This window comes from Chiloscyllium plagiosum, unplaced genomic scaffold (assembly GCF_037043375.1).
Source record: "Chiloscyllium plagiosum isolate Xiang-an unplaced genomic scaffold, Cpla_swu_hap1 HiC_scaffold_24, whole genome shotgun sequence".
Classification (NCBI taxonomy): Eukaryota; Metazoa; Chordata; class Chondrichthyes; order Orectolobiformes; family Hemiscylliidae; genus Chiloscyllium; species Chiloscyllium plagiosum.
The window spans coordinates 14,097,435-14,312,837 of record NW_028270162.1 but is presented as its reverse complement, the minus strand read 5'-3'; the positions used below and the strand labels follow the sequence as shown (position 1 = coordinate 14,312,837).

Genomic DNA, 215,403 nt, shown 5'->3' with positions numbered 1-215,403 from the left:
AATCAACACATCCCTAAACACTATGGGCAATTTAACTTGGCCAATTCACCTAACCTCCACATCTTTGGATTCTGGGAGGAAACCGGAGCACCCGGAGGAAATCCACACAGGCAGGGGGAGAATGTGCAAATGCCACACAGGCTGGAATCAAACCCGGGTCCCTGGCGCTGTGAGGCAGCAGTGCTAACCACTGAGCCACCGTGCTGCAGTTATTATTACCTTGGAGCTAGACAGTTGTGGGTTTAAGTCCCATAAGCTGGAACTTGAGCACCGAATCTTAGTTGATGCCCTGGATGGAGGGGGCATTGTCCTGTGGTTGAGATTTTAAACCAAGTCCAGCTTTCAGGTGAATGTAAAAGATATCGTTATGATTGCAGTTTGTACTACTACTGACCAAGTCAGACAGGAATCTGGCTTAATGGATCATATTTTGATTTGTTTTGGTTTTATCATAGCATCTCAACAACACAGAAAGTGGCCATTCAGCCTATCAAGTCTGCATTGACCCTCCAAAGACCATACCACCCAGACTCTGTATCCTCACATTTACCATGACTATCCATTCATATATAGTGTATTGTTCTCATCAATATTGAGACTATTAAACATTACCTTAATCACAGGCTCCACAAAGGATCAAGCTGGAGGTTGTGGTGAAGCTTTCATGACTTCCTTGACACACTGGGCCATTAGTCAATTGACACAAGGTAGAAATTCTTAAGGTGCAATGCTTTATGAGAACTCATACCATGTGTCAAAGCATCCTCAGGTCCACACTGATGACAAACCAATCATCGTATGCAGAATGAACTGCCAGAGGAATTAATAGATGCAGGTACAGACACAACATTTAAGACATTTGGACAGGTACATGAACAGGAAAGACTTAGAGGGAATAGGGCCAAAGGCATGTAAATGGGACTAGTTTAGTTTGGGAAACTTGGTTAGCATGGACGAGTTGTGCCAAAGGGTCTGCTTCCATGTTGTATGACTCTATAACCCACCTAACCTGCGAATCCCAGGATACCAGGGGGCAATTTAGCATGGCTATTCTACATAACCTGCACATCTTTGTGGGATGAAACTGTAGCATGTTGCAGAAACCCATACAGACATAGGGAAAACATGTAAACTCCACACAGACAATTACCCAAGGCTGGAATTCAACCCAGGTCCCTGGTGCTGTGAGGGAGCAGTGCTAACCACTGAGCCACCGTGCTACCCTGAATGGTGTCTCACTAAAACATAAGCATGCAATGCTGCAGGGTTTGCTTTAGCAATAAAACAGAAGTTTATCAACAAAAGAAATGAAGATGAAGTTGAATAAGCGTTACAATATAATGGCACTATTTCAAAGAAGAGATTGCCCCACACCCCATGTGCTGGACTTTGCTGGTGAGGTTAAAGTCTTGTGGTGTTGCTGTCCAAGTAATCCAGGCTGGATGGCTGCTTTATAATGCAGAATGGGTATAACAGCACTGGCCCAGATCCTGTACCAGCTGAGGTGACCACGAAGGCAATGCAGACTCAACCTCACTTTTGGTGACCATCAGGATAGACTGAGCTCTCTCTCCATCCTGCAGGCACTCTGCCTCTATTCCAGATGAAGGGCTTTTTCCAGAAATCTCGATTTTCCTGCTCCTCGGATGCTGCCTGAACTGCTGTGCTTTTTCAGCACCACTCTAATCTAGAATCTGATTTCCAGCATCTGCAGTCCTTGTTTTTACCTAGCAATTGCTGAATCCTGCTCACATCCAATAAATAAATAAGTAAATCTTTCCCTTCTTCCACACCTGCAATTCATCTCATTCAGCCTGATTCCTTCATGTCCGTTCTGCCAGCATGTGATTCTATGGATGGCTCACCTCTGCTCCCTCAGCCATTTAACGCTTTCCCATGAATGAGCATCAGTGCTGAGAAATTATCTAAGTGCCTCACACCAATTCAATTGTAAGCTGCATCATACTGGAATCTGGTCCTGTGGTGCCCCCGAAAATCCATACACATGCATTAGCAGGTAATTTTGTTTCAATTCATTCACGGGATGAGGGTGTCGCTGGATAAGCCAGCATTTATTGCCCATCCCTAATTACCTGGAGGGCAGTTAAGAATCAACCACATTGCTGTGGGTCTGGAGTCACATGTAGGCCAGACTAGATAAGGGTGGTAGTTTCCTTCCCGAATTGGCATTCGTGAACCAGATGGGTTTTCTTGACAATGGAGTCATGGTCATCATTAGATTCTTAATTCCAGATTTTAAAATTGAATTCAAATTCCATCAACTGCCGTGGCAGAAGTCGAGTCCACATCTGCAGAACAGTTCTGGGGGTGGGGTCTGTGGATTAATATCCAACGATAATACCATTAGGCCATCACCTCCCCACAGTGGTCAGCAATCGGGAGTGGCAATCTTTCCTTATCTTTTCCTTCAAGCACAGGATACTGAAGCCAAATGACAATTTGCTATCAGTAGCCTTGCTGACATCAAATCAAGAGGAGGCCTTTCAGCCCCTTGAACCTATCCCCACATTCTGTGGATGATGGCTGATCTGCATCTGAACTCTGCCTGCCCTTTGCTCCATCGTCTTTAATAGGCTAGTGAGCGAAATAATCAAGCAGTGATTTAGACTCCTTTGGTTCTCTACTTGTAGGGAAAGATAGTTCACTCACAGTTAGCTACAAGCGTTGGCAGGATTGGTTTTTTTCTGGTGCCAATGTACAATGTGACAGTGTGTGCTATATCACAAAGACATCACAGTTTCTCTTAAATGTGATACACTTAAAAAAAAAAACAGGAAATCAGACAGAAAAACAGAAATTGCTGGAAAAACTCAGCAGGTCCAGCATCTTCTGTGGACACGAAGTAGAGTTAACGTTTTGAGTCCCTTCTTCAGAATTTAAAGAAAACTTTACCAGAATAGGACAGCTTTTAAAATACTCTGTGCATTTGCAATTTGGAATGGAAAGAGTTAAAATTGCCGTTCTGTACATTTTGCTGCTGGGTGTGTTTGGAGATTATCAGATTAAATGGTCACTTATTAAAAAGATGAAAGTGTAGGGAGAGGATTTATAAACATGATGCAGTTCGGGGCCCAAAGACAATACACAGTCGAACTCTCCAATCTTAAAGCACATGATGCTGTAAGTATCTCTGAGATACCACATGACCTTAACAGATTGACTGAGCTGATCTTCATTCCTAACCTTTGCCCTTGTCTTGATCAGCAGCAGTCAGGCTGCGATTATTCAATTAGGGAAGGGCTTTGCTTGCAGCTTTCATCCAGTAAGGACCCAATTAATCTCTCGAACAGTGTGGGAGGAACCTACTCCAAATGCCTCAGTTGGTGTATGATGGGACAGATCACCATTTGATTTGGTGATCCTAAAAGATTGAACAGAATTTTGCCTTTTGATGTCAAAGTTGATTGGGTGTCACAGTCACCTATGTGACAACATTTTATTTCATTCATTTGTGGGGCATTTACTGCCCATCCCTAATCGCCCTGGAGAAAGTGGTGGTGAGCTGCCCTCTTGAGCTCATCTGCTGTGGATTGAACCACAATACCATTAGGGAGGGAATTCCAGGACTTTGACCCAGTGACAGTGAAGAAATAGTGCTATATTTCCAAGTCGGGATGGTGAGTGGCTTGATTGGGAACTTGCAGGTGATGGTATTCCCATGTATCTGCTGCCCTTGTTCTTCTAGATGGAAGTGGTCATGGATTTGGAAAGTGCTGTCTAAGGATCTTTGGCAAATTTCTTCAGTGCATCTCGTAGATGATACGGACTGCTGCCAGTGAGGAGGGAGTGGATGTTTATGGACTGGACAATCAATGGTAGGCCTGCAATCAAATTGAGGACTCTCAAAGGTGGAGGACCATTGATAGGCCTCCTGGGATTGAAAGAGCTGCAGATGGAGAGAGGGAGGCTACCTCAACTTTGAAGGACTATCTGGATTACCAGATATCCCAGTTTCCCAGGGAGAAGCTCATTCATGAAGAAGGACTTATGCCTGGAATGTCGATTCTCCTGCTGCTTGGATGCTGCTTACCTGTAGTGCTTTTCCAGCACCGCACTCCCGATCCCAGTTTTCCCAGACTGTCCAGTTTTTCACTAATCATTCCAGGGACCTGGTGGGCTTTCCTCAAATTGTTTGAATGTTGTGATTTTCAGTTTCCCTGAGAACTCCACGCTCATACTCAAATCACCGTCAGCAAACCCACAAAGGAACCTACTTTGCAGCCAGGAATTGGAAAGCCACCCACTCTAGACCTGGAGACAGTAATGCTCGGCACAGCTGACTCTAGTCATTGGCATTGGGAGCCAGGAGACAATCAACGTCTGGGTTTGAGGGACCAAATGGTCTATTTCTGCTTTTGTTTTGTATGTCCATCTGTTGAGATTCGATTGAAAATCCTGAGTTATTAAACTGCCCCTAACTGTGCCAGCTAGTCACTGTTTCACAGAGAAGCAATTGCATAAAAGGAAAGAGGAAAGTTGGCATGGGATCCAGATCTGATGACTAAAGCATGACCCTTGCTGGGAAGCACTCATACGGAAATATACAGTGAGGGCAGGATCAGGACAGGTAACAGACCGCTCAGCTCAGTAATGCACGGTGAAGCCAACATGAGTAACTGTCAATTATAACCGAACGAATGAATCCCTTTGGGGAGGCGTGGGGTAAAAAGGGAGATAACTTGGTGAAATATAGTATTACAAATCCTCCCTTTCTCATTTCCCTGTTTACTTCTGTCAGCTCCCCATCCCTTCCACGACTCTCCCAGCCTTACACAAAAGACACACTGGCCAGCTGTTCCTCCTCTCTCAATACTTCAGTATTAGTAATGCTGCTCATGAATTAAAAGCTTCAGATCTGCTAAAAAGAAAGCTCTTTCATTGCACTTTTGAAAAATTTAAAAAGGGTTGAATTCAAAACCACTTATTTTAATTTGTGTTTTATGTATAATTTATAATTCGCATTGCCTGTGAAATTAACCTCCCAGTCCTCTGTGGGTGCCATTTAGATGTTCAACACCTGAACTCAAAAACTGCCGGCGCACCGTGCACTGTGGTAGATGTGTTTAATCCCCTCTCTGAAATTTGGAGGAGCATATGAGGGGAGAGACACATAATCGAGGCTAACACTCCACTGATGGACTGCTGCACTGTTGGTGCAGTTATAGAGTCATAGAGATGTACAGCATGGAAACAGACCCTTCGGTCCAACCCGTCCATGCCGACCAGATATCCCAACCCAATCTAGTCCCACCTGCCAGCACCCGGCCCAAACCCTTCCTATTCATATACCCATCCAAATGCCTCTTAAATGTTGCAATTGTACCAGCCTCCACCACATCCTCTGACAGCTCATTCCATACCCGTACCACTTTCTGTGTGAAAAGGTTTCCCCTTAGGTCTCTTTTATATCTTTCCCCTCTCACCCTAAACCTATGCCCTCTAGTTCTGGACTCCCCGACCCCAGGGAAAAGACTTTGCCTATTTATCCTATCCATGCCCCTCATAATTTTGTAAACCTCTATAAGATCACCCCTCAGCCTCCGACGCTCCGGGGAAAACAGCCCCAGCCGGTTTTATTGGATGAAACAAACAAGTGAGGTCCCATTTGCCTTCTCAGGCAGAAGTAATACTTCCTTTGTTGCACAAACCAGAAAGAAAAAAGCAGGGTTGGGTGGGGTGAGAAATTTGTTCTCCTTCATGGTCCCTCCAATATTCAAGCCACATCAAACACCACTGAGAATAGACCATCCCACTGCAGTGTATGGGATCTTTAAGCCCTTTGGCTTTGAACCTTCCTCCATTACAACGTAGACCAATGCTTCAACATCTCTTTATTTGGTTGCAAAGCACTCTGCGACATCCTGACATTGTGAAAGGTGCTATGAAAATTTAAGCCTGTGTCCCCTGGATTCTTGTACCCCACAGCTACAAGCCCTCACTGTCAAGTATCAGACAAAGGGAATAACCACATCAGAAGGGGTATCAAAGATTGGTTAGTGGTTATGGAAATTAACTCTGCAGTCAGCAAGCACAGGAGATATAAACTCAAAGGGAGGGGTTAGTTTGGTGGGGGCATTTACCAAAAAAATGTCTTTCATGGGAATGTGGGCATTCTTAGCAGGGAGAGCATTTATTGTCCGTCCTTAATTGCCCTTGAACTGAGTGGCTTGCTAGGGCAGTAAAGGGTTATCTCGACGTGGGTCTGGAATCACATCTAGGTCACAGCAAGTAAGGATGACAGATTTTCTTACCAATAGGGCATTAAGCTGCTGAGTTTTTCCAGCAATTTCCATTTTTATATCAGGTTTCTTTCATCCACAGTCTTTGTTTTACTTTAATCAATCATATCAGGTTTTTACAATAATCATGATCGCCACTCCAAAGACTAGCTGTGAGTTTTATGAATTATGATTTAATTAATGGAATTTTAAATACCAGCAGATATTTGATGGCATTTAAACCTAGGCCCCAGACGTGAATCCTCTTGATTAGGATTTCTGCAACATGACTAGCACCCATTGATTTGATATAAGGAATGGCAGTTGGAAAGCAAAATTCAGGAGAAATGTAAACAAAGTCTGTGGTCAGAGGGTTAATTTGCACGCAGCAATGGAAAAGCTGGCACTAGGGTGCCAGTTGCTCATGTTAACACCAGGTACTGAGGCACTCTCTGCTCATTATTTGTTGAACATATGTTGCGTGACTTGTCACAATTGTTATAGTGCCTGAGCTGGACAGGCCAGTCATTAGTTTAACACTGAGAAGCTGTTTCATTGTGTTGGAATTGGTTGATGTTTGAAATGAAGTGAGTTGTTGCTATCTACTGATCCATTTCACCTTTACGATTATGAAATCATCGGAAGGGGGCAAGAGGGTTGTAATTGGGGGCGGCATGGTGGCTTAGTGGTTAGCACTGCTGCCTCAAAGGACCAGAGTCCCAGGTTTGATTCCAGCCTCGGGCAACTGACTGTGTGGAGTTTGCACGTTCTCCCCGTGTCTGCGTGGGTTTCCTCCAGCTGCTCCGGTTTCCTCCCACAGTCCAAAGATGTGCAGGCCAGGTGGATTGGCCATGCTAAATTGCCCCATAGTGTTAGGTGCAGTAGTCAGAGGGAAATGGGTCTGGATGGGTCACTCTTCGGAGGGTCGGTGTGGACTGGTTGGGCCGAAGGGCCTGTTTCCACATTGTAGGGGAATCTAATCTATAAGTTAATTGAGACCTTCTGCTGACATTACAAAACCTAGCGAAGCACATGTCATTTTTGACCTCCCAAGTTTAAACATGGTTTCGTTCATTCTGTCTGCTATTGATTCTGAAATGGAAGGGGAGATGATGGCCTAGTGGCATTATTGCTGGACTGGTAACCCAGAAATCCAGAAAGAACAAAGAACATTACAGCACAGGAACAGGCCCATTGGCCCTCCAAGCCTGCGCCAATCCAGATCCTCTATCTAAACCTGTTGCCTATTTTCTAAGGAACTGTATCCTTCTGCTCCCTGCCCATTCATGTACCTGTCTAGATACATCTTAGATGATGCTATCATGCCCACACCTATGACCTCCATTGGCAACCCGTTCCAGGCACCCACCACTCTCTGCGTAAAGAACTTTCCACATATATCTTCTTTAAACTTTTCCCCTCTCACCTTGAACTCGTGACCCTTAGTAATTGAGTCCTCCACTCTGGGAAAAAGCTTCTTGCTATCAATCTTGGCTATACCTCTCATGATTTTGTAGACCTCAATTAGGACCCCCGTCAACTCCATTTTTCTAATGAAAATAATCCTAATCGACTCAACCTCTCTTCATAGTTAGCACCCTCCATACTAGGCAACATCCTGGTGAACCTCCTCTGCACCCTCTCCAAAACATCCACATCCTTTTCATAATGTGGTGACCAGAACTGTATGCAGTGTTTCAAATGTGGCCAAACCAAAGTCTCATACAATGGGAACATGACCTCCCATTCCTGTACTCAATACCCTGTCCGATGAAGGAAAGCATGCTATATGCCTTCTTGACCACTCTATTGATCTGCGTTGCCATCTTCATGGTACAATAGACCTGAACACCCAGATCTCTCTGTACAGTAATTTTCCCCAGGGCTTTTTCACATATTGTATATCTTGAAATTGATCTTCCAAAATGTATCACCTTGCATTTGCCCGAATTGAACTCCATCTGCCATTTCTCCGCTAAACTCTCCAATCTATCTATATTCTGCTGTATTCGCTGACAGTCCCCTTCACTAGCTGCTACACCACCAAACTTAGTATCATCTGCAAACTTGCTAATCAGATCACCCATACTTTCCTTCAGATCATTTATATAAATCACAGACAACAGTGGTCCCAGCACGGATCTCCATTTCGAGAAACTCCCTTCTACTACTACTGTCTGTCTCCTGTTGGCCAACCAGTTCTCTATCCGTCTAGCTAGTACACCTGTACCCCACGCAACTTCACTTTCTCCATCAGCCTACCATGGGGGACCTTACCAAATGCTTTACTGTATATGACATCTGTAGCCCTTCCCTCATCAATCAATTCTCAAAGAATTCTATTAAGTTGGTTAGACATGACCTTCCCTGCACAAAACCATGTTGCCTCTCACAGATAAGCCCATTTCCTATTCCTTAGTATCTTCTCCAGCAGCTTCCCTACCACTGACGTCAGACTCACCAGTTTATAATTACCTGGATTATCCCTACTACCCTTCTTAAATAAGAGGACAATATGAGCATTTCTCCACTCCTCCAGAACCTCCCCATGTTCAAGGATGCTGCAAAGATATCTGTTAAGGCCGTAACTATTTCCTCTCTCACTTCCCTCAGTAACCTGAGATAGATCCCAACTGGATCTTGGGACTTGTCCACCTTAATGCCTTTTAGAATACCTAACACTTGCTCCCTCCTTATGCCGACTTGACCAAGAGTAATCAAACATTTATCCCTAGCTTCAACATCCATCATCTCCTTGGTGAATACCGATGCAAAGTACCCATTAAGAATCTCACCCATTTTCTCTGACTCCATGCATAACTTTCCTCCTTTGTCCTTGAGTGGGCCAACCCTTTCTCTAGTTACCCTCTTGCTCCTTATATACGAATAAAAGGCTTTTGGATTTTCCTTAACCCTGTTTGTTAAAAATATTTCATGACCCCTTTTAGCCCTCTTCATTCTTTGTTTCAGATGGTCCTACATTCCTGATATTATTCCAAAGCTTCATCTGTCTTCAGTTGCCCAGACCTTATGTATGCTTCCTTTTTTTCTTTTAGCTAGTCTCCCAATTTCACCTGTCATCCATGATTCCCTAATCTTGCCATTTCTATCCCTTATTTTCACAGGAACATGTCTCTCCTGAACTCTAATCAACCTCTCTATAAAAGCCTCCTGCATATCAAATGTGGATTTACCTTCAAACAGCTGCTTGCAATCTACATTCCCCAGTTCCAGCCAAATTTTGGTACACTTAGTCTTCCCCCAATTTAGCACTCTTCCTTTAGGACCACTCTCGTCTTTGCCCATGAGTATTCTAAAACTTACAGAATTGTGATCATTATTCCCAAAGTAATCCCCACTGAAACTTCAACCACCTGGCTGGGCTCATTCACCAACACCTGGTCTAGTATGGCCCCTTCCTGAGTTGGACTATTTACATACTGCTCTAGAAAATCCTCCTGGATGCTCCTTACAAATTCTGCTCCAGCTAGACCTTTAACACCAAGTGAATCCCAGTCAATGTTGAGAAAATTAAAATCTCCAATCTCCTATCAGCATCACCCTGTTGGTCCTACATCTTTCCAAAATCTGTTTACATATTTGTAACTTTATCTCACACTCGCTGTTGGGAGGTCTGTAGTACAGCCCCAACATTGTGACCACTCCCTTCCTGTTTCTGAGCTCTGCCCATATTGCCTCACAGCTTGAGCCCTCTGTAGTGCCCTCCTTCAGCACAGTTGTGATATCCTCTCTGACCAGTAATGCAACTCCTCCAACCCTTTTACCTCCCTCTCTGTCCCGCCTGATGCATCTATATCCTGGGACATTTAGTTGCCAATCAGGCGCTTCCCTCAACCAAGTCTCAATAATACAAAAACATCATACTCCCAGGTACTAATCCAAGCCCTAAATTAATCTGTTTTACCTACTACACTTCTCACATTAAAACAAATGCACCTCAGACCATCAATCCCTTTGCGTTCATCATCTGCTCCCTGCCTACTCTTCCCCTTAGTCAAGCTGACTTTATTATCTAGTTCCTTACAGGTTTTAGTTACCTCTTGACTGTCCAGTAACCTCCTCATTTGGTTCCCATTCCCCTGCCACATTAGTTTAAACTGTCCCAAGCAGCGTTAGCAAAAGCACCCTAAGTAGATTGGTTTCAGTCCGGCCCAGGTGTAGACCTTCCAATTTGTAAAAGTCTCACCTCCCCAGAATTGGTCCCAATATTTTAAAAATTTGAACCTCTCCCTCTTTCACCATGCATTCATCTGCTTATTATTTCATTTCTACTCTGACTAGCATGTGGCACTGGTAGCAATCCTGAGATTATCACCTTTTGAGGTGCTACTTTTTAACTTGGCTCCTAACTCCCTAAATTCTCCTTTTAGGACATCACCCCGTTATTACCTATATCATTGGTGCCTATATGCACCACGACAACTGGCTGTTCCCCCTCCCCCTTCAGAATGTTCTGCAGCTGATCTGAGACATCCCTGAACGTGCACCTGGGAGCCAACATGATTCGGGAGTCTTGCTTTCGATCACAGAACTGCCTATCCACACCCCTTACAACTGAAACCCCTATGACTACAGCCCTTCCACTCTTTTTCCCACCCTTCTGTACAGCAGAGCCAGTCACGGCGCCATGAAACTGGTTACTGCAGCATTCCCCTGGTGAGCCATCTCCCCAAACAATATCCAAATTGTATACCTGTTTTGGAGGGAGATGACCTCAGGGGACACCTGCATTGCCTTCCTGCTCTTTCTCTGCCTTTTGGTTACCCATTCCCTTTCTCTGCCTTTTGGTTACCCATTCCCTTTCTCCGCCTTTTGGTTACCCATTCCCTTTCTCCGCCTTTTGGTTACCCATTCCCTTTCTCCCTCAGCAATCCTAATCTGCTGTGTGACCAATTCACTAAATGTGCTGTCCACGACCTCCTCAGCATCACAGATGCTCCAAAGTGAGTCCATCCGCAGCTCCAGAGCCATCATGCGATTTAACAAGAGCTGCAGCCGGACACACTTTCTGCACGTGAAGGAGTCAGGGACATCAGCAGTGTCCCTGAGCTCCCACATTGAGCAAGAGGAACATAACACGGCTCTGAGATCGCCTGCCATTTTTAACCTTTAAGCTTCATAGAACAGTATAGCACAGAACAGGCCCTTCAGCTGACGATGTTGTGCCGACCACTGATCCTGATGTATGCACCCTCAAATTTCTGTGACCATATGCATGTCCAGTAGTCTCTTAAATGTCCCCAATGACCTTGCTTCCACAACTGCTGCTGGCAACGCAATCCATGCTCTCACAACTCTCTGTGTAAAGAACCCACCTCTGACATCCCCTCTCTACTTTCCTCCAAATAGCTTAAAACTATGACCCCTTGTGTTAGTCATTTCTGCCCTGGGAAAGTCTCTGGCTATCGACTCTATCTATGCCTCTCATTATCTTGTATACCTCAATTAGGTCCCCTCTTCTCCTCCTTTTCTCCAATGAAAAACGTCCGAGCTCAGTCAACCTCTCTTCATAAGATAAGCCCTCCAGTCCAGGCAGCATCCTGGTAAACTTCCTCTGAACCCTCTCCAAAGCATCCACATCTTTCCTATAATAGGGCGACCAGAACTGGATGCAGTATTCCAAGTGCGGTCTAACCAAAGTTTTATAGAGCTGCAACAAGATCTCACAACTCTTAAACTCAATCCCCCTGTTAATGAAAGCCAAAACACCATATGCTTTCTTAACAACCCTGTCCACTTGGGTGGCCATTTTAAGGGATCTATGTACCTGTACACCAAGATCCCTCTGTTCCTCCACACTGCCAAGAATCCGATTCTTAATCCTGTACTCAGCTTTCAAATTCAACTTTCCAAAATGCATCACCTCGCATTTATCCAGGTTGAACTCCATCTGCCACCTCTCAGCCCATCTCTGCATCCTGTCAATGTCCCGCTGCAGCCTACCACAACCCTCTATACTGTCAACGACACCTCCAACCTTTGTGTTGTCTGCAAACTTGCTGACCCATCCTTCAATCCCCTCATCCAAGTCATTAATAAAAGTTACAAACAGTAGAGGCCCAAGGACAGAGCCCTGTGGAACACCACTCACCACAGACTTCCAGGCAGAATATTTTCCTTCTACTACCACTCGCTGTCTTCTGTTGGCCAGCCAATTCTGTATCCAGACAGCTAGGTTCCCCTGTATCCCATTCCTCCTGACCTTCTGAATGAGCCTACCATGGGGAACCTTATCAAATGCTTTGCTGAAGTCCATATACACCACATTCACAGCTCGACACTCATCAACTTTTCTAGTCACATCCTCAAAGAACTCGATAAGGTTTGTGAGGCATGACCTGCCCCTCACAAAGCCGTGTTGACTGCATTTAATCAAGCCATGCTCTTCCAGATGGTCATAAATCCTATCCCTCAGAATCCTTTCTAACACCTTGCAGACGACAGACGTGAGACTTACTGGTCTGTAATTGCCTGGAGTTTCCCTATTTCCTTTCTTGAAGAGAGGAATTACATTTGCCTCCCTCCAGTCCTCAGGTACGACTCCAGTGGAGAGCGAGGATGCAAAGATCTTCGCAAGTGGTGAAGCAATTCCATTTCTCGTTTCCCAAAGCAGCCGAGGACAAATCTGGTCTGGGCCTGGCAACTTGTCAATCTTAATATTTGACAAAATTTTCAGCACATCAGCTTCCTCTATCTCTATCCATTCCAGCATGCACACCTGCTCTTCAAAGGTTTCATTCTCTACAAAAGTTTGTTTCTTTCGTAAAGACAGAAGCAAAAAACCCATTTAGGGATTCCCCTACCTCCTCAGACTCCACACACAAATTCCCTATGCTATCCCTGATCGGCCCTACTCTTTCTTTGACCATTCTCTTATTACTCACATAAGTGTAAAATGCCTTTGTGTTCTCCCTAATCCGTTCTGCCAAGCCTTTCTCGTGCCCCCTCCTGGCTCTCCTCAGACCATTTTTGAGCTCCTCCCTTGCCTGCCTGTAATCCTGTAGAGCTGAGCTTGACCCTAGCTTCCTCCACCTTATGTAAGCTACCTTTTTCCTTTTGATGAGAAGCTCCACCGCTCTCGTCATCCAAAGGTTCCTTTATCTTACCGCTTCTTGCCTGTCTCAGAGGGACATATTTATTCATCACTTGCAACAACTGTTCCTTAAACAGTCTCCACATTTCTATAGTGCCTTTACCATGGAACAATTGCTCCCAATCCATGCTTCCTAACTCATGTCTAATCGCATCATAGTTTCCTCTTCCCCAATTAAATATCCTCCCATTTTGCCTAATCCTCTCCTTCTCCATAGCTATGTAGAATGTGAGGCAGTTGTGGTCACTATCACCAAAATGATCTCCCACCACAAGATCTGATACCTGTCCCGGCTCGTTTCCGAGCACCAAGTCTAGAATGGCCTCTCCCCTCGTCAGCCTGTCAACATACTGAGTTAGGAAACCCTCCTGAACACACCTTATAAAAACAGCTCCATTCAAATCTTCTGCTCGAAGGAGGTTCCAATCAATATTGGGAAAGTTAAAGTCACCCATTACAACAACTCTACTACGTCCACACTTTTCCAAAATCTGCCCACCTATGCTTTCTTCCATCTCCCTGCTGCTATTGGGGGGGCCTGTAGTAAACCCCTAACGAGGTGACGGCTCCCTTGCTGTTCCTAATTTCCACCCATACTGACTCGGTAGGCAGATCTTCCTCGACAATGGATGCTTCTGTAGCTGTGATACCCTCTCTGATTAGTAGTGCTACACCCCCTCCTCTTTTTCCCCCGTCCCTATTCTTTTTAAATGCTCTAAACCCTGGAACATCCAGCAACCATTCCTGCCCCTGAGAAACCCATGTCTCTATTATGGCCACAACATCATAGCACCAGGTACTGATCCATGCTCTAAGTTCATCACTTTTATTCCTGATACTCCTTGCGTTAAAGCAAACACACTTTAACTGATCCCTTGGTTCTTTCCCAGGAAAATCCTTCCCACTAGCTGGTCTACCTCTTGCTATTGCCTCATCTGCATCAACTCTCACCTCCGGTATACAGCTCAGGTTCCCACCCCCCTGCCATACTAGTTTAAACCCTCTCGAACTACTCGAGCAAACCTTCCACCCAGGACATTATTTGGAGATGCTGGTGTTGGACTGGCCCAGGACATTGGTCCCCTTCCAGTTCAGATGCAACCCATCCTTCTTGTACAGGTCCCACCTTCCCCAGAAGGCATCCCAATTATCTACATATCTGAAGCCCTCCCTCCTACACCAGCTGCGCAGCCACGTGTTAAGCTGTGCCTGCTCCCTGTTCCTCGTCTCACTATCTCGTGGCACCGGTAGTAAACTAGAGAACATTACTCTGTTCGTCCTGCTTTGCAGCTTCCATCCTAACTCCCTGAAATCACTTTTTATATCCTCGATCCTTTTCCCGGCTATATCATTAGTGCCAATATGTAACACGATTTCTGGCTGTTCGCCCTCCCCTTTTAGAACCTTATACACCCGATCGGAGACGTCCCGGACCCTGGCACCAGGGAGGCAACGTTCCTTCCGGGAATTCTGATCCTGACCACAAATCTCCTGTCAATTCCCCTATTGAGTCCCCTACCACGAGTACTTTTCTATTCTGCCCCCTTCCCTTCTTTGCCACAGTGTCAGGCTCATTGCCAGAGAACTGACTGCTATGGCTTTCCTCTGGTAGGTCATCCCCCTCAGCAGTATCCAAAACGGAATACTTATTGCTGAGGGGAATGTCCACAGGGGATCTCTGCACTGTCTGTCTGTCCCCTTTCCTCCCCCAAATTGTAACCCATCTATCCTTGTCCTGAGCCTTAGGAGTGACCAACTCCCGGTAACTCCTCTCAATTACCCCCTCAGCCTCCCGAATGATCCGTAGTTCATCCAGCTCCAGCTCCAATTCCCTAACACGGTTTTCAAGGAGCTGGAGTTGGGTGCACTTCCCGCAGATGTAGCCAGCGGAGACGTGTGCCCTGTCTCCCACCTGCCACATTCTGCAGGAGGAGCAAGCAACTGCCCTAGCATCCATACCCGACTTATCTGAACACCCACTCAGTACTAAAGTAGAAAGCTTAGTTCAAGTTGCTATAAAATTAATAACAAACTTATATTCAGTAGAGGAACTTCAATTAGTTTTAACTTAGAAAAATGAAAAAGGAAAGACAAGAAAAGTTTTGCCAATCACACAATAAGTAAAAAAGAAATAGAAAACCCTTACCTTATCAACACTCGAAAGAATACTTTTTTTTGGTTAGAGGAGGAGGGTGGGTGGGAGACACTTAAATGTGTAGCGTCTCGGGTTCAGCTGCTGCCCAAATATATCGGTTCACTCACCTTCCCAGAGCGCAATTTGACTGCTCCTACTCAGCTCCTCACTCACCACTCTCACTGCTCCTGAAAATGAAGGCTGCTGACGCTCAAGGTAAGTCTTTTTAAGATGGAAATTTACTTTCCCAGCAGCCCTCTGGTCCTTGCTCTTGCTGCTCCCGAAAATTAAGATAATGTTCTGGGGACCCGGGTTTGAATCCTGCCACAGTACATTGTGGAATTTGAATTCAATTAAAAAACTAGAATTAAGAGTCTAATGCTGACCATGGATCAATTGTTAGGAAAAACCCACCAGGTTCAATAATGTCCTTTAGGGAAACTGCCATATTTACCTGGTCTGGCCTACATGTTGACCCCAGACCCACAGCAGTGTGGTTGACTGTTAATTGGGCAAAAGTGAGGGCTGCAGATGCTGGAGATCAGAGTCGAGAGTGTGCTGCTGGAAAAGCACAGCAGGTCAGGCAGCATCCGAGGAGCAGGAAAATCGATGTTTTGGGCAAGAAGGGCTTTTGCCCGAAATATCGATTTTCCTGCTCCTTGGGTAGTGCTTGACCTGCTGTGCTTTCCCAGTGCCACGCTCTTAACACTATTAATTGGGCAAGATGAGTAATAAATGCTGGCTTAGCCAGTAATGCCTTTATCCTTGAAATGAATAAAACAAGAATAACTTTTTTTTAAAATGTGTAAACAATTAGGGATTCTCATCTGGTATCCATCATTCAAATGTCATGTACTAGGCATCACAGCAGAGTAGTGTGGATGTGGCAAAGAGACTGTAACTCCCACTACATCAAACTGAGGTGAATAATACATGAACAGAAATTGTTGGAGATACTCAGCAGATCTGGCTGCATCTGTGGAGAAAAACCAGAGTTACTGTTTTGAGTCCAGTGATGCTTATCTTCAGAACTGAAACATTAGCTCTTTTTCTCTCTCCACTGATGCTGCCAGACCTGCTGAGTTTCTCCAGCAATTTCTGCTTTTGTTTCAGATTTCTGAAATTCTTTGCTTAATTTTAGTGAATAAAACATGTTTTCTTCACTTCTCACATCACCTCGATGTTGTGGGAGCAGGGAACGGTGTAATTTCAAACAAAAAGGCTTTCCTTCAGCAGCAGCTAATTGCTGGAGGTTTATTTCACAATTAACTTATTTTACCTTGCATTTGCAAAGTGGACAGTCAGTGTGAACAGATTATACTGTTCTGATTGGGAGACAGCCAATGTTGGGAGATTGCGTATTTAACTCTTCCCCTGCCCTATTTATCTCTGGGCCATGCCTCTATCATTCCTGAGGCAGTGGAAAATTGTTAATCTTAGACTTATTACAACTCCCCTTTTGCAGCTTGGCTGCCACTGTTTCCCTACAGAATGGGAATATACTGACCCTCTGCCTACTTGGCTTGTCTCAGAAAATGAACAGCAAAAAACACTCGACGACCCAGATTAGCGGAAAACCATCCAAATGCTACTTAGTGATCTCTGGAAGTGTGTGAAGTGTGGCGCTGGAAAAGGCACACCAGGTCAGGCAGCATCTGTGGAGCAAGAGAGTCGGTGTTTCGAGCATAATCCTTCACCAGTCCCGATCAAGGGTTATGCCCGAAACGACGACTCTCTTGCACCTCAGACGCTGCCTTACCTGGAGTGCCTTTTCCAGCACCACATTTTATTGACTCTGACTCTCCAGCATCTGCAGTCCTCACTCACTCCCTGTGAGTGAATATCAGGCAAGGCCAGGCACTTGTTTCACCACAGGGGAACAAGGATGAAAGGATGCCTCAGGTAGACTCAGGGGTTGTTGGATATCTCTAACACCAACATAGATAGGTTCTTGTTAGGTAGGGGTATCAAGGGCTATTGGGAGGTGGAAGGGAATGTCAAATTCAAAACGCAGACAGATCAGCCATGATCTCATTGAATGGTGGTGCTGGCTTGAGAGGCCAGATGCCAATTCTGTTCCTATTTTGAATTTTTTTATGATACCAAGCCTAAGTATCCCATCTAGTCAAATTAGACATCTTTCGCTATGTGATCTTAACCTGCCTTTTTAGCTGTTAATGTTATGCTTCTTAATTCCTTTTGGCATCAGCCTGGTCAAGTTGGAACCATTGCTGCCTCTGAGCTTGGACTTTGTGAATTCAAGTCTCACTGCAGAGACTTGAGCTGAATGTTCATACACCAATGTAGCACTGAGGGAGTGGTGCACTATCAAAGCTTTTGGATGAAAGGTTAAAGCAACGCCCAGTCTGTTCTCTCAGACAGATGGAAAAGACTAGTTCAAAGACGTGTAGGTGAGTGTCTTTGCCAGTATTTATCCCTCAGCCAATTATCGAGTTATAGAGTCATTCAGCACAAAAATAGATTCTTTAGTTCAGCTGGTCCATGCTGACCATAATCCCAGACTAAACTTAGTGCATATCCCTTCAAACATTTCTTACTCCTGTACTTATCCGAAAGATTTTTAAAACTTGTAACTGTACCTGCATCTACCACTTCCTCTGAAAGCTCATTCCACATACCAATCACTTCCTGTCTAAATAAAAAGTTGCTCCTCATGTCTTTTTAAAACCTTGCTCCTCTCATCTTAAAAATAACCCCCCCCCTCAATTCTTGAAATTCCCCACCCTAGGGAAAAGACATCTGCCATTCACCTTGTCTATACCCTTCATGATTTTACAACCCTCTATAAGGTCAACCCTCAACCTCCTTTGTCCCAGAGGAAAAGTCCCAGTCTATCCAGCCTCTCCTGATAACTCAAACCTCTATTCCCATCAACATCCCGATAAATCTTTTCTGAATCCTCTCTAGTTTAATAATATCCTTCGTATAACAGAGTGACCAGAACTGTCCAGTACTCCAGAAGAGGCCTCACCAACAGCCTCAACATGATGTCCCAGCTCAAAGGTCTGAACAACGAAGGCAAGCATGCCTAACACTTTCTTAACCACCCTGTCTACATGTGAGGAGAAAGTGCCTGATGAAGAGTTTATGCCCGAAATGTTGATTCTCCTGCTTCTCGGATACTGCCTTGCCTACTGTGCTTTTCTAGCACCACACTGTCTACATGTGATGAACTTGGACTTCACCAGTTTCTTCATCCCCCCTCCCCCCACCTTGTCTCAGCCGGATCCTTCCAGCCCGGCACCGCCTTCCTGACCCGCAGTCTTCTTCTTGACCTCTCCGCCTCCACCCTACTCCGACCTATCACCCTCACCTTGACCTCTTTCCACCTATCACATTTCCAACTCCCCTCCTCCAAGTCCCTCCTCCCTACCTTTTATCTTCTCCTGCTGAACACTCTCTGCTCATTCCTGAAGAAGGGCCTGTGCCCGAAACGTCGAATCTCCTGTTCCCTGGATGCTGCCTGACCTGCTGTGCTGTTCCAGCAATAAAGTTTCAACTTTGATCTCCAGCATCTGCAGACCTCACTTTCTCCTCCTACATGTGATGCAAACTACAAAGAATTATGTGCATGGACCCCTAGGTCTCTCTGTTCTACAACACAACCCAAGGCCCTGCTGTTAATTGTATAGGTCCTGCTCTTGTCCAAATTGCATTTATCTTGCATTTATCCAAATTAAACTCCATCAGCCATTCCTCAGCCAATTAACCCAATTGATCAAGATCTCTTTGCAATCTTAGATTTGATTTCAGTCCTGATCTTGCCTTTTACCAGTTCACCTGATGAGGGCTTTATAACTAAATAATCCAGTTGACCTGGTTATTATTGCACTGTTGTGTGTGGGAGCTTGCTGTGTCAAACTTCTTACATTGAAATGATGACGTGGCATAATGAGATTCATGTATAGCATGGTGATGAAATTGATCACATGACTCTGGCATCAGCAAAGAGTGAAGACATCAGCCTAGAACATACAGATGAAGGGGGAGGTCTTTGACACCACGCTAGGGAGCGGTACTTAAGAACATTTTATGTGCACATGTAAAGAAAGGGATCTTACCATACATAAGGAGATCATGAGCCTTATGTTAGGTCAGAGGAACAAACACCTCAGGGTCAATGTGTGTGCCATGTCCCACAGCCCGAGATACTCCAGACTAATATCTCAATGTATAGTATTGGCTGGAAGCACAAAATCTACGTTTCTCATTGACTATAAAGAATGTTGGAATGTCTGGTGGTTGTGAAAGGCATTGTAAGTAATGAAAACAGAAATTGCTGGAAAAACTCAGCAGGTCTGGCAGTATCTGTGGAGAGAAAACAAAGTTGATGTTTTAGGTCAGTTACCCTTCTTCAGATCTGATGGTTGCTAGGGAAATATTGGCATTTATGCAGAAGATTTGATGGAGGGAGGGGGGAGCAGTAAACGACAGATGGAGATAGAGCCCAACGAGAGTAAAGCAACTGGACAAAGGACTGGGTAAAGATCAGCCAGGGAGAATGAATAAGCTGCTAATTGCAACTATTAGTAGCTGACAATGTTAAAAATCACACAACACCAGGTTATAGTCCAACAGGTTTAATTGGAAGCACACTAGCTTTCGGAGCGACGCTCCTTCATCGGGTGATTGTGGAGGGCTCAATTGTAACACAGAAATTATAGCAAAAATTTGCAGTGTGATGTAACTGAAATTATACATTGAAACATTGATTGTCTGTTAAGCCTTTCATCTATTATAATACAGTGATAGTTTCACTTCTTTCATGTGTAAATCACAAAACCCTTTTTTTTAAAAGTTGCATTCTCGGGTTAGCTGTTAATAATAGTGATAGCTAGAGAGTGTGTGTATGTAGCTATTCCTACATACACACACTCTCACATACACACGGACACAGGTACACACAGACGCACACACAGACACCCACACACACCCTTCTAGACACACACAATCCCACACATGCACCCCCTCACAGACTTAAGACACTCTGCACTCACTATACACACACACACAACCCCCACCCCAGACAGACACACACACACAGACAGACAAAGACCCACATGCACACATATATTTTGTGTGGTGAATTTGTACTTGAAGAGTTACATTGCACTTTACTCAAAAACTGCATACATTCATGAAGAACTCTGAGCTCAAAAACTGCATGAATTTATGTAAAACTCTGTTATCTCACTTTTTAGATTAGAATCAATCTAAACATCAGGTCATAGACAGAGAACACGGGGGCTAACACCTTCGACATATGAGGTAAAAACAATAACTGCAGATGCTGGAAACCAGATTCTGGATCAGTAGTGCTGGAAGAGCACAGCAATTCAGGCAGCATCCAACGAGCAGCGAAATCGACGTTTCGGGCAAAAGCCCTTCATCAGGAATAAAGGCAGAGAGTCTGAAGCATGGAGAGATAAGATAGGGGAGGGTGGGGGTGGGGAGAGAGTAGCATAGAGTACAATGGGTGAGTGGGGGAGGAGATGAAGGTGATAAGTCAAGGGAGGAGAGGGTGGAGTGGATAGGTGGAAAAGGAGCTAGGCAGGTCGGACTAGTCCGGACAAGTCAAGGGGACAGTGCGGAGCTGCAAGTTTGAAACTAGGATGAGGTGGGGGAAGGGGAAATGAGGAAGCTGTTGAACTCCACATTAATGCCCTGGAGTTGAAGTGTTCCGAGGCGGAAGATGAGGTGTTCTTCCTCCAGGCGTCTGGTGGTGAGGGAGCGGCGGTGAAAGAGGTCCATGACCTCCATGTCCTCGGCAGAGTGGGAGGGGGAGTTGAAATGTTGGGCCATGGGGCAGTTTGATTGATTGGTGCGGGTGTCTCGGAGATGTTCCCTAAAGCGCTCTGCTAGGAGGCGCCCAGTCTCCCCAATGTCGAGGAGACCGCATCGGGAGCAACGGATACAATAAATGATATTAGTGGATGTGCAGGTAAAACTTTGATGGATGTGGAAGGCTCCTTTAGGGCCTTGGATAGAGGTGAGGGAGGAGGTGTGGGCACAGGTTTTACAGTTCCTGCGGTGGCAGGGGAAAGTCCTAGGATGGGTCGTAGGGGGGCATGGACCTGACCAGGTGGTCACGGAGGGAACTGTCTTTGCGGAAGGCGGAAAGGGGTGGGGAGGGAAATATATCCCTGGTGGTGGGGTCTTTTTGGAGGTGGCGGAAATGTCGGCAGATGATTTGGTTTATGCGGAGGTTTGTAGGGTGGAAGGTGAGCACCAGGGGTGTTCTGTCCTTGTTACGGTTGGAGGGGTGGGGTCTGAGGGCGGAGGTGCGGGATGTGGACGAGATGCATTGGAGGGCATCTTTAACCACGTGGGAAGGGAAATTGCGGTCTCTAAAGAAGGAGGCCATCTGGTGTGTTCTAAGGTGGAACTGGTCCTCCTGGGAGCAGATACGGCGGAGGCGGAGGAATTGGGAATACGGGATGGCATTTTTGCAAGAGATACGATGGGAAGAGGTGTGATCCAGGTAGCTGTGGGAGTTGGTGGGTTTGTAAAAAATGTCAGTGTCAAGTCGGTTGTCACTAATGGAGATGGAGAGGTCCAGGAAGGGGAGGGAGGTGTCAGAGATGGTCCAGGTAAATTTAAGGTCAGGGTGGAATGTGTTGGTGAAGTTGATGAATTGCTCAACCTCCTCGTGGGAGCACGAGGTGGCACCAATGCAGTCATCAATGTAGCGGAGGAAGAGGTGGGGAGTGGTGCCGGTGTAATTACGGAAGATCAACTGCTCTACGTAGCCAACAAAGAGACAGGCATAGCTGGGGCCCATACGTGTGCCTATGGCTACTAGCTATCACCATTGTTAACAGCTAACCTGAGAATGCAACTTTAAAAAAAGGGTTTTGTGATTTACACATGAAAGAAGTGAAACTATCACTGTATTCTAACAGATGAAAGGCTTACCAGACAATCAATTTTTCAATGTATAATTTCAGTTACATCACACTGTAAATTTTTGCTTTAAATTCTGTGTTATGATCGAGCCCGCCACAATCACCTGATGAAGGAGCGTCGCTCCGAAAGCTAGTGTGCTTCCAATTAAACCTGTTGGACTATAACCTGGTGTTGTGTGATTTTTAACTTTGTACACCCCAGTCCAGCATCTCCAAATCATAGCTGACAATGGGTTGTGAGTAGCCATCCGTGTGACGACAAGGCCTGGAGTTTGGGGATTGGGATAGGGACATGGGAGAAAGTGCTCAAGCCTAAACTTGTTGAACTCAATACTGAATCCAGAAGGCTTCAGGGTCCTCAAGTGGAAAATGAGTTGCTCTTCTTCCAGCTTGAGCTGAGCTTCACTGGAGCAATGCAGCAAGCCTGAGACAGAGATGTTCACCAGGGAAAAAGATGGTGTTGAAGTGGCATGCAATGGAAGTTCAGGGTCTTTTTTGCAGACAAAACATGGATGTTCTACAGTGACGCAGTCTGCGTTTTGTTACCCCAGTATCGAGGCGACCACATTGTGAGCAGCGAATGCAGTAGATTAGGTCGAATGAAGTGCAGGTAAAGTGCTGCTTCATCTGAAAGGTATGTTTGGGGCCATAGATAATGAGGAGGGGGGGAAGTAAAGGGCCAGATGTTACACTTTCTGTGATTGCGGGTGAAGGTACCTTGGAGCTTTGGGGGTTTGTTGGGAATGAAGGAAGAGTGGACCAGGAATCTCCCAGAGGGAACAAGGGAAGGGAGGGGAATATGAGTTTGGTGGTAGCATCCCACTGGAGGTGGCTGAAATGGGGGGAAATCAGCAGGGGAGGCAATGGTCTCATGGCAGATGGTGGAATTTGAATTTAATAAATGTCAGGAATTAAGAGTCTAATGCGACCATGAATCTAATGTCGGTTGTCAGGAAAAATCCACCTGGTTCACTAATGTCCTTGAGGGAAAGAAACAGCCATCCTTACCTGGTCTGACCTACATGTGACTCCAGACCCACAGCAATGTGATTAGATTAGATTCCCTACAGTATGGAAACAGGCCATTTAGCCCAACAATTCCACACCGACCGTCCGAAGAGTAACCCACCCAGACCCATTCTCCTACATTTGCCCCTGACTAATGCACCTAACACAATGGGTAATTTAGCATGGCCAATCCACCTGACTTGCATATCTTTGGATTATGGGAGGAAACCCACATAGCCATGGGGAGAACTTGCAAACTCCACACAGACAGTCACCTTAAGTGGGAATCGAATCCGAGTCCCTCACGCTGTGAGGCAGCAGTTGAGGGCCCTTGTCAACTACAGTGCAGGGGAATCCTCAGTTGAGGAAGAAGGTGGACATTTTGGAGGCTCCCTTGTTGAAGTTGGCATCATCAGGACAGAAAATGTAAATATAATCCTTTCTTTGATTTTTTTTGGAATATAGGTACACTCTTCAACGATGAAAATGCTTGCAATGTTAAAATGTGCCACGTATATGTGCACACTGTTGTTAGGGCTGTGTGTGTGCAGAATGACCCCAGGGATAAGTAATAGAGGGGTGAAACTCTCACTAAAGTAACACTTCAATTTAGTGACAGATGCCTCATTACGGTTGTGCTACATTCCAGATGAATTTAATCTGCTCTTGCTGGCGGTTGCTATGGATATGTGCCTCTCTGTTACAGCTCCAGATTGGTGAGTCACAAGCTGTGAAGTTGAAAATGAACTGTGTTTGTTTCCTGCAACTCAAGGTCATTTCACTTTGTGGCTTGCTTCAGGTTCGAAGAAATGAGGTGGAAAGATGTTCCTGGGTACACTGAGGGGAGGAGAATGGTGGGTAATGGACTGTAAGTAGTTCACTTGCAGACATCCGGAATCATTGTCATAGATTGGAATTTAAAAGCATGCCGTCAAAGAGAGGACTGAACTCCTACTGCTTCATGGTGATTAGTGCCTTGCGATAGCTTCAAATCTAGTCCAGTTGTGACTCACAGGAGCCAATTCCCTATGGTGACCGAGGATGGAATTATAGCCGATCAATAGAAAGATAAATCACCAAATCCTGTGATATTTTAATATTGAGTATTTAGTAGCATAGTGTTTATATTACTGGACTTGGAATTTCGAGACCTGCATTACTGCATTGGGCAGGACATTTGGGTGGCAGTGTTTTAGGTAGTGAAAGAGTTCGAGGAGAAAGTGAGGACTGCAGATGCTGGAGATCAGAGCTGAAAATGTGTTGCTGGAAAAGCGCAGCAGGTCAGGCAGCATCCAAGGAACAGGAGAATCGACGTTTCGGGCATAAGCCCTTCTTCAGGAATTCCTGAAGAAGGGCTTATGCCCGAAACGTTGATTCTCCTGGTCCTTGGATGCTGCCTGACCTGCTGCGCTTTTCCAGCAACACATTTTCAGTAGTGAAAGAGTTGCCAGATAACAGCTCCGTGCAGCCATTTTACGTTCAAAAGGGTGATAAGAGTGAGTCTGGGGTGAAATCTTGCCTTAGAGAGAGTTGGGGTAGGCGGTGTATGCCTCTGACGAACATAAAGGTAAAGACATCACATTCTTACCAGATCATAGGGTTGCTCTTTAATGAGAGAGGGAGAGGTGACTGGTGGTGATTTAGCCTGAGGGTCACCACACCTCAGGTGAGGGGGAAAGTTGAGAAGGAGAGTCCTTCATGGTAACCTCAGCTGGTGCAGGAATTGAATCCACGTGTTACTCTGCATCAAGAGGTAGCACTATGGCTCAGTGGTTAGCACTGCTGCCTCACAACGTTGGGGACTTGGGTTCAATTCCAGCCTCAGGTGACTGTCCATGTGGAGTTTACATATTCTCCCTGTGTCTGCGTGGGTTTCCTCCCACAATCCAAATCCAAAGATGTGCAGGTTAGGTGGATTGGCCATGCTAAATTTCCTGCAGTGTCCAGGGATGTGTAGGTTAGGTGGATTAGCCATGGGGAAATGCAGGGTTACAGGATAGGGTAGTCTGAGTGGGATGCTGTTCGGAGAGTCAGTGTGGACTTGTTGGGTCGAATGTCCTGTTTCCACAATGTAAGGATTCTATAAACAAATTTGCCTATCTGGAATGGGTCTCCCCCTGCCAGTGGGTAAAACAATAGAGGACGAAGCACTTTAATATTCATTGGCCTCTGAAGGTCATTAATAGGCCAAAGGGAGGGCAGGCTGCCTGACACCCCCACTTCCATTCCTGGGAGACAGGTCAGTCTGCATTTAATGAGCACCCCACCTTCAATTCCACCAGCAGGGCACTAGAACATTCTGTCCATAAAGTTCACATTTAACTGGGGAGTTCAAATTCAGTTACATAAGAAGATAGGAACCAAAAGCAGGAGTAGGCCTTTCTGTCCCTTGAGCCTGCTCCACCATTTGATACAATCATGGCTGATCATATATTGGCCTCAAATGCACTTTCCTGCTGGCTCTCCAGATCCCTTCAACCCATCACGAATTCAAAATTGTCTACCTGCTCCTTAACTTTATTCAAAGTCCTAGCATTGTTGGGCCAAATGGCTTGTTTCCACATTGTAGAGATTCTATGATTTCATTCATTGGCATGACAGCCCCTACATATTGCAAATTGAAAATAATTGGCGTGAAAAGCTAGGATCAGTGATGGTGACCATAATAAAAACTCATCTGGTTCACTAATGTCCGCAGCAGAATGGGTATCGTCCACCTTTACTCGATCCGGCCTTTGTGTGACTCCACACTCCAATGTGGTTGACTCAGAAGTGGTCTAACTAGGCATAGCCATGAAGGTAGCTCAACTTCTCAAGGGCAATTAGGGATGGGCAATAAATGATGACCTTGCCAGCAACATTGAAATCCTTTGAAGGGCAGGATACATAAAGAGAGTGTTATAGTTGAATTGACAGATCTCCCCATCTGTGGTGTCCAGTAAGCTTCAAAGAGCTTCAAACCTGCAGTTAATAGGCAAAAGAATCTGACCAGAGTCCCTGCTTTGAAACTTTCACTGTACCGAATTACTAAAACCCACTCTTAATTCTATTTTCTTTCAGCAACTAACACTTTAAACTACTGAAAGTGACATTACCTTGTTACTCTAGCACAATCTCTAGGCAATTATAGTCCTTTTAGCCATCAATCCACAGAAACTTCCAGCTTCCAAAGGCTTTCCATATGAATGTTTTGTTATGGAGTTATTTGGAGCAATTGTCTTTCCTTGGTTTCATTAATTGACAGTAAGTTCTTCTTCAATGACTCTTGGCCTCGCGAAGACAAAGCTCCTGAAATCCGTAGATGTATATGGATGTGTTTCGATGTGCTATCTGTTTAAGATATTTTACTGACTCGTAAGGAAGCCAGTAATCTGACCTAAAATAGTTTCCTCTGCCATCTTAACCAAGGTGAACTGAAACACATTAACCTTGGCTTTGCGTAGAACTGATAATTGGCTATCTTTGACCTCATTTTCTTTTAACTTAGAAACAAATACTTTAAAGCATGACTTTGTATGACTCGGTACCTTCAATTCCTTTCCGAGTCTTTGGCAGACTCTCAGTCTACTCATTGAAAACATAAAGTTTGCTACTATTGTCTCTAAGCATATTCTCAGTAAACCTTCATGTCTGATAACTAAACCAGCAAGGCTTATTGTCAGGTAGATGGATTTCCCCTCACTTACTCTTAAATTAAAGCTACAGTCCTCAATTTTAATGTTATAAACTTCATAATGGCAGCATGAATCATTTCTATGTATCCCCTCATTTTGATTTATCTTTTACAGTCTGGGTCTTTTCATATTTCTTGCTTAGGTGGGAACTTGCATGAATAACCACCAACATTGACACACACTCAGTGCAACTGCTCCAAGTGTCTCACGGTCCCAGCAAACACTACAAGTATTGACACAATGCTGGGGCCCTCTGCAAATACTGGTACATTCCCAACAATCATAACAAATTTGACATTGCTCCAGGCAACCTCTATGAATATTGCCGTGTAGAGTGTTTGGCAGTTGAGGAGGTGAGGCACAGGGTGTGAAGCAGCTGAAGCTGTAAGGCAGAAATGTGAGGCAGTTGGAGGTGTGAGACAATGGGGGGTGTGAGAAATTTGAGGAGAAGGGTAGTTGAGAGAGGAAGAAATATAAGGTTGTTGAGCATGTGAGACTTTTCGAAAACTTAAAATGATTGTAGATTTCCATGCGTCAGAAATGCATTAGTGAAAGCCTGGAGCAGGCTGTCTATTGATCCCTTGACCATGAAGACCCAGGGAGTGGAGAGAACATGTAAGCAGGAGGTTCTATTATCATAAATATTAGTCTGCAGAACATCTTCAAAATAAAACTTTAGTGATTAACAAATGCTAAATGCACTCCATTGAATATGTGCTGACCAGCTCTGGCTCTGATTAAGTCAGGTCACAATTTTAAAACTCTCATCCTTGATTTCAAAATCTTCATTGTCTTGCATTTCTCTAGGTCTGTAATCTGCTCTGCTGTCCCCATAAACCTTTGAGATACCTGCCTTCCTGTAATCTGGGCTCTTCAGGATCTTTGATTTTAATCACTTCAATTTTTGGCCATGCCATCAATTGCCCAAGGAACTTTGGAATTCCCTCCTCAAATTCAAGAATCGCATTTGTTTTCCTTCTTTGCACTTCTTAAAACTTGCTTTTTGGAATGAGCAAGTGCCTTACATTGCATTTTGTGCCTCATTGTCATATTTTGTTTCTTAATGTCACTGTGTGGTGCCTTGGGACATTTATTATTGATAAAGGTGCTACATAAATGCAAGCTGTGGAGACTTCACTACATTCAAACATTTTGAACACTTTATAAGACAGAAATTTTACAAACATTGTTCATCCAAATTCTTGCAGTTGAATTTTCTACCATTCTGTGCTTAAACGTTTTATGTTCTAATGCTAATTTTTTCTTTCAAAATCAAATTGACATTTTGGTGACTGGCCAAAAGTGGAAAAGTGTTATTTTGGGACGTGATTTGAATGGAGTCATCTCAGTTTTAGTCTCTCAGTATGTCCATCGTACAGCGAATTCCCTGTACACCACCAGTACTCAGATCACAGTGACTAGTGAACCTGTGTGCCTCAAAATACTTGGAAGTCTGGATTATTAGTCTTGTCACATTATTATTGCAGAATCAGATCCTGCTTTTCCTGTCACTGGCAAACCTCAATGCTCAAATATTTTTCTTTAATTGCACTGTTGTGCCTTGTTGGCCCCTCTCAGTGGCACTTCTGACACAAATGTGGAATATACTATAACACACTGAACCTATCTAAACTCTCCATGATACAAAGTATTTTAGATAGCGGTCCTCAAGCAAAGTATTGGCTGGGCCTTGATGCACTGTTAGTAACACATTGTGTATGTACAGGTAACCTGATGACATTAATAATTTATTTTGTTAGCAACAAAGAAATCTTGAAAGCAATCAAGACTGTTTAAGTTGGCTGATCTCCCAGCTTGTATTGATTCCCAGTTCTGCTTGTGCTAATACAGGAGCAATAAGACCCACTATGCGAGCTTTTCATTGAACCAGCAATTAACGGCTCCGAAACTTCAGCCCCATTACTCAGCCCTTTATTTCAAATAAACAATCGATTTTCTGAAAAAATACAGAACAAGCTTAAAAAAAAGGGATAAATCAGTCAATGTAATAAGAGGCCAGGTTGTAATTCAGGAGGGGAATTGCGAGGAGAACATAAGGAGGATTGCAAAGGGATACAGAGAGGTTAAGTGAAGAGGCACGAGTCTGGCGGATGGAAAGGTGGGCTTGTCCATTTTCCTAGGAAGAATAGAATATAGATAGAGTGGTTAAGAAGGCATTTAACATGCTTGCCTTCATTGCTCTGACCTCTGAGTATACAAGTTGGGACGTTATGTTGGGATTGTAAGGGACATTGGTGGGGCCTCTTCTGGAGTATTGTGTCGAGTTCTGGTCGTCCTGTTATCAGAAAGTGATTATTAAATTGGAGAGGCTTCAGTGGAGATTTGCCAGGATGTTGCCAGGAGTGGAGGGTGTGAGTTATGCAGGGAGGCTGGATAGGCTGGGACTTTTCTTGCTGGAGTGTATGAGGTTGAGGGGTGGCCTGGTGGAGGTTTACAAAATCATGAGGAGTGCAGATAAGGTGAATGGCAGGGTTTTTTTTCCCTACAGTGGGGGATTTCAAGATTGGAAGGTATATTTTAGGGTGAGAGCAGAAAGATATGGGGGGGGGGGGCAATTTTTTTGCAAGGAGATTGGTTTGTGCGTGCGGTGGGCTTCCAGAAGAGGTGATTGATAGGATGCAGTTACAACATTTGGGAGACATTTAGATAAGTAATGGATGGGTAATGTTTGGAGGGATGTAGACCAAGCAGAAGCAGGTGTGACTAGTGTAGTTTGGGATTATGGTTGGCATGGACTTGTAGCATGTTATTTAAATTGAGAAAGATTATAGAACACATTGGTACAGAGGGATTTGGGCGTCACATGAAGTTAGCATGCAGGTACAGCAATTGATTGGGAAAGCAACTGAAATGTTGGTGGCTTCTGCAAGAGGAATAGAATATAAAAGTAGCGAGGCTTTGCTGTAGTTATACATGGTGTTGGTAAGACAATTTTGTCTCATTTAATAAAGGATGTAAATACATTAAAAGCAGCTCAGAGAAGGTTCACTGAAATGATGGTGGGGAATTATCTAATGACGAAAGGTTGGGCAGCCTGGGATTGAATCCATTGGAGTCTAAAATTATAGAAGGCAATCTTACTGAGACTTATAACATCCTGAGAGGACTTCACAGGGTAGATGCTAAAATAGTTTTTCTCCTTGCGGAAAAGATTAGAATTAGGGGACACATTTCAAAATGGGGGGGGGGGGGGGGGGTCTCCTATTAAGACAGATGAGGAGAATTGTCTTCCCTCAGGGTCATGAACCTCGAACTCTCTTTCCTAGAGAGCAGTGGAGACAATCGCTGAGGGGCGAGGTCGATAGATTTTGACTAATTGGGAATAGAAATAGGTGGAGTTGATTAATTTTATTGAATGGCTTTGAGGTGGGGGGTTTGAACCACCTTCTCCTGCTCCTAATCGATACATTCATAACTGAACTTTCCCGATATTTCGCACAATTGCCTTCAAGCATGAAATATATAAGTGATATCGATGAAGACTCTGTCATGAACCATCTCAGGGTAAGCAGATTCTTGGAGGAAAAGAAAAATCATTTGTTAACACAACATCTAGTTTGAATTACGAAGATGGTCGACAGGTACGATGTCCCCTTTGGGTTAATAGGAACACAGTAGTTTGGGTATTAGTGGTTGACTTGAACAATGTTACTGTTTTGTCAAACCATACAGCAACATTTGAAATTCCAATTAAATTGTTTCAGTAGATCTACTTTTTGATCATTATTTTGGAGAATGTCAAGGCACATAGATGATTCAATATACTGAATTAAAGATTGATCGAGGAATTAAAGATTGATTGAGGATTGATTGTGCTTACCACTTACTCTCCTATGGTAACCGAAGTGCAAAATAGCACAAATCAACCCAAAATCTTCACTTAAGACTATCTAAGGTCTCATTACAAGCTATTATCTGCTTCCTTAACTGGGTAATGGCAGATTTCACAGATGAAGCTTCAAAGGGAAGAATGCCAAGAAATGATTGTGTGTCTTCAAAATCAAACGTTCACAAATTCCAGTTCCTGTCTGTCAGAACATGCAGTGAATTATCAATAGGAATTAGTATGTTAGGGGTAGTTTCCTAGAGCAATACATCATGCACCCAACAGGGAAGCAGGCTATATTGGGTAATGAGGCAGGTTAATAAATGACCTCTGAGTAAAAGATTCTCTAGGAAGTAGTGATCATAGCATTTAATATTATGTTTGAGAGTGAGGAACTTGGGTCAGAAACAACTGTGTTTAACTTGAATAAAGGAAATTATAATGAAATGGGGGTAGCTTTAGTTAAAGTGAACTGGGCAGATAGGTTTTCAGGAATGACAGTAAGCAAGCAGTAGCAGACACTTAGAATCATAGAATCCCACAGTGCAGAAAGATATTGTTTGACCCATCAGGTCTACAACGACCCTCTGAAGAGCATCCCACCCAGACCCAGTCCACCATTTATCCATGTATCCCCACTTTTACCATATTTAATCCACCTAAACTGCATATCCTTAGACACTACGGGGAAAGTTAGCATGGTCAATCTGCCCTAACCTGCACATCTTTAGACTATGGGAGGAAACTGAAGCATCCAGCGGAAATCCAGTCATACACGGGAGAACGTGTAAACTCCATACTGTCCCCAAGACTGGAATCGAGCCTGGCACTGTGAGGCAGCAGTGCTAACCACTGAGCCACTGTGTCACCCTTTTAAGGAGGTAATTCATGTCTCTCGGTAAAAATATATTCCGGTAAGGAGGAATGATTCTAAGAGAGGGAGAAACCAACATGACTAATCAAGGAAGTCAAGGAGAGTATAAAGTTGGAGGCCAAAGTCACTGATGACTCTGAAGACTGGGATCAATTCAGAATCCAACAATGGAAGACTAAAAAGATAATAAAGACAGAGAAAATAAACTAGGACAGCCAACTAGCGAGGAATCTAAAAACTAACAATAAGAGTTTCTTTAAATATATTAAAAGGAAGAGAGAGGTCAAAGTGAACATAGGCCATTTAGAAAATGAATATGGACAGTGTGGGGAGCAAGAAATTGGCAGTAGAATTAAAGTTAGTTTGCATCAGTGGAAGGTACTTTGAACATCCCATTAATACTAAAGAATACATTGAAGGAATTAAATATTGTCACCATAGGACAAACTAATAAGGCTAAAGGCAGATAAGTCCCATGGACTGATGGTTTCTAACCTCGGACACTAAAAATAGTAGCTACTGAGACAGTGGATGCATGGGTTGTAACTTTCCAAAAATTGTATACTGGAGAAGTACTAGAGGATTGGAAAGATGCTAATTTGACAGCTCTATTCAAAAAGGAAGGGAGGCAAGAGGTGGGTAACGATAGGCCAATTAGCCTAATGTTGGACAGGTATAGAAATCAATTATTAATAGCAACACATTTGGAAAATTATAATCTAATCAAATATGAAGGGAATTTGTGTTTAGAAGAATAAGTGGTGATTTCATTGAAACATATATGATTCTTGAGGGGCTTGACATGGTGAATTGCTGAGAGGATGTTTCCCCTCATAGGAGTCAAGGCTCAGAGGGCATAGGCTCAGAATAATGGGGCACCAATTTAAAACTAAAACGAGGAAGCATTTCTTTTCAAAGTGTTGTGAATCTTTGGAACTCATTGCCACAGAGAACTGTAGGAGCAGCATCTCTGCATATATTTAAGGATGAGATTCTTGATCAGTTGGAGAATCAAGGGTAATAGAGAAAGGGCAGGAAAGTAGATGTGAGGCATGTCAGATTAGCCATGATCCCATTGAATGGAGGAGGTCTGAGGGGCCAAATGGCCTACTCATGTTCCTACTTTTTATGGTCTTATGATTCACCAAGTACAATGGCCAGGGGGAGCAAAAAAGCAGGGAACCATTGCAAAATGCAATTTCAATTGACTACTTCAAATGATTCCAAACTGGGATCATTTTTGTGATGAAACATTCCCAAATAGAACCAAGCGACAGAAAAACCTGGAATGTCAGCTCCACTGTGATGAGTGGTAACATTGCAAATTGGATTTCTCCATATGGTTCAGAAGACAGGGCAAAAACATCTGCTTGGAAATAAACTACTGAAATGTGTTTGTGTATTCCTCTTGGAACTACAGCTAAGAAGCCCCATCCATAAATCTCCCTTTTGATGCTTTGATACCACAGGGGTCTCATAATGTAGGAAACATTCGACAGCAGAACATCAATCATACAGGATTCTGTGGCAGAGCTGCATTACAATTCATCAGGTTCAAGGAAGGGCTGTCTGAGTGTATGAAATTAGAAATTTAAATGGAATACCAAGGCAGAACAACTGTGTGCAAGCAAGCTTTTAGTTTAAACGAGCTTCAAGTTTATGTTGAAAACTATTAGGACTATCAGGCATGCACTGATTTTCTTGTACATCATGGAAACAAATACAGAGATGCACAATATACAACTCATGGCAAAATCCACATAGTTATACATTTTGTTCATTGAAATGCTTTTCAACCTCTGCCTATTTTATATGAAGATTTTTATAACCCGAGGGCACTTGAAATTGTTTTATGACCAGTTTTGTATCAGCAAATATACTTTATTTTGTGAAATATATTTATATTTGTGAAGGTATATTAAAATATCACAATGAATGGCTTACCTCTCCTACGTCGTGTCAACTCATTCTCTCCCAAAATTTGCTCTCAGCTTTTGTCTCCACCCAGTGACTGTGAAATTGAACAATTAATGTATACTCACCCTGTGTCTTTTCCAAAGAATTGAAATAACCTGGAAAGAAGATCGGCCAACGGAAGATGTTTGGAAGATAAAAACCTTTGCAACCTGTGGACTGTTGATATGAACTTTATTTCCCCAGTGTTTCCTCACGCCACCCATTATAACATTTTTTGTTTGTCTGCATGTGCAGTGGTTCTAAAAATGGGTTAAAGTTTCAATTAGTAGAGTGATTATTCATAATTTGGATATATGCAGCTGCAATTTATTTGTTTATAATAAATAGTAGATCCTTTCAAGTACAGGAACTTGTTCAGTAGTTTCTCACCATCAGATAGGGAAATTGGGGACTATAAGTATTTTGATTAAATCCTTATCTTTTGTGGTGTCACTGGAACTGCGCAGCTCCAGTATCAGTGCACTTTGCCATGTGAGTCGTGACAGGATCTGTGCTTTTTAGGCTGGGCAACCATTTACTATGCATCCTTGAAGCTCCTTGAGAAAGCAGTGATGACCTGCCTTCTTGAACTGTGGGAGTCCACTTGCTGTAGATACACCAACAAAAGGTGGGGATGGATTTCTAGGATTTTGTCCCAGAAATACCGAATGAATTGCTATATCGTTCCAAGTAGAATGGTGGGTAGATTATAGTTGAAGTAGTAGATGATAGTGTTTCAATATAATCTTCCCCCCTTACCTTTTAGATGGTTGTGGATTTGGAAGGTACTGTCAATGGAGTCTTTGTGAATTTTTATTGTGCATCTTGTTGATGGTACATCCAGCCACTATTGTGCATTGATAGTGGAGGGAATGAATGTTTAGTAGAAGTGGTGCCAATCAAGTGGGCTGCTTTGTCTTGGATGGTGTCAAGCTTCTTAAGCTTTATTAGCATTGCATGCATCTAAGCAACTGGGGAGTATTCCATTATACTCATAGAACATAGAACATAGAACAATACAGCACAGAACAGGCCCTTCGGCCCACGATGTTGTGCCGAACTTCTAACCTAGATTAAGTACCCATCCATGTACCTATCCAAATGCCGCTTAAAGGTTGCCAATGATTCCGACTCTACCACTCCCACGGGCAGCGCATTCCATGCCCCCACCACTCTCTGGGTACTCCTTGAATCTTGTTAGATAGTGGACAGCCTTTGGGGAGTTAGGAATTGAGTTATTTCAAGATTTCAAGCCTCTGACCTACTCTAATAGCCACTGTACTTATATGGCTAATTCAGTTCAGTTTCTGATCAATGGTAACTCTTAAGATCCTGATAATAGGGGATTGAGCATTGGCAATAACATTGAATGTCAAGGGGCAATGGTTAGATTCTCTTTTGTTGGAGATAGATCAATCCCTAACACTTCGGTAGTATGAATGTAACTTGCAACTTGTCAGCCTCAGAAATTATCCACGTTTTGTTGCATTTGGACATGGATTGGTCACACACAATCTGGAACCCCTTTTTTGATAAGCATGTTGAGAGGTTCACCAGTAAGGTTTCACAGTACTGCATAATGCCAACTATTGCAGCATGCACTTTGGGGAACCTAGCAATGTGAAGAAACATGATAGCTACATAATGTTTTTCTGCTGTGCAATAACTTTGCAGCTCTCTTGAAATAGGTTAGTTACTATTTTTATGCAGGCCCAGCTGGCTTCCTGGGAGATACTGCAAGAAACCATCGAGGTCTAATAGGCAATTGCATAAATGTTGAGTGCATTCATCAGCTTCACAGCATTATGCTGAGTTGTCCAGGTGTGTGTTCCTGGCTATGTACAAAGGAACCTCGATTATCCGAACGAGATGGGCGGGCACTATTTCATTCAGATAATTGATTATTCGCTTAATTGATTCAATGTCTTTCCTCTGGGGCTTGGAGTTTTCTGTAAAGTCTGCTCCCTGTTCAAGAGATAAGGCAGCATCACAGCGCATGTAAGCTTCGCCGCCCTCCTCCCCCAACCCCGTCCAACACCGCCCCCTTCCCCCCAGTTCTGTCACCCAACACCAACACCAACACCTCCCCCCCCCCCCGAACCCCGTGCAACACTGCCCCGTCCCCTCTCCGGGGCAACCGGACTGGACACCAACATTAAGACTGCTGCTACACTGCCTTTTCGAGAGTGAGTCTCCAAATACTGCGTGCGGGCGCGTGCACACACACATACATACACACACACTTTACTGCAACCTTTTGACAGGTTCGACCTTTGCCCTGTACAGGACAATGTTGGAGTGATCATCTGGGGCGGGGGCGGAGGGGTTTAGGATACACACCTGTGTAGAACTCCAGGGAAAGTGTGGGAGAGATAGAGAGAGAGAGAGAGATCTGTCATTTAGAGCCAGTGCCTGCGCTCCCAACAGTCCAGGACTGTTCTCGGCAGCACTTTTATTTACTGTAAAAAAAAGACGTGATCAGTGTTTCTGTTGGGACCTTGAGATCTCCTTCGGATAATCAGATTTTAGGATAATTGGTATTCAGACAATCGAGGTTCCTCTGTATTTTCACCATCTTCTTGCAAGCGGGCATCAGAGCCACCCGGCATTTGCCACGGGACTATGCCTACATCAGGAAACGATAAGAATTCATTTTTGTGTTTTAAACAGCAGTCGCAGCTTTAAACCCACAAAAACTCAGCAGCTGCCGGTCTGCCCACGTGACTGGGAGATAGGAGACAGAGGACAGATAGAATCCACACTAGACCAACATTACCCATGACTCATGGGCCAAAACTCCGGGATTAATTAAATATGGAAACCCATCTCCTAATCACATCAAGAGACTGACTGAAATACACACATACCCATCGATACGGAGCCATTCTGACACAAAGGACAGGCATCCACCAGACAGGTACGGACAGACCAATACACACCAACACCCCAAGGGAACAAAGGGGGGGTGCTAGCCCCTGCCCTCACAGAGAGAGACAAGCAGATAATACCCGGACCCGTTTTACATAAACCAATTAGCACCCTATTGTGCGTGCCCTACAACTCTCCTGGGACGGCAGGAAACAGCCTATTCGCACCTACTCCAGTGATGATGGGGAACTATCATCCCATTCATCCTCAAATCCCACACATCCTGACAACTAAAAGTATATAATATGAAGCTGCGCGCGGGAACAGCAGAGCAGCCGAGATTCGGACCTCGGCTGATCTCCGCCGGCGTTACTGCAGTAATAAATGTTACCGATTGTTGAACCGCACTCTGGGCTCGGACTGATATCATTTCATCCGCGCTAACATTCTGAAGGACAACTCGGAATGGTAAATAACCGGGGAGTTAGGAGGGCTAAAAGGGGCTATGAAATATCATTGCCCAGCAGGGTTAAGGAGAATTCAAAGGCATTTTATACATTTATTTAGGAGCAGGAGGGTAATTTGGGAAAGAATAGGCGTGCTCAAGAATAAAGGAGGGAGATTATGTGTGAAGCCAGAGGAAATGGGTGAAATCCTTAATGAGTATTTTACGTCAGTATTCACCAAAGAGAAGGATGTGAGGGATGTTTAGGTTACGGAAAGGTGTGTGAATACTCTTTGGCAGGGCAACATAACGAAAGAGGAAATATTGGGTGTCTTGAAATGCATTAAGGTAGACAAATCTCCAGGGGCAGATGGGATCTATGCAAGATACTGTGAGAGGCAAGGGAGTAAACAGCTGGGACCTTAACAGAATCTTTGCATCCTCTTTTACCTCACACAAGGTTCCAGACAACTGGAAAATGGCCAATGTTCTTTCCTTTTTTAAAAAGGGAAACAGAGATAATCCAGGTCATTACAGGTGAGTGAGCCTGCTGTCAACAGTGGCAAAGCAGTTGGAGAAGATATTGGCAACAGGATTATTCATATTTGGAAGTTATTGGACTTGTTAGAGATAGGCAGGATGGGTTTGTGCGTGAAAGGTCATGTCTCACCAACTTGATGTTGATGTTACCTACACGAACCTTAGTAAGGCATTTGATAAGGTATCTTGTGGCAGGCTGGTACAGAAGGTAAAGTCTCTCTGGGGTGAGCTGACTAAATGGATACAAAATGGGCTTTGTTATAGAAGACAAAGAGTAGAGATGGAAGGGTGCCTTCAGAATGAAGATCAGTGACTGGTGGTGTTTCACAGGGATCTGTGCTGGGACCTTTGTTGCTTGGAGGAAAGTATAGATGGTTTAATTAGCAAGTTTGTGGATGACACCAAAATTGATGGAGTTGCAGATCGTGAGGAAGATTGTCAAAGGATACAGTAGGATATAGATAGTTTGGAGACTTGGGCAGAGAAATGGCACTTAGAGTTTAATACAGACAAATGCAAGGTGATGCATTTTGGAATATCACATTCATGTGTAAATGATAAAATAAATGGTAGAGCCTTTAGGAGCTTTGACATAGAGGGATCTGGGCACACAGGTCCACAGATCCCTGAAAGTGGCAACACAGATGGATAAGTTGGTCAAGAAGGAATACAGCATGTTTGCCTTTATCAGCTGGGGCTTTGAATATAAAAGTTGGCAACTATAAAAAACTTTAGTTAGGCCACATTTGGAATATTGCCTGCAATTCTGGTCGCCTCACTACCAGAAGATGCGGATGCTTTGGAGAGGATGTAGAGAAGATTTACCAGGATGTTGCCTGATGTGGGTAGTTTTAATTACGAGGAGAGGTTGGAGAAACTCTGATTGTTTTCATTGGAAAGATAGAGGCTGAGGGTGGGACAACCTGGTAGAGATCTACAAAGTTACGAGAGGCATAGATAAGATGGATAGTCAGAGGCTTTTTCCCCAGGGTGGAAATGTCAACAACAAGGTGAGAGGGGGAAAGTTCAGGAGAGAAATGCTGGGAAAAGTTTTCACACAGAGTTGTGGGTGCATGGAATGCACTGCCAGCGGAGGTGGTAGCAGCAGACAGGTTAGCAACGTTTGAGGTGTCTCTTGACAGACACATTAACATGAGGCAAACAGAGGGATAGATACCGCAAATGGGCACTAAGTAGTGTGTCAAAATAAGGATTACAAATTGGTGCAGGCTTTGGGAGCCAAAGGACCTGTTTCTGTGCCCTATCCTATTGCATAAATACCAGCCCAGCCAGCAATACCCACATCTCAAAAGAAAAAATAATCTTTGGGTGTATTAGTTGGCGCATCTCCCTCATTTGGTGGAGACTTTTACCTTTTACCTTAGGCTGTTCACAGGATCTTCTGGGGAGTGTGCAGAGGAGTAATGTTGGAGGGAAATACAGTAGGACACCATCTACTTAAATACAACTCAATCTGCCTTCCTCTAATTTCACTGTCATATTGAAGGAAGCACTGCCAGTGATGCATGCACAACAAGATCCTACAAGCAGCGATGTGTATCTGTTTTATTGATTGTTGGATAATTGAATACTCCCAATTAACAATTTGAAATCCTGAAGCTGGATACTTAAAACACTTAGCACTGGTTGGAGCAGAAGATTTCCAATGGTTTCAGAGGCCATCAGGAAGGTTTTGAGACTAATTCTCAATTCCAGTGAATAGAAATCTGGCTTAAAACTATTCAGCCAGCTCTTTGGATTGTTTTATTCATTTGAACACTTCCACCATCTCAAAGCATACTAAACCTCTTCATATTTGTTTCCAAATTCTCCTTGATGTAATAGGATTACCATTGCTGTTTATGATTAATTACAAGTAAATACCACAATTATGGGCGACAGTCAAAATGATGGTCACAAACCCAAACAGACCAGTCTTATAATTAGAATCCACAAATGATATTGTGAGGAACATGATTTTTTTTTACTAATAATTCATCAAAGCATAAGAAGTAGGAGCAAAATGGACCATACAGCTGAATTTGATCTCCTTTCAACAGACAATGGTTGATCTTATATCATCTCCATTTTCCCTACCCCATCATCCATGTAGTCTTTGGTATCGAAAAGTCTACTACTCTCCATCTTGAATGTGCTCAATGACTGGGCATCCATAGTTCCAGTTAAAGAATTCCAAATATTTGTAACCCTTTGAGGAATTTTCCATATGGCTGACCTCTCATTCTGACATTGTGGGTGAGACTTTTGTCAGGGAGACTTGATAAAATTTCTAAAAACTATGTAGGTGAGGCTCTGACTTCCCCCACCAATGAAATATGTTAGCTCTCATTTCCAACATATTTCATTGGTGGAGGCAAGGGGTCGAGTGCGAATCATATGAGAGAAACCTAAACTCTACAGGGACATTTGAACTCTAAGTTCAAACTGACCTAGTTCTGGACAAAAAATCTGCAGATGCTGGAATTCAAGGTAGACAAGCAGGAGGCTGGAAGAACACAGCAAGCCAGGCAGCATCAGGAAGTGGAGAAGTTAACATTTTGGATGTAATCCCTCTTTAGAACCCTGAAGAAGGGTTACACCTGAAATGCTGACTTCTCCACCTCCTGATGTTCCCTGGCTTGCTGTGTTCTTCCAGGCTCCTGCTTGCCTACCCAGTTTTTGCTATTGCAAGGGTCCGAATCCATACTGTAGGAAAGTCACAATTTTTTAAAGAGATGGTGTAAATTCCTATGAAGAGAAGAATTGTGAAACTGTCCAGCTGTGAAATTATTCAATTCACCTTTCCTTTGAAAATTAAAAATATAAGGCTGGCAGTGTCTACGAGGATCGAAATGGTTGCTTTTCCAGCAGTTATTATAGGTGTTTGTTGACATTTCCCTAATGTTTTGAACCAGACCAAACCCCCTCAAAATATATTAAAATATAGTCTAGACACTTTCATATTTTTAATTTTAAAGGTAAGTGTAAGGTGCTGTGTTCCCGATGCAATTCAATTGGTCCAACTGCTCGACTTGAAACAAAACACACTTTAACTAAAATACAGACAAAATAAGAAGTGAATGAATAAAGAAAATAACTGGCTTAATTTTAACTCTATTCAAATATTTTAAACAAAATAACAGATATATTAACTACAACTAATTAACTGTTTCAATATAATAACATCCCATAAACGCCCTTAGCAAAGGCAAATTCAGTAAAATAGAATGTCTCACATGCAATTCTAGCAGCAGGATGCGAACCCCAGCTTTTAGCTGTAACAGAGAGAAGAATAACAGCTTCCATATTCAGATTCAAGATCCGAGCAACTACACTGAAGGCTAAAACTAAAAAAAAAATCCGGATTCTGTGGGAGCTTGACGCTACCCGTTCAGGCTGCTTAGACTATAAGACATAGGAGCTGAAATTAGGACATTCAAGTCTGCCCAGCCACTCAATCATGGCTGATAAGTTGGGGGTAGGGGAAGGTAGCTGCGAATGCAATTGGTAGATGAATATGGGGGGTGGGGGAGGTGATAAGTTGGAGATGAGGTGGAGCGGATGGATGGAAAAGTGATGGACAGTTCAAAGAGGGCGGTGCCAAGTTGGAGGCTATGTGGGGGGGGGGGGGGGGGGGGGAGGGGAAATGAGGAAGGATGAAATCCATGTTGATCCAGTGTGGTTGCAGGATCTCAAGTCAGAATATGAGGTGTTCTTTCTCCAGGTGTCAGGTGGTAAGGGTTTTGTGATGGAGGAGGCCCAGGACCTGCATGTCCTTGGCAGAGTGGGGGTGGGGGTGGGGAGTTGAAGTGTTCAGTTACAGGTTGGTGGGGTTGGTTGGTATGGGTATCCCAGTGTTATTCTCTGAAATGATCGTAAGTTGGCATCCTGTCACCCCAATGTACAGGAGACCACATCAGGTGCAACAGACGCAGTAGATGACATTGGTGGAGGTACAGATAAATTTCTATTGGATGTGGAAGGATCCTTTGGGGCCTTGGACGGAGGTGAGGGGGAAGGTATGGGAGCAGGTTTTGCACTTCCTGCGGTGGCAGAGGAAGGTGCCGGGAGTGGGGTGAGGGCGGGTGGGGAAGTGGATCTGATAAGGGAGTCACGGAGGAAATGCATTCTCCAGAATGCTGATGGGGTGGGGAACATATATCTCTCTGGTGATAGGGTCCAATGTAGGTGGCATTGGTGGGGTGGAAGGTGAAGACCTGTGGGTTCTGTCCTTGATGCATTGGGAGGGGTTGAGTTCAAGGGTGGAGGTGTGGGAAGTGGAGGAGATGCACTGGAGGGCATTGTCGACTACAATGGGAAGGGAAATTCCAATCTTGGAAGGAGGAGACCACCTGGGATTTCTAAGGTGGAATAATGGCTGGCGTTTTTACAGGAGGCAGGGTGGGAGGAGGTGTACATAAGGTAGCTGTGGGAGGCTTGTAGTAGATGTCTGTGGTTAGTCCGTCACCGGAGATGGAGATGCAGATCAGAGGAAGAAGGGGAGATTGGAAGGAGAAGTTGTTAATGGTGAGAACCAGTTCAGCCAGGCAGATGAGGGTGTCAATGGAAGGGTACTGGTTGGGAGGGGAAGAAACGGAGGGCTTGAGTATAAGTCATTTTTTATGAATAAAGTATTTGAAGGGATTTAAATGTTTTGAATGAACTTTTACGAATGTAATTACTGTAACAAAATTAAAATATAAATATCTATTACAGATTTTATGCCCTTCATCTCAGTATAGCTACTGAGCTTTGCTATTGGTGGATCATTATCAATGCTGATAGTGGTGAGGGGACGAGGGTTGACTTAATTTGGCATGTAAGCTAAAAGGGGGTGGCTGGAGAGCATCTTAACATGCACTATTCCTGGCATAAGTTGCCACTCAGAGGATATCTGCCAAAAAGACCACAATCTCTTGTGCCTCCACCATCTTTACAGGTGACCATATACCTGGACAAATGTTGGAAACTGGCTGTTGCACTTCACATTCTGGAATAGTGGTGCTGGAAGAGCACAGCAGTTCAGGCAGCATCCAATGAACTGCTGTGCTCTTCCAGCACCACTAATCCAGAATCTGGTTTCCAGCATCTGCAGTCATTGTTTTTACCTTGTTGCACTTCACTGTCAATGTAATGGTACAGCCTTCACAAATCCATGCTGCTCACGGCACATGGCTGATACTCCCTCATACTCTCAAACCCATTCTCTCAGCTGAATCCATGTAACAGCTCAGACTATACTTTACCTGTCCTTAGCTACATCCTATCTAAAAGCCCTCAGTAGGTCACTGTTATTCTGTCCCCAGTGCCCACTGGAGACCCATATCTTGTCATTGTCTAGTAAGGAAATATCACAGTCAGTAATTGGACAAATTCCAAACACAAGTTTTTACTTATATCCACTAAAAGGAACAGAAACAGAAGAGAGATATATTAATTTGCATTGTGGTTGCAAATTAAGTGCTGGCATTATGAACAATGACTATTTTCCATTGTATAATGGTCTACTCAATTCAGCTCCCATATACTGATGAGGGGGGTTGTCAATCAGGTCTTGACTGACTTGTAGCACTACACACAGCTGAGAATTTATGGTCAACGGGAACTTCTGCCCCAATATCTTCCTCAGAAGAAAACTTCTCCAGTTTTAAATATCCAGCACAACACTTCATTGCCTGCCTATACCAGGACGATATGACACATTTCAGTCTATACTGAAGAGTGACTCCTAACCTCCAAAGACCAGACCAGTCGAATAGCATATTCAGCAGCTACATACTCAGCTCCAGCACAGCCCTTGTCAAAGCATGGGTTGCATTCTACCTCAATTTGAGTTCTAAAGAGGAATCTTTGGACTTGAAACTTTAACTGTCCTATTTTCAAAGCTGCTACAATACATCCAGCATCTTCTGTTTTTATGTCAGATTTCCAGCATCTGCAGTATTTTGCTCTTATTTGACTCCTTATTTTAGATTTGTTCGACAGGAAAAACAACCTCAGTGTCTACCCTCTTCATTGTTCTAAAGTCATATAGGTTCATTCTAATCAATCATTTCACATAAAACTCTTCTACTCACTTTATGATTCTATCACAAAGGATTTCTCAAAATTAAGCCCCTCTCGTAGTTTTTCGCGAGAGCTCTTAAATCCTGGAATAGTTCCCCATCTTCAGACAAACTTGGGAATCTTCTTAAAAACTATTAATATAACTTATGGCAACATCACTTTGGACTGAATATTTGGAGAAGATGTTAAAATGTTATCATATGTTTGCTCTGCTTGACTGACTCCAGCATCTCTATATCAAGTGAGCATTAAAATACAAACAAACCGGTAGATCTTACTTTGCATTTTTCAGTGTTTGATTTTGATTGATGCTCAGGATGTTGACTCTAGCTCTGCTGATCAGCTGCTTGGTTACAGAAAGCAGGTGTGCAAGGACATGATATTTCCACTGACTTGTTTTTAAAAAAAGCATTGTAGTCAGGCCCAGACCATTTCCAACAAAACAGCATACACTACTTCTAAAAAGAGGCAAATGCTATGTTAAACGCACAAAGCACACTAACTGAATAAAACAATTGCAGCACTACAATTACTGAATAGTTTATACATTATCCTTCACAAATATTTGCATTATGTAAAAGCATCTGTAGTAGAACTGGTTTTATGGCATTGAACAATTTAAAATAATTCATTGCTCAGTTGATTCAATTTTGGTAATGAAATATGAATCTCAAAACAAGGAAAGTAATAATTTTAGAGTCAAACAATTAACATGGCTTCAGCATTGAATACTGTTTTTATCTGCTCATACAACTGTTACTAGGATGGTCTACCTTTGCAAGGCTACAATACCTTAATGACATTTTCATATTACTGAGAGGAAGATCTATACTTCAACTCCTGTGTTTATATTGTAAAATTTACAACTGCATCAAAGCAATAGGATCATGAATACATAAATATTTGAGTCAACAGGACAGGACAGGACAAGGGGGAAAAGATTTAGCAATGTTAACCAAGAAAGCCAATCCATCATTCACTCTGATGATAAAAACTGCACGATTAATCAAATATAAAAGCATGAAACCTAATTTCCTGTCTCAAAAGAATGTTAATCAAATTTCAATTTGGAATGGAAGCAGAAAGAAAAGCATGTGGCTAGAATGATGCAAAGTGACGAAGAATCTTTGAGCATCCCAATGTGGATCTGCTTCTGAACAATAGGTAAGTTGCTGGGCTCAGTGCAGCTTCACACGACCTTTTGAAGATCCACTAATTAAGTTTACGAACCAATAGTCAATAAATATTGCTTTATCCTAGAAAATATAAAGATAACTGGTGATTTTTAACACCAGATTGTTTGATTGTTAAGTTTGCCTCCAGATATATTGAGATGGTGGTGCTTTGCAAGGAGTAATTTTGGGGCAAAAATGTATGTAACGTGACATTTTTCTCCTTCGCATTCTTTATTCACAACAGTTTTCAGACAGACTTGTGAAGAATGATACTAAAGTAAATATACCAGTTTTAGGCTACAGAAAGCTAATCTACCAAGAGGTTCAGATTTGTACTCAGTACACAAAAGCAGTTTTTTTAAAAAAGAGAGGGCGATGTTACATGAGCATCATTAAAAGTACTAAAAATTAAAAAAAGAGAAAATAATAATGTAATAGAGACAAGTAGATAAGTAATTTGGTTTACATGAGACTTTATATTTGAGCCTCATATACAAAGGGATTGTTGTCTATTTTAGATGATCATTATGAATGCCTGAATAATAGATTGACCCAACATCAACTATCCTTAGGAAGCCACTTTGTGAACGAGACACAGATTCCTACCTCTGAATGCTCCTAAGGTTATGAAGTAATTCTTGTTTTACATCTAATTAAGAAAGACTTACATTCAATATTATTAGTTTTTTAGTAGCAACATGTTTAATTCACAGAAATAAGAAAGCAAAATTGGTTACATCATTGAAGATATTACACAAATTAGGCTCTTGGAGTGATATCATTGTGTGTCTGGCTCATATAATTGCATTTTTAAAACTGCACAGTACTGACTGTAATGAATCAGCTGAAACAGATATTTTACAGGCACAACCTAACAATGATAGAAAAAACATTTCCAGTCTCAATTAAATCAATTAGGGAATGGAAAATTTAACATTTGACTTTTTTTGAAATGAATGGGTGCTTGCAGGAGCCATCTGATACTTTCTCCAAGGCTTTATGGGCAAGGCTGGACAATGAGCGACATCAAGCTAGTCAACCATTGCCCGAAATGTTGATTTCGAAGCTCCTTGGATGCTGCCTGAACTGTTGTGCTCTTCCAGCACCACTAATCCAGAACATGGAGTACATCCGTCAAGTCCAATCTGGCTCATACCCCTCCGCAACTACCACACAAGCGCATTTTCAAGCAAAAGCCAATAGTTCAAGGTCTGGAATATGATCCTCAGCTCTGAGTAAGGTGATCTATAATGCCCTAAATGTGCACCTTCTAATCCACAAGTTTGTAGAATGATAAAATTGTTACCTTCAGGTAAGAGTTAGTACAAAGCTACAAAATGCAACATTTTATTTCGGAAGAAAAAAAAACTCAGTACATATTTCCAAAAATCTAATCATTGACACAATTTGAAATGCCCTTTTCTCCATTTTGACCAGAAAAGTAAAGGTTTGCTAAAAATACATTAAGTTCTCCTGTAGGACCGAAAGGTGACTAATGCATGGCTAGTGCTGTAATAAAACATGTATTTGCTTTCATGTCCTTACAAGCAAATTCTTAAGTATTCTCTTGTTATGAAGCCATTCGTTTGGGCATCTAGTTACGAAAGACTTTGCTTGCACCGAAATTAGTGCCTAGTAGCAAATCATTCAAATCACTGGAATAAAAAGAAATAAAATTGTAAGATCATAGAAGACACTTTTCAGATGATTCCACAAAACTGTTAACAATGCAGCTTGACTCCAATTCAATTATTTTATATCTAGCTCAAACAACTCTAACCTAAATCTGATTTTGATGAAAATGTTTCAACAGTTTGAGACAAAATAGAATATCCATGTTGCATTACAAATTTATTGATTTTACATTGTTGAGTTTTGTACACTATTCATGGGGTTAGGTGGAAAGAGAGAAATTAACATCTCTTTTTCTTCCATTCCTGTGAAATCTGTCTATTAAAATAACATTGCTAAAATCAATAAATTGTGCATGAAAGTGCTCATATTGGCTATACTAAGCAGTTCAATAAAACAGACGATAACATTGGGTAGAGCTGATAAGGTTTAGCTAACATCTTTCTCTGCTAGTTCATACTCTAAAATCTAGCCCATGAGGTCATTTTTCTTGCACTTGCCCAGGGAATAATAGTCAACAGGTTATTCAAACACTTGGATGCCACACAGTATGCTTCTGACCACACAGCTACCATAGGTTAATTGATAATCATTAAGAAAGCCTGGAGAATTTTCTAATCTGTTAAATACGGTGCAAAAAAGTCAATAACAATGCCCTTATTGCAATCCAATTCAAATTAGCTAACTCATCTGTGTTGGGATAAAGTTCGACACTTCCTTATTTGTGAAACCTATTTTTCTATTCAACCTATTCAGAAGGGACATCTTGTGGCACAGAGATAGAGTCCCTACCCTGAATAGGGAGGCCTGGGTTCAAGTCCCAACTGCTACAGAGGCACAGTCGAAAAGTGTGGTGCTAGAAAAGCACAGCAGGTCAGGCAGCATTCATGGAGCAGGAGAGTCGACTTTTCAGGCATACTGAAACGTTGACTCTCCTGCTCAGTGGATGCTGCCTGATCTGCTGTGCTTTTCCAGTGCCACACTTTCAATTATGCCTCTCCAGCTTCTGCAGTTCTCACTTTCTCCTGCTACAGAGGCATGTAATAACATCTCTGAACAGACTGATTAGAAAAATAAGTTAATTAAAAAAAAACTGGACAGCCTCTGCACCATAAGAAGGCCCCTCAATGAATACTGGCTAAACTCACTGACTGATCAGTAAATTCTTGCACCTCATTAAGAATGGGTCATTATCCTTTTCAAATATTTCATACCATAGGATTAACTTTATTGAAGTTTATTTAGCAGGTCTCTTGGTTTTCCAGAGTAGATGGCTGGACAATGGAAAATCTATTTCTGGGGGCAGGGAGTAGCATTGGCAGTGGTAATGTCACTGGCCTTGTAATCCAAAACATAGGCTAATATTCTGGTTACATGGGTGCAAATCCCTGTACCACAGAGTGCAATTTGAGCTTCTTATTTTATTTCTTATCGACCTAATCCTAATCCAGTCACCATCAGTTGTTTTAAAACACTTCGTTCATTAATGTCTTTTAGGGAAGTAAATACATCATCACCTCTTGGTCTGATCTACATGCAACTCCAGACTTACAGCAATGTGATTCTTAATCACAAGGAAGAGCAATGAATGCTGCCTAGCAAGTGATGCCCACATCCCAATAATGAATAAAGAAGAAACTATCATGGTGCTCTTTTTTGTCTTCATTGATAACGCAAGTTCCATTGTCCAGGCATTTACTGTCATGTTTATGTATTGCAAAAGTACAAAAGAAAGAAAACAGCTTTTCCTTGCACTGAGACTATATTGATTAATCACTAGAGAGATTATTGCAATGGTATTTGCTGAATAATACTGTCTAATCAGATAATAAAAGAAATTAATTTTCGTCCTGCAAGCAAAATTACTGTGGAATAGGCTATAATTATTATTATACCTCACTGTCAATCAGGTCTCTGTTTCTTATACAGCATTGAATGAACACAGAATTTTGTTCCATAAATATTTTGAGTCTTTTACCTGAAATCAATCTCCCCTTCCTTATCTTTGTCCAACAGAATCATTAGCTTATCCTGTTCAACATCATTCAAAGGGACTTTAGCATTCTGCAATAAACAGGAGTTGTCACTTTATAAACAAGCAAACATTATCTTTGTTTTGTGCAAAGAGTGATGTGAAAGAAATCAAAAAGCTATGTTTCAACTTTGCAGCAGATAAAGACAAAAGAACTGACTGGAGGCATGTAAGAGTATCTGGACTCTGGTTTCCAGCATCTGCAAACCTTGTTTTTACCTAGTTGATTTTAACCCTACTGCGAATCATCTTGCAAGGATGCCTGTCTTGTGATCTATATGGACTTCAGTAAAGCGTTCGACAAGGTTCCCCATGGGAGACTCATTAGCCAGGCTATATCTCATGGAATACAGGGAGAACTAGCCATTTGGATACAGAACTAGCTCAAAGGTAGAAGACAGAGGGTGGTGGTGGAGGGTTGTTTTACAGACTGGAGGCCTGTGACCAGTGGAGTGCCACAAGGATCGGTGCTGGGCCCTCTACTTTTTGTCATTTACATAAATGATTTGGATGCGAGCATAAGAGGTACAGTTAGTAAGTTTGCAGATGACACCAAAATTGGTGGTGTAGTGGACAGCGAAGAGGGTTACCTCAGATTACAACAGGATCTTGACCAGATGGGCCAATGGGCTGAGAAGTGGCAGATGGAGTTTAATTCAGATAAATGCGAGGTGCTGCATTTTGGGAAAGCAAATCTTAGCAGGACTTATACACTTAATAGTAAGGTCCTAGGGAGTGTTGCTGAACAAAGAGACCTTGGAGTGCAGGTTCATAGCTCCTTGAAAGTGAAGTCGCAGGTAGATAGGATAGTGAAGGCGGCATTTGGTATGCTTTCCTTTATTGATCAGAGTATTGAGTACAGGAGTTGGGAGGTCATGTTGCGGCTGTACAGGACATTAGTTAGGCCACTGTTGGAATATTGTGTGCAATTCTGGTCTCCTTCCTATTGGAAAGATGTTGTGAAACTTGAAAGGGTTCAGAAAAGATTTACAAGGATGTTGCCAGGGTTGGAGGATCTGAGCTACAGGGAGAGGCTGAACAGGCTGGGGCTGTTTTCCCTGGAGGTCGGAGGCTGAGGGGTGACCTTATAGAGGTTTACAAAATTATGAGGGGCATGGATAGGCAAAGTAGTCCCTGGGGTTGGGGAGTCCAGAACTAGAGGGCATAGGTTTAGGGTGAGAGGGGAAAGATACAAGAGACCTAAGGGGCAACCTTTTCACGCAGAGGGTGGCATGGGTATAGAATGAGCTGCCAGAGGATGTGGTGGAAGCTGATACAATTGCAACATTTAAGAGGCATTTGGATGGGTATATGAATAGGAAGGGTTTGGAGGGATATGGGCCGGGTGCTGGCAGGTGGGACTAGACTGGGCTGGGATATCTGGTCGGCATGGACGGGTTGGACCGAAGGGTCTGTTTCCATGCTGTACATCTCTATGCCTCTAAGTTTTCCTCCTCTCTCTACAAGAATTTCAGTGAGTCTCTCTCACTGCAACCCCGCAGGTCATCTCCTCTGCCCTGAAGCTCTTCAACCATGTCCTGAACCAGAGTCACCTCATTTCCCCTTTCCTCACCTCACCCCAGCTCCAACATTCCAGCTCAGCACCACCCTCATGACCTGTCCTACCTGCCTATCTTCCTTTCCACCTATCCACTCCACCCTCTTCTCTGACCTATCAGCTCCATCCCCACCCCCACTCAACATATTGTACTCTATGTTACTTTCTCCCCACCCCCACTCTGCAGGCACCCTGCCTCTTTTCCTGATGAAGGGCTTTTGCCCGAAACTTCGATTTTCCTGCTCCTCGGATGCTGCATGACCTGCTGTGCTTTTCCAGCACCACTATAATCTAGACTCTGGTTTCCAGCATCTGCAGCCCTTGTTTTTACCTAGAATGTAAGAGTATTACAGTCTGAATTTTCATATTGACTGGACAAGTCAGATGGGCTTGGGTAACATGAAATTAATTTATAGGGTGCACCAGGGATTGCTTCTTAGAGCAGATGGAGTTTAATGTAGGAAAGTGTTCAATCACGTACTTTGGTAGTAAGAATCAAAAGGCAGATTATTATTTAAACATCACACGATAACAAGTTATAGTCCAACAGATTTATTTGAAATCACATGCTTTTGAGTATTGCTCCTTTGTCACACTTCACCTGATGAAGGAGAAGTGCTCTGAAAGCTTGTGTGATTTAAAATAAACTTGTTGGACTATAGCCTGGTGTCATGAGACTTCTGATTTTGTCCATTCCAGCTCAACACCAGCACCTCCACATCATTATTTGAATGGTGAGAAAGAGAGACCAAAAAAATGCACAGCACAGAAGGATTTGGCTATTTTTGTGCAGAATACACAAAATGTTAGCATGCAGATGCAGCACATAATTAAGACAGGAAATGGAATTTTGGCGTTTATTGCTAAGAGGTTGAAATTTAAACATAGGGAAGCTTTTTTTATTGTATATGGTGTTGCGTGAGGCTGCACCTGGAATACTGTTGACAGGTTTGGTCCCTGTATTTAGGAAACAATGCACTGGCATTGGAGGCAGTTCAAAAGGGATTCATTGCGCTGATCGCTGGGATGAAAATGTTGAGTTATCAAGAGATTGCAGAGGGTATAGACTGGGAATCCTTTCTACTCTTTTTTGAAAGAAGGCAATGGAAATTTTATGGGCAGCACAATGGTTAGCACTGCTGCCTCACAGCCCCAGAGACCCAGGTTCAATTCCCACCTCAGGCAACTGTCTGTGTGGAGTGTGCACATTCTTCCTGTGTTTACGTGGGTTTCCTCCGGTTTCCTCCCACAGTCCAAAAATGGGCAGGTTACGTGAATTGGCCATGCTAAATTGCCCGTAGTGTTAGGTGAAGGGGTAAATGTAGGGGAATGGGTCTGGGTGGGTTGCTGTTCGGAGGGTCGGTGTGGTCTTGTTGGGCCAAAGGGCCTGTTTCCACACTGTAAGTAATCTAATCTAAGAATGACTAATCATGTTAGGCCTGTATTCATTAATTTAGAAAAATGAGGGTGATCTTACTGAAACATACAAGATTCTGAGGTGGCTTGACAGGATAGATGCTGAGATGTTTCCGGTAGTGGGAGATAGTTCTAGAATAAGGGTATACTCATTCAAAACAGATGCAAAGAAATTTCTTTTTTAAGAGAGCAGTGAATATCCAGAATTCTCTATAGCATAGAGTTATGGTGACTAGATTGCTGAAAGTATTTGAAGAGAAGAGAGACAGATCTTGAATTTTAAAGAGTTAGAGGCACAAAAGTTGAGACTTGGGGCAAATCAGCCCATGACCTTGTTGAATGTTAAATGATCTTCCCTTGCTCCTATTTATTGTGCTCTTATTAATTCCAGAGGGCCGCACAAGTGAATGCCCTTAATATCAACGAGAGTGTTTGACCAAGTGTACCACCAAATATTTCATGTTACTTTCAAAATTAGTTGAAACAGCTGCTTCATTATTTTTAAGCATGTCAAGACCATGGCAGATAAAATGAAACTGTAAGGTGCTCAGTATCATTAAAGGAAATGTTGAGCATATTAAAAAAAGGTTAGGCAAAAAGTTTCCTTCTACAAGTAATTTCATTTTGACAAATACTAAATTGGAAGAATTTCACAAGATAAAAACACTTCAAGATGAATCCAAGTTATTTGAGTATTTTTATATGTGTTTTTCGAGATGGTCTGCTTATGGAACTTTTGCTGCATTTCATTATGAAGAATGCAGTGTAATACTGACCTCCAGTGATGTCCGGAACTCCTTTAAATTAATAAATCGGTTCTCAGTTATATCGAAGTTGTCTAAGAAATGTTCCAACTGTAGATGGTGCACCTTCATGAATTCTTTCAGTTTAGTAAGGGGATCGGCCTGCGACAAATGTTAAAGAACTACAAGAGTCACTTGCAATGGAAAAGTGATATATGCTTAATAAAACTCCTCAGATTTCTTTTCTGCTACTTTTCTGGATTTTTTTTTTCTCCTGTCAGTGTTTACCTTTCCATTCTTCTCTGCAGTACAGCCCATTGGTCACTCACATATCAATGGTGGCAGGGTGTCTCAGTGGTTAGCACTGCTACCTCAGTGCCAGGGGCCCAGTTCGATTTCAGCCTTGGGCGACTGTGTGGAGTTTGCACATTCTCTCAGTGTTTGTGCGGGTTTCTTCCAGGTGCTCTGGTTTCCTCCCACAATCCAAAGATGTGCAGGTGAGGTGCAAATGTAGAGTAATAGTAGGGTCATGGGTCTGGGTGGGATACTCTTTGGAGGGTCGGTGTGCATTTGTTGGGTCAAATGGCCTGCTTCCACACTGTAGGGATTCTATGATGATCTCTGTGAACTCAGAGAAAATGTTTGAACAGAATAATTACAACCAAATCTGTCCTTGTCCTTACCTACTATTCACAATTTTCTACTTCCAGTGGGAGTGAGTGATAGTGGTGGAGGGGAAAGTAAAAAGTGTCACTGGAAGTCAACCAGGAGCAGGAGCCCTGAGTGATTATCTCCTCTGAAACCAAGGCTACATGCTCTATGACAATCTCTAACTCAGCAATGATTTGGAATATTGTGTATCCATAAATCTAAAGTTATGATCAGATAAAATGATACTTGTGGGAGTACTACAACAGATTTTCAAAGAGGTAGCTGCAGGCATTACTGCAATTTCATAAATATTTACATTAAACATCTACACAAAGCATTAATTTGAATTTTATGTAAAGTATCTTATGGTTACAACCATTTTGATCGTGAAAGATTTATGGGCTGTAAAAAACCTGAGAAGATATTTTATGTGACTGAATTTAACAAAATGAATTGAAAAGCAGCAAAATAGGGATAAAGATTACAAATCTGTCTAGGTCACACAGGAAGAAAAAATAGCAGTGCGATTACTTTTGGATTGTAGGAAGTGCTGGTATGGATAGGACATGATGAAATGCCTTCTTCAGTAACTGGAAGGAAGTCCAGCACACATTTGAGGCATAGAATATGCCCACCAATTATGTTGAGCTACCTCTCCATATAAATAGAGAATTACGCGGGCATGGGGGTGGTCCCGTCGGCCTACGCCGACGACGTGCTCCTCACTTTCACCAACCCAGCTGACCTGGGGAGTTTGCGCGAGTGCCAGGCCGTGTACTCGGCGGCGTCTTCCGCCAGGATCAACTGGGCCAAATGTTCCGGACTACTGGTCGGCCCGTGGCGGGTGGACTCTCTGCCGGAGGAGTTACGGGGGTTCAGCTGGAGTACCACCCATCTCCTCTACCTGGGGGTCTACCTCAGCCCGGCTGAGGAATCCTGGCCGGCCAACTGGCAGGAGCTGGAGGCCAAAGTCTCGGCTCGCCTAGGCCGCTGGACAGGACTGCTCCGAGTGCTATCTTACAGGAGTCGAGTGCTGGTCATAAACCAGCTGGTGGCCGCCATGCTGTGGTACCGGCTGGTCACTTTGGTCCCTCCTCTTGGCTTTGTCGCTGGCATCCAGAGAACGTTGGTCGATTTCTTCTGGGACAAAAAGATGCACTGGGTCGCCGCGCAGGCTCTGAGTCTCCCTATTGAGGAGGGCGGTCAGTCGCTGGTGTGCGCCCGCACCCAGGTCGCGACGTTCCGCCTTCAGACCTTGCGGCGATACCTTTACGTCGAGCCTCCTCCTAGATGGTGCGCCCTGGCGACGTATTTTTTCCGCCAGGTGCGTAACCTCAACTACGACACGCAGCTCCTGTTCGTCGACCGTGACGGTTTGCAGGTCGCCCTCAAGACGCTGCCTGTCTTTTACCAGGACCTGATCACTGTCTGGAACATGGTCGAATCGCGTCGCGCCTACCCTCCGGCTGGAGTAGCGGCTGTCGTCAGGGAGCCGTTGCTCAGGAATCCGCACCTCCGTACTCGCGGGTTCGAGTGGCTGTCGGAGGAGAGGGCCGCGGCGGCGAGGGTGACCAGGGTCGGGGACGTGCTGGGTGCCGGGGGCCTGGGCTGGACGCTGCCGCAGGACATAGCAGGCAGGGCGGCGGTAGACGTCCAGTACGTGGCCACCGCCATCCGACGCCTCAAAACGGCGGTGCTCGGACCCGACGTAGTACACCAGTTGGAGGACGCTCAGGTGTGCGGTGGGATCCCGTCCGAGCTCACCCCAGCCCGGACGGAATTTCACATTGGCCCCAAGGTCCCGTACTTCCCGCGGGAGCCTGTGCCCCACAACCTGAGCCGCCTCCGAAATTTTAACTTTGTTTTGTTTCGGGAGGTGAAAAGGAGAGCCCTGTACCGACTGCTGCTGCACACCATCCACCTCTTCTCCCTCATCCACCGTCCGGACACGCCTTGGCGTGCCCATTTGCCACCGGGCGGTGGGGATCCCCAGTGGAGGGCTCTCTACGCGGGAGTCCTCCCCCTTTCTCTCGGGGATCTGGGGTGGAGGGTGCTGCACGCAGCAGTCCCCTGCAACCGCAGATTGCGGTGGTTCACGGACTCCCAGCCCAACTGCTTGTTCTGTGGCGCTGTGGAGTCCGTGGACCATGTATATATTGGGTGTGGGCGTTTGCACTCCCTTTTTGATTTCCTTAAAAACCTTCTCCTCTGTTTTTGGCTGCACTTCAGTCCCACGCTCCTGATCTTTGGGCACCCGGTACGGAGGAAGGAGGGCAGGTCTGAAGACCTCCTCGTGGGTCTGCTCCTGGGCCTGGCCAAGCTGGCCATCAACAGGTCCAGGCAGCGGGCCGTGGAGGGGGTCGTTAGGGCCGACTGCCTGCCCCTCTTCCGCGGTTATGTTAGAGCCCGGGTGTCCTTGGAGAAGGAGCACGCGGTGTCCACCAACACCCTGGAGTTGTTCAGGGAGAGGTGGGCGCCGCAGGGAGTGGAGTGCATCATTTCTCCCTCCAACTCTATTTTGATTTAGTCCCTACCCTCCCCTTCACTGTTTTGATCACACAGCACTGCCCTTTGATGTGAAGGGCAGTGTTTGTCACTGGCCACCCGGGTGTTTTCCTATCTTCCTGGTGGTGGAAATTGAATAAAGATTGGTGCACTTTGTGTCTTTCACTGTGTCTCACACCTGCACACACACACCATGGGTGCTGGGGATAAAATAAGCAAAAAAAAAAAAAAAAAAAAAAATCCCCCCCGGTCTCTCTGGGGAAGAGGCACCAAAAAAAAAAGAAAAAAAAAAAAAAAAAAAAAAAGAAAAAAAAAAAAAAAAAAAAAAAAAAAATAAATAGAGAATTACGCGGGCATGGGGGTGGTCCCGTCGGCCTACGCCGACGACGTGCTCCTCACTTTCACCAACCCAGCTGACCTGGGGAGTTTGCGCGAGTGCCAGGCCGTGTACTCGGCGACATCTTCCGCCAGGATCAACTGGGCCAAATGTTCCGGACTACTGGTCGGCCCGTGGCGGGTGGACTCTCTGCCGGAGGAGTTACGGGGGTTCAGCTGGAGTACCACCCATCTCCTCTACCTGGGGGTCTACCTCGGCCCGGCCGAGGAATCCTGGCCGGCCAACTGGCAGGAGCTGGAGGCCAAAGTCTCGGCTCGCCTAGGCCGCTGGACAGGACTGCTCCGAGTGCTATCTTACAGGAGTCGAGTGCTGGTCATAAACCAGCTGGTGGCCGCCATGCTGTGGTACCGGCTGGTCACTTTGGTCCCTCCTCCTGGCTTTGTCGCTGACATCCAGAGAACGTTGGTCGATTTCTTCTGGGACAAAAAGATGCACTGGGTCGCCGCGCAGGTTCTGAGTCTCCCTATTGAGGAGGGCGGTCAGTCGCTGGTGTGCGTCCGCACCCAGGTCGCGACCTTCCGCCTTCAGACCTTGCGGCGATACCTTTACGTCGAGCCTCCTCCTAGGTGGTGCGCCCTGGCGACGTATTTTTTCCGCCAGGTGCGTAACCTCAACTACGACACGCAGCTCCTGTTCGTCGACCGTGACGGTTTGGAGGTCGCCCTCAAGACGCTGCCTGTCTTTTACCAGGACCTGATCACTGTCTGGAACATGGTCGAATCGCGTCGCGCCTACCCTCCGGCTGGAGTAGCGGCTGTCGTCAGGGAGCCGTTGCTCAGGAATCCGCACCTCCGTACTCGCGGTTTCGAGTGGCTGTCGGAGGGGAGGGCCGCGGCGGCGAGGGTGACCAGGGTCGGGGACGTGCTGGGTGCCGGGGGCCTGGGCTGGACGCTGCCGCAGGACATAGCAGGCAGGGCAGCGGTAGACGTCCAGTACGTGGCCACCGCCATCCGACGCCTCAAAACGGCGGTGCTCGGACCCGACGTAGTGCACCAGTTGGAGGACGCTCAGGTGTGCGGTGGGATCCCGTCCGCGCTCACCCCAGCCCGGACGGAATTTCACATTGGCCCCAAGGTCCCGTACTTCCCGCGGGAGCCTGTGCCCCACAACCTGAGCCGCCTCCGAAATTTTAATTTTGTTTTGTTTAAAGAAATAAAAAGAAGAGCCCTGTATCGACTGCTGCTGCACACCATCCACCTCTTCTCCCTCATCCACCGTCCGGACACGCCTTGGCGTGCCCATTTGCCACCGGGCGGTGGGGATCCCCAGTGGAGGGCTCTCTACGCGGGAGTCCTCCCCCTTTCTCTCGGGGATCTGGGGTGGAGGGTGTTGCACGCAGCAGTCCCCTGCAACCGCAGATTGCGGTGGTTCACGGACTCCCAGCCCAACTGCTTGTTCTGTGGCGCTGTGGAGTCCGTGGACCATGTATATATTGGGTGTGGGCGTTTGCACTCCCTTTTTGATTTCCTTAAAAACCTTCTCCTCTGTTTTTGGCTGCACTTCAGTCCCACGCTCCTGATCTTTGGGCACCCGGTACGGAGGAAGGAGGGCAGGTCTGAAGACCTCCTCGTGGGTCTGCTCCTGGGCCTGGCCAAGCTGGCCATCAACAGGTCCAGGCAGCGGGCCGTGGAGGGGGTCGTTAGGGCCGACTGCCTGCCCCTCTTCCGCGGTTATGTTAGAGCCCGGGTGTCCTTGGAGAAGGAGCACGCGGTGTCCACCAACACCCTGGAGTTGTTCAGGGAGAGGTGGGCGCCGCAGGGAGTGGAGTGCATCATTTCTCCCTCCAACTCTATTTTGATTTAGTCCCTACCCACCCCTTCACTGTTTTGATCACACAGCACTGCCCTTTGATGCGAAGGGCAGTGTTTGTCACTGGCCACCCGGGTGTTTTCCTATCTTCCTGGTGGTGGAAATTGAATAAAAGATTGGTGCACTTTGTGTCTTTCACTGTGTCTCACACCTGCACACACACACCATGGGTGCTGGGGATAAAATAAGCACTACCGCACTTAGGTGGTAGTGTGGGGGTTAAAAAAAAAAAAAAAAAAAAAAATTAAAAAAAAAAAAGGAAAAAAAAAAAAAAAGAAGAAAAAAAAAAAATAAATGGGGGAAAGGTGGGAGGGGCGGGGGCTTGCTGGGTCTGTATTGTCTGCACTTTTGTATGCAACGGTATTGTCTAATGTATAAATGTCATAAAAAAAAAAAGAAAAAAATAAATAGAGAATTACGCGGGCATGGGGGTGGTCCCGTCGGCCTACGCCGACGACGTGCTCCTCACTTTCACCAACCCAGCTGACCTGGGGAGTTTGCGCGAGTGCCAGGCCGTGTACTCGGCGACATCTTCCGCCAGGATCAACTGGGCCAAATGTTCCGGACTACTGGTCGGCCCGTGGCGGGTGGACTCTCTGCCGGAGGAGTTACGGGGGTTCAGCTGGAGTACCACCCATCTCCTCTACCTGGGGGTCTACCTCGGCCCGGCTGAGGAATCCTGGCCGGCCAACTGGCAGGAGCTGGAGGCCAAAGTCTCGGCTCGCCTAGGCCGCTGGACAGGACTGCTCCGAGTGCTATCTTACAGGAGTCGAGTGCTGGTCATAAACCAGCTGGTGGCCGCCATGCTGTGGTACCGGCTGGTCACTTTGGTCCCTCCTCCTGGCTTTGTCGCTGACATCCAGAGAACGTTGGTCGATTTCTTCTGGGACAAAAAGATGCACTGGGTCGCCGCGCAGGTTCTGAGTCTCCCTATTGAGGAGGGCGGTCAGTCGCTGGTGTGCGTCCGCACCCAGGTCGCGACCTTCCGCCTTCAGACCTTGCGGCGATACCTTTACGTCGAGCCTCCTCCTAGGTGGTGCGCCCTGGCGACGTATTTTTTCCGCCAGGTGCGTAACCTCAACTACGACACGCAGCTCCTGTTCGTCGACCGTGACGGTTTGGAGGTCGCCCTCAAGACGCTGCCTGTCTTTTACCAGGACCTGATCACTGTCTGGAACATGGTCGAATCGCGTCGCGCCTACCCTCCGGCTGGAGTAGCGGCTGTCGTCAGGGAGCCGTTGCTCAGGAATCCGCACCTCCGTACTCGCGGGTTCGAGTGGCTGTCGAAGGGGAGGGCCGCGGCGGCGAGGGTGACCAGGGTCGGGGACGTGCTGGGTGCCGGGGGCCTGGGCTGGACGCTGCCGCAGGACATAGCAGGCAGGGCAGCGGTAGACGTCCAGTACGTGGCCACCGCCTTAAAACGGCGGTGCTTGGACCCGACGTAGTACACCAGTTGGAGGACGCTCAGGTGTGCGGTGGGATCCCATCCGCGCTCACCCCAGCCCGGACGGAATTTCACATTGGCCCCAAGGTCCCGTACTTCCCGCGGGAGCCTGTGCCCCACAACCTGAGCCGCCTCCGAAATTTTAACTTTGTTTTGTTTAGGGAGGTGAAGAGAAAGGCCCTGTATCGACTGCTGCTGCACACCATCCACCTCTTCTCCCTCATCCACCGTCCGGACACGCCTTGGCGTGCCCATTTGCCACCGGGCGGTGGGGATCCCCAGTGGCGAGCTCTCTACGCGGGAGTCCTCCCCCTTTCTCTCGGGGACCTGCGGTGGAGGGTGCTGCACGCAGCAGTCCCCTGCAACCGCAGATTGGAGTGGTTCACGGACTCCCAGCCCAGCTGCTTGTTCTGTGGCGCTGTGGAGTCCGTGGACCATGTATATATTGGGTGTGGGCGTTTGCACTCCCTTTTTGATTTCCTTAAAAACCTTCTCCTCTGTTTTTGGCTGCACTTCAGTCCCACGCTCCTGATCTTTGGGCACCCGGTACGGAGGAAGGAGGGCAGGTCTGAAGACCTCCTCGTGGGTCTGCTCCTGGGCCTGGCCAAGCTGGCCATCAACAGGTCCAGGCAGCGGGCCGTGGAGGGGGTCGTTAGGGCCGACTGCCTGCCCCTCTTCCGCGGTTATGTTAGAGCCCGGGTGTCCTTGGAGAAGGAGCACGCGGTGTCCACCAACACCCTGGAGTTGTTCAGGGAGAGGTGGGCGCCGCAGGGAGTGGAGTGCATCATTTCTCCCTCCAACTCTATTTTGATTTAGTCCCTACCCTCCCCTTCACTGTTTTGATCACACAGCACTGCCCTTTGATGTGAAGGGCAGTGTTTGTCACTGGCCACCCGGGTGTTTTCCTATATTCCTGGTGGTGGAAATTGAATAAAGATTGGTGCACTTTGTGTCTTTCACTGTGTCTCACACCTGCACACACACACCATGGGTGCTGGGGAAAAAATAAGCACTACCGCACTTAGGTGGTAGTGTGGGGGTTAAAGGGGGAAAAAAAAAAAAAAAAAAAAAAAAAAAAAAAATATATTGGGTGTGGGCGTTTGCACTCCCTGTTTGATTTTCTGAAAAACCTCCTCCTCTGCTTTTGGTTGCACTTTAGTCCCACGCTCCTGATCTTCGGGCACCCAGTACGGAGGAGGGAGGGCGGGTCTGAAGACCTCCTCGCGGGTCTGCTCCTGGGCCTGGCCAAACTGGCCATCAATAGGTCGAGGCAGCGGGACGTGGAGGGGGTCGTTAGGGCCGACTGCCTGCCCCTCTTCCGCGGTTACATTAGAGCCCGGGTGTCCTTGGAGAAGAGGCACGCGGTGTCGACCAACACCCTGGAGTTGTTCAGGGAGAGGTGAGCGCCGCAGGGTGTGGAGTGCATTATTTCTCCCTTCAATTCTATTTTGATTTAGTCCCTACCCTCCCCTTCACTGTTTTGATCACACAGCACTGCCCTTTGATATGAAGGGCAGTGTTTGTCACTGGCCACTCGGGTATTTTCCATTGGTGGTGGAAATTGAATAAAGATTCGTGCACTGTGTGTCTTTCACTGTGTCTCACACCTGCACACACACACCATGGGTGCTAAAAAAAAAAAAAAATAAACAGGGACTTTTGCCACCGGGCGGTGGGGATCCCCAGTGGAGGGCTCTCTATGCGGGGGTCAGAAAAGGTAAATGGAGAATTACGCGGGCATGGGGGTGGTCCCGTCGGCCTACGCTGACGACGACGACGTGCTCCTCACTTTCACCAACCCAGTTGACCTGGGGAGGATGCGCGAGTGCCAGGCCGTGTACTCGGCAGCGTCTTCCGCCAGGATCAACTGGGCCAAATGTTCTGGACTACTGGTCGGTCCGTGGCGGGTTCAGCTGGAGTACCACCCATCTCCTCTATCTAGGGGTCTTCCTCAGCCCGGCTGAGGAATCCTTGCCGGCCAACAAGCAGGAGCTGGAGGCCAAAGTCTCGGCTCGCCAAGGCCGCTGGACAGGACTGCTCCGAGTGCTATCTTAAAGGAGTCGAGTGCTGCTCATAAACCAGCTGGTGGCCGCCATGCTGTGGTACCGGCTGGTCACTTTGGTCCCTCCTCCTGGCTTTGTCGCTGACATCCAGAGAACGTTGGTCGACTTCTTCTGGGACAAAAAGATGCACTAGGTCGCTGCGCAGGTTCGGAGTCTCCCTATTGAGGAGGGCGGTCAGTCGCTGGTGTGCGTCTGCACTCAGGTCGCGAGGTTCCGCCTTCAGACCTTGCGGCGATACCTTTACGTCGAGCCTCCTCCTAGGTGGTGCACCCTGGCGACGTAATTTTTCCGCCAGGTGTGTAACTTCAACTACGACACGCAGCTCCTGTTTGTCGACTGTGACTGTTTGGAGGTCGCCCTCAAGACGCTGCCTGTCTTTTACCAGGACCTGATCACTGTCTGGAACATGGTCGAATTGCGCGGCGCCTACCCTCCGGCAGGAGTAGCGGCTGTTGTCAGTGAGCCGTTGCTCAGGAATCCGCACCTCCGTACTAGCAGGTTCGAGTGGCTGTCGGAGGGGAGGGCCGTGACACCGAGGGTGACCAGGGTCAGAGATGTGCTGGATGCTGGGGGACTGGGCTGGACGCTGCCGCAGGACATAGCGAGCAGGGCAGCGGTAGACGTCCGGTACATGGCCACCGCCATCCGACGCCTTAAAACGGCGGTGCTCGGTCCCGATGTAGTTCACCAGTTGGAGGACGCTCAGGTGTGCGGTGGGATCCCGTCTGCGTTCACCCCAGCCCGGACGGAATTTCACATTGGCCCCAAGGTCCCGTACTTCCCGCGGGAGCCTGTGCCCCACAACCTGAGCCGCCTCCGGAATTTTAATTTTGTTCCCTTTCAGGGAGTAAAAAGTCGGGCCCTGTACAGACTGCTGCTGCACACCGTCCACCTCTTCTCCCTCATCCACTGTCCGGACACGCCTTGGCGTGCCCATTTGCCACGGGGCGGTGGGGATCCCCAGTGGCGAGCTCTCAACGCGGGAGTCCTCCCCCTTTCTCTCGGGGATCTGGGGCGGAAGGTGCTACACGCAGCATTCCCTGCAACCGCAGATTGCAGTGGTTCACGGACTTCCAGCCCAACTGCTTGTTCTGTGGCGCTGTGGAGTCTGTGGACCACGTGTCTATTGGGTGTGGGCATTTGCACTCCCTTTTTGACTTTCTTAAAAACCTCCTCCTCTGCTTTTGGTTGCATTTCAGTCCCACGCTCCTGATCTTCGGGCACCCGGTATGGAGGAGGGAGGGCAGGTCTGAAGACCACCACGTGGGTCAGGTCCTGAGCCTGGCCAAACTGGCCATTAACAGGTCCAGGCAGCGGGCCGTGGAGGGGGTCGTTTGGGCCGACTGCCTGCCCCTCTTCCGCGGTTACGTTAGAGCCCGGGTGTCCTTGGAGAAGGAGCACGCGGTGTCCACCAACACCCTGGAGTTGTTCAGGGAGAGGTGGGCCCCGCAGGGAGTGGAGTGCATTATTTCCCGCTCCAACTCGATTTTGATTTAATCCCTGTCCTCCCCTTCACTGTTTGATCACACAGCATTGCCTATTGCGAAGGGCGCTGCTTGTCACTGGCCACTCGGGTGTTTCCTTTCTTCCTGGTGGCGGAAATTGAATAAAGATTTGTACACCTTGCGTCTCTCGCTGTGTCTCACACCTGCACACCCACAACATGGCAGTTGGGGAAAAAAAAATAAGAGGGAGGTAAGGCAAGGCAAGGCAAGGCAGGAAGGCAGACAAGGAAGGAAGGCAAGGCAAGGCAAGGCAAGGCAAGGCAAGGCAAGGCAAGGCAAGGAAGGACGGCAAGGAAGGAAGGAAGGCGGGAAGGAAGGAAGGCAGGAAGGACTGCAGTAAGGAAGGCAGGAAGGAAGGCAGGCAGGAAGGCAGGCAGGAAGGCAGGCAGGAAGGAAGGCAGGAAGGAAGGCAGGAAGGAAGGCAGGAAGGAGGCAGGAAGAAAGGAAGGCCAGGAAGGCCAGGAAGAAAGGAAGGCCAGGAAGAAAGGAAGGCCAGGAAGAAAGGAAGGCCAGGAAGAAAGGAAGGCCAGGAAGAAAGGAAGGCCAGGAAGAAAGGAAGGCCAGGAAGGCAGGCAAGGCAGGCAGGCAAGGCAGGAACGCAAGGCAAGGAAGGAAGGCAAGGAAGGAAGGCAAGGAAGGCAAGGCAAGGCAAGGCAAGGAAGGCAAGGCAAGGCAAGGCAAGGCAGGAAGGCAAGGCAGGAAGGTGGGAAGGCCAGGAAGGGGGGCAAGGGAAGGGGGGCAAGGGAAGGGGGGCAAGGGAAGGGGGGCAAGGGAAGGGGGGCAAGGGAAGGGGGGCAAGGGAAGGGGGGCAAGGGAAGGGGGGCAAGGGAAGGCAAGGCAAGGCAAGGCAGGAAGGCAAGAAGGCACGGAAGGTGGGAAGGCCAGGAAGGAAGGCCAGGAAGGAAGGCCAGGAAGGAAGGCCAGGAAGGAAGGCCAGGAAGGAAGGCCAGGAAGGAAGGCCAGGAAGGAAGGCCAGGAAGGAAGGCAAGGAAGGAAGGCAAGGAAGGAAGGCCAGGAAGCAAGGCCAGGAAGCAAGGCCAGGAAGCAAGGCCAGGAAGCAAGGCCAGGAAGCAAGGCCAGGAAGGATGGCAAGGAAGGATGGCAAGGAAGGATGGCAAGGAAGGATGGCAAGGAAGGATGGCAAGGAAGGATGGCAAGGAAGGATGGCAAGGAAGGATGGCAAGGAAGGTCGGCAAGGAAGGTCAGGAAGGAAGGCAAGAAAGGCAAGCCATGCAAGGCAGGAAGTAAAGAAGGCAAGGAAGGAAGGCAGGCAGCAAGGAAGGCAGGCAGGAAGGAAGGCAGGCAGGAAGGAAGGCAGGCAGGAAGGAAGGCAGGCAGGAAGGAAGGCAGGCAGGAAGGAAGGAAGGAAGGAAGGAAGGAAGGAAGGAAGGAAGTAAAGAAGGCAAGGAAGGAAGGCAGGCAGGCAAGGCAGGCAGGCAAGGCAGGCAGGCAAGGCAGGCAGGCAGGCAAGGAAGGCAGGCAAGGAAGGCAGGCAAGGAAGGCAGGCAAGGAAGGAAGGAAGGCGGGAAGGAAGGCAGGCCAGGAAGGAAGGATGGCCAGGAAGGAATGCCAGGAAGGATGGCAAGGAAGGATGGCAAGGAAGGATGGCAAGGAAGGATGGCAAGGAAGGATGGCAAGGAAGGATGGCAAGGAAGGATGGCAAGGAAGGATGGCAAGGAAGGCAAGAAAGGCAAGCCATGCAAGGCAGGAAGTAAAGAAGGCAAGGAAGGAAGGCAGGCAGCAAGGAAGGCAGGCAGGAAGGAAGGCAGGCAGGAAGGAAGGCAGGCAGGAAGGAAGGCAGGCAGGCAGGAAGGAAGGCAGGCAGGAAGGAAGGCAGGCAGGAAGGAGGGAAGGCAGGAAGGAGGGAAGGCAGGAAGGAGGGAAGGCAGGAAGGAGGGAAGGCAGGAAGGAGGGAAGGCAGGCAGGCAAGGCAGGCAGGCAAGGCAGGCAGGCAAGGAAGGCAGGCAAGGAAGGCAGGCAAGGAAGGCAGGCAAGGAAGGCAGGCAAGGAAGGCAGGCAAGGAAGGCAGGCAAGGAAGGCAGGCAAGGAAGGAAGGAAGGCAAGGAAAGAAGGCAAGGTAGGAAGGAAGGCGGGAAGGAAGGCGGGAAGGAAGGAAGGCGGGAAGGAAGGAAGGCGGGAAGGAAGGAAGGCGGGAAGGAAGGAAGGCGGGAAGGAAGGAAGGCGGGAAGGAAGGAAGGCGGGAAGGAAGGAAGGCGGGAAGGAAGGAAGGAAGGGAGGCAGGCCAGGAAGGAAGGCCAGGAAGGCAGGCCAGGAAGGAAGGCAGGCCAGGAAGGAAGGCAGGCCAGGAAGGAAGGCAGGCCAGGAAGGAAGGCAGGCCAGGAAGGAAGGCAGGCCAGGAAGGAAGGAAGGCCAGGAAGGAAGGAAGGCCAGGAAGGAAGGAAGGCCAGGAAGGAAGGAAGGCCAGGAAGGATGGCAAGGAAGGATGGCAAGGAAGGATGGCAAGGAAGGATGGCAAGGAAGGATGGCAAGGAAGGATGGCAAGGCAAGGCAAGGAAGGAAAGGCAAGGCAGGCAAGGCAAAGCAGGCAAGGCAAGGCAGGAAGGCAAGGCAGGAAGGCAAGGCAAGGCAAGGCAAGGCAAGGCAGGAAGGCAAGAAGGCAAGGAAGGAGGGAAGGCGAGGAAGGAAGGCAAGGAAGGAAGGAAGGCAAGGGCCAGGAAGGAAGGCCAGGAAGGCAGGCCAGCAAGGCAGGCCAGCAAGGCAGGCCAGCAAGGCAGGCCAGCAAGGCAGGCCAGCAAGGCAGGCCAGCAAGGCAGGCCAGCAAGGCAGGCCAGCAAGGCAGGCCAGCAAGGAAGGCCAGCAAGGAAGGCCAGGAAGGAAGGCCAGGAAGGAAGGCCAGGAAGGAAGGCAAGCAAGGAAGGCCGGCCAGGAAGGAAGGCCGGCCAGGAAGGAAGGCCGGCCAGGAAGGAAGGCCGGCCAGGAAGGAAGGCCGGCCAGGAAGGAAGGCCGGCCAGGAAGGAAGGCCGGCCAGGAAGGAAGGCCGGCCAGGAAGGCAGGCCGGCCAGGAAGGCAAGCAAGGAAGGAAGGAAAGCAAGGAAGGAAGGCAAGCAAGGAAGGAAGGAAGGCAAGGAAGGAAGAAAGGCCAGGAAGAAAGGAAAGGCAAGGAAGGAAGGCAGGCAAGGAAGGCAGGCAAGGAAGGAAGGCAAGAAAGGAAGGCAAGAAAGGAAGGCAAGGAAGGAAGGCAAGGAAGGAAGGCGGGAAGGAAGGAAGGAAGGCGGGAAGGAAGGAAGGAAGGCGGGAAGGAAGGAAGGAAGGCGGGAAGGAAGGAAGGAAGGCGGGAAGGAAGGAAGGCGGGGAAGGAAGGCGGGGAAGGAAGGCGGGGAAGGAAGGCGGGGAAGGAAGGCGGGGAAGGAAGGCGGGGAAGGAAGGCGGGGAAGGCAAGGCAAGGCAAGGCAAGGCAAGGCAAGGCAAGGCAGGAAGGAAAGAAGGCCAGGAAGGAAGGAAGGCCAGGAAGGAAGGAAGGCCAGGAAGAAAGGAAGGCCAGGAAGGCAGGCAAGGAAGGAAGGCAAGGAAGGAAGGCAAGAAAGGAAGGCAAGGAAGGAAGGAAGGAAGGAAGGAAGGAAGGCGGGAAGGAAGGAAGGAAGGCGGGAAGGAAGGAAGGCGGGAAGGAAGGAAGGCGGGAAGGAAGGAAGGAAGGCGGGAAGGAAGGAAGGAAGGCGGGAAGGAAGGAAGGAAGGAAGGAAGGCGGGAAGGAAGGAAGGAAGGCGGGAAGGAAGGAAGGAAGGCGGGAAGGAAGGAAGGAAGGCGGGAAGGAAGGAAGGAAGGCGGGAAGGAAGGAAGGCGGGAAGGAAGGAAGGCGGGAAGGAAGGAAGGCGGGAAGGAAGGCGGGGAAGGAAGGCGGGGAAGGAAGGCGGGGAAGGAAGGCGGGGAAGGAAGGCGGGGAAGGAAGGCGGGGAAGGAAGGCGGGGAAGGCAAGGCAAGGCAAGGCAAGGCAAGGCAGGAAGGAAAGAAGGCCAGGAAGGAAGGAAGGCCAGGAAGGAAGGAAGGCCAGGAAGAAAGGAAGGCCAGGAAGAAAGGAAGGCCAGGAAGAAAGGAAGGCCAGGAAGAAAGGAAGGCCAGGAAGAAAGGAAGGCCAGGAAGAAAGGAAGGCCAGGAAGAAAGGAAGGCCAGGAAGGCAGGCAAGGCAACGCAAGGCAAGGAAGGAAGGCAAGGAAGGAAGGCCAGGAAGGAAGGAAGGCCAGGAAGGAAGGCCAGGAAGGAAGGCAAGGAAGGAAGGCAAGGAAGGAAGGCAAGGAAGGAAGGCAAGGAAGGAAGGCAAGGAAGGAAGGCAAGGAAGGAAGGAAGGCAAGGAAGGAAGGCAAGGAAGGAAGGCAAGGAAGGAAGGCAAGGAAGGAAGGCAAGGAAGGAAGGCAAGGAAGGAAGGCAAGGAAGGAAGGCAAGGAAGGAAGGCAAGGAAGGAAGGCAAGGAAGGAAGGCAGGCAAGGAAGGCAGGCAAGGAAGGCAGGCAAGGAAGGCAGGCAAGGAAGGCAGGCAAGGAAGGCAGGCAAGGAAGGCAGGCAAGGAAGGCAGGCAAGGAAGGCAGGCAAGGAAGGCAGGCAAGGAAGGCAGGCAAGGAAGGAAGGCAAGGCAGGCAAGGAAGGAAGGCAAGGAAGGAAGGCAAGGAAGGAAGGCAAGGAAGGAAGGCAAGGAAGGCAGGAAGGTAAGGCAAGGAAGGCAGGCAAGGAAGGCAGGCAAGGAAGGCAGGCAAGGAATGAAGGAAGGCGGGAAGGAAGGAAGGCCAGGAAGGAAGGAAGGCCAGGAAGGAAGGAAGGAAGGAAGGCCAGGAAGGAAGGCCAGGAAGGAAGGCCAGGAAGGAAGGCCAGGAAGGAAGGCCAGGAAGGAAGGCCAGGAAGGAAGGCCAGGAAGGAAGGCAAGGAAGGATGGCAAGGAAGGATGGCAAGGAAGGATGGCAAGGAAGGATGGCAAGGAAGGATGGCAAGGAAGGATGGCAAGGAAGGTCAGGAAGGAAGGCAAGAAAGGCAAGCCATGCAAGGCAGGAAGTAAAGAAGGCAAGGAAGGAAGGCAGGCAGCAAGGAAGGCAGGCAGCAAGGAAGGCAGGCAGCAAGGAAGGCAGGCAGGCAGGAAGGCAGGCAGGCAGGAAGGAAGGCAGGCAGGAAGGAAGGCAGGAAGGAAGGAAGGCAGGAAGGAAGGAAGGCAGGAAGGAAGGAAGGCAGGAAGGAAGGAAGGCAGGCAGGAAGGAAGGCAGGCAAGGAAGGAAGGCAGGCAAGGAAGGCAGGCAAGGAAGGCAGGCAAGGAAGGCAGGCAAGGAAGGCATGCAAGGAAGGCAGGCAAGGAAGGAAGGAAGGCAAGGAAAGAAGGAAGGCAAGGAAAGAAGGCAAGGAAAGAAGGCAAGGAAAGAAGGCAAGGCGGGAAGGAAGGCGGGAGGAAGGCGGGAAGGAAGGCGGGAGGAAGGCGGGAAGGAAGGAAGGCGGGAAGGAAGGAAGGAAGGCGGGAAGGAAGGAAGGAAGGGAGGCAGGAAGGAAGGCAGGCCAGGAAGGAAGCCCATGAAGGCAGGCCAGGAAGGAAGGCAGGCCAGGAAGGAAGGCAGGCCAGGAAGGAAGGCAGGCCAGGAAGGAAGGCAGGCCAGGAAGGATGGCAAGGAAGGAAGGCCAGGAAGGATGGCAAGGAAGGATGGCAAGGAAGTTCAGGAAGGAAGGCAAGAAAGGCAAGCCATGCAAGGCAGGAAGGAAAGAAGGCAAGGAAGGAAGGCAGGCAGCAAGGAAGGCAGGCAGGAAGGAAGGCAGGCAGGAAGGAAGGCAGGCAGGAAGGAAGGCAGGCAGGAAGGAAGGCAGGCAGGAAGGAAGGCAGGCAGGAAGGAAGGCAGGAAGGAAGGCAGGAAGGAAGGAAGGCAGGCAGGCAGGAAGGCAGGCAGGAAGGAAGGCAGGCAGGAAGGAAGGCAGGCAGGAAGGAAGGCAGGAAGGAAGGAAGGCAGGAAGGAAGGAAGGCAGGAAGGAAGGAAGGCAAGGAAGGAAGGCAAGGAAGGAAGGCAAGGCAAGGCAAGGAAGGCAAGGAAGGAAGGCAAGGCAGGAAGGCAAGGCAGGAAGGCAAGGCAGGCAAGGCAAGGCAGGCAAGGCAAAGCAGGCAAGGCAAAGCAGGCAAGGCAAGGCAAGGCAGGAAGGCAAGGCAAGGCAAGGCAAGGCAAGAAGGCAAGGCAAGGCAAGGCAAGGCAAGGCAAGGCAAGGCAAGGCAAGGCAGGAAGGCAGGAAGGCAAGGAAGGAGGGAAGGCGAGGAAGGAAGGCAAGGAAGGAAGGCAAGGAAAGGCAGGAAGGCCAGGCAAAGCAAGGCCAGGCAAAGCAAGGCAAGGGCCAGGAAGGAAGGCCAGGAAGGCAGGCCAGCAAGGCAGGCCAGCAAGGCAGGCCAGGAAGGCAGGCCAGGAAGGCAGGCCAGGAAGGCAGGCCAGGAAGGCCGGCCAGGAAGGCCGGCCAGGAAGGCCGGCCAGGAAGGCCGGCCAGGAAGGCCGGCCAGGAAGGAAGGCCGGCCAGGAAGGCAGGCCAGGAAGGCAGGCCGGCCAGGAAGGCAAGCAAAGAAGGAAGGCAAGCAAGGAAGGAAGGCAAGCAAGGAAGGAAGGCAAGGAAGGAAGGCCAGGAAGGAAGGCCAGGATGGAAGGCCAGGAAGGAAGGCCAGGAAGGAAGGCCAGGAAGGAAGGCAAGCAAGGAAGGAAGGCCAGGAAGGAAGGCCAGGATGGAAGGCCAGGAAGGAAGGCCAGGAAGGAAGGCCAGGAAGGAAGGCCAGGAAGGAAGGAAGGCCAGGAAGGAAGGCCAGGAAGGAAGGCCGGCCAGGAAGGAAGGCAAGCAAGGAAGGAAGGAAGGCAAGGAAGGAAGAAAGAAAGGCCAGGAAGAAAGGAAAGGCAAGGAAGGAAGGCAGGCAAGGAAGGCAGGCAAGGAAGGCAGGCAAGGAAGGCAGGCAAGGAAGGCAGGCAAGGAAGGCAGGCAAGGAAGGCAGGCAAGGAAGGCAGGCAAGGAAGGCAGGCAAGGCAGGCAGGCAAGGAAGGAAGGCAAGGAAGGAAGGCAAGGAAGGAAGGCAAGGAAGGAAGGCAAGGAAGGAAGGCAAGGAAGGAAGGCAAGGAAGGCGGGAAGGAAGGAAGGAAGGCGGGAAGGAAGTAAGGAAGGCGGGAAGGAAGTAAGGAAGGCGGGAAGGAAGTAAGGAAGGCGGGAAGGAAGGAAGGAAGGCGGGAAGGAAGGAAGGAAGGCGGGAAGGAAGGAAGGCGGGAAGGAAGGAAGGCGGGAAGGAAGGAAGGCGGGAAGGAAGGCGGGAAGGAAGGCGGGAAGGAAGGCGGGGAAGGAAGGCGGGGAAGGAAGGCGGGGAAGGAAGGCGGGGAAGGAAGGCGGGGAAGGAAGGCGGGGAAGGAAGGCAGGCAAGGCAAGGCAAGGCAAGGCAAGGCAGGAAGGAAAGAAGGCCAGGAAGGAAGGCAGGCCAGGAAGGAAGGCAGGCCAGGAAGGAAGGCCAGGAAGAAAGGAAAGCCAGGAAGAAAGGAAGGCCAGGAAGAAAGGAAGGCCAGGAAGAAAGGAAGGCCAGGAAGAAAGGAAGGCCAGGAAGAAAGGAAGGCCAGGAAGAAAGGAAGGCCAGGAAGGCAGGCAAGGCAGGCAGGCAAGGCAACGCAAGGCAAGGAAGGAAGGCAAGGAAGGAAGGCAAGGAAGGAAGGCAAGGAAGGAAGGCAAGGAAGGAAGGCAAGGAAGGAAGGCAAGGAAGGCGGGAAGGAAGGAAGGAAGGAAGGAAGGCGGGAAGGAAGTAAGGAAGGCGGGAAGGAAGTAAGGAAGGCGGGAAGGAAGGAAGGCGGGAAGGAAGGAAGGAAGGCGGGAAGGAAGGAAGGAAGGCGGGAAGGAAGGAAGGAAGGCGGGAAGGAAGGAAGGCGGGAAGGAAGGAAGGCGGGAAGGAAGGCGGGAAGGAAGGCGGGAAGGAAGGCGGGAAGGAAGGCGGGGAAGGAAGGCGGGGAAGGAAGGCGGGGAAGGAAGGCGGGGAAGGAAGGCAGGCAAGGCAAGGCAAGGCAAGGCAAGGCAGGAAGGAAAGAAGGCCAGGAAGGAAGGCAGGCCAGGAAGGAAGGCAGGCCAGGAAGGAAGGCAAGGAAGAAAGGAAGGCCAGGAAGAAAGGAAGGCCAGGAAGAAAGGAAGGCCAGGAAGAAAGGAAGGCCAGGAAGAAAGGAAGGCCAGGAAGAAAGGAAGGCCAGGAAGAAAGGAAGGCCAGGAAGGCAGGCAAGGCAGGCAGGCAAGGCAACGCAAGGCAAGGAAGGAAGGCAAGGAAGGAAGGCAGGCCAGGAAGGAAGGCAAGGAAGGAAGGCAAGGAAGGAAGGCAAGGAAGGAAGGCAAGGAAGGAAGGCAAGGAAGGAAGGCAAGGAAGGAAGGCAGGCCAGGAAGGAAGGCAAGGAAGGAAGGCAAGGAAGGAAGGCAAGGAAGGAAGGCAAGGCAGGAAGGCAAGGCAGGAAGGCAAGGCAGGAAGGCAAGGCAGGAAGGCAAGGAAGGAAGGCAAGGCAGGAAGGCAAGGCAGGAAGGCAAGGCAGGAAGGCAAGGCAGGAAGGCAAGGCAAGGCAAGGCAAGGCAAGGCAAGGCAAGGCAAGGCAAGGCAAGGCAAGGCAGGAAGGCAAGAAGGCACGGAAGGTGGGAAGGCCAGGAAGGAGGGCAAGGGAAGGGGGGCAAGGGAAGGGGGGCAAGGGAAGGGGGGCAAGGGAAGGGGGGCAAGGGAAGGGGTGCAAGGGAAGGGGGGCAAGGGAAGGGGGGCAAGGGAAGGGGGGCAAGGGAAGGCAAGGCAAGGCAGGAAGGCAAGAAGGCACGGAAGGTGGGAAGGCCAGGAAGGAAGGCCAGGAAGGAAGGCCAGGAAGGAAGGCCAGGAAGGAAGGCCAGGAAGGAAGGCAAGGAAGGAAGGCAAGGAAGGAAGGCAAGGAAGGAAGGCAAGCAAGGAAGGCAAGCAAGGAAGGCAAGCAAGGAAGGCAAGCAAGGAAGGCAGGCAAGGAAGGCAGGCAAGGAAGGCAGGCAAGGAAGGCAGGCAAGGAAGGCAGGCAAGGAAGGAAGGCAAGGAAGGAAGGCAAGGAAGGAAGGCAAGGAAGGAAGGCAAGGAAGGAAGGCAAGGAAGGAAGGCAAGGAAGGCAGGAAGGTAAGGCAAGGAAGGAAGGCAGGCAAGGAAGGCAGGCAAGGAAGGCAGGCAAGGAAGGCAGGCAAGGAAGGCAGGCAAGGAAGGCAGGCAAGGAAGGAAGGAAGGAAGGCCAGGAAGGAAGGACGGCCAGGAAGGAAGGCCAGGAAGGAAGGCCAGGAAGGAAGGCCAGGAAGGAAGGCCAGGAAGGAAGGCAAGGAAGGCAGGAAGGTAAGGCAAGCCATGCAAGGCAGGAAGTAAAGAAGGCAAGGAAGGAAGGCAGGCAGGAAGGAAGGCAGGCAGGAAGGAAGGCAGGCAGGAAGGAAGGCAGGCAGGAAGGAAGGCAGGCAGGAAGGAAGGCAGGCAGGAAGGAAGGCAGGAAGGAAGGAAGGCAGGAAGGAAGGAAGGCAGGAAGGAAGGAAGGCAGGCAAGGAAGGCAGGCAAGGAAGGCAGGCAAGGAAGGCAGGCAAGGAAGGCAGGCAAGGAAGGAAGGAAGGCGGGAAGGAAGGCAGGCCAGGAAGGATGGCAAGGAAGGATGGCAAGGAAGGATGGCAAGGAAGGATGGCAAGGAAGGATGGCAAGGAAGGTCAGGAAGGAAGGCAAGAAAGGCAAGCCATGCAAGGCAGGAAGTAAAGAAGGCAAGGAAGGAAGGCAGGCAGCAAGGAAGGCAGGCAGGAAGGAAGGCAGGCAGGAAGGAAGGCAGGCAGGAAGGAAGGCAGGCAGGAAGGCAGGCAGGCAGGAAGGAAGGCAGGCAGGAAGGAAGGCAGGCAGGAAGGAAGGCAGGAAGGAAGGAAGGAAGGAAGGAAGGAAGGAAGGAAGGAAGGAAGGAAGGAAGGAAGGAAGGAAGGAAGGAAGGCAGGAAGGAAGGCAGGAAGGAAGGAAGGAGGGAAGGCAGGAAGGAGGGAAGGCAGGAAGGAGGGAAGGCAGGAAGGAGGGAAGGCAGGCAAGGAAGGCAGGCAAGGAAGGCAGGCAAGGAAGGAAGGCAAGGAAGGAAGGCAAGGAAGGCAGGCAAGGAAGGCAGGCAAGGAAGGCAGGCAAGGAAGGCAGGCAAGGAAGGCAGGCAAGGAAGGAAGGCAAGGAAGGAAGGAAGGCAAGGAGGGAAGGAAGGCGGGAAGGAAGGCGGGAAGGAAGGCGGGAAGGAAGGCGGGAAGGAAGGCGGGAAGGAAGGCGGGAAGGAAGGCGGGAGGAAGGCGGGAAGGAAGGAAGGCGGGAAGGAAGGAAGGCGGGAAGGAAGGTGGGAAGGAAGGAAGGTGGGAAGGAAGGAAGGCGGGAAGGAAGGAAGGCGGGAAGGAAGGAAGGCGGGAAGGAAGGAAGGCGGGAAGGAAGGAAGGAAGGAAGGCGGGAAGGAAGGCAGGCCAGGAAGGAAGGCAGGCCAGGAAGGAAGGCAGGCCAGGAAGGAAGGCAGGCCAGGAAGGAAGGCAGGCAGGCCAGGAAGGAAGGCAGGCCAGGAAGGAAGGCCAGGAAGGATGGCAAGGAAGGATGGCAAGGAAGGATGGCAAGGAAGGATGGCAAGGAAGGATGGCAAGGAAGGTCAGGAAGGAAGGCAAGAAAGGCAAGCCATGCAAGGCAGGAAGGAAAGAAGGCAAGGAAGGAAGGCAGGCAGCAAGGAAGGCAGGCAGGATGGAAGGCAGGCAGGAAGGGAGGCAGGCAGGAAGGAAGGCAGGCAGGCAGGAAGGAAGGCAGGCAGGAAGGAAGGCAGGCAGGAAGGAAGGCAGGCAGGAAGGAAGGCAGGCAGGAAGGAAGGCAGGCAGGAAGGAAGGAAGGCAGGAAGGAAGGAAGGCAGGAAGGAAGGAAGGCAGGAAGGAAGGAAGGCAGGAAGGAAGGAAGGCAGGAAGGAAGGACGGCAGGAAGGAAGGCAAGGAAGGAAGGCAAGGCAAGGAAGGAAGGCAAGGCAAGGCAGGAAGGCAAGGCAGGCAAGGCAAGGCAAGGCAGGAAGGCAAGGCAAGGCAAGGCAAGGCAAGGCAAGGCAGGAAGGCAAGGCAAGGCAAGGCGAGGAAGGAAGACAAGGAAGGAAGGCAAGGAAAGGCAGGAAGGCCAGGCAAAGCAAGGCCAGGCAAAGCAAGGCAAGGGCCAGGAAGGCAGGCCAGGAAGGCAGGCCAGGAAGGCAGGCCAGGAAGGCAGGCCAGGAAGGAAGGCCAGGAAGGAAGGCCAGGAAGGAAGGCCAGGAAGGAAGGCCAGGAAGGAAGGCCAGGAAGGAAGGCCAGGAAGGAAGGCCAGGAAGGATGGCAAGGAAGGATGGCAAGGAAGGATGGCAAGGAAGGATGGCAAGGAAGGCAAGAAAGGCAAGCCATGCAAGGCAGGAAGTAAAGAAGGCAAGGAAGGAAGGCAGGCAGCAAGGAAGGCAGGCAGCAAGGAAGGCAGGCAGCAAGGAAGGCAGGCAGCAAGGAAGGCAGGCAGCAAGGAAGGCAGGCAGCAAGGAAGGCAGGCAGCAAGGAAGGCAGGCAGGAAGGAAGGCAGGCAGGAAGGAAGGCAGGCAGGAAGGAAGGCAGGCAGGAAGGAAGGCAGGAAGGAAGGAAGGCAGGCAAGGAAGGAAGGCAAGGAAGGAAGGCAAGGAAGGAAGGCAAGGAAGGCAGGCAAGGAAGGCAGGCAAGGAAGGCAAGGAAGGAAGGCAAGGAAGGAAGGCAAGGAAAGAAGGCAAGGAAAGAAGGCAAGGAAAGAAGGCAAGGCGGGAAGGAAGGCGGGAGGAAGGCGGGAAGGAAGGCGGGAGGAAGGTGGGAAGGAAGGCGGGAGGAAGGCGGGAAGGAAGGAAGGCGGGAAGGAAGGCGGGAAGGAAGGAAGGCGGGAAGGAAGGAAGGCGGGAAGGAAGGAAGGCGGGAAGGAAGGAAGGAAGGAAGGCAGGCCAGGAAGGAAGGCCAGGAAGGCAGGCCAGGAAGGCAGGCCAGGAAGGCAGGCCAGGAAGGCAGGCCAGGAAGGCAGGCAAGCAAGGAAGGAAGGCCAGGAAGGAAGGCCAGGAAGGAAGGCCAGGAAGGAAGGCCTGGAAGGAAGGCCAGGAAGGAAGGAAGGCCGGCCAGGAAGGCAAGCAAGCAAGGAAGGAAGGCAAGCAAGGAAGGAAGGAAGGCAAGGAAGGAAGGAAGGCAAGGAAGGAAGGAAGGCAAGGAAGGAAGGAAGGCAAGGAAGGAAGGAAGGCCAGGAAGAAAGGAAAGGCAAGGAAGGAAGGCAGGCAAGGAAGGCAGGCAAGGAAGGCAGGCAAGGAAGGAAGGCAAGGAAGGAAGGCAAGGAAGGAAGGCAAGGAAGGAAGGCAAGGAAGGAAGGCAAGGAAGGAAGGCGGGAAGGAAGGAAGGAAGGCGGGAAGGAAGGAAGGAAGGCGGGAAGGAAGGAAGGCGGGAAGGAAGGAAGGCGGGAAGGAAGGGAGGCAGGAAGGAAGGCAGGAAGGAAGGCAGGAAGGCAAGGCCAGGAAGGAAGGCAAGGCCAGGAAGGAAGGCAAGGAAGGAAGGCAAGGAAGGAAGGCAAGGAAGGAAGGCAAGGAAGGAAGGCAAGGAAGGAAGGCAAGGAAGGAAGGCAAGGAAGGAAGGCGGGAAGGAAGGAAGGAAGGCGGGAAGGAAGGAAGGCGGGAAGGAAGGCGGGAAGGAAGGGAGGCAGGAAGGAAGGCAGGAAGGCAAGGCCAGGAAGGAAGGCAAGGCCAGGAAGGAAGGCAAGGCCAGGAAGGAAGGCAAGGCCAGGAAGGAAGGAAGGCAGGCCAGGAAGGAAGGAAGGCAGGCCAGAAAGGAAGGCAGGCCAGGAAGGAAGGAAGGAAGGCAGGCCAGGAAGGCAAGCAAGCAAGGAAGGAAGGCAAGCAAGGAAGGAAGGAAGGCAAGGAAGGAAGGAAGGCAAGGAAGGAAGGAAGGCAAGGAAGGAAGGAAGGCAAGGAAGGAAGGAAGGCAAGGAAGGAAGGAAGGCAAGGAAGGAAGGAAGGCCAGGAAGAAAGGAAAGGCAAGGAAGGAAGGCAGGCAAGGAAGGCAGGCAAGGAAGGCAGGCAAGGAAGGAAGGCAAGGAAGGAAGGCAAGGAAGGAAGGCAAGGAAGGAAGGCAAGGAAGGAAGGCAAGGAAGGAAGGCAAGGAAGGAAGGAAGGAAGGCGGGAAGGAAGGAAGGAAGGCGGGAAGGAAGGAAGGCGGGAAGGAAGGGAGGCAGGAAGGAAGGCAGGAAGGAAGGCAGGAAGGCAAGGCCAGGAAGGAAGGCAAGGCCAGGAAGGAAGGCAAGGAAGGAAGGCAAGGAAGGAAGGCAAGGAAGGAAGGCAAGGAAGGAAGGCAAGGAAGGAAGGCAAGGAAGGAAGGCAAGGAAGGAAGGCGGGAAGGAAGGAAGGAAGGCGGGAAGGAAGGAAGGCGGGAAGGAAGGCGGGAAGGAAGGGAGGCAGGAAGGAAGGCAGGAAGGCAAGGCCAGGAAGGAAGGCAAGGCCAGGAAGGAAGGCAAGGCCAGGAAGGAAGGCAAGGCCAGGAAGGAAGGAAGGCAGGCCAGGAAGGAAGGAAGGCAGGCCAGAAAGGAAGGCAGGCCAGGAAGGAAGGAAGGAAGGCAGGCCAGGAAGGAAGGAAGGAAGGCAGGCCAGGAAGGAAGGAAGGAAGGCAGGCCAGGAAGGAAGGAAGGAAGGCAGGCCAGGAAGGAAGGAAGGAAGGCAGGCCAGGAAGGAAGGAAGGAAGGCAGGCCAGGAAGGAAGGAAGGCAGGCCAGGAAGGAAGGAAGGAAGGGTGGCAAGGAAGGGTGGCAAGGAAGGGTGGCAAGGAAGGGTGGCAAGGAAGGGTGGCAAGGAAGGGTGGCAAGGAAGGATGGCAAGGAAGGATGGCAAGGAAGGATGGCAAGGAAGGTCGGCAAGGAAGGAAGAAAGGCAAGCCATGCAAGGCAGGAAGGAAAGAAGGCAAGGAAGGAAGGAAGGCAGGCAAGGAAGGCAGGCAAGGAAGGCAGGCAAGGAAGGCAGGCAAGGAAGGCAGGCAAGGAAGGCAGGCAAGGAAGGAAGGCAAGGAAGGCAGGCAAGGAAGGAAGGCAAGGAAGGCAGGCAAGGAAGGCAGGCAAGGAAGGCAGGCAAGGAAGGCAGGCAAGGAAGGCAGGCAAGGAAGGCAGGCAAGGAAGGCAGGCAAGGAAGGAAGGCAAGGAAAGAAGGCAAGGAAAGAAGGCAAGGAAAGAAGGCAAGGAAAGAAGGCAAGGAAAGAAGGCAAGGAAAGAAGGCAAGGCGGGAAGGAAGGCGGGAGGAAGGCGGGAAGGAAGGAAGGCGGGAAGGAAGGAAGGCGGGAAGGAAGGAAGGAAGGCGGGAAGGAAGGCGGGAAGGAAGGAAGGAAGGGAGGCAGGAAGGAAGGCAGGCCAGGAAGGCAGGCCAGGAAGGCAGGCCAGGAAGGCAGGCAGGCCAGGAAGGCAGGCAGGCCAGGAAGGAAGGCAGGCCAGGAAGGAAGGCAGGCCAGGAAGGAAGGCAGGCCAGGAAGGAAGGAAGGAAGGAAGGGAGGCAGGAAGGAAGGCAGGCCAGGAAGGAAGGCAGGCCAGGAAGGAAGGCCAGGAAGGAAGGCCAGGAAGGAAGGCAGGCCAGGAAGGAAGGCAGGCCAGGAAGGAAGGCAGGCCAGGAAGGAAGGCAGGCCAGGAAGGAAGGAAGGAAGGAAGGAAGGCAGGCCAGGAAGGAAGGCAGGCCAGGAAGGAAGGAAGGAAGGAAGGAAGGCAGGCCAGGAAGGCAGGCCAGGAAGGCAGGCCAGGAAGGCAGGCAAGCAAGGCCGGCCAGGAAGGAAGGCCGGCCAGGAAGGAAGGCCGGCCAGGAAGGAAGGCCGGCCAGGAAGGAAGGCCGGCCAGGAAGGAAGGCAAGGAAGGAAGAAAGGCCAGGAAGAAAGGAAAGGCAAGGAAGGAAGGCAGGCAAGGAAAGCAAGGAAGGAAGGCAGGCAAGGAAGGCAAGGAAGGAAGGCGGGAAGGAAGGAAGGAAGGCGGGAAGGAAGGAAGGAAGGCGGGAAGGAAGGAAGGAAGGCGGGAAGGAAGGAAGGAAGGAAGGCGGGAAGGAAGGAAGGAAGGAAGGCGGGAAGGAAGGCGGGAAGGAAGGCGGGAAGGAAGGCGGGAAGGAAGGCGGGAAGGAAGGCGGGAAGGAAGGCGGGAAGGAAGGCGGGAAGGAAGGCGGGAAGGAAGGCGGGAAGGAAGGAAGGCAGGCCAGGAAGGAAGGAAGGCAGGCCAGGAAGGAAGGCAGGCCAGGAAGGAAGGAAGGCAGGCCAGGAAGGAAGGAAGGCAGGCCAGGAAGGAAGGAAGGCAAGGAAGGAAGGCAAGCAAGGAAGGCAGGCAAGGAAGGCAAGCAAGGAAGGCAGGCAAGGAAGGCAGGCAAGGAAGGCAGGCAAGGAAGGCAGGCAAGGAAGGCAGGCAAGGAAGGCAGGCAAGGAAGGAAGGCAAGGCAAGGCAAGGCAAGGCAAGGCAAGGCAAGGCAGGAAGGAAAGAAGGCCAGGAAGAAAGGAAGGCCAGGAAGAAAGGAAGGCCAGGAAGAAAGGAAGGCCAGGAAGAAAGGAAGGCCAGGAAGAAAGGAAGGCCAGGAAGAAAGGAAGGCCAGGAAGAAAGGAAGGCCAGGAAGGCCAGGAAGGCCAGGAAGGCAAGGAAGGAAGGCAAGGCAGGAAGGCAAGGCAAGGCAAGGCAGGAAGGCAAGAAGGCACGGAAGGTGGGAAGGCCAGGAAGGACGTCCAGGAAGGCAGGCAAGGAAGGCAGGCAAGGAAGGCAGGCAAGGAAGGCAGGCAAGGAAGGCAGGCAAGGAAGGCAGGCAAGGAAGGAAGGAAGGCAGGCAAGGAAGGCAGGCAAGGAAGGCAGGCAAGGAAGGAAGGAAGGCGGGAAGGAAGGAAGGCGGGAAGGAAGGAAGGCGGGCAGGAAGGAAGGAAGGCAGGCCAGGAAGGCAGGCCAGGAAGGAAGGCAGGCCAGGAAGGAAGGCAGGCCAGGAAGGAAGGCAGGCCAGGAAGGAAGGAAGGCCAGGAAGGAAGGAAGGAAGGAAGGCCAGGAAGGAAGGAAGGAAGGAAGGCCAGGAAGGAAGGAAGGAAGGAAGGCCAGGAAGGAAGGAAGGAAGGAAGGCCAGGAAGGAAGGAAGGAAGGAAGGCCAGGAAGGCCAGGAAGGAAGGAAGGCCAGGAAGGAAGGAAGGCCAGGAAGGAAGGAAGGCCAGGAAGGAAGGAAGGCCAGGAAGGAAGGGTGGCAAGGAAGGAAGGCCAGGAAGGGTGGCAAGGAAGGATGGCAAGGAAGGATGGCAAGGAAGGATGGCAAGGAAGGATGGCAAGGAAGGATGGCAAGGAAGGATGGCAAGGAATGTCAGGAAGGAAGGAAGAAAGGCAAGCCATGCAAGGCAGGAAGGAAGGAAGGCAAGGAAGGAAGGAAGGCAAGGAAGGAAGGAAGGCAAGGAAGGAGGGAAGGCAAGGAAGGAGGGAAGGCAAGGAAGGAGGGAAGGCAGGCAGGAAGGGAAGGAAGGCAGGAAGGGAAGGAAGGCAGGAAGGGAAGGAAGGCAGGAAGGGAAGGAAGGCAGGAAGGGAAGGAAGGGAAGCAAGGCAAGGAAGGCAGGCAAGGAAGGCAGGCAAGGAAGGCCAGGCAAGGAAGGCCAGGCAAGGAAGGCCAGGCAAGGAAGGCCAGGCAAGGAAGGCCAGGCAAGGAAGGAAGGCAAGGAAGGAAGGCAAGGGAGGCAAGGCAAGGAAGGCAGGCAAGGAAGGAAGGCAAGGAAGGCAAGGCAGGAAAGAAAGGAAGGCCAGGAAGAAAGGAAGGCCAGGAAGAAAGGAAGGCCAGGAAGAAAGGAAGGCCAGGAAGAAAGGAAGGCCAGGAAGAAAGGAAGGCCAGGAAGAAAGGAAGGTAAGGCAAGGCAAGGAAGGTAAGGCAAGGCAAGGAAGGTAAGGCAAGGCAAGGAAGGTAAGGCAAGGCAAGGAAGGTAAGGCAAGGCAAGGAAGGTAAGGCAAGGCAAGGCAAGGAAGGTAAGGCAAGGAAGGTAAGGCAAGGCAAGGAAGGTAAGGCAAGGCAAGGCAAGGAAGGCAAGGCAAGGCAAGGCAAGGAAGGTAAGGCAAGGCAAGGAAGGTAAGGCAAGGCAAGGAAGGTAAGGCAAGGCAAGGAAGGTAGGCAAGGCAAGGAAGGTAGGCAAGGCAAGGAAGGTAGGCAAGGCAAGGCAGGCAAGGCAAAGCAGGCAAGGCAAAGCAGGCAAGGCAAGGCAAGGCAAGGCAAGGCAAGGCAAGGCAAGGCAGGAAGGCAAGAAGGCAAGGAAGGAGGGAAGGCGAGGAAGGAAGGCAAGGAAGGAAGGCAAGGCAAGCAAGGAAAGGCAGGAAGGCCAGGCAAGGGCAAGGAAGGCAGGCCAGGAAGGAAGGCCAGGAAGGAAGGAAGGCCAGGAAGGAAGGAAGGCCAGGAAGAAAGGAAGGCCAGGAAGAAAGGAAGGCCAGGAAGAAAGGAAGGCCAGGAAGAAAGGAAGGCCAGGAAGAAAGGAAGGCCAGGAAGAAAGGAAGGCCAGGAAGAAAGGAAGGCCAGGAAGAAAGGAAGGCAAGGCAGGCAGGCAAGGCAGGCAGGCAAGGCAAGGAAGGAAGACAAGGAAGGCAAGGCAAGGAAGGCAAGGCAAGGAAGGCAAGGAAGGAAGGCAAGGAAGGAAGGCAAGGAAGGAAGGCAAGGCAAGGCAAGGCAGGAAGGCAAGGCAAGGCAAGGCAGGAAGGCAAGAAGGCACGGAAGGTGGGAAGGCCAGGAAGGAAGTCCAGGAAGGCAGTCAAGGAAGGCAGGCAAGGAAGGAAGGAAGGCGGGAAGGAAGGAAGGCGGGAAGGAAGGAAGGCGGGAAGAAAGGAAGGCGGGAAGAAAGGAAGGAAGGAAGGCAGGCCAGGAAGGCAGGCCAGGAAGGAAGGAAGGCCAGGAAGGAAGGAAGGCCAGGAAGGAAGGAAGGCCAGGAAGGCCAGGAAGGAAGGAAGGCCAGGAAGGAAGGAAGGCCAGGAAGGAAGGAAGGCCAGGAAGGAAGGGTGGCAAGGAAGGAAGGCCAGGAAGGGTGGCAAGGAAGGATGGCAAGGAAGGATGGCAAGGAAGGATGGCAAGGAAGGATGGCAAGGAAGGATGGCAAGGAAGGATGGCAAGGAAGGATGGCAAGGAAGGAAGGAAGAAAGGCAAGCCATGCAAGGCAGGAAGGAAAGAAGGCAAGGAAGGAAGGAAGGCAAGGAAGGAAGGAAGGCAGGCAGGAAGGGAAGGCAGGCAGGAAGGGAAGGAAGGCAGGAAGGGAAGGAAGGCAGGAAGGGAAGCAAGGCAAGGAAGGCAGGCAAGGAAGGCAGGCAAGGAAGGCAGGCAAGGAAGGAAGGCAAGGAAGGAAGGCAAGGAAGGAAGGCAAGGAAGGAAGGCAAGGAAGGAAGGAAGGCAAGGAAGGAAGGCAAGGAAGGAAGGCAAGGAAGGAAGGCAAGGCAAGGCAGGAAGGAAAGAAGGCAAGGAAGGAAGGCAAGGCAAGGCAGGAAGGAAAGAAGGCCAGGAAGGGAGGCCAGGAAGGGAGGCCAGGAAGGGAGGCCAGGAAGGGAGGCCAGGAAGGGAGGCCAGGAAGGGAGGCCAGGAAGGGAGGCCAGGAAGGGAGGCCAGGAAGGGAGGCCAGGAAGGCAGGCAAGGAAGGCAGGCAAGGAAGGCAAGGAAGGAAGGCAAGGAAGGAAGGCAAGGAAGGAAGGCAAGGCAAGGCAGGAAGGAAAGAAGGCAAGGAAGGAAGGCAAGGCAAGGCAGGAAGGAAAGAAGGCCAGGAAGGGAGGCCAGGAAGGGAGGCCAGGAAGGGAGGCCAGGAAGGGAGGCCAGGAAGGGAGGCCAGGAAGGGAGGCCAGGAAGGGAGGCCAGGAAGGGAGGCAAGGAAGGGAGGCAAGGAAGGGAGGCAAGGAAGGGAGGCAAGGAAGGCAGGCAAGGAAGGCAGGCAAGGAAGGCAGGCAAGGAAGGCAGGCAAGGAAGGCAGGCAAGGAAGGAAGGCCTGGAATGGAAGGCAGGCAAGGAAGGCAGGCAAGGAAGGCAGGCAAGGAAGGCAGGCAAGGAAGGCAGGCAAGGAGGGAAGGGAGGCCGGGAAGGGAGGCCGGGAAGGGAGGCCGGGAAGGGAGGCCGGGAAGGGAGGCCGGGAAGGGAGGCCGGGAAGGAAAGAAAAGGAGAATTACCCGCGCACGGGGGTGGTCCCGTCGGCCTACGCAGACGACGTGCTCCTCACTTTCACCAACCCGGCTGACCTGGGGAGGATGCGCGAGTGCCAGGCCGTGTACTCGGCAGCATCTTCTGCCAGGATCAACTGGGCCAAATGTTCTGGACTACTGGTCGGTCCGTGGCGGGTGGACTCTCTGCCGGAGGAGTTACGGGGGTTCAGCTAGAGTACCACCCAACTCCTCTACCTGGGGGTCTACCTCAGCCCGGCTGAGGAATCCTGGCCGGCGAACTAGCAGGAGCTGGAGGCCAAAGTCACAGCTCGCCTAGGCCGCTGGACAAGACTGCTCCGTGTGCTATCTTAAAGGAGTCGAGTGCTGCTCATAAACCAGCTGGTGGCTGCCATGTTGTGGCACCGGCTGGTCACTTTGGTCCCTCCTCCTGGTTTTGTCGCTGACATTCAGAGAACGTTGGTCGACTTCTTCTGGGACAAAAAGATGCACTAGGTCGCTGCGCAGGTTCTGAGTCTCCCTATTGAGGGCGGTCAGTCACTGGTGTGCGTCTGCACCCAGGTCGCGACGTTCCGCCTTCAGACCTTGCAGTGACACCTTTACATCGAGCCTCCTCCTAGGTGGTGTGCCCTGGCGACGTATTTTTTTCTGCCAGGTGCGTAACCTCAACTGCGACACGCAGCTCCTGTTCGTCGACTGTGACGGTTTGGAGGTTGCCCTCAAGACGCTGCCTGTCTTTTACCTGGACCTGATCACTGTCTGGAACATGGCCGAATTGCATCGCGCCTACCCTCCCGCAGGGGTATCAGCTGTCGTCAGGGAGCCATTGCTCAGGAATCTGCACCTCTGTACTCGTGGGTTCGAGTGGCTGTCGGAGGGGAGGGCCGTGGCGGCGAGGGTGACCAGTGTTGTGGATGTGCTGGCTGGCGGGGGTCTGGGCAGGACGCTGCCGCAGGACATAGCGAGCAGGGCAGTGGTAAACATCCGGTACGTGGCCACCGCCATCCGATGCCTTAAAACGGCGGTGCTCGGACCCAACGTAGTGCATCAGTTGGAGGGTGCTCAGGTGTGCAGTGGAATCCCGTCTGCGCTCACCCCTGCCCAGACGGAATTTCACATTGGCCCCAAGGTCCCGTACTTCCCGCGGGAGCCTGTGCCCCACAACCTGAGCCGCCTCCGGAATTTTAATTTTGTCTCGTTCAAGGATGTGAAAAGGAGGGCCCTGTATAGACTGCTGCTGCACACCGTCCACCTCTTCTCCCTCATCCACCGTCCGGACACACCTTGGCGTGCCCATTTGCCATCGGGCGGTGGAGATCCCCAGTGGAGGGCTCTCGATGTGGGAGTCCTCCCCTTTTCTCTCGGGGATCTGGGGTGGAGGGTCCTGCAAGTAGCGGATCCCTGCAACCGCAGATTGCGGTGGTTCACGGACTCCCAGCCCAACTGCTTGTTCTATGGCGCTGTGGAGTCCGTGGACCACGTGTATATTGGGTGTGGGCGTTTGCACTCCCTTTTTGATTTTCTTAAAAACCTGCTCCTCTACTTTTGGTTGCACTTTAGTCCCACGCTCCTGATCTTCGGGCACCCGGTACTGAGGAGGGAAGGCAGGGCTGAAGACCTCCTCGTGGGTCTGCTCCTAGGCCTGACTAAACGGGCCAAAAACAGGTCCAGGCAGCGGGCTGTGGAGGGGGTCGTTAGGACCGACTGCCTGCCCCTCTTCCGCGCTTACGTTAGAGCCCGGGTGTCCTTGGAGAAGGAGCACGCGGTGTCCACCAACACCCTGGAGTTGTTCAGGGAGAGGTGAGCGCCGCAGGGTGTGGAGTGCATCATTTCCCCCTCAAACTCTATTTTGATTTAATCCCTGCCCTCCCCTTTCACTGTTTGATCACACAGCACTGCCCTTTGATGTCAAGGGCACTGCTTGTCACAGGCCACTCGGGTGTTTCTTTTCTTCCTGGTGGTGGAAATTTGAATAAAGATTCATGCACCTTGTGTCTCACACCTGCAAACACTGCATGGGTGCTGGGGAAAAAAAAGGTTGTGAAAAAAAAAAGGAGAATTAATCCAGTAGGTCTGCTGCACCTCCTAGGGGTGAAATTACAGAATAGCGTTGTAGGGTACAAGAGTAGGTGACCTACTTGCCCTCAAGTAGTCATACCTGTTAAACTTTGTTTCATAATTAGATTGCTTCCATATGTTTGTCCTGGAACTTTGTGGATATATAGTTAAATCTCCAAAGTACACAATGTTTTTGGTGATTTTGCTAATTTTTGTGGTTAGAGAAGTTTTGAAAAACTACTCATGTAAAAATATATTAAGACTGTCCTTTGAGCAGAGGGACATTGACTTCCACTTCTGAGTGTTGTGAATTTTATTACCAACAGACAGGGAACTAAGGAAGTGATATAACAGAACTAATGATCCACTCTGAGAAATTGCTGTGCAATGGCAGGATGGGGAGAAACAGTCATTATGTTTTAAATGAAAGTACACATTGATAACACAGCACCGAGTTTACTGTTGCATTTGGTAGATCTTAAATTCATTATATTGCAAGGTAAAAGCCATGAGACTGACCATACTTAGGTAAATTGTTTCTTAGAGATAGCTGTAAAGCATTAGGTTGTGAAATAGATGACAATCAAGTAACATAAGCAGATGGACAAATATATTTCATTGTAATACAACCTGAAGAATTTATTTTACAGGTTGCTTTGCTTTAACGCGAGTTGTATCAGCATGAGATGGCTATAATATGATTGACGAATTGTGGACGTTGTTTGGATAATGCAAACTTTCTACTGAATGGCTATAGCGATTTTCGATTCGCAATCTTCTATAGCGTGATTTTCCATAGTACAATTTTCTACAGCGCAAAGTTGCAGAGGAACACAACTGTTGCATTATAACAACAACCTGTATATCATAAAACAGTAAGTATTGCGTGCTTGGTGAAGTGCATGAAACTACAGAAATTATTACTTTGACTGATATAAAACTAATGAGAACTTGTTTTACCTTAGATCTTGGTTTTTTGAACAGATCTGCATTTTTCTCATGTTTCACTACAAGCTTTGGTACATGTTGTTTTACATCATTGAATAAGTCCTCAAAATCCTTGTTAACTCTAATATCCTGTACAGAATTAAAAACATTCAAAAGTATAGTGATATGGAAGTATAGAAAGTACAAGGTAGAACACTGATTTAAGTTTCTAAGTGACTTAATAGCTCATGCCACTAAAGAATGTCAAACTCTCATAACTACTGTTGGAAGCTGGCTTTTAAAGTCTGAAATCTTTATGTATGGGACACCTCAAGATGCCATCATGGAGCAAAAGTTACTGACTAACCAACCTGATTCAATCCATTTGAACTCTAATCACTTATTAATAATTTGACTTCCATTTTGATGGTTTGGTCTGTAATACTTATAGACATAGAATTGGTAATTGAAAAAAAACGTTAAGCAGATTGATTGCTCAATATTCTAATCTTTCTTCATTTGTACCAACTACCAAATAAAAATAAATTTGATTAATTTGTATCTAATTAAATGAATATTTTGATTGTTTGAAAACATTCAGAATTTTCTTTGTCTTATGTGCATGTGACATAAAATGCCACACTGCTCTGATCATTATGAATAAAAGATGATGCAATAAATAAACTTTAACTGTATGTGCTAAAGTAAGTGCTCAAGTGGGGTTTGAATCTACAGTCTTCTGACCTAGAAGAGAGGATTTTATCAGAGAGTCAAGACCGATATTCTCCCTCTACCTTTTTAGTCAGATGATGCCATGTTCAAGTCCTACTCCAGACAGAAGCCTACATAACTTAGTCTGAAACCTTTATTGCTGTACAATAAGTGATACTACATTCCAACTAAGGTGTTAAAGCTAGTCCCTGTCTGTCCTCTCAGAAGGATGTAAAACACGTTCTTATTGAAGCTAGTTCTTCCTTATGTTCTGGCCAAGACCTCCCCCTCTACCAAAATCACTAAAATAGTTCTGAGTATTTATTTTGCTGCTGCTTTTGGGATCTTGTGTATATTGACTGTTATGTACTTTAGTTGAAGTACCAGATTTGGGATATCGTCAGGATATGAAAGGTGGAAAGAAGATGAATATAAAATAATCACAACATTTTTATAGTGTGGTTAGAAAAAAATCTCTTCACACATATAGCAATTACAATGTGGAATTGTCCATCACAAACTCTTAAAGCTGAGGCCATAAATTGTCTCAGGTGGGATTTAGTTAGTTGAATGGAAAGGAGGAATTAAAGTGATGAGTGGAACAGTCGGGTTGGATAGAAATAGTCTTCCCAACTCCACAGCAATTTTGATTGTTACTGTGATTTCCGATACTCCCTGTATCTATACCTCACTTATCACCAGCTGTTATTTCCTTTCCTCCCTATGACTTACCAGATGCTACTGCTTACAAGGCAAGCAGCCTAAAATTGAATCCTTCTGAAGGGCAAGCTACCTGGCAATGTACAGAAAATGCTGCAAGGTGGGCCAGAATAGTCATACGAAATCCAAATTCGACTTTCGGCAGACACTGGGCCTCTGCATTCTAGATTTTGTAATGTTTCCAAGTATTATTGAATTCTCTTTGCTACTGCTTGTTACACAAGAAATCCACAAAATACATGATTGATTATTATTCAAGGGTGACAATGTCAGCTAAAATTTCTTCCACCAGAGACTGCAAACTAGGACACAGTGTAGAACACTGCTGAACAGCAAGACTTTGCAGTCTTCACTATTGAGCTGGTGAATACTAACCTGATGACTCTTTCTCTTGTACACAGAATCTGAGACTTGCAGCCAGAAGTGTAGATTTAGTATAGATAAGGAATTGACACTGATGAAATAGGCAATCAGATGATATAGAGGTGGAATTGCTTCCTGGCATATTTGACTAAAGGAGACTTACAATACATTAACTGGCTGAAGAGTAAAATGATGATTATGTCAGAGGTTCTGTCATGAGACAAGTATGCTAACAAAACATCAGAAACAATTGGCAGGTTTGAATTTCCTTGCTTAAAATGTTGCCTCAGGTGATCATTTTTATTATGATCTTAGACATACTGTATGCTCCAATGAGTCTCCTCCCACTCTACTTCAATCAAACCTCCTTTCAACCCATTCTTCTACTTCATTATTGCTCACATATTTATTTAGCTTCATCATATTTTACTCTTTTGAATGGATCTCAGCAACCTCCATCTTTTTACCCTAGTGCAAATTATGAAGAGTTGTTAGGAATTCCTGGAATTCACATGGTGGAGACCATCCAATTCCTGCTCTATTCCTGATGAAGGGCTTTTGCCCGAAACGTCAATTTTCCTGCTCCTTGGATGCTACCTGAACTGCTGTGCTTTTCCAGCACCACACTAATCTAGAATCTGTTTCCCAGCATCTGCAGTCTTTGTTTTTAAACCTAGGAGACCACCCAATCCCAATTCTGTCATTTACATGAAGGTGCTATTATGAGAGAAGGCATTTCTTCTGAACTAAACTAAATTTTGCTTTAGTGAGATATACTTAAAGTGGATTGTGCTTAATACATGAGTGGGGCAAATTTGATAGGTCTTTCAAAGAGCCATCATAAGGATGAGGAAAACAGTGGTTCTTCATTTTATGACTGTACGTTACAGCTTCAAAATGTTTTCTGTAACTGTACCGCAGTAATGGTGAACCTCTATTAGCCTTAGGACAGGTGTGGCTCAACAGTACAAATCAAAAATGGAAATGCCTCTTCAGTTAGTAAAGTTTCATGGAAAAAAAAAGAGCATGTTATGGACAGAACTGAGGAAGTAGTACGGGAAATGAGTCAATTATATTTTTAGATGAGAGAGAGGGAAAGGAAAAAAAACCAAAGAAAACCTTACATTTATATAGTGACTATTGTGAAAATCAGGCGATTCAAAGCGCTTTATAACGTATGAAGTACTTTGAAATGTACTCATTGTTGAACTACAAAGTATAATTTATTAAAGGAGCAGAATATACTTACAGAGAAATCCAAAAATTCTATGGCACTTTTTGGATTTTCTTTTAAAGCTTTCAATATCCCGTAACAGCCAGCACTCTGCATTGGATTTCGGGCCATCTACGAACATAAATTACAAGAGTTTAATTACTCAAAAGTGACATTTAGAATGATTAAATCACCTTTTCAATGTACACTCCTATACTCCTCTTCTCTCCTCTGTTAACACCTGCAGCCCATTCCTATTTTGCTCCGTGGCAATTCTTCTTAACAAATGATGAATTAGTGTGTTATTTCACATCAAATACAAGATTCATCATGTTTTCATCCAACACTCATGTCTTCACTTTAAATATGCCAAGCAGATGATTTTACTCAGTCTTTGTCCAAGGTTCCCATCATGTCAGATGCCAACCTTCAACCAATTCAATTCACTCCATATGATAATCATGAAATGGCTGAGTGCACTGGACATGGGTAAATTATAGCTGCTGAAATGTACTAAATGCAGTTCTAAAGACTTGTGCACCAGATCTAGTTGTAGCGTGAGTCAATCTGTTCTAATGAAACTACAACTGACATTGATTTGATAGTAAAGAAAAAAATGCCCAGGTATATCCACCCACAAAAAGAAGGACAAATGCAATTGGACAAATTTCTATCAGTTCATTCTTGATCAAAGTAATGGAAAAGGTTACCAACTACATTGGCAAGCAGCAGTTGCAAATATGCTATTCACTAATACTCTGTTAGGATTTTGCCTGTACCATTCAGTTCTGAACCTCATAAAAGCCTATGTTCAAATATGGAAAAAAACCAATCAATTCTAGAGGTAAGGTGAGAGTGACTACCCTTGATGTCAAGGCAGTTTTCAATCAGGTGTGGTGCCAACAAGCCAGAGTAAAACTGAAATCAATGGGATCGGAGAGATTAACAACCTACTTACAATAATAAATGGTATTACTGTGTCAAATTTGTCTTGAATCAACTTCCTAGGATCACAACTGACTAGAATTTAACTGGATTAGCCACTTAATCACTGTAGCCATTGGAACAAATCAATTTCTGGTATTTAGTATGAATTACTGTTGTCATCACTATTCAAAACCTACCACTTAAGGCGCAAGTCAGGAGGGCCATGGGATTTTTTTTTAAACTAGCCCAGATAAGTCTAGCTGTGCCAATGTTCAGGTAGCTTCACACCACCGAGGACAAAACAGCTTGCTTGATTGATAGCCTGTCCAATACCTCAGACATTCACTTCCTCAACCACGGTATACTATGGTTACACTATAAACTTACCAACATGATGCATTTCACAGATATTTCTTCCAAACCCATAACATCCACTACTTAGAAGAGTAGAATGAGCAGATATTTGGAACACTATTATCTCCAAATCATACACTTTCTCTACTCGGACATAGTTGCTTCATTGTTGCTAGGTCCATATTCTGCAACTTCCTCCCTAAGAGCGCTGTGGAATGCTTCCACCACACAAGATGCAGGGCTTCTAAATAAATCACCCCACATTTTTGGGCAAAATAGGGATGGTCAATATATGCTAGTTTTACTAGACATTCTTGAGGATGAATTAAAAAAAAGGGATACTGGATAGGAATTGGGAATGGGAACCCCTGGCTACTTTTTAAAAAAATCTAAACTTAAGTGCTGTAGACGTGCGTGACTGCCGAGATCAACTAACTGAGCAGAGACTAGAGATTGCCAATATACTAGCCTTGTTCTTTGATACAGCACCCATCATTAGAAGGTTGTTCATAACTATTAAAGATAATATGTTTTAGATAAGCCAGGTAAACTGAATTCCATGGAGCATGCGGAAATGGATATAAATAAATTCCATGGCATTGCTTGAACAGGAGAAGGCTAAGTCTTCCAGTGCCTTGGCTAATATTTTCTTTCAACCAACACCACTGAAACATATTTGAGCAGAATTTACCATCACAATAACTGTAAATAAACCTCATTTTTATGGATATTACACACAGCATTCCAAGAGAGAACAGAGATGTGATCTGAAAATGATATCTTGCTGTTTGCCCCACTGTTCAAATGTCTTCAACGGTTTGGAGTTTATGTACTGGTGCAGTAGATATGAACTTAAAATTTGCCATAGAAAGCTCGTTTATATCTATCTCAAGCATCCTTTTTAATGACATGAAAAATAGCTATGACTGCTAAATGCACTGAAATTAATCATTGCAAGTGCACAATGTCATTTTTTCAGTTTAAACTGTTAAATTCAAATAAACTCACTTTCACAAAAAAATTACTTTGCTCTTTCTCACTTAATCCTACCTTTGTCTCCCTCTTTTTATTTTGAAAGAACCATGATGCCCATTCTCTCCCTTCTTTGTCATCACCTTCCAAACTGCAGCATACATTTTGTAAGCAGACTGTACCTCTCCTGTTAAGAGGCATTGGTTGCCTTTGAGTAGCATTTTGGCCTCTTGATATTAACCCTCTCAGCCCCATAGAAACACTTGCACGTGAATTATTGCAATGCAGAAGTAGCAGTGATTTTATGTAACATCTGAGCGAGTCCTAACTGAGCAAGAAGTCTGTGTACTCCACCTTTTTCACCTTATCCAATTTCTAGATAGAGATTTCTTGAAGTTATGGATTTAATAATTAAATGAATGGTTGGATCGATCTATTCCAATGAGCCATTTGAGTAGCATATACCAGTTTGGAAATATACTTACATTAAGTACAATTAGTGTGTTATTGTTTCTCAGTCCCATTGATAACCATACTGCTCCTTCTGGAGAAATACGATTGTTACTGTAAAATGAAACCAAAATATAAATCAGAAAGCTTTAAAATCTCAAATCCATAAAATTGATCTGGATTTGGTGATTTAAAACAATATGATATAATTACAAGACAAAAAATACAAGTTAAGTTTATCATGATTGTTGTTATACATGTTGATTACACTTCCAAGTTAAATCACAAAAATCCATTTTCTTTTACTTTAAACAAATTTAATACAGTTGGTTCCAATGTTGCTTTAGTCATGTAGTTGTGTATTTAAACTCCAGGGTTGGAGTATACATAACAAACGGTTAATAGTATAGAGCAGTATTAAAGGAATGCTGCATTATCGGAGGTGTGCTCCTTTGAAATATATGGTACATGCCTGTAGTGCATTAGAAATGCCATTGACGTTACTCAAGCAGGAGCTCACCAGCTGTGTGAAGGGCAATATTCTCCCTCAATCAACACAATCAAAAACAAATGAATTAGTTGTTCATCTCTTTTCCATCTGAGAGTTTATGCTATGGGCAAAATGTTTGCAGCATTTGTCCATATAATTTGCAAACACATCGAGAGATGTCATAAAATGTCAGCTAAATGTAAATAATTCACTTTTTCATACAAAAACACTGTTCACTGTCCAGTCAAGTTCACATATCCTCTAGATTACAAAAATATTTCATAGCATTCTGCAATAGCTAATTGCTCCTGAAACTGGTTATGGAATTCAGGGTTTTTTTTTCATTTTAATAATGACGAGTGAAAAGCTACTGTTACTTCTTTTTTGTTCTGTAAATTAAATCTTAAAATTCAGAATTTTAATATTTCACAGGACAGCCAAGAAAATCTACCACCTATTATCATACTGAGTCATACAGACCAAAGACGTCATAAGTTTGTACTTGAATATACGTGACAATAAGATCTGAAATCTAGAGTTCCACTTTGTACTGAATGGGATTAAGGAAGTGGGGAGTGGGAGACTGATTAGGGCTCCATTCTCAGTTGTGAACCAATCCCTTTGGCTGGTAGTGCTTGTATGCAGATTTTGAGTGAGATTAGTCTTGGCTATTGACATTAATTGTTAGGTCCTCACAAAAAGAATGACAAGAAGGATATAGTAGCAAAGGCTTAAGATGCCTAGCATGAATCAGTGTTTTTAGAACAGTGGATATGCAATTTAAAAAAAGAGATCATTCCAATTGAGTTCCCTTCAAAGTCATGCACATGGAAAAGCTCTCATTCACTGATACTATCATGCTGCAAGGCCATTCATTCTCTTTCCACCAGAGAACAGATTTCACAGGCCCAGAGTTAGCTGAGCAGCTTTTATTGTAGCATGTGTTATTAAACACAATCATATTAATAGACTGTGCCGTCCATGTCTGTGGCAGTATGTTACATCAGCTGATCACCATATCCACTCCCAGTTTGTGTCTTAAAATAAAGACTTGTAGGGAAAGAAAGTCAGTCTGTGCGAACTCCAAATGGTCATTTCAATAAATTGCAACCTATTTCATGATAGCCTACAAAGAAACTGCTTTATACAAACAGAAAAATGGTACCCAATCTGGATTAAAAGAAGGTAGGTGTTGACATACCTGATATTCAGTTGCTCAAGCACATTATTAACTTTAAGAGCGATGCCAAGGGCTTTTGCACCCTCATTCCCAAATCCATTATAGGACAAATTCAGTATTTTCAGATAAATATTATCCTGGGGGGGGGGGGTAGGGGAAGAAAATAGATTACACTCAACTGTTTTTCTAATTGCAGGAATTGTCAACCTTGGTCAATTCAGTTTCCTCGACTGGGCATCAGATTCAAGACATATTCACCACAGAGCCTCAAATCTGGCTATCTGAAAATTAGTGATGCACGAAAACCAAAGACCTTTATGAACTGCTATGTATTAATTTTAATTGTTAGTAGATGAATATTATTAACTTGCAGGCTTGTTGCAATAGATGCTACACTAGTTATTGCCTTCATGCACATCTTTTCACGTACTTTGGATGGTCTGATCAACCCTTTACTCAACTTGACATCAACCACTCAACCCAAACTGCTGGGCCCAAAAACCAGCAAGATCTGAAATGGACTTGGTTCCAAAGTTGCCAAATTTGAGACACTGAATCAAATCTTCTGATCTGGATTTGAATCCCTATTCCGAAAGAAAAAAGGGGTCTTCACAGCCTACAGTGAAGAAGATCAACATTGAATCATATTCTCTTTATTAGCATGCCAATTCTGTCGCTTAAATCTCACAAAAAGTCACCTTCTTTCAGAAGTTGTCAAAGTAAGTAAGTGTGTGAAGTAGGCGAGGGAAGGATGGCAGTGTGCCAATTGGAGAAGGAGGGGTAGATGAAGTGGAGTTGGATGGCAGATGGGTAATGCAGTGCTTAGGATAAGTCAAGTCGGGGTGGGGTGGGGTGGGGAATATGTTTAAGAGTTGGAGAGATGTAGAGTCTTTGGAAGGATTTGGAATGAGATGCCAGCAAGTCTGGTGTGACGTGGGGATGCAGGCGAGTGGGGGTGGGGCAGGACAATGGTGATGCTGCTGTTTGGTCCAGTAAGGTTATATCAGAGGTGGTGAAGAGGAATGGTGACAGGTCTGGGGTTGAGTCGGGGAGTTGAGGCAAGGATGGGGTGTTCAGTTATACAGCCATTGAGTTATAGAGATATACAGCATGGAAACCTACCCTTCGGTCCAACTCATCCATGCTGACCAGATATCCCAAGTAAATCTAGTCCTATTCAATAGTAGTTGGCCCATATCCCTCTAAACATTTCCTATTCATGTACCCATCAAGATGTCTTTTAAATGTTGTAATTGTACCTGTGTTACAACATGGGGTAAACCCCTCTGCTAATTTAAAACCCGTTACGCAGAAAAGATTTATCCTGTGAAAATTTTTGAAAATTCGAGCAGCCAAGCACTATTTAAAGTAAAACTTAACAACTTTATTTCTTGAAGTATGACAGAGAATAAATAACTAATAACTATTTACAAGTCCTTCCTCTAACCTATCTTTTACCTTCCTCTTCTACAAAAATAGTCCGATAAAACTCCCAACTAAGATTTAGAAGACAAAACTTCTTATCTCAAAACCAGGCAGCTTTCAGTTTTTTCTGTATTCCGGTCTTCTTTTTGGGGATTCTGCTTCACAGGTTACTGATTGATAAAGGTACTTTTAAGAGAGCTATTTTTCAGATAGTTTTTACATGCTGATAGCTTGGCAGTTCTCCTCCCAAGTGTTCAATTTTCCCCAGTATTATACACCCAACGCATCAGATTATGTCAGTGGCTTTTAAAATTGTCATTTTACTAAATTCAAACTGGATTAGAGTTTGGTATTTTTTGGGGTATAATTTAAACTGATTGGCCTAATTTGAATCAGTTTTGTCATTTCCAGGCAACCAGTCCAGTAGCTAGAGCACATTGTATCTTTTTTCAGAACACTTTGTGCTGTCAGGTATTTTTTTCTAGCTTTTAACTCTCTTAAAAAATGTACAGTACATCCACATCTTCATAAGACCAGCCTCCACCACTTCCTCTCAAAGCTTATTCCATAATGCACCACCCTCTGCATGAAAACATTGCCCCTTAGGTCCCTTTTAAATCTTTGCCCTCTCACCTTAAACATTTAAAAGACATCTTGATGGGTACATGAATAGGAAATGTTTAGAGGGATATGGGCCAACTACTGTTGAATAGGACTAGATTTGGACACCTCTACCCTGGGAAAAAGACCTTGGCTCTTCTCCCTATCCACACCACTCTTGATTTTATAAACCTCTGTACACCTCAGCCTCCTATATTCCAGGGGAAAAAAAAACAACACCCTGTTCAGCCTCTCTCTATAGCTCAAGCCCTTCAACCCTGGCAACATCTTTGTAAATCTTTTCGGAATCCTTTCAAGTTTCATAACACCCTTCCTATAGCAGGGAGACCAGAATTGCATGCAGTATTCCAATACTGGCCTAACCAATCTCCTGTACAGCCTCAACAGGACCTCCCAACCCCTATACTCAATGCACTGACCAATAAAGGAAAGCATACCGAACACCTTCTTCACTATCCTACCTATCTGGGACTCCACTTGCAAGGAATTATGAACCTGCATTCCAAGGTCACTTTGTTCAGCAACACCTCCTAAGACCTTGCCATTAAGTGTAGAAGTCCTGCCCTGATTTGCCTTTTCAAAATGCAGCATCTCACATTTATCTAAATTAAACTCCATTTGCCACTTCTCAACCCATTGGCCTACCTGATCAAGATTCCGTTGTACTCTGAGATAACCTTCTTCGCTGTCCATTACATCTCCCATTTTGGTGTCATCTGCAAACTAACTAACCATACCTCCTGTGTTCACATCCAAATCATGTATATAAATGATAAAAAGTAGAGGACCCAGCACTGATACTTGTGACATACCATTGGTCACAGGCCTCCAGTCTGAAAAGCAAACCTCCCTCACCACCCTCTGTCTTCTACCTTCGAGCCAATACTGTTTCCAAATAGCTAGTTCTCCAACTATTCAGCCAAGAGTTGGACCAGATTTTAATTACTTCAACATTTCCTAAAATTATTCCCCGGATAACTATTCAAGTCAGTCAGTCAGTCAAAATCATCTCAAGTCTCTGACACTAATTTAGAGTTGGGACTTTGTGGAGGGTTTTAGATGCCGGGTAACTGATTATTGGGCCTTTATATATCCTGGGTAATTCAGGTGAAATCAACTGCATTGAAACTTCAGCACTTGGTCCTGATGTACACCTCAAATCTATGCTGCTACAATGATTATCTGCCAAGTGGAAGATCTTGGCCATTGTACCTGTATTTGCAACTCAAATGCATGTTTTAACAAATCAGTTCAGTTTTTTTGCGTCTTAAAAGCTGATGAGTAAAAAGCTGTTTGTGAATAATAATGAGACCAACAGTGTGAAGCTGAAGTGCCCTGAAAGACTAATATTGTAAGGCCTGTTTTACATACTTCAAATTTTATTTGAATTTGAAGTCAACAGTAATATGAAATGTAAAGAAACCTATGCTTTTGGACTGTGTTTTAGGACAGGCTCTGCTTTGTGGCAGAGGCTGAGTCCTGGTTAGAGGATGCCAAGGGATAGATTGGTAGCACTCCTGTGTGTTGTGTGAGAATCCAATCATGTGACCTAGTTGCAGCATTAAGTCTAGCCTAGAACGAAATTAGTCCGCACAGAAGATTAGCAGCAGTTGTTGGCAGAAATTCAGCTGGAGAGCTAAAACAATGTCTGAGCTAGGCTCCGAAATGAAGTCTGGCTGCAGTATTAAACAAAATGATTGAGTAGCTGTATGGTGAGCAGTCACTGGAACTGGAATATTCTTGCATGATAACTTATTACCTCCAGGTTGAGTTAGAATTGCTGTTAAAAGAAAAATAAGAACCTAAATGCTCGAAGGAGTGGGGCTGAAATCCTTTGAGGAAGATAGAATTTGATGGACTTTATAACTCATGGCAATTGGTAAACTTTAGGTGGACTATTCAATCAATATGTAAGATCTGAATTAGTTGAGTCTGTCATTTATGGGGTGGGATATAGCTTATATTTGATCACAAATTGCCTGTTAGTTGATGCTAAACTCATTAATTCTAGATGTTAAACTATAGTATGGATAATATTTATTGAAATTTCAGCACCTGGTCTTGATGTACACCTCCAATCTATGTTGCTACAATGACTATCTGCCTCTATAATTATAACTCTATTAAAAATCTGTTTAACTAAAACTTTGAAACTTTTTTGGTTTTCATCAACTGCAACTTCTAATTTTCACTATAAACTACTGGACCCTAACTGGATTGTAACAAAATTAGACTGAGGTTAAAAACAAACTGCTGATTTTATAATATCCTACACCCATTGCCAACAATGATACTAAGAAATACTTATCGAATTGAATTTCCTCAAATATTCTGCTAGACAACACAATAACAACGGTGCTTGGTGAAACCTTATTTGGAATACACGAAATTGTTTTTGCCAATGCTGCAGATTTGGCTAGAGGCTGGTGTGCATTTGATTTTCCCTCTTTCACAGAACTGTTGCTCTGTTCTGTCTATTACGGCATGTTTACACAACAAAGACACAGTGCATTGAGGAAGGATTCCACAAAAGGGATGAGCCAACCATGGTTATTCAGAATAGTTAAAGAGGGCATCAAATTCAAAGAAAAACAGAAAATGTGGAAAAGATTTGTGCTAAGCCCAAGGATTGGGCAAGTTTTTAAAAGCCAACAAAAGACAACCAAAGAAAGATAAAAAGAGGAAGGAAATAAACTTTGAGGAGAAACTTGTATGTAGATTAGATTCCCTGCATTATGGAAACAGGCCCTTCAACCCAATAAGTCCACACCAACCCTCTGACGTGTAACCCACCTGAATCCGTTTCCCTCTGACTAATGCACCTAACACATGAGGAGAATGTGCACATAGACAGTCGCCCAAGGCTGGAATCGAACCTGGGTCCCTGGCACTATGAGGCAGTAGTGCTGACCACTGAGCCACTGTACCACTCTGTGATATCAAGTAGTATCAAGGCACACAGCAAGAGCTTCTTTAAATTTATATAAAGAGAGAAGCAAAGTTAACATAGGTCTCTTTAGAGATTGAAGCCAAAAAGAAAATGGAAAGAGCAGAGGAGTTGAAAAAATACTTGGTATCAATCTTCACAGCAGAAATCACCATTGACATTCAAAAATTATTAAATAATCATGGGGCAAAAAAGGCAAAGAAATAAATACAGCTGTTGAGAGGAAAAAGTGCTAGTGAAACTAACAGGGCAAAAAGACCAACAAGTATCCTGGCCTGATGGGATGTATCCTAGGATATTAAAAAGAAGTAACTAGTGACAGTGGGTGTACTAGGAATAAACTTCCAAGAATCCTTATATCCTGGAAAGGTGCCAGAGGATTAGAACACTCCCAATATAACACCTTCATTTAAAATAGTAAGGAGACAAAACAAAAAGCTATAGGCCAGTTAGCTTAATGTCATTTATTAGAAGAGTATTAGAATCTATTATAAAGGAAAAAACAGAGCATTTATGAATACAGATCAAGCAAAGTCAGCATGGCTTCATGAGGAAGGAATGATGCCTGACAAATTTACTAGAATTCTTTAAGTGGTAAGAAACAGGATGGATAAAAAGGGGAAGCAGGGGACATAGTATTACGCTACACATTAAGCTACTTAAAAGTACAATAGCCTATGTTGTTTGAGGTAGTAGCTTGGATAGAGGACTGGCTAACTAATAAAAGTCAGAGAGTTGGATTGATGGAGGGTGCATTTTCAGGATGGCAACCTGTGACTAGTGGAGTAATACAGGGATCAAGATTGTGGAATGTGAATGTACTATAAGGCAAGTTTGTGAACATCATAAAAAATGGTGGGAAGGCAAATAGTGAGGATGACACAAAGAATATGTAGACCATAGACAAGTTAAGCAAGTGGTTAAAAACTCAGTAGATTGAATATAAAGTCGAAATATGAGGTTTGGCAGGAAGAATAGAGGAAGTGAATATTATTTTAATAGACAATGACAACATAAAGCTACAGAACAGAGGGATTTGGAAGTTCCTGTCCAAGAACTTCAAATCTAGTATCTGAGTTCAACAGATAATAGGGAAGGTAAATAGAACGTGGGCCTTTATTTCAAAGGGAATTGACTTTAAAACTAAGGAGGTCTTGCTAAAACTGTACAAGTCACTGGTCAGACCATAACTAGAATTCTATGAACAGATTTAGGCCTCTTATGTAAGGAAAGATATATTGGAATTAGAGGGCAGTCCAGAGGAGGTTCACTAGGTTGATAGCAAGTATGAAAAGATTGTCTTATGTGGACAGGTTGAATAGACTGGGCCTGCACTCATTAGAATTTTGTAAGTGGAAGAGACAACCTTACTGAAGCAGACAAAATTCTTGGGAAACTTGACAGAGTAGCTGTGGAAAGGTTGTTTCCACTTGTGGAAAATGTAGGGCCAGAGAGCATAATCTCAGTTTAAGGAGTCGCACATTTAAAATAAGGATGATGAGGAATTTCTTTTTTCAGACAGTAGTAAATCTGTGGATTCTTTACTGTAGACGGCTGTTAAGGTTGGGTCATTAAGTATGTTCAAGGCTGATATAGACAGATTTTTAAATCAATAGAATAATTAAGGCTTATATGGAAAAGACAGGAAAGTAGAGTTGAAAATTATCAGCTCAGCTATGACCACCTTGAATGTCCTGCTTCAGCTCCTTTGTCTTATGCTTTAAGAACTAATGGGGAATTCCAAGTACCATTCACATACAACTACAGCATGACACAGCATTTTATAACAACACAATGCTGAAATGTAAAACCTTAAATATGCTAAATAAAGGACTCTTGATAGCAAATGCCTAATTCTTAACATCAAAGGTTATTGAAGAAATCTGGATATGCTTTAACTGCTGTAAGCAAAAACAGTGCCACATGATTGCTTATTGGAGTGCATTGCAATTGAGGGAATATCTTATTTAATCTAACATTTCATCAAATAAGAATGTGTAACTAGGTGGAAACACAGGAAAGATTTAGATCACAGTGTATCACTAAAATGAAGTTTGATTAGCTTGTTAATATCATCTGATATTATGATCTTGAAATATCCTCAAATCTTTTAATTCAAATTCAAAAATTTTTTATATATAGTAATCATGTTAAATCATAAAACAGAATTATGCATGAATATTTGTGGGTTAGAGTGAGACAATATAAATACATACAATTTAAACTTAAGTAATGTTGAAATAAATTTTCCTCTGCTCTGCCCTCAAATAGTGCTGGAATAATAATGCAGAAGAAAAAAACTCAGTGGATCATTGAATATATTCAAGGGGAGTCAACAGATTTTTGACCTACAAGAGAGTTGAGTGTTCTGGGGAACAGGCAAGAGACTGTTTTGAAGTTCTGATCAGATATGCCACAACCTTCTTGAACGGCACAGAAACCTTGATGGGCCAAACAAACTCTTACTGCTGCTACTTCTTGAGTTCCCTAGATAAATAGTAATCTGTTGCTGCCAAACATTTTCTGTAGATTTTCTTTTCTCTGGTGACTACAACTCTGTGCCTATACATGGCATAGAAAATACACATTACATGGGATGAAATGGTTTTACATATTGACTTCCATTCTGCATTTACAATGCAGAGGAAGATAAGACAGCCACCATAAAGAAACTGGTACTGATATTTCCTGAGTTGTCTGTCTTAAAAAGGTATGGTCTGGCTAATTTCTTTATTTTTGCCAGTTTTATATCTAGGGTGGTGCTGCATGCTTGAAACTTTTATTGAATGGTGTAGTTCATTTAAGTATACTTTGTTCAGTGGCATGTCTTTGGCTTGTCATCTTCTAAAGTTTTATGCTGAGCCAGTCACTTTGCAGTTTCTGGTCGTGATGGCTTGCCATTGCTTTCCACTCTCAAGCAAGGCGAGGAGGCAGATCCAAATGTCTAACCCAATTGAACAGGAATCTCAACCACATTAGTCATCTTGCTAACTAACTCCAAATGTTGCAATTTTTTTTAATTTGCTTTGAATTTACTAATGATTTACTATCCATATTGCTGCCCTGTACACCATGATGTGCATATATTTTGATAACGTATAACTATAATTATTCATCTGAATACAGACATTGGAATTCCCATTGCCTTGCAGTACTCACGCTGAGGCCTTCTGCTACTGCTGTACAAGCCTTCCCACGTAGATAATTCCAACTTAGGTCCAATTCTATTATCCCACTGTTATCTGCTAAAGCATTTCCAAGTTCTTCACCTTTACAAAGTAACAAATAAGTTATTGAAGCTTGTAAAAAAAAATTAATAAACTGTATAAAACTTGATAAATACTGGAGGTTAGTTAGAACTCCAGCTACTGAGAAATTGTAGAAGACGGGAAAATTGTGTGTCAGCAAGTCAGATATTTACCAGAGGGGTAGATGTATGGTTAGCTTTACAAACACATTAGATAACAGTGATGAACAGGGAAAGACCATTAATCCATCCAGAATCTTCCATGCAATTGTAAATCGTATTCTAGATCATGGAATCCCTAAAGTGTGGAAACAGGCCATTGGCCCAAGTCTACACCAACCCTCTGAAGACTAACCCATCCATCCCCACACCATATTACTCTACATTTACTCCTGAATAATGCACCTAACCTATACATCCCTGAACACAATGGGCAGTTTAGCATGGCCAATTGACCTAACCTGCACATCTTTGGACTGTGGGAGGAAACTGGAGCACCCAGAGGAAACCCACGCAGACATGGGGAGAACGTGCAAACTCCGCACAGACAGTTGCCCAAGGCAGGAATCAAACCTGGGTCCCTGGTGCTGTGAGACAGCAGTGATATCTACTAAGCCACCATGCCACGCTGTAGAATAGAATTATAAAGCACAGAAATACTTCATTCAGCTCACTGAATATGCAGCAGCACTGTTAGAGGGCAATCCAGTTAATTCCATTTCTTGCAAATAGTTCTCCTTCAGGTATTTATTGAATTCTCTTTTCAAAGCTGCTCTTGGAACTATTTGGACCATTTTATTAGTAGTACTTGGTAAATCCAGACATTAGTTATGGATCTGTGAATATGAACTCTTATCCATTCAAAACAGCTTCTCCTTTTCTCATTAATGGGATGGGTGGCCAGGTCAGCATTTACTGCCCTAGTTGCCCCCAAGAAGGTGGCAGTGAGCTGCTGCTTGAACCACTGCAGACCAGTTGGTGTAGGTAGATCCATAAAGTGGTCAGGGAGGAAGTTCCAAGGTTTTGACCCATCTAAACGAAAAGGAAAGCAATATGTCCAAACCAAGAGAGTGGATGGCTTGAAGGGGAATATGCAGGTGATGGCACTCCCATCTCTCTAGTTGTTGGGAGTTAAGTGCTTGGAAGTGCTGTCAAAGGAATCTTGGACAGTTGCTGTAATGAATTTGGATACAGATATGGTGTTACTGTTAGTGGATGGAATGCTGATCAAGCAGGCTGCTATCCTGGAGGTGTCAATTATCTTGAGTGATATTGGAGCTGTACTTATCCAAGGAAATGGAGGCTATTGCATCATACTTAAAATGGTGCCTTATAGATGGTGGTCAGAGTTTTGGGGAGTTAGGAAGTGTTATTCACTGCATAAGTCCTTGCCTCTGACCTCCTCTTGCAGTTATTTTATTTGTATGGTTGATTCAGTTCCTGTTCCTGACTAATGCGAACACTGAGGATTGTGGGGATTCCAAAATGATAATGCAATGGAATATCAAAGAAGATGGTGAGATTCTTAGAAGGTTTTTAGCACACAAAAAGGCCACTTGCACAGTGTGTTTGCAGTTGCTGAAACATGAGCCACACAACTTTTTGGGAGGTGGTCATTACCTGGCCTTTGCCTCGCATGAATATCACTTCCTACTTATTATATTATCTCTGAATATTATCAAGGTCTTGATGTTTATTGATACAATCCAATTTAGTAGCCGAGGAGATATGAATGCCATTGAACATTGTGTGATTAGCAGTATCTGACTTACAATGGAAGGAAGGTCTTTTAGAAGCAGTTGAAGATGGTTGTGCATTGAATACCATTCTTAGGAACTGCTGCAGTGATATACTGGCACTAGAATGATTAACCTCAAACAGCCACAACCATCTTCTTTTATGCTATGGTTCCAACAGTGGAAAGTTTTCCCCGATTCCCAATTAATTTAACTTTACTAGAGCTCCTTGATGCACTCAACCTTTCTATGTAATGACTTTACCAAATCTACAATAAACAAGCAGGTTGTCCAGATACTACATACAACAAAAATAGATAAAGCCCTTTGCCTTAGTAAAGACTGATGCAAAGTACTTTGGCAAAGCACTCTGTCTGTTTGCACTAACAGATTTCCATTACGGATCCTAATTCATTTCATTGCACCTATATAGTTTTAATGTTGGTATGCTTTTAGAGGACCTTATATTTTCATTTTTTTTGGTGTTCCTAATTTATTCTCATTGTTTCTTCTCTTTCTTGAGTGAGAAGAAAATTCAGAAAATCTCAGACCAAATGGGAGGAAAGAAAATCAAGATACTTCTCTCCTGATTCCCTTTCCTATTAAGAATAATCTAGATCACTTTTACCATGATAAATCAGTGCTGACTTTCAGAAGTATTCTTCATCATATCCAGAAACAGACCTTTTTGAGGGAATTCACTGCACAAGTGAGAAACCAGTTGAGAAGTTCATTATCTTTTGGAAAAGAACCAATAGATAATAAACTGGATTGACTCTTATACAAGTTGAAATTCTGCCTCCATTACTTCCTATAATCTACTTAAATGGAGAAAATTGTCAAAACTGAATACAATTTTTTCCTTTGATCAGAGCATCCCAATGCCTACATTTGTCCAAAGTAGAAGCCCTAGCTCTTTTCACTTACCTCGATAACGTCCATTACAATGTACAATAAAGGTACATTGGGTTTTCAGCACAGCATAATATTTATTGGTGTTCAAATAACTTATGAAACCTGAACATTAAATATTGGGAGGAGAGTTCAGTTGCATGGAAAATTATGGAAAAAGATTTAAGGATGGGGAGTTGGGGGAGGGTGAAGTGAGGTAAGGTGCTCAGAGATTATCAAGCCTTTTCAGAAGGAGTAATAGGACAAAAGAGTATAGAAAAGGGTCAGGAATCTAATCTCAGGGAAGGCAGATGACAGGATGTGGCTGCAAGGGTATCGGGGCTAAGAACTAAATATCCAAGGATATGCATCCTATTGAAAGAATAAGCAGATGAGCAGTTAAGGCACAGTGAAGGAAAAAGACCATGATGGGAATTATATAAGGCATCCGAGCAGGATTCCGGACGTGAGGAAGAAAATTAATCAGGAGATAGAAAAGGCCCGTCAGAAAGGCATTACCATAATAATTATGGGAGTCCTCAATGTGCAGGTGCACTGGGTAAATCAGATTGGTAGCAGATACAAAGAAAAGGATTTGGTGGATTGTCTACAAAATAGATTTTTGTTTTGGAGCAGCTTTTGGAGACCCTACTTGGGAACAGGAAATTCTGGAATTAGTGACATGTAATGAGGCAGACTTGATTAGGGAGCTTAAGGTGAAGGAATCCAGAGGGGACACTGACCATAATATGATAGAATTCACCCTGTAGTTTGAGAGGCAGAAACTGGAATCAGACGTAGCAGTATTACGACTGAGTAAAAGTAACTACGTAGAGATGAGGGAGGAGCTGGCCAGAGTTGATTAGCAGGGAAGGCAGTGGAGCAGAAATGTTAGACATTTCTAGAGAGAATTCTGGAGACACAGTAGAAATTAATCCCAAGAAGCACTAGAGGGGAGGATGAGACTGACAAGTGAGGTCAGGGACAGCTTAAAAGAGAAGAAAAAGCATACAATGTGATGAAGATGAGTGGGAAGCCAAAGGATTGGGAAGCCTTTAAAAACCAGAGGATAACTAAAAATGCAATAAGTGGTTTAAAAAAATGAAATAGGAGAGTAAGTTATCTAATAAACCAAAGAATTCAAAAATTTTTTAAAATATAACTAAGAGGCAAGTGTGGACACTGGATCGTTCATCAGACAAATCTGTTAGAATTATTTGAGGAATAATTAACAAATTAGACAAAGAAGAGCTAATGGAAATGATCAATTTAGATTTCCAGAAGAACTTTGACATGGTTCTCTATGGGAGGCTGCTAAATAAGAGCCCATGGTGTGAGCGGCAAGGTACTGGCATGGATAGAGGATTGGCTGACTGGCAGAAAGCAGAGCAAGGGTAAAGGTAGTGTTTTTAGAATGGCAGATGGTATCGACAAGGTAGACTAGTTAGACCTCATGGAATACAGGGAGAACTAGCCATTTGGATACAGAACTGGCTCAAAAGATAGAAGTCGCAGGTACATAGGATAGTGAAGAAGGGGTTTGGTATGCTTTCTTTTATTGGTCAGAGTACTGAGTACAGGAGTTGGGAGGTCATGTTGTGGCTGTACAGGACATTGGTTAGGCCATTGTTGGAATATTGCGTGCAATTCTGGTCTCCTTCCTATCGGAAAGATGTTGTGAAACTTGAAAGGGTTCGGAAAAGATTTACAAGGATGTTGCCAGGGTTGGAGGATTTGCGCTATAGGGAGAGGGTGAATAGGCTGGGGCTGTTTTCCCTGGAGCATCGGAGGCTGAGGGGTGACGTTATAGAGGTTTATAAAATCATGAGGGGCATGGATAGGTGTGTTGTCTTCCCGGTGCCAGGGTGCAGGACATCTCTGACCGGCTTGAAAGGATATTGGAGCGGGAGGGGGAGGATCCAGTTGTTGTGGTCCACGTTGGGACTAACAACATAGGCAAAGCTAGGGTGGAGGACCAGTTTGGGGATTATTGAGCACTAGGAAGGAAATTAAAGTACAGGTCCTCAAGGGTCATAATCTCTGGATTACTGCCCGAGCCACGTGCCAATTGGCATAGGGATAAGAAAATTAGGGAAGTAAACACGTGGCTAAGGGATTGGTGTGGGAAAGAGAGATTCCATTTCATGGGACATTGGCATCAGTTATCGAACCGGGGGGATCTGCACTGTTGGGACGGTCTCCACCTGAACCGATCAGGTACCAATGTTCTAGCGAAGAGGATAAATAGGGTGGTCAGTAGGACTTTAAACTTCTGAGTTGGGGGGAAGGGAAAGTGAAAGCGACAGAGAGTATGGAGTTAAATGGAAAAGATAAGCGGCAGGATAGCATATGTGCAGGCAGATTTAAACTTGAGACAGACTGGGAATGCAGCAAAAAGGAAGGATAACTTAGGACATCTTATGACTTCCAATATCTCTAATGATAAGAAAGTTAGCATGAAAGCACTTTACCTGAATGCTCGTAGCATTCGTAACAAAGCAGATGAACTAATGGCACAGATGATCGTGAATGATTATGATGTGGTAGGCATCACATAGACGTGGTTACAGGGGGGTCAGGACTGGTAGTTAAACATCCAAGGATTTTCAACTTATCGAAGAGACAGGGAGGTGGGCAGAGGGGGCGGGGTTGCCTTGTTAGTTAAGAACAAAATTAAATCTATGGCACTGAATGACATAGCATTGGATGATGTGGAGTCTGTGTGGGTGGAATTGAGGAACCACAAAGGCAAAAAAACCATAGTGGGAGTTATGTACAGACCTCCTAACAGTGGTCAGGACCAGAGGCGCAACATGTACCAGGAAATAGAGAAGGCATGTCAGAAAGGCAAGGTCACGGTGATCATGAGAGGCTTCAATATGCAGGTGGACTGGGTAAGTAATGTTGCCAGTGGATCCAAAGAAAGGGAATTCATGGAATGCTTACAGGATGGCTTTTTCGAACAGCTTGTCATGGAGCCCACAAGGGAGCAAGCTATTCTGGACCTAGTGCTATGTAATGAACCAGACTTTATAAAAAATCTTAAAATAAGGGAACACTTAGGAAGCAGTGATCATAATATGGTAGAGTTCAGTCTGCAGTTTGAAAGAGAGAAGGCAAAATCGGATGTAATGGTGTTACAGTTAAATAAAGGTAATTATGAGGGCATGAGAGAGGAACTGACGAAAATAGACTGGAAGCAGAGCTTGGCAGGGAAGACAGTAGAGCAAAAATGGCAGGAGTTTGTGGGTAAAATTGAGGACACTGTACAGAGGTTCACCCCCAAGAAGAGAAAGATTATCCGGGGAGGGATTAGACAGCCATGGCTGACAAAGGAAGTCAGGAAATCTATCAAAGAAAAAGAGTGATCCTATAAAGTGGCCACAAGCACTGGGAAATCAGAAGATTGGGAAGGCTACAAAAACAAACAGAGGATAACAAAGAGAGAAATAAGGAAGGAGAGGATCAAGTATGAAGGTAGGCTAGCCAGTAATATTAGAAATGATAGTAAAAGTTTCTTTCAATACATAAGAAACAAACTTCAGGCTAAAGTAGACATTGGGCCACTTCAAACTGTTGCTGGAAGCCTAGTGATGAGAGATAAGGAAATAGCAGGAGAACTTAATAAGTACTTTGCATCAGTCTTCACAGTGGAAGACATGAGTAATATCCCAACAATTAAAGGGAGTCAGGGGGCTGAGTTGAGTATGGTTGCCATTTCAAAAGAGAAAGTGCTAGAAAAGCTAAAAGGTCTTAAAATTGATAAATATCCTGGCCCCGATGGGCTACATCCTAGAGTTCTGAGGGAGGTGGCTGAGGAAATAGTGGAGACATTGGTTGAGATCTTTCAAAAGTCACTGGAGTCAGGCAAAGTCCCGGATGATTGGAAGATCGCTGTTGTAACCCTCTTGTTCAAGAAAGGATCAAGACAAAAGATGGAAAATTATAGGCCAATTAGCCTAACCTCAGTTGTTGGTAAAATTCTAGAATCCATCATTAAGGAGGAGGTTTCTAAATTCTTGGAAGAGCAGGGTCGGATTAGAACAAGTCAACATGGATTTATTAAGGGGAGGTCGTGCCTGACAAACCTGTTGGAGTTCTTTGAAGAGGTGACAAGTAGGTTAGACTGGGGAAACCCAGTGGATGTGGTCTACCTAGACTTCCAAAAGGCCTTTGATAAGGTGCCACATGGGAGGTTGCTGAGCAAGGTGAGGGCCCATGGTGTTCGAGGTGAGCTACTGGTATGGATTGAGGATTGGCTGTCTGACAGAAGGCAGAGAGTTGGGATAAAAGGTTCTTTATCGGAATGGCAGCCGGTGACAAGTGGTGTCCCGCAGGGTTCAGTGTTGGGGCCGCAGCTGTTCACATTATATATTAATGATCTGGATGAAGGGACTGGGGGCATTCTAGCAAAGTTTGCCGATGATACAAAGTTAGGTGGACAGGCAGGTAGTACTGAGGAAGTGGGGAGGCTGCAGAAGGATCTAGACATTTGGAAGAGTAGTCCAGGAAATGGCTGATGGAATTCAATGTGAGCAAATGCGAGGTCTTGCACTTTGGAAAAAAAGAATACAAGCATGGACTATTTTCTAAACGGTGAGAAAATTCGTAAAGCCAAAAGTACAGAGGGATCTGGGAGTGCTAGTTGAGGATTCTCTCAAGGTAAACATGCAGGTTGAGTCCGTGATTAAGAAAGCGAATGCAATGTTGTCAATTATCTCAAGAGGGTTGGAATATAAAAGCACCGTTGTGCTACTGAGACTTTAAAAAGCTCTGGTTAGGCCCCGTTTGGAGTACTGTGTCCCCACACCTCAGGAAGGACATACTGGTTTCTAGAGCGAGTCCAGCTGAGATTCACACGGATGATCCCTGCAATGGTAGGTCTAACATATGAGGAACGGCTGAGGATCCTGGGATTGTATTCATTGGAGTTTAGAAGATTAAGGGGAGATCTAATAGAAACTTACAAGATAATACATGGGCTTGGAGAGGGTGGACACTAGGAAATTGTTTCCGTTAGGCGAGGAGACTAGGACCCATGGACACAGCCTTAGAATTAGAGGGGGTAAATTCAGAACAAAAATGCGGAGACATTTCTTCAGCCAGAGAGTGGTGGGCCTGTGGAATTCATTGCCGCAGAGTGCAGTGGAGGCTGGGACACTAAATGTCTTCAAGGCAGAAATTGATAAATTCTTGATGTCACAAGGAATTAAGGGCTACGGAGAGAATGCAGGTAAGTGGAGTTGAAATGCCCATCAGCCATGATTGAATGGCGGAGTGGACCCGATGGGCCAAATGGCCTTACTTCCGCTCCTATGTCTTATGGTCTTAAATAGACGAGGTCTTTGGGTGGGGGAGTCCAGAACTAGAGGGCATAGGTTTAAGGTGAGAGGAGAAGAGACCTAAGTGGCAACTTTTTCACGCAGAGGGTGATGCATGTGTGGAATGAGCTGCCCGAGGAAGTGGTGGAAGCTGGTACAATTGCAACATTTAAAAGGCATCTGGATGGGTATATGAATGGGAAGGGTTTGGAGGGATATGGATCGGGTGCTGGCAGGTTCGACTAGATCGGGTTGGGATATCTGGTTGGCATGGACAAATTGGACCGAAGGGTCTGTTTCCGTGCTGTACATCTCTATGACTCTATGACTAGTGGAGTTCCTCAGGGGTCAGTGTTGGGACCACAACTATTCATGTTATACATTAACGATCTGGATGAAGAAACAGAGCTTTGATACTACATTTCCAGATGACACAAAGGTAAATGGAGGGGCAGGTACTGTTGAAGAAACAGGGAGACTGCAGAAAGACTTAGATAGGCTAGGAGAGTGAGTAAAGAAGTGGCAGCTGGAATATAATGTGGGCAAGAGTTACGTACTTTGATAGGAAGAATAGATTTTTTAAAAATGGTTAAAGGCTTCAGAAATCCAAGGGATTTGGGTGTTGTAATTTATGATTCTGTTAAGGTTAACCTGGAGGTATAGTTGGCAGTTAGGAAGGAAAATGCAATGTACAATTCATTTCAAGAGGCCTAGAATATAAGAACAGGGACACACTAAAGAGACTGTACAAGGCTATGGTCAGACTGCATTTGGAAATTATGAGCAGTTTTGGGCCCAGTATCCAAAGAAGGATGCGCTAGTCTTGGAGGTGATCCAGAGCAAGTTTACAAGAATGATCCTGGGGATGAAGGGCAGGTTGAGGACTCTGTACTCAATGGAGTTGAGAAGGATGAGGAAGGAGTGGACTCAAACTTCCACAATACTGAGAGGCCTGGATAGATTGAACGTGGAGAAAGTGTTTCCACTAGTAGGAGAAACTAGGACTCAAAGGCACAGCCTCAGAGTGAAGGGACAACTCTTTAAAATGGAGATGAGGAATTTCTTCAGAAAGAGGATAGTTAATCTGTGGAGTCATTGCTGCAGAGGGCTATGGAGGCCAAGTCACTGAGTGTATTTAAGACAGACATTAATGTGTTCTTGATTGGTAAGGATCAAGAGTTACAGGGAGAAGACAGGAGAATAGGGTTGAGAAACTTTTCAGCCATGATCCGATGGCAGAGCAGACCTGATGGACCAAATAACCCAATTCTGTTCCTATATCTTACTGTTTTTAACAAACATACCTAATGTATTGCCGATTTTGTTGTGACTTAGATCCAAATATTTCAATTTATGTGAAGTGCTTATGGCCTCAGCCAGGTGCTCAGCAGCCTGATCATCAAAATGGTTCCCAGAAAGGGTAGCTCGCAAGAGTGTTATATTTTCCATGAGCATGGAGGAAATTGCTTTCGCCCCATCAACTCCCAACTGGTTGTCTGATAAGTCAACATCTGTAAAAATTAGAAAAAGACACAGGAGTGGTTAATAATGATTGGCTTCCAATTTATGTTAAAATTAAAAACACCAAGGTTTCAGTATTTTAAATTAAGCTTTTGATTCCTAATGAGTAGTTCACGTCTGATCCTGGTTTTATTGCACATTTTTAGCAGATGTCTACTGAAGTGCATTTTTCAGCAAAAGTCACTGGATAGAAATCAGAATCCAAAATCCAGGCTAACATCCCCATTTCTTACATTAGGAGACCAAAGCCATCTGGGAACCCTTAATTAGCTAAATTGAAATCACAACTTGGGACTGTAGTGATTGGAACAGGGTCAGTCAGGCAGACCTCATAGAATACAAGTTCCCTGATTGAGGCTGTTAATCTGGTCCAATCAGGGAGCCCTGGCTGATTGACATTCCTATTTATATCTGAGGTTCTGTTGACTCAAAGTTGGCTCTGAGATAGCTAAATCAGTATCAAGGACACGACATGTGTAAATAAAGGGTGATGGAATACCAGCCTCGATGAAGTTATTTCAGTGACATGAAGTTATTTTAATGACAGAAAAGCATATTCCTGAAGAAATTCAATCACAATAGTCATCTTTAAGTTGGGGTAAGCAATTCTAGCAGAAGAAACAGTCCAAACTTTGAAGGCAGGCTTAAAGATATAGCCTACAGCTTTACTAGATACTAAACTGTTCAGGGTCCCATTTGATTATAGGACCACCCCTCATGCAACTATAGGGATATCTCCAGCAGAATTGCTTTTGAGTAGAACACTCCGCACCAGGTTAAACCTGATCTTTCCAGGCCAGGGGCTGGAGTAAAAAACACAATCAGGAATTCCAACATCAAAAGCAAAACTCCACTAAGTGAGACAGACAGTTTACGTCAAGGGTTGAAGCTTGGCGTAGGAATTACAGGAATGGCCATACCTGGGTAAGAGACATGGTCGACACGAGGTCAGATCCAGTGATATATAAACTTCAGGTCGGTGTGATGGTCCTGAACAAGCACATGGACCATATGAAAATTGCAAACTTGCAAACTGTGTAGAAGAAAAACATGCCTGCGTCCTCGTGTGCCTTTTTGTCAGTTCTTCCTCTCTATAAAGCATTGAAGATACCTCAGAATTGGAAATGGGCAGGATGGATGGCACCATCACCACATCTTTGCTGCCTGAAGGGATGAATTCCCCCCCCCCCATCCCCCGCCCGAGATGTTCTGGGTGCAAGAGGCAAGCTACTGTGTGTTACATGTCATCTGTATCAGAGGCAGAGGCAGAGTTGGAGGAACCTGACCCAGTGCTAAAATGCCCCAGGAGGATCTACATAAGGAAAGAACTGACTGATGTCATCAGACTCAGACAGGGAGGGATGTAATGATTATAATGGAGGTCAGGCAGATGGACATCATTGAATAAGAGTTCCCTGATTGGACCAGATTAACTGCCCGAATCAGACACCCCTATCTGACAGATCTAAACAGGAGTTTCAGAGTTTCCGTTCACTCAGAGCTGGCCCTGAGGAAGCTGGATCAATGCTGAAAATGTGTTGCTGGAAAAGCGCAGCAGGTCAGGCAGCATCCAGGGAACAGGAGAATCGACGTTTCGGGCATAAGCCCTTCTTCAGAAAAGGGCTTATGAAGCCTGAAGAAGGGCTTATGCCCGAAACGTCGATTCTCCTGTTCCCTGGATGCTGCCTGACCTGCTGCGCTTTTCCAGCAACACATTTTCAGCTCTGATCTCCAGCATCTGCAGACCTCACTTTCTCCTCAAAGCTGGATCAATGTCAAGGACACTCCATGTGCAAATAAAGATGGACTTGGTGACAGGGTACTGGCCTCGAGTTATTTCAAGGATTGCTGGTTTTTAAAGCTTAGTGTCAATAATATGGTGCATTCTGCACTATAAGCTAAGTGGGTGGGGAACTTGAAACTAATAATTAGAAGTCAAGGCAGAAATCAGGTGAATCAAAAACGCACCAACAAATATTTTATATTTACAAAGAACTTACCGGGGGTATTTGTACTCCAAAATTACAATGTCACATAGAAAAAACATCAATGATCAGAAATAAGATTTTAAACTAGCACACAGTAAAATTAATCCACTCTAACATTGCAAAACAATGGGCAATGGTTTCAGGTACTGATCAAGGTATATAGGTGTAGAATATTGCGCTGCTGGCTGGCATGCTGCTTAGCAATCCTCACAAGGTGGGTAACCTACTTCCTTAACAGGCCACTAATTAGGTCTATTGTCAGTTGACAACTGGATTTTCCAGGTGTGCAGAAGCAGAAAGGAACAGTGTAGCTGACTGAAGGTGGCCTTCTCACAGTCGACCAGGGCAGTCAGTGCACTAGGTAGGCTTTGTGAACCTCCTCAATAGGGGCCTAGTTGCCAAGTTGAAGAAATGGCACCTACACATTGCAATTACCATCTCCCTTAACTTGAAACACAAGTCTGCTTCCCTATTGGTTCTTCAGCTTTCACGATCAGTGGCTGATCACACCTCTGGCTACTAACTGGACTGGAAAATTCGCATCAGAGTGACTTCCTCAGAAGTGTGGGGTCAGCAGCCAATCCTCCCCCATCTCAACCATTTGAGATTGATGGTAGGATTCTAAAGCTCACAGCCAAAATTTAGTTCAAACACACAGCTAATCAGAAGCTGCTTTTTACCAAATATGACATTCTTGTCCAATGAGGTTGATGAACTGAATCCACCAATTGAGTTTTTAAACATTGTCCGATGTGTTCCTAGTTCTCTAGCTCCCTCCAGAAAAATGCATATCTTACAGGAGATAATGTCACAATGGAATTATGTGGCAAAACGTACAACACAGTGCTCTGCAGGATCAGGGTATTACATTAAAGATAGTACTGAGATATTTAAACCTGTAATGTAACAATTTTCCATCAGCATTTCTGTAATAGCTCTGGCACCCTCTGCCTCCAGCCAGTTATCCTTCAGATTTAACTTGGTGATTGAGGTGTTGGTTATCAGAGAAACAGAAATTGCCTTGGCACCCTGAAAGTAAAAAAAAAAGTGAAGTGAATTAGTGAAATTTCTCTATTCCAGAGGTGAAGAGAGTGTGTCAGCCCCTGACATCAAGGCTGCATTCAAGGAGCAAAACTGGAATCAATAGGTAGCAGGAGGCACATAGGAAGGTGGTTGTGGTTGTTGGATATCAATGACTTGAGCTCCACAACATCTTTACAGGAGTTCCTCAGAGTAGTGTCTTGGCACAACATCTTCAGCTGCTCCATCAATGACCTTCCTTCTGTAAGGTCATGAGTGGGAATGTTCACCAAAGATTTAACAATGCTTGTACCATTGACCATTCCCAAGGCATGTTCAAATGCAACCAGATCTGGACATTACCCAGACTTGGGATGACAAATAGCAAGTAACATATGGGCAGGCTATGACCTTTGCCAATAACAGACACCCACAGCCCCTTGATATTCAATAGTGTTACCATCACTGAATCCCCCACTATCAACATCCTGGGGGGGGGGGGGGGGGGGTCACCATTGACAAGAAACTCAATTGAATTTGCACATCCACAGTGGCTACAAGCGCAGGTCACAGGCCACAGGAATACGGTGGAGAGAAACTCACCTCCTGAATTCCCCAAAGCCTGTCCACTATCTACAAGACACAACTTGAGAGTGTGATGGAATAATCCCCACTTCCCTGGATGGGTGAAGCTCCAACACCATTCAAGACAAAGCAGCCTGTTTGATTGGCACTACATCCACAAACATCCAATCCCTCCACCAATAATGCTCAGTAGCAGTAGTGTGTACTATCTAAGAGATGCACTGCAGAAATTCTCCAAAGATCCTCAAATCCTTCTAAACCAATGACTATATAATTTATAAGGGCAAAGATACATGGGAACACAACCACATGTAAGTCCCATCATAGCGACTCACAAACATGACTTGACTTCACTGTCACTGGGTCAAATTCCTGGAATTCGCTCCTTAAGAGCATTGTGGGTCAACCCACAACAGGTGGATTGTAGAGGCTCAAGAAGGCTCATCACCGTATTCTTCTCAAGGGCAACTACGAACAGGCAATAAATGCTGGCCAGCCAGCAAGGCTCACATTGCCTTACTTGAGAGATTTTACAAAATACACAAAACAGTAATATAAAATTGACAGTGAGACTACCAAAATGTGAAACACTTGCTGCAATGAAGAAAGGTGATGTTAGTTTTGTCCAACAAATCACTGAAAAATGTGTTTTTTTGTCTTTTGAATGACATGACAAACTCTCTCAGATGGATGCGAAATATTCCATGGTGTTATTACAAGGAACAGAGAAGTTTTCCTCAGTGTCCTGGTCAATATTGATCTCTCAAACAACACCATCACAACAGAATATTTGGTCATTATCACAATGTTGTTTGCAGGAGATTGTTGTATGTTACAGTTAAAATACAGACAAAATAAAAAGAAAATAATTGGCTTTAACTGTAACTATAAAAATGCTTAAAATAGTTAATGAACTACTATGAATTAACTGTTCCAATATAATAACATTCCATAAACACAACCTTGGCAAAGGCAAATTCAATAAAACAGATTGTCTTACATGCAATTCCAGCAGTAGGAGAACCTCAGAATTTAGTTGTAACAAAGAGAGAGGAATATGAGCTTTCACGTCCAGCTGGATGTAAGTTTGCTCGCTGAGCTGGAAGGTTCATTTTCAGATGTTTTGCCACCATACTAGGTCACATCATCAGTGATCCTCCAGTAAAGTACTGGTGTTAGTGATCTGCTTTCTATTTATGTGTTTAGGTTTCCTTGGGTTTGTGGTATCATTTCCTGTGGTGATGTCAATTCCTGTTTTTTTTCCCCTCAGAGGGTGGTAAATAGGATCAAAGTTGGTGTGTTTGTTAATAGAGTTCCGGTTGGAATGCTATGCTTATTGGACTTCTTGTGTATGCCTCTGTTTAGCTTGTCCTAGGATGGATGTCTTGTCCCAGTTGAAGTGGTGTCCTTTCTCATCTGTATGTTAGGATACTAGTGAGAGTTGTCATGTCTTTTTGTGGTTAGTTGATGTTCATCTCACTAGTATCCTAACATACAGATGAGGAAGGACACCACTTTGACTGGGACAACACATCCATCCTAGGACAAACCAAACAGACACACACCAGAATTCCTAGAAGCATGGCATTCCAACCAGAACAAACACATCAACTTGGACCCCATTTACCATCCTCTGAGAAAAAGAACAGGAAATGACATCACCAACCGAAGGAAACCTAAACACATAAATAGAAAGCGGGTCACTAACACCAGTGCTTTACCAGAGGTTCACTGATGATGTTACCTAATGTGATGATGGAATGTCTGAAAATGATCTTTCCAGCTTAGTCAGCAAACTTACATCCAGAACCTCAACCTAAGCTGCAAATCTTCTCAAAACTCGCTTTCACATCCAGCTTCAAGACCTCAGCAACTGCAGCACGCTTAAACCAATAATCCTGGTTTTTAGAATTTGACCCTACCCCATTCATGCTGCTTCTATTGTCCCAACTTTAAAAGTCCCACGGTCTCATAAGCTGTTTATTGGCTTTGGAGCAGACTGGTCATCACCTCTACATCAACCTTCCTTCACAAAATATACCTCTTAAAACCTTTGTATCACCACAAAAATGCTTCAGAAATCTTGTGGCCACGAATGTACTATGTAAATTCAAGTCAGATTTTTTTAGACTGGTAATATGATATTGTCTCAGTTTGAGAAGCCAAAGAAGTCAAATGCAATTTTCATCATATTTCCTTTGTACGCAATAGCTCACCAGTAAATCAAATGAAGCGTCAGCAAATTAAAGAAAAATACAGGTTGCAAAACAATCAAGTGCAGTCAACCATAAACCTCCTCAATCTTACCCACAACTTTTATTATAGTACAATCTAAGCATAATGTTGTAAAATAAATGATAATCAGATAGGGCGGGCAGTGGAGGAGATGTTAACTTCAGTCCTGGGGGGTGGTAGTGACAATATTGCTGCTGGTGGAGGAGAAAGTGTGGTATCTCCACTGCCAAACACCATTTATCACAATTACTTCAAAAAGACAAATATTCAGCATTTTGATGAGAGAAATAATACAAAGTTTCATGGTAATGACTCTTTCTGACTGAAAATGCTGGAAACATTCAACTTAGCCATTTATCACAAAATAACATGCATCACCAAAAACAAAGCAAGGCTTCGCTACTACTAGTGCATCAAATGTAACTGATGCCAAGAAACCACAACATAAATCATAACAAATAAAATCATAATATCATAAAACATCAATGAAAATTTACTAAATGGTCCTAATGGTAGGATCTCAGCATAACTAACAATGCTGGAAAATATACCAAATAGTATCAAAAGTCAACATTTCCAAGATTGAGAAGGAAAAGCTCCAGACCTTCTGATTCTAACTTTTCTGAATAAATTTATCATTGGAAATTCTTCCCAGTTTTCAAAAGATTCTGCCACAGCAACAATTATGATTTTATATCTCTTAGATTTTTACAATTCTGATATTATACAATTTGTTGTAGCTGTAGCAATAGTTCACACTCCATGTACTCCCTTTGAAGATAAATATTTTCACCTGACATGTACAAGATTATGAAGGTTTGGTTTCCAAGGAAAAACAAGCTAAATTTGGACACAAAACCCTGATAAGAAATGATGAAATACAGTGCAATAAAAAGAATTTTCAAGATATTAAGTTATTTTAAAGTGATAGTCTTCTTTACAGACTGGACACACATCTCTTTTCCCATAGTATATATTTAGTTCTCAAATTTAGGGCTCAGCCAGCTATTTTTAAAAAGGTGGTCATCCATTTTTACATGTTTTGCAGAAATTGTATATTACGAATTTTGGGTGCAAACAAGATTGACTTGACTACTCTGCTTTCTTCCTGTAGTTGAATACCGAGCATATCATTGCAAGGAGTCCATGCTTTCAGGGAGGATGGCAGGTATGAAAAATCTCAGGATCAAAACAAGGCTTTATAAAATGAAGTATAAACAAAAGTACTTGAAATAAAAGTATAAGCTTAGGAGGTGGTTCTGTTTTGACAAATAAAAGAAATTGTTGACTGTTGAACTGACATCTTTATAATAAGTTTGTCTTTACGTGATTTTTTTGATCACTATCTCAATGTGTATTTGGATAAGATTGATAATATTAAGTAGGTGTTAATGATACTTTAAAAGGCCTGCTGATGGAACAAAAGTTTTATTTCCCCAAAGATTTTCAAGTGGATATGTTTTGATCAGGAGTTCCACACTTGTTCTGGTTATTATTTAGCTTATTGGATATATTTAAAATGGGTACGGAAGGGGCTTGAATAAAAATAAAATATTGCAGATGCTGGAAATTTGAAATAAACACAGAACATACTGAAGGAACTCAGTAGTCCTGGCAGCATCTGTAGAGAGAGAAACAGAGTTGACATTTTGAGTACAGTATGACTCTTCTTTAGAAGTAGTGCAGAGTGTTATCTGCACCCTTTTCTAGTACCCAATGAAAACTGCGAAATGCCAGGTGTCCGAGGATTCGAACCTGACCATATTTTAAGCAGCTCTGGATTTGTTTCAACTCTGAAAACATCTGGGATGAAGAGTCAGGACGAGATAAATGGGCAGCAGACTGTCAATAACAAGAGCGTATCAGTTCTTTTAAAAAAATAAATGTAAACAATTTTAAAATTTACCTGAGGGCCAAGCCCATAATGCATCATAACGAGTTCTGTTTGATTCATGTTCCGCAGGAAGGAAGAGATTGGTACCACACCATATGTTTCACATGCTTGTTTATACTTGGTTTTCCCTGTGTGATCATAGGCTTTCAAAACCCCTTCTGAAATAGAACATTGCAAATTTAATGAAGGTCTTCTGGTGTACTGTAGTGGTAGTTTCCCTACCTCTGGACCAGATGGCACCAGTTCAAGTTGTATCTGCTCCAGAAATGTGTCATAACATGTATGAAGAGATTTACACATAACACTTAGAAATTTAACAAGTTTTATATTACAATAATGAAATGCAATATGCTATACCCTTATTTAAATTAAAGCTGTAGTTTTAATACAACCTGTCACAACACAACTGTTCTGATATTTGTGTGAAAATTCTTCACGCTCATATATAGCAAAGTTGCCTTGTTGCTGCATGATTTTAGAACATGACTTCCTCTGTAGTATCACCCAAGTAATCATTCTTTATGAACCTAATTAGCTATTTGGTTGATGGGGTCACCAGATCTGAAGTGAAACAAACTGTCACTCAACACTGACAAATGCACATCTTCCTGCAATGGTTCTATAGGCCAGTAATGAAGAATTGAAACCCCGTTCCCCCTTTCTGGGGACTTGAAGGTACGCTTCTGTTAATTCAAACCAGGAATTGAACTGAAGCATTTTTAATGAGTTTGGCTCAATCACAACTGCTTTACTAATTGATGCATTGAAAACAGAGATTTTAAGATAGGTTTTCCTCTTTCCTTTGTTACTGTTGCTGCTGACACCAACTCGTTTATTTTTCTAGTTATGGGATTTGGAAACTGGACCATTATTTCTTGCCAGTTCCTAGTTTTTCTTGAGATGGTGGTGGTTAGCTGTTTTTTTGAACTATTGCAGTCCATGTGCTGTAGGTTGACCCACAACATTGTCAGAAAGAGAATTCCAAAGTTTGAGCAACAGTGAAGGCACAGTGATATAATTCCAAGTCAGGATGGTAATGATTCTCCAATAGTTGTGTACATGCAATTTCTGAATACAACATAGCAATAGCGAACAAAGAACATAATATCACAGTACAAGGCTCTTCAGCCTTTGATGTTGCGTCGCCCTGTGAAACCATTCTGAAACTCATCTAACCTACACAATTCCATTCATGGCCATATGCCTCACCAATGACAATTTAAATGCCTGTAAAGTTGGCAAGTCTGCAACTGTTGCAGGCAGTGCGTTCCATGCCTCTACTACCGAGTAAAGAAGGTACCTCTGACATCCCTCAATGTGAAGCTACGCCCCCTCATGCTATCCATCACCATCCTTGGAAAAAAGCTCTCACTGTCTACCTGATCTAACCCTGATTATCTTTGATGTCTCAATTAAGTCACCTCTCAACCTTCTTCTCTCTAGCGAAAACAGCCTCAAGTCCCTCAACTTTTCCTCATAAGGCTTTCCCTCCATAGCAGGCAATATCCTTGTAAATATCCTCTGAACCCTTTCCAAAGCTTCCACATCCTTCCTATAATGCGGTGACCAGAACTGCACGCAATACTCCAGTTTTGCACAGCTGCAGCATGACCACATGATTCCAAAACTAGATCCCTCTCCTAATAAAAGCTAACGTATGCCTTAACAGCCCTATCAACCTGGGTAGCAACTTTGAGGGATCTATGTACATGGACACACATCTCTCTGCTCATCTACACTACCAAGAACCTTACCATTTGCCCAGGTCTCCGCATTCCTGTTACTTCTTCCAAAGTGAATCACTTCACACTTTTCCACATTAAACTCCATTTGCCATCTCTTAGCCCAGCTCTGCAGCTTATCTATGTCCTTCTGTAACAACATCCTTCAGCACTACCCACAACTGTACCACAATTATGTCGTTCACAAATTTACTAACCTATCCCTTCTATGCCCTCATCCAGGTCATTTATAAAAATGACCAACAGCAATGGACCCAAAAGAGATCCTAGTGGTACACCACTAGTAACTGAACTCCAGGATGAACATTTCCCATCAACCACCACCCTCTGTCTTCTTTCAGCTAGCTGATATCTGATCCAAACCACTAAATTGCCCTCAATCTCATGCCTCTGTATTTTGTGCAGTAACCTACCATGGGGAACCTTTTCAAATGCCTTCCTGAAATTCATATACATCACATCAACTGCTTTACCCACATCCATCTGTTTGGTCACCTTCTTAAAAGAACTCAATAAGGTTTGTGAGGCATGACCTACCTTTCACAAAACCGTTTTGACTATCCCTGATCAACTTATTTCTATTGAGATGATTATAAATGTTCTCTCTCTCATAACCTTTTCCAACACTTTATCCACAACCGAAGTAAAGCTTGCTGGTCTATAATTACTAGGGTTGTCTCTACTCCCCTTCTGGAACAAGGCAACAACATTTGCTATGCTCCAGTCTTCTGGTACTATTCCTGTAGACAATGACAACATAAAGATCAAAGCCAAAAGCTTGGCAATCTCCTCCCTGGTTTCCCAGAGAATCCTAGGATAAATCCCATCTGGCTCAGGGGATTTATCTATTTTCACATTTTCCAGAATTTCTAACACCTCCTCCTCGTGAACCTCAATCCCATCTAGTCTAGTAGCCTGTTTCTCAGTATTCTCCTCGACAGCATTGTCTTTTTCCAATGTGAATACGGATGAAAAATATTTATTTAGCCCTTTCCCTAGCTCCTCTGACTCCACACACAACTTCCCATTACTGTCTTTGATTGGCCCTAATCTTCCTCTCCTCATTCTTTTATCTCTTATGTACCTTTAGAAAGCTTTAGGGTTTTCCCTGATCCTATTTGCCAACAACTTCTCATGTCCCCTCCTCGCTCGTCTTAGCTCTCTCTTTAGGTCTTTCCTGGCTACCTTGTAACTCTCAATCACCCTAACTGAGCCTTCATATCTCATCCTAACATAAGCCACCTTCTTCCTCTTGACAAGAGATTTAACTTCCTTAGTAAACCACAGCTCCAGCGCTCGACAACTTCCTCCCTGTCTGACAGGCACATACTTATCAAGGACACACAGTAGCTGTTCCTTGAATAAACTCCACACTTCTATTGTGTCCATGCCCTGCAGTTTCCTTCCCCATCCTAAATAGAAATCTTGTCTAATCACATCATAATTGCCTTTCCCCCTGCTGCGGCTCTTGCCCTCCAGTGTATACCTATCCCTTTCATCGCTAAAGTAAACCTAACTGAATTATGGTTATTATCACCAAAGTGCTCACCTACCTCCAAATATAACACCTGGCTGGGTTCATTATCCAATACCAAATCTAATGTGGCCTTGCCCCTTGTTGGCCTGTCTGCATACTGTGTCATCAAACCTTCCTGCACACAATGGACAAAAACTGACCCATCTAAATTATTTGAACTATAGTATTCTCAGTTAATATTTGGAAAGTTGAAGTCCCCCATAACAACTACCCTGTCATTCTCACTACTATTGAGAATCAGCTTTGCTATCCTTTCCTCCACATCTCTGGAACTAATTGAAAGCCTAGAGAAAACTCCCAATAAGGTGACCGCTCCTTTTCTATTACTAATCTCAACCCATACTATCTCAGTTGATGAGTCCTCAAATGTCCTTTTCGCAACCACAAAACGGTCCTTGATAACAACTCTTTTATCATCTTCTCTGTTTTTACTGAAACATCTAAATCCCGGAACTTGCAACAACCATTCCTGTCCCTGCTCTACACATGGGTCTGGACCTGGGGTTTTGATGTTGAGGCCATTTCAGAGACAAGCCGCAAGTTCACCCACTTTATTTCAGATGCTCCTAGCGTTAAAATAGACACACTTTAAACCAACATTTTGCTTGTCGGTGGCCTCTTGCAACCCTGAACCTTTATTTTGGATCTGCCTACGCTCAAGCTCCTCTATACTCGAATTACAATTTAGGTTCCCACTCCCCTGCTGAATTAGTTTAAACCCACTTGAAGAGCATTAGCAAATCCCCCCTCCAGGATATTGGTACCCCTCTGGTTCAGGTGAAGACCAAACATCCTGTTCGCAGAGGTCTCACCTACTCCAGGAAGAGCTCCAATTATCCAGGAATCCAAAACCGTAGCCATGTGTTCAACTCCTCTCTCTCCCTATACCTCACCACGCTAGCACGTAGCACAGGTAACAAACCAGAGAGAACTGTTTGTCCTAGCTCTTAGCTTCTACCCTAGCTCCCTGAATTTCTGCCTGAAATCCCTATCTCTCTTCCTACCTATGTTGTTGGTGCCTATGTGGACCACGACTTGGGGCTGCACCCCCTCTCCCGCAAGGATCCTGAAAACACGATCAGAGACATCACTAACCCTGGCATCTGGGAGCCAACACACCAACTGCAAGTTTCTCTTGTTCCCAAAAAACCTCCCATCTGTCCCCCTAACTATGAAATCCCCAATACTAATGGTCTGCTCCTCTTTCGCCTTCCTTTTGGAGGAACAGGGACAAACTCTGTGCCAGAGACCTGTGCCCCATTGCTTACACCTGGCAAGTTCCACTTCCTGAATGAGCTGAAGTGATTGACATAGTGAGATAGTATTCAAAGTTAAATAACCAGGCAACAACTGGAATAACTATTGCCCCAGTTGACTGCTCTATTTAGGCAGGAGTGAAAACTTGGATCAATTGCACTCCTTAATTCAAATATGGAGGCCAATTGTGCTCCTATTTGGAAAACAACGGTTTATTGAATTATTATGGCTTTGTGGGAGAATTACTAGACTCCAGAGACCCAAATATCATTCTAGAGACCCAGTTTTGTGTCCTATCATGGCAGATGTTATAATTTGAATTTAAAAGGGGCTCTTGTGATGCAGACGGAGGGTCCTACGTGTGGACCGACAGAACCTTGGCCTGCGTTCAAATTCCATCTGCCCCAGAGCTGTGTAATAACATCTCTGAACAGGTTGATTAGAAAAAAGTTTTTTTTTAAAAAAAAGACACTGAATCATTACAATCATTAACCTGGTATCTTATTCATGTTTATGGTGCACTGTCACATCAAACAGTGGAATTACCCACTAAAACATGGAGATTATTTCTTGGGTAGTTTTTTAAGCCTTCATGCTTTACTGAAGAAGTTTCATTATCTTTGATTGCACCTCCCATTGTTTGGGATGTATTTTGGGCTTCTCATTAATCCAGTGGCATTCTTAATTTTTCTTACCATCCAGATCTTCATCTAATCCTCCATTATCGAGCATTTCATCATCAGAAATATCCTCAAATAATTCAGATACTTTGTGGATAGGTGTCTCATGTGTGCAGATTTCTTCTGTGTGGTCCTTTGCCTGAAAGCTGCTTTGCACTCGAGTAACTGTCTGGAAAGTGTAAAATTGAAACGAAATCAGATTAACTAGTCTACATTAGCCTCATATTGGAAATTATACCAGCAAATCACAGACCTATTAAATGTTCCATCACAATTTTAAAAAAAAATCATTTGTGGGATGGGTGCTGCTGGCTGGACAGCATTGATAGCTCATCCCTATTTACCCTTGAGAAGATGGTGGTGAGCTGCTGTGTTCAATCGCTGCAGCCCATTTATTGTGCAGCCACGATGCTGGGAGGGAGAGAATTACAGAATTTTGACATAACGACCGTAAAGGAACAGCGGTATAGTTCCAAGTCAGGGTGGCGAGGGGCTTGGAGGGGGACTTGCAGGTGGTGGTGTTTCAAAGTACCTGCTGCCCTTCTCCTTCTGGATGGAAGTGGTCGTAGGTTTGGAAGGTTCTAAGAATCTTTGGTGAATTTCTGCAGTGCATCTTGGAAATAGTACATACTGCTGCTACTGAGCTTTGGAGGTGGAGAGATTGAATGTTTGTAGACATGATGCCAATCAGGCATGTTGTTTTGTTCTGGATGATGTCAAGCTTCTTGAATGTTGTTGGAGGTGCACCCATCCAGGTAAGTGGAGAGGATTCCATCACATTCCTGACTTGTGCCTTGGAGGTGGTAGATAGATTTTGGGAGACAACTTACTCGCCGCAGTATCCTTAGTCTCTGACCTGCTCTTGGACCAGTGTTTTTTTTTAAAATATATTTATTTATTAGCAAATTTTTTTAACTTCACAAACACATAAAATTATTGAAAAATACAAATCGGCATAATAAAAAGAAAAAACCCACAAATTACAATACAACGACTGTCTACTAACTACTAACCTACTCCTTGCAAGGCAACACCAATAAATAAGCAAATAACTAATAGATCAAAAAAAAAGAAAAGTAAAAAATAAGAACAATACAGAACAGCTATGCTCGGCGTAAAAACTCCCAAACAAAGGAATGGGAGCATTGTATATATATCCGTATTAACTCAGGAGACCCCCTTCAGGGCCCAGGGCTCGACAAACCTAACCGTGCTGTTTAAACAAATGCCTTAGTTAAGATAGTTGACAAATCTATACCCAAATAATTCAAGTAGGGCTGCCATGTCTTATAAAAATGGCCTGTTGTGTGGTAAACCATGTTTGTAAAAAGGTCCAAGGGAATGTGCTCCAGAATTAATTTCTACCATCCCAGCAAGCCCAGTGGGTTCTCAGACACCCAGCTCATCGGAATATTCTTCCATGCACAGTATGCAAGAACATTAAATAGTTTCTTCCCACGTCCGTCTAAAGATAGTAAATTCGGTAGACCTAAGAGGAGAGTTATCGGGTCTACTTTGACTTCAGTCCTCAATAGCCTCTCTCTCTCCTGCCACAGCTCTCCAATAAACACGGAGCTTGGGGCATGTCCAGAAGCAATGGATAAGAATGCCTACACTTATTTTACATTTGGGGCACACTGAAGATGCCCCTTTTTTTTTTTTTTAAAAACTTCACCAGATGGTCCACTGCCATATGAACCCGATGCAGAACTTTTAACCGCATAGCGCATGCCCTATTACAGATTGAGATCTTTCAAGTATTCTCCCATATGTTTTTCCATGTTTGAGAAGAGATCTCCACTCCTAGCTCTTGCTCCCAGACCTCACATAACCAGTTAATATCCTGCCAGGCCCTGCCACCCAGCAGGTGATAGAGGGCACTAACCAAAAGGGTGCTTGTGGAATGTAGCAACAACCTCTTTGTATGGGGCTTATAGAGCTTAGTGAGAAGCGTAGTCTTCTTCTGGGTGAAATCCCTAACCTGAAAAAAAAACGGAAAGGATCTCTGCTGGGCAACCCGTATTTGCGGCTAGGTTGCTCAAAAAACATCATAACCTCCCCTCAAACAAGTCTCCCAAACTAGAAACTCTTCTCGCTGCCCATAGTTTGAGCTTTGAGTCCATCATCCCTGGTCAGAACCCTGGCATGCCAACTATAGGCGTAAGTGGCAAAGTCTTGGATAAGCGACCTCACTCTGACACATTGCCCTCCACGCCTTGACTGTACTAATGACAATGGGGTTCCAGCAGTGGTCCATAACTGTCTTCATCTTATCCATAAACAACAGGTTAATAAGGGGGCACTTTGCCTAGGAGGCCTCGATATCCAGCCATATTGAGTTTGGATCGTTACCTACCCAGTCGCAGACAAAGGACAGCAGGGAACCCGATTGATACCTCCTGATGTCTGGGAAATCAACTCCTCCCCCTCCTTAAGGCAACTGCAATTTAGTAAGTTTGATGGGGGCCACCCATGATGCCAGACAAAAGAACCAAACCATCCCATAAGCTTCCGCAACGTTGACCTGGGAAAAATTATAGGGAGAAAGTGAGGTCTGCAGATGCTGGAGATCAGAGCTGAAAATGTGTTGCTGGAAAAGCGCAGCAGGTCAGGTAGCATCCAGAGAACAGGAGAATCGACGTTTCGGGCATAAGCCCTTTCCTGAAGAAGGGCTTATGCCCGAAACGTCGATTCTCCTGTTCCCTGGATGCTGCCTGACCTGCTGCGCTTTTCCAGCAAGACATTTTCAGCAAACATTATAGGGAGCATACGCATAGGATAAAGCAAACGAGGAAGAACATTCATCTTAATGAGAGATATTTGGCCCAGCCATGAAATTGAAAGAGCCTCCCATCTCTGGAGATCCCGCCTAATATTGTCAAGCAAGTGAGCAAAGTTAGTCCGAAATAACAGATCAAACTTGGAGGTAATTAAAATGCCTAGGTATCGGAACCCTGCCCGTGACCACTTAAAAGGGAACTTAGGGCCTTGAGGTTCCTCCGATTTTGCAAAGTTAATCTTATTTCCTGAAATAGCCCCAAATGAATTGATACATGGGATCAAATGGGGTACTGATGTCATCGGCTTGGATAAAAACAGAAGGACATCATCCGCATACAGTGTAATCTTGCATGCCGTCGATCCCACTTCCGAAGCGGTTATGTGGATGTTCTGACTATTGGACTCTGCCAGCGGTTCTATCACCAACGTAAACAATAGAGGTGTACTGCTGTGCTAGTTGTTCCTACAAAGATCCCCAGGGTAGTGGCTTTGAGTATTCTTTAGAGATTCCTCTTGCTGTGAACAGAGTTGATCATATTATGCCTGGGCATGTGAAAAATGAATTCTGATGTAAACCTGTAATCTTACCATAACAGGATGCATTGCATCTTTAGTAATCCAGCTGTGGTATCTGAGCATTCTTAGTTACAATGTTTGGGTCTCGGTGGGTTACTCTTCGGAGGGTCGGTGTGGACTGATTGGGCTGAAGGGCCTGTTTCCACACTGTAAGGAATCTAATAACGGTGAGAGGGGGCAGCCTTGCTGACTATCCTTACCAATCCTAAAATTCTCAGGCTTCACCCCATTGGTGATGACTGCAGACAGAGGGTGGCGATATAAAACCTCCACCCACCTAACAAAGACCCCACCCAACTCAAACTGTTCTAAGACATAAAAAAGATACGGCCATTCCACACAGTCAAATGCTTTCTCTGCATCGAAGGAAATCACCAACCCCTGAATCGATCGTTGCTGACAAACTTGGACCATATTCAGCAACCTTCTGATATTATTAGAGGACTCATGGCCCCTTATAAAGCCTCTCTGGTCCTCTTCAACAATATGGGGCAACACCTATTCCAATCTCAGCGCCAGGATCTTAGACAGAATCTTGAAATCTGAATTCAATAGAGATGGGACTGTATGAGGCACAATCCTCGGGAACCTTCTCCTTAAGAATTAAGGAAATATTAGCTTCTCTCAAAGATGGTGGTAGGCATTCATGGATATAGGAGTGATTATACATCTTCAACATCGGCCCCGACAGGATCCCTATAAACTCCTCATAAAACTCACCCGGGAGACCATCAGGGCCAGGCACTTTCCCACTCTGAATCTGCCTAGCTGCCTCCTGTATTTCCTGAACTGTCAAGGGGCATTAAGGAGAGAGGCCTGTGCCAAGGTTACCCTTGCGAGGTCTAGGTTCTTAAAAAAGGCCTCCATTTTAGCACTCCTGTCTCGCAACCTTCAGACTGATACAATTCAGAGTAAAGTCTCCAAAAAGCCTCATTCGTCATTTTAGCATTGTATGTAAGGACCCCGGCGCTGTCTCTGATTGCTATATTGGACTGGGGAGCACACTTTTTCCTAGTCAGGTATGCTAAATACTTCTCCGGCCTACCCCCATACTTGAACAGCCTTTGACTAGCAAAAGCAAGTTCTTTCTTCACGTTTTGTGTCAGTATTGAATTCAAGGCAGCCCAGAAGGGCCTTGATCCTGCTGTAGCTTAGTCACTGAAGGCCGCGCAAAATATGCCGCCTCGGCAGCTTTCAACTGTGTCTCAAGGAGATGCTGCTGTTCCTCCTTCAGTAGTTTCCAGCTAGCCGAATAGGAAATAGCTAATCCCCTAGCAAAGGCCTTAGTGGTCTCTCATAGCATAGACAGACTACTAGCCGTGCCTGAGTTGATAGTCAAGAATTCCTGAAATTCTTTCAAAAGGTATTCCACAAATTTGGAATCCTTAAGGAGAAAAGGGTCTGCAAACCTAGCCCCTCACTCTTGGCCTTAACTTCCAAATAGACCACTGAGTGATCAGAGGTAGCTATATTCCCAATTTTGCAACCCATAAATCGAATCCAGAAGGGCTGAGGGAGCCAGAAAGAGATCATTCCTAGTGTGACATTTATGTGGGTTTGAAAAAAAAAGTGAAATCCCTGCCGGTAGGGTGAAGACATCTCCAAATATCCACCAACCCCAACTCCTCGCATAAGTCAGCCACCTGCTTGGCCTGTGAAGCACTAGTTGGGGGCCCACTAGGCATCCTGTCCACTGTCGGATCCAAAAGACAATTAAGATCCCCCCCATAATAATGTGCTGTGTTCCAAAGACACTCAGCTTAGTGAAAGCAGTAATCAAAAATTTGAGGGGATGCACTGGAGAACAGTAGACATTTAAAATGCCATATTTCTCGACCCCCGCCTGCCCCCCGCCATGAATCAGGCTTTAATTATCACAAACCATCCCTGCTCATCTTTCACCTGCTCTAATAAAGTAAACAGAAGATTTTTCTGGATTAAGTACAGCCACTCCCCTACTTTTAGTAGTAAAGGATGAAAAGAATACTCGGTTATAACCCCCCCCCCGTTGTAACTTCAGGTGTTCGCCAACATCAAGATAGGTTTCCTGCAACAAAGCGATATCAACCCTTTCCCTCTTAAGGTTAGAAAGCATTTTTTTCCTTTTAACAGGCGAATGACTTCCCTTGATATTCCAGGTGGACTATTTAATAAGACACTTAGCCATATCCCCTTTCAGACACCCTTGAACCCCTGGGAGGGGGAACCCTGCTTACAAAGCGCCAAGCACAAGTAAATAAAGACTCAGAGTCAAAGAATTGCGTATACAAAACCTACTCTATCATAACTACAAACAACCATCACTACCAAAAAATTACAAAGAAAACCAACTATAAAACCCTGAATAGAAGACTCTTCCCCCTGCCCACCATACACACCTCTTCCTTCACAGCTCCTTCAAATCCAGACTGTGCCCTTGCCTTAGGCAAGAAGAAAAAAAAAAGATGATCCTAAAATCAAATGAAAAAAGACAAAGTCAGGATGAGCACTCCACCCATCCCTGGCTTCATGTCACCCCTACTTGTGACTAAAAGAGAAACAGCACAAACAAAATAAAAGGGGAGACAACAAAGAACATCCACAAGATTTCCCATATAAAATCCAATTTCATATATAAAAAAAAATGAACTTATTCAAAGTTTTTTTTCAAAAAAGAAATTAGGGAGAAAGAAAGGAATAAAAAAAAAATGGAAAACAAAGGAAAAAAAGAGAACAAACATTAACAGTATTCTTCAGGCTAGTTCATCTATTTTAAAGTGTCGACAAAGTTTTTAGCTTTATCCGCTGAGTCAAACGTATAAACTGCGTCCTCATGGCTGAAACGGAGACTGCAGGGTACCTCATGGAGTACTGGATGCCCAGATTGCTCAGCCTCTTTTGAATTAAAGCTGCAGAGAAATCCTGGAAAAACATGATTTTTGACTCCTTGTACAGCAGTGCCTGCGGATCATTTCCAAGTCATCAAGAGGCTTCTATTACTTTTTGCTTGTCATTATATGAGTGGAAGTGCACTAGGACCGGGCAGGGGAGCTGTACTGGCCCTGACCTATGCACTGTAACCTGATAAGCCCTTTCAATCTGCAGCCTGCTGGACTTGATGTGAAGGCTCAAAACCTTTGGCAGACAGCTTTCAAAGAAGCTGACTGGCTGCTCACCTTCCTTACCTTCAAGAAGCCCAACAATTTTGAGATTTATCTTCCGACCTCGATTTTCGAGGTTGTCGATATGGTCTTGCAAGGCCCGCACCTCTCGCTCCAGCACCTGGATGAGGACTCCATCACAGCTTCCGAAGCCTTAGTTCGACCAACCACCTCCTCGAGCCACTCCCAGAGGCCCTGGATCTCCTGCTCATGCTTCTGAAGCATGGATGCGATAGGTTGGACCTGGGCATGAATCTCCCCACGGAGCTCCTCAATTACAGCCCCAACTTTCAAGGCAAGTCTCACCATCGCCGCAGCCAATTCCTGTGAGTCTGTCAGGTCCCCAGGGGGTTCAGGAGAGGCTGCCATCTCAGGTATGCCTGGTGCTACAGGGGAGTGTCCTCCCTGCAGCTGTTTGCTAACTCCTTTTCCGTTTGGCATCCTTCCCACCCCAAATGGGTGTTCTGCAAGGTTTTAAACTAGTAATTCCATCAGATAAGTTGGCCAGGGATGGCAAAAAACACCAGTATGCCTTGGCTGTTCGACAGAACTGTCCACAGCAGTTTTACAGAATCGCCGCCATCTTGCTGAGTCCACTGTGTTTATGAGTTGAGTCCAATTGAGTTTCTGGTCAATGGTAAATAAAAGGGTGTTGAGAGTGGGGGAAAGTCAGTAATGGTAATACCGTTGAATGTCATGGGGCGGTGGTTGTAGTGTCTCTTATTAGTGATGAAAAGAATTTCAGCAATTTCACTTAGAAACCTGACCAAAATAAACTATATACCAAGATCCTCATCTACAGTTAATTTACAAGAGCAGATGATGGAAGGAAATGTGCCAGTTGCCCAGTAAAAGGAAGACTCATTAAGATATTGATTCTTTGCTAGCATGTAGGATGTTGATACAGATGTGGGCATTATTTATGTTCAAACCTTGATCTTTAGCATTGGCAAGTGGCTTTATGAATGAAAGCTACATAAGTTGAAATATAAATGGTGCAAGTTTTGTTACAGTTGTACAAAGCTCTGATTTGGTATTTGTTTGAACTGTGGACAATCCTGGCAGGACAATTGTACGTAAAGCCCTTCCAAAGATGGGTTGCAACTTCGAGCATTTGAGAGCTTTACAAAATGCAGGTAGTTACAGTTCTGCATTGACAATAACACTGAGTAAAGTAATTGTAAAACTCTGGTAGTGTACAGCTTAAAACATTGCTCAATGACAAGATGTTGAGGCTCTCAGAAGATTAGGTTGCACATTTCTTTCATGTCCTGATGAGTGCAAGACAAAGTGCTCTGACTGTGTCTTTTTGAAATGTGAAAGCAATTGTATGTGAAGAATTTCAAAGTGTCAAGCAACTATTCTGTTGAACAATGGAACACATAAGCAATAGTTTCAATAGATTGTTCATCCAACAATTCAAACCAGACCTGGTCATAATGGTGTACTTTAATAAATGGATAAACACTGTTGAACCCTCTCCTAGTACCATTTGGAGGAAAGGTTTCCTCAGTGTCCTGGCTAATTGTTATTTTTTTAACTAATTTAAAAATATATCCAGGATCAGGTATTCAATGTCATTTGATAGACTTTACTGTGCATATTCTCCACAATAAAATGTCATAAAGAAGTTCTGGCATTATCATGTTGCTGTTTGTGAGAGTTTCCTATGAGCAATTTGACTACCAAATTTCCTATAATACAACAGAGACTATACATCAAAAAGTACTCCATTGGCTGCTAATACTCCAGCAGTTGTGAAAACCTTGGAGTAAGCAATTGACATTATTGCCTTCTGAAAGTTACGCTTAGACTGGTTTCCTTGTGAGCAAGGGTATTCGACTCAACAATGTTAAAATATAAAATCCTAAATTATGGCATGCATTGCACCTATGAAAACAAAAGTGTTTTATGGGGACTGAGTAGCTTTAGGACATGGGAGGACCCCACCATACAAATTTAAGTATTTACTTCCTACTTGTGGCAGAGTGGTACTATCACTAGATTAGTAGAGCCATAGAGAGATATACAGTATGGAAACAGACCCATTGCTCCAACTCGTCCATACCAACCAGATATCTTAACATAATCTACTCCCATTTACCAGTACTTGACCCATCCTATTCAAACACCCATCCAGATGCCTTTTAAATGTTGTAATTGTACCAGCATCCATCACTTCTTTTGGCAGCTAATTCCATACATGCACTAGCAAAAGGTTGCCCCTTAGGTCCCTTTTAAATTTTTCCCCTAAACGCATGCCCTGTCGATCTGGACTCCCCCATCCCAGGGAAAAGACCTTGTCTATTTACCCTATCCATGCCCCTCATGATTTTATAAATCTTGTTATGACATGGGATTAACCCTCTGGCTTAATTTAAACCAGCAACACAGAACAGATTTATCCCGTGCAGTAATCTGTAAATTCGAGAGGGCAAAAAAAATTTAAAGTAAGAATTAACAACTTTAAGAAATAAAGTATAACAGAGAATAATTAACTAACAGCTACTTACAACTCCTTCCTCTAATCTAGTTTTTACCTTCACTTCTGTAATACTAGTCCGAGTAAGATTTACAAAACAAAACTTCTTATCTCAAAACCAGGCAGCTTTTGGTTCTTCTCTGTATTCCTGTCTTCCTGAAGAAGGGCTAATGCCCGAAACGTCGATTCTCCTGTTCCTTGGATGCTGCCTGACCTGCTGTGCTTTTCCAGCAACACATTTTCAGCTTCTTTTTGGGGATTCTGCTTCACAGGTTACTGATCGATAAAGGTAACTTTAAGAGAGCTATTTTTTGTGCAGTCTTTACAAGCTGGTATTTTGCAGTTCTCCTCTCAACTGTTCAATTTTCCCTGGTCATATATCCCCAAAGCATCAGATTGTGTCATTGGCTTTGAAGTTTGTCAACATACTAAATTCAAATGATTGGAATTTAGTATTTTTCATGGTATAATTTAAACTGATTGCCTGGAGACAAAAACAAATTCAAATTTGGCCAACCAGCTAATCGAGCTGTTCAACCAAATGTTACATTATATTTTTTTTCAGAACATTTGGTGCTGTCAGGTGATTCTACTAGCTTTTAACTTTCTTAAAAAGGTACAGTACACTCATCTTCATAACACCTGCCCCCTGAAGAATAAAGGGACCATCATAATGAAAAGATGAAAAGAAAGGGGTGGCACGGTGGCACAGTGGTTAGCACTGCTGCCTCACAGCACCAGAGACCTGGGTTCAATTCCTGCCTCAGGTGACTGACTGTGTGGAGTTTGCACATTCTCCCTGTGTCTCCGTGGGTTTCCTCTGGGTGCTCCGGTTTCCTCCCACAGTCCAAAAATGCGCAGGTTAGATGAATTGGCCATGCTAAATTGCCTGCAATGTTAGGGCTAGGGGTAAATGTAGGGGAATAGATCTGGGTGGGTTGCGTTTCGGCGTGTCGGTGTGGACTTGTTGGGCCGAAGGGCCTGTTTCAACACTAAGTAATCTAATCATATTTTTCTTTTTTTAAAAACACATTACCTTAATAACAGATTAATTTAAAGGTTCTGTTCGCCGAGCTGGAAGTTTTTGTTGCAAACGTTTTGTCCCCTGGCTAGGCGACATCATCAGTGCTTGGGAGCCTCCTGCGAAGCGCTTCTTTGATGTTTCCTCCGGTGTTTATAGTGGTCTGTCCCTGCCGCTCCCGGTTCTCAGTTTCAGCTGTCCGCTGTAGTGGTTGGTATATTGGGTCCAGGTCGATGTGTTTGTTGATGGAGTTTGTGGATGAATGCCATGCCTCTAGGAATTCCCTGGCTGTTCTCTGTCTGGCTTGCCCTATGATAGTAGTGTTGTCCCAGTCAAATTCATGTTGCTTGTTGTCTGCGTGTGTGGCTACTAAGGGTAGCTGGTCGTGTCATACCCAACATGAGCAAGACGAATGTAGTGTACAAAATACCATGCAAGGACTGCACTAAACACTATATAGGACAAACAGGAAGACAGCTAACAATCCGCATACATGAACATCAACTAGCCACGAAATGACACGACCAGCTACCCTTAGTAGCCACACACGCAGACAACAAGCAACATGAATTTGACTGGGACAACACTACTATCATAGGGCAAGCCAGACAGAGCCAGACTGAAGAAGGGCCTGTGCCCGAAACGTCGAATCTCCTGTTCCCTGGATGCTGCCTGACCTGCTGTGCTGTTCCAGCAATAAAGTTTCAACTTTGATCTCCAGCATCTGCAGACCTCACTTTCTCCCCAGAGAACAGCCAGGGAATTCCTAGAGGCATGGCATTCATCCACAAACTCCATCAACAAACACATCGACCTGGACCCAATATACCAACCACTACAGCGGACAGCTGAAACTGAGAACCGGAAGCGGCAGGGACAGACCACTATAAACACCGGAGGAAACATCAAAGAAGCGCTTCGCAGGAGGCTCCCAAGCACTGATGATGTCGCCTAGCCAGGGGACGAAACGTTTGCAACAAAAACTTCCAGCTCGGCGAACAGAACCACAACAACGACCACCCGAGCTACAAATCTTCGCACAAACTTTGAAGATTAATTTAAGTTCACCTTAAGTTGTTCACATATACATTAAATACATTTTAGATGAGATTTGTATTTATCAGTTAAATCTGCAACAATGTATCTGTGATTACATTCTTATGACCCACATGTATGATTTTTAAATTAAAAGTCTGGAACCTAAGACGCCAACGAAATAGTCTCATATTCTTGTCTTTAAAGCGTTCTAAGAATATAAGCGGATTGTGATCCGTGTACACAACCATTTAATATATAATACGAACAAATATTGTAAGGCCAGTCCCAAACTCAATAGTTCCTTCGATCACAGTATTTCCTTTGGTGGATGTTGATTTTCTTCAAAAAGTAACCAACTGGCAGTTTAATCCCATCCTCATCTTCCTGCAGGACTATAACTCCAACTCCAATGTCACTAGCATCGATGGCGACTTTAAAAGTTTTGAAAGGTTTGGTGCAGCTAAAACTGGTTTGGTGGTTACTATGGCTTTCAAATGATCAAATGCCTCCTGACATGGTTCTGTCCACCGAAACTTTGTTCTTCTTTAGCAAATCGGTTAACGGTGCTACTGCTGAAATTTGGAACAAATTTCCGATAGAATCTGCTGAGTCCTAAGAATTGAAGCACCTCTTTCTTAGAGTTTGGTCATGGAAATTCTTCAATGGCCTTCGTCTTTGGATTCTGTGGGGTCAACATTCCATGACTGATGTTATGTCCCAAGAACGTCACCTCTGCTTTCGCAATTTCAGTTTTGTTTAAGCTTATCACCAGTTTTGCTTCTCATAGTTGTTCAAAAGAGCTCTGCCAACTGTACCATGTGATCTTTCCAGGACATACTGAAGATCACTACATCATCCAAATAGACTGCACAGTCACAACTCTGTTCGTGAGTCTTTGGAATGTGGCAGGTGTGTTTTTCATTTCAAAGGGCATTACTTTAAACTGATATAACCCATTTGGGGTTACATAATGCATGGTTACTGGCAGGTATGTTTAAGTCCAACCTGGTGATGTAACTGGCTTGTCCGACTTTCTCTATATCGTCATTCAACCTAGGAACTGGATAGGAGTCAGATTTTGTAATAGTGTTGAACTTCCAAAAATCCACACAGAATCATTGAGTCCCATCAGGTTTGGGAACTAAGACGCTCGGCGAACTCCACTCGCTCTGGCTTGGTTCGATGATGTCCTTGTCGAGCATGGCCTCCACCTCCATCTGGACCTGTCTGGTTTTGAAAGGATTAAGCCGATAGGGGTGGTGTTTTATCAGAGCAATATTCCCTACGTCTGCATTAGTCCTCCCCATCTGATTCTTACACAGGTCCTTTTACTGCAGTAACAAATGTTTCAACTGCATTCTACGTTCCTGAGAAAGACAGCTTACTAATAACCTATCCCACTCCTCAAGGACTACTTTATTTTTTAACCTATTTTGAGGCACATCATCTGGATTGGATTCCTCACTCTGCGGGGCAGTAACTAACACCTGTTTCTCCAGTTCTTTCTCTCCAGTGTAATACGGTTTCAACATGTTCACATGACATATCCGATACCTTTTTTATCACCCCATCTGACATCTTTACTAGATAGTTCATCTGACTCAACTTTTTCTTAATTTGATTGGGACCACTAAATCCAGCTTTGAAGAGATCTCCAAGCACTGGTAACAGTACTAACATGTCATCCCCTTGGGAAAACATCCAAATCTCAGAACTTTTATCTGCCACCTATTCTATACCATGCCCTCTTTAGGTGCCGTTTAGCTAACTCACTTACTCAATTTAATCTCTCCCACACCTCCGATACATAATCTAAGTGCGAGATCTCAGACTTTGGTCCTGTCAATTTTTCTTTAATTAATTTCAAAGGACCTCTCACTTCATGCCCAAATGTTAACTCAAAGGGAGTGAACTGAGTAGATTCATTTAGGGCATCTCTGATGGCAAACAATACGAATGGGATACCTTTATCCCAATCGTTCAGGTAATCTTAACAGTATGCTCGAAACATGGTCTTCAAAGTCTGACGCCACCTTTCAAATGCTCCCTGGGATTCACAATAATACGCACTGGATTTAAAGTGCTGTATACCCAAGCTATCCATAACCTCCTTAAAACAGCCTAGCAGTAAAATTTGACCCTCAGTCTGACCGAATCTCTCTGGTATCCCATACCGTGTGAAGAAAGCTACTAACTCCTACTATCGCCCTTTTGCTTTGATACTTTGTTATGGTGTTGCCTCCAGAAATCTGGTAGACACAGCAATTATGGTTAACAAGAACTTGATCCCACTTTTTGTTTTAGGGAGGAGACCAACACAATCAATTATAACCCTTGTGAAAGGTTCTTTAAATGCGGGAATTAGCAACAAAGGTGCTGGTTTTATAACTGCCTGTGGCTTACCTACCATTTGACAAGTATGACATGTATGCCAAAAGTTAGCTACACCCTTGTGCATTTCAGGCCAGAAAAATGTTTTTGTACCTTACTCTGAGTCTTTCGTACCCAGAAGTGACTTCCTACAGCTAGTTCATGTGCTACCTGTATGCTACCAGCAACACAAGCTGGTGCACTTCGACCCCTTTCTCCTCTGCATGAACCAGTCGTGGTCTTCATTTTCATCTTAGGATTCTACCTTCCAGATAATAACCCTCCAGAATATTCTCTGCTTCCTTATTGGAGTACGCATCGACATACATATCTTACATCATCTTGTCTTGCTGTTGCAAGTCTCTTAGCCTTTCAGGACTAAACACATCTGTCTGACCCCCTGCCTGTTCAGGTCTTTCATGAGTATCTGCTTTTAGGGTATCTGCTAACTGAATCTCAACTCTTTGTTCATTCTCTTTACTTCTTGTTTTGCACAGTGACTTATGATAATGGGATCTGGTTACCACACAGAAATACCAGGATATTATCCCCTCAGTTCCTTGGTCTTCCTTGAGCTTCTCCACAACATGGGGAGTCCCTCCCATCTTGGACCCTGCCAAATAATTCACAAAACAAACTGAGTTCCTAGAACTAACACTCTGTCAATCATTCCCACTGTAACTCCCCAGCCTGGGGTTGGCACTCCAACCTGATCTTACATAGGGGAACGCGAAATTTCTATCCATCTATCCCACAAATTACCACTCTCTGATAACAGATCGGAAAGAGTGCATAGTCGCTCATCCCTTACTGTCAGCAACTGGTTAGATCCTGCATCTGTCAAAATTATAACTTCTTGCCCTTCTACCCCTGTTCTTTCTGAGTAAACTTTACCCACAGAGGCTAATCCTTTGTAGAGATCAGATACTAACTCCGTACCAAGACCCTGCCGAGGCTGTGCACTCTCCTGCAGTTCCTCAGCTCTTCGTGGGGTCTCCTTTATTACCTTCACTAATGCCACTTGCTTAGCTTCTTTTACCACATCTTTTCCCACAGAGCCTTTCTTTAACGACCTGCACTGTGACTTTGTCTCTCACCTTCTGGCAGTGAAATCACCGGCACTGGAATTTTCTGTGTCCCACTCCATTACAGTGAAAATACCTGAGGCTTTTCACCTCCTGTCCACCCTCTTGGGCTTCTTTATTATCCTGTGGTAAATTCTTACCAGTGTTCTCTACTCTTGGTTTAGTAGTTGCTATCTCCCTTTCTCCCAACTTAGAGTCATAGAAATGGACAGCATGGAAACAGACCCTTCAGTCCAACCTGTCCATGCCAACCAGATATCCCAACCTAATCTCGTCCCACCTGCCAGCACCCGGCCCATATCCCTCCAAACCCTTCCTATTCATCTAACAATCCAAATGCCTCTTAAATGTTGCAATTGTACCAGCCTCCACCACATCCTCTGGCAGCTCATTCCATACACATACCACCCTCTGCGTGAAAAAGTTGCCCGTTAGGTCTCTTTTACATCTATCCCCTCTCACCCTAAACCTATACCCTCTAGTTCTGGACTTTCCCACCCCAGGGAAAAGACTTTGCCTAGTTATCCTATCCATGCCCCTCAATTTTGTAAACCTCTATAAGGTCACCCCTCAGCCTCCGACACTCCAGGGAAAACAGCCCCAGCCTGTTCAGCTTCTCCCTGCAACTCAAATCCTTCAATCCTGGCAACATCCTTGTAAATCTTTTGTGAACCCTTTCAAGTTTCACAACATCTTTCCAATAGGAAGAACAGAAATGCACGCAATATTCCAACAGTGGCCTAACCAATGTCCTGTACAGCCGCAACATGACCTCCCAATTCCTGTACTCAATACTCTGACCAATAAAGGGAAGTATACCAAACGCCTTCTTCACTATCCTATCTACCTGTGACTCCACTTTCAAGGAGCTATGACCCTGCACTCCAAGGTCTCTTTGTTCAGCAACACTCCCTAGGACTTCACCATTAAGTGCATTAGTCCTGCTAAGATTTGCTTTCCCAAAATGCAGCACCTCGCACTTATCTGAATTAAATTCCATCTGCCACTTCTCAGCCCATTGGCCCATCTGGTCCAGATCCTGTTGTAATCTGAGGTAACCCTCTTCGCTCTCCACTACACCTCCAATTTTGGTGTCATCTGCAAGCTTACTAACTGTACCTCTTATGCTCGCATCAAAATCATTTATGTAAATGACAAAAAGTAGAGGACCCAGCACCGATCCTTGTGGCACTCTACTGGTCACAGGCCTCCAGTCTGAAAAACAACCCTCCACCACCACCCTCTGTCTTCTACCTTTGAGCCAGTTCTGTATCCAAATGGCTAGTTCTCTTTGTATTCCATGAGATCTAACCTTGCGAATCAATCAATCAGTCTCCCATGGGGAACTTTGTCAAACGCCTTACTGAAATCCATATAGATCACATTTACTGCTCTGCCCTCAATCTTCTTTGTTGCTTCTTGAAAAAACTGAATCAAATTTGAGAGACATGATTTCCCACGCACGAAGCCATGTTGACTATCCCAAATCAGTCCTTGCCTTTCCAAATACACGTACATTCTGTCCCTCAGGATTCCCTCCAACAACTTGCCCACCACTGAGGTCAGGCTCACCAGTCTATAGTTCCCTGGTTTGTCTTTACTGCCCTTCTTAAACAGTGGCACCACATTTGCCAACCTCCAGTCTTCTGGCACCTCACCCGAGACTATTGATGATACAAATATCTCAGCAAGAGACCCAGCAATCATTTCTCTAGCTTCCCACAGTGTTCTCGTGTACACCTGATCGGGTCCTGGGGATTTATCCACTTTTAACGTTTCAAGACCTCCAGCACTTCCTCCTCTGTTATCTGGACATTTTGCAAGATGTCACCATCTATTTCCCTACAGTCTATGTCTTCCATATCCTTTTCTACAGTAAATACTGATGCAAAACATTCATTTAGTATCTCCCCCATTTTCTGTGGGTCCACACAAAGGCCGCCTTGCTGATCTTTGAGGTGCCCTATTCTCTCCCTAGTTATCCATTTGTCCTTAATATATTTGTAAAAACCTTTTGGATTCTCCTTAATTCTATTTGCCAAAGCTATCTCATGTCCCCTTTTTGCCCTCCTGATTTCCCTCTTAAGTATACTCCTACTTCCTTTATACTCTAAGGATTCACTCGATCTATCTGGTTTATACCTGACATATGCTTCCTTCTTTTTCTTAACCAAACCCTCAATTTCTTTAGTCATCCAGCATTCCCTATACCCACCAGCCTTCCCTTTCACCCTAACAGGAATATACTTTCTCTGGATTCTTGTTATCTCATTTCTGAAGGCTTGCAATTTTGCAGCCGTCCCTTTACCTGTAAACATCTGCCTCCAATCAGCTTGCGAAAATTCTTGCCTAATACCGTCAAAAATGGGCCATTCTCCAATTTACAACTTCAACTTTTAGATCTGGTCTATTCTTTTCCATCACTATTTTAAAACGAATAGAATTATGGTCACTGGCCCCAAAGTGTTCCCCCACTGACACTTCAGTCACCTGCTCTACCTTATTTCCCAAGAGTAGGTCAAGTTTTGCACCTTCTCTCGTAGGTATATTCACATACTGAATCAGAAAATTGTCTTGTACACACTTAAGAAATTCCTCTCCATCTAAACATTTAACACTATTGGAAGTCCCAGTCGATGTTTGGAAAGTTAAAATCCCCAACCATAACTACCCTATTATTCTTACAGATAGCTGAGATCTCCTGACAAGTTTGTTTCTCAATTTCCCTCTGACTATTATTGGGGGTCTATAATACAATCCCAATAAGGTGATCATCCCTTTCTTATTTCTCAGTTCCACCCCAATAACTTCCCTGGATGTGTTTCCGGGAATATCCTTCCTCAGCACAGCTGTAATGCTATCCCTTATCAAAAATGCCACTCCCCCTCCTCTCTTGCCTTCCTTGCTATCCTTCCTGTAGCATTTGTATCCTGGAACATTAACCTGCCAGTCCTACCCATCCCTGAGCCATGTTTCTGTAATTGCTATGATATCCCAGCCCCTGTTCCTAACCATGCCCTGAGTTCATCTGCCTTCCCCTGGCATTGAAATAAATGCAATTTAATTTATTAGTCCTACCTTATCCCTGCCTGCCCTGACTGTTTGACTCACTTCTGTTCTCAGCTGTACCCGTCTCAGATCGATATCTTTCCTCACTACCTCCCTGGATCCCACCCCCCACTCACCTTACTAGTTTAAATCCTCCCAAGCAGTTCTAGCAAATTTCCCTGCCAGTATATATTAGTCCCCTTCCAATTTGGGTGCAATCCATCCTTCTTGTACAGGTCACTTCAACCCAAAAGAGATTCCAATGATCCAAAAAATGTGGATCCGTCTCCCATACACCAGCTCCTCAACCATGCATTCATCTGCTCTATCCTCCTATTCCTGCCCTCACTTGCTCGTAGCACTGGGAGTAATCCAGATATTACTACCCTTGAGGACCTCCTTTTTAAATTTCTGCCTAACTCTCTGTAAGCTCCCTTCAGAATCTCAACCTTTTCCCTTCCTATGTCGTTGGTTCCAATGTGGACAATGACCTCCTGCTGGCCCCTCTCTCCCATGAGAACATTCTGCACCCTCTCGGAGACATCCTTGATCCTGGCACCAGGGAAACAACACACCATTCTGCTTTTTCGCTGCTGGCCACAGAAACGTCTGTCTGTACCTCGGACTACAGAATTCCCTAACACAATTGATATCTTGGAAGCCGACGTACCCCCCGTTGCCAGTCTCAATACCAGAAACTTGGCTGTCTGTGCTACGTTCACCTGAGAATCCATCACCCCCTACATTTTCCAAAACAGCATACCTGTTTGAAATGGGTATAACCACAAACGACTCCTGCACTAGCTGCCTACCTCTCTTACCTTTCCTGGAGTTAACCCATCTATGTGACTGTATCTGAGACTTTCCCCCCTTCGTATAACTGCCATCCATCACATACTGTTGCTGTTGCAAATTCCTCATCGCTTCTGTCTGTCTCTCCAACCAATCTACTCGATCTGATAAGATTTATGGCATATATAATCCGCAGTAACCCTTAAACTCTCTTTAAACTCCCACATCTGACAAGAAGTACATATCACTGCAAAGGCCATTTTTGCTCCTTCACAATCTACAGACCCAGAAAATGACACTGTCTTATTCCTCTACAAACACTGCCCCAGGTTAAATTAATAGCTGTGGCTTATATTTTAAGCTTAATTAAGAGATTTCTCTCCAAAAACATATAATCAAGAAAGAACCCACTGTACTCACTAATATAGTCTTTCTCTTGGACAGACTTAAAACAACGATTAACTTACCTGATTCTGTGCTGTGAACTTTGCCCAACAGTTCCTCCAAGATTAGTTGTGAATTTCACCGTTTGTTAATTTTCCCAGATGCACTCCGATGTCCAGCGATACACAAATTCAAACAGCAAAGGCAGGTAACTATGCAGGTTCTCTCTCTCTCCCCTGCATTCTATTCTATCCCTCACAGGACAAACCTCTGACCAGAAGCTGGTCTTATGCACCAATGTGTACTCATCTGCTCATGCTGCTGCCCTTCTCACTTCCTGAACTTGTGTTCCTCCACGGGAATTCTTACCATCTCTGGAAGGAATTTTTAAACTCCTCCAGCATAATGATTTCTCTTAGAGCCTCAAAGGTCCTATCTATTTTGAAAGCATGCACCCATCGATCAAAATGACTATGCTTAATTCTTTCAAATACAATGAAAGTCTGACCTGGTTCCTTCTTTATGTTTCTGAACCACTGTGTATATGCTTCTGGTAGTATTCATAAGCAATTAAAATAGCCTGTTTAACCTCTTCATAATCTCTTGACATCTCATCCGAATATGCAGATAAGCTGCTGGTTTGCTGCGGGGGACTCGCCTCAGGCAGAGCCAGAGGTCAGAAGGAGTTGGGCACTTTCCACTGACCTTGCAGTTCGAGCACCTGGGCAAACTGCTGTGGAGCAGAAGAAGGCCTTGATTGCTTCATGCAGATACTGTGTATTAGAGAGATATAGAGAGTGATGCCATGACGGTGGGGGAATGCAGTTGGAGTGGGCACAGCTCAATACACAACATCTTCACCTCTTCCTAGCCTCCGAGAACAGCAAGAAGGATTCCCTGTCACACAGTGAGTACCAGGAAGAGGGAGGTAATCACTCCAGGAAGGGCTGGGCTGCTGAGCTGGAGGATTGCAAAGTTTGGATTTCTTGGGGTCTGTGTATTTGAGACAGAGAGAGGGACAGGGATGTGAAGGTACATGTTGTAGTGTTAGTGTCAGGCACTGCTCTGTCTTTTTCCAACACTCTGCTATCTGAGCCTCCCTCTTGGCCCAACTCCCTCTCTCTTGTCCCCAGGCATCTGAAACACACTTGAATGCATTTCCACAGAAACCGGCTGCACGCAGCTCTATGTGTATATGGCCCGGACTGGTTGATAGTGAGAGGAGCGCAGTGTTGGGGGAGGCAGTGTTCTTGTCAGAGAACAGTGGACAGAACGTGGCTTGCTTTGAGAGAAATATGCCTCTGAGGAGGGCAATGGGTGGCATAAAGCAGGATTTTCAAGTAAATAAACCTGCTACACTCACAGCCAATCCTCAGGGAAAGGCTGCTGCTGTTGCCATTCCAGAATATTCTCTAATTGTGGAATTCCCAACAAATTTCCTGAAGACCTTGATTGTTGTCTGTAGGCAGTTTGGATCAAACAGATCCAGAGAAGACATTTTGACTTGTGGAGAGAGCCCTTAATAACTCTCTCAACTGAGTCACAGTGGTAAACAATATATACCTGCATATACTTTAGAAAGATTAGGAATAGAAAAAGGGGGGAGAAAAAAAACCCAGCTGCACAGTGGCTCAGTGGTTAGCACTGCTGCCTCACAGTGCCAGGGACCCTTCTGGAGTTTGCACATTCTCCCAGTCTCTGTATAGGTTTCCTCTAGGTGCTCCAGTTTCCTCCCACAATCCAAAAATGTGCAGGTTAGGTGGATTAGCCATGCTAAATTGCCTGTAGTGTTCATGGAGGTGTTGGTTAAGTGTGTTCGTTAAGGGAAATCTAGAGTAATAGGGGTAGGGGAGTGGGTTTGGGTGGAATACTCTGAGGTGTGGACTGGTTGGGTCAAATGGCTGTTTCCACACTGTAGGGATTCTATGATTCTGACAATGCGGCAAATACCTTCACTAGCTCGGCCTACCAGTTTAGTCTGACCAAGCATTATCCATAAATCCTTGGACCACACCTAAGTGTTTGAGTAATTCCCTTAAAATTTCAGATTTACTTTTGTCCTTGGTTAAACCCTGGTTAAAACTTCTAAACTTTCTTGGCAAATTTGAAAAGCACCTTCAAATCCCAGAACCTCTTTAGCAATTTTAAGAGCCATTTCTCTCACTTTTACTTTAATCAACCACAAGCCACCAAAGGAAACAAATTGTTTCTCCTAACATTTACTTAAAGATCTAGGACACTAACCTGCAGGTGTTTAAATTTGCTGGGATTTTATGTACCCCCAAACCTATTCAAATCTGTCTAAATCAGTTCAAATCCCGATGATGAGCCCCCAACCTGTTACGACATGGGGTAAACCCTCCTGCTTAATTTAAACCAGCAAAACAGAACAGATTTATCCTATGCCGTAATCAGTAAACAACTACTTACAACTCCTTCCTCTAACCTAGCTTTTATCTTCCCTCTGTAATATTAGTCCGATAACACCCCCTGATTAAGATTTACAAAACAAAACTTCTTATCTCAAAACCAGGCAGCTTTCAGTTTTCTCTGTATTCCTGTCTTCTTCTTGGGGACTCTGCTTCACAGGTTACCGATCAATAAAGGTACCTTTAAGAGAGCTATTTTTGTGGCAGTCTTTACAAGTGGGTATTTGGCAGTTCTCCTCTCAACTGTTCAATTTTCCTTGGTCATATATCCCCAAAGCATCAGATTGTGTCATTGGCTTTTAAGATTGTCAACATACTAAATTCAAATGACTGGAATTTGGTATTTTTCATGGTATAATTTAAACTGATTGGCCGATTTTGTATCTGTTTTTGTCTCCAGGCAACCAGCTAATCCAGTTGTTCCACCAAATGTAACCTGTTTTTTCAGAACACTTGGTGCTGTCAGGCAGTTCTAGTGGCTTTTAACTTTCTTAAAAGTACAGTACACCCACATCTTCATAACAACCTCTATAAGGTCACCCCTCAGTCTCCAACGCTCCAGGGAAAAAAGCCCCAGCCTATTTGGCCTCTGCCGATATTTCAAATCTTCCAAACTTGGCAATCCTTGTAATCTTTTCTGAACCCTTCATGGATGAAAAACGTAGTCCAAATTTCTAAACAATATAGAAAAATTTGAACACTGACTGCCTCATAGTTGAGGATCCTAGCATAGCAAACTTTGTTTTAAGCAAACCTTATGAACTTGCACTCTCAATAAACCGGCAAAAAATAACCTCCTTGAAATACCCTAAGTTTACTGCATTATCGCAATCTCCGCAACGTTCAAGTAGCCAGTTGAGGCTGAGAGTGAGAAGGCTCGCTGCCATTAAGTTTTATTTAAGGCTAGGTTGCATCATTATTTAAGTGATTTATGCTGCAAGTAAAGTATAACAGTGATGTGTATACCTCCTGCATTATGTTTCTATTACTTAGTGTGTGTTTTTACACTGATCAAGAGATTCACATAATCAGTTGGAATATTTGAACAACCAGCACACTCCTATGCCCACAGATGCTAGTTATTGATAAGTTTTCTGTATCAGTACAGATATCGTGGCTGTTGAAGACACTCGTCCGAAGGCAGCACTTGTGGATCTCCGCATCAATGTCTGCCTTAGATGACAAGTGCCTCTCCAGGTTGGGGAATTGTTCCACATTTGGGAGGACTTCTCCTTTGATCTTAATGGAGGGACAGGCCAGATGCCCTGGGTCAGGTCAGGAAAGGACTTGAGTTGGTAATTTAGAACCCCAAGCTAATTTCTGGGGACAAAGGATCAATTCCCACCATGTCAGATGGTGAAATGTGAAATCATTGTAAAACATGTTGACCAGGTTAACTGCTGTTGATAGCCATTTAAAAAAAACAAACATTTTGTTAAATAATGTACTTTAGGGAAGGAAATCCATCATCCTTACCTGGTCTGGCTTACCTGCGACTGTATACCTACAGCAATGAGGGATGGGCACAGCCAGCCGACACCCACAAATAAAAATATAATTGTTGCACTTGTCAGTTGGCCTACTTGGGTCAGTTAGCTGGACAGTTTGTTTGCAACACACAGAGTGATATCAACACCATGGGCTCAATTTCCACACTGGCTGAGCTTACCATGAAGGGCTCTCCTTCTCAATCTCTCTCCTCACCTGAAAGATGGTGACCCTCCAATTATGCCACCACTCACCATTGTTAGAAATGGGGAAAAGTGTTGTTTTTGCAGATATAGAAAAAGCATACAGCAAAGGGGTACAGCAAGAGAACTATTAACTCTGCAGGTATTTAGGGAAGAGTATCTCTACTTTTCAGTGCATAATTATGGATAGTTAAGTACTAACTTCAATGTAGATTTATTAAAGAAAATAATTCCTTTTACCATAATGTTTAAAACAACAGTTTCAGCAAAAAGCTAAGATTACTGAAACATATAAGCGAAACATGAAAAAGATACATTGTTAAGATGTATGTACAAGAATGGAATGTACCTATGGATAATGAAAGAAGTTACAAAGGGGAACATTGAGATACGTGCAAGGGGGAAATTGCCAACTTGGAAAGAAAGGGGCAATGGGTGTGGAGCATAGATGAGAAGAGGCGAAATAGTAAGAGAGATTGGGTAATTAGGAGTCTGGAGAGATTACTTCACTCAGCTCAAAGGGTATAACTGTACATTAACCCAAGTTCTAATTTGCTTATGCAAGTGAAGCCCTTACTTGCAAGTTCGTAATAAATTGTCTTGTTTCCAGTTTTGGTGGTCTCCTCTAAATTTTATTGAATTTTGTTTCTAAGAGGAGAGCAGCACGATGCTCTGATAAGACATGGAGACCTTACCTGTGACTCTACTCCCGCGGTTGGCTCTTAAATACAAAAAAAAAAGGGACAGGCAACAAATGCTGGCCCAGGCTATGACATGCGGGAATATATGCACAGAATAACACATCGAACCTACTTTGAAGTCGACGCTGCCCCTGCTGTAAGAGTTGCGGGGTCTGCTGGGGGGCTTGCTGCTGACACCCCCGAGTTGATGTAGGTAAACACCTGCTGCACGAACCTTCTGAACTCCTTCTGTTTTATCCACCTTATCAGTCTCTCCCTCTCCCGCCTCTGCCCCAGCATCAGCATCTTCCTCGGAAGATTTCTCGGTGAGCACCATTGCCTTCAAACTGAGAGCAGAATTCAAACAAAAAAAAACTATCAATCTCCAATATCTGACAGCGTAAACTACTCTTCCTCCAAAAATTATAATAACAACATTATTATTATTGTTGTTGTTGTTGTTTACAATCCCGTTTCTCCCCCCCAGATAAGGGGGATACAGGTCATTGCCATACCTCCCAAACAACCCCTCAACCTGCCTTGATGATGAAGCGGTCCCCGCCCGTGTAATGACTGGCACCCGAGTTAACCAATAGAAGCTCCCATTATTGACATTCACGTGATCAATTGACCAATGGGAGTCTCTGAGGCGGGACTTGAGGCGAAGCAGCAAGTTCGATGGGCTCCCCGGTTGCCATGGCGACCGAAAACAATCCACTTTTCCCAAAGTTCCGCCTTTCCAAAAGTTATTCCCACCTCCTTTTAACAACCGCAGATGCGAAAGACGTCGAAAAAAAGTCGAATCCAAACCATCGCCCGTCCTCGTTTTTTAAAAAAATATAACGGTCAAAGCCCAACCGTCACCCCCTTCCCCAGAATTCCTTGCGTCAGCAGCCACGCTTTTTTGGGGGCGGGAGATAAATAAAACTTTTACGAATCCAAGGAGGGTTTAGAATCATAATGTCGGAGTGGTTTGTGTTTGCCCGCAAAGATATGATAGAATGATAAAAATATTTTGCTCGCGCCGTGGGTAGCAGTTGGGAGGGAGGTCAAAGGTGATAGTCAAAGGCGTGGTTGCAGCATGTCTGGGTTTCGGGCGGGAGAATGGGAGGGATGTAAACAGCTTTAAAGCGAAATCTCTTTCTATATCTGTAAAGGACATAAGATGTTTGTGTGTTAGATACTGCGGAAAGATAGGGTTAATTGTACACGTTGCCCTGAAGAGGTTGAGACTGAGTTGGTCTCTTGGAGAAAGACACTTTCTGGGGACCTTGTCAGCCTTCCCTTATATTATTTTCATCTATTGCCATTGATGTGGATTTACACTTTTTGTCCACACCTGGACCTTTTATATGTGCCTAATTGGCGTTTGATTCCATTCAGTTAGGTTTTTGTTTTGTTTTGCCGATGGGAAGCAAACTCAGTACCGAGTTGCGATGGGTTGAGATTTAGCACCAACTCTTTTTAATGCAGCAGAATAAACAATGACCATTTTCACCGAAAATCTCCCATAGTTTATGTCCACTGCTCTTTTTTTTTTAAAAAAAGTGGGGTTTAACATCTTTTGTTTTAATTCACCACGTCGCCGAGAATTGCGGAGAGTGGTTCATTCTCGCCTCCCCCACCTCCTCAAGCTCTTCTATTGTTATCATCATTTTTGTTTGGTCTCAAACCTACAATGTCGAAGGAGACCGTTACCAGCACATCCCAATCACAGTCCCAGAGTCAGTCCCAGTCCGCCTCGTCCACCAGCGGCACTGGATCGAGCAGCCTATCCTCAGCAGGCACTGTCATCCTGGATTCCAACCCTACCCAGGATCTTGCTACCATTCCAGAAGTGGAAGAATTGCCTAAACCTTGGGGACGCCTCTGGGCGCTAGAAAAAGGATTTTGGAACTTTGGTGAGTACCTTTAAAACAAAACCTTGTAGAACTTGTGCTTCAGGCAATTGATTCTGAAAGGTATCAACTGTTATGGATATGGCAAGAGCCAGCATCACTTCAGTTTTGATCTATCCTACGTGTTTTAGGTGCTTAAGAGTTGTGCTGACCTGAGCTTCTGAGTTTGGACTGGTAGTTAGGCATGTTCTGATCAACCCGTTCCCAGATGTTATTACACACTTCTGAAACAGGTAGAACTTGAACCTCGGCCTCTGCCCTTTTTTTTTCATTCGACCTTTTTGTATTGACACAAAGGGGAAAGTCAGCCAAACAATACTCCTGTAGGGAAGTCTGCTCTGAATTCTTGTAAAGTGGTGTAGATGTTTCTAAACTGGAAGCTTAAATTGAATTTTGCAGTAATTGCTCATAAACTGTAGCAAATCTGATTCTATTATTGGACTATTTTTCATTTATTTTCAATTTTCACTGTTTTTGATGTCAGCTAGATTATTTTTAAGAAACCTTCAAGTATAAAAGAAACACCTACAGAATGCAGTATTCCCTTTATGATGAAAATAAAAGCAACATTGCTATGTGCATTTACAATAAAAGGCGATAGTACTATCCGAAGGCTTTATAGTCGGATAAATAAATATTTAAAGCTCCCTTGTTAATTGAAGTCTAATATGTTGCCCATTCAAGTTTTGCCTGAGTGTAGTCTTTCTTGCAGGACTGGGAGGGTCAGTATTGTCAATAGGCCCTTGAATTTCAAATTCAAAATGCTTGTAACCTGTTCCATGTGTGGGCATTGTACACCAGGGTTTTAAAGCTTTTATCAATGTGATGGGTATTGTGTCCAGCTCACTAACCACCCTACATTTTCTTTGTGATTTAAGTTACCATTCAGTACCCCAAAACAGCTGTAATTTCTAGTCAGCTGTTTTAATTTGAGGTTTCTCCTTTTACTGAGTAGTTGGTGTAACTGAAGTTGGTCGAGGGGTAAATGCCATAAAGACATGAGAGGAGAAGGTTGTGGTGGTACAGAGAATTGATTATATAAAATGTATAAATTGTGTGGATTGAATTTTGTCATGGCTATAAATAACATCGAGATCTCGGTGGTGTTATGTTGGTACAATAGTAATGTTATTGAAGTGATAGCTTGAGACTTGTTCTGAGTTGAGAAAAATGAAATCAGATGTCTGAAATTATAAATATCACACTGTATTTGTTTACCTAAGGAGTCAGTACCTGAAAGGGCCATGTGCTTGTTTCTAAATTCTCATTTATGAAAAGGAAAGTAGTAAAGTATTGCAGGTCCCTAATCTCTGCAGTAATATAAATATTTTGGAACATTGTTCAGGTATTACAATACAAAGGTTGTACATTGAATCTTGTCTGATAAACCTCCCAAGTGCAAAATGAAGCTTAAAGTAACAATAATACTTTTTATAATTTAATTTTTGTTCATTTTTGAGTAGTGCTGTGGAAAGAAAGACACTATAAATCATATGTTGGAAGGAGGAATAGGCTGAAAAACAAAAGACAGTACCTGAAATATTGTGCACAATTTTGGTCCCCATGCTTGAGGAAGCAGACACTTCAGAGGACGTTCACTAGGTTGATTTCACAGATGAGGAGTTTGTCTTGTAAAAAGAGATTTAGCACTTCAGGCCTAAACTCTCTAGAGTTTAGAAAGAGCAGGTCATATTGAGATGTAAAGGATGCTTAAGGGGGTTGTAGATGTAGAAAGGATGTTTCCTTGTGTGGCCATCTAAAACAATGTCATAATTTTAAGATAAGGGGTAGTAATTAAAACAGATCAAGAGGAATTACTTCTCTCTCTGTTGTGACTTTCTGGAATTCACTACTTCAGCACAGGATGTATGCTGGGACATTGAATAATTTTGAGGAAATATACAGATATTTAATTAGTAATGGGTTGAAGGATTATGGGGAGTTAGCAGGAGAGTGGAGTTGAGGCTGTGATGATCATATCAAATGGTGGAGCAGGTGTGAGGTGGTGAATTAGGCATGAGTAGGCCTCTTCTTGCTCCTCGATATTATGTTCTAATGATCAACATTTTGATCCAGAAACATGGAGTAATAAACAGTTTTGGAATTGTCCTGAAAATGGTCTTGACATTGTGTAGAAGTTTTTGGTAATAAATTAACATATTTTAGATATAAACCGGTTTGAAGCACTGATACTAACCTTCAATGTTCATTTCATATTGTTGAGCTTCTGTTTTCAAAATTTTACAGGCTAATAATGTAGTGTCCGTTTTTGACCAAGTTTTAATTGGATGTTTCTGTTTGAGCCAGATTGAGGAAGCAAAGAGTGAGCAAATAAATGTGTCATCAAGCAAATGTCCTAATCTTGTGTGTTAGCAATTGACGAAGCAGCTGGCTTGCAACAGTGAGAGACACCTTAAATTAACCATCTTTTTAAACTTCTTTCCTTTTTGATTTATTTAAACATGAGGGTAGTTATTGAAATGATTTTGAAAAGCCTTGTGTACTTTGACAAGTATATAATACTTTGAAGTCAGATATTCAGATATGCTTTGTTTCCTGTTTTTATTTTTGTACACTTAATGATATTTGGTGGCTAGCTGCTGTTCATTGACAGCTTGAAACTTGTGGTGAGGTCAGATGAGGAGCACAAGCTATTTGGCTCAATGCCGAGTTAAGAATATTTGCAGAGAAATGTTGCTCATGGCCGATTAACTTAATTCAATTAGTGACAGTTTGTATGTAAGAATTTCTTCCAAACCTGGGTGATTTTTATTAGACAAAAATAACCAAAGAACCATGGATGTTGGAAGTCAGAAACCAGAACCGAAATTGTTGGAAAAGCTCAGCAGGTCTGGCAGTGTTTGTGCAGAGAAAGCACTGAAGGTTCTGAAGAACGATCACTGGACCAAAATGGAAATTCTGTATTGTCTCCACAGATGCTGCCAGACCCACTGAGGTTTTCCAGCGATTTCTGTTTTTGTTTCTGATTTTTTTCGTTGGGCTTGTCTTAATGTATGGTTCTGTGAGCACATTCACCCTCCAGCACCTCACTCAAAAATGTTTTTTATTTATCCGAGTTTTGATTTGCATTGATTATTCTAGGAGAGTATATCTTGTGGAAAGATATTTGAGAACTTTAGAGACATGGATTTGTCCATCCAATCACGTCTTTTTTTTTTGTCACAGATTGCTTAGATAACGAGTACTGGTTCGGAAGGGATAAATCATGTCACTATTGTTTTGATCATCCAGTGTTGAAGAGGAAGGAGCACTTCAAATCGTACAGCAAGAAACACTGCAGAATTATCAGAGTAAGCTATGACAACACTGTAGCTAGGACTATAAAATGACATTTGAAGGTTTCCTTTTGAGTCCGGTTGAATAGAATCTGAATGTCAGTTTATACGACCTATTGTTCTGAATCATATTCTGTATATGAAAACTAAGAAACGTAATATTGATTCATATTTGAACAAAATTGATTTGATTGCCTTTTTAAAATATGTCCTTGTTCGAGCATACGTGCAAGAAAAGTAACCTGATTGTGATTGCTGTGATGCCCCACACAGCTGCAGAATCTGTCAACCGTTGCTATTTGGAAAACTAATACTCAGGCTACTAGTGATGCAGAGACTGCCTCACCCAGGGCTAGTTTTCTGCCAGTTTTCTCCCCTAACTCCAAAGATGGTGGTTCCTTTCTTAAACAAAAATCACAAACTTGGAAATTCTGTATTGCGATCAGTATACGTTTATAAAGTTAATAATTGTAATTACTACTTTAATTTGCTTACCAATACTTCCTGAGGTTTGTGAAACATCGTGTCATACAGTGGAATTACAAACCAAGACCTGTTGAAATGCAGCTCATCTAATCTCAGTAGATATGGTTTATTTGGTACAGCCATATTAGTCCATTTTGAAATTATGCATCCTTTAAAGTGACTGGTGTCCTGGGGTGAATGCCTCTTTTATATCCTTCTGAAATGATGAACTTTTAACAGCTTCAGTTAAAATCATTGGGAATTCCAAACGAAATTTAAAAATCAATTAATGCAACATTTTTTGCCCATTTGGTTTGATTGTTGCTATTCTACCTGTATTCCTGTATAAGCTTAGAATAACCAATGCTAACATTGGCTGACTTTGTGGGTGGAAGCACACCGTTACACTTTAGCTCACATATACAAAATGGAATGTGTAGCATTGGTATAGATGTGCTACTTCCAGCAATTTTAGCAAACCAGTTCAATAATTGAAAGCGTACACCTCCGTTTCAGAATTTATTTCCTGGTCTTATTTAGGAAAAGGGCCCTGGAAGCACATTCGTAGTATTTATTGAAGATCACAGTTCGAATGGTACCTTCCTGAATGGCCAGATAATTGGAAAAGATCGAAGATTACCATTGTGCAACAATGCAGAAATTGCAATTAATCATGAATTACACAAAGGTAAAAACGTGTTTTTAATATATTGGTAGTTGGTCCAATTTGGTTGCATCTTTTCTGGACCTGCTTGCAAGTATACTTGGAAATTTGCTTCAAATATTTATCACTGACAAGGTTGTGCTTGGACTCGTGCCTTATGTTACTTTATGGCCGTTATCCATAAATACCTTTTATGGATTGGGAACACTTTCTCCATCCGTAGCTTGCGAGAACTCCAATTTTGGTTACTCCTTTGGACCAGGTTGATCAAGTGCAGGGATTGCTGATCTTTGTTATAATTCTTGTTGGATGCTAATTTAAGCAGTCTAGGTCTTACTAGTTTTAATTTTTGTTGGGGTTTGTCACATCAACAAACCGGTCATGTGCACCAGACGGGCTGAAATGATACTGAGAAACCATAATTAAGTGCCATAAATTTATTTGCAGGAAAGTGGGTCCAAAAGCTAAAAATTGAGAATTGGAAGTTGATGATCTGCTTTAAGTGAAACTACCAAAATTGAAAAGTGGACTAATTAAATTGCTCAAAATATTTCTTTTAGAAGTTAATCTGGAGGCTTCTGTTGATTTCTAAATTCACTTCTGTGACCTGGGGATTTAAATATTCCTGGGAGGCACTTAAAGAAGGAAGAGCATGGAAGCTTTCTGATTGTTATGCTTTACATTAGTCCCTAAACCAACATCATCAAAAGAGATCAATCATCTCATTGCTGTATGTGAATTAACTGGTGTGATTGTCTACTTTGTACAGTGACTATATCTCAAAAGTATTTTATTTGGATATCAAGCAGTTTGGAGCATGCTGAGTCATGATAGTGGATGCATGAATTCAAGTTAATACTTTTGAGATTGAAACCTTTTCAACATTTTCCTTAAGAGACATGCCTGTACTGGTGCTTGTGCTTCTTTTTAATGTAGGTGTTCAATGAATAGCAAAGTGGAACTTTCAGAATACATGCACTAGTACCTTACAATCTAGAGAAAACTCTCACAGTACAGATCAAAGCTTTGATCCTGCTATTCCGATGGCCAAATAGCTGTTGAAATTACACCACTCTTGCCTATGCTTTCGGACCATGCTGAATGCTTAAATGGCTGACTCCATAGGAACTGGTTAGGAAATTGAAACTTGTAATGACAACTCCTACGCTTCTGGAATCCTCTGTAAAAGGTTCTTTTAAATTGGAAACTTTTTGGAGTGTTTTGACTCAGTCAAACTTAATACAGGGGAACCTCGATTATCCGAATGAGATGGCCGGGCACTATTGCGTTCAGCTAATCAATTATCCGAGCCCCAACCCATTCCAACACTGCCCCTCCCACCCCCAACCCTGTCCAACACCGCGCCCCTGTCCACCCCCAACCTGGTCCAACACCGCACCCCCACCCCGCTCCCCCCATCTAGTACTGCCCCCCAGCCCTCCAACACCACCCCCACATCCAACATTGACTACCCCGCACCCCCGTCCCCGCAATCCTGTCCAATACCGCCCCCCCTCCCCACCCCCCCTCTGGGGGCCGGACTGGACATCAACAACAAGAGTGCTGCTGCTGCAGCTGCCGTTGTGGGGTAAGTCTCTAAATAGCGCGCACACACAACATTTTACTGCAACTTTTTGACACGTTCCACCTTTACCCTGTACAGGACAATGTTGGAGAGATTATCTGGGGAAGGGGGTAGTTGTTAGGGTACAACCCTCTGTAGAACTCCAGCGAAAATGTGGAGAGAGAGAGAGGGGGCGGGAGGTCATTCATTTGGAGATGGTCCCTATTTAATCACTGCAAACAAAAGACACGATCACTGTTGGAAACAAGTCTTTGACGTAATGTTTCTGTCGGCATAATCCGATTTTCACATAATTGGTATTCAGATAATCGAGGTTCGTCTGTAATTGCCCAAAGAAAGTGATAGGATGAAAAACTTCCTCTAACACCTGGGTGACTATTAATCTGGCCCCCTCAACCACATTTTGTTGTTTACTGTTGCCAGATCATTAGAAATCAATTCTTGCCTATCAGTGATTCAACATGGTATTTCTATGGCCAGTCTTTTGGATCCATGTTGAACTCCCTCCTTATTGCTCTACTCTAGACTGGGCAAAGCTGGAATGTGGGACAGCTCTTAATTAAGTTGATTACAGGTCAGTTAGCTAAAAAATGGAAGGTTTCTGTAAAACAGTGTTTTAAATGAGGCAGATGATTTACTCTATGTTTCTACTTCTAGTTTTTGTCTTTTCTGACCTCACAACTGATGACCAATTGAACTTGCCAAAAGAGTTCCGGGATAAATACATCATTTCAAAACCTCTTGGCTCGTAAGTATAAGTTATCTTTCATTCAAGCTCTAGAATATTGTAATATTCTTACCGACAACTGTACAATTGTTAGGAAAACACCAGACAGTAACCAACTGGAAAAGAAGCCAGTTGAGATCATTATTTTCTGCAGTGCTTGGATATTCCTATTAGCAGCAGTTTAATATTTCCTTTTTCAAAGATTTGCTGAACTCTTGGATTCTTCTCTACTTTCCCAAAATGATCATTCATCTATGTGATCTAAGTTTGCATGGGGTACCTTTTTGGAGGAAGAAGCATTTCAACTGAACTGACTACACTTTTAGTAAAGTTACCTGGATCGTGATGAGGGAAGCAACTCCAGTTGTTCAATGCTATTCCCCACCTAATTTGAAAAAAAACGAATCTAGCATCAAGTAGAAAATGTATTGACTGAATAAATTAATGTTGCTGTTGGAGAAATTAGCGCAATAAAGCAGAGACCACACAAGACAGATTGGGTGAAATTGATAAGCTGTTTGTTACAAGTGATATCGCTAGAAGAGAAATTGATGAGGCTGACACAGAACTGACCGTCTGTACAGGTGGATAAAGGGTTTTCTTCCTTGAGCTGAGGATACACCACAAAGGTATACAGGAAAGCCACACACACAGACCAAGTCCTGAACTACGAAAGCAACCACCCCAACACACCCAAAGAAGTTGCATCAAGACACTATTCAAAAGGGCCTCAACACACTGCAGTACACCAGAACTGCAAAAAGAGGAAGAAGAACATCTATACAATGTATTCGCCAAAAACGGATACCCGCACAATTTCATCAACAGATGCCTAAGGGAAAGACAACGGAACGAGGACATGCCGCAACCCAAAGGACTAGCCACACTACCATACATAAAGAGCATTTCCGAACTGACAGCCAGACTACTGCGACCACTAGAACTCATAACAGCACACAAACCAACAGCCACTCTCGGACAACAACTCGCCAGGACGAAGGACCCGATACCCAGCATGAGCAAAACCAATGTAGTGTACAAAACACTACATAGGAAAAACTGGAAGACAGCTAATGATCCGCATCCATGAATACCAACTAGCCACGAAACGACACACCAGCTGTCCTTAGTAGCCACACACTCAGATGACAAGTCACATGAGTTCGACTGGGACAACAGTACTATTATAGGACAAGCCAAACCGAGAACAGCCAGGGAATTCCTAGAGGCATGGCACTCATCCACAGATTCTATCAATAAGCACATCGATCTGGACCCAATATACCGACCACTGCAGCGGACAGCTGGAACTGACAACCAGAAGCGGCAGATACAAATCACTATAAATGCCGGAGGAAAGATCACAGAAACGCTTCACAGGAGGCTCCCAAGCATTGAGGATGTTACCAAGCCAGGGGACGAAACGTCTGCAACACAAATTCCCAGCTCGGTGAACAGAACCACAACAGCGAGCACCCGAGCTACAAATCTTCTCTCAAGCTCTGACCTGTCCTTTGTGTGGCTTTGGTATTCCTGTGTTTTCAGACTTCCCTTGGGCTTTGGGACAGCTGTGCTGACCGGGTCCAGGAAGCTTATTGTTAGTGTGTTTTGGGAACTGTATTCCCTTGTCTGCGAGTGACTATGGTTCTGTCTGGTTCCACTTGTCAGCTTGTTGGTCAATGCTGAGGCATTCTGGGTGCTTCTGGTACAGTTTGGCCAAGTTTGATTTCCTACATTCTGTGTGGGCGTACTGTGAGTAGGCAGGGTGGCAGATCTTTTCCCACAGTAGTGTAAACAAGCTCTGAGCTATAATACTCAGTTTTTTTTGTTGTGGAACTACACCATTTAAAATGAAGGATGGACAGTATATTCTTCTTGAATTGATTTTATTACTAATAAGTCTGAGTGCCATTTATAAACTCTGCAATTTCTTATTTCAGTTTAGCTCTTCATATATTGAAGTAGAGAGCTATCCAATTTTATAAATTTTCATCTCAAACTTGTAGACAAGGAGTCCCAGCACTGCACTTGCAAATTGTTATATTGTCAGCAGGTATAATCTTCAGTGTGAGGAAGACAAGTCCCTTCTGTAGCTTAGGTTTATGTGCAGTTTGTCTTATCCTTCAATATGTAATTTGGATTAATTTCTAATTTTACAATATTTTTAATGCTGCAGAGGTGTTTGTGGAGAAGTGAAGCTGGCATTTGAAAAGGCAAACTGCAAGAAAGTAGCTGTGAAGATTGTACATAAACCCAAATTTGCACAACTTGTGTCTGAACGAGGCGTAAGTATGACCAAATGAATTGCACAGTATCTGTGTAATCTAATCTAAATGTATTTTGTTTTGAAGCCAAAGGCGTTTAACACCATTAAAGTGAGGGAGCCTTCTCTGGCTCGGCAGTGTCTCTCCCCCAGGAGGTGCAGTTCCACTCCGGAACATCCCAGATGGCCTCCTACTTCAAGGATCACAATTTCCCCTCATGTGGTCAACAATGCCCTCTCGCGCATATCCTCCTAATCCCGCACCTCAACACTTGAACCCCACCACTCCAACCGCAACAAGATTAGAACCCTCCTGGTCCTCACCTTCCACCCACCAATCTCCAGATACAGCACATCATACTCAGCTATTTCTGCCACCAATAGTCAGACCCCACCACCAGAGATATATTTCTCTCCCCATCCCTATCAGCATTCCGCATAGACCATTCCCTCCGAGACTCCATTGTTAGGTCCACACACCCCACCAACCAACCCTCCATTCCTGACACCTTCCCATACCACTGCAAAAGGTGTAAAACCTGCGCCCCCCCCTCACCTGCATCCAAGGCCCCAAAGGGTCCTTCCACATCCAGCAGAGATTTTCATGAGCATCCATACACCTCATGTACTGTATCTGTTGCTTTTGCTGTGGTCTCCTCTACATTGAAGAGACAAGATGCCAACTTGTGAAACGTTTCTGAGAACAATGTGTCAAACAACCCTACCGCCTTGTGGCTGTCCACTTCAACCACCTCCACCCCCTGCCGCTGCCGGCGCCACCACCACCACTCCGCCAAGGACATGAAAGTCATGGGCTGTCTCCACCGCCAAATCCTAGTTACCTGATGCCTGGAGAAAGAATGCCTCATCTTCCACTGTGGGACTCTCCAACCACATGGCATCAACATCTATTTCACCAGTTTCCTCAACTCCCTTCTCTTTTTTTTTCCCCCACCATCCCAGATCCAACCCTCCAACTCTCCACCACCCTCTTGAACTGTCCCACCTCTCCACCTTCCCACCTGTCTGTTCCACCCTCCATTCTGACCTATCATCATCATCATCCCCCACCTACAAACACCTATTGCCTTTCCAGCTTCCCCCTATCCCACCACCACCACCACCAATATATCCCTCAGCCCCCTTCTCCCCATTCCCCACATTCCTGATGAAGGGCTTATGCCCGAAACGTCTATTCTCCTGTTCCTCGGATGCTGCATGACCTGTTGTACTTTTCAAGCCTTCTTGCTATGCAAGTTATTAAACTGAGTAGAAATCTGGACACTATTCAAAGTATGCTGTGAAAATAGTGCCAGGAGCACAGACTGCAACTGTTGATGAACAAGTTTAGGATTAAAATCTGGCAGTAGTCTCTAACAGACATTGTGAATACTGAACCTTGCAGTTCATTAAGAACTGGTTGGAATCTGTGGTTGAATGGGTCGGATGGGAGCTAGTGTTATGAAGATGTTCTGTCCAGAACATGATAGGGAATTCTCAACAAGGTATGGGGGAATTATTTGGTCAAAAAGTAATTTCCTGTATTAAAAATTAATTATCTTTGCTGTGAAGCAATGGCTAAAGAGAGGCTATGCAAGGCAGAGTTGATCTTTGTTGTATGAAATACACAATCAGCATGGAGAGCAGGTCACAAAATATCCTTTTAGTGTTTTGGGTTTTAGACTTTTGAATTGGGCAACAGGGAATGATATTATAGCAGGGTGGCTGAATTGCTATACCTTTCTCCCCTTAATTCCATCCAAGTTGGGGCAGCATGGTGGTTGTGATTAGCACTGCTGCCTCATAATGCCAGGGCCCCGGGCTCAATTCCACCCTAGGGCAACTGTCTGTGTGGAATTTGCGCATTCTCCCCCTGCCTGGGTCGGTTTCTGACAGTCCAAAGATGTGCAAATTAGGTAGATTGGCTGTGGAGTTATAGGGGGCAAGGGTCTGGGTTGGATGCTCTTTCGAGGGTTGGTGTGGACTCGATGAGCCAAATAAACTGCTTCCACAATGTAGGGATACTGTGATTAAGTTCTGAACCCTGCTTCAGGGATATCATACAGATCTCTACAGCAGAGTGAGGGCTTCTACTAAAGACTGTTAAATTTTCTACATGAGTGATTCTAGGAGAAAACAATATATCAACCACAACTGAAAAGTAACTTCCTCAGTTGGAGCCAAAACATCTAAATGCAATCTGGGGTAGTATTGACGTGATAACATTGTTGCTGGATTGGTAATCCAGAGACCCAGGTAATGTTTCGGGGACCTGGGTCTGAAACCCATCGCAGCAGATGGAATTTAAATTCAATAAAAGCTGGGACTGAAAGTCTAATAATGACCATGAAATATTATTGTGAAAACTCATCTGGTTACATTTAATAACCGTTTTCTGTTATTAAATGTAACTCCAAGCACACAGCAATATTGTCGACCCTGTGAAATGGCCTAGGAAACCTCTCTGTTGTTTGCTTAAAATGTCTTAAAAAGAAATGAAACCATAATATTGATGAAGGCACAATGTCAAACTCAGCCTGGTTGATTATGAAAAGTTGTCATCCTCAATATCTGGGGGCTAATGCCAAAATTGAGAAAGATGTCTCCAATTAGTCAGGTTGTTGTGTTTGACAGTCATACTTGTGCAAGTATACTTGCACACACTGTTCCGGGAAACAAAGCATCTCCCAGAATGTCCTGTCTCACTAACATGGTAAACTCACCAGAGGTGATAGCATTGTTTATACAGTCAGAATGTGAGTTGTCCTTTGAGTCCTCAACATTGATTGTGGACTTCGGGAAGCCCCCAGGTCAAACATGGTCAAGGAAGCCTCCTGCTGGTCACCATGTGATACCCCACCACTTCTGTTGATGAATGAATAGTCATCCATGTTGAACACCACTTGCAGGATGCACTGAAGGTGGCAAGGCTGCAGAATGTACTCTGGCTGAGGGACTTCATTGTCTATCACCATGAGCACATGACTGATGAAGCTTGTTGGGCCCTAAAAGACATAGCTGCTAGATTGAGTCTGAAGCAGGTGGTGACAGAGTAAACAAGAGGGAAAAACTACTTGATTTCATCTTCTCTAATCTGCCTGCCACAGATGCATGTGTCCCTGACAGACTGATCACTGCAAAGCCCACGTGAAGACTAAATCCTGTCTTCATACTGAGGATCTCCTCCGTCCTGTTGTGTCACATTATCACCATGCTAAATGATGGACTTCAAACATGTTTAGCAACTTGACTAGGCATCCAAGTGGTGCTGTGGGCAATCAGCAGAAGCACAATTGTATTTCAACACAATCTGCAACCTGATGATTTGGAAAATCCCCTGCGCTGCCATTATTGTCAAGCTAGGAGTTCAACCTGCTTTATTGAAAAGTGCAGGATGACTTACCAGGAGCAGTGCCAAGAATATCTAAAAACGAAGTGTCAGTTGGTGAAGCAACAGATCTGGACTAGCAGGTCGGACAGCATAAGCAGCAAGTGACAGACTGAGCTAAGCAGTTCCACAAACAATGGAATAAATTTAAATTCTGTAGTTCGATTACATACAGTCGTGAATGATTGTGGACAATTGAACAACTCACTGGAGGAGAAGATGCCATAAGTATCTCCATCCTTAATAAAGGGGGAACATAATACATTGGTGCAAAATATAAGGTTGAAGCATTTCCAGCAATATTCAGCCAGATGTGATGAGTAGATAAAATATCTGAAGGAGTGTCACTGGACCTGAAACATTGTCTACTTTCTCTCTGTGATGCTACCAGACCTGCTGAGCTTTATCTGCAATTTATGATTTTGTTTCTGATTTCCAGAATCTGGAATTCTTTGGCCAGTTTGATCAATTGCATGTGATAGCACAAAATGGCTGAAGGCACTAGTTTGCAAAGGCAATGGGCCTTGATAGTATTCCAGTAATGATACTGATGATGTGCTCTAAAACTTGCTTCACCACTAGCCAAGCTGTTCCAAAGCAGCTACAATACCAACACTTATCTGACAAGGTAGTTAATCAACCAGTTTTGTAGTGCATACAAATCAGGGCAAATCCAACCCAGCTGTTTACAGCCCCATCAGTCTTCTCGAGATCATCAGGAGAGTGATGGCAGGATAATCAGCAGTGCTATCCAGTAGCATCCTGCTCAGCAATAATCTGTTCACTGATGCTCAGTTTGGGCTTTACTGGGCCATTCAGCTCCTAACTTCATTTCAGCCATGGTTTAAATGTGGATAAAATAAATCTGAATGCCAGAGTTGAGGTGGAAGTTGACTGCCTTTGACATCAGGGCTGTATTTGATCAAGAATTATATCAAGAAGCCCTGGCAAAACTGGAGTGGGGGTGGGGGAGGTTGTGAGGAGAATTTTCTGCTCGCTGGAGTAAAATCTGGAGTAAAGAAAGATGGCTGTGATTGTTGGATGTCAGTCCTCTCAGCTCTATGATCTCTTCAGGGGTTCTTTGGGATATTGTTCTAGGTTGGACCAGCTTCACCACCTTCACCAATGACCTTCCGTCCATCATGAAACCAGAAGTGGGGGTATTTGTTAATAACAGCACAGAGTTCAGCAACATTTGTGACTCCTGTACTAATAATATCCAAATCTAACAAGACCTTGACAGTAATTAGGTTTGAGCTGATAAGTGCCAAGTAAATCTGGGTCCCACCAGTGCTGGGCATTAACTGTCTCCAACAAGAAATAATCTAACCGTCATGTGGCGGATTCAGCAATAGCAATGCCAGTATCATCATCCTGGGTGTTACCATTGACAGGAAACTGATCTGTACTAGCCATATTAAACTGATGCTTGAAGAGCATGTCTGAGTGCACAAATCCTGCAGTGATTAACTCATTTCCAGAATTCCCAAAGGCTGTCCACTATCTAAAAGGCATAGGTCAGGCATGTGATGGAGTATTCTCCGTTTGTATGGATAAGTGCAGCTTCAGCAACACTCAAGAAGCTTGATACCTGAAGCAGTTTGCTTGACAGACAGAAGTTGCACATTTAGTCCCTTCACCACAGGTGCACAGTAGTAGCAGTTTGTACCATCCACAAAATGCACTGCAGAAATTCATTGAAGTTCTTTCGACCACACCTTACAGATCCATGACTGCCATTTAGAAGTAAAAAGCAGCATTTACATGGGAATTCCAACACATACACCACAAAAAAGCAGCTCACCACCACCTTCTCGAGGGCTGGTAAGGATGGGCAAAAATGATCCAATCGGCAGTGCCCACATCCCATGAATTCATTTAAAAAATGTTGGAGGATCTTTACTGATTTTTTTTTTAATTTGTGTCTCTTATGACCAAGTTTAGCACCTGCTATTCTATCAATTTTTTTTCGCATACTTCGAGATTATATGTTTGTATGCACAAATAGAAGTTGAAATGGGAAATGAGATTTGTAATTTACAATATGTCTCATGGCTTTATAGTGTGACATTTATTCTCGTCATTTTACAGGGGCAGAGTAATAATTCTGATTGGACGAACCTCACTGGTGTCGGGCAATGTTCAGCATCTAAATGAATAGCAATGTGCTATTATGTCGCACAAACCTAAATGTCTGATTTGTTCCCTTTTAATGTATTGAATTTGATGATACCATCCGAGGCAATAATTAGTTGATATCGCTGTCCTCTGCTTCTGGGATTGGATGTGATTTAATGAGGGCATTTTAGAGATGTCAACAGACATTCACGTGTTTAGGCTTATACCTGTAGAATGACCACATTGCCCAGTTTACTTTTGATAGCATTTACAAGCAACAGTTAGTGCCTTTTGGAGCAGAACTTGACATGGGACATAAGTCAGAAGCCTCAAGAAAGAAAGTATTTAGATTACTGGCTCCATGCTTGTTGGTTACCCAAGTTGATGGCTGCATCCTTTCTAATTTTCACTAGAAAGAAAATTATGTATTTAAATAACTAATGGAGGAACATTTATTGTGAAAACCGAATTCTTTTTTATTTAATCAACCACAGGCTTTTTTACAATCTCATATACTTTATTCTCTTCTATGCATGCTTTTCCATTTGTAACAAGTGTGAGTATGTGTATGTGCTTGTTGAATTAAATATCAATAGTGTATGTGACCATGAGGGCTCTGACAATGAAATGATCAGAACTTTTCACTAGAGCTGCGAACTGCTTGAGCTACCAGATAGTAGATTTAACAAACATATCCAGGTAGCTGTAAATTCTGTATGGAATGTTTTCATGTAAACTAATATGCCAAATATTCTGTTAATTCTTCAGTCTCCATTGTGTACAAGTCAATCTAAAAATTGTTCAGCCATTCTTTTGTTTGCCAGTTTGCTCCTGAAACTCTGTCCACAAGCTGTTAAATGCAATGTATCTCCTGAGCGGGATAGTGTATATCTCATAGTACTCATTTTTCTGTAGGTGTGTCCTGCTCTAAAGTAATTGCTCTTACTGAGGAGTATGCTAATATATTAAAGGCTGCCAAATGTAATTGCAATTCCAGAATATTTGCATGTGATGGAACAGTTGACAATTCATTTTGATGCTGGAAGTCTTGCCTCTCATGCATACCATTCCTGCTTCGAACAGTCTTGATCAATCGATTAAAACTTTGGCCATTCTCATACTACGTGAATCAAGCTTGTTTGCATTGCACTGTTTTATTTCAAGTTTCTAATTAAATTCCGTTCCTCTGCAGGATGCTGCTGCAAAGTGTTCCACTTCAAATGTTGCAACAGAAGTTGAAATTCTGAAGAAATTGGACCATGTAAGTTACAGAAAGTGTCTACTTTATTGTATTGAAATATTAATTTCTGATTGATAAATACTGTTAATTTTTTTTCTTAAAGCCTTGCATAATCAAAATTGAGGAGGTGTTTGATTTTGAAGACTCGTTCTACATTGTACTGGATTTGTAAGTGTTACACATTTTTTTGGGTCTTACTTCTGTGGAAATTGCATTTTTTTTTTATACAGAGGAACCTTGATTATCCGAACGAGATGGGCAGGCACTATTTCGTTTGGTAATTGATTATTCGGTTAATTGATTCCCTCTGGGGGTTGGAGTTTTTGTGAAGTCTGCTCCCCATTCAGGAGACAAGGCAAAATCACACTGTGCATGAGACCCTGCCCGGCCCCACCCCACCCCCACCTGACCCCAATCCCGTCCAACACTGCCACCGCTTGCCTCCAATCCCACACCACTGTCCGACCCCCGTTTGCGCCCATGCACCCCGCCTGACCACCACCACCCCCTCACCCCACCCACCCCTTTCAGGGCAGCCGGGCTGTACACCAACAGTAAGACTGCTCCTGCCTTTGTGGGGTAAGTCACCAAGTAGTGCACATGCATACGCGCGCACAACTTTTTGACAGGTTCCACCTCTGCCCTGTACAGGGAATCATTGAAGAGATTATCTGGGGAAGGGTGGTTTAGAGCTCACCTTTGGATAATCTGATATTCGGATAATTGATGTTTGGATAATCGAGGTTCCTCTGCTTGTCCTGTTTCTTTCTGTAATGATATTGGTTGAACTAAAATAATTTTAATGACGTTAACATTCCTTTGGTCTAAAATGTAATAAATTGACACAAATCTATAGATCATTTAAACAGGCATCTGGATTAAGCAAGTTAAACATAAGTTTAAAAGGAAATACTTGTGCACTGATCAATTCCATGCATGTACATGTGTGAAATAACTTCCATCTATCTTTATCTTTGGTGTAGTCGGAGAGGGATCAAAATTAAGATTTTTTTTTTTAAAAACGTAGTGGAGGTACAGGGGAGAAAACTAAATGGTGAACTTATTGAGTATTTCACTAACACTTTAACTGCTGGAATGATTTTTGTTTTCCTCTTCAGACTGTTGATAAAAGTCTGTTTTCTGCTAATGTTGATTGCCTCTCCCCAGGTAAACTTAGTTTAAAACTACATAAAAAAAGTAAGGAGGAGGCCATTCTGTCCTCGAGATTGCACCACCATTCAGTAAGACCATGGTTGATCTGACTATAATCTAAAATTCATCTATCCCTGACGACCTTCTTAAAGGACTTGGCTTCTGCCACCTTTTCAGAAAAAGAGTTTTAACAACTCAGCATTCTGAGAGAAAACAATTGCCTCATCTATGTTAAATTTGAGATCTCTAATTTTTAAACAGTGATTCCTAATTGTTGAAACATCCTCTCCACATTTACCCTGTGAAAACCTTGCATGATCTTGTACTTCAAAACAATCACAACTTGCATCCAGTCGAGTTCAGGAGAGTAAGCCCTGTCCAACCTTTCCTTATCAGACTGCCTCCCACTCCAAAGTGTTAGTTTGGTAAACTTTCTATGAACTGTTTACAATATATTTACATCCTTCCTAAATCAAGGCAACCAGTATTCTACATAATATTTCTAGATGTGGCTTCATTAGTACCCTGTATATCTGAATGATATCTCCCTCTTTTTGTGTTGAATTTCCCTTGCAATAAATTATAACATCCTAATAGCTTTCCTCATTATTTACTGTGGAGGGAGACTTCGTTTTAATTTTCTTTAAAACTTGTCTTCGCTTTAATATGTTTAAAATGTTCTCCCATTTAAAGTATCATTCCACTTTTAACATTCCTTAATTCCTGGTCATATCTATTTTCATTGTGTGTAAAGCATTGTGTATAAAGCATACACCTCCACTTGTGCTGCTAGAGCTGACACCACTGACCTTATGGGAGAAAGTGAGGACAGCAGACATTGGATATCAGAGTCGGGAGTGTGGTGCTGGAAAAGCACAGCAGGTCAGGCAGCATCTGAAGGGTAGGCGATTCCTGATGAAGGGCTTATGCCCGAAACATCGATTCTCCTTCTTCTCGGTGCTGCCTGACCTGCTGTGCTTTTCCAGCACCACATTCGATAACTGTTTGTGTCCTACAGTCAAAAAATTTTGTTTGTTTCAAAAATTTCTCTGCTTGGGTGCTGAAGTAAACTTCATTTTCAATCTTAGTTTTTAAAATTTCTGTTTCTATCTATACTAATGGAAGAACTGCGGTCAATTATTTATTTAAAATAATTTTCTACTTTACAGATAGAGGCACAGTGGTCGAGGAACTTGCACTCGGCCAGGACTGTAAATTTACTTTAAAGACTTCTCTATAAGAATGGAGCCTGCTTTCTTTTCACTGAAGTTTTCCTTGTTTTATTTTGCATGTTATTTCAACCAGGAATGTATAGTGCTGCACACGTCTGGTGCAATGTTTCAACTTTAACACTTGGCTGCTCTACATAAACTTTGTCCTCTGGAACTTGACTCTAATTTTAACATTAGTTGCTTTGGGAAAGCATGATTCACTGCAAGTTGTTTCACTTAAAGTTGCAATTTCCAGGAATGCAGCTCCAACTTTAACCAAGGGCACCTTGTTCCTGCATACTTCCCTTTTGTGATCCATACACTAGGACATCCAGATCCCTCTGCTTTGCAGAGCTCTGTATTCCTTTTCACTATTTAGGTAATAAGTTTATTTTAAATTTCTTAAAGTAATTAGTCAATTTCACTTTTGCATATTACACTCTATTTGCCAGTTCTTTGCCTACTCAAGCATCTGTTGGTTTTCTTCGCAGCTTACCTTTCTGCCTTACTTTGTGTCATCAGTAAATTTAGCAATCATACCCTTGGTCCCTTCATATAAGTTATATAAATTGTAAAGAGATGAGGTTCCAACACTAATCCCTGTGACGCAGCACACATGTATTTTGCCAACCGGAAAAAGACCTGATTGTGTCTACTGTTTGCTACCTTTTGGCAACCCAATGTTCCATCAATGCCTAGATTCTATCACCTAAAGCATGAACTTTTATTTTCTGAAATAACCTTTGACATGGCACTTTATCAAATACCTTCTAGAAACTTAGCTATTAATGAAAGAAGAGACATGGAAATAATTTGCCTTGTGTTAAGAGACGAGGTATATTTTGCAATAGGCTACCTTTTTAATAGAAAGATACTGATGTGTCCGAAATCACAAAGTATGGAATGGAGATGACTATTAGCATAAAATGTTATTCAGATGTATGATCAGTGCATTTTTATAGCTGCTGCTTTGAATTTTTTGACCAATTTCATTTTTCACTTAAAGGAAACGGGATTATAGCATGCTTGCTGCAAAATTTGTGTATTAAGCATTATATCTCCGTTGAACTTGCCAAATGATCCCGGTGTGATTATTCGTACACAAGAATAGTTATATCCGGTAGCTACAATTCAATTGAATCTGTGTCCTGATTAAAATATGGTTGCACACAATTGGATAATTTCTCATTTGCACCCTTTGTCATATGCTACAAATAATTTTATTTTGGTATGAATTGGAGATTATCTTGTAAAGCTAAATAAATTCTTTTTGAGAAATTTAATCCTTTTTTTAAAGGATGGAAGGTGGCGAGCTTTTTGATCGAGTAGTCCGCTCGAAAGGACTTAAAGAACAAACGACCAAACTGCTGTTCTATCAGATGCTTCTTGCAGTCCAAGTATGTAGCTACAATTTGTATTATATGTTGTGAGCAACAAATGTAACAAATTTCTATGCTGATGAACTAAAAGCAGCTAACTCTTTATTTTGGTTTAGAAACATGTCTGTTATCTCAACCGCTATTCCTATCCTGCTTTTCTAACTAATTACTTCTTCTCCGGAAGGTGTTAGTTCATGTTGGAATATTGTCATGAATTCCAGCTGCCCATTCACTTATCAAAAGAACAAGGAGCCTGGGACTACATAATCCTTTCCTCACGTCAGCCTTTTCTCAGAGTCGTTACATAATGATCAGATTTAGGAATGATCACTATTTTCTTTTGCTTACTCCATTTCTCTTCCTCTGCCCCCAACCCATCACCATCACCACCACCAGGACCACACAAAGAACAGACTTGCTCTTGTGTGATAGAATGCATGTATGATAGGATGGGTACTCCCCACATGGCCAAGCACCTTCAGCTCATCCCCACAATACAAAGGATGGGTGGATGCCAAACCAATCAGCCTGCCCATCATGGTAAATAAATACCTAAGGTTCAGTAAAGTATGTAAAAAAAAAAACTCACTTAAGCCTTTCACTGAGCCAGAGATGTGTCATAACATGTCTGAATGTATAGTTTCAAACCCATTCTGACCACCCCCACATCAGAGATTCTCTGGCAGCTCAAAAGAATGCAGCTTCCTCCAGAGAGATGATGGCCTCACTCTACTAATCTGGGTTGTTTGCAATATGTTGTGGCACAGACTTATTTTACATCTGTGACTTTCCTTCTGGAGTGAGGTGAGCTTTCTCTGGCCCTCTAAATTTCTGCCACTGATTTTTGTTGAGAAATCCACCAACATGAATATAATAGTTTCATGAGACACTTTTCAAATGAACATTCTCATTTGTTTCTTCTTTCCTTACTCTGCTGATAAGAAGACATCTTTCTCTTCATGTGTTGCTAAAATTTTTTACTACTTAATTCCATTGCAGTGCCTCGTTGTCTTGCCGCACATCAGATTTAGTAACCTGTTACTACTGGCTTAACTTTATCTGAATTTCAAGCTTGGATCTCAAAGTATTTTGAACTTGTGGAATATTAATCTAAATAATGTAGTTTTCCAAATTAGTTTGCCTCAGAATTTAAACAAGCAGACATGTTAATTTGTGTCAGAAATATGGACTGCAAAAATACCAAGTTTTTTTTTTTAAAGAGTGGTGAAGTATGCATGAATTTTAAAATACCTTTTAACAGTTAATGCCAAGGATTTACTGGGGAAAAAAATAATAGCATGTAAATGATGTGCAAATTGATTAGTAAATCTTGTAGAAAAGAAGCAGTAACTGAACTGTCATAAGTTGCTAGCCAATTTTTGTATGATTTTCTTATTAGCTTTGTGAAACAGCATCATTCACCTTAACCTTCTGGTGATATTTATGTAGTTGTTAAGTTTGGTAATTGTTCCATCAATTCACCACGTAGAATGGTAGAAGTTGATGCAAGTACTCATTTAACAATGATAACGACTGCCAAACCACTTCTTTTGCCCAGAAAATGAAAATTTAAAATGTGGAAAGAAATTGTCTAGAGGTTCTGAGTTGTTGAAATTTTAAAAGTATCAAATTTTAAAATCAGCTCGTGCTCTGTCTCTCTCTCTCTCTCTCTCTCTCTCTCTCTCTCTCTCTCTCTCTCTCTCTCTCTCTCTCTCTCTCTCTCTCTGTCTGTGACTCTCTCTCTGTCTCTTTAAATCTGATTTGTCACTGAATTTACCCTCAGATCTCCTTATTTATTTTTCACTCCTTTTAATATAATTGTTAGGGACACATTTGTTCTTTACTCACCAAAGACATTTCTATATATAGTGTTGCCTTTACTGCATTCAAAAGGATTTTCTTAGATTAACCCATGTTGGTGAATATAACATTTTTCATTTATTTAATGCTGAGAATAGAATTTCCTGAGCCTGCAGTTCTAGGAGAGAGAGTTGGAATAAGAAATATAAAAATATTATACCAGCAGGTAGAAACTAAATCAGGCTATGAATTGACTATCACAAGAATAGGACTAGTATTACATATCCTGCTTCCTTTACTGAACTTGGCTAATTGCATTAAGTAGAATTTGAACCAATGTTACATAGTTTGGTGTTACACTAGACATTGCTAAGACACAGGAAAATTTATCTGTTACTCTTTCTCCCAGAACTACAAAGGTAGTCCTGTCTGTCTTCCACCAACTACAATTTAACATTTTACTGGAACCTATTTTAAACCTGAGAATTGACTTAATTACATCTGACTTTTAATGTGTTTGTACATGTGGTTGTTGAGGCTTAAACTTATTCGCATCTCATCAGCCTCCTAACGAATGGTCACACTGGTGAACTTCATGTGGGAGCACGACTTTGCATTGTCAAAACGCTACCAAAAGTTCCGAGGGGCCTAAGAAAAAAGACTCAGAAGTCTCAAAAGGTGATAAATCTCTAGTTAAATATCTAGTATTTAGAATTGTGAATTTTTTAACTCTTATTTGTTTTTAAAAACTGTCACTTGTTTTGATTCTGTGTTTGACAGTTTCATGTAATTTTATGGTTATGTCAAGGATGAGAAAAGGCCATCAGAACTATATGCTGCCTCCCATTCTTTGACAATTTTAACTCCCATATTCCAACCCATGATTCATCCTCCCTGCAGCCATAACCTAAGAGAAGGAAATTAAACAAATCTCTAGGATATTCTACCATTCTTGCCAAAAGCCCAAGTAGTTCCAAATGTTTTATTTATTACTTACTGCATTTTCTCCCTTTCTGCATGCTTAAAGTAGTTCATTTATTATTACTTGAAAGTTGTCATCTTTGCCCTCACCGAAGCAATTCTCTATCACAGGTAATTTACCTTGTGGGAAAAGTAAAACTGCAAGATCAGTTAAATTTTCCTTGTTTCTGTCCCTCTGAAGACCCTTTCTTGCCTTTTTTTATTTGTTTATAGTACACTGATACAGTCATATATCAGTGCCATTTTCTGTTATTTACCTGAGCTGGAAAATTTAATCAACTTTGCTTCCAATTTTCACATTACTCTCCCACTTTAATGTCATCATCTCTGCCTGTTTGCTTCTCCTTCTCGATTTCTCTGTTTCTGAGCCGAGGCTGCAAACTTGAACATCTACCTCCATGTCCTATTTCCTGTAAAATTCCATTCTATTCTGATGATGCAGTCTTCCATACCAGTACTTCTGACATCTCTTCCCTTTACCTCTGCTAAGGATTTGCCTCTCCCCACAACTCAACTGATTTTCCACACTTCAGTCATCCTCCTTCCCAGACTATCATAGGGTTTCTTAGTGCTCACCTTACACACAGCTAGCCTTAATTTCAGTTGATCATCCTCTAGTTTTGCCACTGTTGCCATCACCTAATCCATCTTCTGCTCCCTTTCCCAAGACACCATTCTGTATCAACAACACCTGCTTTATTTCTATCTCTCTCCCTCCCTCCCCCTCTCTCTCTTCCTGTTTCATTAATTTTCCAACTTCTTCCTGCAGTGACCCTTCTGTCCTTGACATCCTTTGGTTTTCCATTCAAACTCAACATATGCTCAAATGACATTTCATCTTTTAGTTCAATGCTTTACAGCTTTCTGGAATCAGTTTTACTTTCAACAGTTTCTGCACGGATATTCTTTCCTTTTTGCTTTACAGGTTTCAATTTTATTGTTTTCTCTCTCTGGATGGAAACTGTTCATCATTCTGCCTTTCACATCTCTTTTCGAACAATTATTTGTTTCTTATATGTTGACCATTCATTTTGTCCTTGTCCCACCAACTTCTTTGTTTAATATCTGTAGATTGCTACTTTTTCATAAACCATTTCTGTTCATCTTTATCCACCATTTCTTCTTTTCACTCACTTAAAAAAAGTTATTAAATTTCTAACTTTTTCTCTGGTTCTGGTATAAAATCGTTGACCTTAAAACAACTTTTTCTCCACTGATGCCATCTGATCTAAGTATTTCCTGCATTTTCTGTTTCTATTCCAATTATTTGTTTGACCTTTTAATTAACTCTGGTGTGAGCTGGCAAAAACTGCAGTTTAAGAAAGAATAATTGCTCTTTGAGATTTGGCCCACTGGCTCTTTGCAGGGCAGCAGGAAAAGGGCAATAAATGTGGCTTTGCTGTTGTTACTCCTCTCTTGAGAATATTTTAAAATTTAGGTGATATTGTTAGAGGTTGCAAGGCCAGAAGGGTTTACTTTTTTAGCCACAGATCAAAGAACTAGGAAGATAGGAAATCAGTGTGTTGAGTTGGAGAGGAGAGAGCAAGTGAATGCATTGTATCTTGTCTTGTAGGAAGCTTGAAACAAGACATTTAAAATCTGAAGCTCCATTTTCCTTGTCACTGCAGCAGACTCGATTGTTGTTAGTTCAATGTACAGTGATGCATTAGTGATTAATCTGGAATTCTGGATATTTATGTATGTCCATAGATTCTAAATCTCACAGGGATAATATGGCATAACAAAATATAATTTAGTTTAAAATTCAAAAGATCAGAGGACATTAAATTTTCAATCTAATTACAGTACCTTCATGAAAATAACATCACCCACCGAGATCTCAAACCAGAGAATGTACTGCTTGCGAACAATGAAGAGAACTGCCTCATTAAGGTAAGGATTATGATGCAGTTTGATGCCATCTACTGGTAAAACCGAAATAGTATTGAGAGTGTACCAAATGTAGTGGCAGTAAAACGATGCATTGAACATCAGCCACTGTTGCATTTCATCTACGTGGTATACGGACTATTTTACCCAGTTATCTTATTTCTGCATGAAATTTCGTTTGTAACATTCTGTAGCTGCACTGATTCTGATTTATGACTGTTTCTATATACTGGTATTTAAAATGACTTCACCCCATAACAATTTGCACCCTTGATATTAGGCAACATTCCAAAACTTCTGTTTATTGAAGACTTCCACCTTTGTTTTCTTTATCTTCTCATTGTGATAAGCTGGTTGATATCAACTGTTACTTGACCAAATGGCAATTTTTGTTACCATCTTCCTTTCTGGCTCTTAATTTTTAAATCTCATCCTCCTTGTGGATCTTGTTGTGCACCTGGTTTTAAATTACACAACACTGGCGGACCACAGCAAATCCTCACGGGAATGCAATGATCATGACTCAGACCAGACTAAATTTCCCTAGTTTACATTTTCCTATCACTAGCAGCCGTCCAGGTATAAGACCAGGGAACGTTGAACAGTTGGGAGGAGAACTGCCATGCCACCAGCAGATAGAGATTGCCTGAAAAATAGCTTTTAAAGATACCTTTATCGATTAGTGTCCTGTGAAGCATAATCCCTAAGAAGAAGAAAAAAAGACACTGGGAGATCCAAATAGAAGATTCGACAGCTGGCTGGGTTTGAAAACTTGAATTTTTGATAAATCTTAATCAGAGGTTATTATCAGACTAGTATTATAGAAGGGAAGATAGGTTAGAGGAAGGAGTTATAAATAGTTATTAGTTCATTATCTTTTAAGAAATAAAATTACTTTAAATAGTTCTTGGCCTCTTGAATTTTCACAGATTACTGCATGGGATAAATCTTTTCTGTGTTGCTGGTGTAAATTAAACAGGAGGGTTTACCCTGTGTTGTAACAATTGCCATTTCAGGACTAGTTTTATTTTCCAGATTTATTAATTTTCTTTTGAACTCCACCTTGCTTGGTGGAATTTGAACTGATTCCCCACTAGTCCAATGGTAAATGCATGGTGTTGTTGTTGCGTCTCCTTGGCCTACTATCCGCAGAGAAACAGCAATACGAATAGGTTAATCTGACCAAACTTGAATCCGATGTATTTCTAGTATTGCGTGCAGCAGTATGTGGGGTGAGTGGTGGTGTCCCTACCCCTAGACCAGGAGGCCTAGGTTCAAGTCCTGCCTGCTCCAGGGGTGTGTCATAATGTCGCTGAACAGTTTGATTACAAAAATAGGTTTAAATAAATAAAGAAGTTATCCTAATCATTTATATTAATTGAACTTTCCCTCTGCGCAGTTATCTCAAAAAAATTACCATTTAAATTTGCCTTGCTCCTTTACTCTTCAGTTGCTTGCAGATGTTGTGGCAAAGCCAGCATTTGTTGCCCACCCTTCACACATTCATATAATGGATGTTGAACCATGTTAAATGCTGTGTAAATTGTGAAAACTGCTGTGAAATCCATGCAAACTGTATTTAGTAATTGCTCCATTCTCCTTCATATAACAGAGAACATGGCAGTGCTTAACTGGAATCCTTCAATACATAACAAAGACTTGTCTCTTTAAAAAGCTAAATTTAATCTTTTCGAACACTATTTTTATTCTTTCTAAGATTACTGATTTTGGTCTGTCAAAGATCTTGGGAGAAACATCCCTGATGAAAACATTATGTGGAACACCCACCTATCTAGCTCCAGAGGTGTTGCTGGGTGCTGGAGCAGGAGGGTACTCCAAAGCGGTGGATTGCTGGAGCCTAGGAGTTATACTTTTCATATGGTAAGTCATTTGCTTTGCATGAATTTCATCTGATCAAGTGTTGGTTTTCGGATAGAAATTTTTTTGTACAGTGATCTAGTAAACTGAAGCACAATTAATTGCAATTTTCACTTTGTTTGAAGTGAACTGTTAGTTTGTAAACACTTGTGTGTTTGTAGTGACTTGATGGCATGTAGGACTTGCTTTGAAAAGCAGATGGCCAGTCTGTTTTTCTCTTTATAGTTGCTGCCAGACTTGTTGACTTGCTCCAGCATGGTTTTGTTTCAAATTTCCAGCATCTCCAGTTATTTGTCTTACTAGAATGCATCCACTATGGATCAAATCTTTTCTTTGTGGGCCAGTTAAAGTTATTGCTTCTTAAGAATATAGGAAGGTATAGCATCTGAAGGTAGGCTGCAATGTTTTTTTTTCTTGCCCATTTAAAAAAAAATCATTAAAAGACTGGCAACATGTGGTTTTGAACTGTGTGCAAATCAGAAGCTGGCATTGAGAATTTCATGTATTGCAATGTATGAACTGGAAGGCATAGGCTGAGTGGACTAGTGGGTCTTTTTCTGTGCACTCTTAACTGTACTTTCATATGTTTAGACATTCTTTGTGTTGTTTGTACTCTGTAGAAGTTCAAATAGGTAATTCTTCCTCTATGAAAAATATCAGCCGGAAAGTGTCTTAAAGTATATGTGGAGTTAATCTGTGTTTGAAATTAATGTAATATTAACTTGCTTAAACTTCAGAATGATTTATTAAGTTTTGAAAAGGACACAGTTCATCTATATTGATTCTTATGGCTTCTGAACAGATTTGTTTTATTAAATGGAGGGTGAACATAAGTTGTACAATTTGTTTTGACTTCTGTTTAAAATGCAGCTGCTATTTGGTAAGTGAGAAAGGAGGGCATGACCCTCCTCAGTAGATCATGAAAATTGGTGAATACTAAAGACCTCAAAAAGGTTTGGTCTTGCACTTGAGGCAACATTAATCCATATGCACAAAGACCAGATACTTAGCGATAATATAATGTTTCATAGGATGAATTTTTTTTGTCTTATTGCATATTTCAATCCAACAAAAGGAGCTTGGCATCCATGTCTTGTACAAAGTATTATTTTGGAAGAATATCTTGTGAGCAATTGGCAAAGTGAATAACCAAGTCCCTCTATAGTTACTAGAATGGAGACTGCATTTTGTTTTTCAGCTTGGGTGGGTATCCACCATTTAGTGATCAAATCAAAGACATGAATTTGAGGGATCAAATCATAAATGGACATTACAAGTTCATCCCGCAGTGCTGGGCAAATGTCTCTGAAGCAGGTAAGTGTAATTTGTAATTAAGGGAAAGGATTGAGTGAAATGTGATCAGCATTCAAAGCATTAAAACTTTATTAAGTCATCCTCTCTCTCTTTTTTCCCCCCCCCCCTCCCCATCTCTCTCTCTCTCTCTCTCTCTCTCTCTCTCTCTCTCTCTCTCTCTCTCTCTCTTCCCCCCCACCCCCTCCACCGCCAAATGTCTCCTCCTCCACTCACACCACCAACTTGTTTTTTTGTTTTTGCTATCTATGAACATTGGAATTCTTTAATGTTCAATTCAGTATTGACACTTGTGGAGAGTATTTGGGCAACATAGTTGCTATATAGAGGGATTACCAGTTTCTTTAAAGACAAAATGTAAGAAAGCAGAGAAAACTAAATTTAATAAAGATATTGATAATTTTTAGTAGCAAGATTTGAATGAAAGACACCAAATATTTAATGCTCATTCCCAACCTAAATTAAAGCTATGTTCCTTTATAGCTGAACAGATGGTTGGAAGCTGAGAATTTAAAAAAAGTAAAAAATTTGCACGAGGAATTAATTGGTAATGTTATCCTGCCTTTAAATGGCAACTTTATTTGTATGACTTTCTTCTGTACACAATAAATTTCCACCCTTATTTCTGCTTAGCAAAGGACTTGGTGAAGCAGCTGCTTAACGTGGACCCAAATAAAAGATTCACAACAAAAGAAGCTCTTAATCACTCTTGGATGCAGGTAGAGATGTCCTTTAAAATTATTGAAGCGTAGACACCAGCTGTTGTCTTGTAGTATTGCTCATAGCTGGTCGCTATAATCGTCATAACCCACTTGGGAAGGTGTGCTGATACGCAAACCCCACTATCAACTGGGGTGACCACAAGTTAATCAAACTACTCAAATCATGGATGATAATTAACTTATTAATTTAAATTTAATTAAAATTATTGAATGGTGGATCAGGCTTGAAAGGTCACACGAACTATTGCTGCTTTTGTTTCTTGGGTAGGCTTGGACGTTACCAAAAAAAAACTAAGTGAACAGACTAATGCATGTTATGGAGATAAGGATTAGAAATACTAGGAAATACATTTGTTTGATTTCTTTGCAATTTCAGAAAAGTTTAATTGTCTGTAGTTATTCTCTCAAATTCTGGAATTTTATACACCAGGCTATTCGGTGCATTTTGCCTCTGCCAGCTCTCCAAGACCCAACCATAAACCTTGTAATTTATCTAGATACATATACTTTTCCAAATACTCTGTTTGTATTTTGAATTTTTAAAATTCTATTCCATTAACTTTATATCTGGTGAATCATATTCTAACCACTACAGTGTCACCGAAGAGAGAAAAAGTTGCTGACCCTTTCCCTTTAAAATTATACCTGTTTAGCTTATACCAGACATAACCAGTCAAATTGTTTTATTTGCAGTCAGTGTTTAGAATTTTCAAGTTGCCTTCTGAATTTCCCAGCACTTACAAAGAAACCTCAGCTTTTTTGTATTAATCATAGTCAAAAACCTGGGTTTAAAGTAAGACTTTGAGACTAGATGGTGCTTTAACAGAGAAAGTGAGGACTGGAAGCAGACTTGAAAAGTGTGGCGCTGGAAAAGCAGAGATGAAGAGCTTATGCCAGAAACACCGATTCTCCTGCTCCTGACCTGTTGTACTTTTCTAGTGCCACACTTTTCAACACTGTTCTAATAGTCTAATCAATAATTCAAAGCAGTTTAATGTTGTCACTGCTTTCATCATCTCTGCTTGTGTTGTGTACAATCTGGTATCACATTTTTTTAAGACTGGCTTTATCACTTTGTCCTTGCACTTGAATTCACTTCTGCTTCTAAGATGCGTTGAAGCACACCTTTGAATATTAAATTTCACTTGACTGCTATCTCTCCAATCTGTTAATCTGTTCTCTCTACATATTATGGCAGTACTTTTAAAAAATCAATACATACACAAGATTCTGTGCATTTCATTTTATCAATATTTTTAGTACCTTTAAAAACTCTTTATTTTCTATTTATCAGAAAGACCTGGATTTAGCTAATTATTCACAACGTGGAGTAATTTTGTCCTATTTCATCTCCTCAAAATGAAAGGTTGCCTAGTCTGTAACTAACGCAGTTTATTTATTTGCACTGCTATTTCTCCAGTGCTTTGGTATAACATCCATATTCAAAAATCATTTGAAAGACTGGTCAGAGCCTTCGATATTATCTTGCCCCTGGGCTTTCCTCTGTGTTCTGGGATACATGCCAACATCTTTGAGATTTGGGTGAGGAACAGGGGTGTGTGTTGAATGACCGCCTCCTTTGTTGTAAATCCTTCCCACCTACACAAATGACGGTCAGTGACAACAGGAAAGTCAGTTATATGATGAAAGGTCAGTTATATGATGAAAGGAATATTAGGGCTTCTACCAATGCTCTCTATAGTTTCAAGTTACAACTTGTAAGTTATCACAGCAGCTTGAACTTAGAGGCAGGGTGGGGACCCAATTGGCTCTACTTTAAACCCAGGTTTTTGACTATGATCAGGACCTTGTTATGGTTGGAATGGGTTCAGGATTTTCCTTGGGTAATGCATCTTTTTTAAGTCTTGTTTTAATTTAAATTTCTTCATCAAAGGCAGTTTCAACTTTTAATTGCTTAGTTACTTTATAGAATTGTACATAGCTGGTATCATTCGATAGAAACTATTAATTTTTATCATGCTGAATTATGCTTCAAACAAGGATGAAGATATGAAGAAAAAAGCGAAACAGCTGATGGATGCCCGGACGGAATTAATGTTGCCCCTAAGCACAACTGATCAGGTAAGCAAAGCCAACTCTTGCAGCTATAATTCCATTCTCAACAGTGCTCGCTTTTGCTGTTAGCACAACTTTATTTATTCTTAATGCAGTGGGTGTTTGAAATACAAGAGGCTCACATGATTTTTGCCTTCAGGAATAAACATAATCTTCCATGAAATGAAACTTTTTAATACATGAGTCAGATCGGATTTGAAGTGCTGCATTCAGGTTTGGTCACCTTTGTGGTGAAAAGCATGTATGTGCAATAGTGGATCAAATTGTAGACCAGCTGAGACATTAAGGTTGATTGTTCTTTGTTTTACACAAAATAAACATGGGGTTTAAATATGAAATGAGATTCTTTGTTTGTCCACCTCCCCAATGTCCAGCAGTACCACTATCCAAATTCCATATAACAGAGCAAGCACACATGAACTGAATGGAGAATGCTGTAAATCAGCTGTGTAGGAAAGAGATGGTTTTGTTTTTACAGTAAGTCAACAGGGAAATGGAGGAGACAAGACCTTGCAGATGGACATCATCTCTGAAAGTAGGATAATTGTTGAATTTGTCGATGTTCCCCAAGGTCCTGTGAAGCTTTGCAGCTGTAGGCTAACAGTTGGTTTTGTTAGATATTATAACGTTTTATTGTAATATTAAAGTACACTGTAAGTGTTGATGGACTCCACATGATGTAACATACCTAAATTATGGGATCCCCTCTAATCTCTGCTGTGCTTTTATGGCATAAATTGTTGGTTTAAATTTATGGCACATGTTTTGGCAGCTGCTATGGATCTAAATCTGTGATTTGCATCTCTTCGGAACCCTTCTTGCCTTTCGAATTTTCCCATTGCCTGTTTGAATGCTTTGCCTCTTTCACTTCATACTGAAACTTTCATCACTTGTCTGCTTTCCATACTCTGTTGCTAGTTCATAGAATTATACAGTTAGAGAAGACACCATTCAATCCATTATGTTTTTAAAAAACATTGATTTAATTTGCTGTGCTTTCCTTGTTTTTTCCTCTCGTACATATATTCAGTTATCTTTTGCAAGCTACTATCTAGTCTGCTTTCAACTGTGCCTTCCAGATTATCATAGGGTATTTTTAAAACAAATCCATCCATCTACTTTGCATACTGCTGAATGTCACACTGGTGCTAAGTTTACTGCTAAACGACATGACCAATCTGTTTTTTAAACCTTTCACGCTGTTCTGGTTCTTTTGCTGAGCTTGAGTCCCTCTTTCAGTAAACTCACAGCTAACCTAAATGTATCCTATATCATTCTCCTAAAGCTTATGAGTAGCAACACAGTGACATCTAACTTCTGAAGATTGGAATTTTCATTAGACAGAGGAGCTTAGGTATTCTAGTGTATGAGTCATGTAAAGTTAATATGCACTCCCTTATAGGTCTGCCTTGCAGCACATGGACTGTGGCCATTCAAGAAGGCAGCTTAACCACCACCGTCTTAAGGGCAACTAGTGTGCACAGAAGTTCAGAGGGTGTTTACTAGATTGATTCCTGGAATAAGTGGGTTGTCCTGTTGTGAAAGGTTGGACATGTTGGGCTTGTTGCCACAGCACTTTAGAATGATGATTGCAACTTGAGTGAAGTGTTCAAGGTTCTGCATGGTCTTGACAGGTTGGATGTAGAAGGGATGTGGGTGTTACTCCAGAACCAGAGGACACTTATTAAATTGGAGATTGCCATTTTAAGATAGAGACAAGAATTGTTTTTCTGAAGCTTGAGAGAATTTGGAACACTGCCTCCAAAAGTGGTGGAGGCAGGTTCACGTCTCAAAGGTGGATTAATCCCCTTCCCAAACAAATATCTAATGTCGCCTAGCCAGGGGACGAAACGTTTGCAACAAAAACTTCCAGCTCGGCGAACAGAACCACAACAACGAGCACCCGAGCTACAAATCTTCGCACAAACTTTGAAAATATCTAATGGTCTGTAGAAAGGTCACTGGACCCGAAACATTACCTCTGCTTTCTCTTCATAGATGCTGCCACACCTGCTGATTTTCTCCAACAATTTCTGTTTTTTGTTTCATGTATCTAAGGTTACTGGGGTAGATGGAAATGTGGAATTGAAGCACAAACAGTTCAGTGGTGATCATCTTGAAAAACTGAACAGATTCAAAGGGCTAAATAGTCTATTTCTTCCCTTTTGTATTGTCGTATGAAGAATCTATTAAATTGTTAGCATGTCTTATCTCTGTACTACATAAATTCATGCTGCCTGAAAATTAAAGGAACAGACTAGCATTAGAAATTTTCCCCTGTCATTAATCCAAATGTGCGTCAGAAATCATTCCGAGTGCTTTTTGTCAGTTGTTAGAAACGAAAATTGCTTCTCAATAATCGCTCTAGACAAATTCAGGAAAACAAAGTTTTATTAGCAAGTCTGCAGAGTTGGGCACCCTTCTGAGAAAAAGGCGCGCCAGGCTAACAATGTTTCTGATTAAATACAGTACAAGTCCCTCCCCTCTATAGCTCTAAAGAGTCACGAGGTTCACATTCTCACAAAGTCTGCAACAGTTTCCCAAGTTGTTTTTCTACCCTGTAGTCTTATCAGTCAAGGACTTATTCTTCTCTGTCAGAGTTAGTGGTCTTATCAATCAAGGACTTGTTTTTCTACTCTGTAGCAGCAGATGTCTCGTCCTTTATTATAGAGAAGCATGTTTTACCCTACCCCCACGGCTCTATTCCCCTTAGACTCTGAGGTCATGCACATCTTAACTATTTGTACCGAAATCGTCTCTCACAATTCCACCCTTTCTGTTTTTAAGATGTGCATGACAAAGATAAGCCTCCTCCCATCAGGTGCCCGGGAAATCCTTGGTCTTTCGCAGCAACAGCACCTTAAGTTCCTGCGTTCCATGTTGGGGTACCGCCACTGCCTGGAGTTGGGAAATATATTTCTGGATTAAAGATTGAACACAGGGGATCAGGCAGGGTAAGATGAGTAGAAGCATTACGCCCCCCCAGCCACCAGTAACGCCGTGCGCCACCAACTACCACCTAGGAGACCATCCCACCATCCGATGCCACCAAGAGGGCGCCAGGATTGAACCGGCACATGGGCCAGTTTCCGAATTTCATCGGAAATCTTCAAAACCGCTTTACCATTATCGTCAATTTTCAGACAGCAGTTAGTCAGGTTAAACTTCCCGCACACGCACCCTTCCGAGGCCAACGGATAATCCAAGGCAAGCCGGTTTTGGTATATAGCAGCCCTCATCTGATCCTGCTGCTTAGCCAGCAACTCCAGGGCCAGGGCGGTCTGATTAGTAATGACCTCTACGACTGCTTGGAGCCTGATAATTCGGTTTAACATATAGATAGGAGTACGGTATCCCCATGATCCATCCTGTGCCCACGTAGCAGGCCCGTAGTATTCAATAGGGAGTCAAAGAGTTTAACTCCCAAATCATCGCCTTCCTCCCGGGGTAATAGGAAGAATTCAGGTCTTATTAGACCCAGGAAGCATACTCCAGCCCATCCCATGGGCAGTTTGGAATATGCCTGATTACCGTATATCCAAAATAGGCCATCAGGAGCAGGCCCTCCCTGCCTCACAACGTCATCCCACAACTCCGTTACCCCAGGGACGCCCTCATAAGGACCAGGACCACTGCAATTCCAGTATTCGGATTGTTGGCCCCGTGGCAGAGTCTGGACAGGATTATTCCAGCATTGATTCCCCTGACAACCACCGCTCCACACTCTTTTCATGCCATCGGAAGGGTCAGCACTTAGCTCGTAAGAGGAGGAATCAGAACGTAACCGAATGCAATTTTGATGATCTCGGTTTGCAATGTACCTAGCAATATTCTCAGGCCACCATACTTGTGTGGTGGCATTCAATACACTCTGACAGGGACTAATTCCTACCTCCACGGTCCCCTTGCCTTCAACACATAACTGGCCCTCAGGGCTATTTGTCAGTCTCCACCCCTGGCTTTTCCTTTCGTTGACATGTGTCCAATTGTATTGAAGCAATTCCCATATGTCTAAGCTTTGCCCAGTCCACGGCCATTGTTCTGACATATGTGGCCCCCCACAAACCCAGCAATTGCTAACATTTAAAACAGTGGCAATCCTAGAGGTGAGATCTATAAACAGGTTTTGTGTTACATCAGGGAGCTCAATCTCCTCTTCTACCTCTTTGTATATAGATGGCACTTTAGAGACAACGACCGTTCTCTGACGGTCGTGCTCTTTCTCTAACTCCCGTTCAGTGTTCTGAACTCTGGTCTCCTTGACTCTGTCAACCTGCTCTCTGAGCAACACGGAGGGTAGGCCCCACTGCCCATCTTTGTTAACACACACCCAGCGGTCATTTTTAGGGCACCCACGGACTTTGCCACCGTACCCTTTATTATACACTTGATAATAGGGTTTTCCATCCTCCCAACATTCTTGCCGTGCATTCACATCGTAACACCGATCGTTCACATGGGAGTGAGACACAAATGATCCCGAGTAGATCTGACTCCCAAGTCTCACCGTAGTCCGACATTTGTCACATCTCCCCTCGCCCTCCCCCACATAACAGGAGTAAACCAATCAATATCCCCACCAATACAGTCCAGGTAGAGTTCATTGTCGCTGTCTTTTCAGCTTTACCACCAATGGCTTGTCCCCTGGCCCGCATGTCTCTCCTTCTGGCGGAACAGGCCCCTTTATCCTCGATGCGTGGGCCCACCCTTTTTCTTTCGTCCGAACAGCGGCTTCAGTTGTTAACAGGACCAGGAACGGTCCTTCCCACTGTGGCTGGAGCTTTTCGGCCCTCCAGATCTTTACAAGTACCCAATCTCCGGGCTCCACCTTATGTAAGAGGAAGTCGAGCGGCGGAGTTTGAGCCAGGAGACCCTTCCTCCGGAGTTCTGCAAAAGAACGGGATAAGGCCAGTAAATAGTCTCTGACAAATACATCTCCCCCTTGTAGAGTGGGACACCCATCAACCTTACTCCAATATGGTAATCCAAACAGCATCTCATAGGGGGAGACCCCGATATCCCAGCGAGGTGCTGTACGTATCCTCAATAGGGCAATGGGAAGGCACTTTGGCCATGGTAACTTAGTTTCTAACATCAGCTTAGTCAATTGGGTCTTGAGCGTGCCATTCATTCTCTCAACTCGACCCGAGCTCTAAGGATGCCAGGGTGCATGGAATTTCCATTGGATACCCAGGGCAGTACAGATCAAATGGTGTAGCCTAGAAACAAAATGTGTCCCGCAGTCTGAGTCGATAGATTCCATTATGCCATATCTCGGGATTATGTTCTCTAACAATAGTCGGGCCACGGTTGGTGCATCGGCATTGGCGGTTGGGAAAGCCTCTACCCAGTGAGTGAAATGGTCTACTATTACTCGCAGATACTTCCATCTCTGTACTGGGGGTAATTCTGTAAAGTCAATTTGGATCCTCTGGAATGGCCTAATTGCGAGGGGCTGACCACCAGCTGGCATAGAACGCTTGGCTTTCTTAATTCGCTGGCAAGTGGGGCATCCGACTATTTCTTGTTGGGCTAACGTGTATATCCCCCTACATACATAGTCTCTCAGGATCGTGTCACACATGGCTTGCACCCCCCAGTGGGTCTGATGGTGTAATCGGTGCAGAATACTCCGGGTGATCTGTTTGTTTAGTACTTGTCTCCCATCAGGAACCGTCCACTTCCTGTTAGTTTCTAGCCGGGCACCCAATTGATCCATTTTATCAATCTCCCCCTGGGTGAAGACGGGTTGTTTAGCGAGCCCTGCCCTCAACGGTATTAATGTTAATAATTGGACGGATTTTTCGACCGCTGCCCGCTTGTAGAGGGGGCACTCTCGCTTAAAATGTCCCTCTTCATTACAGTAGTAACATCTGAGTATCCTCCTCGTTTCCCTGTCACGGCCTCGAGTTCCTCCACCCTTCCTTTGTTCCGGCCCCGGTCCTCTTTTCCTCTGCTCTTGCCACGACTCTCCCCTTTCCGGTTCCTGCCACGGCTCCCCCTTTTCCCTCCTTCCAGCTGTCACTTGTTGCACCGTCTGCATCATTATCTTTGTCGCCTTCTTTTGCTTCTCATCGTCCCTTCTCACAAACACCTTTTGCGCCTCCCGTTGTAGTTCACTCAGAGGTTTACTATCCCAATCATCCATTTTCTCTAACTTCTTTCGTATGTCCGGCCAGGCTTTTGACACAAACTCTACCCGTATGAGTTGCTGTCCCACTTCAGTCTCAGGGTCCACCCCAGCGAACTGCTGCAAGTTCTTCCTAATCCTGTCTAGGAAGTCTGTAGGGGTTTCTTCCGGGTTTTGATGATTCCCAAAGGCCTTGGTAAAATTGTGCCCCTTCGGGGCTGCCTGCCTTATTCCTTTTATCCAATATTCCCGCATATCCCTCATGTTGCGTCTTCCTTCTTCCGTTTGCTTATCCCACTCGGGGTCGGTGAGGGGAAATTTCTGCTCCCCTCCTGCTCCTCCCTCTCTCTCCCAGACCAACAGTGCAGCTTGACGTATCATCTGTCGCTCCTGGCTAGAGAACAATGTTCCCATGATGGAATACATCTCATCCCACGTATTTGGCCCCAGGAACTGATCTAATTGTTCAGCCAGGCCCATGGGGTCCTCCAGTAGGCCCTTCATCTCCCTCTTGTAATTCCGTACTTCAGTACTCGTTAAGGGGACGTTCACATATCCCGTCCCTCCTTCCGCGCCTCCCATGGGCACTTCCCGGAGTGGATTCATTCTTGCAATCGGGACAGAGTTCCGTCTGTGACTCTTTTCAGCTTGAGATCTAGTCTGTACTCCTGAGGCACCTGGTGGTTCCTCCCCGCTTTCTTCCCCTTCCCCTGAATCGTCGCCACCCGAAGGACCATTTTGCGGGGCCGACGGGGTCACGTAGGGCGGCGGTAAGTGATCTAAAGGTTCCCATTCTTTCTGCCCTTTCGAGTCTTCATTGGTTACCTTCATTTTGCAAGATAGTGTGACTGGCAGCCAACAAAGGGCGTAATCACTTTCCCCCCGAGTAACATTAGGTTTCGAATTGACATATAAAATTAGAGCTTGCCGGACCCAGTCTTCATCAGTGCCGAATTTAGGCCACCACACTGAGTCTCCCTGAATAGGTGTTTGGGACCACGTTTGACAGTATCTCACCATCTTCTTTCTAGATTTTCCTTTTCTCCTACCCTGATCCCAATTATTTAACATTATTCCAAACGGACTATCGTCAGGTACCCCAGGGTATTTTTCATTGTCTACACTCAAGCCTACCTTTCCCTTACTCGCCTTGGATCCCTTATTTCCCATTGCCGAGGACTTTGTAAAATCGGAGATTCCTGTATTATCCCGTGATAATCTATCACTATTTAGCCAATTCCCGGACCTTCAGTCCCGTGATCGCCCAGGTCCCTTTGCAGGCACCCCCGGTCTTTGGATTCCTGTGTCCTACGTCTCTGTGAAACAGATCACAGGCACCCCGTAGGTCCACGTTCCTCCGCAAACACGGTCTCTGCAAAATCCCGCACAGACGAGCCCCGGTCTCTAGATTCCTGAGTCCCACGTCTCTGTAGAAAAATCTACAGGCACTCCGCAGGTCCCCAGTCCTCCGGAAAGACGGTTCCCGCAAGTCTGTTCTTACCTGGGTTCGGTGCACCGAAATTACTCGATCGTTAACCGTCCCCACTGCCTCGGCTACACCCCTCCTTTGTTCTCCTGAGCCTTCCGGATATCACTCGCTCAAGCCGCGCGGGGCGACAAGCAAGGAATCAGGGACTGCCGAACTCGGCAGGGTGCACCTTCTCCGATGTCCTTCCTCAGCCCCCCTCGCGGCCGGAGTGTTGATCGGATGAGCCCCCAAGTTTGTTAGAAACGAAAATCGCTTCTCAATAATCGCTCTAGACAAATTCAGGAAAACAAAGTTTTATTAGCAAGTTTGCAGAGTTGGGCACCCTTCTGAGAAAAAGGCGCGCCAGGCTAACAATGTTTCTGATTAAATACAGTACAAGTCCCTCCCCTCTATAGCTCTAAAGAGTCACGAGGTTCACATTCTCACAAAGTCTGCAACAGTTTCCAGAGTTGTTTTTCTACCCTGTAGTCTTATCAGTCAAGGACTTATTCTTCTCTGTCAGAGTTAGTGGTCTTATCAATCAAGGACTTGTTTTTCTACTCTGTAGCAGCAGATGTCTCGTCCTTTATTATAGAGAAGCATGTTTTACCCTACCCCCACGGCTCTATTCCCCTTAGACTCTGAGGTCATGCACATCTTAACTATTTGTACCGAAATCGTCTCTCACATCAGTGCTTTGGTAGCTAGCAGATTTTGAGGTTGTCCATGCGAATGCAAATAGTTGATTGCTTGCATGGAAAATGGGAAAAACAAACTGAGGTGCATATTGTTATGCCTAGCTGTTCATGAATGTGGCCATACTAGTTTAGGTGTTGTCTGTAATGAACCAACTGAGTCTTTTTTTTTTTGGCTGGCTTAAGGTTGCTAAAAACATTGAATCCATAGCTTTTCCTCAATGTCCCAACCCTTTGGTTCTTTTTATTGATTTGCTCCTTTAACTTAAAATAGGGTTTCACCAACATCAGGGAATCGCAGAGTGCTTTAGTACCAATGAATTAGAAAGATATGATCAGGAGCAAGAGTGAAATGGTATTGGTTAATAAAGGTAGGGTTTTTTTTCTTTACAGTCATCAACTGGTAGGAAAAGACCACACGAAGAGGACCATCCTTCGAATACCAAACGACCCACACTCTCTTCAATAAGCAAACTGGTTACTCAAGATTAGGGGAATTTGAGTGGATGCAGCATAGCGTTTACCTGCTGTGTGTGGAGATCTCCAAGAAACTGCTTCATTTGATTTGCATCAGGCGCCTGTGGCCCATTTTAGTTGTTGTTTTTGTGCTTTGCTTCTTTTATTACTGTAATTAATTCTATCAATGCATCTAGAATTTTTCCTGAAATCTTGTTTCAGAATAAAAAGTTAACTGGTTTTCATCCCATACTCTCTGGAACCATAACGGTATATAGTCAGTCATTTGTAGTCCCATTATACAGATAATTTGCTTTATTTTAAACCACAATACCTTTTATGTGCCATAAAGGTGTTGCACAGTTTAAAAAAATCCATGAGAGTATTTACAATTTATAATTAGCAAGGAGCTTAAAGAGCTTAATGTTTCTTTACACAATAAATTTCAGCTGGTAAAATTTGGTGATTTAACATTAATATCTTTAAAAATATTAATGAAATGGGGTCTAAAAGTGCTGTTGAATATTGCAATACGTCACAAATTTCCCAAAATAATTGAAAGCTGGGGAAAATAATTGGACATTGAGATGAAGGAAAACCTAATGTAAATGACCACTTTAATTACTGCTGCTGTTAATGGTTGTATTTGACTCTAATGTTGTCAACCCACCATGGGCTGGATCCCTAGGTTGCATTTCTGATGGCTTTTTGTCATGTATGGCAAAGGCAGAGACACTTTAAATATAATATGGAAAATGAAGATTCTGGCAAACATTTTTTTGGTATTTGGATCAAAAACTGCAAAAGTGCCATTTTAAGTATACTTTTTCATATGAACTGCAAATACTGCATTGAAATGAAAGGTTGTCCTTGCACTTCCTCAAATTTCTGTAGAATTGTATGTGTTGGTATCCCTGTGTGTTAATTGGTGTATCCACTGCCTAGATCACATGGATGCCAAGTTCAATTCCTTATTCTATTCTGAATTAATTGATCCCAGCCAGATAGTAGGAGGATCACTACAACTGGCCTCCCAGACTTCATGCTGGGATAGATGCTTCCTGCGTCTGATAGTTCACTATAGAAAACTGTTCATGTGAAGCTTTGTTGGGCTGTTGGATTGTGCCAATTTATGATGCTGACAAATAGCCTTCCATTTAATTGTAGACTGGCACACAGTTATGTCGAAGGCGGCTCTTGTCTAAGATGCTAGAGATGTGCTACACATAACCATACACTTCTATGAAGTGGTGTCTTCAAGGAGACAGGAATGTGCATGGAGTGGGAGAATGTTGACGGAGGTAAAATTCTCTGAGTATTTCAGGTAATATAGAAAGGAAAACCAGCTGTAAATTGGTGTAATCTTGGCTCTGCTGCCAAAATTACTCTCATGTTGCAACCATTTTTTTCATTCCATTATGTTGGGAGGTTATTCCCAGATTTGTGTTTTGCTGAGGCTCCTCATCTTAAGTAATATCATACAAACTTTAGTGGTGTTTAATGTCATTTTGCTGAAAGCTGCAATATTATTCCATTGTGGAACATGCACATACTGATTTTCCACCCGTTCCAACATTTTATGATCTAATACTCAATATTTTAACTAGTCTTGATGACAACTGCACTTTGTGTTGCAACTCTTATCTTTCATCACCTAAAAAGCTATTACACATGAGTTGTGTACTCATTTGGTTGGACTTTGAAGGTTGTAGTTATGTCGTTCCTTGTGAATTTCTGTAACCCAATTGGTTTTCTGCTGCAATAGTATTTCTGTGTGTTCCTGGATTCTCATTGTTCCTTTCTGAATACTTTACACATCTGTAATTTAATTCATGTGGATTAGTTCTATATTTCTGTTGCAGATACAAGCATCAGTGCGAAATGCAGAAACCTTTAGTGTACCACCTCAAGTTGAATGGTATGATTTTGGCAAACATAACCTTCCTTTTGCTTCAGATTTAACTAATATTTAGATGGTATTTAATAGAGGATGGCTGCTGATTCGATCTGTATTGAAAAGGTGGCAAACAACCAGGAGCATGTTGAAATAATTAGTTGCAGCATGTGTAATTCTAATGTGAATGTAACATTGGGTCATACACCTCAAATTGTATTTATTAACAAATGTTCATGGAATCTGTCCAAGATGTCTTGTGGCATTGAGATTCCATCCGCTGTGGTTATAAGTTTTTTTTCAATGATTTTGTTTTGTGTTATACAGACTGCACTTCCACATCATCATCTTTATAACGTTTAACTGTTCTAAGTTTTGTCAAGGGATAACTTTTTTTCTTCTGGACTAGTTTCAACCAAGGAAAGTAAACAAAAAAGGTTAGAATTAGACTAAACAGCAATTCAACCTTTCTATTTACTTTTTAATAAAACTTGAACTTGTATACCCCAAGATACTATTTAATGCATTATTGCACCTTTAAATTTGTTTTTCACTAAGTACTTGAACTGAGCCTTAGTCCCAAAAATCTGAACATCTCCATGCTGTTCAAACATAGGCAAACTATGTTGTAAGATGGAGGTGGTTAAATGTTGCTTTGCTGTATTTTCATTTTGGTAAACTGAACTTTGAATGAGAGAGGCCTGAAGAACAGGAAGTGAAGTTAAAACATTTAGAGATTTAGTTGAGGAAACCCTTACTTTTGGGTTTGATCTTTAAAGTGTGCTTTTTTTTTGTATACTGATTTGTCTGTTTTCTCTAAACTGTAGATGCTTGAATTTAATTAAGTAGTGTGTTTAAAAAGCTCTGGGGAAATTAAATTCTCAAGAGCTGTTTGCCTCTGCTTCGTAAATATTACTTACGTAGAAGTCCCCCTTCTAGTGTGTGGCCATCACACCTAGTTGTTGTTGCAAACAGTTTTCCAAAGTAAAATACATAGTTGGTTATTGACCTTCCAGTTACAGCTCCGTTACTGATCTGAGGAGCCCAGTTACAACTGTTACTGATCTGAGGAGCCTGGAAGCAGCTACAATTATCCTCATGATGAATATTTTGGCCATTTTATAGATGATAATGAAGGAGCTTGGCAGTTAAAGTTTACAAATCTGCTCCTAACTACCTCTGACCAGCACCAGGAAGATTTGAATTTATTATAGCATTTAGAGGTGATGGTGCTAGATTCAATCCAGTGAAGCAGGGGAACTGTAGGTAAAATTTACGATCATGACTTTGGACTGTCTTAATGAAGAGGGTTTGAGTACACTTCAGGGCATTTCTATTTGTATTTGGATACAGACCTATTGAATCTGTTTCGATTTATTGTTGTTGGATCTAATGAGTAGTCAGAATGGGCATCTCTCTATTCCCAGCCTTTTGACTTTGGTTTACATTGTATTCTGTGGACAAGCTCAGAATAGAGGTTAATTAAATATTCATTATTATGCTCTTGTTTCTGTAATTCATTAACATTATTGCCTGCCACCTCTGCTAACAAGGAATTTTTGATATTGACAAATATTATAATTGGGCATCAGTGAACTTTCAAATGTCTCAGCAGCTAATTTTATCTGTGGTTCCGGATGACTTTCACTCACTGTATAGTTAGGGAAGATGGTTTATGTGAAAACTTGTTTTATAAATCAAGGTTGACAAAATATTTTGTACAAAATTCAATAAATGATTTAAAAGAATTATACATCTTATTACAAATTATTTGAGAGAAACTGGTTTCCTGCAAGTACACTGCTCAGATTATATTTTAGAGGAAACAAATTATGCCATGTGATAAACCATTTTAAATCTTCATTAATACAGTTAATTGATTCAATGAGAGTACGTTTTAAAGGTTGTAAAGGATGGACCAGGATTAGAATACTTCAGAAGATGAATACTTCAGATCACTGTTATTTGATATTACTGGTCTGTCTCACCTAGGAGTTGGGTTCAGTCTTAATTTTTTGCTCAAGAACAAGCCTGCTAGTCACGATAGCAACAAAATGTCTGGCATATTACAAGATATTCAACTTTAATGTCTTAACAAAACACTGAAAGATGTCTATGATACAGGACAAAGGAACTCCCAACTTTTGACCAGAAGCTACTGTAAAGTTGTTACTTAGAATGCCATATTCAGCATTTTATCCTGTCTGAGCTATGTGACAGCAATTCAGACTCTGTAGACCTGGGCCACTGATTAACATGTGGTGTGCCTCTTTGCAGTGATGCGTTGTGGTATTTACTGTGATGTTTGGAACAGAGCCCAAATGCCCAGTGGTCTGTTGCCCACTTGGGGATGATTTGTGTTAGTGGGAGGAAGCAGGAATTCTGATGTTGTCGTTTTCTGAGGCTTGATGTTGAGAAATGACGCCTTCATGATAGACAAATACCAGATATATGCAGCTTTTCTGTTTGTTGCAGCTCGACTGGCATAGTGGTGCATTGATGGGATCTGAGTTAAGAATAATTGTCACTAGACTCTGATTTTTCCTATTTGGATCACAGGCTTCATGTGCACTTGCCTCAGCTAGACAGAAAAGAGGAAAATTAACAGTTCTTTTGTGCTTTTAAAGTACATGGATCGAGTTTGTTAAATCCCAAGGACCCTCCCGATGTCCTGTTGGAGATGACAAAACCAAGGGACTTATAATCTATGGAAGTGGCACAAGGCATCACCAAGTGCATTGTGGAAATTGCTACTATGCTTGGTGCCTAGAATAGAAACTGCATAAAACTCTAAACAACTGAAACCTTATTTATTGAGGCACTGTTTTACAGTGATTATATCTGAGAAATGAAGACTGCTTGCAACACCACTCCTAAATTGCTTTTGTAAGGTAGTTTTGAATGTATAGTTTAGCCTTGGTCTAATTTGACTCCAAACTTACAATTAATTAATGAAAGCAAATTACTATGGCTATTAAAGTTACTGGAACTATTAAGTAGTATGTTTTATTAATCAATTACTTTAAAGGCATGTGGTTTTGACAGTTAATTTTAAACCATTAAGTAGACTAATTTACAGGAATCTATTGTTTAGAAATTCCACATGGTTTAGCTTTTAAAGCCTAGCTTTATCTCTTAGTTGATAAAGGAAAGAATGCACATCATCAAATGTTTTCCCCAGTGCCGACTGCACTCTGTTACGCCAGGCGATCAGTTTTGGACGATCTTTCAATATGTCACGATTTGCTCCAAGTGGCTGAATATATATAAAAACAAAACAAAAATGTAAATTAATCAGTGTTACATTTTCAGTCAGTTTAGTACAGGAGTAGAAAGACCTGATTTCTTTTCCCACCTGCATTACTGTGAAAAGACTTGAAGCAAAAGCTGTAAATCATAGATTGATTTAGTTTATATTTACAAAGGACTGATCCTTTTTAGATCAGTTTGACTTTTTAAATTACTTTTACTTGGCTTCCAGTAGCTGAGCCTTAATTTTCAAAGCGTGGAGTTATTCAGTGAATCTAAGAACTCATGTGCAGCAGCATCATGATGGTTGCCAACATACCACTAAGTGCCAGCAGTAGAACCTAGGTTTGATTTTATCCTTAGCCAGGAGTGGATGATCTCTGCTTAATGTAAAGTTAAAGGATAAATAAAATGGAATTAATGCTTTCAGCTGCAGTCACATCTGTAAGGTATACTGCTTCTGGTCGGACCTAAATTCAGATTCATTTTTAAAAAAATGGAGGAATAGATCTAGGATTTCTCTAATTATTTCCTTTTCCCTTCATATGTACCCAGAATATTTATCAATGTGCAGTACAGTAGTTCAAGTTTTGATGACAAATTGTGGGCACAACGGATGGAGTCTGTCTCTTAAAATGGTAAGAGGAGACAAAGTTGATATGCAGTGGAAGTTCAATTCCAAAACAATGGAAGGATTGGTAGAAATGTACTCTTCATCTTTGGACCATTTTATCCATTTCTCCTTTTCAAATTTTGTTATGGTTTTATCAACGTCAACAAAATTAGGTGATGACAGTGTGTACAACATTCTTGAACCTCACCTGCATCAGTTCACAGATGGCCAATAGATCAGCTAATGTCATCTCATCACCACAGAGGAAGGCCTGGTCCTTCAGAAACATTGATTCTAAAATGTCCAAGGTTCCATTCAATTCAGCCAGAGCTTTGTTCAGCTTTGTCTCATCAAGTGGCTGGCCTGTCATCCGAGGAATCAAAACCTGCAGGAACATATTGTGAATTAGTGATGCTTAAACATTCTACCAACTGTATAATTTGAACCTTCAACACAAAAGGAAGCCAAACTACCCATGTTAGCTCTTTCAAAGAGCAGAAAGTGAGGACTGCAGATGCTGGAGATCAGAGCTGAAAATGTGTTGCTGGAAAAGCGCAGCAGGTCAGCAAGGAGCAGGAGAATCGACGTTTCGGGCATGAGCTTTTCCTGAAGAAGGGCTCATCCGAAACGTCTATTCTCCTGCTCCTTGGATGCTCCCTGACCTGCTGCACTTTTCCAGCAACACACTTTCAGCTCTTTCGAAGAGCAGTCACATTTAGGGTATGGATGATCAGAAGAGATGGAACTAAATTCCTGATCTGTTGGTACCTGCCCAACCTCCTTTTTTAAAGTTACAGAATTGACTTCCACTATCTTTTCAGAGTACTCTGGTTTCCCTTGAAATGATTCAATATATTTGAATATTTCTCCCCTACTCCCCTCTGGATCCTTACTCATTAAGATGGGTTGACAATAATACACGGTAGACAAGCATGAGGCTGGGGAGAACCCGAGCAAGCCATGCAACATCAGGAGGTGGAGAAGTTGATGTTTCAGGTGTAACCCTTCTTTAGGACTGCGGGTGGGAGCTGCAGATAAAGGGTGTGGCAGGGGCAGGCGAGTGAAGTGGGCATGGGTGAAGGAATGAATGTGGAGAGGGTGGAAGGGAAGGGGAAGTGCTGGGAAGGGAGCTGGGGGAAGGGCAGTTATTTGAAATTGGAGAACTCAATGTTGAGTCCTCAGAGCTGCAGGATGCCCAGGCAGAAGATGAGGTGTTGTTCCTCCAATTTGCATTTGGTTTGTCGTGGCAAATGAGGAGGCCAAGGATAGTCATGTCGGAAAGGGAGCGGGAAGGGAAATTAAAATGTGCGGTGACTGGGAGGTTCCGTTGTGGCAATGAACGAGGCCACATGCCAAAGAACAGGAAAGGAAAATAAGGCTGAGGGTATCATCCTAGATCACTGTTACACCTGCCTCAAACATTGGATCGGTGGAAAGCTGGGTGCAAGTTATTTTGATGATAAGGGTGGGACATTTGGAAAAAGTGCATTGGAATAAATATGACTGAAGTTATGTCTGCTTTTTAGTGAGTCTACCTATGAAGGCACAGCAAAAATTCATCCCAAAGAAAAAGAAGCCTTCTAAAGGGAGGATGAGGCAACCGTGGCTGACCAGGGAAGTCAGGGACAGTATAAAAGCAAAAGAGAAAGCCTATATTGTGGTTAAGGACAGTGGTAAGCCAGAGGATTGGGAAATCTTCAAAGACCGACTGAGGACAACAAAAGAAATAAGGAGGGAAAAGATTAAATATGAGGGTGAACTAGCCAGTAATATTATAAAAAAGACTGCAAGTGTTTTTTTTTCGATATATATAAAGGGCAGAAGAGAGGCCAAAACAGAAATTGGGCCACTGGAAAATGAGGCTGGAATGGGGAACAAACAAATGGCAAAGGAACTGAACAAGTACTTTGAGTCAGGCTTCACCGTGGCACACACTAATAACATCCCAAAATTTCAAGAGAGTCGGGGGGGGGGGGACGCAGAGATAAGCATGGTGGCCATCAACAAGGAGAAGATGCTACAAAAATTGAAAGGTCTGAAAGTGGATAAATCATCTGGACCAGATGAGCTACATTCCAGAGTTCTGAAGGAGATAGCTGAAGAGATAGTGGAGGCTTTAGTAATGATCTTTCAGGAATCACTGGAATCAGGGAGAATCTCTGAGGACTGGAAAATTGCTAAGGTATCCCCACCACCACCCTTTTAAGAAGGGAGTAAGGCAAATTATATGACGATTAGACTGACCTCAGTCATTGGTAAGATTTTTTAGTCCGTTGTAAAGGATGAGATTTCCGAATACAGAGGAACCTCGATTATCCAAGCAAGATGTGCAGTTCGTTTGGACAATTGATTATTCAATAACTGATTCAATGCCTCTCCTCTGGGATTTTGAAGTTTCCTTTTTCCTCGCTGTACCTGCCTTGCTCTCCCTCTCTGTCCCAGGGTTTGTTTCTGAACAGACACACACTTGTGTGTAAGGGACCTGCAGCATTGCTGAAGCCTCCCGCTCCTCCACTCCTCATCAGTTCAATGGGATTGACACAGAGAGCACTTCTAAGTCCGCTCCCCATTCGGGAGACTAGGCAGCAGCACACCGCTTGTGAGCCCCCGTCTGCCCCCACCCCCAACACCTTTGCCCTGAACAGGACAATGTCGGAAAGATTATCTGGGGAAGGGAGGGTTTAGGGTACACCCCTGTGTAGAACCCCAGGAAAGTATTGGGGGGGGGGGGCAGGAGAGAGGGCATGCGGTCAGTCATTTGGAGACTGTGCCTGGGTTCCCATCGATGTCCAGGACTGTTCTCTGCAGCATTTCAGTAAGTCAAATTCACTTTTAATCATTGTAAACAAAAGACACTATCAGTGTTGGAAACACCTTTGATGTAGTGTTTTTAATGGGACTTTTGAGATCTTCATATAATTTGAAATTTGATAATTGATATTTGAATAATCGAGGTTCCTCTGTACTTTTAAGTGTATAGTAAAATAGGCCAAAGTCAGCATGGTTTCATTAAGGGGAGGTCATGCCTGACAAATCTGTTAGAATTCTTTTAGCAGATAATGAGCAGGTTAGACAAAGAAGAGCCAATGGATGTAAGTTACCTGGATTTCCAGAAGGCCTTTGATAAGGTGCCACACGAGTCCGGTAAGGACCCATGGTGTTAGGGGCAAGGTACTAGCATGGATAGAAGATTGGCTGTCTGGCAGAAGGCAGAGAGTGGGGATAAAAGGGTCATTCTCAGCTTGGAAGCTGGTGACTAGAGGTGTTGGTACCACAACTTTTCACTTTATACTTTAATGATCTGGGTGAAAGAACTGAGGGCATTCTGCCTAAGTTTGCAGATGATTTGAGGCCACTGCTGTTTGTCATTTTTATAAATGACCTGGATGAAGGCATCCAATGATGGGTTAGTAAATTACTGGATGACACTAAGGTCAGTGGAGTTGTGGATAGGACTGAAAGATGTTGCAGGTTGCGCAGGAACATAGATAAGCTGCAGAGCTGGGCTGAGAGGTGGAAAATTGATTTTAATGCCGAAAAGTGTGAGGTGATTCACTTTGGAAGAAGCAACAAGAATAAAAAGTACTGGGCTAATGGTAAGATTCTTGGTAGTGTAGATGAGCAGAGAGATCTTTGTGTCCATGTACATAGATCCCTGAATGTTGCCACCCAGGTTGATAGGGTTGTTAAGAAGGCATACTGTGTGTTAGCTTTTATTGCATTTTGGATCCAAGAGGTCATGCTGCAGCTGTACAAATCTCTGGTGTGGCCGCACTTGGGAGTATTGCATACAGTTCTGGTCTCCACATTACAGGAGGGATGTGGAAGCTTTAGAAAGGGTACAGAGGAGATTTTACTAAGATGTTGCCTGGTATGGAGGGAAGGTCTTATGAGGAAAGGCTGAGGGACTTGTGGCTGTTTTTCGTTGGAGAGAAGAAGGTTGAGAGGTGACTTAATTGAGACATATAATCAGGGTGGACACTGAGAGCTTTTTTCCTTGGATGGTAATAGATAGCACGAGGGGACTTCACTTTAAATTGAGGGGTGATAGATATAGGACAGATGTCAGAGGTAGTTTCTTTACTCAGATTAGTAGGGGCATGGAACCTACTACAATAGTAGACTTGCCAACTTTAACAGCATTTAAATGGTCATTGGACAAACACATGGATGAAAATGGAATAGTGTTGGATAGATAGGCTTCAGATAGGTCCCATAGGTCGTCGCAACATCCAGGGCTGAAGGGCCTGTACTGTGCTGTGCTGTAATGTTCTATGTTCTATACAAAAATAGGTGGAGGGACAGGTAGTATTGGGGAGGTAGGGAGGTTTCAGAAAGATTTAGACAGGTTAGGAGTGCGGGCAATGAAGTAGTAAATGAAATAAAAGTGAGGGGAACACAAATGGAACAAGTGTGAGATCATGCACTTTGCTAGGAAGGACAGAGGCGTGGACTGTTTTCTCAAGGGGGAGAAAATTCAGAAATCTGAAGTGCAAAGGGACTTAAGAGTCCTAGTCCAGGTTTCTCCTAAGGTAAACTTGTATGTTGAGTTGGTAGTTAGGAAGGCAAATACAATGTTGTCATTCATCTCAAGGGGACTAGAATATAAAAGTAGGGACACACTTCTGAGGCTTTATAAAATTCTGGTCAGACCACATTTCTGGTATTATGAGCAATTCAGGAACCATGTACTGGCCCCGGAGCGGGTCCAGAGGAGGTTCAGGAGAATGACTGCAGGAATGAAAGACCTAACACATGAGGAACGTTTGAGGACTCTGGGCCTATACTCTGAGGAGTTTAGAAGTACAGCCTGGACAGAATGGACATTGGGAAGATGTTCCAAGTGGCGGAAGAGACAAGAACCTGAGGGCATAGTTTTGGAATAAAGGGAAAACCCTTTAGACTGGAGATAAAGAGAAACTTCTTTAGCCAAAGTGTGGCGAATCTGTGGAATTCACTGCCACAGAAGGCTGTGGAGGCCAGGTCATCAAGTATATTTTAAAACAGAGATCAATAAGTTCTTGACTGCCAAGGGGATCAAAGGTGATGGTAAGAAAGTGGGAAAAAAGGTTTTCAACTCCCATCAGGAGGAAGTGAGGACTGCAGATGCTGGAGATCAGAGTGAAAAAGTGTGGTGCTGGAAAAGCACAGCAGGTCAGGCAGAATCTGAGGAGCAGGAATGAAGAGCTTATATTCTAAATGTCGACTCTCCTGCACCTCGGATGCTGCCTGACTGGCTGTGCTTTTACAGCACCATACTTTTTGACTTTGAAAACCTATCAGCTCTGATTGAATGGCAGAGCAGACATGATGGTCCAAATGGCCTATTTTCTGCTCCTATGTCTTATGGTCAAAGATGGTACTAAGTTGCCTTCTTGAATCCTTGTAGTCCATGTGGTGAAAGTATACCTACAGCCTAAAAACACATGCTCTTTGCTCCACAGTATGTGGCTGGAGCCAAATATCATGGTAGCAAAATACGTTGATTAGAAACATTTTTTTAGTCCATACCTCCAGGATGAAGACTTTTGATGCATGATATCTCACAGTAGCGTGCTGCCATGCCATGTACTCATCCACCTTTGCCCTCTGCATTGAGTCTACAGGGTACCAGAATTGAGGGATATCATACTTTGTTGCCAGGTACTTCAGAATAGCAACGCTGCAAACAATATTCTTTGGTCAGGAAAATAAAATAATTGAAATGTAGAAAACACACAATCTGCTTTGATCTCCAGCATCTGCAGTCCTCACTTTCTCCCTGCAACTGATCAGAGTTGAGTGTGTGGTGCTGGAAAAGCACAGCAGGTCAGACAGCATCTGAGGGGCAGGAGATTCCTGAAGGACTTATGCCTGAAAGGTTGATTCTCCTCTTTCTTGGATGCTGCCTGCCCTGCTGTGTTTTTCCAGTTCGACACTCTTGACTCTGACCAGTTGCACATTGGTAAGCTGCGTTTTTGTGTCATGCAGGTTTTTTTTGCTGTTATTTCACCATAAGAATGTACAAAGGATTGATGGTCTCCCCTCAAACTATTTAAAACCAAGTTTTGGCTTTAATGACCAACTTTCAGCATTCATGACTTTGATGCTGTTTGACTCCAAATTTAATATTATATGTAGGACATACTTAAGCAACCCCAATGTATATCATCTGATGTAATGTACATGGGAGACTGAAGACCTAAAGAAAAAAAAAGGAATTCTAAAGAATGGACTGTGTTATGTATCTTATTGAAGACTGTGGGAGAGGAACTCAATGTTCTTTACCAAAGATATACAGTACTAAGCCTTGCTTTTGATTGTGATTAAGACTCACTGTACTATGAACTTCTCTTTGAAATTTCAAAACTGTGATTTTCTGATTCTTGCTTTTCACCTGCAAACATGAGGCTTTTATATGTTGTTTAAAAAAAAAGCTTTCTAACTCCTACTTTAAAACCATTAAGATGGATACGTTAACATCAGCTGTAGTTCTGGGACAGAGACCAAGAAGCACCTGAGAGCACAACCATTATAATGGTTACTAATGTACCTAAAGCAACGGCTTGCATTAATAAAGCACTTTTAAAATATTCCATTGCATGAACAAGTGATTATCTCATAGTTTTGTGGGCAATTAGGCACGAACCAGAAAAGTGTAGGTTGGGTAGTGCTGTAAAGCACGCCGTCTAAACTAACTCACTAGCCTTTCACTTAAGAAGACTGCTCTTCATGTTTACTACAACAATACAAACTCTTCCAGAAAAGAAAGGAGAATTCAGTTTTTTTATATTGAAGTAAATAAAAGCCTCACCTCTCAGTCAGAACAAATCCATTGTCCACAATAACTGGCACTTTCTGATTTGGATTGAGTTTCGTGAATTCTGGGCTCCTCTGTTCACCTGTTCAAATAAACCTGATAAAGATTAACTCTGAATCAATGATATTATAAAGAAAAATGGTCAGAGCAAAGGCATCAGGGTAATGTCAATGAATTTTCTAGTAGATCTGCAGTGAACTTTGTCTCCTCCATAGCCACATCTCTGGCTCGTTTTCCTTGATTTTGGTTACATTTTCTACAGTTTCAACCAAATTTGAGGACGACTGATCCAAGATATTTTACATTTTTGCAAAACGTGTTCTACTCCTCTACAGATCAGAAAGAAAGGCAACTTACAGAATTTTAACAAACATTTAAATGGTTCAGATAATGGTGATATTAAGCCATAACATTCTACCAAAGTAAACCAAGTGGATAGGAACAAAGGGTGCGGAATGCACAGCTGCAAGGAAGCAGATTCGAAACTAAATTTCAAAAGAGTGAATAGATTTTTTTTAAACAAAGTTAGGGAGAAAGGATAATTTGTTTAAAGGGTCAGCACAACTACAAATAGCCTTTATTCCAAGTGATGTTCACCATTAGATTGATAATGACTCACTAGTTGACAAAGGATAGTGCTGTATGTTGCAGTCCTAACTACTAGTGGCTTGTAGTTGGGGTAGAGTGCTCCAGATATCTTCATTTCCAAATTATTTGTAATTTAGTCAATGTGTTTCGACATGATGTGACAGATGGGACTTGAAACCAGACCTCTAGCTCATACCAGCTCTTTTAAAAAAAAAAGGTAAAGTCACTATAGTCCCACCAGAGCATACAGTGGCTCCCTCAATAGAGACAGAGATGACTGGTGGTGATTTAACATGAGGATCACCACACCTCAGGTGAGGGGAGAGGTTTGAGGCATTTCCTTCATGATAACCTCGACCAGTGCTGGAATTGAACCCACACTTTTGGTGTCACTCTTGATAACAAACCAGCCATCCATCCACTAATTTAAACAACCCCATCACTTAATCTGAGGAACTTTCTCATTAGCAGTGTTAGAGGGTAAAGTACTGTTGAATCTTAATGGGAAGAAGTACATGTTTTACATAAAATGTACGTTATTGCAAGAATAGCAATAGATACAAGTTACACAGTTTTTGTAAATATGTCTAATTAGTCTATCACAGTCCAGAGATGGCTCAACCATCTCCATGTGGACCGCATGCTAAGCCTGCCCATTTCTCCACCCAAATATAGTATGTAGTGAATCTGGAGGACTTTGAACTGTGGACAATTTTGCCAAAGGAGAAATTTTGAGCTTTGGCCGAAAGGCGTGATGCTGTATGACATTGTATTTTGTTACTTGACATAATGCTCTCAAGTTCAAGTTGACATAACATTCCTTCTGCAACTGGATCGTTGATCTCCTGACCCACAGACTGCAATCAGTGAGAATAGACAGCAGCACCTCCTCCACGAGTGGGCCCATGAGGATGTGTTCGCAGCCCCCTACAGTACTCCCTGTGCACTCATGACCATGGAGCCAAATCTTGTCCTAACTCCATCCACGAGTTTGCTGATGAAACCGCTGCTGTAGGCTGGATATCAAACAATGGCATGATAGAACACAGGAAAGAGAGAGTTTGATGATGCGGTTTAAAGTTAACATTCTTTCCCTCTAAGTCAGCAAAACTAACGAGCTGATTGTTGACTTCAGGAAGCAAGTTGGAGGGCCAGTCCCTGTCTACATCAGTGGAGGTGAGGTGGAGAGGAGCGACGATCACCAACAATCTATCCTTGACCACCCATTTAGTGAGAGGGTCAAGATGGCACAAAAATGCCTCCTCATCCTCAGGAGTCTAAGAAACTTCATCACGTCTGTGAGGCCTTCCACCATCTTTTATTGATGCACCATTGACAATGTTCAATCTGCATGCGTCATGGCTTGGTATGGCAACTGCTGTGCCCAGGATCGGAAGAAACTACAGAGAGTTATGAACACAGTTTCATCCATCACACTAGCTAACTTTCCATCTATTGACTCCATCTACACCCCTCCATTCTCTCAGAAAAGCAGCCAACATTATCAAAGGTCCTCCCTCCCCAGTTATAAGCTCTTCCAACCTCTTCCTTAAGGCAAAAGCTTAAACTCATGTACCAACAGGTTCAAGAACAGCTTCTGCCTCGCTGTTATTAAACTTCTGAATGGATCTTTTAAATTTCAAATCTATTGCTGACCTTGCTTTTTGTGCATATTCTTTGCAGCTGTAACTTGGTATTTCTCACTCTGTCCAATGGTCTTTGTATAATGTGAACTGCCTGTACTGCACACAAAATTTTTCACTGTACTTAAGTACATGTGACATTCATAATTCAAGTTTTGGTGCAAATCTCTAGGACTCTGCATTGATCACAGTGGGGCAGTCTGTCTGATTTTAATGTTAGTTTTTTTTGTTGAAGCTGTTACAAATGCATGGCCAGTTCAATGGGTAAGAATAGCAGCATTTCTTCCATAAGGAACCAGATGGATTTTTACAAGGATCTATTATTAGATTAGATTCCCTACAGGTCTTTCGGCCCAACCAGTCCACACCGACCCTCCGAAGAGTAATCCATCCAGACCCATTTCCCCTCTGACTAACTGACATAACACTATGGGGAAATTTAGCATGGCCAATTCACCTGATCTGCACATCTTTGGACTGTGGGAGGAAACTGGAGCACCCGGAGGAAACCCACGCAGACACGGGGAGAACGTACAAACTCCACACAGACCCAAGGCTGGAATCGAACCTGGTACTGTGAGGCAGCAGTGCTAACCACTGAGCCACTGTTTAATAATTTAAATCGCAGATTTATTTAAGTAACCGAACTGAAATCCTCCAACTCCTGTCGTAGGGTTTGAACTCCTGCCGCTGGTTGTTTCCCTCCTCACTTCTGGGCTAACCACGATCCCTCTGTATCGCTTAACTTTGACTCTGAACTCGGCTGTACAAATTCACCAACTGACGTTATTTACACGATTGTGACATCTGAAAAAAAAGCTCACACCTAATGTTAGAAACTGTGCATGTAGGGGAGGAAGAGGGTGGAGGGGAAGGCACTGGATTTACCACAGCCCCTGTTTGGCAGGAATGCGAGCGATTTCCTTTTGCTTACCCTTCCGGAGGGCCACGGGTTTTTCCACATGCGGGATTCCGGTGCGTCTGAGGAAGATCAAGACGGCCCTGGAGGGCTGGGACAACAGGTCGAAGTACACTCGTAAGGGGAGCCGAGAAGCCATGGGGGGAGAATGGAGCAGCTAACAGAGTACACACACAACAGCGCACCCACTCCCGCAACTTGCTACATGGAGCTTGATACAATGTAACCAACAAGCGGCCAATCAAAAGCTGCAGAGGGAGCGATACAATCGACAGCTGCCACACCGATACAGTCCCCGCTGTAGAGCGCAGACACAATTCACCCAGGCAAAATTATCCCAAGTATTAAACTTTTTTTTATTATCGGGTGTGATTGCCAGGCTCTATGCACTGGCTTGTCTCCCGCTCCCCCCATCTCACACCACGTTGTACTTTTACGATTGGAACCATTAACTCTGATTTCTCTCCACAGCTGCAGCCAGACCTGCTGAGCTTCTCCAGCAATTTCTGTTTTGCTTTGTGTTGGACATCTAAATATTGTAGTACATGGGTGGGATTTGAACCCAAGTCATCTAGGGAGCCAAACAATAAACAGAAATTGCTTGTAAACCACAGCAGGTCTGGCAGCATGTTTGTAGAGAATTTAGAATTAATGGTTTAGGTTGAGTGACCGTTCTTCAGAAATTATATGTTGGAATAAGTTTTTTTTTGTAGAAGATAGGGTGGAAGTAGGGAGTAAGGAGGAAACAATAGGTCAAGATAGAGCCCATAGAGAGAAAAGAACAGTTGGACCAAGGAGTGGATAATAGCCGAGGAGAATGAATGGCTGTGGATGGGGACTGTTAGCGGCTAACAATGGAGTGTGTGGAAAAGCAGACCATGTGACAACAAGGCCTGGTGTGTGGGGTTTGGGGTAAAAGGACACAGGATAGTGTGCCTTAAAGTCTGAAATTGTTGAACTCGATATTGAGTCCATTTCCATTATAGGAAGGATGTGGAAGCTTTAGAGAGGGTGCAGAGGAGATTTACCAGGATGCTGCTTGGATTGGAGGGCATGTCTTATGAAGAAAGGTTGAGGGAGCTAGGGCTTTTCTCATCGGAGTGAAGAAGAATGAGAGGTGACTTGATAGAGGTGTACAAGATGTTTACAGGCATAGATAGAGTGGATACACAGAGACTTTTTCCCATGATGGAAATGGCTATTACGAGGGGGCATAATTTTAAGGTAATTGGAGGAAGGTTTAGGGGAGAAGTACAAATCAAGGCTTTTCCATTTATATTCGGATATGTACCTCTTGGTTCTGTTTGTATTCGTGGTTATTGGATCCAATGGTTCACCAAAATGGGCATGTCTACTTCCAGCCTTCGACTTTGGTTTACACTGTATTCTGTGAACAAGCTCAGAATAGAGGTTCACTAAATATTTAGTGCTATGCTCTTGCTTCTGTAATTCATTAACCTGACTGCCTGTCACCCCTGCTAACAAGGAATTTTTGATATTGACAAACCTTATAATTGGGCATCAGTGAACCTTCAAGTGTCTCAGCAGCTAATTTCATCTGTGGTTCTGGATGACTTTCATTCACTGTATAGTTAGGGAAGATGGTTTACATAAAAACTTGTTTTATAAATCAAAGCTGACAAAATATTTTGTACAAAATTCAATAAATGATTTACAAGAATTATACATTTTATTATGAATTGATTGGGGGAATCTGTTTACCTCATATTAAATTAATTGCTGCAAGTACTTTGATCAGGTTGTTTCTTGATATCACATTATAATATCACATTATACCACGTGATAAGCCATTTAAAATCTTCATTACTACAGCTAATTGATTCAATGAGAGGATGTTTTAAAGGTTGCATAGGATGGATCGGGATTAGAATACTTCAAAAGATGAATACTTTAGATCACTATTATTTGGCACTGTTGGTCTTCTCACCGAGGAGTTGGATTCAATATTGTTGATTTTCGGTGACTAATGAGCCTGCCCAATCATGGTGGCATTAAAATCCCTGGCTTATTACAAGCTGTTCAACTTTAATGTCTTAACGAAACACTGAAAGATGTCTGTGATATAGAGTGGAGGAACTCTCAACATTTGACCAGAAGCTACTGAGAAGTTCTTACTGAGAATTTTATCCTGTCTGAACCATGTGCCAGAAATTCAGACTCTGTTATAGTCCTTGACCTCTGTTTAACGTGTGGTGTGCCTGTTTTCAGTGAAGAGTTGGGGTATGCACTGTGATGCTTGCATGGAACAGAGCCCAAATGTCCAGTGGTCTGTTGTCCACTTGGGGGCGATTTGTCGTAGAGGGAGGAGTGGGAGGAAGCAAGAGTTCTGATGTTAGACAAGTACCAGATGTTTCCAGGTTGTCGCTGATTGACTAGTGCAATGGTCATTGATGGGATCTGAATTAACAAAAAATGTTATGAGACTTGGATTTTTTCTATTTGGATCAGAGGCTTTATATTCACTTGCCTCAGCTAGACAGAAAAGAGGAAGATTAGCAGTTCTTTTGTACTTTAAAGTATATGAATCAGAGTTTGTTAAATCCCAAGGACACTCCCAGTGCCCACTTGGAGATGACAAAACCATGGGACTTCTAATCTATAGTAAAGTGGCATAGTCCACTTGGTGATGCCATGTGGAAATTGCTACTCTGCTTGGTGCCTGGAGCAGATGAAGATCTTATTTATGGAGGGACTGTATTGCTACAGTGATTATGTCTGAGAAATTAAGATTGCTTCCAACAACACTCCTAAGTTCCTTTTGCAAGGTGGGTTTGAATGTATGGAGTCATTGGGATGTACAGCATGGAAACAGACCCTTCGGTCCAACCCCTCCATGCCAATCAGATATCCCAACCCAGTCTAGTTCCACGCGCCAGCACCCGGCCCAATACCTTCCAAACCCTTCCTATTCATATACCCATCCAAATGCCTCTTAAATGTTGCAGTTGTACCATCCTCCACCACTTCCTCTGGCAGCTCATTCCAAACAAGTACCACTCTCTGTGTGAAAAAGTTGCCCCATAGGTCACTTTTATATCTTTCACCTCTCACCCTTAACCTATGCCCTCTAGTTCTGGACTCCCCGACCCCAGGGAAAAGACTTTGCTTATTTACCCGATCCATGCCCCTCATAATTTTGTAAACCTCTATAAGGTCACTCCTCAGCCTCTGACGCTCCAGGGAAAACAGCCCCAGCTTGTTCAGCCTCTCCATATAGCTCAAATCCTCCAACCCTGGCAACATACTTGTAAATCTTTTCTGAACCCCTTCAGGTTTCACAACATCTTTCCGATAGGAAGGAGACCAGAATTGCATGCAATATTCCAACAGTGGCCTAACTAACGTCCTGTACAGCTGCAACATGACCTCCCAACTCCTGTACTCAATACTCTGACCAATAAAAGAAAGCATACCAAATGCCTGCTTCACTATCCTATCTACCTGCGACTTCACTTTCAAGGAGCTATGAACCTTCACTCCAAGGTCTCTTTGTTCAGCAACACTCCCTAGGACCTTACCATTAAGTGCATAAGTCCTGCTAAGGTTTGCTTTCCCAAAACGCAGCACCTTGCATTTATCTGAATTAAACTCCATCTGCCACTTCTCAGCCCATTGGCCCATCTGGTCCAGATCCTGTTGTAATCTGAGGTAACCCTCTTTGCTCTCCACTACACCTCCAATTTTGGTGTCACCAGCAAACTTACTAACTGTACCTCTTATGCTCGCATCAAAATCATTTATGTAAATGACAAAAAGTAGAGGACCCGGCACCGATCCTTGTGGAACTCGACTGGTTACAGGCCTCCAGTCTGAAAAACAACCCTCCACCACAACCCTCTGTCTTCTACCTTTGAGCCAGTTCTGTATCCAAATGTCTAGTTCTCCCTGTATTCCATGAAATCTAACCTTGCTAACCAGTCTTCCATGGGGAACCTGTGGAATGCCTTACTGAAGATCATATAGATCACATCTACTGCTCTGCTCTCATCAATCCTCGTTGTTACTTCCTCAAAAAACTCAATCAAGTTTGTGAGACATGATTTCCCATGCATAAAACCATGTTGACTATCCCTAATCAGTCCTTGCCTTTCCAAACACATGTACACCCTGTCCCTTAGGATTCCCTCCAACAACTTGCCCACCACCAACTTCAGGCTCACTGGTCTATAGTTCCCTGGCTTGTCCTTACCACCCTTCTTAACAGTGGCACCACGTTAGCCAACCTCCAGTCTTCTGGCACCTCACCTGTGACTATCGATGATACAAATATCTCAGCAAGAGGCCCAGCAATCACTTCTCTCGCTTTCCACAGAGTTCTAGAGCTATCTCATGTCCACTTTTTGCCCTCCTGATTTCACTCTTAAGTATGCTCCTACTTCCTTTATACTCTTCTAAGGATTCACTTGATCTATCCTGTCTATACCATACATATGCTTCCTTCTTTTTCTTAACCAAACCCTCAATTTCTTTAGTCATCCAGCATTCCCTATACCCACCACCCTTTCCTTTCACCCTAACAGGAATATACTTTCCCTGGATTCTCATTATCTCATTTCTGAGGGCTTTCCATTTTCCAGTTGTCCCTTTACCAGTGAACATCTGCCCCCAATCAGCTTTCAAAAGTTCTTGCCTAATACCATCAAAATTGGCCTTTCTCCAATTTAGAACTTCAACTTTTAGATCTGGTCTATCCTTTTCCATCACTATTTTAAAGCAAATAGAATTATGGTCACTGGCCCCAAAGTGCTCCCCCACTGACACCTCAGTCACCTGCCCTGCCTTATTTCCCAAGAGTAAGTCAAGTTTTGCACCTTCTCTAGTAGGTACATCTACATACCGAATCAGAAAATTGTCTTGTACGCACTTAACAAATTCCTCTCCATCTAAGCCCTTAACACTATGTCAGTCCCAGTCGATGTTGGGAAAGTTAAAATCCCCTACCATAACTACCCTATTATTCTTACAGATAGCTGAGATCTCCTTACAAGTTTGTTTCTCAATTTCCCTCTGACTATTGGGGGGTCTATAATACAATCCCAATAAAGTGGTCATCCCTTTCTTATTTCTCAGTTCCACCCAAATAACTTCCCTGGATGTATTTCCAGGAACATCCTCCCTCAGCACAGCTGTAATGCTATCCCTTATCAAAAATACCACTCCTTTTCCTCACTTGCCTCCCTTTCTATCCTTCCTGTAGCACTTGTATCCTGGAACATTAAGCTGCCAGTCCTACCCATCCCTGAGCCATGTTTCTGTAATTGCTATGATATCCCAGCCCCTGTTCCTAACCATGCCCTGAGTTCATCTGCCTTCCCCTGGCATTGAAATAAATGCAGTTTAATTTATTAGTCCTATCTTGTCCCTGCCTGCCCTGACTGACTCGCTTCTGTTCTCAACTGTACCAGTCTCAGATTGATCTCTTTCTCACTATCTCCCTTGGTCCCACCCGCTACCCCCCCCCCCCCCCCCCCACCCACCTTACTCGTTTAAATCCTCCCAAGCAGTTCTAGCAAATTTCCCTGCCAGTATATTAGTCCCCTTCCAATTTAGATGCAATCCATCATTCTTGTACAGGTCACTTCTACCCCAAAAGGGATTCCAATCATCCAAAAATGTGAATCCTTCTCCCATACACCAGCTCCTCAGCCATGCATTCATCTGCTCTATTCTCCTATTCCTGCCCTCACTAGCTCGTAGCACTGGGAGTAATCCAGATATTACTACTCTCGAGGACCTCCTTTTTAGATTTCTTCCTAACTCTCTGTAATTTCCTTTCAGAATCTCAACCTTTTTCCTTCCTATGTCGTTGGTTCCAATGTGGACAATGACCTCTTGCTGGCCCCTCTCCCCCGTGAGAACATTCTGCACCCTCTCTGAGACATCCTTGATCCTGGCACCAGGGAAACAACACACCATTCTGCTTTATCGCTACTGGCCACAGAAACGTCTGTCTGTACCTCGAACCAGAGAATCCCCTAACACAATTGATCTCTTGGAACCCGACTTACCCCTCGTTGCATTAGAGCCAGTCTCCATACCAGAAACTTGGCTGTTCATGCTATGTTCCCCTGAGAATCCATCACCCCCAACATTTTCCAAAACATTTTCCAAAATATACCTCTTCAAAATGGGTATATCCACAAAAGACTCCTGCACTAGCTGCCTCCTCTCTTACCTTTCCTGGAGTTAACCCATCTATATGACTGTATCTGAGACTTTCACCCCTTCCTATAACTGCCATCCATCACATACTGTTGCTGTTGCAAATTCCACATTGCTTCTAACTGTCTCTCCAACCGATCCATTCGATCTGATAAGATTTGCAACCAGCAGCATTTATGGCAGAAATAATCAGCAGTAACCCTTAAACTCTCTTTAAACTCCCACATCTGACAAGAAATACATATCACTCTATTAAAGACCATTTTTGCTCCTTCACAATCCACAGACCCAGAGCCTTGGTATAATTTTACCCCAAATTAGTGATTTGCTGTCATTAACTGATTGTATGGTTATTAATATTACTTGGACCATGTTTTACTAATCAAATGATGCTTTAAAGGCATGTGGTTTTGATAGGTTAATTTTAGTCCCATTAAGCAGACTAATTTGCAGGAATCTATTGTTCTGAAATACCACATGGTTTAGCTTTTAAAGCCTAGCTTTATCTCTTAGTTGATAAAGCAAAAAATGCACATCATCAAATGTTTTCCCCAGTGCCGACTGCACTCTGTTACGCCAGGCGATCAATTTTGGACGATCTTTCAATATGTCACGATTTGCTCCAAGTGGCTGAATATATATAAAAACAAAACAAAAATGTAAATTAATCTGTGTTACATTTTCAGTCAGTTTAGTACAGGAGTAGAAAGACCTGATTTCTTTACCCATCTGCATTACTGTGAAAAGGCTTGAAGCAAAAGCTGTAAATCATAGATTGATTTAGTTTATATTTACAAAGAACTGATCCTGTTTAGATCAGTTTGACTTTTTTAATTACTTTTACTTGGCTTCCAGTAGCTGAGCCTTAATTTTCAAAGCGTGGAGTTATTCAGCGAATCTAAGAACTCATGTGCAGCAGCATCATGATGGTTGCCAACATACCACTAAGTGCCAGCAGTAGAACCTAGGTTTGATTTTATCCTTAGCCAGGAGTGGATGATCTCTGCTTAATGTAAAGTTAAAGGATAAATAAAATGGAATTAATGCTTTCAGCTGCAGTCACATCTGTAAGGTATACTGCTTCTGGTCAGACCTAAATTCAGATTCATTTTTAAAAAATGGAGGAATAGATCTAGGATTTCTCTAATTATTTCCTTTTCCCTTCACATGTACCCAGAATATTTATCAATGTGCAGTACAGTAGTTCAAGTTTTGATGACAAATTGTGGGCACAACGGATGGAGTCTGTCTCTTAAAATGGTAAGAGGAGACAAAGTTGATATGCAGTGGAAGTTCAATTCCAAAACAATGGAAGGATTGGTAAAAATGTACTCTTCATCTTTGGACCATTTTATCCATTTCTCCTTTTGCAAATTTTGTTATGGTTTTATCAACGTCAACAAAATTAGGTGATGACAGTGTGTATAACATTCTTGAACCTCACCTGCATCAGTTCACAGATGGCCAATAGATCAGCTAATGTCATCTCTTCACCACAGAGGAAGGCCTGGTCCTTCAGAAACATTGATTCTAAAATGTCCAAGGTTCCATTCAATTCAGCCAGAGCTTTGTTCAGCTTTGTCTCATCAAGTGGCTGGCCTGTCATCCGAGGAATCAAAACCTGCAGGAACATATTGTGAATTAGTGATGCGTAAACATTCTACCAACTGTATAATTTGAACCTTCAACACAAAAGGAAGCCAAACTACCCATGTTGGTTCTTTCAAAGAATTATCACATTTGGAGTATGGACAGTCAGAAGAGAGCAAACTTTTATCAGCAGCGGGAGCCTGCTGGCAAGGTAAATTTGAATATTAAATACTTATCTCATGAATCAGCAGCAGCAGACATAGGGGCTGCTGGATAAGTGAACTAATACATTTGGGCAGTGGCTAAAGAAGGTTCCTGTATTTTAGGAAGGATGTGCTGGCATTGGAGGGCGTCCAGAGGATGAAGGGCTTGTCATATGAGGAGCGATTGAAGACTCTGGGTCTGTACTCGATGGAGTTTAGAAGATTATGGGAGAATCTCATTAAAGTATACAGAATACTGAGAGGTCTGGTGTGCAGAAGATTTTTCCACTGATAGGAGAGTCTAGGACCTGAGGGCACAGCCTCCAAGTGAAAGAATGAGATAAGGAGTAATTTCATTAGACAGAGAGTGGTGAATCTGTGGAACCCATTAGGGAACACGGCTATGGACACCAAGTCATTGAGTGTATTTAAGGTGGGGATAGATAGGTTATTGATTAATAAGGAGATTAAGGGTTCCAGGGAGATGGCAAAAAAAGGGGGTTGAGAAACGTCTTGTGTAATGGAGCAAACTTAGAATCATAGAATCATAGAGATGTACAGCATGGAAACAGACCATTCGGTCCAACCCGTCCATGCCGATCAGATATCCCAACCCAATCTAGTCCCACCTGCCAGCACCCGGCCCATATCCCTCCAAACCCTTCCTATTCATATACCTATCCAGATGCCTTTTAAATGTTGCAATTGTACCAGCCTCCACCACTTCCTCTGGCAGCTCATTCCATACACGTACCACCCTCTGCGTGAAACAGTTGCCCCTTAGGTCTCTTTTATATCTTTCCCCTCTCACCCTAAACCTATGCCCTCTAGTTCTGGACTCCCCGACCCTAGGGAAAAGACTTTGTCTATTTATTCTTTTCATGCCCCACAAAATTTTGTAAACCTCTACAAGGTCACTCCTCAGTCTCTGACGCTCCAGGGAAAACAGCCCCAATCTGTTCAGCCTCTCCCTGTAGCTCAGATCCTCCAACCCTGGCAACATCCTTGTAAATCTTTTCTGAACCCTTTCAAGTTTCACAACATCTTTCCGATAGGAGGGAGACCAGAATTGCACGCAGTGGTCTAACCAATGTCCTGTACAGCCGCAACATGACCTCCCAACTCTTGTACTCTGACCAATAAAGAAAAGCATTTCAAATGCCTTCTTCACTATCCTATCTACCTGCGACTCCACTTTCAAGGAGCCAAGAACCTGCACTCCAAGGTCTCTTTGTTCAGTAACGCTCCCTAGGACCTTACCATTAAGTGTATAAGTCCTGCTAAGATTTGCTTTCCCAACAATGCAGCACCTCACATTTATCTGAATTAAACTCCATCTGCCACTTCTCAACCCATTGGCCCATTTGGTCAAATTCCTGTTGTAATCTGAGGTAACCCTCTTTGCTCTCCACTACACCTCCAATTTTGGTGTCATCTGCAAACTTACTAACTGTACCTGTTATGCTCGCATCCAAATCATTTATGTAAATGACAAAAAGTAGAGGGCCCAGCACCGATCCTTGTGGCACTCCACTGGTCACAGGCCTCCAGTCTGAAAAACAACCCTCCACCACCACCCTCTGTCTTCTACCTTTGAGCCAGTTCTGTATCCAAATGTCTAGTTCTCCCTGTATTCCATGAGATCTAACCTTGCTAATCAGTCTCCCATGGGGAACCTTGTTGAACGTCTTACTGAAGTCCATATAGATCACATCTACTGCTCTGTCCTCATCAATCTTCTTTGTTACTTCTTCAAAAAACTCAATCAAGTTTGTGAGACATGATTTCCCACGCACAAAGCCATGTTGACTATCCCAAATCAGTCCTTGCCTTTCCAAATACATGTACATCCTGTCCTTCAGGATTCCCTCCAACAACGTGCCCACCACCGAGGCCAGGCTCACCGGCCAATAGTTCCCTGGCTTGTCTTTACCGCCCTTCTTAAACAGTGGCACCACGTTTGCCAATCTCCAGTCTTCCGGCACCTCACCTGTGACTATCGATGATACAAATATCTCAGCAAGAGGCCCAGCAATCACTTCTCTAGCTTCCCACAGAGTTCTCAGGTACACCTGATCAGATCCTGGGGATTTATCCACTTTTAATGTTTCAAGACATCCAGCACTTCCTCCTCTGTAATCTGGGCATTTTGCAAGATGTCACCATCTATTTCCCTCCAGTCTATATCTTCCATATCCTTTTCCACAGTAAATACTGATGCAAAACATTCATTTCGTATCTCCCCCATTTTCTGTGGCTCCACACAAAGGCCGCCTTGCTGATCTTTGAGGGGCCCTATTCTCTCCCTAGTTACCCTTTTGTCCTTAATATATTCGTAAAAACCCTTTGGATTCTCCTTAATTCTATTTGCCAATGCTATCTCATGTCCCGGTTTTGCCCTCCTGATTTCCCTCTTAAGTATACTCCTTCTTTCTTTATGCTCTTCTAAGGATTCAGTCGATCTATCCTGTCTATACCTGTTATATGCTTCCTTCTTTTTCTTAACCAAACCCTCAATTTTTTTAGTCATCCAGCATTCCCTATACCTACCAGCCTTCCCTATCACCCTAACATGAATATACTTTCTCTGGATTTTTGTTATCTCATTTCTGAAGGCTTCCCATTTTCCAGCCGTCCCTTTACCTGTGAATATCTGCCTCCAATCAGCTTTCGAAAGTTCTTGCCTAATACCGTCAAAATTGGCCTTTCTCCGATTTAGAACTTCAACTTTTAGATCTGATCTATCCTTTTCCAATACTATTTTAAAATGAATAGAATTCTGGTCGCATGGGCTGAATGGCCTAATTCTGCTCTGTATTTTATGGTCAATTTTGCCAAATACAATCCAAAGAGGTCTCCACATGTGCACACACATTGGGTAAGGACAAGTAGAGTTTTATATGTAGGAATATCTGCCACTTCTGTTTTGTTTTGAGGGTAGCCTCTCAGTTTTATTTGTGCTTTACTCACAGTGTGACATGAGGCAGGTATTGGATTCAGTGCCTTCAGGAAAGATAGGGTTATAATTCGGAATTATACAAGTAACATCTGGAACAAAGAATAAGTAGAGTTCCTTAGCTGCTGTACCTGGAAGATAGTTATGTGTACATTTCAGTACAAATTAGCTGCAAATTGCTGTAGAGCCAGCATTATTCAGATTAACCACAGAATTTCATTCTAAGAAGCAAAGGGCAATTTCACAAAACAGGCTGATTGGATTCGCAATGAATTCAGTAATGGGTTTGCAAGTCAACGCATACTCACAATACATGGAGAATTTGTGAATAATTTAAATATTGTACACTGAGCTGTGAAAATGTGAATAATTGCATGGAATAATTAAATGCCTTGAACACAGCTGCAAGGATCTGCTTGAGTCTCTATTTCTTTTCATTTCAGAATGAAATTAGTTGAAGTGCAAAATATTAATTTTACTTTTCAATGCTTCTGTGGTTCTGTGGTATTTGTTTAAACGATAGTTCCTTTATAAAATAAATGTTGCAAAACAAAATTCATGGAATTAAAGGCACTCTCTCACAATCTTGGACAGGATACAAAATCCAGGTTAATCCACCTCATGGATTAACCTCTCTCTGTCACTGTTGGCCCCAATGTCAATGTGTCAGAAGCTTTTCTCATCATTTCTTTTTGGATTGGTTACTATGATTATTGGTTCTCTGAAACTTTCTTTCATATTCCTCCCAGGCTCCAAAGACGTATCCTTACAAGCAATTCATCCCTCTGTTTTCACCGCCTGTTCGTGATGAACCATCATGTACTATAACTCTAATTCATGCTTTTGATGGATTACCTCAGGAATTGCTTGTAAATCTGGTGACACCCGGGGGCACCATCTGTAAAAACAGGTGCACACCTGGGGAATTGCCTGTAAATACAGGCGAACACCTGGAGAATTGACTGTAAATACAGGTGCACAACTGGGCAATTGACTTAAATATAGGTAACACCTAGGCGATTAACTATAATCACAGGTGCACACCTAGGGAATTGACTGTAAATGCAGATGCACACTTAGGGAATTTACTGTAAATACAGATGCACATCTGGGGAATTGACTATAACTTCATGTGCACACCTGGGGAAATACCTGTAAATACTGACAGACCCCTAATGTATTGCCTGTAAATGCTGACATATACCTGGAGGACCACCTGGAGAACTGTCTGAAATTACCACTGCAAACCTGGAAAATTACTTGTAAATACTGACAACCCCCCAGTACACTGCCTGTAAATACACCCAGAAGACCACCTGTAATTTGTATTATTCTTAGTTGAGATGTGGGAGTTGCTAGAGAGCAACATTTGGTGACCATCTTTGACTTTCCTTGAGTTTACTGGCTGTCTAGGCCATTTCAGAGTCATCTACATTGCTGGAGTCTGGAGTCACATGCAGACCAGATCCCTAAAGGACATTAGTGACTCACTGGCCATGGTTACATGATAATTATTAGATAGCTGCTCTTAATCTCAGAATTTTAATTGAATTCAAATTTCATCATCTACCATAGTGGGGTATAAGGTGATGTCCCCAAAGCAATTGCTGGGACTCTGGTTTACTAATGCATCAATGACAACACAACATCCTCCTCTACATATACTGATGCATACCTGGGAACTACCTGTGAATACTGGCGCACACACAGAACACCAGGACCTCATATAATTACTGATACATTCCCGACATGATGCTTG

At 43.9% G+C, this 215,403-nt stretch overlaps 3 protein-coding genes across 5 annotated transcripts; 1 reads left to right on the top strand and 2 right to left on the bottom strand.

Moving 5' to 3' along the window:
• Nucleotides 1-45,287: 45,287 nt before the first annotated feature.
• On the bottom strand, nucleotides 45,288-146,651 carry LOC122562546 (uncharacterized). 2 transcript variants are annotated; one of them, XM_043715462.2, is made up of 13 exons: nucleotides 146,348-146,646; nucleotides 122,713-122,866; nucleotides 117,494-117,639; nucleotides 112,644-112,776; nucleotides 109,543-109,749; nucleotides 100,203-100,312; nucleotides 92,072-92,187; nucleotides 90,416-90,494; nucleotides 87,714-87,809; nucleotides 84,704-84,820; nucleotides 52,281-52,409; nucleotides 48,477-48,562; nucleotides 45,295-46,521 (listed from the first exon to the last, which is right to left on the bottom strand). In XM_043715462.2, the coding sequence occupies exons 1-13, from the start codon at nucleotides 146,549-146,551 to the stop codon at nucleotides 46,461-46,463; spliced, it is 1,638 nt and encodes a 545-aa protein (XP_043571397.1). In that variant the 5' UTR covers nucleotides 146,552-146,646; the 3' UTR covers nucleotides 45,295-46,460. The 2 variants fall into 2 exon arrangements, with proteins under 2 accessions (XP_087856428.1, XP_043571397.1); XM_088000302.1 differs by lacking the exon at nucleotides 52,281-52,409 and having other exon boundaries at nucleotides 45,288-46,521; nucleotides 146,348-146,651.
• Nucleotides 146,652-147,354: 703 nt separating this feature from the next.
• Nucleotides 147,355-190,652, top strand: chek2 (checkpoint kinase 2). 2 transcript variants are annotated; one of them, XM_087999909.1, is made up of 14 exons: nucleotides 147,355-148,115; nucleotides 151,299-151,423; nucleotides 152,414-152,561; nucleotides 154,780-154,870; nucleotides 157,026-157,134; nucleotides 163,811-163,879; nucleotides 163,962-164,026; nucleotides 167,519-167,618; nucleotides 172,188-172,274; nucleotides 174,013-174,152; nucleotides 175,348-175,463; nucleotides 176,094-176,179; nucleotides 178,184-178,264; nucleotides 186,945-190,652. In XM_087999909.1, the coding sequence occupies exons 1-14, from the start codon at nucleotides 147,893-147,895 to the stop codon at nucleotides 187,041-187,043; spliced, it is 1,539 nt and encodes a 512-aa protein (XP_087856035.1). In that variant the 5' UTR covers nucleotides 147,355-147,892; the 3' UTR covers nucleotides 187,044-190,652. The 2 variants fall into 2 exon arrangements, with proteins under 2 accessions (XP_087856035.1, XP_043571398.1); XM_043715463.2 differs by having other exon boundaries at nucleotides 173,989-174,152.
• Nucleotides 190,653-191,881: 1,229 nt separating this feature from the next.
• On the bottom strand, nucleotides 191,882-202,943 carry gstt2 (glutathione S-transferase theta 2). The gene is made up of 5 exons (XM_043715464.2): nucleotides 202,728-202,943; nucleotides 199,557-199,644; nucleotides 198,275-198,425; nucleotides 192,972-193,148; nucleotides 191,882-192,157 (listed from the first exon to the last, which is right to left on the bottom strand). Exons 1-5 carry the CDS (start codon nucleotides 202,849-202,851, stop codon nucleotides 192,017-192,019), a joined length of 681 nt encoding a protein of 226 aa, XP_043571399.1. The 5' UTR covers nucleotides 202,852-202,943; the 3' UTR covers nucleotides 191,882-192,016.
• Nucleotides 202,944-215,403: the final 12,460 nt, after the last annotated feature.

What these genes read in the sequence shown, in the direction of transcription:
- LOC122562546 (XM_043715462.2), bottom strand. Translation starts at nt 146,551, where the DNA reads ATGGTGCTCACCGAGAAATCTTCCGAGGAAGATGCTGATGCTGGGGCA. An exon ending in CAGTAGCAGAAGGCCTCAGC is followed by an intron (nt 92,188 to 100,202) that starts GTGAGTACTGCA and finishes CCCCCCCCCCAG; the next exon opens with GATAATATTTATCTGAAAAT. An exon ending in TCAAAAAACCAAGATCTAAG is followed by an intron (nt 52,410 to 84,703) that starts GTAAAACAAGTT and finishes CATTTGTCGCAG; the next exon opens with GCCGATCCCCTTACTAAACT.
- gstt2 (XM_043715464.2), bottom strand. Translation starts at nt 202,851, where the DNA reads ATGGCTTCTCGGCTCCCCTTACGAGTGTACTTCGACCTGTTGTCCCAG. An exon ending in GGATTTGTTCTGACTGAGAG is followed by an intron (nt 198,426 to 199,556) that starts GTGAGGCTTTTA and finishes TATTGTTTGCAG; the next exon opens with CGTTGCTATTCTGAAGTACC. An exon ending in CAAAAGTCTTCATCCTGGAG is followed by an intron (nt 193,149 to 198,274) that starts GTATGGACTAAA and finishes ATGTTCCTGCAG; the next exon opens with GTTTTGATTCCTCGGATGAC.
- chek2 (XM_043715463.2), top strand. Translation starts at nt 147,893, where the DNA reads ATGTCGAAGGAGACCGTTACCAGCACATCCCAATCACAGTCCCAGAGT. An exon ending in AAAAGGATTTTGGAACTTTG is followed by an intron (nt 148,116 to 151,298) that starts GTGAGTACCTTT and finishes TTTTTGTCACAG; the next exon opens with ATTGCTTAGATAACGAGTAC. An exon ending in TTCTGAAGAAATTGGACCAT is followed by an intron (nt 163,880 to 163,961) that starts GTAAGTTACAGA and finishes TTTTTCTTAAAG; the next exon opens with CCTTGCATAATCAAAATTGA.